Here is a 279,251-nt window from a genome sequence, read left to right on the forward strand (position 1 = left end):
ATAATAATAATAAATATTTATACCAAAAAAATATGATTTTGTTTTGTAGAACATGATTCCATTCATAGGGTCGGTCCTCTAAGCTGATTCCGTAGTCAAAAACTTTTCTGACGGTTTCTGTTGGTTTGTGAAATCGATCCTTAACCACAACCAGTTGGTGGAAGCCACAATTTCTAAACCTAATGTATTATCTGTCCTCTTGTATCGATCGGAAACCTGGCTCACAAGCAATTGAATGGCAAACAAAATTCAAAGCTTTTTTACGCAGGATATTAAAGATCTGGTGGCTCAACGCCATAAGTTAAGATGATCTGTAAGAGAGATGCAAAATTCAACCCTATCGGTGGACAAATTTGATAAACCTGAGCAAGTGGAGGTTTTCCAATCCATGCTTCGTAGGAACGCAACTGAAATCTGTCGTCAAGTCCTAAATTGGAACCCGCAAGCTGCTCGCAATTCTAGTCGTCTAAACATTTCGTGAAGGAGAACAATCTAGAAAGGAGTTGAAGCAAAGGAAAGACTTTGAACGGAGTTAAGCTTTACAAAAACAGAACCAAATGAAGGTGTTCCATTTAGGTCCAATGCTGCGTTGTAAGAAATAGAAACCGATGATGATTTGGCATCTCCAAGACGTGCAATAACGCAATAACTGAACGTAGTGTGCAAAAGAGCGCTTGTTCCACCGAAAGATCATTCTTTTTCATATCTTTATTTTACGTGCATTTGGGCCAACCTGTACGTATATAATAAATAAATAAGCACTGCTCATTTTTTGTTATATGTAGATGCATAAACCCTGCAGTAAATTGAGCTGCTTTCATGCTGAAGCGCAACTAAGTCATCTTGAGATGGCCACAATTAGCCTTTCAATCGATGAATATAATTTCAACTGCCATATTAAAAAAAAATGGAAGTGAAGTTTAACCGTCGTTCAGATGTACCAAAAGGTCTTAAATTTAAGTTGTGGCCACCTATTTTATAGTTTTTCGAAATATACTGCATATTTTTCGACAATTTGCCTTAGGAATATTTCCAATCCACTTAAAACACTTCTAAAAAACACGGTTTTTAAATATATCATGGACCTAGAAAACAAATAAACAAAAAGAAATCCTTGGTTGTCAAATCAAAGCTGTGCGGCGACTGACTCATGAATTCGATGCTTCTACATTTCACAACTTTTATTCAAACTTATACAAAGCCAGCCTTGAGACATTAGCATTACAAGGGGTCTACAGGACCAGATGTAGCAGGCTATTGATTCGTTTCATAGCCGAAAAAGTGCTACGAATAATATATGAATGTGTGTATGCATGTATTTGCGACAGTAGCCGAATAAATCATAAAATTAAAGTAGATACCCTGCAAAAACTGCGATTTGTCCGGGATATGTCGCAAAGGAACATGCGACTACTGCCACTTTTAATCTCTTTATATGGAATGAAATGTTCCCTTTTGTTTGGGCATATCCTAAGAAGAGATTAATTGTACACGAACGCCTATAAACTGAGATTAGCCGATCTCGAAATTCAAAATTTACATCTATGCCTCACTCATCTGTTGGCAACGCAATAACCAATGATGTACTATACTTGAGGTCTAGAGTTCAAATCTTGGCACATACAAAGAAAATTGTATTTATTTTTTTTCCTTGTAAATACTTTGTAAATTTTAAAATTTTATTTAAATTTCTAATTCAATTTACAAGTAACTTTATATTTGATTTGAAAACTGTACATACCTGAAGGTGCGCTCGAATCAGAATCTTCAGAATATAAAGCGGTTGCCTTCACATTATGCCAGCGCCATCTTCTCTGAGTGCAGTGGCTATTGAGGTTTGTTCTCAGCCTTATTGCTTTCAAACTTCGAGATAGAGATACGAAATTATCGCATTAACCCAATTCGCAATAACCAATTGTTCCCCATGGGCACTAATCCTAGAATACTCTTTTTAGTGACTAGCCGTACAAATTTTTGCAGAGTAATTATAGACATTTTCTGGAAACGAGTATCATTCCTCGGAGGACTAGTTTCGCACTACTTTGCACACAGCTCAAACTTCTACAAGGCTAGTTTTCCCCTTGCTATCACTTGTTGTTGCCTCATAAACTGTTGTTGCTCCTTGCTTTCCAATCAATAAATTGTAGTATTTTCTAAGCCGGAACTATCAGCACTTTAGTAATTGAATTCAATAACATTCAAATGATGATGCATTGTTTTGCGCCTTAAAATTCAATTCAAGGGAATACAGAAGCGCCGGATGGTGTTAAATTAGATTAGTAGTCATTTGATAATTTAAATATTGGTGCAAAAATAATCACCCGACTTGCGTAGGCTATAATGTTTTTTATAAATGAGAAAAGCTATTTTTTTAGCTGATTTCAAGCTGCTGTAAATGTTCTGTCAAGTTGATATTTCTGTTAAGCGTAAATTCAGTCTGACTCAGAAATCAGAAGTTTGCGGATGACAAGATTGGTGCGAGTGTCTTTGGGTGGAATCTTAAAATATCGCTACCCATGAGCGGTTATCCAACAGTGTTTGGAACGGAAATCCACATGGGCTAGAAATGCTTTCCAAATCTTCATTTACCCGCTAGTCAGGAAGCTGTTAAATCGCCTAGCATGTAAACACTCGTCTAAGACAGTAAAAGAGTGTTAAAAATTATTAAAAATACTTGTACAAAATTTTTCTAATAATCCACTCTGGGTGCCAGGACATATTAACATTAAAGGTAACTGTAAGGCAGATGAGTTAGCTAAAAGGGGCTCCTCGCTGCAAATTAGTCAGGACAAGGTCGATATAGCCATGTCTTAGGCAGCATGTAAACTTTTAATAGACAGACACATCATTACTGTTACTAATTCCGACTAAAAATAGTTAAACACCGGCGCTATCAGTAGACAGACGCGGTCCGAATGGAACAAGGATCACACTAAGAGTCTACTTAAATTAAGTAGGAGGGATCTAAGAATCGTAGTAGATACCCTATTTTGGCACTATCAAACAGAAAGGCATGCTAGTAGATTAGTGGCGAAATCCCAAGACTATTGTAGAAGCTATCGAATAAGGAAGAGGCAGTCGAACACTTTCTATGCAGGTGCATGCGATTGAAATTGCTCGGTCACGCTTTTCTGGACAACATTGCGAATGTTGCGAATCTCATACTAACTAGTATAGCCAGCTTTTTAAAAGCCGCACAATGGTTTAGAGAGGACCAAGTAGAGTAAGGATAGGATAGTTCCGATGGTATTACATGGGGCCTCTAACTGGCTTATTTGCGTTAAAAGGCAGCCACTTGACGTTACTGCATTTTGTCAGACAATTAGACAGCTTGATGTGCACTGCAGTCTCACATACCAACATCAAGAGTCGCTGAAGAGTGATTCACTGTCCCGAATACCCTGAGAGCAAATAACACCGTTTAGTTGGACTGAATACCAGTACGTGACGATTATAATGGCAACGAATAGGTGGACTGCCTAGCGGAATCTGGCCCTATTTTAATATTACATGAGCCAGAACTCCTTTGTGGGCTCGCCTGTTAAAGAAATTTATCAAAGACTGTAAGGACAGGGAATAGGCAGTCTAAAAACAGTTTATCTTTTCCTCTAAGACTGAGGATGACAGGACAATTCTCACAAATCCTTTTTTTGTCACAGCAACATACAGAAAAAAAACGAAAGGTTATTTCTCAAATAAACTTTGTGGTCTGGTTTTGTAATAGAACAGAATGGCTGGAAGAAGGGTTTAGAATCCAATCACCACGCATACAATTTTTTTACAAATGGATTCTCCACGGAAGGAGTAGGAACGGTTGTCATGGCAGCATATCTCAAACTGAGATCTATGCTGTAACCAAAGCAGCTGAATTTAGCATTGGAATTTACTACCCCCGACACTCGCACAAACATCTTCATCGATAGTCAAGCTGCTATTAAAGCATTAATGCCTGTAATGGCTAGAATCACGAACTATGTTTGTCACGATTCCAAGAACACTGGTAACACCACGGACCCTAGAGGTATATGTGAGATCTACAGGTATTCAGATCAGCCAGATATACCTAACCAAACCTTCCTCTACGGGAGCATCAATTGGGTTCCTAAACTTAGATGGGAAAGGCTTACGAACTCTCTTAGATACTACACGTAACGTTGTAGTTTTTGTTATCCTTTCAAGAAACTGTAATTAGTAGAAACAAGCATTTGCAGTTTTGCGAACTGGATGATGAGACTCTAAAATGATCGAAAAAGGTGTTTCTAATAGCAGTCGCCCCTCGGCAAGCAATGGCAAGCCTCCGAGTGTTTTTCTGCGATGAAAAAGCTCCTCATAAAAAACCATTTGCCGCGCGGAGTCGGCTTGGAACTGTAGGTCCTTCCATATATGGAACAATATCAGGACGCACACCACAGATAGGAGGAGGAGCTCGGCGAAACACCTAACAGAAGTGTACGCGCCAATTCTTTATTTATTTTTAATTATATATGTACGTGGAGGGTCACTTAATATGAGTGCAGATTTTCTCTTATAAATAAATTTGGTCAAAGTGATGACGCATTGTTCAACTGAGTATCGCTCCCAATAGTCTGAAAAACATTAAATAAAAATTAACGTTGCACAAGTAATTGCCGTCAAAGTTCTGCCTCACCCTACATGAATAATGGATATACATTTTACGAGGGTCGTAAAAAAAGTCCGCGTAAAGTCAGAGAGATGAAACTACTGGCGCATATCGAGGTTATGTTTAGTCATTAGCATCTCTTGGAAGAACATATACGAGGGGTGCCTTTTATATTTCGGGATTTGGCAACCCTGGTGTTGCAATCTGGCAACTCACAGCTGTATCGCAAAGGTTGACATTTTTTGGCTTTTATGTACTCAGAACGTTTTGAAATACCAGCGCTTTTGTGTTATTTACAGTAACTTAAAAGATTCATCTCGGTCCAAAAATGGAATTAAATCGTGAACATTTTCGTGCGATTATTTTTTACAACTTTCGACGTGGATTAACTCAGCAACATTGCATGGATGAACTTAATTCATTTTTTGGCGATGAAGCTCCATCAAGGACCAGTGTTTATCGATGGTATTGTGAATTCAATCGTGGTCGTAGTTCACTCCAAGACGAATTTCCTGGAAGTCGTCCAAAATCAGTTGTTGTTCCGAAAACCATTGATGCTGTGCGCGAACTGGTATTGCAAGATCGTCATGTGACCTATCGTGAGATTGAGACAATCTTAGGCATTAGTGGGACCAGCATACATTCAATACTGCATAAACATTTGACTGTCAAAAAAATTTGTTCGCGTTGGATCCCACACAATTTTTCAATCGCTCAAAAAAAGGCTCGTGTCGATTGGTCGAAGGAAATGCTCAAAATATACGATCGCGGGGCTTCGAAAGACGTCCATGACATCGTGACAGGTGATGAATCATGGATTTACGCGTATGAGCCCGAAAGTAAACAGCAGTCGACTGTATGGGTGTTTCAAGATGAGCTAAATCCAACAAAAGTTGTTCGCGCACGAAGCACTTCCAAGCAAATGGTCGCCTGTTTTTTCGGAAAAACTGGACATGTCGCAACCGTACCACTAGAACAACGCAGAACAGTAAATTCTGAGTGGTACACCACCATTTGTTTGCCAGTTGTCTTCCAAGAAATTAGGAAAACCAATCGCCAAAGACGGATCACTCTTCACCAGGACAATGCGAGCTCTCACACATCGACTCAAACAACTGCATTTTTGAGCACCCAAAACATCGAATTAATGGGTCATCCGCCGTATAGTCCTGACTTGGCACCGAATGACTTCTTTTTATTCCCGTACGTAAAAAACAAACTGAGAGGTCAACGTTTTTCGACACCTGAAGAAGTGGTTGGAGGTACCTCATTCAGAGTGGCAAAAGTGCTTCGACAATTGGTTCAAACGCATGCAAAAGTGTATAGATCTTCATGGAGAATATTTTGAAAAACAATAAAGTGATTTTCGATGATTAAAATTTGTTTTTGTTCTCTAATCCCGACATATAAAAGGCACCCCTCGTACCAAGTTTCAGCCAGATCGGTCAATTTCTTTGTGTTTGGCATTCGATTGAATCGAGGAAGTCGAGTACTTTTCATTTTCCAACACGGCAACGCACCAGCTCTCGCTTCAGAAATTATGATCGTAAAATTAATAGAAATATGGTTTCAACTTGTTTCACATCCCTCCTATTCTCCATTGGGCCATTTTCACATTTGGAAAAGAACTACCGCATTGGACGAAGCGTATGAGTCTAAAAGGAGACTGTGTCGAAAAATAAAAAAAGGTTTATTCCAAACTAAAATGTTTTCCAATAACAGGTGTTATTTTGAATAGGATTGCGCTATCGAGAGATGATTAACGGTTTTTTATGGCCGGAATTGGATGGTATTGATCTGGATAATGTTTATTTTTTTGGCCACCGAGCGCTTGTGATTTAACACCTTGTGATTTTTTTCTTTAGGGCCACGTGAAAGAGAAGGTCTACGCCAAAAGCTCAGGGTCGATTCAAGACCTCAAAGATGGAATTCGTGAGGCTGTCGAGGACATAGGGCAGCCACTTTGCAATTCGGTTATGGAAAATTTCATGAAAAGGATATTGTCGTGGTGGTCATTGGCCTGATGTTATTTTCCACTATTAACGACATACCTTCCTCTTTATAATGAAATAAGCATCCGATCATTTATATTAAAAAAATAACATTTTCCTTTGAATATCAAAATAACACCTGGAAAACTCTATAGTTTTTATTTTGTCGTGGACTTTGCAAACGATTCTCGTATTCTACATCGCTCTTTTGCATTCGTCCGTAGTTACGTACTTACAGGTGCGTGTACTCGTATGCCCGTGTAAATGTATATTTGTTTGTTGTTTTTGTAAAACATGCGATTGAAATTATATACCATTTTTCGGAACAAAGCGTATTATTATTTGTTTACATTCAAAAGTCTGTCGCCTCGTTCGCATTTTGTTCGCCCTGTAGGTAAGTCTATTCTTTCCTCATATCAAATGGAGTTTAGTGGTTAATTCCAATGCACTTTGTAAAACTCGTATACATAAAATAAGATACATATCTCTCTAATGCTAGTAATACTATTTGGAGTTTTTCTGGATTGGTTCAGTGTTCCGGCGGGGTACTTAAGGAGACATAATCGATGATTTCAGTAAATGAGTGTGACCTTCGGCTATATATTGTAGATACACGTGCGTAGGTCTTGAAACTATAGCGGTTCGGTGAATAGTAGAATAGAATACAAGTTACAGCGCACAAAAATATTAAGGCCGAAGTGCAAACTTCCATTTTATTACATTTTAGTTAGAACTTACATTCAAATTATACAAGTTTTTTAGAGGGAAACTCGTTATCTGTTTATTGACATACTCGTGCATATACTTTTACGTATATAGTAGTGGATTCATATTTTGTGAATGATAAATGAGCGGTTTGTAATGTTCCACGCGTGCCCCTACAATTCTGCGATAAGTGAAAATTGAGATACGCATGGCTTTGAACTGTCCATTTATTGATATGCAGTAGGTATAAGTCGATGGTTCTTTCGGATTTTTTTTTTTGTTTTTGGGGAGTATTAAAGAAAGACTTAGTTATGTGGTAGAGGCATTATTTTTTATTTATTTATTGATTCAGTTTTTTTTTTTTGCTTATCTATTCTTAGTAAATCTAGAAATATATGATTTCTTATAGATTGCGACAAAAAAACTTAACGATAATAGTTCGTGCTTATCTACATATACATATATATATGCATATATTTTTAATGTTGATTCATTCATTAATGTTCTGAGGCCCTTTGTTTCACCTAGAAACCACGGGAAAATATATATAAGTTATGCATTAGTAGTTGGTAATCTCAATGCTGGAAACCAGAAAAATCGAAGCTAATATGGGAAATACCAACATAAGTTCGAACCCACGTAAAACCGAACTAATGCTAATTACCACCAGATATAAGGTACCAATTTTTACCCTACCAAACATTAATGGGCAAACTCTCTTAATTTCAACCAGTGCAAAGTACGGAGGAGTAATTCTGGACTCCAAACGTAACTGAAAATCAAACATTGAGGAACGGGCAAAGAAAGCAGAAGTTGTTTTATATGCTTGCTTGCTAGGAAGAAGTTGGGTTCTTCAACCTAAGCATACATTATGGTTGTACAAGGCGGTTATACGACCAATTTTATCGTATGGCGCGGTAGTTTGGTGGAAAGCTCTAAGAAAAGATTACAATACCAAATTACTTGGCAGTATACAAAGACCAGCCTGTGCAATAATAGTCGGTGCAATTGGATCGTGTCCTAGGGAGGCTCGTAATGCATTGACACATGGTATTCTGGTAGATCTCCATATTAAGAAGATGACTGCCATGAGTGCATTTTGGTTAAATGAAGCGGGTCGTTGGAGGAAACAAACTTACAGTCAAGCCAGTCTATTATTGCGAGCTCAGTTCACCTCGGGGAGGACTGATTATATTAACCCAACGGTGATATTCAATAGGAATATTGCCACTCTCTTTCCATCTCGGGGGGAATGGAGTAAGGGACTTTTACTAAACAACTTCGACACTGCAGCCTACACAGATGGTTCAAAAATAAATTGTGGCGTTGGAGCAGGTATACAATCTCATAGACTTGGAATTGAAAAATCTGTACGGCTTCTTAATGCCTGCAGTGTCTTCTAGGTGGAAGTGCTGGCAATACGAGAAGCTTGTAGGCTACTAATCACAGGCAACCAAGTTGGTAGCGAGGATGTGGCAACAAAATGGTGCGGACGCGCTAGTTGGATTCTGAAGGATCCACCACTTTAACCAACCAACCAATAATGTTCTAAATGGCGTACACTATCCCAGAGAGAATAAAACATTACTCCGGCGATTTTTTTGTGGGATTGTGGAAAGGCGCTCTAAAAGTCAATTACAGTCAATTAAACCACTTATAAAATGAAAGTTAAAACATTCTTTTTCTTTATTTTAAAGATTTCAAATGATATTGACATCATCGGCCTTAACAACCCCGCTGTTAATTCTGTTAATTTCAAACTGGATAAGGAGGTAAAGCGAATGGGTCTGGTGGTGAACGAGGACAAAACGAAGTACCTCCTGTCTTCAAACAAACAGTCGGTGCACTCGCGTATCGGCACCCACGTCACTGTTGACAGTTATGATTTCGAGGTTGTAAAAGACTTCGTTTATGTAGGAGCCAGCATTAACACCGATAACAATGTCAGCCTTGAAATCCTAGCAGAATCTCTCTTACCAACAAGTGCTACTTTGGACTTCCTCTCTCGATGAACAAAACTAACACTCTACAAGGCTCTCATCATGCCCGTCCTAATGTATGGCGCAGAAGCTTGGACGATGACAACATTCATGAGGAAGAGGAAGGTCAAAATCGCATAAGCGGTTATCTCCCCAATAAAGAAGAAGAAAAAGAACGTTTTAAACTATTTCAAGTGTCAGCTTTGCTAAGAGGCTTGGCAGTCCAATTAATGCATAAAAATGTAATAATTGGTGAACTATGGACTTTGATTTTAAAACAGCCAAGTTGTTAGTCTACACCAAAACTATCACCCATAGGAGGTGAATGGCCAATTCATACCATAGAAAAAGAAGAAGTATAAAGAAAACTATGCCAAAAAAAGTAAGGTTCCCGTGACTTTTCTAGTTATCAGTCAGGGAGGGTATGGATATGTAGTGATAAAAAATAAATTTTGTAGGCAACTTTGAACAACCGCATCTCAAAATCTATTACGTGAAATAGAAAGTTTATAGCACGTAATAAAATTACATATATAAACTATGTATACTTAAGACGATAAAATGTAGCAAAAGGTAATCAAATCTTAACTCACCATTGTAGATATGTTAGAAAAAATACAATAAAGATAAACATTGTTAATGAAGAAATCGATAAAATCAAAACTTTCGAAGATATAACGGGAGTCATAAAAATGCTATAATTTCTGAAATATTAAAAGATTGTTTTACAAAATACCAGACGGCATACGTCAAGTAATAAATATGCATACTAGGTTGTTCAGTAAGTTTTGCAGTGCGATAAGAGAGCGCGTTGCTAGTAGCCAAAATTTTTTTATGTTAGTATGCGACTTTCGGCAGGATAAAGCGGATTTTATGCGTCGATTCATCACTATAGACGAATTTTGGATACATCATCATAATCCTAATAACAAACCTAGAGTCTAAAGAGTGATGTGAACTTGGAGTCTAAAGAGTGGCTCGGAAACGAGTTCGTGTCCAGAAATGGGCCAAGAAGGTGTTAGCATCAGTTTTTTGAAAACAAATTTCGTTTGTGGATTACTTGCAAACTAGCAAACAAATAAGTTCTGAATATTACTGTAAACTTTTAGACCAGCTGACAAAAAAAATTCGTGGCAAAAGACACAGTTTGCAAACGAAAAAAAATGATTTCTCATCAGGAGCATTTTTACAACGGCAAAAATCCATAAAACAAAGCTTGAATTGTTGAAGCATCCACTGAATTAACCAGGTTTGGGCACTAGGGACTTCCAGTTTTGTTTGCAGACCTAAAGAAATGCATGCATGGAAAGCAAATGATAAGTTCATAACAGCTGTAGCAGCTCTTCCAGATTCCCACCTCAGGAGTAGAATTCATAAATTGGAATCTCCTTGGAAAAAAGTGTATTGATGTTCAGGGAGACTCTACTGGGGAATAAAGTACACCTCAAACTATAAAATGGCGTTTTTCTTATCGAACCGCAAAGCTTATTTAACAACCTAGTATGTGCTTAAACTAGATGTAAAGCATAATAAAATATTCAGTGAACACAAAAATCGAGTACTCGAATGCGACAATGCGACAATGTTCCCAAATCTCAGCTAGACGAGTTTCGCGCGGACTTAAACACTGTAAGTGCGTATTTGAACTTGACACTGAACTTATTTAAATGTTGAATGTTGAAGCTTATGTTGAAGCAAAAGTATCTCATGGAAAATAGCACACGCATGTACTTATTTTATGTTCACGCATATGTAAGTAATTACAGTGCAGCCGCTGTAACGTGAACTCTGCATTGGGGGAAACTCAAAGCTTAAAGCTCAAAAGCTTTGTAATATGCGAATATGTCAAACTCAATTTTTTCCCACGTTCGGTGAACTTTTCTACTTCTGATCAAAGTTTTTATTCCGTAATAAATTACATTCGTGCGCCAGCTAATTTTTTTAGTAGCTATTTTTCCTTTGCTTCAAGTGGAACGAGTGAGACCGAAAAACAATTTTTACGACGCTTAGTGAACATTATCGTTTATATGCTTGAAAGATTCATAAACCAAAAAAAAAAAAAATAAAAAAAAAAAACATTTACTCTCAGCATGAAGAAATGCCCACCAGCTTCTCTTTTATGCCGTATGAAAAATGCATGACGATATCTATTAACAGTTTTTCATTAGCAGAAAATGTGGTTTCACTTTTATTTAGGGACTCATGGCAAATAGCAAATTTTGAAGCCTTTGTTCTTGAATTTTTAATTTTTCCAGTTATGACGTTCTTCTAGTAAACATGCGATATGGAGTCTTAGAAAGGAAATCATTTTAATTTGTATAACTCACGGTTGAGAGAATTCAGAAGGTCGCGCATACTACAGTACCACTAACCCGCTCTCAATAAATTAGACAGAATCGAGTATTGAGACGACACAGATGTTTAACTTTATTTATAAGATAACTTTTTCTTTTTATCCTCTCTGCCTAAATTAACCTAACCCAACTTTTCCAAAAAAAATATCTGTAGTTCGGAGTCGGCTTAGAACTGTAGATGCCTCCATTTGTAGAACCACATCTAGACGCACGCCATAAATATGAGGAGCTCGACCATACCCAAAAAGGGTATAATATATAATTATATTTATATATATATATATATACATTTGCAATTTTGTTCGCAAATCTTTACTATTTTGGCATTCTTATCTTAGTTCTTTCACAAGACACATTCTTTCAAATCTACATTCGCATCACGTTAAAATTACTCCCATTTCGTTACTTCATCATGCACAACCTGTATTCTGTTATACTTGTTTACAAGGATGATAGGTTGCAAGGTTTGGCCACACGAAGCGAGATTGTGAGAGCTGGCTGCCATATCAACAGGAATTCGGCATTTGACATGCATTAAAACACTCGCCTTTGTTCAGACGGCAACAAAGTACCATGGGCGGAGGCTGCTTTTATTTCTTTTCTGAGTATCACCAACACTTTCTCAGTTTTTCGTAAACAAACTGCTGTCACAACGCCAGTTTCGTCAGCAAATCAGCTGATTCCTTCAAAATCGCTGAGAGCCGCTTACCGATTTTATGTTCGGCATACCTTTATGTTCTATACATCGTACTTTTGTACAAATAGCACATTGCCTGTTCCAAAATAATTAAAGTCAGAAAAAAATCCCTTATAGTTAGTTTCACCGAATACGCAAGAATAGTGGATTGTCAGTGAGGTTATTATTAAAGAACAGGCCAAGCAATTTCAGTCGCATATCAGAAAAAACGAAAGAGGGTTCATTAAAATGAGGTAAATATATACATGAGTATATGTACATGAGTTAGGTTGAAGCCGTTGTCCTGTAAGATACACTCACTCTCATAGCCGATGTTCTTCACTATCTCGCATGCGTCTAACTTGCGCGAAGCCTATTTTAGTCTTCTACCGGTATTCGGTGATAAAGACTTCAATCCACGCTGACGAAGTCTGACTGTTCCTCCGTCCCCACCCGAGGCAGTGATAGTACTAGGAGGGCGAGCACCATTAAACATTGGCTAAACCATGTGATCCGATGCCACTGACGTTTTTAGGGGTGTTTCTCCTTCCGGAGCTCCCGTGCCACATGGAGTGATCCGCTTGTCTTTTGATAGGGTAGCTTTTGCTTTCCAAGAGTCTAGTTGCAAGGGGGATGTACTGCTGGCACCAGATAGAGTATCGTCGCCAACTTGTCTTATGACAGGGTTGGGGTTGTTGTAGAGGAGATGATGGGATACCAGGCTAAGGAAAAACGAAGGGACCGTCGTTGGTACGGTAATATCCGCATGGTGATTGAATGGCCACCGCCGTTCCGCGATGGCTAGCCAATTCCCATATAGAGCTTCCCTCTTAGTTCGTGGTGAATTTACTCCCATGATTTGGGCTTGAGTTGCTCTTCTTAAATTTTCTGAAGTAAAACCTTTTTATTCAGTGAAACCTGGTTAGTTTTATACTGACACTAATAAATGAAAAGTTTTTTGCCAACTTCATTCGTTTACTTATTTATTTCTAATGTAAAATGTGTATCCGTAAAAATCAAGTTATGGAGGCTCGAAAATCATTTTATTTTTTGTTTGTAATGACAAGAGAAATCATAATTTCGATGGCGCGGTATCGAGAAATTTTAAGTCATACGAATCGCTCCGGCCTTACGAATACTTTCTTTCGTTTTCAAATATTTTCGCTTTCGTGCACTCTCTTGGTACAACTATTGAGAGTGTACTGTACGCTTAGTTTACATACATATTGTTGTATTTGTACATATGTGCACAACGTCCAAGATTAGCATTAACATATAATTATTGACATTTGGCTTCATAATTTTGAAATTTACATTCCTTACATTTATAAATAAACTGAATTTGCCTTGGACCGAAACAAAAATAGCAACGGGGAATGAAGCAAATAAACTGTTTTTGTTCAATTTTTTCATTATATTAATACAAGTGCTCTTCTTAGTAAATAACTACGGGCACATTTAATAAATATTTAATATTATTAATAACAAAGCTTTGTATTTACAACGCCAGACAGTAGTTTTAGACAACTTCCATAATAGGGCCACTAATTGCTATGTAAATATGTTTATTCGCATTCATGTATTTGTTAGTTTGTTAGTTATATTATAACTATATTAGTTTGATGAATTTTGACACATTTTTTTTTACATAGGATGTTAAACATTTTTCAATGCGATTTTTGAGCGACTTCAATCTTGTACTTTATTGCATTAAAATTATATGAGCTATGAAACTGTATACCCGGAAGCTTTCTAAAGATTCTGATTAAAAATTTAAAAACTTTGATGACAATTTTTTTCAAATTTTATGACAGTTTTTTAATTGGCAATATTGTATTAGGTGCGCAACTAAGTTCTCGGTGTTTGTCAATAGACCTCGCTTAGACAAATGGCAAACAAGCTGCTTCGACACATTAGTGATTTTGTTTTGGTATCATAAACTTTTGGTTTTGTGGAAATGTCTGATTTTGTGCCGAATAATCGTCATTTGCGGGAAGTGTTGGTTTTCCTCTTTCATTCGAAAAAAACGGCGGCTGAAGCGCATCGAGAGCTACAAAAAGTTTATGGAGATGCTGCTTTAGGTGAAACAACGAGATTAGTTCCGTCGCTTCAAATACGGCGATTGTAATGTTGACGACCGTCCGCATGAAGAAAGGCCAAAAACCTTCGAAGACGCTGAATTGGAGGCATTGCTCAATGAGGATCCGTGTCAAACGCAAGAAACCCGCCAATCCATTTCCAAGCGATTGCATGCTTTGGGAATGATTCAGAAACAGGGGACTTGGGTTCCTTACGAGTTAAAACCAAGGGATGTTGAACGTCGTTTTTTCGCCTGCGAATAACTGCCCTAGCGGCAAAAAAGGAAGGGTTTTCTTCATCGCATTGTGACGGGTGATGAAAACTGGATTCATTACAGGAATCTAAAGAAAATAAAGACAAGGGGACTGCCCGGTCATGCTTCTATGTCGTCGCCTCGGCCGAATATTCACGCTGCGACGGTTATGCTATGTATTTGGTGGGACCAAGTTGGTATTATTTATTATGAACTTTTAAAACCAAGCGAAACCATCACTAGGAGGGATCGGTATCGATTTCAGTTGATACGATCGCGCCGAGCACTGCGCGAGAAGCGGCCGCAATACGCGGAGAGGCATGAAAAGTAATTCTACAGCATAACAACGCTCGGCCTCACGTTGCCAAACCCCTTTAAAACTTACCACATCAAAAAATGACTTGATCCGTAGATAGATTCAAAAAACAGTTTTACAGAAAGATGGGAAAAAGTAATATCCAGCGATGGGCAATACTTTCAAGGATTCACTTGTAAGCATTTTTTTCAGAATAAAGGTTTATTTTCATCAAAACAAAAAACAGCGAGAACTTAGTTAAGGGGAGACGAAAAAAACTAGTCGATTGAGTTTACCCGTCCCTTAGGTAAAACTAACTGTAAATAAAAATGAGTGCACATATTCATAGTGTTTGTTGTTATTATTAATTTGGCGTATTCACTTTTTGTAACTTCTAAAAAGGCCTGGCAGTGGAAGAAAAAAAGGATTTGCGTCGGAAACAAAAGCCGACTCTTTGAGATGCTGCAAAACAGGACAATGTGTCGGAAGGAAACGTACAAGAAGTGTACAAAAGTCAAGGCTTACGATCATATAAATAGATTGTTGGTTCCAATCGAGCAGTATTGGAATTTGTAGTGACAGTCAAGCTGCACTGAAAGCCCTTGCTAACCCACGCTGCTCTTCGAAATTGATCGGTGAATGTAAAACAAAACTTAACAGTGCTGCAAAACGCAAGAAAAGGTAGACTTATTTGGGTACCTGGACATTGTGGAATTACAGGGTACAAGTTAGCTGATAAACTGATAAACCGATAGGCCTATCCTGTCTTGAGGATGACGACACTACAAAGCATTTTCTCTGTAGCTGTCCAGCGTTTTCCAGAATCAGACTTGGGATATTGGGTCGCGTTATACTGAGTACGGATAAGATTCATACTCTTCTTCTACCGGATCTCTTAAGATTCATAAATGAATCCAAGAGATTTGTGGAAAAGTGACCTCAAACTAATCTTTCCGACCTCAAACTAATTGTTCCCACATTTTTTCATTCCTATCTCTATTCTTTCTACTGAATTCTATCCGGATGTAGTACAATGGTCTCCTGTCTGAGTTTTTGGACTTGTCCAAACCCCCCAAATCTAATCTAAGACCCAATTGAAATAAGAGTGATAAAACACGTGCACGAATGTGATACAGTCAAAACATCCATAAATTTAGCTGTGTTGTTTTGGACGATGAGATATACGTTAAAGCTAACTTTAAGCTGATTCAGAGCGCTGAGTTTTATACTGCAACGAAGAGAGGAGGAGTCCCAGGTGCAAGGACAAGGGCCCTCAAAGTGTTTGGTTTGGCAAGCCATCTGCCAGTGTTCATTACACCGGACACTATAAATCAAAAAATTTAAATGAAGTTGTGTTTGCAAAAATAAAGGCTTAGTTCTGTTCTGGCTCGATTAAGCATCGTGTCATTCTAGCCGTCTTACCATGAACTGGTATGAAAACCGCGTAGTAAATTTTGTTTAAAGGGACCTCAAGCCACCAAACTGTCCACAATTGAGACCCATTGGAAAATACTGGGCGATTGCTAAAAGAAAATTCCTAAAACTGAAAAAAGATATTAAAAATGAGCAGCAATTTAAAATGAATTTGAAATGAAGCAATACTTCCATTGAGGCACCACGGCACGTCAGTCAAATGCGTTGTCGGAATCGATGCAACTCTCTGGCTCTAAGGAGTATTTATTAAAAGTATGGTACTAGACCAACAACAACGCACATTGCACATTGGAATATCACGGCAAAAGAATGTAGAAAAGGCAAAGAAAAGAAGGAACTAGGTTGCATAGACGACATGAAATTGGAGCTAGAAGCATACAACGATAATGCGAATGGAACGGCCTTTCATCATTTCATTTCATGTTGATATCCGAATGGACACGGCGAAAGAAACAAAAAAACAAATCTGCTGGTTTACGAAAATCAACTTCTATATATTCGCCATCACCGCTTCACCACAAAATTCAGAGATCCTAGAGTGAAGCGAACAAATACCTTATGGTCTCAAGTCTTAACATGGCATATATACAGGGTCAGCCACTCGAAGTGCAACCAAACGCAGACCGCTCGTGCTGATGATGTACGGGTATCAGCTGTCTGTTAGTTGGTTAAATGGCAGTCCAGAGTATTGTTTACAAACGCGTGGAAGCATTTTGCCGAGAGTAAACGTGAAAAAAGAAAATCAGTAATGGATTTCAAACGTAATACCGTGGTTGTATTATATTTGGCTGAAAAATCCACAACCAGCGATTGTTCCTGAGCCCGAGCACCTTACAGTAAAAAAAGTTTTTGTTTATCGCACCATTACTCGTTACAATAATACTGGTAGCATCGTAAAATGTCATGGAGGTGGTCATCAAGAGACTACAACGACACGTGAAATGGTTCAAAATGTGAAAAAGTGACTTGAGCGAAATCCCCGACGAAGTACCAATCAAATGGCAAAAGAACTGAAAATATCTGATCGCACCATCCGCCGCATACTGAAAAATGATCTCACACTAAAGCAGCAAGAAGTCAGACTTGAGAGAGCGGAGTTTTCTAACGAGAAAAATTTTCAAATTGAGCAATTCGTAAACTCCCAAAGCGATAGTGTTTATTTGACCGATTGCTTATACGAGAATTTGAGTCATCGATTGGTCATCAGGAGGCAGGTCCACAGGTAATGGTTTGAGCCGCTGTAGCCGCAGATGGGCGCTCTCCAATTGTTTTTATCGAGCCTGGCGTTAAGTTAAATGCGAAATATTATTAGGAAAATTATTCTGGAGGTTGCCTTGAAGTCGTGGGCAGACAAACATTTCTGTGGCAGGCCATTGTCGTTTCCACAAGACTCGGCACCGTCTCACAAAGCTCGAGTGAGCCAAGAATGGCTAAAAAACAACGTTCCGGACTTCATAGCATCCACACAATGGCTCTCAAATTCACCAGACGCAAATCCGATGGACTATTCTCGTTGGGGCATTTTGGAGAGCAAATTTCGAACTAAAAGATTCACCAGTCTCGAGACATTGAAAAAAGCCTTTGTCCGCGAGTGAGCCAAAATACCTGCAAGTCACATTCGGGCAGCTTGCGACTCATTTTTGCACCGTCTCAAGGCCCTAGTCAAGGTAAAAAGTGGTCATATCCAGCCATTCCAATTGATTCTTAATTGTGCATTATTTTCACACATTTTTTATTTTGAATTGCATAAAAGTAATTTTCGAAACTAAATTTATGTACATACATACATATGTACTTTTTATTGGTTACACTTCGAGTGCCGGGCCCTGTCTGTATGTATACGCAACCCACTCGCAGAGAGAGGAAGAGCGCCTGGTAGGCCAAGGGAAACATGCAAAAGAACTGTGGTTCGCGAGACGCCTCAACTCGGGTTAAGCTTGAATTAGGTGAAGGTGTTATCCAGTAATCAGACGAGATGGCGAGTAGGTGTTGTTAGTGCCCTATATTCCGATAGAGATTCACGGAAACAATGATGATTATGCATACATATACATACATACATACATATATACATACATATCTAAATTTATATAAAAGTCACAAATTAAAAACAAGTCAATAATCTGAAATTTCAAAATTTTAAATTTTCACAAAATTTGCTTAGCCCACTTACTTACATAGGAAATGGAAGATGTGCAAGTTTTCATTAAGCACCGGAACTTCTTTTAAATTTATTAAAATCATTTTTTAGAGCTTTAAAAAGAAGCACTAGTGACTAGTCGCCATAGTATCTTAAAGAAAAAAAAACAAAATTTATTTGAAAAATAAATAAAAAAATATTAAAACTCAAGCCCCACATTCTCTCCTCCAAAGACAAAAGATGCGGCCGCAAATTATTCAAACACTTAGCGGCGTCAGTTTCCGCCGACGCATTTCATTTGCCGGTTTCACCCCGGCGCTCGTTATTTGTTGTTTGCACAAAAACTTTTTGTGCTAAACAAACGAACATCGGCGCTTCAGGGGCTGAATGTCCTCCAGCAACTGCTCAGGTGCACTTCTTTCAGCAAAAAACAGACACCAAGGATCGCCTGAGAGGCGAACCAACAAGCAGCAAAATGCAAAATACTCACACCACAAAAAGTACATCGAGTACAGCGGCAGGCATTGGATGCGGCAAAAGTGCAACCGCAGCAGACGACGCAGGCGACACGAAGGAACGCATCGTTAAAAATCATTTATCACTTCCTGAAAATTCATGCGAACCCATCGTTCAGCGCAGCCACCATCATTGACACCAGCGCAAATACTCACAAGCGCACACACACACACAAGTGTACCCAAAGCGCTGCGTGCAGGTGTGGCGTGGCCTGTGGCAAGCGTTGCGTGGCAAATGGCAAAACGTTGCAGCACTAAATCAAAGCAACGGACACAAGTAAATTTTTTCCGACGCTTGCATTTAACGGCGGAAAAAACGTCTTTGCTATGAGGCGCGAACATTTGCGAATGCAACAAATCTTAGTCGAAGAAGAATTGCCGCAAAAACAATCCAGCACGACGAGCATAAAAACGATTGGAGCACGTAAACAAATGCGATTTCGAGTGAAGCAAGCAGGTAGTTGCTGCTAACTATCGTCCGCATCGCATCCTGCCTCAGAGGACCTCAGACAAAGGCAAAAGCATACCAACTGCCACGGAAGGCGTGCAGATGAGTGGAAGAGAAAATGGAGTAAAAATATGTAGAGGGAAAATATTACGCTTCGACTGCGGCTTGTACTTCTCAGGGCAATTGCCCAATTCAACAAACATTGCAAGTTTTTAAAATTTAATTCTGCCGCAGTTATCAGTTAAAATGTTTAACTACTTTTATGATGGGCAGCCAGCCAGAGCGGCATGAGAACCGATTTTAATTATTGTAGGCACATTCATAAATGTGTGCCCCAGTTGTTTATATGTATATGAACGGCAAATGGACTTGCAACGCACCAATTTCTAACAACAACTAAATGCCACACGAAGGTAAAGGTAAATGTAGCGATTATCGTAATAGTGACAAATTGCACTGAACTTTTACCCCCATAGAATGAAGCCAAACAAAAAGATATGCAGTGGAAATTTAAACTATGGCAATTTATGGTGTGGGATAACCAGCGGACTCAGCAAAATTTATTGAAAAAATTTTATTGCACATAACAGCGAATGCAAGTTACGAATCTGAGAGAAAGAAGAAAAACCGATGATTAATAGTAGAGACAAGAAAGTTTGGCCTAATATTGAGTCATGTAGACACCTACATTTGCGTTCATAGCACAATAGCATACAATTATTAATCTTTTACTTAATTTTTTTATTGTTTTACAAAAATATAAAATTTGAAAATTTAAAAAAAAAATTCATCAAATATTCCAATTTTTTAATAGCATCAAATTATTAAATTTTCATTTCATTTGTTTCGTACTACAACAAAAATCGTTTAACTGAAAGTTTGAAATTTAGAAAAAATTCAAATATTTTCTTCAAATACTCGAATTTTTTAGAAATATAAAAGATGGTTAAGTTTTAAGGGCCGGTGTTGATTTTGAATAAAATACAATTTTTTTAGGAAATTATTGTCATTTCTCTTTATTATAAAAATATTGGTATGGCTCAATTACGTATGGAACAAAATATCGGCCAAATGGCCGCCGCGGCCTCGGTTTTTCGGCAAGCACTCTTGGATTATCGTTCGCCCAAATGCGGAAATTCTGCTCATTGACGAATCCACTGAGGTGATTTTCTTCGAAAATTGGTAATTCACTGTTGCCATTTCCTGCCACCATTCTGACCATTGACAACGCTTGAAATGATCAAGAGGCTTTAGTTCTTGAGTCAATTGCACCTTGTAGCGTGTAAATGCAAATATTTATGCATAATGTTCATCAATGACGAGCGTGTTGGGCACGACGACGAATTGAGGTGGACGGCACAATCGCGAACAGCAGCAATATTTTCTGCAGTACGAGCTGTACGAGCATGCACTGGTGTTTTCACATCTCCTACAGACCCGGTTTGCTCAAACTTTTGCACAATTTTTGCGATTGTACGCACATTTGGACGATTAAATTGACCGAACAAATCACTAAGTGCGCGATATGCATTTTGATTTGAACGCCCGTTTTCATAATAGGCCTGAATAACTTTAACGCGTTGCTGGATTGTGTATCTTTCTATGATTCAAATTGAATTAGTATGAGATTGAAAAATGTTAAATGAAGTGCAGAAAAAACTTAACAATTAAGTGTGGTTTACATTCAACATCGGCCCTTGAAATTTAACCACCCTTTATAATTAATTTTATTTTTTTTATTCAGTTTTTATTTCATTTTTTTATTGTTTTATAAAAATATGGTTCATACGGCAATAAAAATCAAAACTTCAAAATTAAAAAAAATAAAACAAATTTTCATCAAATATTCCAATTTTTTTAATAAAAATGTTTTGAAAAATTTCGAGTACTCAGTTTTATAACCCATTCAAATTTTATATAATAAAGTGTAAGTTTGGAATAGCTAAAAACTTGCATTAATTTTTCATAATTTAATTTCAAAGAAAATTTCTTCGCTGACAGTAGAGAGCATTTTCTCTACATAAAAAAAATGGAGCATTCCTTATTTGAAGGCAAAAGCATAACACCGTCAACAAAAAAAGTATCAAAAATTATGGCGAGTTTTGAGGTACCTTAAACAGACTCATTATTATGCCAAAATTGAATGATCTACAAAACTGAATTAACAGAATTTTTCTAAAAATGCTCTCTTCTCTTCGCGTTAACCACTTACGCGATTTTGGCCGAGTTTAACAAAGCGCGCTAGTCTTTTCTTTCTTGTGCTAACCGGCACCAGTTGGACACACCAAGTGAAGTCAAGTCCTCTCTGCCTGATCTTTCCAACGTAGAGGCCTTCCTCTTCCTCTGCTACCACCAGCTGGTACCGCATCGAATACTTTCAAAGCGTTTGTGTCAGTAAAAAGATTATCAAATGATCAAACATCAGTGGGATCTTTGAGGGACTTTAAACTGGCCCTCCAAAATTGATTGTCTTACAAAACTGCATTCCCTGAATTTTTTCTAAAATGTCGACTAAAAAATTAGAAATTTTTAGGAAATTTTCTTTTAATTTTCTGTGAAGTTTGAAACTTTCACTTATATGATTTTACTCTTTTATTAAAAAAAATTAAATAAATAAATAGTCAAGACTTTGCAATACCTCGCGCTGCTATTATTGTGAACATAGGTATACAGATAAGGTCGAGGTAAAAGTAGAAAAAGTGCAGTCAAAAGTAAACAGCACATTTTATTCAATATAACAAATGGACTGAAAATTCCCGGGCCTAACAAAGAAAGCACTTTTTTGTTGATAATTAGATTTATTCGCAATTAGAATGCAATCATTCCAGCGCCGCTGTAACATTTCAATACCATTTTTGTAGAAGGATTTATCTTTTGCCCCAAAATCTTCAAAGGCCTCAGTTTCAGCTATAAACTCTTCATTCGAGCGAAATGTCTTACCGACGAGCATTCCTTAGGTCTGCGAACAGCCAGTGCTCGCTGGGAGTCAAATCTGGCGAATACGGTGGGCGTGGGAGCAATTCGAAGTTCAATTCCTGTAGTTTTGCCATTGCTTGGATTGACTTGTGACACGGTGCGTTGTCGCGATGAAACAAAACAGTGAGAAAATGTGGCACCCACTTTGAACAGAGCTCTCTCATAGTAAAATGCTCATGCAATATAAAGCCAACGTTCTTTTGGTATCTCTACGATGCCAGCTAACCCATGCAACTTCACTTTTCGATCACTCAAAATGATTTTGTTGATTTTTTTGATGTTTTCTTGCAATAACAATATCTCACGAACTAATGAATAGAATATCATGAAATTTTACCAGCTGTCTTTTGGGTTAATAAGAAAGAGGTGAAAGTACCATCATGTATTGGGCCCAGTACTAGTCGTCCTGAGACCATGTGCTAGTCGTCTTTAAGCATAATGCGATTTGCATGGTCTAAAAACATGGCTAAAAGAGTCATTTAGAACGTTAGCTGGTCAAGTCCTTTGGATATCTTCCACATCAGGCAAGCATGGGTTTGGCAGACATTTAAAATGCAATTTTTCAAGGTGCGCAGTTCCGATGTGGATTTGAGTCGAAATCGTAATATTCGTGGCGTACATGGAGTAACACAAAATCTATTATATATACATAATATATAATTATATAAATCTATTATATATATATAATTGGCGCGTACACCCTTTTTTGGGTGTTCGGCCGAGCTCCTCCTCCTTATTTGTGGTGTGCGTCTTGATGTTGTTCCACAAATGGAGGGACCTACAGTTTTAAGCCGACTCCGAACGGTAGATATTTGTATGAGGAGCTTTTTTATGGCAGAAATACACTCGAAGGTTTGCCATTGCCTGCCGAGGGGCGACCGCTATAGAAAAATGTTTTTCTTAATTTTAGTGTTTCACCAAGATTGAACCAACGTTCTCTATGTGAATTCCGAATGGTAATCACGCACCAACCCATTCGGCTACGGCGGCCGCAAAATCTATTTTGCTCTCAGTAAAATTCGTTGCCGCAACGTACTCAACGGATCGATTGTCATCTGTCTTACGTATAAAACACAGAAACCTGCCAATAGATAAAAAGCTCCCACCTTAAACTCGATACATCAATTAATCACTTAATTTATGTTTCATTTTAGGAAATTCAAATATAACTTAATTTTTTTTCTTTTCAGAGGCAATACTCCTCAGGTAAACGTCATGGGACTAATAGGACATCGGTGAAGGATCTATAGATGTTGACATCAAAAAAATTTATACTATCAAAAAGTATTATTTACCCTAATAGCAATTTTGAGGAATAAAGAAGATTAAGAAAATGTACATATATACTTTTATAAAATAAATATTTTTCGAATTTTACTAAAATCGTGTAAATTATGTAGATATACTAAAGCATTTTGGTACGTAAAATTATATTTCATTAGAAGTAGAAAATATTTAGTTAGTTTAAAAATCTAGTTGTCTCCGTGGCTGTTAAGCCCTCAGCGCGTAGCCGCTGCAACATAGGCCGATAGATGTCGGGCGTGAACGGCAGACATACACCGCGTTCTTGTATTTCACCTAGAGAAACATGGAAATTGAGCAATTAACAGTGAACGAGGAAAGTATTTCATAAGCTCACCATCTAAAATCATTTTGGCCGCTATTGCCGCCGGTTTGCCTACGGTCTGGGCCATTGCTGAATGCCCACCAGGTTGGCCGTATACAACAAAGTTGATACCACGCTCCTCACGACGGCCATCCTGCCAGCGTATGCCCACTTCATGACGCAGTATAACCAAGTCCCGTTCGTGAGATTCTAAAATGGGCAGTAAAATGAAATTGAAGAGTTTAAGAGCTTTGCATTAAGTTAAATTTACCGAATGCCAAACGCTTTGCGAGGTAGTGACTTAGCGTATCCAATGGCGTGTTCATCTTTACCACCGGTGTATCTTCCAGCAGTCCAAGACTCTCGATGCCATCGGCATCTCCAATGCGTTCGACCAGTTTTTGCTTTAAATTCTCATAGAAGATGCTCGAATCGGACATGCCCAACATATTGATCACCAATTGGCGCCATGTTACCTCCGGTCCGTGCGGATGCAACATTGGATGCGGTTCGGGATCAATCAAACCAAGCAACTGCATCGGCTGCACACACTCGGAGAATCCTTTGTAACGAATGGTGCCACGCAACAGTGTATGCACATCTCTGCCTAGTCCATAGAGCTCTGCGTACTTTGTGGAATCGCGATTGGGGAAACCCTCTAGCGCAAAACCGGGCAGGAAATTTAGACTTCGTGGATTTGACATCAAATCGCCGCCACCAGATATCTCAACAATTTGACCTCTGCTCAAATACTTCGCCGCGGATAAAGTGTTTAGCAGCACACCGCGCGGTGACCAAGAGAATTTATAACGCAGCGCATTGCCTGAGTGCTCAGGCGCAGGTAGACCGCCACAGAAACTAACAAACGATTCAATGACACCACCCTTGTCCTTCACCTCGTCGATGCATTCCAATGCGAGCAGATGATCAATGCCTGGGTCGAGACCCACCTCATTCATGATGGTAACACCATTGCGACGCGCTTCCTCATGCAGCTCCTTAATTTCGTCATTCAAGTAGCTTGCCGTCACCATGTGTGTCTTCTCGGCCACACAGCATTTGGCCACCATGCTGTGCAGGCTGTAAGGCAGCAATGAGATGACAACATCTGCTTTGGCGCACAACTCTTGCAAATGCTCGATACCCTCGGTCACATTTAGATAGACACTGTCGACGCCATCGTAATCCTTGGCGAGTCGATCAGCTTCCTCTTTGAGCGCCGAGCAAACAGTAATTGAGACGTCTTTCTCGCGTGCTAGCCATTCGACCAGCGGCGCTGAAACCATGCCAGCACCCAGCACAAGCACATTTTTGTCCGTATCCAGGCGACCTTCAATTTTGTGACGGGAACGGTAGCTGTACAGAAAATCGGGAAAAATATTTCAATAAAAAGTTAGGCAATATAGCAAGCACATATAAATACTTGTTGGATTCACGCAGCTCCTGTATGTACTGGAAGTTATCTGTCAGTTTTCCATTGCTAGCGATGATTGCCTATAAACATAAAAGAAGAGGTTTCCGATAAATGGTATTAAGAAAAAACCTGTTCTAACATCTTTTGTGTTCATGACGAAAGTTGAATAACAAACTCTTTCGCACTCAGGAAGAGCGAACTAATCGCACCAATCCTTATCAACCTTCGTGATCACTCAAAACAACGACGGCACTGCTCAAGTCTTTCGATTTCGTACTTTTAACTCAGGCGACTACCATACCTTATCAGCTTTTCGTTCAGGGTTACCAGTCATACCAACTTATTGAGACAAGTAGAAATTTTTGATTTTTAACATTATGAAGATTTGGGGTTCTGTGCGGTTCTGTGAGGTTCTATTTTTTGATTCGGCTATTTGCGAAAGTGATAGCTGTGGGCAGGTTAGATATATCTACAATACTTTTCTGCCTCGTTCAATCCCTAATCACTTAATGCATTAGTTCTGAAGTGTTTTTGTTAGCAAGATCACTTTGTCCATTTGAAAAATTGTTTGCTAACAAAAGGAGTGAAAATAATGAGTTTCCAAAAACTCTTGAAATGAAAATTTCTGAAAAGTCGTACAGATTTCATTCATTTCAGAACAACGCGCATAGTGTGAAAAATGGTTTTCAATGAAGTATAGTAAATGTGCATTAGGGTGGAATCATTTTTTTAAACGGCTTTTGGCAGAGCTGCAGAAAGTTGGCTTTCCGTTTCAGAAATAAAGGTGGAAAATGTTATTTGTCTCATTATGTGCTAAGAGGTGCCGCCAACCGTTGCCGACCAGTTTTCCCAATCCGTTTTTCCCAAAACTTTTTTCCCAATGCTTACTTTTCCCAAAGGCAAATGTTCCCAAATTTTTTCATCCAAACTGTTTTTCCCAAGACTTTTTTCCCAAAAGTCATTTTTCCCAAAACTTTTGTTCCCAATAAAATAAATTCTTTAGAGGAGTTCTACGCAAAAATACGGTGGATTGCGTAGTCGGAGTCGGATTGATGAGGGTTATTTTTTTGAAGCGCGGCCGAAGGCCGCCCACGCGAAAAGGAGTTCTACGCAAAAATACGGTGGATTGCGTAGCCGGAGTCAGACTGATGAGGGTTATTTTTTTGAAGCGCGGCCGAAGACCGCCCACGCGAAAAGGAGTTCTACGCAAAAAAAAAAAACAAGTTTGGGAAAAATAGGATTTTAATTGAATTGGGAAAAATGGTTTTGGGAAAATTGGTTTGGGAGTTATTTTATTGGGAACAAAAGTTTTGAGAAAAATGACTTTTGGGAAAAATGGATTGGGAAAAGTGTACGGTAACCGCCGCCAACACCATTAATTTGTGAACAAATCGTAAATGCAACCTTTTCATTTCCACTTCCCAAAATCATGTCCTAACATGCGTGCAGGCCGTGTAACAGCCCACTTTGCCTGCAATAAACATTTCAATACAATAAAACTATCTAGCACTAGTTCACTGGTTCTGCTGTGATGAAGAGGAATCCATGGAATAATTAGTCACCAATTGTGAAGCATAGGTCACAGGAGACTCAGAATCCTGAGCTCGTACCTAATAGAGGATGAAGGAGCTGGTTCGATCCCTCGCAATACTAAATAGTTAAAATTAAGCACTTAGGGCGCACAATAGATCAATCTGGTCCCAGTACGTAAAGGCCTAACCCGTGCAACCATTACCATTACCATTACATGCGTGCATACATTCATGCATTCATTCGTGCATACGCTTGCATTCACTTTTGGTTGTTGCTAGTGTTTAGATGATTTCAAAACATTTTGTGACAATAATTGTCTTTCAGTGACAAGCTTTTATTGTGGGTGAGAAAGTAATTTTATTTCTTATTTATTATTATTATTTCACTTCAGTACTGCAGTTAAAACAAGTTTCAAACGTAAAACTTAAAATCTTTGACATATGACGCTTAGAGCTGTGTAGAATTTCCTGAAAATGATATCCGAAGATGGTAATATTTTGTGATTTTTATTAACCCTTATCAAGAAGAAATGAACTTTGTTATGGAAAACGGGGGGAGAGGCAGATCTGTATGTGTCTGCAGCGACAGCAAAACTACACTCATGGCCTCCTCCAATCACTTCAAAAGTAGTTGAGTGCTATAACTGAACCATGTCGGTAGACATAATATCCGGATGCTAACATGGGTCCCGGGACATGGGACCCTTTAGCTAGGATGGGCTCTAAGACCAACTTCTTTAGCTACGAGCCCGTTCTGCACACCCTTCTTCAGCTATCAAAGACAGTTTTAGCAAACGGACTACTTCAACCCACAAGCGGGCTTTGCAGGCTGAGAGAGGCTGCAAATGGACAAAACTGATGTTACCTATCATATCGGACCGATTGTCGCAGGTCCTCCTGACAGCTGGTTGGACTGATGACGGGCCACTTTCTGGAGGCGAAGCACATGGAAAAGGTAGGCATCTCAGACACTGCGTCTGAGGAAGATGAGACAGCGAACCACTTTCTATGCGTCTACCCGGCCTTCGCTCGAATCAGGCTTGAGGTCTTTGGCACTGATGTGTTAAAAAGCGACCACCTTGGCTCCTTGGCACCACAAGATCTACTCAGAGTTCTTCGGATGTTGTTGGTTAAATTAAAAAAAAAATTAAAAGGCAGCCCGAGTGCAATACAATGGACTTAATGTTGTCTGAGTGCTGTATTTCCTAGTTGTCACAAAAAAAAAACTCTTATCAAGGCAGCAGCGTGATTTGTTACCAACTGCAAAGATGTTAAGGTTACATTCTGTAGTCCATTTCATGACGATAGATATCGAAGGAGAGTTGGAGTACAACTCGAACAAGCTAGGAATAGCTGCCATTCTTATTTTTATGCCTCATACCAATGTATGTCTAAACAAAAATACATATCTTTTGATGTGTAAGTATTATAGAGGTGTTTTTTCAAGAGCTTCAGAAATATTTTTGGTATAAAGTTTTTATTATAATCCGGCAGATAATTTTCTTAATATAATATCCAACATATGTCCGCCGTGGCTACGCCTTACATGATCAATTCGATCTGTGCAATTTTTGTTCTTCTTGTTGCAATAAATCTGAATAATCTAAATAGGCGCAATCAGCAAAAATCCGACGCAACGTAACTCTTGCACGAACTGTATTTTATAGACACGTAAGCCATGATAGGTAGAAAGGTATGTAGGTGAAATAGTTGAAGTGCCGGTCTGGCACTCCTCAAGTAGCACTAAAGCGCCGTTTTGAGACCTCCAACAGGCAGATATCTACAGCTAGCCAGAGCTGTTGATATTATATACTAGATAAGATTGATGGGATTTAGGTTGGCGCACTGCCACAGGCTGCCGAAGAAAGGAGCACCCAGCGATCTTAATCGTCTAGCTTCTGAATCCGGACATTTACAGAGAAAGTGCTCAACAGTCTCCTTCTCCGAAAAGTCCCCACAGCTTCTGCAATGGTGGTTAAAGGGTAATCCTAGCTTTTCCGCGTGTGTTCCGACCATCCAGTGACCGGTAAACACAGCTATTAGTTTGGAAATTGAATGGCGTGGAGTCTCCAAGACTTTCTGTGTGCTTCGTCTATTGTTCTAAGGCCAAAGGGATTTTAAATAGCACGTGAAGAAATGGAGATCCATCTTTTCTGCGCTTTCCTAAGAAAGAATTTTCAAATTTTCCGCGTCGTCGAAGTACAAAGGCCAATAAATTGCGAACGACCAAGAATCGACATTTCGGAATCTCCTGCAAGATTTAAGTCTAGGAACTTGGCGGACAGATTTTCTTTCGAAGTAAATTTCCACAATTTTGAAACATTGTTCTGGCGCTAAAGGATTCATGAGGATTCACAATTCAAGCCTTAATGAACAGAAATGTCAACACAGTTCGCCATTCTCAGCTGTCAAGCCACAGTTATCGATATCGATAGCTCTCAAGTCGCTAAAAAACTCCAAATACTTTCGAAAATTGTTATATAAACCTAAGAACAACATCAAATATTTGAATAAACTTGTTTGGAACAAAATGCTTGACACTGGCAATAAAGAAATTGTCAAAATTCAATGGCATTTTGCAGCCACTTGCAATTGCACTTTATTATACTAAAATTGATAGACCATTCAATACCGGATACCAAAACTGGATACCAAAAATTATTTTTATTTAAATTATTTAAAAAATCTATAGCTCAAATTCGAAATTCTAAATAGACGCTATTGAAAAATATATTAAATATATCAAAAAAGTTCGTTGGTTTAGAATTTTAGTGAGTAAAATCTGGTAACCCTGTACTTCACTTGTCGCTGTTTTTAACTGATAAGTTCGCACTTTTATATGTAAGTATGTGTATGCCATATTTATTAAATATTTATAGTAAACGCGCCACATAAAATTAGCGTTTTATAGATTTCGAACATGAGTTTTAAAAATATAAAATCAAGAATATATCAAAATGAATCAAAGCTCAACCGAAACTCTAGAAATTAGTCGAAATGGAAAATGTTATGGGTTAATTTCGTTAAAGTGCACTGAAAAAAAATGTTTTCGTAAAATTTCAATGCATGCAAGTAACGGGATTACAGTCTGGTGAACGGCTCTCGACAAGACTATGTTTAGAAATAATAGAGAAAGTTCAACGGATGGCGCTTATATGTAACAGAGTCGCTCTTATAACCCCACTCTCTGATGCTCTGAATACTTTTTTCTTCTTACCTCCCCTAGGTTTAGTTGGTAAACAAAATGCAGGTAACACTGCTGCTCGGCTGGCCGCAAGTAATCACTGGCGCGATTTAGGTGTTGAACACTCGGCCATATCACTCGGTACGGGCTCAACAAATCCTGTGGACTATTGTTTGGGTGAACCATATTTTAATAGATTATTTAATACTCGAATTCCAGCTGGATGTTAGTGGGTTGACAATATAACTGGTCGAAAAAATTGCTTGCGGTTTCTTACTGATGGCTCAAAGCTTGGCGATAAGTTGACTTTGGCGACTACAGTAAGAAGTAAATAGTAAGCTTTTCGGCTTGTTGTTGTTGTAGTTTTTATTGTAGGAGCATAAGCAATACATATATAGGTAATGCTGCTGGAGTGACAGTCCTCGGCCGTATATAAATCCGGGTCGTTCCGGTCACATAGAACCGACTGTCGCGGGATCGTGTTTCGGCTCGTCTTCTCAAGGACTGTAGCATACTTCAAACTGAAACTCTCGCCATTAATAAGGTAGCTGTTTATTTAGGCAAAAATGTGACTGCATTTAGAGATATCGATCGAAATCGACACTCACACAGGCATCTTCATCGATAATGAAGCTGCTATTAAAACAATAATGGCCGTAATGACTACTAGGAACGCGTGTAACTGTACTGTATATCAAAAAAAAACGAACTCTGCGAGAATATAAAGGTCAGAATTTACTAGGCACCAGGGCAAAAGGGAATAAAGAAAGTTGACGAGCTTGCTAAGACCGGCTCCCGCTTGCCTAGGACGAGTACGTCGAACGTATATCCCTCACTCTCAGTTTTGAAGACGGAACTGGACAAGAAACCAACTCTGGAAGCACCGTCTATACGAGAAGTATCAACCCTCCAAAATAATGCTACGACCTTGCAGTATGAAAACAATAAACTTTATTCTATCACTCCCAAGGAAAGAATTTAAAATATTAGTTCGAGTGCTGAAGTGAGTTGGTCCAAAACGAAGCGTGCTACTTTTGTGAGGAAGAAAGGAGACGCCTCCTTTGCCACTGCCCTTCTCTAAGCAAAACTCGTTACAACTGCCTGAGATCGGTATACTTTTCATCTCTGAACGATATTGCTGACAAAAGTTTAAACTGTTTATTAAAACTCGGCAAGACATGTAAATGTCGCTATATTAGTTGCTTTGATCACAAGCCTCTGTCTCCTTGGATGATCTGTTCAAAGATTGAATGTACCTCGTTTCGACAGACATGCAGAAGCTGCAAGAATAAGGAGGAGGAAGAGTCTGAATGGTGGTTTGAATACTTTGGCCCATCATTCTTGAATGATGTGGATGACCTTAGAGATATAAGTGTCAGCCAGGCCAATGAATTAGCACTTAAAAGAAAATGGTTTAACGAATAGTAGCAGGTGAACTGCTACTGCTGCTTGGTTTAAAGACTGACTGCGACTTAAACTTACCTACCCACCTAAGTTACCGTACACATTTTCCGTTCTGCCTTGTTTCTGGTTTTCAAGTTGAATTTTGAACTTTGGTTTATTAAGTGACTTTTAGTCGAACTTTAAGATACTTGTTTGATCGATACTTTACGAGATATCGATCTCTACAGCCATTTACCGAGAAAATAATGAATTTATTTTTCCACAAACTAATATTTCTCTTAGCGAGCAATAAAAAAATGAGAAATTTCGCTTCGATTTTTTCGACAATTTGGCTCTTTGGTATAGGACTCTCTTCCATATACATACATATATTCACATATAGAGGCTGAAATATTAATTTTCGGTTAAAATGAAATCACTTCTTTTTTTACTCACCGACTTGATGGGATATGAGAAGTTCTCCTCTTCCAGTGGCTTTTTGGCGTCACTTTTGATTATATCATCCACAAAGGGGCTGATCAGTTCTCCAAAAAGGTCGGTCGACTCGCGCGGCAGCTGTGTCGGCATATTATCAATTGAGCATACCAAAACACCCGGGCCTTTGAAACTCTTCATATCCTTGTTACGATCTGCATCGTACAAACAAAAAGGCGTATCGATGGTGGTGCATTCGTTCATGAACTCAATGGAGCCGCCCGGATCAGCAGAGATATCGCAGATAGCCAACATGCGATGTGGTAGCGCAGGACTGCCTTTACTTGTGGGCAACCAAGGTGTATTCGCTGGTCGAAGTAAATTTTTAGCATCCGGTATACTAATCAGCTTCGGACTACCCACCGCCCAGTAAATACCATTGATAATCACCGAGGCGTAGGGCGCAATTTTCGAGCTGAATGTAGAGATGTAACGTTCAGGGAACTCATCATATTCACGTGCATCGAAGCCACCACCTTCACGTCGCTCCAAGTGATCCGTGCGGCTTACTTCACAGCCATACAATTTATTCTGACCTACGTGGGCACACAGAATTAATTATTTTCTGTTTTTTTTTTGTTTTCTTGTTTGCTCACTACTTACTGCCATGCTCAGCCACCTTGCGCAGCATCTCAGGCGGCACATATTCTATGGGTAATTCCTGGAACACCTCCTGCGCACCTTGCGACACATTGCCCGAACCAGTGAACACAACTGTCAACGGGCCAATGGACTTAGGCATCATGCCCAATGAGATTTCATAGCCACAATCTCGTATTGCTTGGCGCGCCATTGACGAGTTACGGTAATTATGCGCCGGGCCGATGTGCATGAAAGGTGTGTGATGACCCAGCGCCAGGAGCCGCAATCCAACACCATGTAGGATATTGACCATGCCCGCTACACCGGCGTACTTGCCAAATGCTACTTGACGCGCGCCACGCTCGTCCACTATACGTTCGTAATCAATCAAACGGATATTCTGTGAAAGGATATCAAAATCAGAATGACAGGTTGATTATAACATAATTAACTGCGAATCTGTGAAACAGGCAATTACAAGTCCATATGTATGTGTGTACCGCTGAGTACAAAAGCTGAATACATTGCGTATGCAAGAGTTCAAATGTATGTATGTGGATATGATTGTATGTATGCATATATTATGCTAGTGCATATGTGAATGTAATGGATTATTCATTGGCTTATTTGAGAGACACACTTCTGTGAAATGAGGTGAAAATTAAGGCACTGGTGTCAAATGCTGTCTCTAGACAGGTGAAGCTTTAAAAGCCATGCAGCAAAAAAAATTGTTGTTGTAGTTGTTTTAGCAGCTTGTATGGGTCGTTCCGATAACGTAAAACCGACTGTCGTGGGAAGGAAAAATATCATTTTCTGCTTAATTGACGCATCTATGTTCTCAGTCCATTCAGGAAGACAAGCCATTTGCCCCAATAGCTCTTGCAAGCTGCTACCAAAATAAAAGAAACTTCAATGGAAGGAAAATTTCGCAATTAGTGAAGACTATTTCTATCAATAAAGAAGAAGATCCTTTCTCCTACCATCACCAGCGCTTACACCCTTCATTAGGTGTTTGGCCGAGCTCCTCCTACTAGTTATTTGTGCGGTGCGTCTTGATGTTGTTCCACAAATGGAGAGACCTACAGTTTTAAAATGACTCTGAACGGAAAATAATTTTTACAAGGAGCTTATTCATGGCAGAAGTACACTAGGAGGTTTACCATTGCCTGCCGATAGGCGATAGCTATTCGGCAAACCCGTTTGCTATCATTTTCCGTTTCATCCACGGAGATTTTGAAACTGAGCACTTCCGAATGGTAGCAACGCAGCAACTCATTCGGCTATGGGGACCGCCAATGCATACGTAATAAAAGACTCATAGGCAAAGTCCACATCGTAGGTAGAATTTTCAGAAATCTCTGCTGCCGAGCAGCATCTCAAGTATGTCGTTTATTAAAAATACTTATTAATGCAGTTTATAATTAGGTTTTTTTGTTTTAATTGCGACAAACTCAGTACACCTCGGAAAGGTTGATTACATCGTCCCGTTGGTAACATTCAACAGGAACCTTTCCTTCCATCTAAGGCGGAATGGAGTAAGGGATTCTCACTAAACAACTTCGATACTATAGTCTATAATGATGGCTCTAAAATGGATTGTGGTCTTGGAGCAGGTATATATTCTCATGAACTTAAAATTCTAAAATTGGTACGTCTTCCTAATGCCTGCAGTACCTTCCCCTTTTAAAAGGAATATCGCTATTCTTTCGGATAGCCAAGCTGCAATCCAGACCCTGGATTCGGCTACCTCCAACTGGTCGAACAAAGTAGGAATAGCCATACCACCTTGAGTGAAAACCATAACGTCACCTTAATCTGGGTCCCGGGACATCGGAACATTTAAGGTTTCGAAAAAGCAGATGAACTGGCAAGAGAAGGATCTGTGATATCGGTACATTAAAGGTAATGAAAAAGCAGATGAACGGACAAGAGGGGGATCTGCCATGAATAAAGATTATGTAGGTGGCCCATAACGTTCTGCAAACTTTGCATGTCGTCTGATTCCTCCCTCTACAATCCGCGATGCGTAGATATTTTGAGAAAATCGTATTCTTGATTGCACCCAGTGGAGTGAATAACGATTCAGTTGTAGATGGAGGAATCAGACGCAGATGCAAAGTTTGCAGAACGTTATGACCCACCTACAACCTCAGAAAATGTCAACATTGATAAACATGAAATAACGGGACGCCTGCAGACCCACGGCGGTCATAACTGGCTTTTGGGGAACAAGCAGCCAAAATGGGCATCCCTTATACCACATACAGTCACAGTTTCAAGCAACCAGAGAAAAAGAACACGATTTTCTATTTTCTCTGCTATGTTTCCTTATTGAAGCTGAATTCTCCGTGCACTTTGCAGGCCAAACTCTGATCTACCGACGTGAAAATTAGAGTATTTTTCCTAACACAAATACAAATTTGAACGAACGCCTTATAAGTTAATGATATCCTTCGCACAGCTTCTTCTTTTTTCTGTGATACTATTTTTGCGAGCATTAACCAGATGTGCCAAGACAGGAAATTGTTTTGAATCTTAGTGCCTGTATTTTTGGCAGGATCTCATTCTAGGCTAGGTCTGCCATTCAACTTGACATATTTTCATATTTCGCGATTTTCATTTTAGTTTGTCAAAAGATGAGAACACCCTTTACTTTGTCGCCGATTAAACGCTAAATTAGCGCTTCAAACTCTCACTCAACGTCTTACGGTCACATTTCCCACTCCCACCATGAATCTACAGCTCGCATGAGGAAAATATGAAATAAATGCGAGATGAATAAATGGCGAATTTTAGTTGCGCAAAATTAATCATCGAACTTTTTTTTGAATAATTTTTATTAAATAAAACAAAATAATTTTGCGTGATGGAAATCTTGGTTTTAGTGAAACCTTTCGGTAGGGTGATTAATTTTGCGCCGTCTTGTAGAAACTACATCGATTTTCATTACTTACTTTCTCCAAAACAGCATCCAGCAATGGCATATTGGACTCCTGTGCTTTAATAGTATGCGAAAAGAAGCAATATGTTTTTCCTGGTATGAGGGCATCGATCGGCACCTGTTTGACACCAAATATCACAGAAGCCTCGCTAATGTCCTCCTGTACAGTAGCGCCAGAATGCAAGTACACCTGTAGCATTAGAAAGAAAAAATAATATTTGAATTATTTATTTTGTTTGTAGATTACATTTAGAAAAATTCTAAATTCGTTTCAAATACTCTTAGAAAAGAGTTTCTTAGATTTTGAATCCCGAATTCGCTTTTAAAATGGAGAATTTTTTATTTCAGAAATTTAAAAAAAAATTTTTCTAATTGGCACAGCAATGTCAATTAAGTTAAAAAGGACTTTTCAAAAAAAGGAATTCTAAAAAGTCCGCCATTTTGTTATTTTTAAAAAAAATTTTCCCATTGTAGCACCTGCCAGAATGGCAAGCCTACAAAATAATAATCAGTTTAACTTTTTCGTTTCAGATGTCCTGAAGAGCCAAAATCCTGTTGATTAGCCACCTATATTTTTTTAAGGCGCTTACTTTGGTGTCTAAATTCCTAAAAAATATCTATAAAAAATGAGTATTTGACCAGATTACTACCTCAATTTCGATTTTTCTTTTGGTCCCTAAAATGCCAAAACCAAGTCGAATCTGGTGTAGCGTAATTTAACCCTTTACTGCATGAATTAATAAATCATTGAAAAAAATTGTTTCATGGTGAAAATAACTTTACTGGATTATCAATAAGACATACTAAAGGAAAAATAATGAAACAAAATTTACATTTTGGTTCTTTGTTCTTAGCCAAAAACGTATTGTGAAGCATGATTCAATTATTAAAGGTTTGCTCACTTGTAACATTAGAATTCTCCCTGTAACATTAGAACACTCCCTTACAAAAGGTTGCATTTAAAAAGGATGGAAAAAATGGAAATATTAAATACCTTTTGCTTAAAATGGTAGCAAAATAGTCCTTTTTTAGTTAAATTATAAAAAATATTTAGTATAAATGGAAGTTGCCAAATATGATATTAAAAAAATCGTTTAACTTAATGCCAGAATTATATTTTGTGAATTAATTTTTAAATTCAAAACTGATCACGAAGTATCGCCAATATGTCGCTATTATGTTACCTTAGTATTATGACCTTGAATTCTTTCATAGAAGAAGCGGATTCATCATAAATTTGGTTGACTAAAAACCAACTTTGAACATACTCACGGCGCTCTTCTTTACCATGCCTTGTCCACGTGAGTTTGGAGTTTTGACCACCCAGTCAAGATTATTCTTACATTCATAAATACTTAACAAACTACTTGCACTTATTTAAAGTAATTATTATTATATCGACGGCAGCCACCGTAGCCGAATGGCTTGATGTGTGACTACCATTTGGAAGTGCAACGGTTCGAAACCGCGGGCCTGAAACACCAAACGATAGGAAATGTTGTTTGTAATAGTGGTCGCCCTTCGGCAGGCAATTACAAACCTCCGAGTGTATTTCTGCCATGAAAAAGATCCTCATAAAAACCATCTGCCATCCGGAGGCTGTGATTAGTTGCATATTTCTAATGAGCTCTTGTACGTAAGTTATGTATTTTTTAAGTAACCTAGTAAGTACTTTCCCAACCTATATTTCAAAAGGCATGGGGCTCAAATTGTCAAAACGTCCATCTTTCACGTTCATTGCCCCAAAAAGATGCGCTATCATATCCTGCTTTTAACTGTATGTCAGGATGTTTTCCATATCGTTTTGGTTATGGACATACCGAGCAAGTTCTTGTGTTTAAAACCCCTTTTGAAGACGAAATATTTCTCCTACAAATTTTACTTTTCTTCCACTTTTGCTAAAAATTTCTACAGTTAGCAACCCAGTGTCTTGCTAAGGGACCCAATTTGTCAAGAGGGAATGAGAAGGCTGCTTACTGAGAAAACCTTTTATTATTGAATCATGATTGTTAAGTATAGAAAACAGTTGAAAAGCGGAAAAATGATTATCCGTCGAGAAAGATGAGTATATCGACTCCGTAAAAGTATTTTTTTTTTCGTCACTATACTTACAATCGTTTTTTGAAAATGAATCACTCGCACTTCAATTCTGATTTTTCATCCACTTACACCTATTATTGCTAAATATATATTTTATGGACAAAAATAGTTTGCATTATTTTATAATACTTCGTTTGGAAATAAAGTTGAATCATACGTGGGCCCACATGAAGTAAAGGATTCAATAAAATTTGACAAAAGCAAAAATCAAACCAGCTACATACTGATCAAGGCGAATCTATTAAAGGGGGTAGCAGTAGACCGGGCGATTTTTTTTGTTTGTTTTTTATTTCGCTGTGTACATTTGAATGCCAGCACAAAATGAAATGACGAAGAGCCGTTCCATTCGCACTATCGTCGTATGCTTCTTACTTCAAATTAAAGTGGGCTCTTCAACGCTGTTTGTGCTTTTCTTTTTCTTTACTATTTTCTTTGGTCGTTATATTCCAATGTAATACAAAATATTGTTGTAGGTTCATTGCCATCACCTTTAACAGATCCGCGTTGCTACCTCTACCGCCACCTGCTCAAGGTGCCTTGGAATGGACAAAAAAATATTTCGTTTTGTATCATTTTTTTATTAATAGTTAATTGAAAATCTTTCATCCAATCTAATCACAGATTTCTTTGCAAAACAGCGCTAAACAAAAATTTAGTGAGTTATTAACGTTTCATTAAAGATTACCATTTCTTAAATTTATTGCTTAATAAAATTGGAACAAAGTTCAAGTTTTAATATTTTTTGCAAACCTATTCGGCTTCAAAAGCTGTCTTCAAAAATTTTATAAAAGTAATTTGCTTTCATACGAATCCCCTAAAAATAACTTAATTGGTAACCGATCAAGGTGGTACGACTCGATAGGATAAATAAAGTGAGAAACAAACTGCCTGTATCGCAGACTCATAAAATCAGGGCAACTCAGGAGAGCTCAATAAAGTAGAATCAACCAAGCAACTGTTACAGTACTAAGTTGAAGACCTGTTGAGTACTTCCTGAGTTCCTATAGGGGAATGCGCTCGTTCGCTTTATAAACTCTCTTGGTAGTCACCCATAGCCGGAAAAAACTTGCAACATTCTCTATGGAAGTGTTCCACCTGCGTTCGCCAAACTGACTTAAGATCCATCTACCCAAGGGTAGATAGTCAAAAGAGCCCCTACAACTCGCTTTGCTCTGAGAAGCCATCGGAATAAAAATCCACGGCCCAGCCAGTTCTTCTATCAAAAATTAGCTGGTAGCCTGTTAAAGGAGCCTGTTTAAAGGCTGTAGCGCTAGCGAGCAACCAAGCAACTGCCACATTGATGGCTATGGCTAGAAATATAGAGAATGATAACTAACTTGATTGAGAGCAATCAGGAAGCCTAAGTTTGAGTTTGACGGAGACCTTCTGGCAATTTTAGCTTCTGCCAATACATCTGTGCATAATTGCTCTAGCCTTGGTTAAAAGTCTTTTACTCCACCCAATCCTCCCCTGTTGGGTTGATAGTGAAGAAGAACACAGTTAATAGCAAATAATTATTATTGACTACTTCGCTGACAAGTGGCACTCAAAAAATATTTTTTTATTAAATTTATTTACAGCTTGTTTTTGTTTTTCTGTTTTTCTACGTTGCTTTTTGTTGGATTGGCCCCCCGTGGAGTGCTGTCTTATCGCTGAAAGTGCCGTGTGACGCATGTATGTGTTATATACTCCACGGGAGGCCAATCCTACAATTAATTATGATTTTATGTACATTAGGCCGGGTGGCAAATAAAAGTTAGTACTTGTAGAAATTTTTTAAGCTAAATCACTGGCACTGGTTAGGTTTTTTAGAAAAGCATATATTTGAAAGTAGTTAATTTGGTTTTTGGGACCACATACTTTTTTACTATGCATGAGAAAACTTAAATGTATTGTATTTATGGTTTTCAGTACTTTCTGAAAAAAAATTCTAGTTTTTTTTCTTTTTGTTTTTTTCGTAAAAAATTCGTGTTTTGCGAAAAATAATTTTAATACTCAGAGTTTTCATTAGAGTTAGTTTTTTTTTTGGCTACATATTTTTTTATTATAAATGTTAAAAAATTAAATTAAATTCTTTTTTTTTTAATTATTGCATTTTTTGAAAACAGCTGCTCAACGAAACTTTACCTTTTTTTATTTTTTTTTTCAAATAAGTGCAGTTTTTGGACAAACATGTTTTTTCTAATTTTTTAATTGGTTTTTTGGACCACACATTTTTTTATTATACTTATAAATCTAGAAAAATTATATTTATTGTGTTTTGTTTTCTGGGTTTTTTGGAATTTTTTAGTTTATTTTTGTAGAAAAATGAAATAAATTTTTTGTTTTTGTTTTCTGTACTTTCTGAAATTTTTTTCTCAAAGTTTTAATTTATTTTTTTAGCAACGTAAAAATTGTAGAAAAATGAAATATTTTTTTTTTTTGGTTTTGTTTTCTGTCCTTTCTGAATAAATTTTTTTTAATAAATGCGTTTTTTGGAATTTTTTAGTTTATTTTTTTAGCAACGCGAAAAATGTAGAAAAATGAAATAAATTTTTTGTTTTTGTTTTCTGTACTTTCTGAAATCTTTTTCTCAAAGTTTTAATTTATTTTTTTAGCAACGTAAAAAATGTAGAAAAATGAAATATTTTTTTTTGTTTTTGTTTTCTGTCCTTTCTGAATAAATTTTTTTTAATAAATGCGTTTTTTGGAAATTTTTAGTTTATTTTTTTAGCAACGCGAAAAATGTAGAAAAATGAAATAAAATTTTTTGTTTTTGTTTTCTGTACTTTCTGAAATTTTTTTCTTAAAGTTTTAATTTATTTTTTTAGCAACGTAAAAAATGTAGAAAAATTAAATTTTTTTTTTTGTTTTTGTTTTCTGTCCTTTCTGAATAAATTTTTTTTAATAAATGAGTTTTTTTTGGAATTTTTTAGTTTATTTTTTTAGCAACGCGAAAAATGTAGAAAAATTAAAAAAATTTTTGTTTTTGTTTTCTGTACTTCCTGATATTTTTTTCTCAAAGTTTTAATTTATTTTTTTAGCAACGTAAAAAATGTAGAAAAATGAAATATTTTTTTTTGTTTTTGTTTTCTGTCCTTTCTGAATAAATTTTTTTTAATAAATACGTTTTTTTGGAATTTTTTAGTTTATTTTTTTAGCAACGCGAAAAATGAAATACATTTTTTATGGTTTTGTAATTTTAATTTTAACTGCTGTCTGAACAAAACCTTCCGTATTTTTAATTTTATTTTTTGTTTAAGTGCAGTTTTTTTTTATAAAAAAGCATTTTTTTTAAGTATTTATTTTTTTAGCATATATTTTTTTATGAGAAACATTGTAAAATTAAATTTATTTATTTAATTATTCCTGCTTTCAGAATTTTTTTTTAAGTATTTCATTTTTTTTTATTATAAAAGCAGAAAAATTTACTTTTTTCTGTTGTTTCTGAATAAGACTCCATTTATTTAGAAGTAAATGCGTTTTTTGGAAAATCTAATTTTTTCTAAATATTTACTTGTTTTTTGTTTTTTGATCACATATTTTTTATTGTAAAAAAAAAAATTAAATATACGAAAGGTTTTATTCAGACAGCATTAAATTTATTTCATTTTTCTACTTAGCAAAAATTACAAAAAACTCATTTATTGAAAAAACTGTGTACAGAAAGTACAGAAAACAAAATTTAAAAAAAAAATGTCTCTTTTTTCTACATTTTTTGTGTTGCTAAAAAAATAAATTATAAAGATTCCAAAAAACGCATTTATAAAATTTTCTCAAAGTTTTAATCTATTTTAAAATTCTAATCTATTAAAAAATGTATATAATTTTTCTACTTTTTTAAGTATAATAAAAAAATATGTGGTCCATAAAACTACAATAATTAAATATTTAGTCAAAAAATTGTTCCCAAAGACCGCACTTATTTGAAAAATTAATTTAATTTTTTTCTCCTCTTTTTGTGAATAAAACTTTCCTCTTTCCTATTTTTTTTTTAAATATACGCGTTTTATGGAAAAATAATTTTTTCTGTTTTTAATTTCTTATTCGGTACCTTTTTGTTTTAATAAAGATAGAAAAATTAAGTTAATTTTTGTTTGGGTTTTCTGTGTTTCTGAATAAAGATGTACTATTGTTTTTTGTTTTTTTTTTATGAAAAAGGCTTGTTTTTGAAAATTATAAATAAAGAAAAAAATTAATAAATTTAGTTTAGTTTTTAATACTTGCTGAATAAAAAAAAAATTTTTTCAAATAAAAGCATTTTTGGCAAAAAAACAAAATTCTTCTCGAAATGGGGGATAGCAAATTCACATTTTACTGCCATTCATACAGTTAGCGCCAGCAATAAAACGGAGTGAAAGTGAGACACATGAGCGTTATTTCAATAGAACTTGAAATACACTTCCAATACAATCAATTCGCAGGCTTTTACTTCTATTTTTCAATATTTATGGGGGCACAGAATACATAGTCATATCTACGTAGGTGTGTACTATGTACTAAGTACTTAGCCCTGGTAAGCGGCGGAAACTTAATCGTAAATTTGTTCGCAGCTTTTTTTATAGTTTTGTACTAATCAAAACATCAATCTTTGATAATCATAACAGCTGCTAATCTAGCCAACAATTTTTTGCTAATTGCGTAACTAAAAATTAAAAAACAACAAAACATTGATTTGATGTGGTAGCGAAATTTGATTGTGGAGAATTTATAACTGCCTAAAGCGAGCTGATTATTTTCATTTACTTTTGTTTCATTGTAAAGGTGGCAAATCCAATCTCAGTTGGCGTGCAAATAATTAAAATTTCCTAAACCCTGTACCATATCCTCCTTACCTGCATGGGATAGGCGCGTCTATTCGAGGGCTGCACTATCACTTTGACACCTTTTTTCACCAATTTTTGCACGTGCGATGGCCCAAAAGGCGCACGTCTCTCCCACACGGATTGATCCTCCCGTCGTATGGCAATCACTTTGCCATGCTGAAATTGAAATTACAAACATATTAATTTACTATGTGTATGTTTATATTAATTTAACGAGTATTAAGCATTCACAGAGCTAAAAATGTACTATAAGTGCAATAAATGAAGAAAATTATAGTAAGCTGGGCCAGAGCTTGCGAGTCACATTTCTATTAATCTGTGCACTTTAAAAAAAATCGATTAATTCTAAAGTGTTCAGTTCAATTAATTGTTTATTAAATTGTAATTCACGCTTCCCTCTTTTCACACGAACAGTTTGTGAAGTCTAGAAGGTCTCATTAAAGAAATGGTATCAACTGGGGGGAATAGCGTCCGGATTTGGCTGGAGGGGTTTTGAGAAATACATAGTATTTTCATAACTGTGACATTCAAAAGGCAAGAACAACATACATACATATATCAGTCTAACTTGTGGAGAGAGGGCTAACGTTTTGTTTTTTCATCATCTTTTAGATTTTCGCATATAAAAAATGTATTTAAAATTAGCTCCTAAGTACTAAATATTTACAAATGCATATGACAAAAGTCGAAATTATCAAAGTAAACTGCAAATTAAAAGCACCTTTTAACCTTAGATTCATTTCATTTAATTTTTTCAACAATTAATATACGAGTATTGGGGCTTTCAATAGGAGCATAAGAAGTTTGCATTTAAATTTATATCGAGAATTTCTGAATGAAATTGAATTTCGCTAAATTGCGGTAAAGTTTTTTTGGAGTGAATTGTTCACCACTCTTCTATATGCAGTGTGTCAAACAAGTTTTAGTACAGTGAGTTATTTTTATTTTTTTATTTTTTTTTTAATTTTGTCTAAAAATATGGTTAGTATGAACAACAACAACAAATGCAATATATTTTAAGTGGGCAACCTTTATGAAACATACAAAACAAATTTATCAACTTTTCAACAAAATTTCAAACTTTTTACTGAGAATCAAAATACATTTTCTTTTCGTTAATTTTGTATAAAAATATAGTCTAGTACAACAAAAGCATCACAGTTGCAAACAACCGGAGAAAAAGGAAACAATCTTCCATTTCCTCTGTGAATGCCCTGCCCTATGGAAGGACAGAATGTTAACCCTGGGCAAACCGCTGTTCGAGGAGCTCGAACAACTGTCTGGCTTAGATGTCAACAACCTAATAAGGTTCCTGAACCGCACAGACTGGGTGTAGTCATGCCGTAAATAACAAGTTGGTAACGAGGATGTGGCAACAAAATGGTGCGGAAGCACTAGTTGGATTCAGGATGAATCACCACTCTAACCAACCAACAACAAAAGCAAAATATTTGAAAGCTGCAAACTTTAGGAAACAAAAACAATGCATCAAATTTTCAACAAAATTTTAAACTTTGTTTTTAAATATTAATATTTAAATATTTTTTTTAATATAGTTCATACTTTAACTAAAGCAGCATATTTTAAAGAAGCATTAAAGTATGAAACATAAAAAACGATTCATAAAACTTTCAACAAAATTTCGATTTTTTTTTAATTTTTATTTTTGTTAATTTTATATAAAAACTAGCTGTACCCGGCGCGCGTTGCTACGCCAACAACTAAAATAAATTTAAGAAAAATAACTTTAAAGAAAGTCAGTACACAAATATTCAATTCATTCTAAACCATTCTATTGATTTTGTTTATTTCGAAAAAATTGTGACATTACAAAGTTTAGTTTCAATTCAATGTTTATTGAAGTGCTGTGGGATACACAATATTTCTTGTCTATGAAATGTCATATTCGTTTCCTCTGTGTAAAAATATTTACATGGTCATACTAATTTTTATGACAATCGGTTAAAGGGGGCAGAAGTTTCTACTCAGCAGCGCCACCTGGTGGCGAGTGGCATCAATGAGCATATTCTACAAACCTCCTCCGTGGAAAAATACGTATATATACCAATTTTTATAATAATCGGTCTAGTAGTTTTTGAGTTCATCGATGACATACAGACAAACATTCATTTTTATATAACAGGTGGCGCTAAAGTAATCCTCCTATCAGAAAATGCTATAAATTTTGCGATTGGCCCCTAATTTCAATTCTGTTTTGACATTTGTGTAGTAAACACATGCGAAATACACGTTAATAAAAAATGTTACGCTACACTGCTCCAGAACGCGGAATATTGCTGACTATTTATTTGACCAATAATCGGTCGGTGACTTTGGCACAACGTGAATTTCGTCGCAGATTTCCTCGCCGTCCAACGCCTACTGGTGAAACACTGCGACGTTTAACCGCTCGCCTCGAAGAGACTGGCACAACACGAGATGCTGCCAGGCGTGGCAGACCCCGGAGTAGTCGTTCTGCAGAGAATATTGCTGCTGTAGGATGTCATGGAAGCGCCGTCGACATCGACCAGACGACGTGCCACGCAAATGGGTATCAGTCGACGGTCTTTACAGAGAATTTTGGTACAAGATTTGAAGATGTTTCCGTACAAAGTCCAGACGGTGCATCAGCTGTTAGCTGCTGACCGCCAATCGCGTCTAACATACGCCATCCTTAATCACCACCAAGCGGATTTTTCATCAAAAAAAATCATGAGTGATGAGGCCCATTTCCATCTTAGCGGTACGTAAATAAGCAAAATTTACACTTCTGGGGCACTGAAAATCCGCATGTAACCCACGAAGAGTCATTACACCCGCTCAAAGTTACTGTATGTTGTGCTGTTTTCGCTGGAGGAGTGATTGGACCTTTTTTCTTCGAAGGCGTCGCGGGCCAAACGGTTACTGTAAATGGTGAGCACTACAGAGCAATGATCAACGAGGTCTTTTTGTCGCAACTGGATGAATTGGGATTGGAAAGCATGTGGTTCCAAAAGGACGGTGCAACGGTACACACTGCACGTGCCACAACCGATATGCTGAAGGATGCATTTGCACTGGCCAGCAAGATCGCCTGATTTAACCGCTCCAGACTTCTTTTTGTGGGGCTTTTTGAAGTCGCGGGTTTATGTCAACAAGCCTCAGACTCTTGCAGCTCTTAAAGACAATATCCGTCAAGAATGCGAGGACCTATCGCCGGAAGTTTTGGCCAAAGTGATGGAAAATGCCATAAAAAGGGCTCAAATGGCAATCAACTGTGGCGGCGGCCATTTACATGACATCATATTATCGACTTGATGTAAAAAAAATTAAAAGACCAAATAAATATAATCCACAAGAAGAATCAAAGTTTTTAATTTTTTTTTTAAATTACAGCCAAAAAACATCGCAAGGTTACTTTTGCGCCACCTTGTATAAAGATATAATTCATACAAAAACAAAAGCATAATATAAGGGGGAAACTTTATGAAACATAAAATAAAACTTCATTAAATGTTCAACAAAATTTCAAACTTTGCACTGAGAATCAAAATTCTATTTTTTTCTGAAACATTAATCCTACGTTGTGTAATCCTATTACACCTAAGGACTTGAGCTTTCAGGTAACTTCCTAAAATTTAATTTGCTATCGATTTATGGATGTAACCTTTTAAAAAGGATCCTCAAACAGAGCGAAGAAATGCCAGACCCGAGTGCCCAACAGAAGGTTTTAAAATAGTTGTCCAACGGAGGGTTAAAAAATCATCAAATTTTCAACAAATTTCAAACTTTTTACTGAGAACTATTTTTACTTTTCTGATATGCAGTTTTGTAGATAATTTAATTCTAATTCGTGTACATATTCTTCCATACAACGCCTGAAGGCGTGAAACAAATGTAGCGACTGTCTGCATACAAATTTTTAAAAATCAACAGGAACTTTCCACAATTACAAACTTGCACTTTAAAGTTATGAAAATCAAATTTGGAAATTTAGAGTAAGAAAATCGAAATTCTAAACAAAATTTTAAAATTTTTTTGAATTTTGAACAAAGTATCAAAAATAATTTTAAATACAAAATTCCATGCAAAATTAATAAAAAAAATTCCCATGAATATTATGAATAAAAATCACTGTTTCACGACTTTTTTGACTGACGGCTAAAACGTTTTCAATTTTACGTACAATTTTCTTCTTAAGCTCCACTGAAAAGGTTTCAGTGCTTCATATGATCTGATTCAGATCGTAAGATATTTACTCAAAATCCGCCACCGAGAGGTGTAGGGAGAGTCCCCAAATTCTGATTCAAATTTTCGGTAGTCATTTTTAATTATTTCCAAGTGCAAACTTTCATTTTGGTTAGACAATTAGGTCATAAAAAATGGACTATGCTTTTGGAGTATTTATCCCTATTGAAACACGCTTTCGGATTATATTTTGCTACTCACATGACGCCATCTAATCAATGGCTTTGTCGCTCCATCCTTAGCCGTTATCAAATTGCTCTTTGTTGCTGTGGCCGTTGCGGTAGTCACCGATAGTGTGGCACGAGACTGCAGCAATCGCATCATCTTATTGCCTATTTTGTTAGAAACTCATCCACTCGTGAATAAATTATTTAAATGTAGTACTAATAAGCAGGTACGAACTTTAAAAAAATATTTCTATTAAAATCACAAAAAAAAAATTGTATTATTGTATTAATAATATTTATTTATTTATTATTATTAAAAAAAATTATTTTGTTTATTTTTTTATTATTTAGTTATTTTTATTACACCCAATTTATGTACAAACATATATATATATATGTATGAGTGAATGTATGTATATATGTAAATTAGTATTTTCCCTTTTATTATTGACAATCACTAATCGAAGCCCAATAACAATCGCACTTCCTTTCTAAGTATATGACGACTGACTTTCAAACTGTTTCCTGCGAGAGTTTAAATCGTTCTAATCGCCACTGGAGTCCGACGAGCCCATATCAGTCACCCAGTCAGCAGCAAAATTTCGTACGAAATCTTTCATGCCCGAAAAAGAAGAAAAAACATAAAACGAATAATTCATAAATATAACGAAAATGCTCTCAATGCTCTCCGCGCGCTGATAAGGCGATCCACGCGTATCAATGAATGGACACATCATTTGCACATAAATGTGCATACACCAGTCTTCAAAATAATAGTAACGCAAGGAATTGCTCAGTTCAAACTCATTTCTTTATTATTTAAAAATAGTATATTTTAGAGGGCTAACGTTTGTCAAAAAAGTACCGAGAAATATTCAATGAAACGCAAAATAATTGTTTAATCATCAAAATTTATTTTGTCGCCTTCAAAACAGACTCCATTCGAAGCAATACACAGATGGCAAAGATTAGTCCAGTCATCAAAGCACCTTTTAAACGCGTTTGAAGAGATCTCCTTCAGCTCCTTCAGCGAATTCCCCTTAATGGCCTCTATCGACGCAAAGCAGCGTCCGCTGAGTGGCAATTTAAGTTTTGGGAAATGGAAAAAGTCTCAGGGTGCTAAATCCGTTGAATACGGTGGTTGTTCGATGATATTTGTCGAGTTTTTGGTCAAAAAAGTGTTCACAATATGAGCGTTATGAGACGGTGCGTTATCATAACGTCGCATAAACAGAAACATTTGAAATGAACTCCGAGTGCACAACACCATGAAAATCAAAGAAAACGAGTAGCCTGACCATCACTTTTGACCGACTTGACGTGGTTTTTTAGGATTCGGCTCATGTGGATAGCGCCATTCAGCCGCCAGTTGACTGGTTTGCGTGTCAAAGTCATATACCCACATCTCATCACCTGCTATGATGCGCTGGGTCCGAATTCACTTGCTCAAGCATTCCTCAACCACCTTCTTCCTATGAATTTTTTGAAAGAAATTCAACTCTGCCCGGCTGGTTGATATCCTCATGAGAGTAAAGGCTGCCATCACTGCCATTCAAGAAATCCGGTGGACGGAGCGAAGCAAGAAAAACTTAGGACCTTGCGACGTCTACTACAGCTGCCATGTAAAGGAGCGCAAATTCGGTGTTGGATTTGTTGTGGCAGACAGACTTCCTGCCAAGTATTGTCGTTCACTCCGGGTATATTCAGAAACGCATTATAAATGCGCAGTAATTGCAGCGCTGGCAGCACTGTCAATGTGACAAGTGTTGCAATTGATAGATTGGCAGTATTAAAATTTTTCCTGCAAATAATGCGCGACGTTTGATACAAAAATGGCGTTTTGGAACGCGATGCATTTGCAGTACTGCCATATTTGCATTTCTGAACGCATTGCCAACACTGCAAAAGTACGTTGCGCATTATAATGCGTTATTGAATATACCCTCCGTTGGACGAGCGCTTCGCAATAATCTACATCCCGATTTTTTAAAATCTCGCTCATTTGCGCCCACGCCCCGATGGAAAGGAAGGGCGATGTGACCAAAAATTCTGTGCAAAATATGGTGGGATGAAAGCATACCTGTCGATTGGAATTTAAGTGCGCTTTGCCCAATCCATAAGAAAAGCGATCCTGCATTCTGTGCCAATTACCGCGCGATTAGTCTTCTAAATAACGCCTATAAGGTCCTAGCGAGCGTATTGTGTGAAAAGCTGAAGCCCACCGTCAACCAACTGATTGGAACTTTTCAGTGTGGCTTCAGACCTGGAAAGTCTACCATTGACCAAATATTCACAATACACCAAATCTTGGAAAAGACCCATGAAAGGAGAATCGACACTCGCCATCTTTTCGCCGACTTCAAAGCTGCATTCGACAGTACGGAAAGGAGTTACTTGTATGCCGCGATCTCTGAATTTGATATCCCCACAAAAATAATACGGCTTTGCAAGATGACGTTGCTCAGAATTGGGAAAGACCTCTCCGAGCCGTTTGAAACCAAATCAAAATTCTTAGTCTAAAATTTGCGATTTTTTAAATAATTCTAATTATACTAAAACAAGATCAAAACTTTTAGCTTAAAATTTGCGTATTTAACATAATTTTATGATTTTACAATATAAAAGTAATTAAAATTAAATTTTTTTTAATTTAAAATTATTTTAGAAAGGACTTGGCTTTAAAGGTGATGCAAAAAATGTTAATAAATGATAATTATTTTGTTACTTTTTTGACTAAATGTAACTCAAGTGCAATATTTTTAATTAGCATTGATTTGCCTTCTTTTTCTTAAATAAAATTCATACAAAAATTATTCCAGCATCTGAAAATTCAGTAAATATATATATATGTGTGTGTGTGTGTGTGGGTATGTTCCAGTAACTCCTTTTATGCGGCGCCAAACTCAATCTGGGCTGCACATGCCGACAACCACTATGGAATTTTCCATGTCTTCAAAAACATTTCCATACGCACACAAACGCATAGCAAACAATAAATACTACGTGATAAGTGAAAAGTAAGTCAATGTGGCAGAGAGAGACTGACCTCAGCGCTGAGTTATCTATTGAGATATTGTAACATCAGGCGACTTGGCAGGCTTTTCATCTATAATAAGCAGTTGTTTGCAGATAGACATGTGTATGTATGTATTTTCGTGCAAATACTAAGTTACGCATGTGGCATGCCTCGATTATGTACCGTAGTAGATGATAATTGAAAAACGTGATTTAAAAATAATTTAACAACAAAGTTTGCAAAATGTGCTACCTCGGCTGGTTAACGGGCTGTGCTAGTTTTGATTGAGGCAACTAATTAATCATCAGTTTTGCCTTATTTCAGGTAACAGACTCGTCCGTGTACATCCAGATTTCCTGTAATCCTACGTTATCTGCTAACGGGACATGGAGCTCTTAATGTTTCCTTGCAACAGAGCCAGAGTGCCCATGACAGTCGGTTCTACGTTAGCGGAACGACCCGGACTTATATCCAGCCAAGGACTCCGGCCACTCCAGCAGCATTTCCCAAGCATACATAGGGAATGTTTATCCTGCTATTATACAATAACAACAACTGTCAGAGTGCTTATTCGGAGCAGCTAGGTAAGACAGAGTGCAACTCCTGTGTGAATGTCAGACGAGCTCAGACATTAGAATATATTAGGGGCATAAGGAGTAGTTGGGCTGACGGGTGGCGAAGACTTAGATATCTTGCGCCCAATTGATAAGTTAGTTGTTTGCGAATGGGTGTGATACGAAGTGTCTGAGGTTCAGGCCTTGCCCATCGGTCTAATAAAGTATGGAAGCCCAACAGGTTGTAGCTTTGGCTATGAAGTCCGACCAAAGACTGTTTTCTGGTACGACGAAGAGCATACCAGGTGTATAAGCTTAAATCCGCTGTTTTTTAGTAAAAAAAAAAACATTTTTTTTTATAGAAAGCAAAAAAATAATTTATTCAAAGTATTTGCCCTCGCTAGCTATACATTTTTCCCATCTCTCGGGTAATTTGTGTATACCACGGCAAAAGAATTCTTCATCTTTCGAGGCGAACCACTCGTCAAGCCATTTACGGACGTCTTCGTACGAATCGAAGTGCTGTTCGGCGAGCGCGTGACCCATCGATGAAAACAGATGATAGTCCGAAGGGGCCAGGTCTGGTGAATAAGCGGGATGAGGTAGCACCTCCCAATTGATTGTCTCCAAGTAGTTTTGGACCATTATTGACGTGTGCGATAGGGCGTTGTCGTGGAGGAAAATCAGCTTCTCATGTCTTTGTTCATAACGAGGCCTTTTTTCACGCAACGCACGGCGCAATTTGATGAGTTGTTGTTGGTAGCGATGAGAATTAACAGTTTCACCAGGTTTCAACAGCTCATAGTAAACGACACCCTGCTGATCCCACCAAACGCACAGCATCGTCTTGCGTCCAAAGCGATTAGGTCTTGATGAAGAAGTTGATGGTTGGCCGGGATCGACCCATGATTTTTTCGTTTAGGATTCTCAAAGTATATCCACTTTTAATCGCTAGTCACCACAAGATGCAGGAACGACTTTCTTTTATGCCTAGCCAGCAAGATTTCGCATGTGTTTTGGCGTCGCTCCATCTGTCTATCGTTCAATTCATGGGGTACCCATTTTCCGACTTTTTGGACCTTTCCCATGGCACGTAAACGCATGGAAATGGCTGGTTGAGTGACACCTAACTGCTCGGCAAGCATTTTTTGCGATTGGGTATCTTCTTCATCCAAAAGAGCTTGCAATTCATGGCCCTCAACTTTTCTGGGCCGACTTTCACGCTTCTTGTCACTCAAGTCAAAATGGCCGTCTTTGAACCGACGAAACCAGTCTCTGCAAGTTGTTTCCGATAATGCACTGTCACCATAGGCCTCCACAAGCATTCGATGCGATTCGGCAGCCGATTTCTTCAAATTAAAGCAAAAAAGTAGAGCTTCCCGCATGTGCTTTTTTTTTGGCACAAAATTAGACATGATTACGCAAGGAAAAAAGTGTGTTGCTGTATGAAATCACTGATGATGTGCAGTGATTGATGTAAACAGGTGTCGAACCCATGCAAAAAAAAATATGGCATTTCTATGGTAACTTGATATGCTCACTAACGCCATCTACGAGCAATCAGCGGATTTAAGCTTATACACCTGGTAAGCTTTTTTATTTCGATGAAACCAGTTCTTGGGAACAGCTCTACGCGGAATTACCAAGTGATTGTGGGTTAAGAGCCAAAGCCTTGCCTTGCAAAACGGACACAAAGCACACAGAAGTTTTAGATGGCCTTCGAATCTATTGATTAGTACCGCAAGTGCTGGCATTTCGGCCACATATCAATTCCTTTATTTGATCAGATTTACTTTTAAGAGACAAGGTAGAAACAGCACGATTTCTGTTAGATGAGTTAGACGATGACGATCGGTGACTACACCGCACAGGTACAGACTAGTGAACTGCTACAACAACAACAACACCAACCCGTTAAGGTTTAAAAAGTTGGGAATAATTTTCATTCACGCCTTCATTTAAGCTTAACTAGAAAAAATCCAAAATCTTGAAAATAAATTAAGATTTGACAAAATTATTTACTAAGAAAAAGAAAAATTATTTACTAAAAATTAAACAACAAAAAAAAATTTACTAAAAATAAAAAAATAAAGGGTTGGTGTCGAAATTCTGTCTGTACAAAATTCTAAAAACAAAATTCTACTTTTTAAAATTCTGCTTTTTAAAATTCTGCTTTTTTAAAATTCTGCTTTTTTAAAATTCTTCTTTCTAAAATTCTGCTTTCAAAATTCTGTATTACAAAATTCTATATTAAAATACAATGTTAACAATGTTAAAGAGGTAATGTAATTATTTAATTTATTATTATTATTATTTTTTATTATTATTCGAGATATTAAATAAAAAAAAATTATAATAATTTTTTCTTCAGTTTCGATAGAATCCACAGAATTTTTGCGTAGAACTTCTTTTCGCGTGGGCGGCCTTCGGCCGCGCTTCAAAAAATTAACCCTCAACAGTCCAACTCCGGCTACGCAATCCACCGTATTTTTGCGTAGAATTTGTTTTCGCGTGGGCGGCCTTCGGCCGCGCTTCAAAAAATGAACCCTCATCAGTCCAACTCCGGCTACGCAATCCACAGTATTTTTTCGTAGAACTCTTCTAAAAAAAAATGAACAGCTGCGAAGAATTATTAAAATAAGAAATGAATTAAGTCACACTACATAATTAAAAAGAATTGCAAAAAATATTGTAATTGGCTAAACTAAAATATTGTTACCGCTTAAACATACCTATATGTATATTTATGAATCAAATGTTTATTTTGTTACTTCTTGTATGATGAAAATCACAAAACTTGAATAAAGCAGAATTTTTCGCATTAAACATGCAGAATTTTGAAAAAGCAGAATTTTAGAAAGCAGAATTTTGAAAAGCAGAATTTTAGAAAGCAGAATTTTAAAAAGCAGAATCTTTTTGCAATTTACAGAATTTTGTCATCCAGAATTTTGTAAAACAGAATAATGACACGCTCCCAAAAATAAATAATTTAAAAAATAATATTAATAATATTAAAAATTAAAAATAAAAATTATTTAGTAAAAATTACAATAAAAAAAATTACTAAAAATTACAAAGAAATATTTACTAAAAATTGCAAAATAAAACATTCTTACTAAGAATTAAAAAAAAAGATTTACTAAAAATTGAAAAAAAAAAACATTATTTACTAAGAACTAAAAAAAAAACAATATTTACTAAAGATTAAAAAGAAAAAAATATTTACTTAAAATAATAAAAAAAATTTTACAAAACATTATTTACTAAAAACTAAAAATAAAAATATATTTATTAAAAATGAAAAAACTAGTTACAAAAAATTAAAAGAAAAAATATTAATATATTGTATATATATATATTTATAAATATTTTATTTAAAACAAAAATTTATTTACTGAAAATTAAAAAACAAATTAATAAAATTAAAAAAAATATATATTTACTAAAAATTACAATAAAAAAATATTTACTAAAAATTACGAAGAACTAAAACATATTATTTAATAAAAATTAAAAAAAAAAGTATTTTATTAAAACAAAAAATATTTACTACAAGTTAAAAAAACCATTATTTACTAAAAATTAAAAACAACAATATTTATTGAGAACTGAAAAACATATTTACTAAAAATTAAAAAAACAAAAAAAACATTATTTACTAAACAATAAAAATAAAACAATATTTACAAAAAATAACAATACAAAAATATTTACTAAAAATTAAAAAAAAACATTATTTACTAAAAAAAATATTATTTACTAAAATCAAAAAAAAAAATATTTACTAAAAATTACAACAAAATATTTACTAAAAATAACAATAAAAACTTTTTTAGTGAAAATGAAAACAAAAAATATTTACTAAAAATTAAAAACAACACTATTTACTAAGAACTAAAAAACATATTTACTAAAAATAAAAAAAAAACATTATTTAATAAAAACTAAAAATAAAAAAATATTTATTAAAAATGAAAAAACATAGTTACTAAAAATTAAAAAAAAAAAATATTTACTAAAAATTAAAAAAAAAAATTATTTACTGAATATTAATTAAAAAAAAATTTTTTTAAATATTATTTAATAAAAATTACAATAAAAAAATATTTACTAAAAATTACGAAGAATTAAAAAAATATTATTTACTAAAAATTAAAAAAAAAAAATTTTTAATAAAAATTAAGAAAAAATTATTTTCTAAATATTAAAAAAAAAAATATTTACTAAAAATTCAAAAAAAAGGTTTTGTTAAATATCTAAACTTTCTTTGGGGGTACTTTTTTTCCCTCGTCCGGAGAGGTCGGACTTCGGATATACTTCAGTATATTGTTGCACACTGTATTTTGCTTGGACCTTAAAGTGTGTACATCGGAACGCGGCTTCAAATGGTTTAACTTTTTTTTTCATTTTTCTATGACAAAAATTATTTCGTTTTCTCTTACATCAATAATTATTTAGATTACGAGTACAATTCAAAGAGAAAATAATTCCACAAAAAATCTGAATCAGCAACCACTCCATATTTACTCCCACCCACCCCACAATTTATGCTACTTTATGGCAGATCATCTCCAGCGAATGTCATCGAAATCGATGCGTTGAAGATTTTAGGCGGGTCCACTTGACGTGTTTTGCCCTACATAGGCGTGCATTTACGCATTATCTTATAAATTTTGCGAATATGAGAATGTTTAAATGAGTTTCGAAAAATAATCAATACAGCTGCGGTTCAAATAAGATTCACCTTTTCATAGTCTATAAATGAATAAAGCATTTTTTTATTTGCATTCAGTTTAGAGTTCTTATACCACAAATATACTTCCCATTGTTTATATTTGTATACGTATATGTAAGTATTTGTATGGATGTTCATTCATTACTTAAAAACTAAACAAAAACGACGCCAACAGGCGCAACAATTGCAAAAAATCACTATTCGTACTAAAACAGTATTTAGATAATAGTAAGTATAGGTGCGGTTAGATAGAAATATAACCATTATGAGCAAAGGAATCCATTTTTATTATTATTTTTTTTTTCATTTAAAAAGCAATTTATTCTACACAAATGAAAAAGTTTTGCAACCAGCGCTAGCGCTTTAATCAATGAGAAGCGACAATGCACTTGTTTAGCTGGATATTTCAACACTTTTCTAATTTTACTTCCCAATGGAATTGAACAAAAAACATATAAAGCAAAGGCGCATCATTGTGGTTATGGAACAATTAGCTTGCACATAAATAGATATTTTTTTTATCCTATACTTCCGCCTATAGTCGCTCCATCCTTCAAACAGGAGGCGAGTGATTTTACATTTTATTGTATGCGCATATAAACGACGGTGGTGATGATGTTTAAACAACAGTCGTTTTAATGTTTTCCTCACTTCTTCATTTGGACCATAAACGATCGTATCGGAAGATAAACAAACATTGAATAGATTAATTCGTAAATGTTAAATATACATATAGAAAAGTGCCTACATTAGTTTTAAAGCAATTCAAAAGCTACGCCTTGCGTCTTTTAAACTCGCTTTCCGTATCCCTTTACAGTGTCGGCGTTTCGGGCAGCAAAGAAGTGAAAAAGGTCACCACAAAAGTGCGCACAATAGAAATCACAGATGCTGTATTATCGTTATTATTTTCAGTGGCCTCAGCTGCATTTGCAGTCGTCCCTTCGCCTGCAGCTGCATTGGCGCTAGAATGCTGCTGACCATCGACGACATTATCAGCGGCTCCGCCAGCATTCTCGGGATTTCGCTGTTCGTCGGCCTGTGCCACCTGTTGCACTTGTCGTACACCGCGACGTATTTGATCCGCGTCCGCCGCATTGTTATTACGATTGATGTTGTTGTTGTTACGCTCATTTCGCAGACGTAGCACACCAATGTGGTAGCTGTAGAAATTGGAAAAGTAAAGTAAGTAAGTATTAAAACTGATAGCAAATGTTTCTACATTATTACGAGGGTGTCCACTTGAAATAAAATGTATGCGAAAAATTAATAACAACGAGAAAATATTAAACAAGTGCAATTATATTCTAAAACATATATTTCACATCAACGGCGACGGGTAAAGATTCTATCTCAGTTGGACGGTCGACAAAAAATTGAAATGCTTATGAGTATTAGACCAAGCTCCTCCTGCAATTCGTAGTGTTGTTCCACAAATGGAACGAGCTACAGTTTTATGGCACTTCCGAGCGGCAGATGTTTTATTTTTATGAGGAGCTTTTTCATGGCAGAAATACACTCAGAGGTTTGCCATTGCCTGTTGAGGGGCGGCCGCTATTAGAAAAAACCTTATAGATCAATTGGTGGTTAGTGGCCGTGCGGCATCGAACAGCAGTCACGGACAAATCCACTCGGCTGCGGCAGCCAGGAAAGATATTTTATGATCAAGAAAACAGTACAGCAGAGGTCAAAACCGCAGTGATCAAAAAACCGTGTGTGTAGTTTTTACTTTTGCTGCTATTCTTGTAGTATTTTTGGAGCATGTCATTACTACTATTACAAAAACAAGCAATAAAATGCAAGTAATTACACTATGTAACAACAATTTCACGCCTCCGATTCAGGAACAATTTTTACGGATTTTTTCAAACACTGAATCTATCAAATTCTAGTGAACACCCCGTTACTAGCTACAATAATTAAAATAATTTAACTTACAGATAAATACCGCCAGCAATTACAACGACGGCTAGACAGCGCAACGGCGATGAATTAAAGTAAAGAATTGTCAGAAAGATAGCGAGACGTGTTATCGAAAAGAAGTTATCCAACCAGTCACGATTCTCTTGCTCCTCCTGCACAATGTTGGGAAAACGTGGTGCAGCCGCTTGTTGCCTTTCCTGTTGCCCCTGGGGCTGCTGCGCCTCCTCGCCGGCAGCAGCTTGCGCTGCAGTGTTAGTTTCCGTGCCGCGCACTGGTTGCGCCAACGACTGCGCACCACTCAAATTTGCTGGTCCAGCCTGTTGCGACAGCATTGTAGCTGCTGGTATCACAGGATTGTGAGCGCCGGCTGTGGTAACACCCGCCGCTGTAGCTGGTGCTAGAAAAGGCATCTGTTGTAGAAAAGGATTAAATCCCAATGGGCTGGCCATAGTTGTTGGCAAATTAGCTGTGGCAGCGGCTCCTACATTGGTCGTGTAAAAGTTGGGAACACCGGCAGCGGTCGCGGTAGTATTAGCCCTGTTATAATAAAATATAAGCCATCAAAATTAAAACCAAACAAATTAAGATGTTTCACTTGTCACTTACATGCGAATGCACTGTTCCATATATTGTGAGTAGACCTGCTGCATCCAGTTGTACATGGCAGCCTGTTGGGTAGCCATAGCTTGCATATTGAACTGTCTGGGAATGCTAAATGGCAACGGGTATTGTGGGTTGTTGGGATCATACACAGGACACTGTTGATTTTGCATCTGCTGATTAAACTGTGGGTACACTAAGTTTGGCTGTTGTTGCTGGTATTGTTGATAGTATTGCTGATGATAATTCGGTTGAGATGTTGTGTTCGACGAAGCAGCTCCAGTAGCATGACGTTGTCGCAAGCCGTCAGTTGTATTGCCATTGGGACTCATGTTGGCGGGTGCGGAGGAAGAGCTACTTTTAGACTTTTGCATAAAACTTGTATTCAAAGAATTCTTCGGTGTATATACTAAATGTATTATATGATTCTGGGTATAGACGTCTTTGTAGCTGCGTATAACATCCTTCAACAGTAAGCTATCATTCAAAAGTTGGCCCGAGTAAATTAGTTTTTGCTCGTCAACTGGCTGCAATGGAGAAAAAAGTACATTAAAAGTCTGGAAATTAACCAATTTGTATTTGAAATTTTACGATTACTTTCAAACAAGGCTTTGAACTATTTTGTATGTATGTAAAGCAGAAACCACATCATTTGCACAGCTGTTATTTGCACGTTTATTATTTTCCATGTCTGCACGGCGCTCGTGCGTACATCAGCAAAAATAAATGACGTGTCCATTTCATTTTCCGCAAACAGAGGCTCAACCAGACATGCACTTCAATAGGAACTTGTGCATAAGTATGTGTATGCATGTCTAGGCAAGCATGCAACCATCATTTAAGCAATGTGCTTTGTTGTTGTGCTTTCTTTTACTTCACTTAATATAATAGTTCGCCGACGAGTTCGCTGAACGATCGCGTCATCTCGCAGGGGAAGAGTAGTTCACATGCATTTGTTGCAATTAGCAAAAGCCTGTAATCGCGCAAATTTAACGTGTGCAATTTAGACTTAAGCCTTCTAAATATTTACGTAACTTAAAATTTTTAGATGAAATTGGTGCAGAAATATTTCGCTTTAAAGCTCACTACCGATAGTGGTATTTTATTACATGGAAAGTGCTATGTATTTAAGGCAAAATATTGTTTTTGTACAAGTCGTTATAAAAGGGACTGAAGGGGAATGAAAAACAAACACAAAAAAAAAAAAACAATAATAACAATGCAACGCTTTTGCATTTAAGTTAACTGTCCTAGTTGGAACACAGTTATTGGTTATGTTGTGTCAGATTATTTTTCAGTCTTTTACCTGACTTTGTTCACGTATGAATATTAAATATGATTAATGGGGTTTTCCGTACTTTCTTTTATTTTATAAATGAAATGGCCGTTGTGATAACAAATACTTAATAAATATATAATAGGCACACAATTTGACAGCAGCCAATTACTGCGCCACAGATTGAGAAAGCACTAACTAAATTCAATGGCGAACTAAGTACAAATGCCAATCGCGAAATTTCTGGCATTACTTTATCTACAAATTCTAATTGTATGCTTGAAAAAAAAAGAAATGAAAATAAAATTTAACGTACAATCAAACAGAAACACGAACTCGAGCTTATGTAAATTCTACGGCCGGAACCAAACGGGGGGAATATGGCAAACAATTTATTTACAAACACATTGAAGTCGGCACACATACAAATACAGTGTCGGGCAAAGCGAAATAATGTGTTCATTAAAATTTCTCAAAACCTTCCGACATGTTTATTTTCTATTGACATTGTAAAGCATTAATTTACAAAGCTTGCAATAAACTTCATACAAAGAACCTACAGTAAATAATCAGCTCTCAATATCACATTGCATAAATATGAAAGCAATGAAATTGAAGCGCGAAGTGGCTATGCTGGGAAAATAATATTTAATATTACTCCAGCTGATCAAGAATTGCGTGGAACAACATTGCTACGCACGCCACAAATAGGAGGAGGAGCTCAGCTAAACATTATTACAAAATTATTTAGTATTTATTTTATTTTATCAACAATTACGGGTTATTGATTTTCCAAATACTTGCCTATGGCAGCTTCGGCTTTCAATTTGCAATATAAGACATATGTTTTTAAGTTCGAGGGCGCTTGGCGGGCCACCTACAAACAGCAATTGCTGTAATGAAAAACCAGTATGTCTTGCATTTTGTTGCTCTGAATCACTTTTATGTTATCAATATCATCCCATAACTCATCATGAGATTTTGTTTATTTGGACCGACCCGGTTACCGAATGTTATGTACCGCGTATTTAGATTTTTTATTAACTCTTAAAAGCACAAACCTCCGCAGGCTTAATTTTTGTTCGTCCAACACTGTATGCGCATATGTATACTACTTAGCACTTGGAACGATTTACTGGGAGCTCGGGAACAGTGATAAGATAAGCGCTCACTCACAAATGCCAGAAAAATTAAAAAATAAAATGTCGCAATTTCTCTATATGTATATATGAACGTAAGTGGGTAGTTTAAAAGAAATTTGCGCATACGGAATACACACAGAAGCCACAAGTTGTTTGTAAATAAAAACGAAGATTACGCCAATGATGCAACATCGGCACTTTTCTGAATATTAGCAAGCGAAATATACACAATTAGGTCTACATGCCTTGTAGATATTCTTCTTTTCTTAATGCTGCCGCTTAAAGCTCTATTTAATAAATACTTAGACAAACGGAGATGAACGCTATTGAACCTCGTTTCTGTCTCCGTATCAGTAAATTAACAAATTAACAAAAATAATTGTATATAAATGAGCATACGTGTATACTGTTATTCTAGTTTTAATTTTGTTTTATTCACATTGAGCCACCAACTCTGCGGGTGTAGTAGAAACTGATACACTACAATGTTTGCATATATAGTTTCAAAATAAAACAATATCCCTAACAAGTATAGCAAGTTTAGAAGTATGAAGCTGTAGAAACAGACAATATATGTACATATACTATATACCACGTAATTAAATTACAATTAAGTGAAAACGCTAAGCCCAAAGAAATTAAGCACAAACAACACATATCCATATATTTGCAATAAATTTTTATAATACATTCTCAATGCAAATATATTATCTCCGATTGATGACTATATTGGCGTTGAATGACTTTGCATTTCTTACTTTTGCGATCATAATCAGAACTTACCGGTTTATTGGGGTACACCAGCGCCAAGTGTGTTTTTAGTCTCTTCACCGTCCACAGCAAGTCAATCTCTAGAATCTGATCATCGTATTGTTGATTTGAGGCTTTAATTAATAGTTTAACACTTGTTGCTTTTGCAGGTGTTGTTGTTGAGGTGGCCGCTGCCGCCGCACTGCCCGGAGCAGACACTGAGGCTGCAACAGAGTTTGCAGTCTTTGTAGTGGCTGCAGCGCTAGCGCTATCTGCAACCGCTGCTGCCGACGACGTCGACGAAGAGGAAGTAGTTGCTGCAGTTTCGTTCATATTCTAAATTAGCAATGGCAGACGATTCCAAATGAACTTTCAGTAGTAAATTTGTTACTGCGTCAATTCCAAAAGCAAATGCCAATTATGCGATGACTTCAGTGCTTTGAGCGTCAATGATGATCTTTAGCTTTCCTTTAATTATACGTTATGAAGTGTTCAACCCCTATAGTAATTAGCTCTCTCAATTAGATGAAGGTTTCTCTTTGTACAATACTTCAAATAACAATTTAACAACTGCTTCAGCTTGACAATTTTCCGTTACTGATATTAAAATATACCTTTCAGCTATTATTAGTTGTTCACTTATTTATTTTATCTGCTCTACACTTTTGACATGTGTCCCACCTTGTGCTGTTGCCTCCTTCCCTAGTTTCTAAATACCAATTTATGTATTTCTTTCTGCTTTTCTTATTACTCTTCTTTGTGTGTATTGAAATTTCAATTGCTTGGTGCTTCGTCGTTTTAACTATTTTTAGCACGTATATGCTCTTTGTTTACTATTATTCCAGGTTTTCTCAAAATTCAAATGTTTCCTTCGTTAAACTACAAAATTTTGTCATTTTTTCCACAAAAACTTTAATAAAATACAACGAAAAGTTCGATTTTTACACAACTTTTTCACTTCAACAGCTCCCGTGCTCTCACTCGTTCATTCGTTCAATTCGTTAGCTCCACTTCATTCGTGATTGGCTGAAAAGCACAGCAACACTGTTCGCTTGCAAACGAGAGCGGCACAAAACATACAAACAGCAACACTGATTTGCGCGGATTTGTTCAAAGAAAGTTAAATTTTGTAAAATAAACTTTTTTAAAAATTAAAAACAAGATTTAGGAAGCCTTTTAAAGTAAAATAATAAATTCACGCATAAAAATAATGGAGTTTAACAATTAGCTGCAAATATCCCGCAGGGCCTCTTTAAAGTGCCGAATACCCCCTTTTTGGTTTCTCTTTTGCACACATTTTCTGTTTTTATTTCACTACTTTCTCGTGAATCAATTTTTGCAATTACCTTTGTTATGAACACATTTGGTCATTTTTGATTGGTTGGCTGGATGATACAATTTGTTCATACACATTCATATATACAATTTAATTGTGTTTACGATCCCGTTTCGCTGCTACTGCTTCATGAATTGCCGCAGATAACATAAGCTCTATGTTCTCTAAGTTCTCTGATTACCCGTATTTGGAAACTGGAGCAAAAACAATCGGAAATTGCGTCATGTGATTGTTGTTATTTAATTTCTCGTTGCCAAACTCAGAACCAAAATTTGTCCAATTTAACTGAAGACTGAGTATTATTAGAGTTTTTCAAACAAAATGTAAACCAAAAGTTCTGGTATTTGAAAAAAATCCGAGAAATGTTTATCATATTATATATATCGCACCCTAAATACAAAAGGGTCACAACTCAAAATACTAAGATTTTCAGGAGAGACGAAAAACGTGTTATGTAAAAATTATTGTAATATTTAAAGAAAATATTGTTCCATCATGAAAATATACAACATTGAAGAAGGTTCTACTGTATTTTTTTTTTTTCAATTTTATATTATATTATGTTTGCGAAAATAAAACAAAATTTTGATTTATGACTCTTTAACTGAAACTTTTTCGATTAACTAGTTATATTATTTAATCAAAGAAGGCACATAAATAAATAATACTGTTAATTGAACTCACTTTTCACAACTAAAGAGGCACAATGCAAAATAATATACCACGAAATTTATCACTTTTTACAGTTATAGAGGCAGAACTCAAAATAAAACTCTTTATGTGTAATAAAAGTAATCAGCTGTTCTTGAGCCCATTAACGCAACTAAAAATAATTATCTTTAGTTGATCGTGCAAAAGCAACACACTTGACATAAAAATAGAGATAACTGTATTTTTCCAGTTAAAGAAGATAGTTATGTGAATGAAATATTGAAGCAGTTGGAAATGTGTACTCTGAATTAATTTATGCAAAAAACTCAGTTTTGGAAAATTTTGAGTTGTGACCCTTTTGTATTTAGGGTGCGATATGTTGTGCTTTTATACATTGTATTATACATATACGTATGTATGTATGTATGTCTTCTGCCGTTACAACAACAACAGCTGATAACAGCTAAGTGATAACGTAAAACTTTTAACTTGCACCTTCTTTCTTCTGAAAATGTTCTATCCGACGATCACGAAAAAGGTGTACCTAAGTGTTTGACGTCATATTTCAATTGACAGGGCAAATTATGAAAAAAATAGGTAGGGTTTTAATTGACTGTAAGGTATATTAAAATAATTTTCACATTTTTACCATACATTTCTTTATTCAGGTTGAAAAGAACGTGAGCTTATTTACTTCAAGTGCCCTAACCGAATTGAGTGAATGACAACATGAATGACATATCAACATAAATCATTCTTCATACACATATGGTTGGGGAATGCTGCTACAGTGACAGCATTTCTTAGAGGGATATATGTATGTATGTATGTGATTACAGCGGCCGCCGTAGCCGAATGGGTTGGTGCGTGATTACCATTCGGAATTCACAGAGAGGTCGTTAGTTCGAATCTCGGTGAAAGCAAAATTAATAAAAACATTTTTCTAATAGCGGTCGCCCCTCGGCAGGCAATGGCAAACCTCCGAGTGTATTTCTGCCATGAAAAAGCTCCTCATAAAAATATCTGCCGTTCGGAATCGGCTTGAAACTGTAGGTCCCTCCATTTGTGGAACAACATCAAGACGCACACCACAAATAGGAGGAGGAGCTCGGCCAAACACCTAACAGAAGTGTACGCGCCAATTATTTATTTTTTTTTTTATTTTTATGTGATTACAGCTCCTACGGGATTCCGGCTCCCCAACGTAGGAATGACTATTAAATACTAATATTGTTTATCTATTGGTTTTAGCGTAAAATTAAGTTCAAATGAAACGAAGTTATCCGGCCCAAGTCTCTATATTTTAAAACAACTCGTTCGGCGAAAAAATAATTTATACAATACTAGCAAACCCGGCCCGCTTCGCTGGGCACACTAAAATAGAATAGATATGGCTTAGAACAGAAAAGATATGGTTTTCATATTATTTATTTCTTTATTCTTTATTCAAGCGCTTTGGCATAAATAATATTTTTTGTTTTTGTATTTGTTTTTGAGTAAATATAAAATATAAATTGAAAATCAGGAAAAAAGATTGTTTTTAAATTTCAAATCAACGCAAATGAATAACTAAGAAACAATCTTCTTCTTTCCTGATCATCCATGAATTTTCCATTTCAATTTATATGTTTTATTAGGCATTGGAGCTTTTTTAACCATTATCCATTTATATTTTTCAAAAAAAAAAAAATGAAAATTTTTTTTTTTCCACGAACACATAATTTCATTTGAACATTCGGATTTCACATTAAATTCTCAAATTTCCTAAGAAATTATTCACTGATCCAAAATCCACTCCAAAAAAATTCATAAAAAAATTCACAAACAATTTTTACATGTTGCACTTACGTCTTCTCCTTATGGCATCCAAATCAGAAAGAAATATTGACACATTGTAACTCACACTGTCAAGTTCAGTTCAGTGACAGCGTTAAAACAGTAAACGACATTATGACTGGTTCAAAAGAACGCTGTACGCATTGCCAGTGTTCCGAATACCAACCAAACTTTACGAAACCCATTTTCAATACTTACTTAACAATGTGTGTAAGTTTGGTTTAATTCGGTGCAAAGACACGGCGGGTCCACGTTTTGGCATATATTTCGAGACCCCAGTCACGGAGCGGCATGAAAAATACTCTGTACTAAAGCATTCAGCAACAGCTTCCATTTGATACCCATATTGTACATACACAACCAAAGGTTACCCGGGTCCACGTTTTGACCTATATCTCGAGCCCTATCCACCAATAGGTATCCAAACTATACGTAAACCATCTTCAATACCTACTTAACAATGTGTGTAAGTTTGGTTTAATTCGGTGCAAAGACACGGCCGGTTAGCGAACACACACAAAAAGTTGACTTTATTTTATACTAGCAAACCCGGCCCCCTTCGCTTGGCACACTAAAATAGAATAGATATGGTTTAGAACAGAAAATATATGGTTTTCATAATATTTATTTCTTTATTCTTTATTCAAGCGCTTTGGCATAAACAATATTTTTTGTTTTTCTATTTGGCTTTGAGTAAATATAAAATATAAATTGAAAATCAGGAAAAAAGAAGATTGTTTTTAAATTTCAAATCAACGCATATGAATAAACAATCGTCTTTTTTCCTGATCATCCATGGATTTTTCGTTTCAATTTATATGTTTTATTAAGCATTGGAGCTTTTTTAACTATTATCCATTTATATTTTTCAAAAAAAAAAAAACGAAAAAAATTGTTTTTTCCACGAACACATAATTTCATTCGGATTTCAGATTAAATTCTCAAATTTCGTAAGAAATTATTCACTGTTCCAAAATCCACTCCTAAAAAATTCACAAACAATTTTTACATGTTGCACTTACGTTTTTTCCTTATGGCATCCAAATCAGAAAGAAATATTGACACATTGTAACTCACACTGTCAATTTGACAGTTCAGTTCCGCCCCAAGCGTTAAAAAAGTAAGCGACATTATGGCTGGCTCAAAAGAACGCTGTACCCGTTGCCACTGCTCCGAATTACAACCAAACTTTACGAAACCCATTTTCAATACTTACTTAACAATGTGCATAAGTTTGGTTTAATTCGGTGCCAAGACACGGCGGGTCCACGTTTTGGCATATATTTCGAGACCCTAGTCATCAATAGGTATGAAAATTACTCCGTATTAAAGCACTTATCAACAGCTTTCATTTGATACCCATATTGTACATACACAACCAAAGGTTACCCGGGTCCACGTTTTGACCTATATCTCGAGACCCCAGTCACGTAGCGGCATGAAAAATACTCTGTACTAAAGCATTCACCAACAGCTTCAATTTGATATCCATATTGTACAAACACATTCTAGGGTCCACGTTTTGGTCTCTATCTCGAGACCCCAGTCACGGAGCGGCATGAAAAATACTCTGAACTAAAGCATTCACCAACAGCTTCCATTTGATACCCATATTGTACATACACATCCGAAGGTTACCCGGGTCCACGTTTTGACCTATATCTCGAGCCCTATCCACCAATAGGTATCCAAACTATACGGAAACCATCTTCAAGACCTTCTTAACATTGTGTGTAAGTTTGGTTTGATTCGGTGCAGACACGGCCGGTTAGCGAACACACACAAAAAGTTGACTTTATTTTATATAAAGGATTTTTTTCAGTTTGTGTCCGAAAAATCCAAATATCTTACGGAACCCTATTTTTTCCAAAATAAAATGTAATCCATGTTACTCTTGGATAATGTAGTTTTCGAATGGTGAAAGAATTTTTAAAATCGGTCCAGTAGTTTTTGAGCCTATTCGTTACAAACAAACAAACAAACAAAGTTTTCCTCTTTATAATATTAGTATAGATATAAGATTGCGGCAGCTATTCAGTTGAGCATCAATAAGAGGCCATCAAAAAAGTAATAGAGTCGCAATATTGCTCTAATTATTGAGTGTGGCACACACACACTTTATGCAAACTGAGCACGTTGCTGTTGTTGTAGCGCTTCATCAAGCGCTGCTAGAACGGTGTTGTCATCGGTCGACATCGCTTACCTCATCACACGGTGGACCAAAGAAACATGCTGTTGGTTTCAAAGGGAGAGAGGTGTTAGGTGAGTGGGTTTCATCCTCCGTTGGACAAACCTTCGGTTGGGCACTCGCGTCTGGACTTTTTTCGTTCTGTTTGAGGATCCTTTTTAAAAGGTTATATCCATAAATCGATGGAAAATTAAATTTTAGAAACCTACCTGGACGTTCAAGTTGTTAACTATAATAGAAATAAGTTAAATTCACGTCCAAAGTAGAAAAACTCTAGCCCGACCAGGGTGCCCAACGGAGGGTTAAGGGGCATGTGAATTGGTGGTTCGTGTCGCGCAGGGTACCTTCACATGCCCAGCAAGTACGTCACTCCCAAGAATGTTAGAATATTCAATTCGCCTTGCGTCACTTACGCCACTCTCCCAAAAGGGTGCCACGTAAGCATACAACAACATATACGAGACTCGTTTGAAAAGTCCGTACAAAAATAAAAATTACTTAATAGTTTGAGGTAAACTTTTTTTCGACATAGTCTGCTTTTAGGCTTATACACTTCGTTCAACCCTGTTTTAGTTCGTTGATCCCTATCGAATAAGAGGATTTGTTCAAGTCTGAAAAATAGCCATATTGTTTCTGCAATCACCTCTTCATTTGAATAAAATCTTTTTCCCACCAGCCATTTCTTCAAATTGGGGAACAAATAATAGTCTAAGGGAGCTAAGTCTGGAGTATGGTGAGATGTGAAACAACTTTCTGAAGCGTGAACTGGTGCGTTGTCAAGATGGAAAAGGACTTTTTTGAAAATCACTCGAGGTCCTCGATTCAAACAAATGCCAAGCTGGCTGATGTGGGTCCATGATTCAATAATAAAAGGTTTGCTCGGTAAGCAGCTTTCTCGTTCCATCTTAACAAATCGGTTGCCTTAGCATATTGGGTTCTAAAAATTTTCTAGCTCTACAAATTTTGAGTAAAAGTGGATGGAAAGGCTAATTTGTAGAAAAAATGTCTTTTTGAAGAGTTTGTATCGGTATGTCCAGGACTAGTATGACATGGAAAACATCCTGACGTACTGCATAAGTCGGGACATGATAGAGTAATTGGAGCAATCCGAAATCGATACATTAATGGAGCTTTATTTCTTTTGATGTGGTGATTTTGAAACAATTCATGTTTTGCAAAGAGTTACGACAGGGAGAATAATTGGATAGTCCCGAGGCGATCGCTAACATTGCATGCTTTTATTATAAGAAAGTTGGAATTGACGGAACTTGTTTTCAATGAGCATTCCTACACATGAGTGGATGAAGTGTCCAGAGGAGGCTTAGCAAAACACATTAACTTCCTAAGTATTGCTAAAAAATTGGGGCGAGCACTCAAAAGTTTTAACGCAACAGCTATTCGGCAAGCGACAAGCTTATTGCGTATCCAAGGCACGTGGATGGCAGCGCTAACGGCAAGAAGTAATGTAAGAATAATTCTGACTTGGAGACTGAAACTCGAAACTTACGTGGGTTAAGCGTAGTAAAATAAAATAAATTAAATGTATGATGAATCCATTTCTTCTATCAAATATTTCATTATGACCCTATTTTAAATAAATAATAACTTCGCCACTTCGCGTTGGTTTTCAATTTAAAAATTAATTCACAAGATATAATCTTGGATTAAGTAAAAGAAATTTTTGTATTGGAAATTTCTGCTAATAACTTATATTTGTAAATATATTTATTTATACACATAAATAAGGATATATTTGAAATATGTATAGTTATATTTACTTTGCCCATAAAATATGTTATTTAAATTCAAATATTAATTGATAGCCATTTGTTTCTATTTAAGGGGTTATATATAGTATACAGTTAGAAGGTCGAAAAGAAGCGAATTTTCCAGAATTTTTTCTGAGAAAACTTTTAAATTTATTGACTGTAATTTATTAACTGTATTTTAAGACTTGATATTAGTAAAAATATTTATTTGGAAAGGAGCTACAGCTGATCTCCGGGAGCTCCTATCAAAAAAGGCGTTTTGCGTGGTGACCACTATATCTCTGAACTGGATCGTCTGAAATTAAAAAACCAAACAGATTTCGTTAAGTAAAAAAATACATTTTTGCTACCATTTTAACAAAAAGGACTTTCTGCATCTTCTTAAATGCAACCTTTTGTAAGGGAGTGCCAAAAATTTAATGTCACAACTGAGCAAACTTTTAACTGCATCATGGTGCGTGTTCTTCCAAGAAATGCTACTAAGCATCTCTCTGACTCTGCACGGACTTTTCAATCGACCCTCGCGTAGTATGTAGAAACAAAGAAGAACTCGTCAACGGTTATCGGAATCATCTGTGAGTTTTGTATATTTTTTATTCAAACAAGGTTACGTTTAAAATAAATTACAAATTAAAAAATATTTATTTTGCTTGTGTAATTCGCTTTACGTCATCGATTTTTATTAAGAATAATTTTACAAATGTCGCACATCTCTAACGACACGCTCTACTAAAAATTATACGTTTTTGGTTATTTTTATCGCTTTATTCATTTCTCATTGTTTAATTTTCGCTAATTTCTGCGCTTGCGTTCGGTCGTTATTATAAATATAGAAGTAGACCTTACTTAGTAGATATTTTGCAATAGTCTTAGAATCTAAAAAGTTTTAAGTATTTTTATTTTGATGTTGTTCGTTACTTTTCAATTTTAGTATTAAACTAAGCCTAATATATATATTTATGCTCACCTAAAGCAAATAATTCGTTTTTAGTTACTAGAAATATTCAAATATGTACGATGTCGAAAGCTCAATTTTCAAAAGACTATTTTATGTGAAAACTGCTGTAAAACATATTATGATCACAAAATTATTTTTATACAAAAAATATACACATCTTTTTTATTTTAAGTAGTATAGCAGCGAAAGGTGACGACTTAAATTAGTCTAAGTCAAAGAAATTCAAGTTTTGGCTTTGATATAAAAAATAGTAATAATAGAAAAAAAGAGCTTAACGCAATTCCTTAGTCCATTTTACACGCCTAACCCACTACAGCTTGTTTTCAATAGCACAGAAAAGTATTCTAGATTAAAATAAAAAAAATTAACCCATTGCGTTGAAAATTGTTTTCGTAAATTTTACTTAGTATTAAAAATATTTGCATACTTTGGAGTCTTATTAAGCTTTTTAAAGCATACAGTTCATTCATACCATATCCTATTTCATGTTTATTAACGGTTTTTTGGCCACTGATATTTTCTTTTTAAAATCCAAATATTCTACTAATTTTTGCACCTCTTTGTTCGTCTCTTTTTACATGACGGGTAAACATCTATTTAAAAGCTACTTAAAATGGTCTTTAGCGCTTAAGTTTGCACAATTCGAGCTTCACAAATATATAATTTCTTGAAAATGGCTACTATAGGGCTATTGGAGATGTGTCAACGTGCACTCGTAAATCGACGGATTGCATGACGGTAATCCAAGCCATAATTGATATTTTCAGCTAAAATAAAGCTTTGTATTTATAGCCACATCAACATTTCGTACGCGCACCCTGTTCACAAAACCACTTACTTTCTAAGGTTTCGAATATCATAGGCGTTCAATTTCATACGACTCTTAAACTAGGTTTTGAAAATCAATCTCATTAAAAAGGATAATTCCTTTAATTTTTAGCTAAATGCAACCAGCTACAAAAATTTGCAGCAACAGATCAGATAAGACTCATCTGCGTACCCTTCCCCGTCAAGCCAAAATCATTGGCTTAATTTTTTGATATTTTCAGTCAAAAGTTTTGTATGTGATTGATTGGATATTATTTTAAATAAAGTTGTTAGACGAACAGCGAAGCATAAAACAATCACTGGATAAACGGAAATGTTGCGCGCATTTTGCCGCTGATTGCATTCTAATGGGAAGTATGACATACATAAATTACATTTTCCATGTATGAATGATGCGTGAGAGATGTTGTAAAATTGCACTCATTCTACCGTAAGCGAGCGGGTAGTCTCTATACTACTAAAGCACTGCTTCGCTTACACGGCGCGCGTATCTTTTTACAAAAGTGCTTGTATATATTTTTTTTTTACGAAAAATAATGTATTGGCGTTTCCCATGCGCATGTAGAATTATGAATTTTCATAAAGGTGTGCGTATAATTAATTATTCGATAATCAAAATTTCTAATTTTTCACGCATGTGCTCTAATAAACTAATGAAAATCACGAAAGTATAGCCACAGAACGTCGCGGACCGCCTTGGCTAATGTTGTCCATTGAGGACCACTTCTTCATGCCATTCTTCAAAGCTTCGGCAGTCACTTTGTCCTGCATTACACGCGACATTGCCTCCAACTTCTGGGCGCGCTCCTTGGAGAGTGGCTCCGTTGGGAAGGACAAATCGTTCGCCTCGGCGAGCGTGCGTAAGTCAAAGTAATATTTGGCGTAGACGGATGAGGGTACATTGATATTGAATTGTAGCAATTCAAGGAATTGACGTTCTAGTTCGTTCATATCCTCCACAGTGATGTCTTTTAATATTTGACAATAATCCACATTCCAGACGGCTTGATCGTCCCATACCTTGGAGGCGAGCAGTATGGCACCTAATTTAGAAACAAATCAATTAGGGATATTCGATTTAGCTGACATTCACATTATTTGCCAAACTTACCCAGTACCATACGTTTCCAGTTGCAAGGTGCCAAATCCAATTCCGCGTAAGTAAGCAAACGCTCGAGATAGACTAGCGTTATAATGGCACATTCAGCAGTCAGTTGAGCCGCATTGAATAGAGTGCGTACGAATTTGTAGATCTGCCTGTGCTCTGGATTATGCGAATCATAGTCATCGGGCACGGAATCGTGCGTTAGCGGATGCAACTTTTCATCGAAAATGTCCAGCCGACGATCTGATTGTCGATTCTTAATGTGATAGTAAATAGCGAGTGACACACACTTCACTGTATTTTTGAGATTTGGTTGCGATACAGTACTGTCATCCAAATAGATGGTGGAGCACGATGAACTCTTCTTCAGCCCACCGCCAGTTGAATTCGCCGCCTGTTGGGCGATTTGATGTTGTGAACGCTTGCGTGAAATGCCACCGTTTTCCACTTTCGAACGCTCAAGAAACATGGTGGCAGCGGTCGGATCGACGGAAGGATCATCCTCACCTTCGAGCGCTTCGCGCTCTGAAATATGCTGCAAATTGTGCGGATTGTCCAGTGTACCAGCACTGTGATGTATAGCCGCCGTGGAAGCAGAAATATGACCATCTAACTGGTGCTGCGATGATGAGATATGGTGGCTGCTATGCACATGGTGACGCTCCTCGTAGACGGGTGGTATATCTTTAGATTTGTGTTCGGATTGGGGGCTCGAATAAGCACAGCAGGAGTTTTTGTTGCCCATTTTCGCACGATTCTATATGCCAGCAATTGGGAACTATGGAAACGAATGAAGCGAGGATGAATAGTGGATGATATCGAAGATTGGTAGAGATCTTTCTAATGCGAGGAAAGGCGAATCGAGTTTAAATTTGCGTAAACGATGGAGCTTGACGTAAATGCAACTGTTTTGGTCACTTGGCTTTTGCTTTTTAATCCTAAATTGCTGCTGTCTTATAATTTTTTTTTTCTCTTTTTTTTTTTTGTTTGACTAGTTGGGAGTGGTTCCGTGTTTTTTAATTAAATTTATTATATTTTTAAAATTTGGAATTTCGTAAAAAAAATAATTCACATACATCTGTGTATGTCGGTAGCTCAGTTGCTAATTAAAATCAAGTCAATTCATCTATGCGCGCTCATTTATGAGTCGAGTTTTTCCACAGTTTGGCTGCCCAGAATAAACTTTGAAATATTTGTAGGGATTTTTACACAGCAACGCATTTAATTCTTAAATATTTGGCACTTTTATCCAGTTCACAGTGGAACATATTTACAAATATTTCGTGGAGTCCTTTTCCGCAATTGCCGATTCTGAAACTGAAAGTATGGATGCGTTAGTTAATTAATAAAAAAGAGTTATTATATTTTACGCTATTTACAAAATAAGCTCATAATTTTTTGCACAACTTTCATTATGATAGTAAATTTGCTTCATTCTGTGCTGCTGTGATTTGATAATAGCTAACAGCCTCAATGGCTCCAAATCATCACCGCCAACTAGGCAAGCTCTAATCAACATTTGTGTTTTTTGGCAGTTATGTACCTGCATTCATACCTGCATACTTTGTGCCACGGCAAACAAGATAGGCCCGGTATGACATGACGTTACTTCATAAAAACCGAACAGGAAAACAAAAATGAAAGCAAACATTTTTAAGATTTTCATTGCTAATTAAACAGCGCGAAGTAATTTTGTTAGAAAAGTCACAGCAGCAAATTCGCAAAGATTACGTTGAAAAATAAATATTTACCATTAATGTGTTTCAGTTCATTCTCATGCGTATAATTACAAAATACCTACAACGAATGCAGATAAATATGTGCCTACGTACATATGTACGTATGTAAATATGCATACAGCAACAATTGAACGGTATTTGCACTTAATGTACTGATTCTTTTCAATTTACGTTTTGTAGGCACTTGGGTTTGGGCGTAAGCTCTTTGGCCAATGTTTTCCCATTTTTGTTGTTCTATTATGAGGTAATGAGAGTTTTGTGGCGACAAATGTAATATAAATTCGATTTATTCAAAGCATTAAGCCAACGATAATGAATTATGCATCGGCAAGAAGAAGAAAAATGTTATTTTTAAACGTTCATACATACAAACCATTCGTATGTATTTACGAAATATTATATAAAGTTTGAGTTGCGTGGGAAGTTGTTCGTACACGCACAAACATGTCCACGCAATATTGAGAAGCCCACATTACTTCAAAAACAACAAAAGCTTACATACTTAATGCATCGAAATAATATAAACCGCTTAATTATTTTTTATTTCAAAGCGAAAAATACATATATCTTAAAGGCCTCGCGAAAATGATATAAAAATTGAATTGTTACAAATTATTATATTTTGGTATTCATGTATCCAAAAAAAATTGCAAAGTTAGGGGAAAGTGAGAGAGCAATGTGATATTTCTTTTTGAGGGGAAGTTGCAAGTTTTTACTCTATAAATTTTTACATGTAAGCAAGTAAGAAAACAGCTGATCGCAAAGTAAAAATAAACACGAATTAATTCTAGAGTTTCCGAAATACAAATAGAAAGTATTGAAGGTATCTTTCGTGTTTTATGCTTGCACTTTTTTGTTATTAATTAAGTTGGCAATATATGTAAACTATATACATACTTACATACATGCATAGAAGGAAGCGCGGAGAATATGAAGAAAGCTGTGATTGCCATAATAAAAAATTTGTGATATGCAACAAATTATTGTGTTGAAAATAAAAGCCTGTGTTGCTAAGCTCGTTATTTTGCATTTTATTTGCTTTATTAAAATTTAAACTTAAATTTAGTTCAACTGAAAAAATTTATAATTTTGGTGATTTTTTCCGCCAACAATTTAATCAGCTGTTCGTAAAACTTACAACTAGTTACTGGTTTTGCGTTCATGTACTTTTTTGACATTTTGAGAGCGAATTCTCGAAAATTAAGTTACTGGCAAGTTATTGGATATTTTGACATGAACAGACCTCACGTCTGAAATGAACTCCACTCAAGGCTATGACTGAGTTGAAATGGTAAGCTCTTGTGACAGTTAAAATATGGGAATTAAAAGTGTGCATGCATAAGTAATTTTATCGGACAGTGGTAGATGCTTTAAGTATAGCGAAATCCCGCAAAGAGGTATAGTAAATAAATTTAATTAAATTCCGATTAAATGTAGCTAAAGATAACATCTTCGAAGATCAGTTTTGTTAGCAAAGAAAAAAAAAATATAAAAAAAACTGGCCAACAATTTTTGCAAATGATTAATTAAAGTTGAAGTGGTTGTTGGCTATAACTTCACTAATTCGTCCATCCTAATATAAGTCTAATTAAAGGGTGGTTTTTTTTCAAAAGGCTTGCAGTAACGTATGAGTGGAGAGAGCATGGATTCTTATTTGCACTGTTAGTTTTGCTGTAATAACGGGTGTTCAGGTTGGAGATACTTTTTCCAATAGAGGCTTTTTGAGGACGCCTAATTACTGTCAAACCAAATACATTTTTTTCAGTGTTCATCATGGAAAGACTTACGCCTCAACAACGTTTACATATCGCACAAATGTATTAGGAAAACCGATGCTCTGCGAAAAGTATTAATCGTGCGCGCAGGTCGACTTATGCTGTACAGCTATGAGGCCCAATTTTGGTTTATGGTTACGTCAATAAGTAAAATTGCCGTAGTTGGGCTAAACAGCAACCCGAATCCATTCAAGAACAGCCATAACATCCATCCATTGGTGCGGCTTATGGGATGGAGGAATTATCGGCCCATATTTTTTCACAGACGAGGCTAGCGTAAATGGCGAACGCTATCGCGCCATTATAAACGTCTTTTTGATACCGGAAATTGAAGCCGGTGATCTCCACAACATTGGGTTCCAACAAGACGGCGCTACTTGCCATACAGCATGGATTAACTGCGTTGTCGTTTCGGTGAGAAAATTATCTCTCGTCTCCGACCAGTGGAGTGGCCAACAAGATCGTGGATATCACACCTTTGGACTTTTATTTGTGGGGGTATGTAAAATCTAAATGCTTTGTGGATAAGCGAGCTTCGATTGAGGCATTGAAAACCGCATTACTAAATTTATTCACGCGGTACCGACCGAAACCCTGCAGCGAGTCATTCAAAATTGGTGTTTACGGATTATCTTTAAATAATAAATGTCATGAATGGTTTTAAACACAAATAAAAAAGATTGCCCAAATAATTTTAATTTCGTTGTTTTATTTAAATTTAAAATCCGATACTACTAAATTGAGCGCCTTTTATTGACCCATACATTTTAGAGGAATACTGCTGAAGTGACAACCTTTGAAAAGATATATGTATTTATATACATATCTGGGAAGGACGGTGCAGGGTCTGTTTTAGCTATGAAAGAATTGATAAGCTCAATTCATCATACGGATTGCTGTAATTAACCCTTTGCATTCGGAATGCCAGCACTGCTGACATGAAGTTTTATTCCGGCAACTCGGAATGCCAGCACTGCTGGCATGAGCATTTATTTCGGTAATTCGAAATGCAGACTCAAGAAAACTATAAGATGTGAAATTTTATGAATTTTCTCAATAAATTCATGTAAAAATTATATATTTTAATGTTTTATTTTTTTAACTAAAAACGCATTTGATAACAATAACAACAACAACAACATTTTTGATGATAAAATATATATATCATTATTGAGTTGTTGGAAGGATATGTGAAAATGGTCTCCGAGTGCAAAGGGTTAAGATTAACACCAGAAATGTTAATGATACCTTATTTAGCCTAAATTAGAATAACTAATTAAGATTAGACCACAAATGCTTTGAAACAAGTTAAGTTGACTCAACCGGCGAGATCGCTCTAAAACTATCACTTCTTGGTACTAAGTAAGATTAGCTAGTTAAATACTAACGATTGATTTTATAATCCTTGTCAGAGTTGAAGGCGTCAGTCTCTTTTTCGGAAACTAGACCAGATAAGAATATTAATAATTAGCGGAATTTTATCAGCCGAGTTGCCTATATGGCGATTGTGGTTGGAGGAGCGTTTGCAATAGCTTTGTCAACGTCTACAACTTTCAACGTACATACATATGTAGTGTGATTGCTGAATACGAATGGTTAAGATAGTCAGACAGCATTCGTAGATATATAATATATTTTCTATATGCACTTCCAAAGAAAAGCCAAATTAAATAAAATTTTGTTTTCCTCGAATGTCTTGTTTCTTCTTCAGGTAAAAATCAGTAAGGGAAATGCCGCAGCACAATCTACCAAAGATAATGCTATTTCAGGCATATAATATATATAAACATATATATGTACATTCATCAATTGAATCTTTGAATCAAGTGACAATTTTTGGCAGGCATTTAGTTACTTTTGTCAACTATATGTACACATGCACACATCTACGTCATATATAAATGGAAAGCCGGTGTTTTACTCAGGAATTTAGTGCAGAATTTGGGTTTTCCCTGCTAATTAAAATGGCATTCGTTTTTACACACGTACATTACATTTAATATTTCGTCCACGCATGCAGGCAGACTTCGTTTCAACTATAGCAGATATCGTTATTACCGTTTAAATTTTCATTCAGAAGTTGGAGTTGTTGAATTATTTCGCTGCTTATGCCACTTTAGCCCGTCTGACACCTTGTGAAGGCGTTTGGTGTGGCTATGCTGCTTCCGAAGTATTTGTTGTTGCTGAATCTCGAGGTGCAGCTCGTCTTCTAAAATACACTTTCTTTCTGGTACTTTTACATTTTCCACCGTTTAATTATTCCCACTACTGCTTTATATTGCACTTCACATGTAGAACCGCACAAAAATGAATTTACCGACAAGAGAAGGTAGAAATTTTTATTTTTCGCCCAACTTTTGCGGTTTTTGTGATTTTTTCGGTACTTCGTTTATCGGCTTACAAGTATGTGTGTGCGTGCGCAAACGCATGGTTGCATTATACTGTTCGTAAATTTGCACAAAGAATTTTTATACAATTACAAATTGTGGTGAGTTATTTATTATAGAGCTTACTTTTTTGAATAATTTAAATCTCACAATAGTTTATTTTTTACCGGAAATAAGTAAAATTAAAGAAATTTATGGAAAGTTTAGTAGCGCAATTGGTTAGTAAGTGAATTTTATCAGATGCGTTAGTTGCAACCCTGTACACAACAGCTGTTAAAGTAACGAGTAATTGTAGTTGCCATATTCACATAATGCTTATTGATAGAAATGTATTGTAATGTAACTAAACCAGAATGAAACAAGGCGAATTCATTTTTTGTTTTCTACTCTGCCAATACTTTGCTTTGACAATCAAACGTGCGAAACATTGTTGTTGGTGCGCTTTAAGCGCTGCAAATAGAAAATTGAGCTATTTGAAACTTCGCCGTATTTCAAGTGCCTCAAGTAAGGCTGCCATTTGACCTCATTTCATATATTTTAGTGATGTTCTATTAATTAATCTCTTAACACATTGCGCCCCATGTCACACATTTTTGTACTACACCTAATTCTTCCTGGAGTGTACATTACACCTTACCCCGCACTTTCTTAGCGCAACTGCCTGAAATTTTGTATATTTTTAATATAGACTTATATTTGCAGTTTACGTTCCTATCCAGCTCCATCATACAAAACCACGTCGCAAAAAGACTTGCGACACATAAAAACAGGTATAAAATACAAAATAAACATAAACAAGAAAGCAGGACGGTGGTCGGTCAGAAATCAATATTCATCAATATTTCACCCCGATTTCTAACAAAAAACTTAATTGAGCTTCGTTGCAGATTTTCGTCAAATCAAAATGGCACTCAATAACGTGTTAAAGCTGAATCTTAAGGGGGTATTCTGGTCTAAAAATTTGAAAAAATCGATTTTTTTGTTGCATATTTTCAAAGTTTAGACCTTCATATGCCCTTCAAGGGATTTTTCATTCGAATTATTTTCGGAGATACAGCGGATTTTGTGACATGGCGTCTAAGCCGGCCGAGTGGAGTGAATCGCACAATGAACGGCAGATGTCACCGGACGACTCGTTCTTTCCAGAAAATCTTTTGTATCCCACACAACCTTTATTTATTCTATACCTACATACCTATATACTTTATGCTTCTATAAAATAAATGTACCTGGAAATATATCGCCGATTAATCCAGAGTGAGTAGTAAATATTATGATCTAAGTTATTCTATTGGAATTGTTGCTCAAACTTCAAACGCGATTTTCTCAAAACTACTTTTTTTGAGATGGTCGTCATGATATCTCAAGTTCTACTTGACCGATCGCTTTGAAGTTTGATAAGCATTTTTTATTATACATCTTTCTATAGCGCCCGCTTCGGATTTTGAAAAATTTAAGTTTGAAGTATTTTTAAAAAATTTGAAAAGGTAAAAAAGAGGGTAAAAAATTTGTTGTTTCCATTTCCGCCATTTTGTCAATTTTTTTTTCTTTGATTTGGCATAACTAACTAATGAAGAATTTTTTAAATTTGTTTGTTTTAGATCACTACAAGGGTTGGAATCATGTCAACAATGGAGCACCGTTTTTATGTAGCCCCCACTCCGCCGGCCTGTAATTCCACGATTTTTTTATTTTTTTTATTGATTTTTTTTTATACTTTTCCAATATTTATAAAAACGATAAAAAATGGATAGTAAAAATGTTTTTAATTTTTTTAATCTTAGTTTTAAAAATACCTAAAATTAAGGCGTCTAGACCAGAATACCGCCTTACGTTTTTCGCGTCGTCACTTGCAAGCCAGTATCAAAGATTGCTTGTACCAAAAATGTCAGTTCCATCTTTTCCATTAGCAACTAAAAGAGCTTGGTTTTAAAGTATTTATGCAGTATTTTTATTTATTAATATTCCTCATATGTATAGCATTATTTTTGTTGTTGTTTTATTATTGTTTAAACAATATAATAAATTGCATATCTTTGTATTTTATTCACAAAATTATTTATCAAGTTAATGTCAGTAACATTATTAAGTATTTAGTATAATAAAATTGCAATGCTTGACTCTTTAGGCCACCTGTATTATATTTAACGGTTTTATTATTAAATACAATATAATTCTATAACAAAACTTCAAAGAAATTACTTAAGTTTATGGGAAAAAACAAATTTTAAATCTAAAAATTTAATAGCAAACTTGTTTTTATGTGCTGCTGATAAATTTAACTGGCACACGAAAAAAATAGTACTAAAAATATTTACAGTTTGTTGCTAGCCTAGATGGCAAAAGTACATACATATGTATATTTTTAAGTTGTTTTTGCGGTTTTATTTTCTTTTCTTTTTTGGTTTCCTCATTTCCGTTGTTAGCATATGATTTTCCATTAAGGTTTTTTTATCTTTATATTTATTGAGTTTAAGAAGCATTTCTCATAATATTTTGTGTGCATTGTTTCGATTAATTTAATTTCAAGCAGCTAAATTGTAAAACTAATTATTTACTTTGAATGATTGCTTTCTTTCCAAGTACGCTATCTCGCTCGCTTCCATCGTTCGCTGCAAATCCTACACCATCCACATCTCAATTTCTAACCTCAAATATGCATTACTTGCTTCAAAACGACCTGCTTTCAACAAGTTCATCTTTCCACTAAATATTCTAGACTTTCTACAATTTCTAAAGACTAAACTTGCATTCGGCTACCGCTTTTAATTCTATAATTTTTGTTTTTTGTTTGTTTTTGTAATACATATAATTATTTAAATTTGATTTTTCAACAAAAACTTTGCAACAATTTACATGCATATCAAATTTTCAACCATTCAAGCTTTTAAACTGTGATGGCGTAAAGTATTCGCACTGTTCAAAAGCACTGAGCAAAATTTATTATTATTATTTTTTTATTTATTATTTTTGTTTTTTTGTTTTTTTTTTTCAGTGTTGCAAAGTAGGAAAGTTTAGTGTTGTAAATTTTCACAATTGCATACTTATTTGGTAGGTTGGCTTTTAAATTGTTGTAATTACAAATACATTTTAGTTACACACTTTTCACAATACTGCTTTGTACAATTTACAAGAAAGGTGATTATTAGTTGTTTGATAAACAAAATGAAAGACAGTTTCACAGTGTATTAGAGGCACTGAATTTTCATTAACACTGTATAACGTTTTGAAACTTTACAAATCTGCTTGGGGGTCTAATAATGATTTTGAAATTTGCATGTTGTTGTTTGATGTCACCCGAACGTTGTTGTTGTTATAAAAAAAAAAAAACAAAAATTCATTCCTGATGAAGCAGAAATAATAGAATAAATATTAAATATGCAGATAGTAATGAAATTTTGAGAGTAGCTTTGAGTGACTTGAGTGATCAAAAAGAGAACTTGTGTAAACACAAACAACAAGTGGCGTTAACAAGAATGGCAGAATACTAGATTGCGATTCGTGTAAATTGGATCTTTGATACTTAACAGCTGTTCCTTTGCAGAGAACATTGCTGTGAACAACAGCTGTTAAATCTAACATTTTACGCATTCATGCGATTCGAAAATTAACGCAGGCTTTGCCATTTGTGTACACTGAGAATGTACTTATATAGTTGATGTTTCAAATAATATCTAAAGTGAAATGTTACAAAACAAAAACATTAAAATGTATTGGTTATGAAAAACGTTAAGCGGTGTAAAGGTCCCTTCTTTGGCGGTCCTGGAGGGGAACCGGAATGGCAAGTGTAGAGGAGAGCATCTTGATTTTGACGTGATGGAATTCAAAAGGCAAAAACAAACATGTATGCTTTTACTTATATGTGGATGCCATCATCTGTAATAAATTCGCCTTGTTTACAATTTTGTGCATAAGTTAGAGATGGGTTACGGGTGATAGTCGTCGATTCAGTTGAATGATCTCATTTGGGTATTTGAGTGTTCTACAGTTATTACAGTTTTAGATGTTGCGACATACAAAGCCCTATACACATACGACTCTACATAGTATCTAAAATGAGTGATGAAATTAGTTTTCCAGTTTTTCCTAATCATAAGTCCGATTCTTAGTATTCTGAATCATTCAGTCAAAATTTAAGGTAAGAAGAAATTTTTTAGGCGGCAAAAAAATGATTTTTTTTCAAAATCCTCATAAAACTTGTTTTTATGTGCCAAGGAAGCAAGCAAATTATGCTTCACGTAATATTTTGCAGCTAACGAAGTTTAAATTGAGAATTTGACTATTTTTAAAAAGTATTAATAAAGAAAATTCTGATCTTGAATTCTCAAATAACTCACTTTCGTTTACAAATTGTAGAGCAATTTTTCATTGCCCACGATTTTTTTTTTGTGAAATTATTTGTGTTGCATGTAGCTAATAATTTTTATATATGTATGTATGTATATTTTTTATTTCTAACACATATGTATGTATGTACGGGCATATGTACATATACACATTTTTATAAGATTTTATTTTGTATATTTTTACTGGTTATTGCGTTTAAATTTATTAAAGTTGCATCATGGACGTAGTCAATATCAGTTTTCATAAAAACTTTTGTTGCTTCATATATTGAGGCTATTCCCTTTTTGTTGCAAATCGATTCATAAGCTTATATGTATGTATGTGTGTGTATATATGTATGCATGTGTGTATGTAATTATATGTGTGTGAATGTGTGCATGTATGCATGTATGGATGTGTTCTGCATTTTTTAGCTTAACTGACTTTTAATTTTTATGCAGCAATAATTTACTTCAAATAATAAATTTCGAAGAAATTTATATGATGCGTTTGCTTTTTTTTATTTTTTTCTTGCTAGTAATTTCACTTTGCTTGCAAAACAAACAAGATTTGCACGCAAATTTCTCTATTTTTTTAATATCTGATGCGTTCGTTTCGTTATTTCTACAATTTCTTGTTGTTTAAATAAAAGTAACGTGTATGCATGTATATGTGTACGCATGTGTTGTATTGCAATTTTCTAGCAATTATTTTCACAAATTCTGCTAACATTCAAATACATACCAAGAGCGATATGTTTTATTGATACCTTTTACAGATTTATTCACATAGGCCAACAAATTTCAAATTATTGCGAAAATTTGCATGCATTTCATTCGAATTCAACATACATTATTTATTTAAACTTTAAATATTTGACTCATTTGCTGAGACTGGAATTTTTAAAGTTAGTATTTCACATACAAATTTTATCAAAGAAGTTGTAAACAAATCTTCATACAAATTCAACAAATATTAGAAGCTACTGCAGCATTTATTGTAGATGTGATAATCAATGTATGAAGCTAACTGTATGAAGCTAACAGAGGTTTTGCCAAGCTTCGCCTGCTGTACATAACATTTTATGCAGCTCCTCAATAACAGCAGCTGTTATGAAAGATGTTCCCCAAGGCAGACGTGTACTCAACATTGCTCGTTGAGGCCTAAAGGTTACTTTTTTTGTGACTTTGTTAAGCGTGCTAATGTTTAAGTCGTTCACTGCTTATTATATCAGCTTATTTGCGATTTCCATTTGTAGAAATCATCAAGACGTACTCCACAAATAGGAGAAGGAGCTCGGCCAAACACCCAAAAAGGGTGTACGCGCCAATTATATATATATATATATATATATTTGCGACAGTTATTTTCATACTTTACAATAATGTTTCTCTTCAGTACATATATAAGAAGTAATGAAGTACCAAAACACACATGTATGTAAATAATTTTCCTTTACTTATGAATAAGCAAAATGTTCAATAATAGGCCTCTTCTATTCGCCATTTCCTCTTCTGATATCAAGATTATTATAGGAGAACTCGTTCTGAATGGGGTACTGTGATGAGTAGAGCACTCAAAAGGCCATGAAGTCAAAGTGCAAACCTCCAATAAATCTAAGTCTAAATCAAGACTATTTTTGCTAGTCCTTATCGCGAAGTTTGAGAGTATATTTTGGTTTTAGGGTATGGGGCGTATAGCTGGTATTATATATACCGGGTGCTTCAAAAAAATGTATACACACTTTGAACTTCCATAGAAAATTTATTTACCGGTCTCCAAAGTTAAATTTCAGGAAAATAGAAAGCTGAAAGTCCAATGTAAATGAAACATAAATAACAAATGTTAATACTGTTCAAATTGGTGACCTGCAGCATCAATACATTTTTGCTTACCTGGATCAAAATTTGGCGGGCCAGTGGATAGGACGCAGGGGGCCAATCGAGTTTCCAGCACGCTCTCCAGACCTTACACCACTGGATTTCTTCTTGTGGGGCACAGTAAAAGATGAGGTGTACAAACGTAAACCACGTAACCTAGACATTCTTTGGAATGAGATTCAAGCAGTGTGTAGAGAAATCTCATTGGACGTTTTGATACGATGTACAGAATCTGTGGTGACTCGTACTCAAAAATGTATTGATGCTGCAGGTCACCAATTTGAACAGTATTAACATTTGTTATTTATGTTTCATTTACATTGGACTTTCAGCTTTCTATTTTCCTGAAATTTAACTTTGTAGACCGGTAAATAAATTTTCTATGGAAGTTCAAAGTGTGTATACATTTTTTTGAAGCACCCGGTATATATTTAATTGGCGCGTACACCCCTTTGGGTGTTTGGCCGAGCTCCTCCTCCTATTTGTAGTATGCGTCTTGATGTTATTCCGCAAATGGAGGGACCTACAGTTTCAAGCCGACTCCGAACGGCAGATATAATATTTTTATGAGGAGCTTTTTTATGGCAGAAATACACTCGGAGGTTTGCCATTGACTGCCGAGGGGCGACCGCTATTAGAAAATGGTTTTCTTAATTTTGGAGTTTCACCGAGATTCGAACCAACGTTCTCTCTGTGAATTCCGAATGGTGGTCGCGCACCAACGCACCATTCGGCTACGGCGGTCGCCTGGTATTACAAAGGATATTTTACTTAGCAGTATATCCGACTGAGACTGAGTAGCGAAAGAACTCGGACTTATAGCCAACTAACCACTGTCTACTACTATTTTTGTTCACTAGAATTTTGTCGGCCTATGCAATCATTATAAATACATACATACCTATGTATATGCGCATGATATTCTATTTGAAGCGCAGAAGGGTATGAAAAATTATGTGAAGTATGAAATAGTGTGAATATGTGTGTGCGTATGTGTGTATGCAGTTTCAGTGATTTGTAATATGACAATCATACAAATGTAAATGTGTTCATGTTTGTGTGTACTCACATTGCAGTATATATTCATACTATTTATTTAGTATATATTTACTACCTTAATAAAGCTATGATCCCAATTTCAGCTGATAATGTAGGTACCCAACTGCTAAGTGTAGTTACCATTGCTCTCCACCTCAAGCACTCCATTAGCCTGCATAATCAACATTTCTATGAACGTTTGGGAGAAACGTATGCCTCGTCATAATACTTTGACAGCTTCAACCGAGTTCACTATCAATGCAACATCCAAAAAATGTATTTAAATTTTATTCATCATTCGTTTTGTCATTTCAAGCTCTTCAAAATCCATTTATTAGGTTTGTATGTATGAGTTTTCGTACCGTTTCGTATCCCCCAAAGAAGAGAGCAATGGTAATCCTTATAAGATATGGTCCTGCCTATCAGACATTTGAAAACTTTTAACAAAAAATTATCTTCTTGTTTCTCATTGTATTGTAAAAAACAATGTGACGAAAATGAGAAGACAAAAACGAACGAAAAACCCAACGACAATCAAACAAATACTTAAATATTATTCAACAGACAACAAAAGTGTCGCGTATAAAAATAAATTTGCCATTTACACACACATGTATGCCTTTATTATAAGTAGATACACCATTTTTTATATATATGTATGTATGCGTATTGTTGTATTTTATACGAGTATTACTTGCAGGTAGGTATATACAAAAGTTAGTTTACCCTTAGTTGTAGTTGTTGTGTAGTAAGTTGCACAAGTAAGAGATACAAGTCTAGAGCTAAATAGAGTTTATAGTACTAAATAGTTACACATTACAGTACATAAGTATGCAGCTATAGCAGATGAGAGTACATTTCATGATAAGCGCAGCGCTTCGAAAATATTTGCAAATAGTAGAAAAGTAGGATTTAGAATGCATAGACAACTGTTTTCGTTTTCGTTTTTTTTCTTTTTGTAATTTTTGCAGCTTCAATTGGAAATTGGTTTATAGCGGTTTTCTATAACTAACATTTTAATCGAAATTTCTCTATGAGTCAGTAGGTGTTGTTTTTGTGTTTGTATGGAATGTGGATTTTAGAAACCTTCTGTGGAGGAATGCATATCTCGTAGATAAGTGACGTGAGTTTTATTGATTGTGTTGTTTTTTTGGAAAATGAAAGTACGCTTAGTAATTTTTGGCTACCGGTAAGCGATTTATATGGAATAAATAAGAAAAAAAATTAAATTAAATAAAGAATGAATTAAATAAAAAAAATTTAATTTAAATTGAAATTAAATAAAAAATTTGATATACATATGTAACAAAGGCGGTTCTAAAGAAAATTAAGCCATTGCATTTATTCGGCTGATGTTTCGGCTTCAATCTGAAGTTATCTTCAGGATTTTACGACTTTGTCTGGCCGACGACCAAAAGCAAAATGAACTAATATATAGAAAGAAAAACAGGAGTAATTTGTAAAAACAAAATAATTTATAAGAATTATAATTAATTAATAATTTATAAGAAATATTTATAAATTAAAATTCTTCAAACTCACAAGAAGAATCAACTAACGATGGAAATGATCAAAATATATAATTATGTAAACTCGGTAAAAACATAAAATAAAAAAAGTATTAGAAAAAAATTTGGCGAAAACTAATAAGAAAATAATAATAAATAAACGAGTATGATAAAAATAAAGAAAAATAAAAAATATAATTTTGAATTTGAAGACAAACTAAAGATATTTATTTTTGAAAAAAAAAAACCACGGAAATGATCAAGAATTATATACAAAAAAAATTTATTATATATAAAAATATACCAAAGAAAAGGTAAATAAAAAATAAAAAATAAATGAATAATAAAAATAAAGAAAAATTAAAAAAAAGTAAGAGAATTTTGTTTTTGAATTTGAAAAAAAAATAATAAAATAAAAAACAGCTACTGAAATTTTAAAAGAATATAATTATATATATAATATTATATATATAATTGGCGCGTACACCCGTTTTGGGTGTTTGGCCGAGCTCCTCCTCCTATTTGTGGTGTTCGTCTTGATGTTGTTCCACTAATGGATAATTATATAAATTCGATAAAATCATACAATAAAATAAAAAAAAATATAAAAATTTGGCGAAAACTGAAAAATAATAAAAAAATGATAATAAAAATAATGAAAAATAATAGAATTACGAATTAGACTTTTAAGAGAAATTAAAATAAAGTTAAAAAAAAAAATAAAATATAACAAAAAGTTAGAAAGGAAAATAATTTTGGCATAAAACTAAATAAAAACTAAATAAATGAAAAATAAAAAAATAAATAATAGAATTGCGAAGATATTTTTAAATAGAAAACAGCAACGCAAACTATTACATAAATATAATCTTATAAATTCAATATAAATTAGCCCAAAAATTTTGCAAGGAAATTCAATAATTATTGTAAAACCTAAAAAAATTATTGAATAATAAAAATGATGGAAAATAAAAAATAAGCAATCAAATAAAAGTATAAAAATTCTATAAGAGAATTTAAAATTTGAATTTGAAGAGAGTTAAAAAAAAACAGCATGGAAATTATCAAAATATATATACATATTTCTAAAATATCACGAAATTTTAACGAAATAAGTAAATTTAAACCCCCGGCATTCAATAGCAATCCTCCGGGTGTATTTCTGCATTGAACAAATTACTCATAAAACCATTTGCCATTCGGAGTCGACTTAGTTATTTATTTATTTATTTTTATTCAAGTAAAAAGTCCACTTAATTATTTATTTATTTAAGTAAATTTAAAATTTAAAATAAATCAAAGATAAAAAAAAAACAAAAACGAAAAATAAAGTAAAGAGTGAACTAATTTCGAAATAAAAAAATCAAAAAACCGTATTTAAAAAGCTAACAATCATCAAAATTATTAAATAAAAGTAGGATTTAAAACTAGGAAATGAAATGAAAATAGGCAATGGATATAAAAAATAGAAAGAGGAACTATTTAGACTGAAGAAATATAAAATATAAAGCGGAAGAAATATAAAAATAAAATTTCTTTTTGAAAAAAATTAAAGAAAAAATATATAAAAAATTATTGAAAGAGATAGTGTATCCAAATAAAAAACAAATTAGAAAATTGAACAATAAATTTGGTTTTGAAAGAAGGAAACTATCATAATTTTTTGCGCTGAAGGCCCTAGTAGCCAGTGTGCTAAATAAGTTAGGGTTATATTGAATATATCTCCTATAAATAATAATAATAATTTTAAAAAGTAAATACAAAATAAAAATATAAAATCAATAAAAATAGATACGAATATAAAAAAATAAACATAAATAGGCAATGGATTTGAAAAAAAATATAAAATAATTTGAATTTGAAATAGGATTAGAATTTAAGGAAAAATGAAAATGTAAAACTGACAAAAAAATTAAATTTTTAAATATAAATATTTGTTTATATTAAATTTAGTTAGAAGTTAATAAACTTTTTTTTAATATAAAATCAATAAAATTAGATACGCATATCAAAAATATAAGCATAAATAGGCAATGGGTATTATCAAAAACCTAAAACAATTGATTTTAAATGAGCATATAAGAAAACATCACATTGTAAGTGTAACAAAAAAAAAAAAAAAACAATCTAAATATAATTTTTAAATTTAAATTATTTTTTTATTAAATTTAATTTTAAATTAATAATAATCTTTTTTCATTTAAATCAATAAAATTAGATGCGAATGTATAAAAATAAACATAAATTTTAATTAAACATTATACAACAATTTGAATTTGAATTAGAATATAAGGACAAATGAAAATGAAATATTAACAAAAAAAAAAAAATTAACTAAAACAAAAAAAAATAAATAAATAAAAACTTAAATTTTTAACTACAAAAAATTTTTTTTATTCAATTAAAATTTGATTTAATATACATTTTTTTAAATATAAAATCAATTAAATACGATACGAATAAATAAGCAATGGATTTTAATAAAAATATAAAACAATTTTAATTTTAATTAGAATTTAATGAAAATGGAAATGTAAAATTAACAACAAAAAAAAATTAAATCTTTAAATATAAATAAAAATATAAAATCAATAAAAATAGATATGAGTTTGAGAAATATAAGCATAAATAGGCAATGAAAATTGAAATTTATAGAAAATATAAAACAATTTGAATTTGTATTGCATGTAAAGAAAAAAGAAAATATAAAACTACTAAGAAAAAAAAAAAACAAAATTAAAAAATTAAATTTTTAAACTTAAGTAATTTCTTTTAAATTAAATTTAATTTTAAGTCAATGTGAATTTTTTTATATAAAGTAATAGAAGCATAATATCTATTTATTGAAAATATGAAATAATTTGAACTTGAATTATTGGGTTGGCAACTAAGTAATTGCGGATTTCACTCATAGATGGCTTCAGTTGAGTTTTTAGGTTTGCAGACGTAGTACAAATACCTATAAAACACATTTTGTTATTTGTTAGTTGGCAATTCAGCTGTCAATCAGTAAAAAAAGATTTTTTAATCGGTTGGAAGTTTTCGTTTGGCGTTCGGTGAAAAATAGAAAATCAAAAGGAATATTTTCGTCATATTTTGCTCTTTTATTTCAGCAAAGGAAAAACCGCATCGCAAGCTCATAATAAGTTATGTGCTGTTTATGGTGACGCAGCCTTAAGAGAACGGCAGTGTCAAAATTGGTTTGCCAAATTTCGTTCTGGTGATTTTTCACTCAAAGCTGAAAAACGCTCTGGTGGTCCAGATTAAGTTGATGACGCCCTAATCAAACCAATAATCAATTCGGTTCGTCACAGTACAACACGTGAGATTGCAGAGAAGCTTCATGTATGACAAACATGCATTGAAAATTACTTAAAACAACTTGGCTATGTTCAAAAATTCGATACATGAGTTCCTCACGAACTGAAGCAAACGAGCTGCGATTTGCTAATGAATTGTAATGAAAATGTTCCATTTTTAAAACGAATGGTAACTGGCGATGCAAAATGGGGTGTTTACAACAATATCAAGCGGAAACGATCGTGGAGCAGTCCAGGTGAACCAACTCAAACAACATCAAAAGCTGATATTCATCAAAAGAAGGTTTTGTTATCAGTTTGGTGGGATTACAAAGGAATTGTTTACTTTGAACTCTTACCACCCCACCGAACGATCAATTTTTATGTCTACATTGAACAACTAAAGAAAGTAAACAGGGCAGTTGAAGAAAAGCGGCCCGTAGTCCATCATCACAATGCAAGTGTGGCCTTGGCCATCTTTGGCCACTCGGCAAAAATTATTGGAGCTTGGTTGGGATGTTTTGTCACAACCGCCATATAGTGCTGACCTTGCACCATCTGATTACTTTTTGTTTCGATCTTTACCAAACTCCTTGAATGGTAAAAACTTCAATAATGATGATGATGTCAAATCGTACTTTATTCAGTTTTTTGCTAATAAAAATCAGAAGTTTTTTGAACGTGGGATTATGATGCTGACTGAAAGTTGGCAAAAGGTCTTTGATCAAAATGAACAATACATTACAGAACAAAGTTATTTAGTTCCATGAAAAAATTGTGTTTGATTTTCTAAAAAAATCCACAATTACTCAGTTGCCACCCCTTAGAATCAAGAAAAAAAGAAAATGTAAAATTTATAATAAAAATATTTATTCTTTTTTTTTATTTAAATTAGTTTTAAATTAATATGAACTAAATCAAAAATTGGAAATTATATTTGTAATTAATTATAATTCTAGTTCTAATTGAAAATTTAGATATTAAAATCAGTTCAAAAATAATAAAAATGCACATACGAAATAACATAAAAAATTAAGCAAGTTAAATTTCAAAAATATACTCTTATTTTATATAAAAATATTCTTAAATATTTTCTTAATATTTTCTACACAACAAGCGCATTTATTTCTTTCAACATTTTTTTTATATTTTATTTGGCCACATTATTTCAATAAGTCCCACTAAAATTTAAACTCAAATCGGTTGTTATTAAATCTTTACGGCCAAGAATGTTATTATGCGCCTTGAAACATGCAACATCTATCAACATGTCATCTATACATCAAATACACAAATATCTATTATTTGCTTTAACAGCTTTGGCAAATTATAAAGAAAAGACAGTGAGATAACGTAAAAAAAACAATATTTATTTTTTGGAATTTTATTTGTAATTGTACTTAATACGAGTAATTAAATTTGAGGCTTCCAACAATGCGTTTTGACTTATTAAACAATTCATAAAGGAAACTCTAATTGTAACAATATTTCTGCTGATTAATGCTAAATTTAAATTACACACAACTTTAACTTATTGCCAATTGTACAGTTTCGAAATCATACGTTTCTTATGTATGCCTATATTTGTTTATATGTATGCATGTATGTATATTTAGTGCCAGCGTTTTAGTCACATTATGCTTTCATATCGTTTTTTTTCTTGTTTTGTTTTTGTTTTTGTTTTTTGAATTATGCTTGCACTTTACTTTTAAATTAGCTTTAATTTTATTTTGTGATGCAGTTTTGTATTGCGGCCACTAGCGTTTTTATTTACATTTTTCTCATGTATGTATATATGCATGTATGTATGTATGCTTGTATATGAAAATTTGTCATTGTTGCTGATTGATTGAGTTTATTTTACCACTTTTTGTTTGAAAATTTGAATTTTTCAATTTTTACTTTTATGCTTTCCATTTTTTTTCCACCGCAAATAATCAAATAAGCGAATACTTATTAAATTGTGGTATTTCGCAATTGTTGTTGTTGTGCTTGTTTTTGTCATGAGTAGCCATCAATGTCATTAAGCGCTATATTTTTCATTCAAATCTCGTTTAGCCACTTAATTTCCTGGTGATTTTGTTTAAAATCATATAACAAAATTTACTCCTCATTTCACATTCTCAATATTTATTTATTGATATTTATTTGCTTTCTGTCGTATAATTTTCATTACTTGGCTTGTTTGAACTTTTTATGAATTTGTCATGCATTTCAAATATTCATTTATTTATATCAATGCATGTAGCTGTGTGTGTAAGCACTTACTACATAAAAATGCTGATTTCTATTTAATTAAAATTTGATTACTAATTTTTATTTATAACCTTTTTTATTATTTAAAAAAAAAATTCTCTACACAATTAAATATTAATAACGTGTATATGCTCGCAGCACAACAATAACCCGAATTGTTGTTGTCAATCATGTAATATTTCGATATTTGCTTTAAAAATAATAATTTCATCAATTAAAGTTAAATATATTTGTCATAAATATATGTGTGTATGCATGTATGTTTGTATACGTTAAATTATCTCTTTATTGTACCTACTTTCTCGCCACATATTACACATGTAAGTCTCTATTCAGTTCCAAAATATGGTGTTGCCCTTATTTAAATCAACTGCTGTAAGTTCTCAGTTCCGCACCGCACACAGAATTTACTCCTCTTCGCCATCTTCACCATCCTTTTTCTGAGCTTTTTCATTGCGAGCGGCCTCCTCTGTGAACAAGAAATAATATTTTATGTATACATAAATACTTTAGAAATAAATTTGTGTATAATATATAGAAAGCTTAACACTGAATAAATTTGGCTTAGGATTCTGCAAAATTTGAACCATTTTCACGCAAAGTTTCTCCGGAGGATGTGCATGGCGTATACGCAACGCACAACTAATCACTCTCAATAAGCCTCGTACTAGGTGTAGATCAAAGATTATTCGAAGGAGTTGGGGTGTGCGCAAAAATGGCTGGCGAAATGCGAGCAGATTTATGTTTAACCTACCCAACCTATGACCTTCCTATTACAGGAATATTCAAAAAACTGTGCGTGCCCTAACGTCTCACAGGGCATATTCCAGTACCACATAAATTTGGGCCATTTATTTTATTTAATTACTAGCGGACCCGACAGACTTCGTTCTGTCAAATAGATTTTGAATGTGGCAGTTTATATTTCGACCTTAAGACGTTTTTACTCTGCTGACCCTCACATGCCGTCCTATCATCATGGTGACGGTTCTGTTCAGGAGAATTAAAGAAAAGGATCAGCTCGGGTGGCCTAAGTATCTTCGCTTTCACGAACTTTGGCCACCCTTTTTTGACCCACTAAAAGCCCCGACTGTGATGTCTGCCAGAGGGCTTCAAACTAAGAGGGGAACTTAAGGTTCAGACCTGATTGAAAAATAATCTAAAGGGATAGTGGGAACCTAAAGGTGACAAATATTTATAAAATGGGTGCTTCAATGACAAAACATAGAGATAATTAATTATATATTATTGTTATTATTAACGTAGGGTTAATAACCGATATAATGAAGAATAATGAAATAAAACGTATATAAGTATTTTCCCTAATCGCTTTCTTGTAAATCAAGTGAATAATAAGACTGCGTTACAAAAACGAACTTTTTTTCTGTCCTATGAACCAAATATACTTTTTCGGAAAGGGGAGAAAAAATAAAAATACACGTGTATCGGCGATTTTCATGTACACGTCAGAACTTTTTTTATGTATAAAATATAGAGCTCGTAGTCCGCCTGTGTGAAAAATTTTGGATCAATTTTTAACCCTTTTTCCGTGATCCAATCGCGCTGAATTTCTGCAGGCAGACTCGTGGAAATGTTTTTATTATGTAAAATTAAAAAAAATTCAATTCTCAGATTTTCTTGAAGTTTTTTTTTCTAAAAAAAAAAAGTTTCTAAATTTTCGGCATAACTTGAAGGGACTCCAAATTTTTAAACAACTTATTAGCCTTTAATTTATTGTTTCATACAACACACTCTGTGCCGTTTGTGTGTTTGTTACAGTTCCGGAAGTTCCGATCATCTGACAGTTGCGCTCCTAGGAGACGTATACTTTGACAATTGTTTTAAGTTCTGTTGCGCGAAAACGTCTTCCTGTATATTTCATCTTACGAAAAATGCAGTGCCCGACTCGAAATAACTTTTGTTACGTTTGTGGCTTATTCGCACCAAGTAAAAATTTTAAAAATATTACGAAAACAGTGGTTAATTCGTTTCAGAAAATATTCAAGACTGCTTATGTTCCTTACTTGGCAACAAACGAGCTGACAATTATAAAAATATTGTTGCAGAAATGATTTCGGCATATGGCGAAATGGGCATATTAATTTCGCTAAAGATCCATTTCCTTCACAATCATTTAGATTGTTTCCCTGGTGATTTAGGAGCTTGTAGCGATGAACATGGCGAAAGGTTCCATCAGGACATTGTGGCTATTGAAAAGCGCTTTAAAGGACAAGACATTACGCATATGCTTGGCGAATACTGTTGGTCTATTTGTCGCGATACTGACATAAATGCTTACAAACGCAAAAATAAAAGGCCTAAGTATCTTTAAAAGCATTAAAATTTTTAATGTAACAATTTTTAATTTTAATATAACAAAATTAATAAAAAAATTCGGGGTTTTATATCTCTATTGTAATGCGGAGTGAAATACCTTTCTTTTTATACCCACATCGGCATATCTTATGCAATTATTTTTTTAATTTCGAACAGGTGGCAACCCTGTGAAACACTGTCAGTGGTAACACCTAGGTGAAAAGTCTAGAAATGTGATACACTATCTGTGTGCCCAATTTCATTCAAATCCGTTAAGCTAATCCTGAGATCGTGTGGCTATACAGAACGTTTTGCTCGTTTAAAGTTATACAATACAAAAAAAAATTGTGACGTGTACATGAAAATCGCCGATACACGTGTATTTTTATTTTTTATCCCCTTTCCGAAAAAGTATATTTGGTTCATAGGACAGAGTGTGTGTAACGCGGTGTAATTATTAACAAAAATCTGTTTTATTTTTATTGTAGTGCTTTATGATATACAATGTTTTCTGTTTGATTACCTGGTGAATATACAAACAAATTTGATGGTTTTCCAACACGGAAACAGGCAACATACAATTGACCATGTGAGAAACATGGGTTTTCTATATTAATACCACAAACACCTAATGATTGCCCCTGGAACTTATTTATGGTCATAGCAAAAGCAAGCTGCACTGGAAACTGTAGTCTTTTAAATTCAAATAGTACATCAGTCGAAATCATTGGGATGCGTGGTATCAAAACGTCTTCTTCTTTATACTTTCCTTTCAGTATAGTTGCTTCTATCACGTTGTTCAATAATTTTTTATCGCTTACCATGTGCCGTTGCAAAGACGCGTTGGTTGATATTTCTCAACATTATAACTACCGATCCAACCTTTAATTGAAGATTGTGAGGTGGCAATCCTGGTAAATCCAGCAAGTTTAAAAATTCAGGCGGATAGTTGACGACATCATCTTGGTTTGTAGCCGAATCAACTGATTTATATATCCTCAATTCGCCTGTAATTTGTTATTGAATTTTGAAATTGAATTCATTTACATCTATGTTTTTTGGTTTCTGTAATTTTGAGCAACATCTGGAAACACCTTTTGAATAAGTTCATCTTTTCATCGAGTTAACTGACAAAAACTTTGACGAAATATAATGCAAACAGTCAAAGTGTCTATACGAAATTCGCCATTACCAATGTCAATGAGTTGTTTAGAGAATATGTCTCCACATTGGTCATTATGCAGCTCGTCACGCATATTCTTGCGTAAGCCTCATACCTTGACATGTTTCCACAAATTGAAGGACTTTAAACATGCATTAAGTTCATCAGCATTACATTTTTTGACTTTTCAATTTGGTCGGATTCACGATATTATCACTTTTGTGTGAACGCATTAGATCCTCCAACGCAAACACGCACGCACACGAACGCCCACACACATACATTTGATTGAATTTGAACTTTGTGCAGCGACAATAAAGCTCAAATTGACTCTTCGACGTTAGGAACACACCTACATTGTTTAGACAACAATGAGTGATTGTAATTTAATATGAACTTTATTGGATAGCAATAAAGTTCAAATTGACTCTACATTTAGTTAGAAAATATTTGTATGGGAAAAAGAAAAGGGCTGTTTTAGGGTTTTCCCGGAAATTATTTGAATTTTTCTCGCCGTAAAAAGCATCCTTGGAGTTCAAAAAACATTAAAAAAAAAAAAGAATTGTTAAGATTGGCCAATGCGTTGTTGAGTTATGCGCTTACCAACACATTTTGCGATTCATTTTTATATTATAGATAAATTTTGTTTTTGTTTTTTAAGTAGCGTTCATTCTCCTACAAAAACCATGTAAATCCAAGTTTCCGACTATGTGAAAATTAAAAAAAAATTCCATAAATTTTCATCAAAAGTTTAATTAAATTTGGAAAAATTTTATGTATGCAATTTCTTTTGTAATTTAAAGTCAGCCAAACACAGTCTGTCTCGCATTTTCTCCATATAAAAAAATTATGAGCATTTGTCATATGGCGGAAAGTAATATTATACTAAAATTGATTGCGCTATGAAACTGCAAACCCTGAATTTTTCTAAAAGTTCTGATTGAAAAGTTTAAAATTTTGTGCAAAGTTTGAAATAAGTTATATAGTTTTTTTGTAGTATGAACCAAATTTATATAAAAAAAAATGTTTTTTTTTCTCCCCCTTTATTTTATACATCTGTCCATTGACATTAAGTACGTTGTTTAACAATTTGGCCAGGATTAAAAAAAAATTAAAACAATAAACAAACAATATAAGTAAATAAATAGTCAAAACTTTTAACTATATCGAGCTGCTATTATTGTGAACACAGGTGCTAAGAACTGACTCTCCATTTCTCCAACTTTCTTAGTATAGACTTTTTACTCATTGAATTATGACAACAAAAGTGATTCACTTGCTACTCTTTTTCTTATTATAAATAGAAAACTATTCCATTTTAAATGGATAATAAAATTGTGAGTGATAGTTGCGGTGTAGAGACGTGTTTTGGTTCGCTCCACAATTGTGATTATTTTCTAGCGAATCCGTCAACTTGTGCCTATTTTAAAAACATGCCTTGCACATGCAAGCAAAAAGTCGACCGTGGTCAGCCGAAAATACAATGTTCCAAATGCAAGGAACTTTTCCATTTGAAATGTGCTAACCTGTCGGAAGCTGATGCTGACTTTTTTGTGAAGTTTGATCGTGACTTTCTTTGTGCAGTTTGCACTAAATTGCGGCGAAACTCAATTCGGTCCGCGCCTCCACCCCGCAACACACCTGATGCATTGCCGCCTGTGGATGATCTGGAAATTGTGATTGTGCCAGAAAAACAACAAGGACCATCTGTATTTCAAAAGGTAAACAATAGTCAACAGAAAGACAAAGAAACGGAATCTGCGCTCATTGCTGTTGTGCAAGAACTAGCTGGGCTTAGAGCAGAGAATGTTCGTGTGCTTTCTCTGCTCCAATTTCTTCACGATGATAAGCAAATGCTATTGGGAAAGGTTGATAACCTTCAATCAGAAATTCTCTTTATGAAGAGATTACTTAATAACTGCTTTACTGCAGTAAATCCTGAGGCTGTTAATGTGCCTATTTGTGCTGATGATAAGACTAGCTGTATCTCGCGCGCTGCTAACACAACGAATCCAATGTCAACAACTGTGCCAACTATTTCTGCTGCCAACAATTTTACATCGAATGCTGCTGCTGACGCCTCCGCTTCTATCTCATACGCTGCTGCTGCCTCTGCCTCTAAGACTTTGTCGCCGTCTGTTGTGCCTTTCGTTCGCAATCGCTCTCAGCTATTGCCTCGCCCAATTGTTGCTAGTGGAGTTGATGCTCCCTCCGTTAATGTTAAGAGCGTAAATAATAATTTACCTTCGCGGATAATTGCTTCTCAACTTCCAAACTCTTCGCAGGCTCCCACTGATTCTGCCTGGGTCTCTGTTGAGACTAAAAAGAGTAAACGTAAGAAAAATCAATTACGTGTTGTTGGATCTGGTGTGAACAACGAACTTGAGGTGGCTGTACGTTATAAGTGGCTACATTTGTCATCTTTCTCACCTACGGTGTCAACTGATGACATCATTCAGTATGTTAATAAACATGCCGGCTTAGATACGAAGCATATCTTATGTTATAAACTTATTAAAAAAGAGACAAATGCGGACTCTCTTAGGCATATAAACTTTAAGTTAGGTGTTAGTAAACATAACTATGATAAACTGCTTAAGCCTGAGATTTGACCTGCTAATGTATCCATTCGTCCGTTTAATTTTTTAAGCAAGCAAGTAAATCAACCGCCGCAGAATTAGTTGTCTGTGCTAGGCCTAATAATCGAAATAATAGTCGAATTAAGATTTACTATGAAAATGCGTCCGGCATGCATACTAAGGCAGAGCATGTACATTCCCTTAGTTCGCAATTAGATTATGACATATTCGTTCTTGTTGAGACCTGGCTAAATGCAAGTTTTTATGACAATGAATTCTTTGACCCGAACCTATTTAACGTTTTTCGCAAAGACAGAGACGCTGCAAAAACAGGGTGCTTGTGCGGGGGTGGTATTCTTGTTGCTATCAGGTGTCACTTAAACGCATTTTTGTGCCCCCTCATGAACGGTGACTCTCTACTGGATCAGCTCTGCGTCTGCATAAGTAGTCCCAACTCACAAGGCTCTTTATATCTGATTGCCTCGTATTTGCCGCCTGAAAGTTCATATGAGCTGTACAAAGCGCATGTTGACAACATAGTATATCTTGTCCTAAATAATTTAAATGACAATAATTTATGTGTGTTAGGTGATTTCAACTTGAGTAAAATAAATTGGTGTGCTAGTGCCTCTAACTCTATTCTCATACCAAATAATGTAACTGCAAACCATGAATTATATCTTATTGATAATATTCTTAGTCTTAATTTATTTCAAATTAATAATTTTGTTAATTCTCTGAATAGAATCTTAGACCTCATATTTGTAAGTGATAACATAAACTACGAGATCAATGAATGTTTGAATTCCATAACTCCAAAAGGTAAGCATCATTTACCCTTAGTTGTCAAAATCGACTTTTATAGTTTTGCTACTATTGCATCTGATGTCAGGCAATCATTCAATTATTCTTTATGTGATTTTGTCAATTTCAATGACTTATTACTTGACATTAATTGGGATAATTTATTTGCTGAACTTGACACATCTAGTAGTTTTTCTGCGTTTAAGTCCATTTTGTCTAAACTCTGCTTAGATAACATTCCGCACAGAAAGAAAAAGCCCTATAAATTGCCCTGCTATTCTAAGTCTCTGAAAAAGCTTAAAAATCTTAAAAATAATGATTTCAAGAAGTTTAAATCTACGAAGAATCATTTGTACTTCGTTAAATATAAGCAAGCGTTAAAGGATTTCAACGATTTAAATAAATCTCTCTATAGCAGCTAGCTATATTACCAATATAGAGTTAAACATTAAAGCGAATCCCAAAATCTTCTGGAAATACATAAAATCTAGAAGGAGTAGTGCCAGTGTTCCCACTGGTATGTTTTTCGATAATAGCCAAGCGCGAACCCCAACTGAAACGGCAAACTTGTTTGCTGAATTTTTTAAATCTAATTTTGCTGACGACGAACTTGATCGCCCATCCGACTTTTCTTCTGACTTAGATTATGCCCTGAACTTTGGAGGTCTTTGCCTCTCTTCTGAGGATATTAGTAATGCTTTAACTAAATTGAAATCATCCTCTCAAACTGATGCTGATGGACTTTCAGCAGTTTTGATAAAAAACTGTCCGGCCTTCGTCTATCCCCTGAAAATTATTTTCAACAAATCTTTATCGTCGGGGTGTTTCATTGACGCATGGAAACTCTCTTTCATTACGCCCTTCTTTAAGAGTGGCAATAAAAATGACGTTAGAAATTATAGACCTATCTCTAAGCTGTCCACTATTTCCAAAATTTTTGAGCATGCGGTCTATGCAAAGCTGAGTTTTGCCATTAAATCTTTAATTTGCCCTAATCAGCATGGGTTTATTGCTAACAGATCTACAGTATCTAATCTGGCCGTTTTTAGTGAATACTGCATTGATTCTTTCTCCGCTGGCTTCCAGGTCGACTGTATTTACACCGACTTTTCGAAAGCCTTCGACAAAGTTTCTCATAGAATCTTAGTTAAAAAATTAGCTAGTCCTGGCTTTCATTCTACATTTCTGCAATGGATAAACTCTTATTTGAGCAATAGACGCTGTGTTGTAACAATCGATGGTATTTCTCATCTACCTCCTTTGCTGCCATCTCAGGTGTTCCGCAAGGAAGTATCTTGGGACCGCTTTTATTTGTGCTATTTATTAATGACATCAAAAGTTGTTTCACATTTGCTAAATTTTTGCTTTATGCTGATGACCTTAAGATCTTCTCAGCGATCAAGACGCAAGAGGATGCCATTAAACTTCAAGCCGATATGAATAGGCTTTACTTCTGGTGCCAGAATTCACGACTTTCGCTGAACTTATCTAAGTGCTTCCAAATATCTTACTCTAAAACATCTAACATTTTGTGCACTAAGTACAGGATCTCGGCATGTGTCCTGCAGTGTGTTAGTGAGTTTAAGGACCTTGGCGTCATCTTCGATAACAAATTCTCTTTTAATAACCATATAAATTATATTACAATACTTCTAAATCTTTTTCGATGTTGGGCTTCGTCAGACGGAACGCCACTAAGTTCTCTGATCCCTATACCATTAAGTTGCTGTATACATCTTTTGTTAGATCTCATTTAGAATATGCTGCTTTTATTTGGAGACCTTGTAGTCAGAAAGCTATTAATAGAATCGAACGTGTGCAAAAAATATTTTTCAAATATGCGCTTCGGTCCCTGAATTTTATTGATCCCATGCCATCATATTCTGCTCGTCTCATGCTTATAAGTCTCAAGTCCTTAGAGATTCGTAGGACTATACTGTGTCTTACTCATAATATTATTACTGGAGTAATTGATTGTCCCTACTTGTTGGAAAGGATTCGAGTTAATGTTCCCCAGCGATCTCTTAGGAACTTCTACCCTTATTATGGGGGAAACTTTAACACTACGTATGCCAGCAATGCTCCCATTACTCGTGCTTTACGGGAATTAAATGCCGTTCATAATGATGTTCTTCTTGATTTCTCGCTTTCAAGAACAGCACTTTTAAATCTTTTGAATTCTATATTATAGTTAGTTAGTAGCTAGTATAGTTTTTAAATACATATAATGTATTTGTAGCTTAATCTAAGCAACTTTTGTATCATAGTCTGTAAGGATTGTAATTCATAGACTTAAATAAATAAATAAATAAATGCCAATACGATCTTGGGTATGACAAAAAAAAATTCTGATTTATCTTATCAATGCTTCGTATCAATCATTTGACATTTAATATCTGATTTGGAACTCATAATCTATCTTATACCTATTATAGATTTATTTGTAGATGCACAAACGACTATGACACTAATGACTACGCCCACGGCAGCGATGAAAGTCGTACTGCACCTAGTACTGATTGAGGTCTACAGCAGACCATGAAAAGATTTTTAGAGGTGTACTACCTAGCATACCGTTATTCGGCTCTGAGGAGGCTCTGACAGATATGCCGACGTCATTCGTTTTACTAAGCTAAGAATCCAAAGTACCCCTCAGCATTTTTTTTTCACCATACCTAACGAGCAAACGTCGTATCAAGGCACTTTCATTAAAGGTGGTGGCAAACTGTTAAAAGCAAAGTATTTAGAAACTAGAGAATATATAATGAGTTCGATTTTTTTCATTCTGAGCTGACAGCCACATGGACACGGCGAAAGAAAAAAAAAACAACTCAGCTGATTTACCAACACAACCTTTAATAGATTCGCCTTGCCTGGTATTTAACATCCTTGATAGCAAACAACTAGCGGCGAAATCGGCACTCACGTTGAGATAATCTTCACACTCAACCACTAATAGAAAGACGCGCAAAAAAAAAAAACCAGGCGATTTCCCCTTCACACCCCATACAACAGATGTCTATAAATCAGTAGAGGTGCACTTAAATACACCCTTTACCACAACTTTTGCAACGAGAGAAGACTGGGACAATGGGTAAATAACAATAGAAGTGGAGTTAGTATCTATATTCAATGAACACGTAGGCGGAGGCTTTCACTGTGAGGTCAGCTCTTTCTTCCGCCTATCGGATTATTGTTGCGTATTTCAAGCTGAAATTCTGGCTATCCGGGAAAATATGTTGCTCTTAAAGAAAAGTGTCCTCACTACAAGAGAAAAAAATGTATTTACTCAGATAGCCTTTTGAAACGTAACAGGAAGGTTCTAACAAGGAACTGCCTTATAGACAGGCACCCCAGCAGACTTGGAGCACCCTATAATGACTACTGCAGAAGCTGTAACGACATTGAAGAAGAAGAGACCGTAGAACAGCTTCAATGCGATGCTCTGAGTAGAAGAAGGATATTATTAGATACATTAAAGCCACAGGATGGTTCAAAAGGAGGACAGTTTAGAGTGAGGAGGGGGAACAGCACTAGTGGTATCACAATTGGCCAGCAGGCTTAGGTGCGTCAGTTGTCAACCACTATACCTGCCTACCTCCCTGCACATACGATATGCCATACATACAATTCACAGTCGTTCAAAGCTATACTTCCTTCTCCGAAATGATTACTAAATCACTGTTATACACCATGATGAAATATCTGAAAAAAGCTTTCAATCAAATCAATATTTTCTCTTTAAAAATTCCATTTCCTGATGCCATGAGAAGATACCAAAATATTCAGCAAATTACATGCATGTACAACCTCACTCTCATCTGTTGCGTCGAGTTGTTGCAGAGATCAATTATACTATACTCTCCAGTTTACCAAATACTACACATTGACCCAGAGCAGTGATTCGCTTGTGTACGTGTAAATGGGGAAATCACTTGTGACATGAGCCAATTAGTTGAAACAGCAATCATGTTCTTGTATGTGTTTATGAGTTAGTGAATGTAATCATACAAACCACTTTATGTGTTTTGGGAAAATAGGCAAAGAATTATTATGCGAATGGATGAATTGAGCTTGGGGTTGTGCAGTACCGAAACTTTGCAAATTCGATGCCGCCAGTCTAATTCATTAGTGAAATGGATGAATTACAAATGTTTGCAAGAAGTATGTGTGATTATGCATTAGTGAGCGGTCTAATGTTAGAAAATGGGGAATTTGCTTTATGGAGCTCGAAGGGATTAACAGTACAAATACTGAGCAAGTATTTACGCTTTGAAATATACAAGTTTCGAATAGGAACTATATTCCAAAGTTAGAGTCAAACAAATTCCTAGATATTGAAATTGAATTGCCAAAACCCAAACAAAACTGCCACCCACAAAAACTGTATTGTTAATTAATGAAGCTAATAAGGTTTTGGTTTTGTGCAACAGCAAAATGAGTCTACTGGCAATTTATTTACATTGAACCAGCGAATTTTGGGTTTGCGCTTTTCGAAGGTCAAGCCAAGCTAAGGATGATAAAATGAGTGTGAAGCGCTTTGAAAAGGTAGGCGCAAAGCGAAAGGTGAAAGCTCAATTGAATTTTAATTGAGGTAGATTTTTGGTAATTTAGGCAAAATCAATAGACGCAACAAGCGTGTAAAATTGTCCAACAGAAAATTTCGGTGTAGTGCAAAGTCGGCTTAATTCAAAAATTGAGTTGGTGCTCAACGCGAGTTTCGCGTAGAATTTAGGCGCATACTCGCTAATATAAAATATATGTAGACATATTTCTGTACAAGGCAACACAAAATGGGGAGTGTGGGAGATATAATATAATTCAGCAGACGGTCAGAAGGCAAATTAGTGCTGTGATAAATTTGAGACATGAAATCGGAATTCGCACAAAGTTGGTAATAGCTAAAAATTTAAGAATTTTTGAACCATACAACTGATTTTGTATGTGTTTTTGAACTCAGCGTATAATACTTAATCCTCAACATTACAAGTTTTTCATAACAAAATTTTTTCTTGCATTAATTAGGTCGAGTTTTGTTTCTTTGAACTATGCTGCGCCTATGTCCTTAATTTTCAGGGAATTTGGCAGGATAATTAGCTTTTAAAACCAATTACAGCTTTTAAAAGTCAACGCTATCGTCGACAATTAATTAAATTGGGCTATTCATTGCTTCAAAATCGCCCTGAATATCAAACGTGGTAGTACTCATACGAAGTGATGTACATATGTGCATGCGTAGCCTACAATACGAGTGGTAAGGTAGGGTCAGGTTTTGGTGATTGCCAAAGTGTAGAGGAGGCCTACTTAGGCCCGGAGGCCCATTGTGGTACCACTACGGGAGGTATTGCATTCTGCGATCGCTGCATTTTCATAGCTGCCATCAGATGAGAATATTAGGTCATGAATTCAGACATGAATGGTAAGCGAACGCGGAAGGGGTTGGAAATATGATTTTGTAAAATGGAAGAAGCTGAAACCAGATCGCTCTTTATTTATCTCGTCTCGTAAATAAAAAATAAGTAAAGATAAAGTGAGTCAAAAAGTAGCAGATCCCTGTCGCTGGAGAGTAGATCTGGCCGCCCAAAAAAATTAACCGAATGGCTGGAGCGAATTGTGGTGTTCACGGTGGCACAAAATCCAAAAAATTCGGCTGTAAAATTGTGCGAGACCTTGCAAAATTCATTTGAAATCAATTTCAACCCCCAAACTGTTCGGAATACCTTAATGTTATGGGCGGGTTCTCCGATGCAAACCCTTCATTTCGAAGGTAAATAAGAAAAAGAGGCTAGAATTTGCTAAACAGCATTTCAATAAGCCCAACGCTTTTTGGAACGAAACCATATTTAGTGATGAAACGAAATTCAATTTATATGGGTCAGATGGAGCACAAAAGATTTGGCGAAAGCCAAATGGTTTGGGTGTATTTCGCGGCATCTGGTGTCGGAAAGCTCGTGTTCATAGATGAGACAATGGATAAGCATATGTATCGCGACATTCTTAAAGAAAATTTAAGTCCAAGTGTCGAAAAACTGTGCCTTAAAGGGACAATTTGGCAATTTCAACAAGAAATGACCCAAAAAATTCGTCTTATCTTGTGCAGGAGTGGTTGATATACCATTGGAAACAGCTTAAAACACCACCTAATTGCCGGACTTAAATCCTATTGAGCATGTGCGACATCTTCTGGAGCGGAAGATGCGATCTTACGATCTAACCCCATAACGTTAAAGGATTCTCTAAAAAAGGCAATAATTGCTGAATGGAATAAAATAACACCTTCCGAAACTTCAAATCTGGTAAATAGTATGAAGAAGCCGTTATTCAGTCTAAAGGAAGAGCCACAATGTATTAGCGCGTTACAGCGGCGGCAATGGAGCAAGCTGATTACGCTAACTGTGCCAATACTTTTTTGATGTGAATTTGTGCCTTATTTTACCGTTCAAGGTTGCACTTGTAAAGTCGAATTCATTTTTTTTTGTTCAGACACGTAATAAATAAGTACCTACATTTAGAAAATACCGTTTTCTATTTTTGTATACTTTCATTAGTAGAAAAGTTATAGCACTGAGAACTCTGATTTTTCGAGTGTAACGCCAAATAATTGGCGCGTACACTTTTGCTTGTGGCGTGCGTCTTGATGTTGTTTCACAAAAGGAGGGACCTGTAGTTTTAAGGGGTTATACGCAGTTATGAAGCAAATAAAAGACGGGTTGTCAAGGATTTATCCTGAAGAAACTTCAGAATATTTTAATTTGAAAATTTTTGGCGGTTATAAAAGCATCCTTCAAGAACGTAACAAAATTTTTTATTTATGAAAATGTTGATTATAGAGCGCGCTGCAGGCGATTTCTGGAACCTCCTTGAAAAAAAGACGATTTACGGTGTACATCGTAACTCAGGATTGGATTATCTGAACTGCACTGCACTGCTGTCTATTCTGCTAGTTTTTTTCTACTGTCCATTTTTTTCTATTGCGCACTTATTTGTAATTCAATTGTGTGTGGCGGGTGCTTGTGCGGGGAAAACTACTTAAAAACCAACCAAGGAATTACACTCATGGGTAATGTATTAAAATCTGATTTATTTTTATTTTTATTGCGTATTTCTTGTTATAGAATCAGTAACGGGAACGGAGGCTGCCGTTCTGTGAAAATGCAGCTTAGAAAATCCAAGAAATCGATGCTTCCAAGCAACCTCCAACAGCAGCCAATAAAAAAAATTTAATTTTATATACATATAATTGAAAATATATTATAAAATATTGTTTAAAATATAATAAATTAAATACGAAAAAATTAAATTTCATATAAAATTGCATTAGTGATGAAGAACATCGAAATCAAATGCGATTTCAGTACTTGGAAATGCAAATTCACCTGTGAATTCATGGCTTACATTGCGAAAAATTTCTCACTCATGAATTTACATCTGATTGGTGTTTATTAAGAAATATGGCCTATGGTAAGTAGCGATACTGAAGTGCTGATGCGTACTGAGGGCAGCTATAGGTAAACACATACAAAGCCAAAATACATTTTTATAAAACATTTGAAAGCTACTTTTACCGAAGCTAATTATTCCAGGTGGTCTATGTGGCAGACCCTTATTCGGCTGTGAGCGAATTTTCCGGAATCGGCTGATGTGCTGACGTCACTTGGGAAGTGTTTAACAAAATTAGAGCTGTGTTAGTGATATACGAATGCCATGGCATGAGCATTGGCTTTGTTGATTTCTTTCGTATGTCACTAGCACAAGCCAAATTTTGTTACCATAAACATATTCCAAGTGACGTGGCAGTCAAAGTTCCGCTCACAATATTCACTATAGCTTAATAGCAAACCTGGTAATCTATCATTCTCGAATTATTCTATTCTTTTTTTTTTACACTTTCACTCATAACTGCAAATATGTATGTAATTACAGATTTCTGTACCCACCTTTAAGCGACTGCTCTTTCCAGATTTTCTTATTATCATTGAGACAAGTCAGCCATGGCTTTCGTATGCTAAACTTTGGCGCCACTTTTCCCCCACAAGGCTTTCCGCTACCATCTTCCTGTTGCGAACTCGCCGATGTGCTACTTTCATCGGCGCCGCTTGCGCTAGTTTTATTGCGTATACATGCAGCGCCACATACCGGCGCATCGCCCGCATCTATGCTCGCATTCGTCGTTTTGCACATGGGCGCCAACGGAGTCAACACATACTCCAGCATATCTGACATAACCGACAAGCTCGGATCCACAATGAAGTCAATAAAACCGATCTGTGACTCTGGGAAAAGTATGTTGTTACGATCACACATCGGACTGAACGGCAGACCCAGTTCACGCTCTAGATCACCTTGTCGAAAGAATTCCTCAAATAACAGCATCGTCCAGCGATGGTGTAGATTCCAACGTTTTGCCGGATGCGAAATATCACAACAATGCAGTACCAATGCCATCGCCTTGGACTTATCCACCGAAGCCTCGTTGAGCGTTAGCAGATTGCGCATATTCTTAAGTTGCTGAAAATGGAAGGACATATCGGTGGCCAGCACCATGTCAATGATGAGTGTACGAAATTCGCGAAACTCTTCGCGTGACAAATTATTCAATATATTGCAATCGTCTTCCTTGAGCAAACGAAAAGCGGCGCTCACATGATGATTCTCCAATACGGCGCGATCATTATAGAGCAATGCCTTCTCCGAACCGGACATTACGTGGAAGTTGTTGGTGGTGCCGGTGTGTTCGAAATCGTGTATGAGAGCGGCAAGCAACGTGGCAAATATCTCCAAATCAGTCAGCCAATTCATGAGACCCGTCTGGCAGAGTACATAGTGCGTCGTCTGGGTAACATCGGCCGCATGTATGTTGTTGTGATATGGATTGCGATAGCGGCAGTAGCCCTCTTCAACGCGATTCAAAAATATTTCCAATGTGGCAGGGGCTATCTTAAATTTGTGTATGATGCCGTAGCGGTTGAGCAAATCGTAGCTGAGGTATTTGATCGGTTGACCACCAGCGGCCTCCGCCAGAGCAAACACATCAAAAGACCAGTCATCCAGATTCTGTAAAGAGAAGAGAAAATATGAAAAGTATACTCGTATACTCGTATGCATAAAGTTGTAAAGGTTGATCAATTTAGAGGCATCTGATCTTAAATTGTAGTAAAACAACGAAAATTCAAATGGATTAGGCGATCCTTATTATTTTGTGTAGAGCCATTCGTCATATTTATTTTTTGAAGATAATCTCCTTCAAATGCTGGCCGTAATTCGGCCATCCGTAAACACCAATTTTGAATGACTCACTGGAAGACTTCGGTCTTTAAGTCATGAATAACTTTAGTACTGTTGGTTTCCAATGCCTCAATCGAAGCTGGTTTATCCACAAAGAATTTAGATTATGCATACCCTCGAAAATAAAAATACAAATTCACATCCACCTCATTTTACATCCCCTCTAGGAGGAAGAGTATTAGTCTAAAAGGAGACTATGTGGAAAAATTAAAAGGTTTACCCCAAACAATTAAATGGTTTTTATTTTTCCACGGACTTTTCAACAACCCTCCTACAAACTTGAAACCAGAGATTCCGCATGTCCACCGAATTTTTAAAAATATTGCAACTCTGAAAGAATTCATTACGGAAACGGCTGATGGTAGTGAACGAAGGAGTAAACTTCCTATAGATCAAGTCTAGAAGGAGTTGGTCCACAAGATGTTTTTAATAAGCGCCGTTTTGGCCGTGCCTTAAAATTCTTCTATGCGTGAAAGCTACATTTGCGAAAAAGGAGAAATTAAGAGAAAAATTTAATATCTGCTTGTGAACGGCAAGCAAAATTAATGCAGAGTGGCGACTGTTGCGCTTCTCGACAAGTTTTAAGGAAATGTATACACTTGAAAGCACTTTTTCTCGATAGCCATGAACTAGTGCCGTCAGAGGCAAGAAGTGGACTAGACCTGTTAGTTTGAAGTAACGCCTGTTTACTGCATTCGTTGAGTAAATAAATAATACGAATATAATACAGAGAAAATATTATTTTTTATTTTTATTTTTATTTTTCTTTTTTATTTTTAAATAAGTACTCTTATCTTTGATAGGTTGAGGATTTATCACTTACCTTGAGTATTTGGACAACTTCAGGCGGAAATTGCATGAGCGCCGTACGTGAGACGCTGCGGTATATTCGATCCACAAATATACCAGCGCGTATTGCATGGGCAACAGTGCGAAATTTCGGCTTCTCATCGTTTCGCCTGCGTGTGGTCGCTGATTGCCGCGTAAAAGTGGAGGCCAACCACTCACGCACCTCGGGTGGCACAGCATCCGGTTGTACCTCAGACAATTCATCATCTTCGTCGGCGAGGCGTCTGTGTTTTGGTAAATTAGGGAGGTGGAGGGGTAAGTTGGAGGAAGAGAGAGAATACCAAAAGTTTATTAGTATACGCATGGCATTCAGCTTTCGTGTGAAAAATGTAAATGAAATTAAAGCAAACATTTTTTTACAATTTTTAATATGATTATACATAACAAAAATAAAAAATAAAAATAAAAAACTAAAATAAAAAAAAATCAGGTATGTACAGCAATATAAATAAAAGAGTATTTTTCACATGAAATTGCTAAGCCACAAAAAAAAAATCAAACCGAAGTTCTTACTTTCTCATTAGTTGGAAAAATAAAATAAAATGGAAAAATAAATAAATTTGCAGCACAGCGCAAAAAACTCTAACCTTTGCAAGTTCTTGTTTTACATAAAATTCGTGTTTGTGTTAATTCGGGTTTACTGTGTTTCTTATACATTTTTTTTTGCATTGTTGGGCGCCTTGTTGAGAAAGTTTGAGAGTTTAGTGGGGGAGAGTTAGAAAACTACATGAAAGTGTTAGCAAAGGCGAGCGGAAACGGAAAGCGAAAGTGGAAAAATGCTAAAATAGTTACAAATAGAAATTCGGTGGATGTGTAGAGTTTATTTTTGGTAATATGTTTATTTGTGAGTAGTTGGGCGGCCTGTTTTGTACCAGCAACACACACAGCTTAAGCTGGCGCAATTAATAAGAGCGTGTAAATTTTGTTAAAGGCGTCAAAAAGTGCACACACAGCAAACACAGAAGAAGTACAGCTAACACATAGGTAACAAAAAGTAATTAAAGGTGTTAGAAAGTAAGTGAAAAAGGAAATCATGTAAAAACAGAAAACACAGAAAATAACTTGGAAAGATTGCGTGTTTGGGGGTGTTTTAAAATGGAATTCAAAATAACGTAAAAAAAGTTAAATTGAATAGCAGAAGGTGTTGATTTTGTTTTTTTTACAGTGCCAAAAGGAGTGTTCAGTTTTTCATTGCTTATGTTAGATATGCCTGTAAAGTATGTACATATGTATGCATGTATGCATGTGCCAGAGTGGTGGACTAAGCTGTTATTAAACCAACTGTTAAGTGAAACAGATGCATAGCTCTGCACGATAACAGATGTGGGTGTGCATGTATAGATGTGCATATGTATAGGTGCATGTATGTGTCGAGATGTAAATGTTTCTATATTTTATTTATGTGAATGCGCGTATGTACAAGTGCAAGAAAGTACAGCTGGGGCAATTAAGTAGTTAGAACTGTTACAAATCAATATACAAATACATAGACTGCGTTAAACAGCTGTAGAACAGGAGCATATTGACATTTAATTTGAATACTTTTTTGTGCAAATGTTGTTCATTCCACTAAAAAATCCTTATAAATGCAAGTTTACAATTTTAAGCGAAATTTCTAATTTTTTAATCAGAATTTTTAGAAAAATTTCAAATATGAGACTTCTTTCATAGAAAAAATGGCAAGTTGTCGTTATATGAAGAATTAATTGCACAAGGCCGTTAGAAAATTTTTTTTTTTTTTAAATTAACGTAATTTTAAATTTCTGAGTTGGGTGTTTGCTTTCTTATAAAAAATATTGAGTATTCGTTTTATGGAGAAATACACAAGAATAAAAATTAAAAAAATCAACATAATTTTTGATCCATTTGACACTTACACTTACACTAAAATTTAATAGGCTATAAAACTGCATACCGAAAATGTTTCCAAAAGTTCTGGTGGAAAAATTCCTTCGCGCAAATTACAACAAAAAAAATTTAAAAGGAATAAATAAAAAATAAAAAAAAATAAAATTATCAAAATTTTAAATTTTTTAATCGCAATTTTTAGAAAAATTTCATATACACAGGGTTATATATGAGAGAGTTTCATATTTTTTTTCATAGAAAACATCTTTGAGTATTCGTTATATGAAAAAATACACACGACCGAAAGCAAAACAAAACTTAAAGCTTCTGAAAATCCACGTAAAATTCAATAGGCTATAAAACTGCATACCGAAAAGTTTTTCAAAAATTCTGATTAAAAAGTGTGAAATTTTGATGAAAATGTTTAACATTGTGTCAAATTTGCACAAAGTTTTAAACTTGGATTTGTATGGTGCAGGAGAATGAACTCTATTTTTTTTAAATCTTTTTTAATTAATTAATTTTTTTTTAATTAACGTATTTTAAGGCTTTAACAGAACAAAGTTTTGATATTAAAACTAACATAAAAATTCTAACGAGCAATTTGCATCGAAAAAAACCAAATGAGAACAAAATAATATAAATCGTCAAAATTTTCAAATAAGTCTTGGTGCTGTATTTTTTTAACGCAGTGTATGCACGCATTTATACCAGTGATATGTAGGTAGTTAAAAGTTTGAGTTGAAAACAAAGTCAAAAGCTTTAGCGGCGCTTGCAAAACGCAATTCAAACAAACGAATATTTGTATATTTGAAACTGATGAAGCAGCGTTGCCAGTCGTTGCAAAAACACAAAAAGTCGTCTGAAAGAATTTAAGCTGCAAGAGTGAAGTATTTTTGTTAATGTTTTTAGTTTTTATTTCAATTTGTGAAGTATTTTTGTTCAGGTTTTAAGTTTTTATTTGAACTTGTGAAGTATTTTGGTAAATTTATACTATAATGTCTGTGATCTTGTGTGATTAATAAATTAAAAATGCGTTTTTTTATATTTTTCAACCTCAAATAAATTTAGCAAACTTGCTACACACACGCACACTGTAAAGAATATAATTTTTTAAGCTTTTAAATACTTGCTAACTTACACTTAAAAAAATATTTAAAAACATATTGTTTTTTTATTAATTTTTTAAAATAATTTAAAAACCATAAAAAAATATATTAAAAACTTCCATACTCTTAAAAATTTAAAAATAATAAAAAAAAAAATTTTTTAGCATAGGTATTTTTTAGCATCTTTTCTTAAACTATTTTTAAATTATTTAAAATGTTTTTTTAAATTATTTTTAAATAATTTTTAAATGATTTTTAAATTATTTAAAAAAAGGTTAAGCTATTTTTTATATTTTAACATAGTACTAAAAAATATATATATATTAAAAAATAATATTATATATATTAATATTTTCAAAATATATTTTGTTTTAATATTAAAAGAATAAATAAAAAAATAACAAATATTTTAAAAATATGAACACAAAATTTTTGACAAAAATTTGTTTTTTAAACTTTAAAATTATTACGAGCCCACATTTAAAAAAAATATTTTCAAAATATATTTTGCTTTAATATATTTTTTAATACTATTTTAAAATATAAAAAATTTAATTATTTAAATATAATTTAAAAAAATATTTTAAATAATGTAAAAATCATTTAAAAAAAGATATTAAAAAAATTCTAAAAAATATTTTATTTATTATTTTTTAACTTTTCAAATATATTTTAAAAAATATGGATGTTGATTAAAAAAAATAGTATTAAAAAACAATATTTTAAAAATATTTACATTTAAAAATAATATTTTCAAAATTTAAAAAATATTTTTTTAATTTCGATAATTTTACTAGGAACATAAGCTTTAAAAAAATATTTTTTTTTACTTAAAAGAAAGTATTTTTTTTAATATCTACCATTCTTGCCAACACACACACTATAAAAAACATTTTTTCTATTAATCTCTTTTCAAATTTTGAACATTCTTACTAACACAGAAAATGTATTTTGTAATCTATAACATTCTTGCTAAAACACATTTTAAAAAATGTACATATTATTATATATATTTTTCCAGTATTTTATGTAACCTTTAACAATCTGATCAACACACACGCTGTTAAAAATATCTATATTTTTTACACTAATACTTTCTTGTATCTTTTTTTCTCTTAAAATGCGTGCAAATATTTGTATACTAATTTTTTCACAAAAGTATTTTTGTGTATGTAACTGAAAAAAAATGTGTTCAACGTAAACTGAAAATATAAGCAAAAAATTCGCACTAACTCTGCTTTTCATACGCAAAAACACAGCCATGTACATATAAGTAGATATGTATGTGTGTAGCTACATTTAATTGCCTTGCCTAAATATCATACATGCACATATACAAATATACTCTAAACAATGCACTGCACTACAATTAACTCTATTTTGTTTAACCATTTGGAAAAACCTTTCAATCGTCAAAAGAAAATTAATTGTTTACAAAATAATTCAATGTTTACTATAATCCAGAAAACACAACATTTTTATGCAACGAATCTTCAGCAGCTGTACAGCAGCTGGTTCAAATATGCAAGTATAGCACCTCATAATGCGCTTAGGCTCGTAGTAGCGCGTGGCAATTAAGCTAGAACTCCATACAAAGCATTCCCGGTGCTATGGCTTTGAGCTGTAAAATCGTATAGTTGAATAATTCGCTGAAAGCCGTAGCGTCTGGTACGTTTATTATGGAGTTTCAGCTTTATGCTGTATGAGTTTGCTTCCTGCGTTGTTTTTGAACTAGAAATTTATAGAAATAAATGTTAAAACAAAATTCATCCTCAAATATATGTATGCAAAATTAGTGCACCAAGTCATGCACGCTCACACGCTCAGACTTTTTGTTCACAAGCAACTAAGGCACATTGAACAGATAGCAGCAGTAAAGCAGCTGATTTGATCTTGTTCTATTTACTTGGTTTATAAATTATCAAATTTTATTTAAATTATCAGTTTTTATTTATAATTTTTTTAAATTAATTTAAGTTATCAATTTTTATTTATAGATTTTAACATTTTGATATACAAAACACATTGATCCTTTTGCTGGTCTTATGCCTTGCATAAAACTTTTTTACTGAATCCTCCTCTAGAGAAAAATACCACATTTGTTTAGGCCTCTCCTATTCGCCATTTCCCCGCCCGCTATCTCTATGCTGATTAACTTGACGAAAGTTATCGTGTAAGATTCGCCACTATCGAGTATAGTTATAGCTCATTAGACGTACTGCTTTACCACACATGAAATTTCAGGCAGCTCTCTTCCCGTTTTGCCGCCATACATATGTTCTTTTGTACCAGTTGCTTCATCTATTCGCCACTTGCTAAGTCTTGGCGAAAAGAAGAGACCCCATGTGAAAGTAACATATTTGAAACTTCTTACGTATACAAAAAACTGTCAGCATATAAGGCTACTTTGTTGGTAATAAAATATGTATTTTTTGTAACTTAAGATTTTCCTTCACATTAAAGGCTTGGAAAAATATAGATTTCTTCTTGCAAAAAAAAAAAAAAAAAATTAAGCACTTATAAATTGAGGACTAATTGAACACAAAATGGAGGTAGTCTCCATAAGCAGGAGAGAGGCTGCAGCTAGCAGAGCTCCGCAGTGAACGGCTTGGCTTGAGAATATACTCTCATGTTTATTCACTCAGACTTCTGCTCACCAAAAAATGCTCTCTTTTCACAATTACGTGGATTGTTTGTGCAGAAGTGAGCACAATCACTGAGCGCTTTCACGTGGCTTGGCTGGCTTCACTTTGTGCGAGTATTTGCTGTTTTTTGTTTTGGTTTTGTTTTGAATAATGTTTATTGTAAAGATTTCGTTCATAAATTTGCTTAATCTAAATAAAAAAGATTATTGTTAGAGGAGTTGAGTGCCCTACGCTACGTTTATACTGCACGTAACTCAATCGTAAGTAGCGCTCTCATTTGTAATTCACTTTCCAATTACCCTTCGAATGCCGTAATTTGCCAAAGCTGATAGATTACAAGGTTTAGCCATATCAGCAAAATTGTGAGAGTAACTTCGGAGAGTATCTGTCACGTCAGTGGGGACTCAGCAACGAAATTGTGCCTGCTTATTCACGCCTACTCTTACGATCTTCCAATGAGTTCAAATGGCAACGAAGTAACATGAGCAATGGCTGCGTTAATTTTTCCGTATATCACAATACCATTTAGTTGTGTCGTTAACAAATTGGTTTAAAATTAGTTGTTACGTCAGCAAATTAGCTGTTTATTTCAAAATTACTGAGAACCGTTTAACGGTTTGATACTGTCCACACTTTGTAATTCAGGCCACCACAAAATGTTGAGAGCGATTTACCTCGTATGTAAGTAATTCAGTCTCAATTATCTTGCGAATTACGAACAAATCGTTGTCATCCCTAATTTTTATCGGAAATTTATCGAAATTAGTTTACCCAAACGAAACAGTAAACCAAAGTAAAGAAACAAAGTGAACAAAAGTTGAATAGTAACCAGAAAAGTTATTTAATAATAATGGAGGCAAAAAAATGATTATGTCGAGAAGGTTGCTGAACACCTTAATAATGGTGAAATAGACCACATTGCCTTCAGAGGTTCCGTGCACCCCGGCAGTGCATATTAATTTTCACCTCCGACACGAATACAAAAATCCTTGGCTTGGCAACTCCTCCATCATTTCTAAAAGAATGTGTCTGTTTTTACGGCAGTCACTCTACTCCAAAAATGATAGATTACTAGATTTGGATGATAGATTTATTAGGTTTGGCATTCAGCTGTGATGAAAAACGAAATTGAGTGAGTAACTTCGGCTGGCACGTCATCGGGTACTTGGCAGAAGAATTCTCTTTCATACGTATTCATAAGTGCCGTGTCTGAAATTGTGAAAGCACAAATTAATATGCAGTTTGGCAAGAAATTTGCTGTGTATGCGTTTAATTTCTTGTGTTTGGTTGTTACCATTGCTTTGGACTACTCTTCTTCTTCACAAACAAGTAATTCTCCTTTCTTTTGCTTGTTTCTTCATCCGCTCTTACGACACGGCGAATTCGGAAGGCGTAATCTGTTTCTCTATCATTCTTGGTGGCGGCCTACGTCGATTTTTTTCACATCACCAACACAATATCAGTTTTTTCGCCAAGAAACCACTGTTATGACCCTGGTTACGTCAGTCAATCAGCTGGTTACTTCAAATTCGCTGGGAGCCGCTGCCTCAATTTCTTTTCCAATGACTCTACTCGTCAAGTTTTTCGCTCTATATCTCAATCAGCGCCCTTTCACCGGGCAGCGGCCATATGCTGGCACTTTTTCTTATTGTTGGAGAATGGGAGAAATAAATAATGCACTCTTCGTTGAAAAGTAAAGTAAAATTTTAATCAAAAGTACGAAACATTTTAATTTTAATTTACTTTTTTCTCCATCACCGATATTGACAGAAAATAGGAAAATAATAGTAAAGAAAAGCAAAGAACAAGAACAAGAAGGTGAGCTGCCAAAGTGAATTACGATTGCGCTTGGAAACACGATGATTCGCGAATATAGCTTATGAATATATTGAACGTTTTTTGTTTTTCTTTCCCCACACTGAGTAAGAAGTTAAGAATTGGGTAAGAAATTACCAAGACAACGCATTTTAAAAGCGACCTTTACACCATGGCGTTGAAATAGTGGCCTTAAATTTAGCAAAATAGTCCTTAAAGCAAAGCAATCAGCTAATTTCTCCTCTATATCTTCTCTAAATTATTTTGGCCAACCCACATCCTATAAAATCATTTAGGAACAAACAAACAACCAACGGTTGAACAGAGCAATCATCCCAAGTTATCCTAGCTCACCTAATTTCCAGTAGATATCCTAGCAAACGATGTGAGACGAGTTTATAATAGGCTATACGAACATAATGAAAAGCTTTGATGTAATATTCTATTAAGGCAGAGGAAATAATGGCCATGCGGTGCCAAGTATTAATATAGTTAATATTTGGCTTGAAAAAGCCAGGACGTTGATAGTTTCCATGTGCACAGTTCCTTTCGAAACATGAGGTATACCGAGAGTTGGAAGAGGTGAAAAATTCTTAATGTTTTCTGCTAATAAATCTTTAGTTAACCACATTCAAGAAAATGTACATCGCATTGGTTCATACCATACGGCGATTTAGAAGTGACATGCATCAAAAAAGTTACAAAATAGATTTAAAATAAGCGAAGATTTTATATATTCTTCAATATTACTGTGACCAAAATAAAAAGTCAAAGGAAAAATGCCAAAACAAAGTTTAGTTTTTATGGCCCCAATCAAGGCGAATATATCAAAAGTGGCAGAGGTAAAACAGCTGATTTGGTTTTTGTCTTCTTTCACCGTGTTTATGTGGTTGTCAGCACAGAATGAAACAAAGCGAATTTACTCTTTGTTTTCTACTTTTCCATGCCAATCAAAAGTACAAAACATTGCTGTTGGTCTAGTGCTACCACCTTAAATGAATGCTTCTTGCCCCAATACAGTATCTAACGCTCAGCAACGCGGCAATGCCAATTATTCCCTTTCGGTAGGCCAATCGTCGAAAATCTTGATAAAATCATGGAAACCGTGGAGTCGGACCGGCATTTGAGTATTTATAATCTGAAAACTGAGAACTTTTTTATTACACCTATAGATTCCATGCATAGTAAAGTATACTTTTTTTTTGGTTTAAAGCGCATTAATTAGTTCGCTCTCACATTTACTTTCCGCATGATTAAAATATTTGCCTCTTGCCAGCAATGAACTTTTGAAATTTTGCATGCATTGATATCCATCACATAAACACATTTGTACAGACATGTGTATGTATATATGTATGTGAAATAGTGTAGCTGGCGAATGAAACACTAAGAGCAGTCAACCTTGAAAGTCCGAAGAGGAATTCGTGCCCCAAAACTGCACACCAAAGCGCAATTTTTTTTCGTACTTACCAACCGCTGAGGTAATTCAAGTCGATTGCAAGTTTTTTTCCTATTTGATTTAAAAAACACGGGAAATTTCAGCAAGTATAAGTAAATATTGTAATTTTTTCACAAAATACTTCCCCTGCTACCTGGCCACTTTTCAAGTTGTGTGCATAAAATGTATGTATGTATAAAAGTTTGTGTCAACACTTTTGCGTAGCTTAGCAAAGGAATTGATTCTTAACGCGAATTTGTGCTTAGTGCGAACTCATTCAGCCAAAAGTTTTACCATACGGAGAAAGTTTAAGCGTTGAAGCTGGCGGTTGGGTAACTTTGGGGCTGGTGAAAGCTGCAAGCAAAGTTGGCGCATAATCCCAAGAGTTTTGTAGTTCGTTGTCGCGTCTGCTTTTGAAGTGTCAAATGTGGAGTTAAAAAGTTGGGTGAAGTTTGGGAAATTTCACGGATTTCCTTTGAATTGGGGTTGAAGGTCCGAAAAATTAATTTGTTGGAATTCTCTTCTTTTTGCACACTATTTAAAGTTTATTTCATTACCTAAAAACGAAGTATTTTAAAGTCACGCAGGTGGTTAAGAAACCACCTATAAGTAAATAAAAAGACGGGGAAAAAGTTTTTCTCTCACTTGGTGGGCTTCTAATTGCAGTGGGAACTCCAATCGAACGCAATGTCGTTGCGGCGAAAGCACTATTCAAGTAGTAAATTTTTGTGCATGCACGCGCCCATAAATTTTATAGTTACATAAAATAAAAAAAATAAAATGAAAGTAAGTTGCGTTGTTAACCTTCTAAGGACAGCTAATAACAATAAATACTTCCATAACAACTTAGTAGCATCCACCAGCATTAATTTCTCTGTGCAGTTTTAGCGCAGATAATAATGATACAGTGAACCTTCGATATAGCGCAGTTGAAGGGGACGAAAAAATATTTTGTTATATTTATAGAATATCAAAACCGCACTACAATGGAAAATAAAAAAATATTAAAAAAAAAACGTAAGAAGTATAGTTTAGAGTAGAAAAATATACACTGTTTTTTATTTTTTATTATCAATTATAACAATTTTTTATCGTAAACAAAGCGATTTACTCTATACTGAATATCTAATTTTGTTAATAATTAAAACAAAAGCTGACCTTGCACACAAAACGCGCACTATATTTCGTTTCATAGAAGTTTTTGCTAACTGAACTTTAACCGTCAATATATTCCGGCCGTTTCCTTCTTCAAAATTTCTTCGTTTATGTAAGGAAAAATTAGGTAATGTAGGGAACATTGACATATTTCGGGGGTTCTGCAAAAATGTTGTTATATTGAGTTTTACATTTTACCAAAACCGAGGTTCCCCTGTAATAAAATTAATAACACACCACTCTAATAACGAATTCACACCACCCTCAGCTTACATTTCCAATTTCATAGCTCCTCCAAAATTATTCACCATGAGCCAACTAATTATGAGTTTCTCTCTGATTTTCATTTAAATGAAAATATCACAGCAAAAATGCTTATTAAAGCAAAGGCGAAGTATTTTTGGTCTTAATAATCGCGCTTAATTGTCGCTTTAATAAGCTCGACAGTCATTTCATTAATGCCAACCTTTGTCAATGTTCAGCAACAAGTCTGTGACATTGTTGGAATGAACCTAAAAACGGGCAATGTCAAGTGTTGTTGGCAGTTCTTTACAACGGCGGACACATAATTTGATGTTGTTGCTGGCATGTAGCGTAAACGAAGAATTAAGAACGAATGAGTGAATGGTTTATTAAGAATATCGCCCCGAGCGCGGCGAGAGCAAATATGTATTTGTTGGTAGTCAGTTGAATGAGACTGAGGTGTATCACACAAAGAAAAATTCTGCCATTTACTTACACACACAAAAATACTAATATTAATACTAATTTCGCCTTTATATTTGCACAAAGTTACTTTGTTTCGCAAAGCAATATAAACAACAATAAAAGAAAACATTCGAAGTAACAAAACATCAAGCATGTAAGTATATGAGTATAGGTATACTTGTAAAAGCCGTTTCAGGGGAAATTCATTAAAATTTCCAACATTGTGCAACATTTCAATTTTTACAGCCGTTTCGACTGTTGGTCTCTTAAAGACTCAATGTATTGTATTTTCTCGACAGAAAATGTATGCTCACACAAATTCATTTAAAAGCAATGCGTACCTAAAAATAATAATGAAACACTGATGTATATACTTGCATACATACATACGTGGGCATATAATCTACATACTTTTATAAGTATATGTGTATGTAGGTCTGGCCATCAAGTTAAATTTAAAAGAAATTAATGTGTTATTTCATAATTTAAGCTACTCTGTAGCAGCTTTTTACAAAATCAGCTTATATTCTAATGTGAATTTAGTGTAAAAGAAGCAATTTTTAAAATAAAAATATTACAGGTTGAGAGATGTTCCTAATAATACAGAATGAACTGATTAATATATCGCCACTATGTTTCTCTGAGTCTTAAATTTGACATTATTTTAATAGGCTGCACATTTATGATGCTGGTTTTTTACGCAAAATCATCTTTAGTGATGAAACTCATTTCATGCTGGATGTATTATGTAGGTAGATAGATGAAACGGTTGAAATACCAGACTGGCACTAAAGCGCCGTTTTGAGACTTCCAACGGCAGATATATACAGCCAGCCAGCTGAGCTGTTGATATATTGGGGAATTGTGATGGGTTTTAAGTGGGCGCACTGGCCCAGGCTGTCGAAGAAAGAAGCAATAAATGACATTAATCGTCTAGCTGCCAAAAACGGACATTTGCAAAGAAAGTGCTCAACAGTCTCCTTCTCTGAAAGGTCCCCGCAGCTTCTGTAATGGGGATGAAATGGTAAACCTACCTTTTCTGCGTGTGTGCCGATCGCTCAATAACTGGCAAATACGGCTACGAGCTTGGAAATTAAATTTCATGGAGACCCCAGGACATCCTGTGTCCGCCGGCTGTTGTACTGGCGCAAAGGGTTTTCGAAATAGCACATGAAGAAATGGAGCTCCATCTTTTCTGCGCTTTTCTGAGAAATAAGATGTGGAAATCTCCTTTAACAACTGTCAGGGGGACGCCGATGTTCGGGTATGAGGTCTCTGAGACCAATTCAGTCTCCTTCCTGACAAGCTCATCAGTGATGTCATTCCCTCTAAGCTCGAATGTCCTGGAACCCAGATAATGGGGAATGTCCTCCTTACAGTAGTTGACTAATTTGGATCCGCGCTATAGCGTCGTTAAAGCTTTGATATCACTTTGACTATCGGAGCAAATTTTGGTATCTTTCTCTACCAACTTCCGTACAGATTTTCCCCTCGTTCAAATCCTGTCTACATGGAAAGACTTTCAGGGCAGCACTGGGATAAGTCCTACATGCTCCGGTGATGTCAATGCATGCATCCTCCCTAGTTCGGTGATATTATAACCCTTCCGAAGAGCTTTCCACCAAATCAGGCATCCTCTACGTTGAATATCCAAAGCAAGACCTGTGGCTTGAGCCCCCCGAAAAATTTAAAAATCGAAAAAAATCTCTGCAAGAAACATCTCTTTTAGCAAATACATTTTGATTTTTTTTATTTGAGACGACTCTCTCACTCGCTCAATTTTCAACATTTTATGAAGAAAATTTAGGAAAATCTTTTTCAAATGTTTTGTTATTATTTAGTGCATAAGTAACACCAACAAAAAAACTTTAAGCAAGCCTTTTTCTCACCGAATTAACCTTATCGCCCCCTTAAATCGCTCTGGTATGACTCGCTGCGATATGTGATTTACAATATGGCTGACTAAAGCCAATTTTTACTTCCTAAAATTTACGTATAAGTATGTAAAAAATCTTTCATACTAATTAGCTCGAAATTTGCTTTTTTTAATTGCCACAATTGTACTTGTATACGAAAACGTGTCGAAATTTAGCCAAACATTATTTCTCCCTCTCGCGCGTTGATTTCAAATTTGATTATAAGATTAGAGTAATCATCAGACTCCATAAGTTATTTGGCATATAATTAGTCTACATATCCATAAAAAGGGTTACAAATGAATGAAGATTGTAGACCGTTGCATAACTAACTACCCCTCCAAACTATTCGCTTATTGGAAAACATCCAAGTGAAATTCTACAATTATGTTTTCACAGAAATTTTGCTCTCAATTTTACATTTTATGTCAATTGCAAAAAGTTTTTGTGGGCAATTTGTTTTGCCCAATTTTATTTTGTTCCAAATGTGCATGACTGCTGCCCCGGACTGCCGCTCAGCAGATCTACTGGGAGTTCGTTAAAAGTTGCCACTTCTAAAAACACAAATCCGCACTGTGCGCTGGCTAACCCATTGGGTATTTATTTTGTACGCATTTTCTGTTTGCATTTGAAACACTTTCGAAGTAAGTATTTTTGGACTAACAAATCTGCCACTTTGTTTTGTTTACACTTTTTTGGGTTTTCCTCTCGGGTCTGTGTAAGTACATGGCATGGCATTGTTGGTGTTGGCTGTAAAACTTTTCATTACGACAAGACGCGACTCCAAGATTTTGTATTATACTTTTTGTGTTAGTTGCAAGTAAATTATGGCTCTGGTTCGGACAATTTAATATACAAAGCTTGCGTTCAAACGGCAACTTAGCTGTAGTAAAAGACGTCCAAAGTGGGTGAGACGTAGCTGCTTCATCAATACACAGTGGGGCGTGTAGCCGAGTGCGTACGTGGTGGCACAATGAAGCAGCATGCAACTTTTCTGCTTTATTTCGGTATGCTTTTACTTACTTTTTTGTCGTGGCATATCAAATTGTTAGTTTTTGAAAGCCCAAAGTTTACTTTACTCAACACCCCTAGCAATAAGTTTTCTACGGCTTTGTATTTGTTGTGCTCACTTTTTTGTTACACATTTTGTGATTTACTGCCAATATGTGTGAATGGCTTGAAGTATTGCACCAGCACCAGCACCAGCATAACTGTGCTAAAACTTGGCCAAAACCATTTGCACAAATTTGCTGGATTCCTTATTTTTAATGGCGGTATGGGCTGCTGGTAGTTTTTTTTTTGTTTTGCTCTATACCCACATATATTGCATACACTTACACATACATACTTATATATGAATTGCACATAAATATTGTTGTTTTGCGGTTGTTGGCTGTAACTTGTTAGTGCCCACATTTATAAGGCTTTATGAGTCTGTAATGTATCGGTATGAATACAAATTTAGCCAGCCACATGACTTTTAATACAAACCATTGTTTGAAAAATTGATGGGTGTGCGGCACTTGGCTGCCGCTACTATGTGAATAATTGTGTGCGAATTACGAAAATTATGCGAAAATTGCTTTGGAGCGATATTTCAAGTTACTTTTATCCACATGGAAGCCGTGTATTTGAGGCTAATGCATTTCAACCACATTTAATGTTCGTGAAAGTGGACATTTGGGAGTAATAGGCGCCGTGAAGTATGCTGCAGTTTTCCTTATTCTCTGGTAGTTAAAGTGAAATTATAATCTAATTTATGTTGTATCCCATTTATGAACCAAAATTTAGCATACAAAATGTACGTTTTTGTTTAAGGAGAGAAAATGCGCAATGAAGCCATAAAATATTATAGAAAATCCCCAGCATTAGCAACTTGAAACTTGCTTTTTATTGTACTTAAGTTTAATTAGTTATATTGTAAAACTGCGTTCTCAAACTTTTTCTAAAAGTTCTAAATAAAAAGGTTGAATTTTGATGAACATTTTTTAAATTTTTATAATTTTTTCGTGAAGATTAAAATTTGATATTTGGTTTCGTATAGTTTTACTGACGCCCAAAGGAGTAGGAGCAGTAGGAGCAGGAATAGTGGGACCTAGAGCACACAAATCCCTAACACTAAGTGCAGATACCATGACTCTCCATGCGGAGCTCTTCGCCATAATGGAAACAGTGGAAATCATATCCAAAAGAGGGTTCGAGAAAGTAAAAATGAAAATCCTTTCGGACAGTCAGTCGATTCTCAAAGCCTTGAACAGCTTCACATTCAAGTCAAAAGTCCTAATACAGTGTAACGATGCACTCAACAAACTGGCTACTCATAATCAGGTCTCAGTGATTTGGGTAGCAGGACATGTCGGACATGAAGGAAACAAGAAAAAGAGGCAGAAGGGCTAAGTATTGGACCAATCCCATTTTTCGGCTTTAACAAAAATATCATGCAACAGGAAACCAAAAAATGGATCCAAACTAAAATCAGGGAACACTGGAACGGCACAAGCGGTCTTAATCACTACAAAAAGTTTTTGAACTTCAATGCCAATAGAGCAAAATCGGCTGTAACCCTAGATAAAAAGTGCCTCAGATTACTCTGTGGAGCACTTAGAGGTCACTTTGCCTGTAATAAACACTTTAACACAATAGGGTTATATAGTACAAGACCATGCAGATTCTGCTGTGACGAAGAGGAGTCTATGGAACACTTAATCACCAACTGTGAGGCTTTAGGCCACAGGAGTCACAGAATTCTGGGCTCGTACCTACTAGTGGAGAAAGACCTTCAATTGCTCCCTCCTAACGAGTTGGTTCGATTCCTCGGTATTCAAAATAATTATAATTAAGTTATTAGGGACGCACAATAAGTAAACCTGATAGCAGTACATAAAGACCTTACCATTACCACTACTGACAACGAGCTATATTTTCACCAAAAACAAAAAAAAAAATTTTGATTAAAAAAATACTGAACATAAAAAAAGCAAAACTTATCAAAAAATTGAGTTGCTATATAATAGTTTTTTCGCGGACTGTATGTTTGTACTTTATTTATATTAATTTGTATTTAAGAAATTTTTGAGCAGCCGAGTTATGAAAATATAAAAAAAAGTTGAGTACTAAAAATGTGTCTCAAAAAAGTCCCAAAATCAATCATCACGAAAAACCCCATCGAAATTGTTCGTAAATTTATAAAAAATGAAACGAAATCATCGTTGAAGTTAATGAAATTGGAGTTAAATATCTCTAAGATATCGATTTATCGCATTTTAACAGATAGTTTGGGCTTAGGAAAGGTCTGTGCATGTTTCATCCCGCACAAATTAATTGACGACTAAAAATTGCTCAGAATTCAACATTCGAAAGCCTTCATTAAAGAGGCGAGAAAATACGAGAACTTCCTTTATAACATTGTAACTGGTGATAAAACGTGGTATTTTTTATTTATTTCCCACATGAACTTGAAACTAAGCATCAAAGTGCCGAATGGAAGGCCCAAATCAAGTCAAAAATCAAGTCGATGCTCATTTGTCTTTACGATTCCAAGGGAACTGTCCCCAAGGAGTTCATGCTAATGGGCCAAAATGTCAATGCAATTTTCTATCTTGACGTTTTGAAGCATTTGTTGTATCGCATCCATCGAATTCGCTCGGAATCGATCCACTCTTGTGACTGATTTCTTGACTAGAAATCGAATTTTAACCATCCAACACTCACCGTATTCGCCTGATATGGCTCCCTACCTATTCGAGAAATTGAATTTGGCCAGGAAAGGAAAACGTTTTGCGTCCGTAGGGGCCATCTAAAAGGACTTTACTGTCATCCTGAAGAATATTTCAGTCAATTACCTGAAACACTCTTTCGAAAAGTTTTTAGATTGCGCAAAACAGTGCATCGAGACAATTTTGAATAAATAAACTCGAAGTTATCAGAACCTAGCACTTTGCTAGGTGTAATACTGGGAAATGTTAAGCTATTTTGTTTGTGTTACGTTTCAATAAAAATTAAAAAAAAAATATTTTTTATTCAAAATATAGCTCTTGACAACTACATTAAAAATGACATAATTTAATGTGCACCATAAGCACGTACAAACAGGTAAAATCCGTCGATTCATGAATGCCCACTTGTTGAGCACGTCGAGATATCGAGGCTGAAAGATGTTCAGCAACACTTTTGGTTGCAGCAGCAATATTTTCAACAAAACGTCCAGTTTTGGTCTGCCAGTCCTTTAGGCCTTTTTCTATCCTCAACAAAACCGGTTTCTTATATTTTTTCACCAACTTTTGTATTGACGACGCATTCGGACGATTATTTCCACCAAAAAAATTAAGAACTTCGCTGAATGTTGTTCTTAAAGTTCGACCCTTTTCATAAAAAGTTTCAATGATTTTAACCCTTCGTTCTATCGTGTAAAATTGTGTCTCTATCTACTTGACAAATGTCAAAGATGAGATAAGAAAAGATGCTGTCTAGAAAATATTTACCAGTGACATCTAGGCATAATGACCTAGATCCAGAGATCCTTTATTAAATATTATAGTTTTATACAGAATTCACCAAGTTATTATAAATTATAGCATTCATTATTTATATTAAAAAAAAAAATAATAGTAATAATAATTTTCAACCCTATCAGAATGTAAATTCTCTTTACCTTGCGATATCTGTGCCCCAATAGCAATCCCAGTTATTATTAAATAAACTCCTACAATACAACTCACTCACAAATCAAGCGCATTAACAATATTCGCTGCCAAAACTGCCCCTTAGTAAAATTTATTTTACTCTACCGCAACCCAACCCAACCATCCACTCGAGTGCACTTAATTTGGCGCGTATTTGGCAAAATATGTCAGCGAAACCACATCAACTAACAAATCTATATTGACATGCAAATTTAATTAAGTTTCATTTATTATTATTTGTTTTCGTTTTTGTGGTCAAATGGAATGAATTGCATAGAATCTAATGTTGCTAAAACTCATTGCGCTGAGATTAGTTGGAATGCGCTAAAATGTGAAATTAAACTAATTCCTGCGAATCTAAGCGGCAATTTGACAATTTGTAAAACAAATTAAGCTGCTAGATATGATTTTTTATTTGAATTGCGTAACTTAAAACAGAACTTTTGCACAAAAAACATGCATAGGAGGCAACGCGGACGAGAACTGTGCAGTTTAACAAATTTTTGCAAAAATCTATCATAGGAACAGAGACCCATTTTTGGCCTTTGATAAAAATTTTGAGCTTTACTATTTTATGGAAGAGCTCAAATTAGTGTAATCTACCGCAAATTCAGTTTCAGAATATTTTCAATATACTTTTTTGATACTTTGGAGGTTGAATGGTGCAGCTTGAGGTACCTTTGTAAGCTTTATAAAAAAATTCTGTTGAAAAAAATAGTATGCAAATGGAATTTAAAATCCCTTAGTAGTAAAATGAAGTGACTATTTATTTATTTTTATTTATAATTTTATTTTATTTGACTTTTTTTTAATACTTGAAATTTAATACTTTTTAAATTTGCTCATGTGCACTGTATTTGAACTGCCCTACCAAGAATTTGATAACTGACAGCGTTTGGCAATTGTTTGCAGAAAAGTGTTACATAAAATATTTATAATTTCGTACTGGCATCCAATCAAACTAATAGTAAGCTACTCAGCCAAAATATCTCACAGAGGTTTTCTGGTCACTGCAACATTCTGGATTCAAGCGAAAGGTCAGACTGCGTAATTCCAGGAGTTAAATTTGGCAAACAGCCTAGCGTCATTATAGAGCCAAACAAATAGCAGAAAGGTCTATAATCTACTTGCCATCCATATAATTTCTTTACAGATAGATCTAAAATTACGAAAGCAGTCGGAGCGGCCACCTTTTGCCCGCAATTTGATCTCCAAAGTCTTTCAGATTACATAATTATGTATATTAGTATATTTCAAACTGAAATCTATGCCACAACAAAAGCAACTGAATTGGCTCCTGTTAATGCTCGAACAAATATTTTCATTGATAGCCTCTATTAAAGCAATTATAGCTCCTTGGACTAACTCAAAATGTGTTCAACAGTGTAGATCCAAAATGGATGAACTTTCCGGCAACGGGAGGTCACTATTTTCTGGATACCAGGACACAAAGCAATAGAAGGAAGGAGAGAACCACGCTCCTTTCTGAAAACGGAACTATATGAGGAACTAGCTTTGGACACGCAGTCGATATGGGAATACTCAACCTCGTACAAAATTGCCAACATTATGCTAAGTACTTGGAATACGAAAACTTTTGGGTTGGGGAATAAGTTCATAGCGTTTTTATATTTTCTTATATTTTACAACGATTTGTTTGCTGCACAAAGTTTGCTACAAAACTATGTTGTGTTTTTGAGTTATTTAATTTTTTATTAATTTTGAAGCTTAGAAACGGAATATCCAGGAGGCAAAAATTAACATTTTCGACCCCTGCTCTTATTTGCTTTTCATCGAGGTAAAAAAGCTGCCTAAGTAGCGCGTGACTTTTGCGACGTGTACGAAAAAGGTGTCATAGGTGAGTCTGGTTTGCAAAGTTCAAAAATGGCGACTTTGACCTCGATGAAACGCCCCGCTGCTGAAGACCCTGTAAATTCGATGAACGTCTCAAATCTTTTTTGAAGGAGAACGGTCGTCAAACCAGTCGTGAATTGGCGGAACAAATGAGCTGCGATCATAACACGATTTTCAATAACCTTCATTCAATGGGATTGACCGAAAAATTGAGAGCCTGGGTGCATAACGAGCTTAACGAAAAAAAAACAAAGAAAGTCGCCTTCAAATTGCTTCTCAGCATCTCGCCCGCCACCAAGTTACACGCAGTAATAAACCGTGCTCTTTATACCGAATCGTCACGGGAGATGAGATATGGTGCCTATACATCAATATGAAGCAAAGAAAGGAGTGGAAGGCTCCAGGAGATACGCCAAAGCCGAGAGTCAAGCCGGATCTTCATCCAAAGAAGATCATGATATGTGTTTGGTAGGACTGGGAGGGTATGGTGCACTGGTGCAAATGCTCGAAAAGAATGCCACGGTTAGCAAGGAGTTCTACATTGCCCAACTACACCGGGTGAATGAGGCTATTCGACTATGGTCAAACCATACTCCTTCTCGACAACGTCATGTTGCGCAAGTCGTCAAAGTTGCACTCCAAGAGCTCGAATGGGGATGGATTCCCCGGATCTTGCCCCGACCGAATACCATCATTTCTGCTCCCTGGCAAACCATATGAAGGGCGTTAGCTTCAATACCAAAAAAGTGCTTAAAAACTGGCTCAACTTCTTTGACAACAGATCATGCGATTTTTGGCGGAACGGCATCAACAAATTGGTCGAGAGGTGAAAAGAGTGTGTAAAAAGGAATGGCGAATATATAATTGATTAACTTTTTGATATAATTATTGTTTTTTGTTTAAATAAAAGTCTTCGGTAAAAACGGTACGAACTTATTCCCCAATCTAATGCAAACTTTATTTTATCACTCTCTAGAAAAGACTGTCTCACCCCACAACACGCAGCCAAAATGGGATTAGCCAAGAGCGAGGCGTGTAACACATGCAATGAAGTGATTGCTAGGGGTTCTTTGGAACATCTGCTTTCCCACTATACTGCTGCTTGGAGGGCTCGTAGAACAAATGTCCAAAATACTGAACGAATTGCTAAAACTCGCGAGAACGTGCAACACGAATTACGTAGAATAATAATTCGACTCCAAACCTATATCACTGGTAACACAATGGACCCTAGAGGCCTAAGTGAAATCTTTTTACAGATCTTAGCTGATCTACCTACCTAACCTTTATAATTTGATGTTTCATGCCGACGGTGGGTATGGAACGGATGCTAAGCATGCACAAACCCCACTTGATTGGGGAGGCCGCTTGAAATTAATTATTACCGCTAAATATTATATCATACAATTTGCAAGCTATTAAGCTAAAAAAATTGTAATTTCATCAAACTTTTTTAATTAAAAAAAAAAAAAATGCCTCACTTGCAAGTTGAGTGCACTGGTGCAATGCCGTGCAAGTTTTTAGTATTTCGTCATTATACAGACTTAGTTGAAATAATTTATATGTTACCTATTATCCCTCCCATCTAACCTTACGCACTACGCCCTACACTCGCCTACACATTGGTCACAGTGGAATCGCTAATGCACATCTACTCCAAGTGAGGCAAGCAAGCCTGTGTCCATTTTGTAATACTACTCCAGCCAGTTTATGGCTTAGACTAGATAGACAAAGACATCAGTATTTTGGCGGTCGTGATGCACTAACACTACTAATTAACACTTCCGATTCCAAAATTTCCAAAATCTATAAATTTCTTAAGGATTCCGATCTTCTGAGATGTATATAAACCAGCAACTATTTACCAGCTAATTGAAAGCCTCCGTTGTTGGCGCTGCGTTTCTTTATGTTTATTTAACAATTTTATTCTTGATGTTTATTTAACAATTTTATATTGAAAAAACAAAAAAAAAATATATATTAAAATCAAACGAAAATGTTGAAATATTGCAAAATATAATTATATAACACAACCTCCAATTAAACTTTATCACTTGCTTAATAGTTACACTTTCCTTTCAAACATGTCAAAATCAAACATGCTATAATTCTGCTCAAATCCTTCAATATTCCTTTTTTTGTTTTTTTTTTTAATAAATGCTAGACAACTTGCTCCATAGCACAATATTCACATCAAACTGTCAAACACATACTACAATTAAGACTTAGCGATCCGCGCGCATAGTTTGCATAGCCACAAAACACCAACGAACACCAACTAACGGCAATTAACTTAACTAATGCACACCTTTTGCGTTTCTCCAGCAACTCCTTGGCGCGATACTGAATTATGAATTGTATTAGCTCGACAGTAATGACACTCTGTCGGCTATTTTCTCGCCGCAAACGACTCATGGCAAATTGATGTCGCACAGGTCGGTGGTGATGGCCACGCACCCACAGACAGACCCCACGACGACACGGATCGGTGGTGATGAAGCACCAACAATGCGAACGATAATTTCGCAGCGTCGTCGTCGGCGGCGGTGCTACAGTTAACAGCTGAAAGGAATATTAGATTGGCTATAATGCGAAGTGGGCGGCAAGCAAATGCTGGTTGGCGACTAGATGCGACAATGGTAATTGCCTCGTATCACTATGAAGCACTGTCGGTCAGGCAAATAGCCGCAGCGCTTGCCGTTGGCAGCTTTTAGAGGATGGCTTTGGCGGCGACAGGAAGCGACTTGATGTGGGTAGCCAGTGAAAGGAAATTTGTTCTTCTCTGAAGTTTCTTGAATAATAAACTCGTATGTATGTATGTATGCGTGCACGTAAGTTGTTGGCTGTTAGTTGTTCAAGTTGTGTGCTAAATTAGCACAACTGAGTGCTGAGTAATGCCTCTTTCGGTTTTATTGCACACTTCTTCTTCTTATTTATTCTCAAATACGCACACTTATTTGCGAATATTAATCACTTGACATTAATTTAACACGTTAGTCGAAGGCTGTGCGTCCAGCGTACATTTGCATGTGTGTGTGTGCGTTGGTGGTATTCGACACTTACGGAAGATGTGTAGCACTCGTTTATCGGGTAGAAACTAAGCTGTTGTCATTACACTTTTACATAAGCAAAAAATAAGAAATTCATGCCAGCTGGAGTTACATTTGGGCTGGTTAATCTTCGCGTCGTTGTTGCTTTTGTATTATTGGTTTTAACATTTTTGCTCTTGTGATATGCAGATGATCTGCTACTACAACATACTATACATGCATAACTACTTCATAGAGCAGTCTCACCGGACACAACACTTTTAATGCACTACCAATTTATCACTTCTCCTTTCTTTGCTTTAGTTTGGCACAAAATTGCGTACAGATTCTATTTTCACTTAGTGGCTGCTGCAGTGAAGAATTTCGTTACTGCTGCTGCTGAGCTGCGACGCATGTCGCGTAAAACCTTTTTCCATTCGGTTGCGTTCCGCATAGGTTGCACGTTAAATTTAAACTAAAAATGAAATGTTTGCGAAGTGCAAGAGAATGCCAAGAAGGAACAACAAGCAAAGCCATTTTCCGTTTTTTCCTCTTTTTTTTGCCACCCCTTCAGCGCAGTCGTGCCGCCAAATAAGTCATGAAACCTAGCAGCCAGAGCAGCAAAGTTATTCTGTGAGTTAGTGGAGAGGCGTGATGTTGCTGAAACGTCTTGGCGTGCTTTCGCTGTAAGTCGCAGCTGGCCGCAACAACAATAAAAACGCAAATGCACGCGCGAACACTCGAGTGCCGGCCAATTCAATACGCTTAGAAAGGACAAAAATACAGAAAAAATACCAATTATACATGAAAGGAGGTGGGGAGCATGAGGGGCAGTTGAAGTCGTTCCCAACAATTAATTTTATTTAACTTGTGGATATATTTATTAGTGCTTTTCATTTCGCTTAGTGGCACCTCAACCACTCCCACGGACATTTTCACGTAAGAAGTTTGTCTGCATGTGTCGCCTACGTGCGTGTATGTGTGTGTAGTTTTATGTGGCATGCTATTGTTGCTCGACTATTGCCAATTGTTGCGAATGCAAACACGCTAGCTCTTGGCTGGCTGGTTTTATAGCGCGCTCGACGCCTTCGTATAATCTATTGTTGTTGTTGGTACACTTAAAGGATAACAATTATGTATGTCGGGGCTCAAACGTAATAAAATGAAGGAACGTTTCGGTAAAACAGTGTTTAAATATTGAAGAAAGATGCTAGAAATCAAATCGAATGTAAAAAATTTGAATAAATTATTAAGTAGAATAAGTTAATTTTTTTTCTCCAGAGATGAAAAAATTAAATTAAATTAATAAAATCGAAACGAATCAAATTCGCTCTAAATCAGGTTTCGGAATTGAAGTGAGCAGTGCAGCACTAAAGTGAATTATCGGATGTATAGGAACTGAATTCAAATAAAAGGGCTCTCGCAATGTGTCTGTTGCTTCCATTGCGGCAACGAATTTGACTGACATGACGCGTAAAACGTATTGTGGTGTCATAAGTTTAGTTCGGCTGAAGGTTCTTAAGCGGTTACCGCGCTTCTCAAGAAGAAAAAGGGCCCTTGCATTGCTGCGGCTAAAAAATGCTTTTTTTGCGTCAAAATTTATGGAAGGTAAAATTGTTGTTGAAACCTGGATCTATGAGACGAGCTATTTTAGTCGAGCCAAAACTCAAAAAACCACGACAAAGTTGATTCAAAATAGAAGTTTTCTCAAAAGTAGTTGCCTTGTTGTGGTCCAATGCGACTGCCCGCCGCCCGGACAAGTAAAAGGTGGTTAAATTTCAAGGGCCGATATTGAATGTGAACCACACCTAAACGTCAACGACACCGTTGGACTTCTTTCTTTGGGATTATTTGAAAGCCAGCAACAATTCAAGAGCTAACGGATGAGATAATTTGGCACATTAACGGCATAGAACTTCAATTATGCCTCAGCGTCATCGAAAATTTGGACTATCGGATGAAGGTGTGCCGCCTAGGCCGCGGCAGCTATTTGGCCAATATTTTATTCCATACATAATTCAGCCATACCAACATTATCATAATGAAGAGAAATGACAATAATTAAAAAAAAAATTGTATTTTATTTAAAATCAACACCGGCCCTTGAAACTGGACCACCCTTTAGATATCTGCATTTGATGGTCTTTGGAGGTGTTCCGCCGAGGCCGCGGCGGTTATTTGGCCGATATTTTGTTCTATACTTATTGAGCTTTACCAATATTATCATAATAAAGAGAAATGACAATAATTTGAAAAAAAAAAATTTTGATTTTATTCAAAATCAACACCGGCCCTTAAAACTTATCCACCCTTTAATAAATAAGGAGTATTAAATAGGCATACAGAAAGAGTTGAAGAGTTTTAGATCATCGCAGGAGTCCAGAATTATGGCTAAACAGCTCATGGCCTTTGCATTGCGACAATGAATCAGCTCACATATCTTATCTTTTATATGACCATTTCACTTAAAATATAAAGGGTGGGCCATGTAGCGTTTGCATTGAAAGTATAGTATTCCGCAATCTCTCTATTCACTTTATATTTCATAGTTTAACTTTTTCCTGTTCGCACAGGAGGTTTCGCAGAATATTTCCATTAAAAGTGTGCTGTAGATTCAAAGAAGCATTGGAATATGCGTAAAGTAACCAGTTTATTTTGGAGGCTACGAAAATTGTTTCGGTAAAACATTTAACATTTTAAAACAAAATTTGGTATTAGCTCTTTGTTGGAGACTCATTTTGGTACCAATGACACAAACATACTGACACTTTAAAGGCAATAACTTCGCTTCCACTGAACCGAATGTCACCAAGCTTTGGCTGGAAGTCAGCTAGGGATGTAACTTTCAACGCACTAACTCATTAAAAAGATGGCGCCATCCAAAACATTTTTATAACGCCTGTCTTGTTTATTTTGGACTTCACCTTGTATGCTAGCTTTTTCCCCCCACTAGAATGGTCTAATCCCTTGAGGTGAATTGAGTTGTGCCAAAACTACTGAGCTTAGTTTTAATTACTTATTTACGCTTAATGCTTATTATTTCCTTCGCTAGCGCATATTTTAGCAATTCCTAACAGTAAAGAAGTGATTTTAATTGCAAAGGAGCTCTTGCCAATATCAGCCAAAACTTCCCGATCCGCCAATTGCTTGGCAAAACAGAGTTTCGTGGCAACTACAAATTCCAAGTCAAGTGAAGTGAACCGAATTGAATTCTATGAACTTTTAATAAAATTTTGGCAAGCTAGATTGACGAATTTATTTAATTAAATTAACTGGACTCGAACTAAATGAAATATATTTCAAATAAAGTTTTCCTGAATTGCATCACTGTGCAAGCCTGGTGCCCCTCACTTGCCTGCTCGTATAAAGAGAACAGAAGAATATATGGAATGCTTGCGAAAGAGGTGATAAATATGACATACTGTGGCATTCAAGGAAGAGTTATAACCCATTCGTGCGTTTCTTGACTGGCGTGCGCTGTCTCCCTAAAGTAACGAGTCCACTACTCTGCGAGTACATGGACTTGTCACAATGAAAATGCCATAGAACCATGAAATGCCGACATTTTACATTTTACTTCCTAGTAAACATTTTATTTTTATTTATTTTTTTTTTTGTGTGTTTTGCAAAAGAACCGCAATAAAATGTGAAAGTGGCACGAACAGCAGGATTAACGGCAGAACGCAACTTGTGCACGCGAAATTCGCGGGTAGAGCGCGACTGAAAGCCAAAGAAATTCCTAAGAAGGCGCCAACAATACCTGCAGGCGCCGAGCGGCACAGGCATCTGGCACATTCACATATCCGCCAAGCGCTATGCAGTCAGTGTACGCGGTGCACTGCAGCAATGAGAGGCAGTGAAATTTTCTTTAGCGTGCTTGAGATACTCGTATTTGTGCTGAGCAGCTACTATTCTCCACTTATCCGGCTTCTACGGATAGCAGCTGCGGCTGCGTGCTACGCTGCCATTTCCTAGATGTGCTCGTAGTATTATACATATTGTGTGGCACTAAAATTTTTGGTGCGCCGCAAGCGCATTAAGGAGCCGGAAATTTGACTAGAAAGTTGGCAATTACCAAAGCACGCATAAAAACTACTGATGGCATGTCTGTGGTGGTGACATATACACAGAAAAACTGTAAAACTTAGGCACAGTGGTTTTTATATACTCCTAAGCTGATTTATAATTTTATTTTCTATCTGTCTATTTGCTCTACAGTCCAAGTGGGACTCGATTGTACATAGAGGGCGTTGATTGCTTTTATAATCAGAATATTTTACGGCGGCTACGACCGAATGGGTTGGTGGGTGACTACCATTCAGAAGTGCTTGGGATCCAAACTCCCAGCATGAAACACCAAATGACTGAACAAATTTTTTCTAGTAGCGGTCGCCCCTTGGCAGGCAACGACAAATTTCCGACTGTTTGTCTGCCATGAAAAAAGTCCTCATAAAAAACCATTTGCCGTTCGAAGTCGGCTTGAAACTGTAGGTCCCTTGTGGAACAACATCAAGAGACACTTCACAGGAAAAGAAGTTCGGCCAAACACCTAAGAGAAGTATGCGTGCAGTTTATTATTTATTTTATATTTTATAAAAATTGAATCTAGGCTCTCGTACTTATTCTGACACTTTCGCTTGAAGCTTATCGAAGTACACAGATTTTTAATTTCCTCTGGCACTGCTGCGATTGAGTTGCTGAAGCAAAGTTTGGCTCTTTTCCTAATTAAAAATAATTAAATCATAAATATAATTGTAAACTGAAATTAATTATAAATAATTTTTGTACATTCAGCGTTTCGTCCTTCGCTTATTGACACAATATACCGCTATATATTTTAATAACCAAGTGAAGCCTCTTTTTATTAAATTTTTTTAACAATTTGTGTGTAAGAAAACACTGTCACAATTTCCAGCTAAGGTTTTATCACCAAATTTACTTATTATGTACATAATAGACCTTTAGCTTTTTGGTGTTAATTGCTAATTTTCCGCATTCTTGGCATATTCACGCATAGTCGAATTGTAGTTGTAGAAAAAAGGTTAATTCTGATTTTTCTTTGGGTTTGTTTTTTTCAAGCTATTGACAAGAAGTAGCACACATTAACGCAAATTACCTAAATGTTATTGTATTTCCACAAAATGGCTTTCAACATGCGCATTTACTATTAAAGTAAATGGCAATTGACACCTGAATGTAGGCAACAGGTGCATGGATTTCCCTATATGAGCCTGTGTTGGAGGAAATTAGGCGTAAAAGCAATACAGTTTCGGAGTTTCAGCGGGTGCTAGCGATTTTTTTATAAGCAATGCTAATATTATATTACTATGGTCTAAATACAGAGTAAAAAGGGAAAAAAGTAATTTTTTGAGATGCTAGCACGGGAAGTAGGTGAAATGGTTGAAGTAGGAGACTGGAACTCCCCAAACTGCACTAACCTCCAACAGGCAGATATCTACAGCCAGCCAGAGCTATTGATGTAGTGGCGAAAGTTTGGATTTAGGTTGGAGCACTGCCACGGACTGTCGAAGAAAGAAGCTCCCAGTGACCTTAGTCGTCTGGCTGCCAAGCCTGGATATTTACAGAGCAAATGCTCGATATCCAGCTTTTTTGCATGTCTGCCGATCGTCCAATGGCCAGTAAGCATAGCTACAAGTTTGGGAAGTGAATCGCGTGGAGTCACCAGAACTATATAAGTCCTCCGTATATTGTTCTGGGGCCATAGGAATTTCGAAATACTATACGAAGAAATGGAGCTCCGTCGGATCTGCACCATGGCGTCGTCAGAGCTTTGATCACAGCTTGGCTATCGGAAAAATATTGATATCTCCCTCGTTTCCGCGATCCCTATGCCTGCAGAACCTGAAAAACACTAGCAGTAATCGGCAATTTTAAGAGAATATATAAATTAGCTAATAATTAATTATTTTGAAAAAAACCCCAGCTCCGACAACTGATTTTAACTTGGAACCGTCAGTGAGGACTGAGATACGAGCTTCGGTACAGATTTTTCCCTCGTTCTAGTTCTGGCTACTTGGAATGATTGCCCTGGCATGGCCCTAAAACTCCAGGGTGCGGTCCAAAATTCACAGAAATACGGTGTTAACTGCAGAAAAATGATACCACGCCCCTTGAGAGATTGCTTCCAGAGGTAAACCTCCTTTCAACTGATTGCACTTTGAGCAGCGATGGAAATACGGAAATATCGATGGGAAGTAAGTTCAAAACGACACTAAGGGTAGTACTGGGACAAGTTCTACATGCTCCGGCGATGTCAATACAAGCAGTCTTTTGAACTCTCCCCAGTTTAGTAATATTATAGCCCTTCCGAAAAGCTTCCCATCAAACCAAGCATCCGTACGTTTAAATTGGCATAGCCACTACCTTGTAAATCCAAAGGCTTGGAGACTGCTGATCAATTTTCTTATATACACCTATGACCAAAATAACAGAAGTACGATATTTTGACCATTTTTGACTACTTTTGTTTCGTTTTTTGTTTTTAATTTTCATTAATTTTTTATAAAAAATATAGTTCAATGTACAAAAAATTTCATATAAACCAAAGTTTCAACTTTGCCCAAAATTTATAAAAATTCATGAAATTTTTGTAAGCATTTGAAGATCTTAGTCATTAAATTTTAGCCCATCAAGTGTTTCAAGTGGCTCAAAAGAAGCATTGATTTTTGACAATTTTTTCTCGTTGAGACGTTGCGCATTTTCTCCACATAACGAATCCAAGATAGTTTTTTGTATGAGGAGAAAATGCGAAAAAAATTCGTGCATTTGCTATACGAGAAAATGCTCAACGCCGACAGGGAAAAAATTATAAGAAATTAACGAGAGTTTGGACCATTTCAAACTTTCTCTTCACTTGTTCTACTGAAATTCAATTGGCTATAAAACTTAAAAATGCCAATGCTTAAAAATTTTGCAAGTTTTGATGAAAATTTAATTTTCCGAATTTTGAAATTTGAAACTGTAGATATTTGTTGTAAAGTAAACTATTTGTTTTTTACAAAAAGCAAATCGAATCTTTTAAATCAGCTGATTTGTTTTTTTTTTCTTTCGTCGTGTTGATGTAGCTGTCAGCACAGAATGAAACAAGGCGAATTCATTCTTTGTTTTCTAGTTTTCCAAACGTACAAAACATTGCTGTTGGTCCAGTGCCACCACCCTCAACGAATGCGTCTTGACAAAAAGTGAACGGAAAAAAATGAAAGCAGCCAAACCTGGTGAAAATATAGCAATTCTATTATCAGGTCAGTCCATAAGTTCGTGCGTATTCTACCCATAATTTCACTTTTGTACGATTTTTGCATACAAAAAACTATTCGCGGAATATAACGGAACTATTTATATTTTCTTTGATATATTGTGCATTCAACAAGTGATTTTAATCGCGGATAGAAGCACGTGTTGTTAAAAACTAAAATGGAATCTTCGAACGCGTATAAGAGGCATATTTTGTATATTTTTATAAAAGTGGTAAAAATGCAACAACTGCTGCTGCAGAAATAAACACTGTTCACGGAGAGGATACCGTAAGTGTAAGGACTGCGCAAAAGTGGTTTTTAAAATTCCTAAGTGGTAACTGCGACGTGGAGGATGTCCCGCGCCCCGTTCGTCCTGAAGTCTTTAACTCCGATGTCTTGCTCGAACTCGTGGAAGCTGAGCCTAATTTGACAGTCGATATGATAGCTCAGAGGTTAAATTCATGGCATGGAACAGTTCACAGGCACCTGGTTCAGTTGGAAAAGCTTTCAAAGCTGGGAAAATGGGTTCCGCATAGACTTTCCGTCGCCAACCTTCAGCAGAGAGTGAATGTGTGTTCTCAGCTGCTGCAACGGCTTGAAAATGAAAGTTTTTTAAATCGTATCGTTACTGGCGATGAAAAACAGGGCCTTTACAATAATCCTGTTCGCAAACGCCAATGGTTAGATAAAGATGAAACACCAGAACCGACCCCTAGAGATGGCCTTCACCCCAAGAAGATTCTCCTGTCTATTTGGTGGGATATGGCCGGTATTGTTTATTATGAACTTCTGGAACCAAGTCAGACGATAACTGCTGATTATTATTCCCATCAGCTATCAAACTTGAAATTTCAAAAAATTGATTTTTTTTTTTATAAGCTTAAAAAATTCTTTGAACCTTTTAAAATACAGAACAAAAAGTTTTATACGTTACCGAAGTCTATTTCATAAATATTTTAAGCTTTTAACCAAGCGTTAGTGACTGCTACCTAACGACTTCTCCAAATTTCCAAACTTTAAACGCGTTTTTCTCAAAACACGTTTTCTGAAATTGGCACGCAGCATAACTCAAACAATTTTAAATATTTTTAATCAGGTTTTTCACTACATCTGTATAATAACCTTCTTAAGAGAAGAGCGTAGGGCATTTTCGATAGATTAATTTAAACGATTGTTATAATTATTTAAGTGCCGTTTTTTAGTCCAAAATAGAGTTTTTTCCTTCAAATGCTTGCTAATTCCACAAAAATAAATATTTTTTAAATCCCCTACGTGTTTCTCTAGCTATTCTTATCTAGATTAAGAAAAACAATTTTTCTTTATTCCAGATTAAAATTTGCACCCTCTGTGCTGCGTGCCGCGGAGCTCCTTCAAGAGAAACCACATTACAAAAATGTCTCCAATGCCGCCATTTTGTAAAAATTTTCGATCAAACTTTGTAGTTTTGTATTTTAGTATATAAGTAATAACTTCCCAAATCAGAGTGATTGTTTTCCCTTTCTTTCTATACAAAAAAATTCTTTAAAAATCGTGTTTATTTTACGCGTGTACAGTGGTGTTACCCCTTAACAACAATCGACCGTCTTTAGTGAATAGACGCAAAGTTTTGTTTCACCACGACAACGCAAGACCTCATTCCGTAAGGCAAGCCTTAGGCAAGCTGAACGAGTTTGGATGGGAGCTAATGCCACATCCACCATACCCTGCGGATATTGCACCTTGTGATTATCACCTTTTCCGTGGACCTCAATCCCATATGAGTAACAAGAACTACTCCTCAAAAGAAGCTATAAAAGGGATATCGAAGCGTATTTTGGCGTATGTTAGCTCACACTGTAACAAAATCATCATCATATAATGCAAAGTTTCAAACTTTGTATAAGATTTCAAATTTTTTTTCTTTCATTCAACTTTTCAACCAGAGCTTTTAAAGCTTTCTTGGATATGTACCTGTACTGTAGTTTTAATAGCCCAATTTTAGTATAGCAAAGTGCAAGTCTCGAGTGACTGCAAAATAAGTGGATTTTTGGCACTTATTTTTTATTAACCGCACTAGGCTCTTTCTTCCATATAACATCTAAAAAATCAAGCATGCAAAAAACTGATAAATGTAGAGTGGATTGCAGAATGGTGGTGTTTTACCCTTTTAAAAATACATACTTTGCTATTTGAATGCCTCAGTGAATGCATTTAGACTGAAACCCATCTACTTTTATTCAAGTTATTGCTTCTTGCAGACTTCTTCTGCTTTTTTACAGACTGCCAATACTCTTTGATCATTTTGTTGCATCATTGTGCGTATGACCACAATTATATTATGTCATCAGCACGCATTATGTAGTAAAATGTTTCATTTCCTTAAGGTTATAAAAAGTGCAGAGAATTCGGGCAAAATGCGAAAATAGCCATTAAAGAAAATGACATTTCGAAGTTTCGAACTGCGTGAAAATGGAAAAGTTAGCACATACATATTTATGTATATTGTAATTTGGCTATCTTTGCCGTCTAGGGCACTTTATTTCAAGAAACGCTATGAGAAAGCAGAACGTAAACCTACAAAGTATCGCTCACTTTTTAAAGCATTTGCTAGCAACGGATCTATTCTGAACACACATTTTATAAGTTTTTTCGCATACTTCTGCGATTCACAAAAAGTTTTCATGCCACTCGAAGTCTTTCGCATATATTTCAATACTTTTTCAGCACGTTTCTGCACTTAATGCTCTTGTGAAGCACGCGTGAATTCCACTCCCTGTGAATAGACGCAAATATTCAGCAGTAAGAACGAGACGCGCGTGCTTTTTGTTATAGAAACACCTTTAAATACATATATATATATAAATAAATATACTTTTATATGACGTTTAAAGACCCATATAGATTATACAGGGTTTGATTGAAAAGTAATGAGCCTTCCCGCGCGGAGCGTCTGCCAAGCGATCAACCGAATCGGCTGGCGGGGGAAAATGATCGTTGGACCTTCCCCTTCCACTAGAAACCGGTCCCAGTTCGCTGGCAACAGCGGTGCAGTCAACATCGCTCCGCCCAGAAAGCTGTTTTAAAAGTATGTTAGGATTTTGCAGAATACTATTTTTTGAATACAATATCGATCGAGTGGCCACCTTTATTAGCAATCACAAACTGCGATCTTTTTTCTACGTTTGTCATCACCTTGTGAAGCATTTCGGGTTTTATAGCGTCGATTTTGGCACGAATGTTTGCCTTAAGCTGATCATTAGTCTGCGGCTTGTTTTTTAGATAACCCCATAGCTTAAGTCAGGTGATCTGGAGGGCCAGTCGACGTCGCCTCTTTTTGGCACTAGTCAGTGTCAACCATTCGAGCGACTGTTTGGGAGTATTCCAAGCGACGTGAATGGTCTGTCGGCAATATTCTTTGTATCAATTGCGCTTTATACGAAACAAATTTAAATCATCCTCTAAAATGGACGTATTGTGGTTTCACTGACGCCAAAATGCTGAGCGCGACGACGATATGACACTGTTGGCTCCTGGGCAACGCTCTCCTTCACTGCTTCAACGTCTTGTCCCGTGCTCAAAAAAATTCGACACCAAACGACGAATAGTATTGCCAGAGGGTGCCTGTTTGTTGCGATACTTTTTGCGATATGCGCGTTGAGTTAGAACAATAGAACGACTATTTTCGATGTATAGCGTCAGTATTTCAGCGCGTTATTTCGGTGTAAAGCGATCCATGGTTGAAATTGTTCTGAATTGACGTATCGAAAACATGTACATATGTTGAAGTCGATCGGTTGGTAAATGACAAAGTTATTCAGCGTTTACATACCGACATAAAAGATGGCTCACCCTGTACAAGGTGCGTATGGTAGTTGAGGGCATGCATACGTATATGTGGCTACAACTTTCGGAAAAAATAATAATCATTATTTTTCGTTTTGCTCTTTTTTCAGATAAGACATGGAGGACTACAAATAAATTCAAGAAATGAAGAGACATGCAGTAATCGTCGGTATATGGGCATATTACACCGTATTTATATTTTTTTCAGCGCGTCCGTCATTCGTTCGTAAGGTTCGCCGTGCATTGAACGCATCAAACGCCGATATAGAATCCGCAAGACGAAAAAACACGAGGAGCGTTCTGACACTTTCCGATCTGCAGAATTTAATCAACAATTGCAAGTGATCATTGACGGAGACCCTTCAAAATGAATCAGAGCTCTTACAAGGGAGCTTAATGTTTCTGAGGGTCTTATCGGTTGAGGTGTCTATGAAGATCTCCGGTGTAAATCTCACATTTTATGTTAGAGCAAACACGAAAAAAGCGAGTTATCCGATCAAAAAGCCTTCTAAACAAAATTAAACAGCCTGAAGTGCCTGAGATCTTGGGGTTTTTTTCTGAAGAAGAACCAAGACCAAAAGGCTGACAGAAAAACTGAAAAAATGTTAAATAGCTATGTTTCAATACTTCAGACGTTCATGTTGTCATAAAGGAGCATTTGATTCGGGCATGCAATCATTTCCGGACCCGGATCGTGGAGGCCTTTACAGCTAATGGAAATTTTATTGAATGATTTTATATAAGTCGGTCGCCGTAGCTGATTGCAGCTTCTGCATCTATTTTTATACGGCCACCCTATCTTTCTAGCATGGTCTCCGATAGGCCAATCACAAGTTATTGTTAACCTAATTCTGAAGATGTCTGTTTTTGAATGTTGTTGTACCAGTAACTTTGCCCTGTCAGTGTAGTGTAATCATGGGTCGTCTTCGTCAGGTTTATCTAACAGTAGGGCCAGGAAACTTGCTGTTTCGACAGGTTGGGTCCAGAGGGAGAGGGGTGTTAGATGAGTGGGTTTGAAAAGGCATGTCAAAAGGCGGTTAGTGTCAGGGGTGCCTTTGCATGCCGGACATATGTTTAGTATGTCGGCGTCGATTATGGACAAGTAGAAGTTTAACCTGCTACAGTATCCAGAACGTAGTTGGGCCAAGGTTACGCGGGACTCTCGAGGAAGTTAGAGCTTTTCATCTGCGATGAGTGGTGGTTGGACTCCGATGACAGCATTCGGGGGTCGGGAGCTTATCAGTGTTGGTCCATCTGTCAACAGCCTGCTTCTGGAATTGCAAGAAAATTCCCTTCGGGGGCAGCCCACTGCTACCACTTCGAGTACTCTAGAGGAAGCCCCTGTCTGGCCAGCTCACCAGCTTTCCCATTTCCTTCTATATTCCTATTCTTAACTCTTCTTTTCATTGTCCGACGATTTTTGAATTATTTTTTGGTGACTTTATAGCTAAGATGGCTGCTTGACTATCTGAAAAATACGTGCTTCTGACAGTTGTTGTGGATGATTTTCGATTATCCTGCAAGCTTCGCTTATCTCGATATCTTTTGGTTGAAAAATACTACTCCGATTCCCCAAGCGAAAGGACTTGGAAGTTTCGAGGTCTTTCAAATATACGCCCGCGCCGGGACCACAATCCCTCTTGGATCCATCGGTACCAAGGATGGTGGTATCTTCCTTCACTACTAAATGTAACTTCCATTCTTTTCGCGTGGGAAACATTACCTTAAACTCTAGTCTGATGTCTAGGGTAACGGTAATGTAGTCGGATGGATTGCCGTTTAGCCTTCGGCTATCAAGAATTGTACAAGACCAAATATCCTAAAGGTGATATGACCTGGAACGTTTGGTATGGAGCTCTAACTTTAAAAGTGATGGTAGAGTGTGGCAATCGCCACTACACCATTGTCAATTGTAGACTAATACTGACCCAAAATGAATGAGTACCACGCGATATAGTTTTGAGATTAACTGCTTAGCTGATAAATTGCGGTAATGTAGTGTGCACTAAAATATCCTAAGAATAAATAATTTCCATACAATATTTTCCTCAAAAACATACACATGTACTTATACATATTAACCACTGAAAAGTGTGCGTGACGGTATAAACGAAGTAATCCATTTAAGGCGCGCGCCTTATCCAACCGTCTAAGCAGCTGAAGTTTTTGCACATTTCTGCGCGTGTTTTGCTAAAGTTTTGCAATTCCAATATTTGTATGTTGTGCGTAAGCTTATGACGTTGCAAAATAAAGACGTCACCAAGGCGTTAAACGACTATATAGGTATCATACTTACAAGGTTTGCCCCAAAAGTCCCCGAACTGATTTCATATCTCAGCAAGCAGTGGTGCTATATTTTAGATTTTTGGTGTATGATGCTACGTACAATGTGGGTGCTGGACTAAAATTTCATGATTCATCCAATGATTTAATAAAAGTTGAGTTGTGCGTCTAATGAGACAGCACTTTTGAACCATCGGTTGAAAAATGAATCTTGGGTTAATCCCATTTTGGCTGCGTGATATTGGCTGAGACAGTCAGTACTCCAACCAATATTTTGCAGTCTTTTTGCAACCGATAAAAAATTGTGTTTTTTTTTAATTAATCAGATGGTAAAACGCGGAAAAAGCATATGCTGTTGAGTGTTTATCTCGTAGCTCTACTTTTGTGTTATTCAAACGATTTGAAGAAGGTCGTCTTTAAACTGCTGTGAACGAATTGTGCGTGAATTCATAAAAAGGATAAGGATATCAATGGATAATATGGAAACTGACCAATTTATGCCGATTTGATTCATGGGCAAGCTATTTGAATGTTTGCTGTGGTGAGTTCATCATTTTGGACCAGAATACCGTGAAAATAAAAGTTGGGGGTTGTTGCGCGAGAAGGCGCCGGCTCATCGCTTACTTTTTGGATATCATTTTTTTGGCATTCTGTCTGTCAATCACATCCCATATTTGCACAATTTAACTCCGAGTAACTTCTTTTTTGTTGTTTTTTTTGCAGAATTACATTCAACCCTGAAAGGAGAGCGTTATGAAGGCATTGAAAGGTCGTCGACTGCCTTCGTCAACAAGATTTTCAAAAGCGAAAGCATTGTATAGAGTCCGAAGAGATCTCTTCTGAAAAATATATATCAATTTTGCCTGAATTGTATTAACTTTTATCAAATGTGCACCATGCTGGGAACTTTTACGGCAAACCCTTAACATACAACAGTGTTTAAAATATTAGTAGCGCAATTTGTTGCAAAATTTTCACATCTTTTTTATTTAATTTTAATTTTTTTGTTTATAAAATTATAGTTCATACTACAATTAAAAATAAAATTAAAAATATTTCAAAAAAATTTTATTAAAATTTAAAACCTTTTTATCAGCATCTTTCGAAAAATTTCGTGTAAGTAGTTTTATAGCCCATTGAATTTTGATAAGAAAGTGTAAGTTTTGAGTTGATTTTTAATTTTATTTTGCTAGTGGTCTTATTAATTTTTTTCATATAAATTTTTTCTTGTACACTTTGCAATTTAGGTGCCCTTGAAAACATCCAACAAATTTATAAAAATTTTCGTTTAGAGCATTTTGGTGAAAATACGTTAGATCTATCTAATACTATTAATTAATATTTTTTAATTATTGTTAGGTTTGGTTAGGTTGACCTGGCTGGCTGAGAGCCATCACATAGACCTATTGGCCCTTAGTGTTACCGGATGGAGCCAGACTTTTACGTTTCTTTGTAGTAGACATCTTTTAATTTGTCTGCGTCTTTTGCGAATCTAAGTAAACTCTGAAGCTCTAACCCCGAAAGGCATTCTAACTTCTCAAAAAATTGAATAAATAATCATAAAATTTCAAGCTTTTTAATCAGCATCTTTTGAAAAATTGTACGTAGTTTTTATTGCATTTCATTTTAATTAGAAAGTGGAAATTTTAAGTTGATTTTTGAATTCTTCTTTTGAAAAATTGTACGTAGTTTTTCATTGCTTTTCATTTTAATTAGAAAGTGGAAATTTTAAGTTGATTTTTGAATTCTTTGTTTGCTAGCGGTCTTGTGCATTTTCTCCACACAAAAAAATCGAGCATTTATTATATGGAAGAAAATGCATAACGCCGTCAATTTTGAGGCACTTTACTATACCAAAATTTTCTGAGCTATAAAATTGCATAGCCAAAATGTTTCTAAAAAACCTGGCAAAATTTCTTTAAATTTTTTTTTTTTTGAAAATTTTAAATTCTGATATAAACTTTGATTAAAAAATTATAAATTTTGATACAAAATTAGACAAATAAATTAAAAATTTTGATCAAAATCTGTTTAGTTTCTCAGATTTTTTAACAAACTTTCAAATTTTGAGTTACAGGATTTTAGCTGTAGTATGAAGTATATTTTTATACCAAATAAAAAATTAAATAAATGAAAAGCAAATAGTCAAAGCTCTGCCACATGTCACGCTGCATTTACTTTGCCCGCTACTGTAAAGTTGCATTTGATTGCTAACATAAACTGCTTTCAATTTGTATTTACTTTTGCTACTTAGGATTGAGCAGATTTTTAGTGGAAGCAAATTTTCGCTCACAGTTTTGTTGTTAAAATATTTTATTAAGATTTTTGCCAGTTACTAAAGTTTTTAATTGCGTTTATATACTTGGGAGTTGAGCAATTATTGCTTAAGTGCTTGAGTTAAACGGATGTGGTTTATTTTAGATGTTTGAGCCAAATCCTTGCAATTTAAGAGCTAAGCATGAACTTAGCATTGCCAATTTTAATGGCTTATCTAAGTTATCCAACTGCAACATGGAGAGAGGAAGGAGATCTGGATTCATTCGCGCGCAACTTTACAGTATCTTTAGAGATGGGGACTACGCTGAAATTGCAAAGCCTCAGTTCAAGCTAAGGTTATAACGACTAGAAGCAAACTGCATGCCGGTGGAGGTTGCAGGGCTGGGTATGAACAAGCAGATTTTTATTTTAGTTAAAAGAAAGCTTATGGAATTTTCTACTTGTTAAGTTGATAAAAGTTTGGAAACACAGCTAGTTTTCTCTATGGATCGAAAATGAATATAAGATGTGAACGGAGAACAGACTTTCATTGGCGTGCGCTACTTGTATAAAGGCAAGAAAGCAAAATGCCTTCACTGGAATCGTTGTTTTTGTGTGGCGGGTCTTAAGCACTGCGTTCAATCAGATATCCTGCGTTGCTTCGCTTTCTCACCTTAGTTCGCTCTCAGACGGATGTTTGAAAGCTACCCAGAGGATACTTGGGCGAAGCCTGCAAGTTGTGAGCTGCTTGAACCGTATGCAGAATGATTATTCTGGCCACCCCAAGGTAATGGCGATCAGCGACTTCCCACACTTGCGTGGTCTTCTATCCACGGAACCATCCATTGCAGTCGGCCTTAATTCAGTAACGCGTTGTGTTTCTTGATCAGGCCATATAAGTAAGTAACTTTCTGTTTATAAAAAACAAAACTTATACTAAATTTCTTATTTTTACTTGCTTAATTAAAGGAGTTTTATAGTAAAAATTATCTGAATAATCAGTTTTGGGGAGCTGTATATTATGGTAAAATTATATGAATCTCTGATATAATTAAGGTAATATTTAAAAATAGCCATGTGAGACATTTTAGCAATTTACCGAAAAAATCAAAATTTAAGCCAATTTTCATGTAGCGTTATTTCGAGAATTGCAGCCAATCTCACAAAATGGGGGCGCCATTGAATTTAGAAGACCCCAGTTAAGTACGCTCAACTATCAAGTCTTTGCACAAGAAAAATTTCAACGTCCGAGCCTAATTTTATTTAATGCAGTCCTCCGCATTTCAATCGAAATGGCCGTTGGAATTTTAGTTCATGAACTTATTTAAAATAAAAACATTAATAAATAATTTGCAAAGAAAATAAAAAGAAGAATTCAGTCAGAGAGACAGCCGCTCGGTTCAGCAATAACTTCAAGAAAATGGCTAATGGTTGTTAAAATGGACATTGGAGTGTTGGCATGAAGGGCTGTCAAGTAACTTCACAACATCAATTAGAAAATTTGACAATCGGTATATAAATCTTACATCTTATATATAAAATAAAGTCAACTTTTTGTGTGTGTTCGCTAACCGGCCATGTCTTTGCACCGAATTAAACCAAACTTACACACATTGTTAAGTAGGTATTGAAGATGGTTTACGTATAGTTTGGATGCCTATTGGTGGATAGGGCTCGAGATATAGGTCAAAACGTAGACCCGGGTAACCTTTGGATGTGTATGTACAATATGGGTATCAAATGGAAGCTGTTGGTGAAAGCTTTAGTACAGAGTAGTTTTCATGCCGCTCCGTGACTAGGGCCTCGAGATAGAGACCAACACGTGGACCCTAGAATGTGTTTGTACAATATGGATATCAATTGGAAGCTGTTGGTGAATGCTTTATTTCAGAGTATTTTTCATGCCGCTCCATGACTAGGGTCTCGAGATATAGGTCAAAACGTGGACCCGGGTAACCTTTGGATGTGTATGTACAATATGGGTATCAAATGGAAGCTGTTAGTGAAAGCTTTAGTGCAGAGTAGTTTTCATGCCGCTCCGTGACTAGAGTCTCGAGATATAGGTCAAAACGTGGACCCAGGTAACCTTCGGATGTGTATGTACAATATGGGTATCAAATGGAAGCTGTTGGTGAAAGCTTTAGTACAGAGTAGTTTTCATGCCGCTCCGTGACTAGGGCCTCGAGATAGAGACCAACACGTGGACCCTAGAATGTGTTTGTACAATATGGATATCAATTCGAAGCTGTTGGTGAATGCTTTAGTACAGAGTATTTTTCATGCCGCTCCATGACTAGGGTCTCGAGATATAGGTCAAAACGTGGACCCGGGTAACCTTTGGATGTGTATGTACAATATGGGTATCAAATGGAAGCTGTTAGTGAAAGCTTTAGTACAGAGTAGTTTTCATGCCGCTCCGTGACTAGGGCCTCGAGATAGAGACCAACACGTGGACCCTAGAATGTGTTTGTACAATATGGATATCAATTGGAAGCTGTTGGAGAGTTCTTTAGTTCAGAGTATTTTCCATGCCGCTCCGTGACTAGGGTCTCGAGATAGAGACCAAAACGTGGAGCCTAGAATGTGTTTGTACAATATGGATATCAAATTGAAGCTGTTGGTGAATGCTTTAGTTCAGAGTATTTTTCATGCCGCTCCGTGACTAGGGCCTCGAGATAGAGACCAACACGTGGACCCAAAAATGTGTTTGTACAATATGGATATCAATTCGAAGCTGTTGGTGAATGCTTTAGTACAGAGTATTTTTCGTGCCGCTCCATGACTAGGGTCTCGAGATATAGGTCAAAACGTGGACCCGGGTAACCTTCGGATGTGTATGTACAATATGGGTATCAAATGGAAGCTGTTAGTGAATGCTTTAGTTCAGAGTATTTTTCATGCCGCTCCGTGACTAGGGTCTCGAGATAGAGACCAAAACGTGGAGCCTAGAATGTGTTTGTACAATATGGATATCAAATTGAAGCTGTTGGTGAAAGCTTTAGTTCAGAGTATTTTTCATGCCGCTCCGTGACTGGGGTCTCGAGATATAGGTCAAAACGTGGACTCAGGTAACCTTCGGGTGTGTATGTACAATATGGGTATCAAATGGAAGCTGTTGGTGAATGCTTTGGTTCAGAGTATTTTTCATGCCGCTCCGTGACTAGGGTCTCGAGATAGAGACCAAAAAGTGGTATTGAATAAATAAATAAATAATATGAGCATAAAGAAATAAATAATATGAAAACCATATCTTTTCTTTTCTAAACCATATCTAATCTATTTTAGTGTGCCCAGCGAAGCGGGCCGGGTTTGCTAGTAGGCCTATATAATTTTGCTAAAATTTCTTTCGAAAAATTTTTACCTTTAGTATTTTTATTTCAGTGAATTCAAGCCCTTGAGGGCGTTAAAACAGTTTAAGCTGAAAAATAGTTTACTTCAAATACTTCAATCGCATATTTTTGCCTTAAAGCCTTATTCCTTTTACATAAATTTCTTTCTTTCTTTTAACTTGAAAAATTAAAAAAAAAAATCGCTTGAAGGCGGTTCGTTTTCGCTTACTCAAAAAAAAAAGAACAAGGAAAATAATGTAAAAGAAAACAAAAAAATGTAAAAACACAAAGAAATCTGTATATAAATGATTATTTGCGTGACATCCAATACAAAGGGAATATTGAGCAACTAACAAAGCCATTACCGAGAAACACCTATCGGAAGCAGCCAGCGCACTTTTTCCTGGAATATGAGGCGTACACATACATACACACAAATTATGGTATATTAAGGCTTCTGCTCATAGATGATTTACTTTGAAGAATTGTAAGTTGCTTTTTTTTTGTCTAAAATTTCAGTTTTTCCGGAGCTGCGCCACGTTAAATTTAACGAGCGTTGATCGCTTTTGTTTGCAGCGTCATCCGATGCTTTTATGTCAGATTTGGTGGTAGCAACCGTAGACAAAAAGCTGGCAAATACCAGGAAATGAAGCGAGTGTTAGCGGAATGCTTTAAATGCGCATAAGCTAAGCCAGGAATTAAAGAGAATATTAAAGGTGTGCCAAAATAAAATTTCTTACTTAACAGCTCTGCTACAGTGGCTTTAATTCGTGAAGGGTACTTTAATGCACAGGCAACCGAAAGATAAGGCAGCTGTTTGTTTGTGAACGTCGCATCTCATAAACCGCCAACGGCCATAGGATAAATGCTTTTTTCCGCATGATTAACGAATTTGTCGCACTAGAAAGTCGATAGTGAATGGAAAATAAATGATAAGAGATAACAAAATTCGATTTGTTTGCAGTAATGGCTTTTACGGTGGTCATTTATGGTGCATAATGTTTGGAATTTATTTTCGCTCGAAATTATCTAGAAAACACATTTAAGGTACAAAAAGATAAATAATAGAGGTGAAAAAATAAGCGAGGATAGTCGAAAAGCGCAATCAAGTCGTAAACTCATTTATTCAAAGTTGTATATTTTTCTTGTACCAGTCATATCCACATAATCAGTTTTTTACTTATTTTTACCTCCAAATATTCACAAAACACCGACAATGTATACTTGAGTAGTCTTTGTGTTATTTGAATTAAAATTGTTCACTTTTCATCTATGCATTTTTTGACCCTCAAGAAATGCTCACTTGAAATTCCACTTAGCTTAATTCTGTTTTATTTTCTTAACAATTTGTTGGTTTAGCAAACAAACGAATTGATGAAGCTGCTGCGTGTCTTCACCAATTTATGCCGTCAAATATTGATTGATTGTTTTTGCGCGTAAATTGTCTGTAGTAAAATGGAATACACAATAGAAAAGGAAATAAAATAAAATTTGCGGTCAAAGCTAAATACTTTAATAGGCTTAATAATGCCTTTTTGTAGGTCATTTAGAAATGCTGTCAAGGTTCATGTAATATTTGATGTGAAATTTGACCCAATTACTTAATTAAGGACATAAACAAACTAATGCTGTAACAAGTTTTTATGTCCCAAGCCCACCACGGCGTATGAGTATCACAGGAAAGGCATAAATATGGGAAATTAGACCGGAATCCTTTGTAAGTGAACAAATCATTTCCGAAAAGTACAATACAAAACGAAAACAAATTGGGGAAATTGTAAATTTTTACTTCACAGAAATGGTTAGGATTTTCCTAATTGATACCAAGAATGAGTAAATATTTTCTTTTATGCAATACACATAACAATACTTTTGGCGCTTGATACTCCGATATGTGGGAGACTAAATTTTGAATTATAGAAAAAAGGAAGGAAAAAACAGAACTTGTATTTATTTCCAAGGAGAATCATGCACCTCGAAGGCTTTAAATATAGCCAGGGCCGTAGAGAGCATATCCGGGCCCCGGGGGGAAATTGCAAATGCGGGCCCTTTCCAATTATGTCTAATTCATATAAACTGTATATTAAATTATTAAATCCAGTCACGCTCCGCTGCGGATATGAAATTAAGAAAATGAATAAAAAACTACTTATAAATAAGGTATAAAGTAAAAAAGGCATTCCAATATAATATAAAAGTTCGTCAAGAAAATATATCAGACAATTTAAACTTGCTTTCATTTTTCTGACAGGTTAATATAGTACCCATAATCTTAGGGAATGCTGCTGGTGTGACAGTTCTTGGGCGGATATAAGGCCGGGTTGCTGAGGTAAGGTAGTACCGACAGTTGTGGGAACGCATATTTAGAACTAAAATTTAAATAAAAAACAAAGAAAAAAATGTTTTGCTCTATAAAAAGTAATTTTTTATGCAAAATAAAATGAAATAAAATCGAAAGACCAACTGCAGCCTTCGGTCAGGTACAGAAAGATGAAGACGAGTATTGAGTAATAAATTCGACCTTGTATTCCATTTCAGTGGCCCTGTGGAGCGCAATGCAAGAAATGCTTATCATAGAGCAGTTTTTCATAGTTTTTTATTGCAGTCCTAAGTGGACTGACTACTATATTTTTTGTTTGTGTGTTGCCGATATAAGTACTAAGATCTGATAGTTTAGCTGCTGAGAAAATCTTCGAAGAAGCTCATTGGGATTCACACGAAGGCATTAAAGGTAATGGTGTGCTTATAAATAACATTAGACACGCCGACGACAGCACACTTTTAGCAGATAATTCGAACGATTTACAAACGATATTAAATAAAGTTGTTCGTCACAGCGAAAATTACGGTCTTAAAATTAACATTAAGAAAACAAAATTCACGCATGTCAGCAGGAGTCATGAAGGAGCAGGCACTAATCAAACACTGATGGTTCATAATGTAAAAATAGAAAAAGTGTCAAATTTCAAATACCTTGGATGCGTTGAATGAAAATTGGGACATATCAGCCGAAATAGAAACCAAAATAGAAATGGCTAGGTCTACATTTTGCAAATTTTTGAAAGATCCTTAGCTTAAGCTGACTTCGATATGAATCTTAAAATTCGTTTTATGAAGTGTTATGTGTGGTCTGTGCTCTTATATGGCATGGGGTGTTGGCCACTTAAAGTCTTGAACAGACTTGAGGCCTTCGGAATGTATATTTTTAGGTGAATTTTGAAAATTCCGTGGACTGATCTGGTTTCTAACTTAGAGGTTCTACGACGAGTTAATCGAGAACGTGAACTTCTACAAACAATAAAACGTCGTAAGACAGCTGATCTTGGACATATCATGAGAAACACCAACACCAAATACCACATGTTACAATTAATACTGGAAGGAAAAATTGAAGGGAAACGATGCGTTAGCCGGAAGCAGTTATCATGGTTACAAAATATACGGCTTTGGACGGGCATATGCTATGTGGAATGCAGCTAAAAATAGAGATATTTATAAAGAAATTGTAAATAATATAAATTAATATGTTTTGAGTAATGTAGTTCAGAAACAAAAAGATATAAAATATTGTATTATCGCTATACATTCGTAAAAGAATAAGCAATACAGCGCTTAAGTTTTTATTATTTTACCCTATAAATCTAGTCAGCAAGGTTGTTACCATTGACTTAAATAAAGAAGTAAAGAAGACTATGAGTTGTATGGTCCATTCGATGAGTCTACAATCCAATTTTTGACTACTTTTTTCAAAAAATCTGGACGTATGGCATCAATGGTGGCTTGAATATTGCAGTGAAATGATTGTTGAGCGCGCTGTGTGGCAAGTTGCACTGTTTTGTTCAAACCAAATGTCGTCGATGTTTAGCTGATTAGTTTTTGGAAGCAAAAAATGAATCAGCATGGCTAGTTAGCGCTCGTTATTCCGAGTAACGGCAAGCGATTTCGCATTTCGAAGGAAGAAAAGGACCGCTGAAGCCGCCAGAGCTCTATGAACTTCGCAAAGAGATTTTTTTAATAAACTTCCTCAATTTGGAAGGCTTGCTCTGACTTTAAGGGGACAGATACCTGTAAAATTTTGAAAACAAATTTTATATAATCCTTTAAGAATATGTCAAAAAAAATTTAGAACGTAAATTTAAGTATTTCTTATATTATGGATCGTCAACCGTGACGACTCTCTACTTTGCGTTCGAGCGCTGGGAGAGGTATAGTTACGTTGTATTCAAACTTTAGACGCGTTTTTCTCAAAACTATATTTTTCGAATTGGCGTACATGATAACTCGAAAAGTTATTGACCGACCTTCCTGAAATTTTGCACACATCTTTTTTATGATATTACTTTCTATGTGAATTTACAAGTTTTCGAAAATTGTTGGAAAAGATAATTTTTTCGAAGCAAAAATAGTAGGAAAATCGCCCCAAAATTCATTTTTTGTAAGCATTTTACTCTGCGAATTTTTTTTCCATTTTTTTTTAATTCATATAGAAGTTATGACATTAATAAATACAACATTTTTTGGTTTTTTGTATTCAAATCACTGATGCCGATGCGCGCCGATTGAGAAGCCCCGCTGCGACCTTCCTGGCAGAATTGAGTGTACATCCGCTATTTTAAATGTTAAAATGAAGAAAAACAAATTATATTATTTTAATATTTAAATAAACCGTATATGAATTTTGAAAAAAATATATTGACTTCATCATTTTAAATAATTTTAATGAAAATCAGGGAAAATGTGGCCGTTTACAGGTATCTATCCCTCATGCAGCCTAAAAAACACCCGTTATAAGATAATAACTGCTTGCTCTAATATTATACCCCTTGTGAACACACACGCCTTCATCACCGCCCTGCCGTATGCATAGGCTGCACTCTACTCATTGCGATTGTGGCCATTATCAGTGGCGCATGGCACCGTGCTAAGTTTACTTTTTCAACCATTAACCAGTAATTCATTAAAAAGGCGTTAATTAAACTTATCTGTGCCGCATACGCAGAAGGCGATTTAATTAAAATCTTAAATGCAGTTGACGCACTTGATGCACGTAATTTTATCAATATATTCGTAAGCATAGGCTGCACTTTCCAACGAATTAGCAATTCATGCATAAACTTTTACACTTCCAATGCGCCAACTCTTTCACACACACACACACACACACGCCCAAATACAGCGCTATTACAAAAGTGCAATAATTTTGTAATTACAGCTGACAACTGCATTGCTAGCAGTGTCGCTGATGCCTATCAGCAGCATCTGAACATTCAATTACTGCGCTTAACTGCATGTGTATGGGTAGAAGTACATGCATACATATGTACATATTATACAAGTATATATACGGCCATATCCAAATATTCAGCACAAATATATGGGCCGCTGTCTACTCGTTAGTATAGCGCAGAAAATTATCACTTCACATTAAGTGCAAAATATTTTGTGGAATATGCGATAAATATCAGTTAGGCACATTAAATTTATTAGAATGTTTACGGAAAATCAAATTATTTCAAAATATTAGTAAATATGCACATCGCATTATCTGCTCTGCACAATCATAAATAGCATAACCGTACATTTTGGTTTTCGCCATCCTTTGTTTGGACACTTTCACGCACTGCATTCGAAATTTGCTTAACAAAAACAATTCTATGTAATAATTCACATTCATGTAACTGCATTGGACGCAGAATACAACGAAAAGAAATTACTGTTATTTCAATAGTTCATTAATACTGAGCACATACATTTCCCCGCGCACAATTTTTAGGCAACGATCGTAGCGCACTGAAATTGCTGACTGGAAAGACTCTCAGAAAAGCCGTAGAAAACTTTTCTAAAAACATTGTTTTTACTTTTTCTTTAACTTTTTTACAAAAATTTGGTGCTCTATCTAAACAAAAAAGGCTCAAAATTTATTGATATCTACATGCATTCGCACACATGCGCTTACTCGTATAGACATTTAGACATGGTTTCTCAATTTGTTAACTGCATAGCTGCCTTCATATCACACGCACAATGCCTTTGATATTTGATATTCGGTATCGATATCTTTTTGGCTTATTATATTAACTGGCATTTGTCTATGTTGTGAATAATTATCTTGGATTTTCTACCTAATGATATTCCCGTCATTTATCGTAACTGAATAAATAAAAACATGATTTCATATTTTTGGATTTAAGTACAGCAGTGACGAAGGGTATTTTCATATAAATACGAGGGTCATAACGTTTTACTAACGCATGGAAATACAGGGACTTCCTTGAGCGGACACTCACCGTCACTCAACTTTTGTCCGTCTAAGAGAGGTGTCCACTCAAGAGAGAGTAACTTCTTCCGTTATATAAGATTTAGTATAGAAAAAAATGGTCGCCCAGGATAAATGTCCGGCAAATAGAATTGTCCGTTAGGAGAGATTACGCTGTATTATGAATCTGGCAGCAGTTGGGCCATGAAATTTTGTTTATTTTTGTTTTTGCTGACGGTCCTCCAAAAAAAAATTCGAGTATTTGTTATATGGAGAAAATGTATAAGATCGCTCGCCAAAAAGAAAAGGAAATTCAAAAATCAATGCAATTTTTGAGGCATTTCAAACTTTCACTTTATTATACAAAAATGAATGAGTTATACCATAAAAAAGCGCACACAAAAGTTTGCTAAATATTCCGAAAAGTTGGAAATGAATTTCAAATAAATATTTGATGAATTTTTCGGAATTTGGTACAAAGCTTCGAATTTTGATCCATATGGTTTTGGATAAACAAAGAATTATATTTTTATTAAAAATTAGTTAAAACTAAACTAAAAACTTTAAATGACAAAATGTTTGATATTAAAGGGTTTTATTTCTGATATAATAAATGTTTTAAACTTGTTAAAAATGTTCGTTTGCATCGAAGGGTCAGACGCTACAATGGCGAGTGTAGTGGTAAAGTGAATAAAAAATAAAATTATAAACAAAGTTTTAATTATAATATCGCATTTTTTTTATCCCATTTTGTTGTATAATGCACCCTATCGGAGGATTATAATTCATATTTGACACTTGTCAACTGCAGTAGACAAACATACAAGCAATGGTAGGCGTAAAGGTCAAAATAAAGATTTCCATGACTCAAATTAATTTTTTTTATAAGAGTAGGAGTTATTCAAGAAAAAAAAATTAGATGATTAATTTTGCGCCCCCTCATATTATATTTTTTCCCCTCTCATAGCTAAGCTGCTGTGATGCTATTGAAAAAGTACTATCATTCTTGCTACATAACTACTTGTTTGCTAGAAATATTTTAAGAAATAAGAAACTCGACTTTGTCAAGGCAAATGGCAAAACAAATCTCTATCAAACTACTGCTTCTTCTTACACAAGGGCTCAGGCAACAAAGAGGTTAGGTTGAACTGGTTGACTTACAGTCACACATAGGCCGTTTCGGTCCATAGCGATTCCAGAGTTTATTAGTTATGCGTTTTGAAGTAGTCCACCCGCATGGTGCCTGTTTCTATTGCGAATTTATGACACATTTTTAAACCTTTTCAACATATTGGTGAGGCAACCAAGACCATTAGAATACTTTAAAAATATTTTGAAATGACGCAACTTTTATTCTACATTGATTTGTTGGTATATCGTCCAAAGAAACAATGGATGTGTTAAGATTGTTTCCTTTAGTGGTTGAGAAATAAGTATTCATCCAGAAGATTATACCGAAAAATAATGAAATGTTTTTTTCTGTAATACTGTATTTTAAATAGCAACCCTCGTATTGTACACAAACTTCCGATAAGAGCAGTGATAATTGACTTTAAAAACCGCACATGCAGCGTAGGGTAGGGCATGTTGCTGATTAGAACGAAAATAATAAATCAATAAAGCTAAAAAAAAAGCTGAAAAACAGGCGCCTACACGCAAAATGAATCAAAGTAACTATTTTATATGCCGCTTTTCAATTCTTTTTTCTAATTAAGTGAATTCCAATGCCAGTGCAACTGATAACTTCTGATAGCAAAATCTTCATTCAAGACAAGAGATACCAAAAAATTTTATCTGATTTGTAAACCATACAGAAAAATGTACCTAGACTTTGGAAAGTAGTATACAAAAAAGTAATATTGTTCCATTTATTTATTTAAGAGCGTCTGCATATGCGTATCGAAGCTTATGGTTAGAATTTTGTTCCGGTGTCGATTGCGCGATATTTCTATACCAAGAAAACTATTAGGCTCAAAGAACATAAAAAAATTGAGGCAGAAATGTGTACAGATTTCAAATATTTATTTGGTTATTTTTTCGGGTTTTCCATTTCAAAAAATTCATAAGATACATTTGCAGATGAGACCTACTTCACAGGCGATCTCATAACGAATGCGCTCTTCGCTCTCTTAACTGCGTAAATAATCATATCGAGGGGAATTCATAGAAGGGAACTTCGGTAGAGCAACAACAATATTTGCGTGTCAAAATTTCAATGAGAATGTAAACAAACAAATAATACAACAACAAAAAAGCCTTGATATCATCCATTTATCCAAAATTTTCATCAATAGAATTGGTAAGGCAATGCGCTAAAAATTCGTGAGATGCCTTATGTGTGTAGATGCTTTAAATAACAACACCAATAACTGACGTTGTAAAACAATTTTTAGAGGCCGACAAAACTTCGTTTAGACCATGTTTGGCAAAAAAGTCAATTTGCTTTCAGTTCGACTTCGCCAAAAAAAATGCTGAAATTTTTTTTTAAAAATTAGAAAATTATTATAATTTCTTTTTTATTTTTCAGCATTGAGACAATGCAAAAAGCGGACATTAATGTGACTGAAATTTATGTAACTTTTTTGCTTATAACTTTCGCTTCATCACCATTTACTACTCTTTCTTCTATCCCCATGTGATTCTTCCAATGTCGGAATACATTTCATAGTTCCTTCACGATGGCTGCTAACTCCGCTTTCACAGCTTAACTAGACTCAAATCTTTTTCAATTTTATACCAGTTTCAAATTAGAAGAGACAGAACATCATATCTTACCCAGGGCGTAAGATTTCACGGAAAGGCGGATGTTCTATTACTTGGTCGATGTACTTGGCTAGAAGTTTTCCACAAGCAATGTGTATTGAACAATGGTGAAAGAATTCAGAAGATGAGATCGTTAACAGACTCTCAGCGAACTTGTAAGAATCTGATGGGCTGACGGGAGCGAGGATTGTGTTTATGATATATGAAAAAAATCGACACAGTACCTCCTAATGTTGTTTTGTTACCCTCTGAACAACGACTGATTGAACGAGTGTGTGAATATGTGTGAAATGAGCTGGAATATTTCGGCTGTCGAGTACCTGGTGAAGTGACAGTCGAAGTTGACAACTGTGTTTTTCACCATAGCAGATTGGCCAAACCTGGTAATCTATCATCCTGGGATTGAGCTGGCCTTTATTGAAAATTCAGTGGCGTAACAAAAAGAAAAACCAAAAACAACTTTTAAACGAAAGGCTTTGGCTGAGCTAATTTGCTTACAGAATCGCCGAAGTAAGTATACCTACGGGTGTATTTCTGCTATGAAACAACCCCTCACAAAAAATTTTCTACCATTCGGAGTTGGCTTAAAATTGTAGATCCATCCATTTGTGGAACAACATCAAGACACACAAATAAGAGGAGGAGCTCAGCTAAACGCCCAATAAAGTGTGCAAGTGCTTTGGAAGCACTGACCTAAGCATGTCGCTTGTGAGCTGGGGGCTGAAAGCAAAGTTGCCTATTAAAAATTTAAAAAGTTTACATTACAAAATTTAGCGAGCGACGATATTTTCTAGCAAGCAGAAAATTAGTGCTTCAAAGGCAGTTATTTATTAATTTTTTTTGTGAACTAAATTCTAGTGAATTAAAACGTCGGTATCCCATTAAATATAAGCTGGCGCAAAATTAATCATCCTATCGGAAGATTCTTAACTTTTGTAATGGGCGCAAATGACACTTGTCACAAACAAGTTCTACTCGACTGCTGCTAAATGTACATAGTTCAGTCTTTGGTTGTTAACTATGTGGTGATTAGTCTTCCTGGGACGAGTACCCCTCAAAATGTCATGCGTTTCTGTCATTGAGACTTCTGTATACATTAACGTTCTCTGGCTCCAGTATACAAACAGATAAACAATGGAGGACGTAAAGGTCAAAATAAATACCTCCATCTTTAAAAATCGGGTGTTTATTTAGTAAAAAAGTTATTCGAAATCAAAATGTGATGATTAATTTGATTTTTTTTGTTTTTTTTTTTTTTTGTCGGGACAACTAGCAAGTGCAGCACTCAAACATTAATTAGGTCCATGGTATTGCACTCGGGCTGCCTTTTTAATTTTTATTTAATCTAACCAACATTATCCGAAGTAACCTGAGTAGATCTTGTGGTGTCAAGGAGCCAAGATGGTCGCTTCTTAAGACATCAGTGCCAAAGACCTCAAACCTGATTCGAGCGAAGGCGGAGCAGACGCACAGAAAGTGGTCCACCGCCTCATCCTCCTCTTCCCAAGCTGGGCAGAGTACACTGTCTGAGATACCCACCCTTTCCATGTGATTTGCCCATAGAAAGTGACCCATCATCAGTCCAACCAGCCGTCTGCACTCCCTTCTGCTTAATGACAAGAGGGTTTGTGACAGTCGATCGGACTTGACTTCACTGTTTTTCAATGCCGGACCGAAAAATAAATGCCTTCCATAAAATATCTCTATATTTCCTTTTTTCATAAAATATAAGAATATATAAAAAAATCCAATGACCTGCTCATTTTTATTCAATAAATCTCCAACACTTCACTGTGCGACTTTAAGCTGAGCAACTAAGCAGTCTGTTAGCTGTGTTTTGCTATACAATAAAAACAGGCAAATAAGCAGTAACAACAATGACACATTAATAAGATTTGATGCTGGCGATGACATCGGATAGTCAAGTCGAATTATCTGGCTTAGGACAAAATCGGAAAATATCTTTATATAACAACTGTATGCATGTACATACATATCTACAAATTATATTGACAAGAAGTGAAGTGGGCAAACAGTCAAACCAAAGTCAGAGTTTGTTAGCTAGGAAAAGGAAATCGCCTACGCAATCTACTAAAAATATGTAAGCAGTATCTTCAGTACAAAGGCCTCGGGATTTGATTAATGCGGAAAATGCGTTGATTGTATTATTGACAAGAGGATGGCAAAGCTTGCATGTTCTCTCTTTTCTATTGACATATAACAATAGGCCCTTATGTCTGTGAGTGTGTGGTCACGAAGGTCATCCGGTTACTAGAGCAAATAATAAAATTTACAAACAATTGTTGGTATTGAATTAAATGGAAGTTATGTATTTGCAGGAACTTAATTAAATTTTCTTACGCACACACACACACCGCATGCACACAAACATACATAAATTTTTACATTCAATTTGCCTGAGTGCGTTAATAAAAGTGAGCATAAATAAAATTGTGTGCTTCTGCCTCTGTTGACACCCAATTGGCAGGTGTGCGGGTGTGTCAGAAATGAGAAATGAATGCAATTACTTATGCTAAATGAATGTGCTCAAAAATAAAGGCAGCTCGTCTGTTCGTGCAACATCCAGCAACACCTGTATTAAGCCGTTCGGCTTCCAACTCGCTGGCAAATCAGATTTTCAAACTAATTTCTCAACTCGATTACACACACACACACACACTGCCGCAGCCACAAAAAGACAATGAGTTAATACTCGTACCATAGGCAGGTGTGCATGCGCTCAGCTGGGTGGGAGGTCGACGAAATGAGTTGTTAGCAGGTTATTTAAGTAGAATTATAATCTCCAAAGAATCTGAAGGATTTTATCATATGCGCATACAAGAATGTGGGCACACATGTTCCCCATCCTAGGGAGATTTATTTTTCTCAAGTTGATAAACCTTTTTTGAAATTCTTACATCAATTCAGAACCAGTTGGCGTACATTTGAGTTAATTTTGATTTACAATTCAATTTTGTTGGAAAAAGTAGTCAAAAATTGGAATGATCGAATGGATAAAGTAAGTCGTAGCTGCGGCGAACATATGTATGCCGGATATCATATTAAAAAAAAAATCTATCTTTAAATAATTTATCAGATTATAATAAAAAAAGGTTATTCCCAACAATATTTCTGGTTTTTGTAATATCATTTTAAGTTCACAAGTTCTTGAAAAAACACCCGATACATTAAAGGTGAATAGGAAAAAAGTGGAAACTAAATGCAATTAATCCTCTGCAATGCATCTTTTGTGCAGGGTCAATTACCTCATAACTCCAAAAATATGTATTAGCCACTTTTCTCTTCGGCTACTACCCAAACTGTGATGTCGGGACTTGTTTTCCAATGTAATTATGTAAATAGTAAAGTATGTATGTATGCATTTTTTTATTTCTGTGTTTATGTATGCTGTGTACAGCACAAATATAACACCCGCGCTTAATTTTCACTTCGTTCGAATTTCTACTAACTGAATTCCTTATCTCACATTTGAAATTCATGCTAGTGTTGCTGTGCTCCGCACACATCCAAACACACATGCGAAGTACTTCGAAGTGACATATAAAGCCGTAGGGTGCTTTTCACTTGCACTAATTTTAAGTCGCCGAGTGTCAAATTCCCATTAAAATTTGATGAGATTTACACTCCACCATTTCTCAAGCCAGCCACAAAAGATTGCGCTGCGGTAGTTGACATGCCATTGTACCCAGCCAAATTTACTTAAATACGAGTATTTCTTTTTAACGGGTGTTTCTTTTGCACATAGAAAACTTTCAATGGGGATGACCCTCAAACCAACAGTGCAGGTGAATATAAATTTTTGGCACTTCTAAAATAAAAAATTTCAGATGTATCTAAATAAATAAAAAAATTGTTCCGTATGATTGATCATACGAGCTGCTCTGCTGTGTATAAGTTTTGTCCAATAGCATCTCATATTTATTGCCAAATCCAGTAGGACTTCACGTTACCGAAAAAGCTGTCGCCGCTTTAGAGTGATGGCCACAACTCGATTTTGAGGAAGAATCTGGCCATACATCAGATAAGATTAAACAGCGGCTTGAATTGCAGCCAATGGTTCATCGTTTGCATCGTACGTCCTTTAAAGGAGAGGGAGCGAAGGGGATAAACAACCAGACATGTAGAAAAAAGAAGAAGGGGCTTTGGATTAGAGGATGACGCTCAACAGTGGCGATTTATGTTCGTATTAACTGCTTGAAGCTACTGATAAAATTCACCAGGTGTTTGATATTTATTTATTTAGCGGAAAAGTGAGAGCCCAGATGTCTAAACGTTTGCCCGACGAGAACAGGTAAGCTGAGAAGAAGATGTTGAGGTGATTTCACCTCGTCCTCCAGATAGCTTCTGCAGAAAGTACTAAATCCCAAGTCTCACCGCATGTACACCTAACGGACAATGTCCGGTAAGGATACCTACCAAATTCGAGCGCTGCGGATTTGTTACTCTTAAAAGTTCCCTCGAGCGCCCCCGATCCACCTGTGACAGGAAATATCTTGTGACTTTGAACATTTGCACATTAGCGCAGTGCTCGCTGAGTTGACACAAAGCTCATCTTTCCAGTAGCAGATCCCAGAATGTCAAGGGAGCTCCAAACCTCCCATTTTGCGATGAAATCGTCTCCAGGGCTCCCTGTCTAGGCAGTCCACTAGCCCAGCAGTTTTCCTTGTATGCCGCTGTGACCGAGAACCCAAACTAGCCGAATACCAAAGTATTCAGATGCAATCGAGAGAGAAGTCAAGCATTTCCCGCTTAATTTCGAACGCACAAACAACGAGCCCAAGGCCCTAATTGCCGCTTGGCTGTCGAAGTAAATATTTACATCTTTTACAGTAATTACAGAAGCAAGCAACCAATCTACTGCTTCTTTAATTGCGGCTACTTCCGCTTGGAAAACACTACAGTGGTGCGGAAGCCTTAATTTGAGCTTGATAGGGAGCTTCTCGAAAAATACTCTCCCACGCAGAATACACCCCTACCAACTCTTCAACTGCGAGCTATCTGTGAACATGTTTGCCCTGTTAAATCAGCACCACTTGCAGCTGTAATCTTAAAGCGAAATCTTCTTTAAATATGCGACCCATTTTCATTAATTGGAATGAGGACAATCCTCACGACTCTCTTGCCACTCGAAAGCATTTAGAAAAAGTTCCCAATTATTTGAAGCAGTTTGTGCTGCTGAAGGTATCATTAGCCATACTTTTTTAGCACTGAAGAATGGCGCGAGAACTACAGGCAAATGATGTCTGATTTTTTGGTTTTTCGCATTAATTGTTAACCCTTAAGTACCAAATAGATAGACCGAGCAAGTTAGAGCAACGTGCGGGAAACCATCACTTAATGGGTATGAACATCACATCTCAAGAATTATGCCTCTAAATTCGTCACCTGGTATTGTGATTGGACACCTTTCGAGTAGTTTTTGTGTGGGTCCCTCTAGTCAGTGGCTTGTCCTGATAGTCAGTGGCTTATCCTGATAGTCAGTGGCTTATCCTGAGCAATTATGACTAGGTTCGAGTGTATAAAGGATAAACGACCTTATCCGGAACAAAATTGGACCTATCGGATTGTTTCATTAGCCAAAATATTCTAAAAATTCATTGATACTATCCTATTTTATTAGAAATAAAAGTTATTTTCTCTTAAAAAAATACCCATTGAGTGCACATTCCGACAAAAGGAACAAACAGATTCATATATACACCTACATCTTTAAATATTTATATCCACATTAATACATAAGCGCCCATATGTAAGCAAGTTTGTGTGTTTCTGAGGCCCAGGTGCATTCGGTGAACTTGAAATTACTGTTCGAATAAAATCTGCGCGACGATAAAGTGAAACATTATATATTATATGTATGTACATATGTATAAGTATAAGTAATACGAGTGACAGACAGATTTTCAGAGTAAGCGAAGTTGAAAGGTGAGCTAGAGCAGGTTGCTTGGAATCACTGGAATAAAACACATAGTACTTAGAGTATAATTGACTTTGAGCTCCAAAAACATAATCACTTCGAACTCAATAAGCAGCCACTGTCTGTGCTCATCGTGTTGTATGGCAGCGAAAGCTGAAAGCTGAGTGTGCGTGAGAGGCGGCGTGCATGTGTGAATAAAATTCCAATCAATAGAGAGTTACGCTGAGTGAAGCTGACAGTGGCAGCTAAGTGCAAACCATTAAAATATTAAAGTGCGTCGATTTTGTGTTTATTGGAGAAAATTTGGAAATTAATTAAGTTTGAAGGATTTGTTGACATAAATGAAGTAAATGGAATTACTTTTTCATATTAAATTTCAAGGAAATTACATATTTTCGCAATTTAAAGGCAAATGAAACCATTTGATTATCATTTCCTCAGTTTTTGGTTAATATTGCTTTAAATCGGTGGTGATTTAAGCGAATGTATTAAAAGACTGGTTAGCGCGAACGTCGTGCTAGTTTGATTAGTTTGAATATTTTGGAAAATTAATCGGAGAGACCTCGTTGAAAAAGCAGGAAAGCTCAAAAACAGCAGAATTTTGGTTAGATTTGTTTGCCGTTTGCTTATTTGTTTATTAATTCAATTTAATAATGATAGAAGCTAAATTAGTAAATTGGCTGTCAAATTTATTGACACCGGATAATAAATGTAACTGGTCGGCATGCCAAAGTTACTGAAAATAAAAGGAAGCACTTCATTTTTTAGAAGAAAAAGCAGGAGAACATTTTAATAAAGTCTTTTGAAATTCTTGTGCCTCACTTAAAGTACAAAAATTAATTCATAAAAAAATTATAAAAATCGTTTGACTTAACACTGTAAATTATTTGCAAAAAAAAACAATGTTTTAATGCGGTTTTCTCATCTCGCCAATAGAGTGCAGTTACTAACTGAAACGATAAATTGCTTCTCACTTTACAGTGTGCTTTGACCTTTTTCGCCTTCTGGGCAATCTGTCAATCAAAAGTTTGTCAATTACGAAACCACGGCAACGGGCGAGTAATTAATTTTAAATCACTTTTAATTGCCCATCAGCGCTTTGCAATTTGTAAACAAATTAAAAACGAAAATTGCAACCAAAGAAACACAGGCATATAAACATGCCTTCAAATATATCGATTGGACAGTTTAAAAAGCGCTGGAAAGGATGAAAGAAAATGTGTTTATTGACTCGATCAAGTGACTTCTTAAGCTGTTTGATTTATTATTTTCAAGGCTATCAGCTGGCGGCTGAATTTAAATATTCCTTCAGTTCCACTCTATTTTTGGAACTAAATCAAGACGCTTGCCACAAATAGGAGGAGAAGCTCGGCCAAACACCTAACAGAAGTGTAAGCGGCAATTATTTATTTTTATATCTATTAAAAAAAATATTTTTTTTCAGTTAACACGTTAAGTGTCCCACAGTTGATTTCTTCTCAAAGTAAGTATTGAAAATCATCGTCGACATGAATATATGACCACAGGAAAGAAGAAAACAATCGCGGCTGATCCAATATGATAGGTAGGTAGGTATAGGTTGTAGTGGTTGCCCAGAGAGTAGGGCCCACTTGGACGAAATAGTTTGGTTCGTCCTTTGTGATATCCAATATGATAGAAAAGGCATTAATGAATGAGCAGAAAGCACCCAGGGAAGGGTTCTTGAATGCAAATATGGATTTTTGAAGCAGTCTACTAACAGCAACATGCCAGTTAATGTGTTAATACGGCATTAGTGTTACTCATACGCCCCGCTGGTCCGACGAATACCTAAATATAATCAGATATCTGTGTAAAAAATTTACTGCATCTAAAACTATCCAGAGCAACTTCATTTTTAAGAACCCTATCATCCTTTTAAATTGTGCGCACAACAACACAAAAGCCGGCCATACACCGACATGTGCACAATAACACAACACAATAACAAACACACACACACATACACATACAATTGCTTATTGCCATAGTTGTACCGGTGCACAAATCAACACAATTATATCGATAAACAATTTGCCACATTCCGTTTAAAACAAATATTTATTCAAATTTCCAATTTATATTTCAAGTTCTGTTGACCTGTAGCCAATGCTTTTGCCGTTGTCGCCGTTGTGTTTTATTATTTCATATTGATTGGTTAAATTGTTGTAATAGTACTCGGTGCAACGTGGCTGCCGTTGTGTTTGACGTCTAGTAGGCCAGGACAATTCATGCCGTCGTTGCTGTTGTTGTCGTTGTCGTAGTGGTTGTTTGCTCTTAAACACAATAACACTTGATGCATCGCTGGGCCATTGATTGTGAGAGGCTGAAGAGCAGCCACTAAAAATACATTTACTCTCGTTTATTTCTATTGACACTTACACACATACATACATATGTACATAGAGACGAACAGACGGAATTGTCTTACTGTGCGTGAAAGTGAGTTTCTATGAGCTAATGGGTTAATTATTGATCAAATAAAAGGGTCTGGTATTTAGACGATTTTTGAAGTACTAGAAAAAAATATATTTACATACAATTATCCCATCACATCGAAAATCCTATAGTGTTTTAGAAAATTGTGTAATTTACTAATTTAAATTCTTGGAGTATTTGTAATTTCTGGTTTATAATCCCTTGAGCGAACGAATTGAAATATAAAAATGAAATCAATTCAATTCATTTTTAAAGGTTTACTCTTTAATCAGGTGGTATCAAGCTTTTGGACTGTTCATGAAGCAAATAATTTGTGTTTAGTGTCCATGTATCCAAAAAACTTGCAAAGTAGGGGAAAGTGAAAGAACAAAATGACATTTCATTTTGAGGGGAAGTTCCAAGTTTTTACTGGATAAATTTCTGCTTGTAAGAATTTGCAAGTGAGAAAAAAGCTGATCGCAGAGTAAAAACAAACACGAATTAAAATTTGCGAATTAAGTAGAAATTTTAAATAAAAATGGTGATTAAAAGGGAGAATGTAAGTAAATATATTTTACATAAAATTTATGAAGTTTTTTTGAAGTCATATATTAAATAGGAACGAGGTATGTATTTCTGAATCACAGCCTCCAGCCACCACTGCTGCCATTTCCGAAATACAAATCGAATGCATTGAAGATAACTTTTGTGTTTTATTATTGTACTTCTTGGTTATTAACTAATTTGGCAAATACATATGTATATATGTACATACAACCCTAGACGGAAGCAAGGAAAATACGAAGAAACCTGTGAATGTCACAACAATACAATTGCGAATGGAATGTGCAGCGATGATGAATTGGAACAAACTATTATGGATAAAATAAAATCATGTCATGACTAAACTCGTTACTTTGCATTTTATTTGCTTTATTGTTTTTAATTTAATACGAGGTAGCTCAATTGAAAAAATTTTAGTTTTTGTGATTTTGCCAAAAATTTAATCAGCTGTTCATAAAACTTGCAAATTGTTACTGGTTTTGCGCTCATGTATTTTTTTGATATTATTCTCTTTGAGTGCGAATACTTGGAAAATAAGTTACGGGCAATTTACTGGATCATTTTTACATTAGCAGACCTATTGTGAAGCCCAACAAATATAGAAACGCTCAGTTGATTGCCAACTTTCACCACATCTGAGATCACATGACTTCACATATGCGATTTTCACACCGTGCTGCATTCACTTAAAAAATACTAGAGTGCTAAAACTCGATAAAAAATGGAAAAGACGTATACTAAAATTTAATGTCTCAATGGCTTAGTGAGATAAATTCGCTCGAGAATAATAAAAAAAATAAAGACAATACGGCAATAAAATGGAAACAAATATCCAAATATTCCGTGCGAATCAGCTGGTTCTCTCAAAGTCATTGCGTATGCGAGTTTGTAAGAGACTTCGTTTATCTAGGAGCCAACATTAACACCGATAACAATGCCAGCCTTGAAATCCAACGTGGAGTCCCTCTTGCCAACAAGTGCTACTTTGGACTAAGTAGGCAATTGAGCAGTAAAGTCCTCTTTCGACGAACAAAACTCGCACTTTATAAGGTTCTCATCATGCTCGTCCTAACGTATGGCGCAGAAGCTTGGACGATGGCAACATCCGATGATGCGACGCTTGGAGTGTGTGAGAGAAAGATTTTGTGTAAGATTTATGAACCTTTGCACGTTGACAACGGCGAGTATCGCAGGCCATGAAACAATGAGTTGTATGAGCTTTACAATGGCATAGACATAGTGCAGCGAATAAAGATCCAGCGGCTACGTTGGCTCGGTCATGTCGCTCGAATGGATTCAAATGCTTTGGCTCTGAAAGTATTCGATGCGGTACCAGCTGGTGGAAGCAGAGGAAGCCGAAGGTCACTTGGTGGTTTTTTGGAAACTTTTTGATCAAGGTGGTATAACGATCAGGTACGTGAATTAGTTTGCGTAAGGAATATCGAGATAGGCAGCCCTCTAAAAACACTTGCCATTTATTAATCGCTCTACCGTGAAACGAAAATGCGCCTGACTAGTAGGTATATCAAATCTAATACCATAACTATTTGTCCATTTAGTACTTCCCTTGAAGATCGCGGTATGTTTTGAGAAATATACTGATAGATTGCTTTCATTTTCGGAATAAAGGACAGAGTTACAAGTGTTTTTGTACCTGCATACATAGTGGAACCTCTAAGCGTTAGGAGTTCATCTACTTATACTGAGGAATTTACAGCATTCATCAGGAAAGCTGTAGTTGAAGTCCTCTAGGGCAATTAGGGTTAGGGATGCATTAAAGGAATATAAATTAACTTTTTAGGTCGATGAGTACTTTCATTTTCGCTACATCAAGCTTTTTATCCAACTAAATGGTTTTCCAATAGCAGGGGTTATTTTGAATAGGATTGGGCTATCGAGAGATGATTAACGATTTTTTATGACCGGACTTGGATGGTATTGATCTGGACAACGTTTATTTTCAACAAGACGGCGCTACGTGCCACACAAGCAACGAAACCATTGATCTTTTACGGGAAAAGTTTCCGGACCGTGTTATCTGTCTGTTATGGCCACGGAGATCTCGTGATTTTACACCTTGTGACTTTTTTCTTTGGGGCCACGTGAAAGAGAAGATCTACGCCAACAACTCAGGATCGATTCAAGCCCTCAAAGATCGAATTCGTGAGGCTATCGAGGACATAGGGCAGCCACTTTGCAATTCGGTTATGGAAAATTTCATGAAAAGGATATTGTCCTGTAAGCGTGGTCGTGGTGGTCGTTCGCCTGATGTTATTTTCCACTATTTTCCTCTTTATAATGAAATAAGCATCCGATCATTTATATTAAAAAACATCATTTTTCTTTGAATATCAAAATAACACCTCTTATCGGAAAACCCAGTATTTTCTAACCTACTTCTAAATTCACAAGTTCCTGCTGTTGTGGGCTATGTATTGGAGTCTCAGAAAAATGTAGAAAATTATTTTTATTCATCCACGTTTTTTTCTTTAGATTTTAATACTTCGTTCGTGATTTCTATTTTATTCAGGAAACTAAGTAAAGCAAGGTGAATAATTGAAAGGCACTCCACAAATCAAACAATCCACAGAATACGTGCTGTTTTGAAAAATATATTTTCCCCATATAAACAAAAAGAAAAAAATGTTTTCAATCTGAGAAATAAATTGAGCTTTCGAATTTGTTTATTAAAGCGAAAGCTGGCTACTGCGTAGAAATTGTGAGCGTAGCAGTTTAATTAAATTTTCTGAATTTCTGCCAATCTTCACAGAAGTATATGAAAAAGGAAGTAAGAAATTGTCAATCAACTTGCGTGGAAGGTGAAACCCAACAAAAGGAATTTGTCTCTCGTCTTACCTGCAGAGAGATGATAAAGCTTGCTCGTATTTATGTACCTGAAGCAAATATATGTATGTATGTGCACATATCCATATACATACAGAAGTAAATATTATTACACATACATGCACAGGGTAGAAGCAGATATGTGAATCAACATTGCAAACGTGCTCAAGAAATGAGCTCGCAGACTTCAACAAAGAATTTGACTCCTTTTAAGTGTCTATCAGTGGTGCCAGTATAGCTGCTTCCAAATGAATCAAAATTACATATATACAGATTTTACGTACATATGTATGTGCATAGGTATGTTTAAGTAGAACGAAGTGGAAAAAATTTAAATAGGCTAAAAACTAGAAAAGAGGTGAGTTGAAAAATTCAAAAGTGGAATAGTTAATTTTTATTCATTGACTTTACGCATTAAGCTTAGGGATAAGGGTGTTACCTGCTATACATATCGACACATCATGCACTTCTCAAGCAGCACAAAAAATGTACTGCTAGAGATTCACTTAATCGTAAAATGGACACTAAATACTAAGCACTCTATTTTGAGGAGAGTACAGGTGGATTTGTTGCTGTTGTTGTAGCAGCATACAAATGTAACACAATTGTTAGGCGAAAGCTGCTGAAATGACAGTCTTTGACAAAGGCGCATACATAAATAGAGTTCGTTCCGGGAAGGTAGTACCGACTGTCATGACCTTGTTGCTGTTTTTGTTGTAGCAGTTCATCAAGCCCTGCAAGTGCAGTGTAGTTACCGATTGTCTATTTCATCTAACGATAGGCCCAGGAAATATGCTGCTTCGACGAATTGGGTCCAATAGGAAATGGTTGTTAGGCTAGTGGGTTTAAGGGGGCATGTGACTAGATGATAAACCTCGTGTGGGGTACCTTCACAAGTCGTCCGTGTTGTTTCTGACTAGGTCGCCGTTTAACTACTGCAATATCCTCAACGTAATTATGCCAAAATAACGCGGGTCTCACGAGGCCACTTAAGCTCTTCGTCTGCGATGGGTTGTGGTTGGTATTTGGAGGTTGGAAGTTTTGATAGGTGACAAGAGACACCGAATGAATGTCGTTTAATGCCTGTCTATAAGCTTTATGGACCAGTAGTTGCAGTTGTGTTTGGTCCTGGATCTCGTCAATGTAGCTAAAGCGATATCTCCTGACTCGTCTGGGGCTGGATCAGCCTCCACAAAGTGCAGGGGTGGTACGCGCAGTAAGAACCCCGCACGAATTTCTTGCTGAACATTTTACTATGTTCCTAAACTGGGAGCATAGTAGCCTCGTTTTGGAAATGTTACAGAGGAGATATATGGAAATGTCTCGTTGCTGTTCTGATGGGAGTATTCTGACAGGTTTGAAGCTTAATCCACTGCGAATAACTAGCACGAGGCGATCAGATGGGTTCAGCGTATATAATATTTCTTTGCCTTTGCTCCAATTGCTACTGGCTAGTGATTTACGGATTAGCGTTTAAAGGGTATTTCAAAGGACGCGCCTAGCTGTTGTTTTAAAATAAAACATCTAAAAAATTTGATATTGTCAGGTTTATTTTTAATCAAAATCGACTAATTTGTTTCGAAAGTTTTCTAAGATTCTCAGAACGATGTATGGCCCTGTACGATTTGAAGATGATACCTACCGCATTCGGTACAATGACGAGTTAGACATACTTATTACGTTGTGCGGTTTGGCAACCACGGAAGCGATGTTTAGACGACGTTGAAGGTGATCTAAGAAGTATAGGAGTGACCAACTTTCGTAATCTGTCTATGGGCCGAGATGTAAGGAGAAGAATTGTGGAGGAAGCTTAGGCTCACAACGAGCTGCAGTGCTATGAATGTTGATGATGATGATTCCCAATAGGACTTCATTTTTCATTTCATTTTTCTATCCTCGATAGAGCCAGTTTCTTGAAATTTCTTCCCAACCTTTGAATTGTCCACACATTTGGGCGGTTATTTCCACAAAATAAGCTACGAAATTTGCGATTTGTTATTTTTAAAGATCGATTAGTTTCAATAATTGTAACGCGTTGTTCTATCGTGTAAAATTGTACATCTATCTACATGAAAATAGCAAAGATGACAGACAAAAGAGGTACCTTTAGGCGTCACTTTTGAAAGGCCCTTCATAAAAATTTCTTAAATTGGAGAAAAGTATTTAAAAGCAAGTGCCAATTATAAATTTTCAGATTATTGTAATCGTTGCATTATTTTACAATAATTATCAAGAAATAGATACTGATCTGAACTTATTTCATTTTCTTTGAAAACAGAAATAATTTATAGATTTCACTCTTAATTTTCCATCTGTACCCATTTCGGATTCAGAATGGAAGAGTTTCTGCGAACACCGAGTTGGAAGCGGCCGGACGGGTCGTAGGTTGCGGATAGTGAAATGGCCTTTAGATATAAATGAATAAGTGTACCTTCACAAATAAGCACCCCCGGAAAATCAGCGAGTGCTCATACGTAGCGTGGAAGAGAAGTTGTGGGCAAGCGAACCTGTTAAATACCACAAGCGGAGTACAGCACCGACGAGGCAAGTCAATGCTGCCTCTAAATACGCATTAGCGCAACCATAAAAACTCGTCTAAGCAATGCCTGACCTCCAGTGGGCGGCTGCGAACACCGTCTGCTCTCCATGTTAAGAGCGGCTGAAATAAAAACTCGCCAACACGTATTGGCAAGCGTGGCGTTTTATTTGCTAAAAACCCTCTACACAAATCCAGTGGATTTATATGTCAACTCTACCTACATATGAATTTATTTTAATTCAAGAAACGTCCTGCTCCTGTTTTAGCAGAATGCTTCATGGCACTCCACTCAAGCGCCAAACGGGTAATGGCTAATTCGCTTGAACGTCACTTACTTAGTTTTCTTAGCAGCAATGTTGCTACGCATAAATCCAAGTGGGAAATCAGTTGTTACAAAAAATCGACAACAACAAAATTAACACAAGCAAGAATACATCGGCACGTCTGTCCGTTGCGTTTGAAGATTCTAACTCTTCCATTCGAAAAATTCAAAAGTCTAAGTAAACATCGCAATCAAATTAACTACACTTTGTAGAGAAAAAATGATAAAGCATGGAGGCGATGCGAAAAAAGTAGCAAAGGCATTGCCCTTTTATGTTTGAAGCCAACCCAGTCCCGCAGTTGGAATGGACGGACAACGCAATTGAAACAATTTCTTTTCAAATGGCATGGCAAGCCAATTGAAATGAATTGACAGCGTAAGAATGCGAAAGTGGAGGAGGATAGGACAACAGGGACTCGACGCAACTACCCACTGCTGCAGTAACTAAAGCCAATTGCAATATTGTTGCTGCCCCATAAAAGAAGCACACTTAACCGTGAGTTGTGGAAGTTTGGAAGAGTGCGTGAGCAGCATTGAGTGGCCTGTAGAGAAAATCCAAATTTATAGTTGAAGCCAATTATACAAATTGTCGACAATTTTGCCATTTCGAGAGTGGTGTTGGGGACTAGAAAATAAAATCAAAATTACGTAATGAATGAAGTTATAGGGGATTTTCCGTTAGAAGTTTTTAAAGGCCAGTTTTTCGGTACTAGTTGAATTGTGAAGAATTTTGGTAGAAAGCGAAATGTGTTTGCCAAAACTGGCTGTGCATATGCATTCTTTTACACAACGAATCCTGTAGTGGAAGTCACTAACATACAATATTTTAACGATATTTGCATTGATATTTTTCCTTAACCACAATTTTAACGATTTTGCTATTCGGTAGCCCATTTCATAACGAAAATCGATAAGACAAAATCAGCTGTTTGGTTAACCAGCCGATTATTGCAAACTAAACGGCAACAATTTTGATGCGGTTAAACTCAATGAGAAAACAAGAATTAGTAGTTTGAAATAAAACTTTGAAATTAAATTAAGAAAAACTTAAAAAAAGCCCATATGTCATTTGAGTATTCCTATGTCCTATGATTTATTGCGTGGAGAGAAGGTAGTGAGCCTTCAAACAGCGGATGGTTGTTTGCTCCGGGATGTGGGAATACTTTCAATTTGGCTGTAGTGGAGTGCCAAAAGCTATTGTGGCTCCAACTCTAACCTCAGACTTGGCTGAGGACCTAGTTTCTCAGTTTGATAGTTAATTTAGATGTTCCAGAATAACAGCGATGCCAGAAAAACGAAGGTTCCACAAAAATCTTATAATTTTTAAGTTTATTCAATTCTGAATTCTGCCTTTATATTAGTAGGTTCTAGCTTGAATTATGCAGAGAACACTTCTCAAACCAGCTAAATGGTGACAACTGTGCATGTCACAGATAATGTGAAGATCCAGGTACCCCAATCGTTAACGATGGGATTGTCATTCCGCTACCCGACCATGATGAGGGGAGAAACGAGATAACGCGGTTAAAGAACAACAAAGCCACGAACGCTGACGGACTGCCGGTTGAGCTACCCAAACGTGATGGCGACGAGCTGGTAAGGTGCATGCATTAACTGCTATGCAAAATATGGTCGGGTGAAAGTATGCTTGCCGATTGGAATTTAAGTATGCTCTGCTCAGTCCACAAGAAGGGTGGTCCTGCAATCAGTGTGAATGGCTGATGCCCACTATTAGCCAACTAATTGGACCTTATCAGTGTGGCTTTAGACCTGGAAAGTCCACCATCGACCAGATATTCACAATACGCCAAGCCTCATAGAAAAAGAATCGACAAACATTATATTCTTGTCGATTTTAAAGCTATATTCGACAGTACGAAAAGGAGTTGCCTATATGCCGCTAGGTCTGAATTTGGTATTCCCGCAAAGCTAATTCGGCTATGCAAAATGGCGCTGTTCAATACCAGTAGCGCTATCAAATTTGGGAAGGACTTCTCCGAGCCGTTTGATACCAAACGAGATTTCAGATAGGGTAGCTCGCTGTCGCGTGTCTTCTTTAACCTGACGCTGAAAAAGAATCGTGCGAGCTGTAGAACTTAATCGCTCCGGCACAGTTTTTTTAAGAAAAGTACATCCTGTCATCAAACAAGCAGTCGGCGCACTCGCGTTTCATCACCCACGTCACTGTTGACAGTTATGATTTCGAGGTTGTTGTTGTTGTTAACAGTATAGGTAGCCCTGTCAGTGTAGGCACATCATCGTTCGTCTTCGTCTAGCTCATCTAGGGGTAGGCCCAGGAAACATGCTGTTTCGACAGGTTGGGTCCAGAGGGAGAGGGGGGTTAGATGAGTCGGTTTGAGGGTGCATGTGAAGAGGTGGTTAGTGTCGTGCGGGGTACCTTCACATGCCGGACATGTGTTTGGTATGTCGGGGTCGATTCTGGATAGGTAGGAGTTTAACCTGCTACAGTATCCAGATCGTAGTTGTGCCAGTGTTACACGGGTCCCACGGGGAAGCTGGAGCTCTTCATCTGCAATAGGTGGTGGTTGGACTCCGATTACGGCATTCACAGGACGGGAGTTCATGAAGGTGGTAACGGTCTCCCGGTGAATGTCGTTTATAGACTGTCTAAATACTGTCCGGTCCAGTAGGTTACGGTCAGTCTTGTCCTGGATTTCGCCAGTGTAGTCAAGGAGGTGTGTCCTGACGTGCCTGGGAGGCGGCTCGGGCTCAAGCAGGTGTCTGCAGGGATGAGACCTACGGTAGCATCCGAGCAGGAACTGCTTGCTGAGCAATTTGTTGTGCTCCGCAACTGGGAGCATTTGTGCCTCGTTATGAAGGTGTTGGATGGGTGACATCAGGAGGCACCCGGTCGCTGTCCGAATGGCGGTATTTTGACAGGTCTGTAGCTTTGTCCACTGCGAATCACTAGTTCCAGGCGACCAGACAGGCGCAGCATAGTTAAGAATCGGCCGGCCAATTGCCTGTTAACAACAACAACAACAACATGATTTCGAGGTTGTAAGAAATTTCGGTTATTAGGTAACAGCAGTAACACAATGTCAACTTTGAAATCCAACGAAGAATCTCTCTTCCCAACAGGTGCTACTTTGGCTGGGTCATGTCGTCTGAATGGATAAAAGCGCCCCGCTCTGAAAGTATTCGATGCGGTATCAGCTGGTAGCAGAGGAAGATTTACGCCTTATAAATGCTAGAAGAAGCAACGCAATGAACCGAGTCATATGGAGCGGGATTATGCAGGAGGCACTAGCTCATCCCGTAATTACTATGGTGAAGATGATGATGATGAGGCTTCGTATCCACTTCAAAAGTGTCGACCTAGCATTTTAAAAAACGCGTGTTTAATTTAATTGGTATACCAGTAGTTTACTCATTTTTATGAAACTTGTCTTATCAAAACGGCGCTTTAGTGCTGCTTGAGGAGTACCAGACCGGCACTTCAACCATTTTACCACCTCCAAAATTTACCGCCGACGACAAAATGAGCCGAAAAACCTTCGCTCGTTATAATATGGATCGGTTTGGAATCTGATAGTATAAAATAAATATAACAGCTTTCCAAAAATGTATACGTTTTCCAAATTTTAGAAACTTTTTTTTAAGATTATCCTTTTTAAAGAAAAGAAATTCAACATAGATGGGCCAGATAGATTTAATAAGTATTGGAGAGAGATTTGCGTAGAGCCAAGATATATTTCAAAAAGAAATTTTGGCGGTGGAATGCTGATGGAGTGGGACACTTGGAGAGGTCGATATCCACTTTCCATCAACACGCATGAATTTCTTAGCTTACTTTCGAATAAATTGCTGCCATTTCTCAGTGTGCACTCTGGCGAAAATATTGTGTTTCAGCAAGATAATGCTGCCTGTCATTCATCTCGTCGCACATTGAGTGGATTTGCTTAACAGTGGCCACCAAAATTTTCCTCTTTCTTGAGTGGATATCAATTTCTTCAGATCTCAATATCATGGAGAATGTGTGGGATGAATTTGGTCGAGCAGTTCGTGGAGGAAATAAGCAGTTCTATGCAAAGGAAAAGTTGAACGATGCCATTCTTCATTCATGGAACTCCCTTAGCACGCAATTTCCTAGCATAAAATTATTTCAAATAGATTGGAATTTTTTTAAAACATGAGAAGGTCAAAGTATGCAAAATATAGAACAATAAACGTTACTTGATCCAATACCGAATAGGATCTTTGAGTTTATTGAAAATATTGGCAACATCACACCTTACTAAGGAAAACAAATTTACAGGATCGGCCCGGATTTCTGTTGCTCACACTCACCAGCGCCCAAATGTGTACGCCTCTACGTCCGTATCAAGTGACACCACGAAGCAATGATTTACGATACTACGGAACGGAACGGAACGGTGGTGAGAATTCATTTACATGGGGGCTCTCATTAGTTTCATCATGCCAGTTGATATGGGCGCACGTTTGCATTGGTGAGTGTGAGCACCATTACTATACGAGTATATCCGGCCAAGGACTGTCACTCCCAGTGCATGTAAGGGGAATGTCTATGCTGCTGCTGCTACAACAACAACAATAACAACAGTGCGTTTATAACTTTGCTGCATTTATATTTGGCTACTCTCTTGTTACCTAATACAAATTATGTTGTTTTTGTTGCTTCTTATGTGAACTTGTTTCTCTCAACACATTTGTCAAAACAATGCAAATAAATCTCTATTTTCTCGTTTTTTCTAAAGCACTTCAGTACACAATAAACAAGCACTCCCCTTATAAACCCATTCACACACAATATTAGCATCACTTCCTGCTTACTATTGATCCTGCGGCTATCAAAGTGCAAAAAAAAACAAACCTAACTAATCAAAATCAACTTCCTAATTGGTCTCGACTTCGCATTTACGGCCGTTTTGAGTTACTTTGTACATCCGGCCTATTAGCAGTGCATTCACATTCAATGTGACTTTCAATCATTTTAGTGTTTGCGGCATTGAATTGCCATCGCTGTCCATTCATTTTGACCCTGGGTCAATTGTTGCATACACAAGTAGCCCAGAAGCCTGCTCTTACATTGAGTACTTAATGATGTGCGCAATGCGAGTTCCTTAGATGGCGCAGTGAAAGAGGCAAAGTGAAGGCTGTCAGTAGATATGCAGTGGAGTTGGCGAATGTGGAGTGGAACTAATTACGGCATCAGATCACGTTCTACACTACCACTGCTGACTATCACCGGCTTTTGTTGGTGTCGTTTCCTATGTAGGTGGGCAGGTTGGCGCATGCGACAGTTCTGTGTGAGTTGTTGGAAGACGAGTGGTATGGATTTATTCACTGAGATTTCGCGAGTATTCAGATATTGCTTGAATGTTAACTGCGATTTTCGCTTTTTATTTAAACTTCAAATATTTTTCAGGGTGATTATGTACATTGGTGACTACTATTGACTATAACTAATTTTGACCGGCTTTAGTTAATATAATAAAATGCTTGTAGTTAAACTGTAAGTTGATGAGCTGGTAAACAAAGACTCAGCTCAGCTTTTATAAGTCCAAAACCTTATATTAAAACTTATGGGGATTTATATTTTCAAAAATGTTAAATGCGCTCTGGAATATATTACACAGGCCTGCGAAATGTAACTTTTTTCAGTTTCTAGAATGGCTGTACTTGTTTCTTGTAGTTCTTTATACGCTGAAAACGAATCTGACCTTCAAAATGCTCCATCACGTCAGGATTTTTGGTAAATGAAGCCTAAAAGGTCAAAAAATGGCCATTTTAGCCATTTTTGATAATTTTTTTTTCAATTTTCGACGAAAAGGTTGCATAGTACAACTCTTTAGCTTTAAACCCCATTTTTTTAAATTATTCTACGATTTTTTAAAAAAAAGTTATGACATTTTGAAATTAACAGTTTCAGTTACGCCAATAGACGTTATACCCAACGATTGGCGTAACTGAAACTGTTAATTTCAAAATGTCATAACTTTTTTTTAAAAAATCGTACAATAATTTTTTGACCTTTTAGGCTTCATTTACCAAAAATTCTGACGTGATGGAGCATTTTGAAGGTCAGATTCGTTTTCAGCGCATAAAAAACTACAAGAAACAAGTACAGCCATTCTAGAAACTCACCCTCGCAGGACTGTGTTATTAATGACGGAATAATCCGCGAACAAAAATTCTCTTACCACCAAGACCGGAATAGTTCGACAGTGGAAAAATCCCTCCTATCACCAAATAGGGAATAATCCGCAATAAATTATTTGTTTGTTAAAGTTTGTGAAAAAATAAATAATTTTGGTAGTCCCGTAACATCCTTTTTCATTAGAACAGACAGTAAGCCTTGCCGTCGAAAGGTATTTTGAGTACATCGCGGATTTCGAGCGGTGGTGCAAAAGGGTTAAATTTAATTTTTGTACTGTTAATCTGCAATAATGAGTCTTAATGCAGGTTTATTCAACTTCCTGGTTTATTTAAAACTAGAATCCATTGATATTTTTCAAAAAATATTGAAATATTAAATGTAATAAAAACTGCCACTTAACCTCAAATTATGGATACAATTTGAATTTCCATTGGAAATGCTTCACTCATAAAATCATTTAAATTTTTTACAGAAATATCCCACATAATTTCTCCCTTCTTTACAAGCCACAATACACGAATGAACTACATTTTTTGCACTAAATTTATATAAACTAACTTAATAACTAAAATTATTAATCCATATTCGAAATTTACTTTCGCACATTTACTCTCCCAGTTTGGTATATTTTACTTGGTATCTTCGTTTTGGTTAGTTTATTTTATAGCAAATTGCCTCTACGATGACTAAGTACTATAAAACCGTTAATTCCCCTTCTTTTGGTCCTTATGGCGTCTTTTGTACAACACTGGTGCGATTCCAACGCCAAACACTGCCATCATCGCAAACATACACCAGTACTGTGGAATCACGTGAGAACGCTACCTGCCGCACAGGAGAATTACACTTTAGATTATTTAGTGTACTTGTGTACGTATGCCCTGGATCGCTTGGATCGAGTTCCCATACATACACTTTACCGTGCTGATTTCCCAACGCAATTATTTTGTGGCAGGGGTTGAAGCCGAACCGCACAAACCAGATTTCGCATTCATCGTAATCGAATTCTGCTATAATTGTGCATGATGGGTCATTTGGCTTGAGTTGTGACAGCCCTTGATGCAATTGGCCGGGCTTCCAACAGATTATGGAATTTTCACATGATTTAGATAGCACAAAATCGCCGAACCATTGCACACAATCAACATAGTTGCGATGTATATCACGTGTAGAAAAATCTGGGAAATGCTGCATTATTGTTGGGAATGGTCGCTGCGTTTTGTTTGGATTAAATGTACGAGACAATTCGATTTTCTCTTTAAAATCGTTTGTGTTTATGCACCACAGCTTCAATGAATGGTCCATGCCACTGGACATGATGCGTTCGCCACGAAAATCAAAGTCAACAGAAAGCACCTCATCGCGGTGACCTTCGACGCCACCAAAAATTGCAATACAAACATGTGACTGTGTATTCCAAAGTCGTATGGCATGGTCTTTACTGCCGGAGAGCAGCAGATGCGGTTGGCGCGGATGATATTTCAGTTCGTTAATGGCTTGTCCATGGCCAATATAATTGCCTACAGTCTCATTCTTTTGTACATCAATAACGCGTATAACTCCACGATAGCCCGCAGTGGCAAGCAATGGCAGCGATGTTTTAATGTCGTACGACCACGCGCATGTGTAGAATACTTCATCTTGCTGCAATTGAAGAAGATTGATTACCTTCTAGACAGCGTTTAAATTGAAAATGCATTAACTTACGTCCGGGTCAGCGTAGCACATCAGCAGTTTAATGCCACCTTGGCGTGGGCATTCATAAATTGTGCAACGATTGCTGCCAGCAGTGGCGAAAATATGTGGCTCATCGTTGCCCAGCCACTGATTGAAGCTAATGCCGAAAATGGCTTGTCCGTGATTTTCCTTGACGTGGTAGCTAAAGGCAACAAGTCATTTAAAATTTAAACATATTCGCCTCAAACAAAAAACTTACTCGTATTTGTATGACGGTTTTCGTGCTTTCGGTTTGTTGCTGCGCCTGTGGCCTTTGGAGCGCCGCACGGTAGGTGACTTGCTGCGCGAAGTGTTATTAGTGCTAACGCTGGCTGTATCGTCCTTAAAATCCAATTAACAAGAGAATATAATTTCCACAATATCTAAACGAATTCCACTTACACCACACGAGTCGTCACTATTTTCACCCTGCGCGTTGTCCTTCGCCGGAACCTTATCATTTTTTACTTTCGACATTTTAAATATATAACTTAATTAAGTATTTAAAGCTTTTGTTTCACAGAACAACCATTTAAGCAAAATAATTTTCAAAATCACACGCGCTTTCCAAATGTTAGCCGCTACTGATTTGTTTGTATTTTGGCGGCAACTTTTAGCTGTCAAGTGTGTCAGCTGAGCGCATAAACGGCTGTGTTCACTGCGTACTCAGCGCACAGGGTTGCACGCACGCCATAGCTTGTACAAAAACATCTATTTCAGGTATGTGTTTATATTAATATTTATAGTTTGTCTTTCTGGGCTTTAAAAACAATTTGAAAAATTAGTTATGGAAATTTCGAAATATAAATATTTATATTACACATTTTATGGAAGAGGTGAAATTATACAATATTTAGCGCAATATTATGCGTAAGAAACTTATGAAATAATAATTAAGTACTAAGTGTTAACACTTCGACCAGCAATTTAAGGTTAAGTGAGCATTTGAAATGCGGCACGAATTGCCATTAAAAACAAGTTGCTCAGAGAGGAGGAATTCACATTTCTCAGGGTTTCATAGACTGTTTCAGATATTATATACACAAATTGCTCTTAAATTATACTACATAGACAACTGAACGTGTTGAATATTATATTTAGATTTATTGGAGGTTTGCACTTTGACCTCATGGTCTTTTATGACCTGTTGCATATTGAATAGATAATTTTATTTTATAAGTCCCTGATAAACATATTTTTTCTTTTATTTACATATAACACATAAAAATGTAAACTTTTCCAACATGCAATCAACATTAGATGTTTTATTTTCCAAAAAAAAAAAAGAAAAAACATTGTGCGCATACACATACTTAGTAAAAATAAGCTACAATTAAACGTCTATGTTTAATTAAATATTTACGTTTGATTAAATATCTACATTTTGAGTAAAACATGCGACAAATTTTTAGCTAGAACGGAAGTCAAGGACTTATACAGTGTGAAGTTCGGTAACTCTTAGAAAAAAGCATTAGAATATTAGTAATATGTCGGAGAATGCTTGAGAAGCTTTGTACAAAGTTTTATAGATTTGAATGAGTTAGACAGTTTTACAGTTGGATAGAGGAAAATAGAATGCTTGGAGAAGACATATACATCAGAGCAAGACAGAGACGCAGCAGGTATGCCAAAAAGACCGTTACAGTATTATACAGTGTGTGTTTTATATTCGTGTTTTATTTATACTTTTAGTTTTCACAAATTGTTTGTTAGACAAATTAGTAGTGTGCAGGTTAAATAAACGTAGTAACTCAACGAACAGAATGGTATTATCGGGTTATTATTTAACGAAAATGTATTCAAACTGTCATAATACAATATATTTGATCAAATCATTGATTTAGTTAAACAACGAAAACTGAACAAATTAGTGCCAACAATAAATCTGCATAAATATTGAACGTTATAAGATCTTATGTACGTTTTATTCGTCGACGACATGGACCTCGCCCAGACTGGTGTGCGCAAGCGCCTTTGCCTCTGCATGGTTGCTTTATTACTACTACTGCAACTACTGCTGCCGACACTCTGACCATCACCGCCACCGCCTCTACACTGATTCTCATTTTTACTATCCGCAGAGTTCACTTTAGTTGCACCCGTCGTCGTCGCCGTCGTCGCAGTCGTCGTCATTTCTGCCTCGGTAGCACTTGACTCGCCGTGCTCTGTCTGTGTGCTTGACTTCACTACTTCCGCTTCCGCTGCAGCTGCAGCTTCGGCTTCCGAATCTGCTTCTAAAATAGTGTCCGGCGGACCTGTGGGTCCACTATGCGTTTGGGGTGCCAATGTCACTCCTTTGGTGCGACTATCGATACTGGTTTGATTGTCAGACGCATTGCTTTGTTGTTGTTGTTGCTGTTGGTTATCAGTGCGTAAACTACAACTGTTGCATAAATTGTTATTATCCTGATTGCTGTGACTACTACTATCTGTGCCGCCACCACCACCACTACCACCGCCACAACTATGTGGCTGATGCTGCTCGTGACTGCGTTGACTACAATTTTCATTTTTACAATTACCACTGCAACGCTGATGCGAATCGGCCGCGTCGCGCTTCTGCTGACTGTTAGCGAGTGAGGCGGATTTGAAGGCCGAAAGTGTTTTGGTTATGCGGTTATCAAATTTAGTTAATTCAAGTTGATTGGTTTGGCGAAATTTTCAGCAGTGTGCAGTGAGTAATAGCAACAGCAACACACACAGAGTACAAGAAAGGCGCGCAGCAGGTGCGCATTTTCGGGTAGCAGAATTTTTAGTTTCAAATATTTGTTTTTATTCAATGAGAGTGCAGAAAGAGAGAAAAGAAATTTAGTTAAAATTTTTTGAAAATCTAAATTAAGGAAAAACAAAAAAATCATTTTATTGTTTTTTTCTTTTTTTTAATTTACACTTTTGGGTTAGTAGCACATAGGTAAATACTGAAATGTCTCCGATTTTATTATCATTTTATATGAACTGATAGAATTCATAATCTGGGGCAGTTGTGTGTATCACCTAACGAGAGTGTTAAGTTCAGTTATTGTTTAAGGCAATTAAAAAAAAAATATTGTATATAAAAGCCCATAATTCTTGTAGGTACAATAAATATAGTAACAATTTTTTTAGCTGACAAGTATAATATCTTTACAGTGAGGATTAAAATATCTTGTTGTTTAATGAAACTTTTAAAAGCTCACAAAAAAACAAACGCTTACAGATCGATAATATTTAATATCCACTTTTAATTTCTCTACACAAATGCCCAAAAAATAATAAAATAAAATAAAAAAAAATTAAAAAATAAATTATTATATATTTTTTTTGAAATTAATAATAATGTTTAATAAATAATAATATTAAAAATAATTACATTTTTTTTTGTAATTTTAAAATTTTGCGGGTTTTCTGGGTCGGTATAAAAACCGTAACTTTTTTAAGTAAAAACGCAAGATATAATTCTTTTTGGGCATTTGTAAAGCGCATTAAAAGATAAGATTAAATAATATTGACCAAGAAACATTTTATACCACATTTACGGAAAAGTGGCAATTCAATGATAATTTTCAAAGCAATCAAAAATAAAAAATAGGTTGCCTAATTTTTTGGTCATAGAACAAATTTAGGCGGTGGCATCAAGAAAAAACATGTTTTTGGGTCATCCTAAATATGTGAGCAGATTTATTATACAAATAAAAAATAAAATATGCCTTTCACGCGCTAGACTTATTAAAAACCTTACCTTACAAAAAAAAAACCGCATAACAAATTTAGAATTTCGATGATTTACAAATCGATCAAGTGCTGGTGATTCTTTTCCCCATATTGTTTCCCCTTAAACTTAACTTAAGGTGAATAAACAACAAGTTCCTATTCTAGCTGAAACACCTAATTTCTTCAGCGTGTATTTGAAAATGTTTGCTTGTACATGAAAACAGTCAAATACTTAAAAGTTTTTATTTTTAATCTCAGATGACGCTGTGCCTGATACTTAAAAATGCTGATCTACGATGTTTCATAATAGGCTTCGATAGTCATATGGCCAGAAGCAATGACAGCAATAACCGTCTAAATCGACTTAAGCATAAATTGCGTTATACCAAACGTATGCTCAAGTAAGTTACTCACAATACTCGCGCATTTTTATTTCATGTACGCCTTTGCTCTTCACATTTTTATAATTTGAAGCCGTTGAAAAATACTTAAGCACTATGCGTTGCCAACTACTTATATTTCTCATGCTTTATCGAGTACGGTCCCGTAACGGTACTTTTTGCGTTTGAATATATTTGATTGATTCTTTGCGTTTTAGCAACAGCACTGATATTTTTGCGAGAAATATATTTAAGAACGATTCGGTCTTCGTGCAAAATTTTGTGAATTGTTTACTGTTTATTATTGGAACTGGTAATTAAGTAAAAAATAAAATATCTGGAGTAATCCTACAGCACCTTATTTAGTTGAAACTCGAAAAGCAATCATAGAGTTGAAAAAGAGCGGATTACCCTACAGTGGTATTTCAGCACAATTAAACGTTTTAAAAACGATGGTTCATAATGCTTTGACATATTTTTCTGAGCATAAAACAGCCGAAAACGTTTCCAGAAAAAAGAAAGCGCGAGAGACTACTAGTCAGATTGATAGGATAACCGCTAGATTGTCAAAACAGGATCCCAGGATGAGTGCTGCTGACATCCAGCGAAACAATTTTGTGCACCTGGAAAGCCAATAATGCCAACAAAAACATCTGTGCTTCGATTGGTAGAAGCAAGGCTTAGCGATCGACTGGCACGGAAGAAGCCATTGGTAACAGCATCGCAACGACAGCGCCGAATTGAATTTGCTCTTAGACTCAAAATCACTGACGTTTTATTTTATTCAGCAAAGAGACGAAAATACATAGAGTTTATGCAGTTGGTACGAATGGCGTGCAGTGTCCAACACGTGCAGCATTCAACCCCAAGTGCATCTCACCAATCACAAAGCACGGGAGAGGCTCAATAAAGGTGTAGGGCTGCTTTGTGTGGAACGGTGTCGGATCAATTCATCGTATTGGAGGTAACATGGGCGTGAGTCAAGTACATTCAGATATTTCAAAAAGTGATGCTATTTTATGCGGAAGAAAATTTATCGGCCATTTGAAAGTTTCCAAAAGACAATGATCCGGAGCACACTTCTTTTGTGGCAAAAAAGTTTTTCGAAGACCATTTGATCGCTTTTCTGGATTGGGCATCTTCAACCGAGTTAAATCCCATAGAACATCTTTGGCACGACGTAAAAAATGTACGCAGTTCGCAGAATATCACAAATTTGGATCAGTTATTTGAAAAGACCAAGGCAGCATGGTAATCCATTTGTGTTCAACGTTGTAGAGATTTTATAATGTCAATGAAAGGGTGCTGGCAGCAGTAATTAAAAATGGAAGCAAAGTGGATTTTCAACAAAATGTTAATGTATAATTTTCCCTTTCGCCTGCATTTTTTATGATTTGACTATTATTTTGCTTCTTTCTTAAGAATTTTTCTTGAAGGGTTTTCGAATTGTATTCAATTTTGTGAAGGAAGTAAAAAAATGTATAATATTATATATTTTTCTTAGATAAAAGATTCAAAAAATTTTAAATTTATAAAATAAACCTGATATGCAAATATTTAAGTCATTTTATTCAAAGAAGTCTCAAATGTAGAAAACTGGGCATCGTTCTTAAGTATTTTTCAACGGCTGTGGCTTTATAATGTGCCTTATTTCCAAAATCATGATTTTCGCCTTAGGCGGTTATTGAAGTGGCCGCAGAACGTAAAGTTTTCCGAATTTACCTTTCAGCATTCCGCTCACGAGTTTATTTTCAATTAAGTACAACTAATTGGATGGTAGCAACTTTTACGTATGCCAGTTAAAGCAATTGGCTTAACTTTCATATGCACACACATACAGCTGTATCTGTTACACGTGGCCTATAATTATAATTTATAATCAGTGAATAACCAACATTGCGCACGAATCCGACTTTATTAAATTTAATTCAAATTGAGCTACTAAAGTGCATATAAATTCAATTGAAAGTTGCTATTTCGCATTCTGTTGGTTAAAACTGATTTTTTTTTCTGAAGATATGAAGTATTTTTTGTATATCATACTAGGTATATACACTTTATAATATTTCAATATACTTTTTAATCTGCGCTTAATATTTACACTCGATTCTACTTATCTGCACTTCCTAATTTTTTAATACTTTACACGCTTCAGCAAACTTTGGAACGCCTCTAAAAGTAGTCTATAGCAATGCATAAACATCCAATGCTTAAAAAAAGGGAAAACATTTTTCTGCAGGAATGTTCGAATGCTGAATTTTCAAATATAAGACACGCTAATTTTTGCAGCTGTGCTCACACAGAGTTATTTTAATATTTCCATGCATGCTATTTATGTATATTTCCGCCTCTACGATCCTAGTCCATTTGCCAAAATACGAGTATTTCCTGTTTGCTTATTTTACAAATAATAATACATAGTAAGGATGTATGCATGTATGTATGTAGAGCTGATGTTGAACTTTGACGACAAAAGGCTGTATTTACAGATGTATGTATGTAAAGTACAATGACTATGTACGAGTATGTACGGAATTGTATGAGAAGATGACACAATATGTGGATGCGTATGTATAAGTCGTAGGTACTGGGTCCTTCGTGTGAATTGAAAAAGTACTGAGAAGAGGTTACATGGTAAACAAATACTGCTTGCACATTTTACATTTTTTTAACATTTTTTTTTAAATTTTTTTTCCACCTCTTAGGTAAAAAATACAAAATCATGTTTTGACTTGACATGTAGCTAACTGTAATCGTAGCAGAGTGAAGCATATTATAGGCACAAAGATCCAGAGACATGAAGAGAGATAGAGAGAGAGAGAGAGGAGTAGAGAGTGGGAGTGATTAAGGGGTTGGCAGGCAGTGCGACAAAAGCTTGTCTTCTGCGAAAAGATAAGCGTTGAAAAGGTGTATATGCACTTTTTAAGGCAAAGCAGATGTCCAAGGTGAAAACTAAGACATGCTTTGGCTTTCACTGCGTATAGAATGAATGCAGGTAGAGGAAGTTGGTAGAAAAATAGAGTGCATACACAGAGATTCCATTGAAAAATCATGTTGTTGTATTTTCTATGCATTCTAATACTTAAATTGAGGTAAAAAGTTGAGAGAGACTATTCTATGCTTAAGTTGTTGTTTTTTTTATTTATTGTAAGTATTTGTGCAACCAGGAGTGAGGTGGAGTCTGAACAACTAACAAAAGCACCACTCAACTAACTAGCTGAATATGTATGCATGTCTATAACGATGTATGTATGTATATCTACATATATACACAAATATATTTTATAAAACACGCAAAAGTTTGTAGACTAGTAGCGGGAAAGAATTTTACTTAGGATATCACATTGAAAAAAGAAAAAAAGTAGTAGTTATGCCTCCTAAGTGGGAAAATAGTGTTACTTGGAAATTCAATTTATTAAATACTTTTATGTTCAACTTTATTTGACATTCAGAACTTTGTCAAAACTGTTTGCGGGCCACATTATCAATTTATGGATTGCTTTTGTGTTGCACTTCGAATTGAATTAAAATGCGCATTTCAATTTTCTTGGTTGGGTTTCAATTTAATGGAAAAAGCGATTTATTTGAATTTCGTGCAGTTTTGACAGAACTCTTAAAAAGTTTCGCTTTCGCATACAAACAAACATAAAGAGTTAAATAGTAGAGGGAGGAAAGCGATAAATTCCATTGACGCTTCAAGGCCCTTACTAGTAGAAACGAAATAAATATTCATTAAATTAAATGCTAAGAGCCTAAAATGCTACACACACTTAGATATTTTTGTTGCACTAACAGCTAATGTTTTTTTTTTGTTTTTGGTGTTTCGCTATTTTCGTAATGTTCAATGAGTTAACTGACGAAAGCCTAAATTTGCATTTCAAATGATGGCAATTTTAAGTGAAATTTAAGCAGGAAATGCTTTTGCTTTATTGAAAACATCATTTCGGTTTAAAAATAATCGTTTATTCGTATTTTAATTGCTGGTCAAATTAAATAAAATTTACTCTAAAATAGTAGAGAGACTTTGCGTAGGTTTACGTAAGTTATGGTGGCTGCAACTCTCCATTAGGGCAGAGAGAAGCTTATTTAAACGTTTGTGATTCCACTGTTTTAAACTCAACATTTTCAATAACCACAGCCACAAATTCATGTCTAGCATAAAATATTATATGAATTTAGACATTTTATGCGCTTTATAATTTATTTGCCTATATTATATGAAAGAAAATAAATGATGTTTTAATAAAACTTTTGAAAAATCTAGTTTTAAATTACTTTTACTTTGAACTGAAAATTTAATCGGAAAAACGCGTTGTAAGTCGGTATTTACTTTATAAATCTTTTCCTGCGAATTTTACTTAAAATTTTTTGAATGCTGTATTAAATGCTCTTCACATACATACAAGGTGATCCAAATAAATGTTTCTTTTTAAATCAATATTTGTATCCATAATTCGATATCAAACTTTCGCAGAACTTGTGTTTATCACAACAAAAAAAAAAAAAACAAAAACACAAAAAAAAAAAAAATTGGCGTAATGCAAAATTCGTATGAGTTTTGTTTACCAATGGCTCGAAGTCACTAGAAGGCATAGGTACTGGAATATATGGCCCCAGAATTAGGTGTTCTGTGCCAATAGGTAGTTTTTTAAGCATATTACAAGCGGAGATGCATGCCATCTGTCTATGCGCAGAGATAAACTTAGACAGAAATTTATGAGCGACGGTCGGGCTGCACTCAAGGCTCTATAATCCTGTGAGATTAAATTCTCACTGGCCTTGAGTGTATCGAATAACTGAATCTACTAGAAACGCACAATGGCATCTGGCTAATTTGGGTTCCAATACACAGGCGTATAACTGTGTCGCTCAGCTGTATCCTGAGTTTAATAAGGGAACTGGGTCTGGATGAGGTACTGTGATGAGCAGACGGCACAAAAGACCATGAGCGCCAACCAACCATGAGACCAACGCGCAAACCTCGAAGTAATTTATTTATCTATCTTTAGACAATTTTTCCAACAGAAAAGGGGTGAATACAACAGTACCTGCAAACTTATAAAAGCAGCGCGAAACATGGGAAAATCGCAAGGTCTCTTCTACTACTACTACTAGGAAAGAAACATCCGCACACCAGTTCTCAGACTCTTATCAGGTGGTGCACAGAAGTACTAAGTGCCCGCAGAGTTACTTTTGTGGAGCCTGCTATGAAGAAGAAAATACTGTATAGCTGTCGTGCGTTATCCAAAAGAAAGTCAATTCAGGGTACTGGATTTCTAACTCGCACAGTAGCGCAGCGGCAGAGTTGAAGATACAGCAGCTGTTCAGGTTCGTTGATTGAACGGGCTCCGTTTAAAGAAGAATACAGATAATATAAGTAGGTCTATGTGGTATCATACATAATAGAAATTACAGGCATACATTTATTTATTTATAATTTGTTTTCCTTTAACTCCTATCAGAGCATAGGGCATCAACTACGTCGTCTCATCACCAACGGACACACCAGTTTGTTGACCAGCTTGGTCAGAACTTTAAATAAAGGTCTTGGAGTTTTAGTTTATATAGTCCAACTGACGTATAAATTTAAGCCAGATTTCCATCCACTTCTGCATAGTTTAGCAATTTAGAGCTGATAGCAGCTCGAATTAGACAACGCATCCTATTTTCTCGCGTGACCATTTGTCCGGTCATGTCTGACCGACTGTCACAGTTCCTCCTGCCACTAAGCAGAGGGTACTGTAGGAGGCTGGTTGGACTGATGACGGACCACTTTCTATGGGCAAATCACATGTAAAAGGTGGGCATCTCAGACAGTGCACTTTGTCCAGCATGTGGAGCGGAAGATAAGACGGCGGCCCACTTTCTGTGTGTTTTCCACGCCTGCGCTTGAATCAGGCTTGAGGTCTTTGGCACTGATGTGTTAAGAAGCGACCACCTTGGCTCCTTGGCACCACAAGATCTACTCAGATTTCTTTGGAGGTCGAGTAGATTCAAAGAAAATTAAAAAGGGGACCCGAGTGCACTACAATGGATTTAATTGTGTCTGAGTGCTGCACTGTCACTCTGTCCCGACAAAAAAAAAAATCTATGCAAAAGTTAACCTTGAAGTTGGTCCCAGTAGTAACACAGTTCTGCTGCCTTTCCAACTGCGAAAACCTCAGCCTGGAGTACACAGTTCTTTCTATTGCAGCTATGATAAATTACGGTCTTTTTTTAAGTTTACTTTATTTCTCAAAAGAACCCTTTATTTGGAACACCCTTAATATGTTGTTGTTTATGTACGTGAATGTTAAATGAAATGCAAATGTGTGAACAATTCCATAATGAAGGTGCACGAAATTTAATAATTTGGGAAAATTTAATGCAAGCCATACAAATGAAGAGGTACATTTATGATGCTCATACATAAGTGGTATTTCCTTCATCTAAATAAAACTTGTTTTTCATACTTTCGATACCAAAGAAGAGTAGGACACATTTTTCGAGACTACTAGACACTTTTGGACACAAAATAATACACACTCTAAAATATATACAAAATGCATGTAGTTAACGTTATGAATTCGTGAATGCAAGTATTTATATAAAATCTTGGACGAAATTGAGTAGCTACATATGTATGTGTGTATGTAAGCCAAACTAACACTTACTCTGCGTTAGAAGTTTGAGCGGTAATTTTAGAAGAAGATCCCCTCTTGGAACATTCATTAGAAGCAGATGATCTTCTTCTCGATTTATGTAGTTATGGAACAAGTTACATATATGTATACACATACATACAGTACAATAGAAAATGGAGAAAAATTTGGTGAAAATTTTCGTATTAAAAAATTGTTTGAGCATTAATAAAAAAAGAAAAAACATTATATATGAGAGAAATCAATAGTAATACATTTTTTCTGATATACACACAACTAGAAATATATCAGTTAGTTAAGCTTTCACATTTAAGTTTAAATTCAGAAGTTTTGTGAAAGTTCTCATAATTTTTTATTTTTTTTCCGACAACATCAGGTACAAAATCGAGGCTTACTAAATACTGGTGATGATAACAGAAAACAGTTACTATATAATTAGTGACAAGTGAGTATGTAAACATATGTATGTATGTGTATGAATAATCACAAATAACACTTATACATTGAAAATGATGATAATGCGCGAATGAACAACAAACACAAAGGATGTACGATGAGACACAATGGAGTGATAGTTCGAAATTCAAGTAGGTGAGATACACAGAGTGATACAAATATTTATTTATATGTACGAGTATTTGTTTCATTGAAGTGCTGCAGCAGCAAGGACATATCTGTTGACCTAACGGATTTGGTAAATCACTGAAATATACATATGTAAATCGCGTACTAACTATTTGTGAAGCACCTAAGGAAAGCTCATTTGTGGCCAGTCTGTAAGCGCCTATTTTTCTACAAAAAAGCTACGCAAGCCAGCTGCCGTACAACTTGTATGATTTTGTAGAGCAAAGTATAAATAATTATTAAAATCTTTTTTTTTTTTATTATCAAATCTTACTGTCAATGAGTACGGGGTGCGGAACTAAACTTGTAACCTGATTTCAAAGAAGCCGTTTTTTCGTAAATTTGTGAGGCTTACTTTGGACTTGTAAAATGCGGGTACATAACTTATTGATGTTCTTTATGAAAATGCGTAGATTTTGGAATTTTCAATTAAGAATGCATAATTGTGGGTGGTTCGAGCTGAATAATTAAATCTTTTTTCTTTAATGAAAAAGTGCCAGAAATGATCCACCATAAGCTTTATGGTGAAATTAAAAATTTTGTTTTTCGCTGTAGAATAAATTTCAATTTTTTCCTGTTAAAATTTAAGTCTGATCATTTCTGCACTTCACTAATTTTGAAATGATTCTTTACTATGCCTTTAACTGCTTTTTGGCTTATATATCGTATGCAATTATAAATATTTAATGTTTTTTTTATGTTTATTATATAGAAAAGTTTGTGCACTCTAAAGTGCCTTTATTTCACTAAGTCGGCAAAAGTTTTAACTCTGAACAAAAATACTTACTTGGACTCGTCGAGGAAGACGGCTTCGAGTACGCGAGCCGCGTAATGAAGATTACGTTGCAAAATATCATTTGAAATTTCGCCGGTATTTATTAAATGCAATAAGCAGCGCAATCTGTAAAACAGAAAATATTTTATTATTTTTTTATTAATATTTATTTAAAGAAATCGAAAATTGAGTTGTTAAGAGACAGCCTCAACGCAAATTGAAAACTGTTTCAATGCCATTTTAAAGGTTTAATGAAATTTCGTTCTAAATAATTTTTGAAAATTATGAAAAAATGTTGGGCAATAAACTCGGTGTAGTCAGCCAAATTATGGTTATTGGTCTAAATCTCCCTCTTTCCAGTTGAATTATAATTTTTAACTAGCAAACATCATTCTATCCTAAATAATCTACATTTGTTAAGCCTCTTTTGTATTGTAATTTTATAAATTAACTATTAATAATTAAATAATCATTAATTAAATTTATAACTTTTTATTTTTCCATCTACAGGCCCCTGTGCTCCCAAGAGGAGTGAAACAAGGGAGACAAATTTTTCAAACTCTATAGATTTATTAGAAAAAGGAGGGAAACATTGAAACGTTTTTTGAAACAAGGTGGTGCAAAATTAATCGTCCTATCGTTTTGAAAATAACAAAAGTAGCGTCAATCTTAGTACATGAACTCATGAACTAATGAATATAATATCATGAAATTTTAATAGCTGTATTTTTGAGCTTGGTACTAACTGAAAAAGAGGCGAGTGAAATGAAACTAGTGCCATATATGTGTTAGGTTCGGGACTTTGCAGCCCAGGTGTTAGACAGCTGCATTATACAAAAAGACAAGGAATGGAGCAAAACAAAGAAAAAAATAATAATGGCTCAATAATTTTTTTATTAAATAAATAAAATTGGATGATTAATTTTGCGCCATCTTGTATTATGTATTTCGTTCGAAACTAGCTTTGCAAAAAAAAAAATTCCATGACTCAATGCCTCTTTTATTAAATAAAAGAAATTGGATGATCAATTTTGCGCCACCTTGTATATATGTATTTCGTTCGCAACTAACTTTGCAATTAGTCATTAAACGCTTAAGCTGGAAACAAAAATTTAAAATTTTATTAAAAAGTGGCAACCCTCCCCAACATTTTTTTGCGTAAGTCATTCTTAAACAACCCTCACTTCGAAGCATCTTATTTACTCAATTATTTTTCCGGATAGATGGCAACCCTATTTAATTTTTTTTATAAATTTTAGTTTTCTCAAACATCTTTTGCTACAAAATATGCTTTAAGCATCTTATTTATTTTATTATTTTTTAGAGAGGTGGCACCCCTATTTAAAGTTTTTTATAAATTCAGGTTTTCTGAAACAACTTTTGTTTCAAAATATGTTATTTATTTGTGTTTAGATAGGTGGGAGCCCTATTTATAAATTCAGGTTTTTTTGTTATGAAATATGCTTAGGTTTAGGTTTGTCAAACGTTCCGCGCTGTATCACTTAACTGCCGCTTTAAAAAATTTAATTTTTGAGCTAGGCTAAGGATGAAAGTGTTTTTAAATACCGTAAATTACGAATTGGGTGTAATATTTTAACTGACTGACATATTTAAATCATTTCTTTTTTTTTATATAGGTGGCAACCCTATGTAAAAGTATTTTAGTGTTAAAGCTTTCAGCACGCGTTTCACTAATATAATATTTAATTTTCATTAAAAATTATTTAATTTTTTATATGGGTGCCAAACCATGTTAAAGCTTTCTCGAAAGCCTCTCATTTGGTACCAACATTGAAATATCTTTTCGCAAAATACGTTTATTCGAACTTGATGCCATCACTAAAAATAACAATTTTCCAGTTATGAATTGTATCACAACAAACGCAACTCTGTGCCAGTTATTAGTTGTTATTCTTTTACACTGTAACTTTGAGTGTTCTGGTACGAAAAATTAGTATTATGGTACTCTTCAATATTTAATTTTACTTATTGGGGACTTTTGCCTTAGAGAAATAGAGAACCTCCCAAATGTATTTTTTTATTATAAATTTAATTTCATAATTTTGCACTCACCTCACGGCCGCCTTATCGCATGCGTCCGGTGTATCGACAGCTGGTAAATTTTCAGTGGCCAAGTCGAGACACCCTGCCGAAGTGTCCGAAACGCCCGATGCTACGGTTACCTCCGACGAGCGTTCGCTTTCCCCATTATCGCGCAAACCCTCATTTAAATCGGCGGCATTCGGTGAATTCGGTGGTGATGATTGCATTTTGTTGTTGGCCTTGACGATGCTGGTGCTTTTGCTGCTATTGACAGCACTACTGCTTGTGTTGTTGCCGGAGTGGCTAATGTTGACGGCAACGGCGGCGGTTGTATTACTGCTGTTCGTGTTGCCAGCAGTGGCGTTGTTGGCTTGGCCCACTCGTACTTCTGCCAAATTGGGCCGCAGTTGTTGGACCGCGATCCCGGTGCTTGTTGAGCTTGGTGCAACACTCGCAGGAATGGTGGACTCAGCTTCAATGCGGCTACTGCTACTGTTATTACTTTTGTTGGTATCTTTTGAGCGATTGTCAGTGTTTGATGCTGCGGGAAAATTGCTTAGCGGGTGTTGACCCTTTTTGTCGCTGCTGGAGAGCAATTGAGCAGCTAAGTCGGCGGTTATGCCGGCAAATGGTTGTTGTTGTTGTTGTGGTTGTGGTTGATGCGTAGGACCACCTATAGGTGTTGTTGCAGCAGTTGATGGTGATGTGAGAATACTTTGTTGTTGTGCGTCAAGTTGTATGAAGCTTTTGCGGCTATTTGAACGTCTCACGATGGTGAGAGAGCCGTGCCCTGCGAATGAATTTTCAATAAAGGCATTTTTAATAAATAATCCAAAATAATTATTTGGAACAAAACAAAAATATCATAACAACGTCAAGTTTTGTGCCGAATGTTGTGTATGAGTGTTTCAGAGCTATAAAAAAAAATAAATTTACATATGGAATTACTGGGAGCGAAATGACAGATAAATAAGTCAGGAAAAGGGGCGGGATCTCCTTTTATAAGCCTAGAGTAGTTGTATGGCCTAGCAAAGTGTACTAGTCCGAAGTAGAGGAAAGCCAAAGAAGATCATACTGGGACAACCAAACGGGTTAGGTTAGGTTAGGGTTAATCGAAAGCAAATTGCGAAGGATTGCGGAGATTGTGAGGAATAAAAAATAAATAATTTTAGAGTAATCACAAAGGCAATATTGATTTTAACTTTGTTCGTGAAGATATCCTGTTCGATTTAGATACTTCCATCAACTTCGGGAAATTAAATTTGACTGACGATGGGGTTCTTGTTGGCATAAATTAGGTTAAGCCATCCACTAATAAGGATGTTGATGGATAAAAGTGGGCATAAAAATAATATTGAAAATTGTAGGCCTCTTTCCAAGCAAACTACACTTCCTAGATTATTTTAGTGTATAGTATACTTCCCCGTTAAACATTTGTTATGCTCCAATCAGCGTGGGTTTGTTCCGGGCAGATCTACGTTAACGAATTTAGGAGGATTGTTTGGATACCAGGATCCAGATTTTCTTAGGCTTTTGAAAGGGTATTTCAATAATCCCTACTAATATTATAAATGTGAATGTAAGTTTGTTTGTTACGCTTTCACGCCAAAACTACTTAACCGATTATTATGAAACTTTGTACACATGTTATTGGAGGTGTTAGAAGTAACATAGGATACTTCTTATTAAAAAAAGGTCTCGAGATATAGGTCAAAACGTGGACCCGGGTAACCTTCGGATGTGTATGTACAATATGGGTATCAAATGGAAGCTGTTGGTGAATGCTGTAGTTCAGAGTATTTTTCATGCCGCTCCGTGACTAGGGTCTCGAGATAGAGACCAAAACGTGGACCCTAGAATGTGTTTGTACAATATGGATATCAACTGGAAGCTGTTGGTGAATGCTTTAGTACAGAGTATTTTTCATGCCGCTCCGTGACTGGGGCCTCGAGATATAGGTCAAAACGTGGACGCGGGTAACCTTTGGTTGTGTATGTACAATATGGGTATCAAATGGAAGCTGTTGGTGACTGCTGTAGTTCAGAGTATTTTTCAGGCCGCTCCGTGACTAGGGTCTCGAGATAGAGACCAAAACGTGGACCCTAGAATGTGTTTGTACAATATGGATATCAACTGGAAGCTGTTGGTGAATGCTTTAGTACAGAGTATTTTTCATGCCGCTCCGTGACTGGGGCCTCGAGATATAGGTCAAAACGTGGACGCGGGTAACCTTTGGTTGTGTATGTACAATATGGGTATCAAATGGAAGCTGTTGGTGAATGCTGTAGTTCAGAGTATTTTTCATGCCGCTCTGTGACTAAGGTCTCGAGATAGAGACCAAAACGTGGACCCTAGAATGTGTTCGTACAATATGGATATCAAATTGAAGCTGTTGGTGAATGCTTTAGTACAGAGTATTTTTCATGCCGCTCCGTGACTGGGGTCTCGATATATAGGTCAAAACGTGGACACGGGTAACCTTTGGTTGTATATGTACAATATGGGTATCAAATGAAAGCTGTTGATAAGTGCTTTAATACGGGGTAATTTTCATGCCTATTGATGACTAGGGTCTCGAAATATATGCCAAAACGTGGACCCGCCGTGTCTTTGCACCGAATTAAACCAAACTTACACACATTGTTAAGTAGGTATTGAAGATGGTTTCCGTATAGTTTGGATACCTATTGGTAGATAGAGTCTCGAAATATAGGTCAAAACGTGGACCCGGGTAACCTTTGGTTGTGTATGTACAATATGGGTATCAAATGAAAGCTGTTGATAAGTGCTTTAATACGGGGTAATATTCATACCTATTGATGACTAGGGTCTCGAAATATATGCCAAAACGTGGACCCGCCGTGTCTTTGCCCAGCGAAGCGGGCCGGGTTTGCTAGTAATAAATAAATATGTGAGTATGCACCTAAACACCCCGCGAAACGCGCGACGAGCACCCAACTCAATTTTCGAATTAATCCATCTTCTCTACTACACCCAAACTATCTGTTGGGACAATTTTTCACGTTTGTAGCGCCTGTTGATCATTTATCATCCTTAACTTCGCTTGACCTTCGAAAACTGCAAACTCAACATTCGCTGGTTCAACGTAAATAAATTGCCAGTAGATTGATTATGTTGTTGCACAAAACCAAAACCTTATTAGCTTCACTAATTAACAATACAGTTTTTGTGGGTAACAGTTTGGGTATTATCTACGAATTTGAGTAACTTTAACTCTGGGATATAGTTCCTATTTGAAGCTTTTAAATTTCCAAATGTACATACTTGCTTTTGTACTGTTTATCCTCTGTTTATATTACATGAAGAGAATGCCAACATAACAGAAATGTAGACTAGGGCAACGCTCTCTCTTATATGAGATATGTATTTGTTGTGTTCAATAGTCCTATGCAAAAAAAAAACACAACGGCAAACAGTTTTGTGTAACGTTTTAGCTCTCCACTTCCTCCATACAGGCGTATTGTTGGCCTATTTTGCAGGAAAGACCCAAAACAACCCATATCAGAGAGATATAGTGGATTAAAATGTGCCACAAAAATATTTCCACTGTGCGCCTCTTAATACGCTAAAGCTGAAAATTCAGCATAGAATAAATGCCCGAAATAAGTCAAAACGGAAATTGTTTGAGGATTAACTTCGGTGGTGTGCATTGAAAAAAATGTTTTCAATATAAGTAAGTTGCAGTGTTCATATTGTTGATGTTGCATCGAGCCACCGGACAATAACATACTCATCTACGGCAACCGGCCCACAAAGATATATCGAATATCTTTTTGGTTGAGTATTTGTCAAAATTTGCCCAAAAGCTGGAAAAAATTAAGTTACCACCGATGGGAAACATCATTTATTTAGCCAATCGAACCAGGAGCGGGAAATGAAAAGCGAATAAAAGTCAATTTAGTTATTTGAATTGAGCATCGCGCTGCAGAATAAATACTTTTGCTTGTACACTAACGAAGCATAAAATTAAATATGTACCTAAATATGTAAATAATGCGGAAATTTTTGTATCGTGAAAAGGAAGGAGAGTTACGAGAAGGACCTGCTTGGAAACTAAGTACAAAGGGCATCGACTCGACGCGACTACATTGACGAAAAATTTGCATGCGAAAGCAAAAACAAAGATATCGAGTAAGATTCGCCGCTAGGGAGTATGAAACTGGTATAACTCACTAACTCACAAACACATGCAATTTTAGGCAGCTTGGAGAAAAGTAGAGGCCTATTATAAGTTAGAAAAATATATATGTATGTAAATAACTATGCTTAGAATGCTCAGACTTATGCAGAGTTCTTTGTATTTCGAAGCTTTTCTCTTCTGAAAGGCTTTTTTGTGCATAAATTGCATTGACTAAGAAAAGAGGCGTGTCTATAAACCCAAATGTGTTGAAAAATCATAAAATTAATTTTCAAATAGCAACAACGCAAGCATGATTTCAGCGATTTGTGTGCAGTTTTTTCGCTTTAAAACTCTGAAATGTTTACTATCGGACTACAAATGAAATTAAATTTTCAAATATCTTCGTAACTGCTCAAATTTTAAAAATAAGAGGAGCTCTTTTACAGTTATTTTGTACCAAGCTCCACTAAGCTGAAAAAGCAGTTAAACCAGAGATGAAAAATGTATTCTCGCTAATTTCTATATCTGTTGATTTGTTGTGTTGCTCACTCCTTTTTTGTATACGAGTATACTTTGCCTTAAAGCAACGGAGCAACGCATGCCGGTTATTACCTATCTAACTATCTATAAATCTGATCTATCAGAACCTGCTGACTTAACATAAACTGCGCCTCAACGATTTTTTTTTATAAAGAGAAAAATTTTGAATACCGTTATGAGTATGTTATTTACTATACCTACTTATTTATTCTTTAAAATGAAGGTCAAAAACTTTACAAAATGGCCTGGTATAATAAGACTTGGCTCGACTAAAAATTAAATGTCAATTCCCCATATCCTTTTTCGTAAATTTGACGTCCAAATGGACACCAGCGCTAAGGCTCGGAAAGTATTCGATGCGGTGGTAGCAGAGGAAGACCTCTTCTGCGTTCAGTTCGAGAAGGACTTGACTTCACTTCCCAAACTGGCACCGGGTAGCAGGAGAAAGAAACGACTGGCGCGATTTGTTAAACTCGGCCAAAATCGCTTAAGCGGTTATCGCGCCAATCAAGAAGAAAAAGATAATGTTAGTTGCAGAAAAACTTAGATTTGGGTAGAGTAGATTAGATGGAAGAGGTTGCCAATGACCCATGGTTTGAGTCCTTTGTACCCTATGCATATCAGAGTGTGGGATAAAGAATATGACAAATTGCCGTGCCCATTTCCATAACCTCTTCCTGTGTGCGTGGGACTCTAAAAATACGTGTTTTAAAGTTTTTGGCTCCTTTTGGGGTATTTCAGCTTCTAGAGAAGTCAATATGGATATCCTTAGTCTTCTCGCAGTTCTCTCTCTCTAACGAAGGTAGCCTTTTAAAATGTCGAGAATAATACTTCAGCGATCGTCACCTGCTCCATTTTAACCTCTCGACAGGTATTCAGGTACCAAAATATTTCCATCTGGCACTCGTTTCGCGGAGAAAAACCTCTATTGGAATGAGTTGGCAACTAGCGAGCTGTATATCTAAAGGTGCTGGAACAAATGCAGGCTGTGATTTCATGCTGATGAAAGTGCAGCTAAGCCAGTGAAAAGCGAATTACTCACCTATAATGCTAAGGAATCTACGACAGTCCGCTAAACTAGAGAATCCGTTTATAGCTAGAGTTGTTCGTGACAGGCCCTAGCGCCTTAAGATCTGCCGATCTGGTGCAGTTACCTTAGTATGCTTCTTAGTACATAGTTTATCGAAGTCGAAGTCAAAGCATCTAGTTAATATGCTATGAACTAAAGTCATGGTAAAGCATGGTCATTCAGCCCACCATCTTGACGTTACCACAACAGTTGGGTCCATATCACCCATGTGAACGATATTAGAGTTGGTCCTCAACTTATTCAGTATGTTTTGAAAATCTATTCTTATATCGTTTTTTTTTTAATTTTTTTTTTTAATTATAATATTATATGAACAATAACTATTAACTTCTATACTTGAGTACTTCAAAATAATCGAAAGCCTCTTTCAGGTTCACAAGCCACAAAAAGGTTGCAAATGTAGATTCCATGAGCATAATTTGCCATAACCACTGATAGCTGGCGTGAATATCTCTTTATTTGAATATTTTTCTTTTGTTTCAACTATTCTGAAGCGCAAATTTTTTAACCCAATATAATCAATTTACCGATTTCGCCTGAAAGCATGCAATATAAATGCTTTTTGGGTTTACCCCCGCGAATGGCATACAGCTCAAACAATCCTAACTTCCCTTTGCTTTTATTTGAATACCCCGCTGCATACTCCTCGTGAATCTGTTTTAATTCCGCTTCTGTTCGTCTGTTTGGTTTGCATGTGCACGCATGCGAGCATGCATACATCAATGCATCCAATCAGTTATGGGCCGCTAAAATTACATCAACGCCCATTATAGGCGGCGCTGGTGTTTACTTCACCATTTATTTTCTTTACTTTTTCTTATCCTTTCGTTTTTATTATTTGGCGTTAAACCAAATGCGATTTATTGTTATGCCTTTTCTATGATGTTGGGATATTTGGTTTTACGCAAACTGATTGTAGTCAACAAAGTCGAGTATACGCCACAGCGCACAATAGCTGGTGGCATGCAAAGGATGCTGTAGTTAAATGGGCTTTTTGGGATTTTCAGTAACGTTTCATATAAGCTCGACAGCCTCACAAAATATTTATGCGGCTGCTTGTCTAGCCACTAAACTGCACCAACAACAAGAACTAATGGAAATTAATATTTTTCGGGAAGAAGGCTGGTGATTTAGGAGACCAGAGAGATAAAAATCGGTTTGTGGGAAAGTGCTTGCGTTTTAGCACTTGGAAAATTTACTTAGAAAATTAAAGTAGGCTTAAAGATGCATTAGAAATATATCGGCCTCGTTTACAGACTAATTTGTGTTGTATTAAAGTGTTTACGTGGAACTCTCTATACATTTTAATGTGTCTCTTCTACGTGAATTATTAAAATTAATTGTGCATTTTGTTTCAATAATTATTTCAACTCACTTCCAATTTGACCATTGATAGTGACACTCTCAACTGTGCTACTTGTTGCATGCGCTGCTGTGGTTGTTGATGTGCTGCTTATTTCCTCACTCGTGAATGCACTCGTAGCGCTACCTATCAGTCCGGCAGAATTGCTGCCAGTGGGACTGTCTGCTTTTGAGCGCCTCTCGCTCGTTACGCTGCCACTTGTTGAGCCAATCGGGGTTGCACTGCCACAAACCGTACCACTGCCACCGGTGGGTGGATCGTCACGCTCACGCTTCGGTATATTCTCTGGTGTGCTGGCGACTGAAAGATAAGAAATAATTAATTGTTAAAAATTACATTAAATGAGGAAATAATTGAATGTTTCTTTGACAATTTGCATAGGAAAATAATCGATTGATTTATTAGGGTCGCTTATTTTGAAACTTAAAAATAAGAAAACGCAAAGGGAATTTAATTTATGTAATGCTCTGAGATAGAAAAAGTTCCAAAGGTGTGAAAATAATTTTACGTTTCTAAGTAGGTTTTATGCTCATGGAATTTTTTTTTGTTAATCATAATTTCAATTATCGAAATTTTTATTATTACTTTGTTACCTAATAAGGGTTATTCAGAAGTATTTATCTTTGTCGTTTAATTATCAAAATTTTTATTTTTTATTAGTTGATTTGTTTATTTTTTTAATCTATTTTCATTTTTTATTTGTTTCTTTTTTTAATCTATTATACATTCGAATAAAGTGCCTTTAACCAAGTCATTGCTGTAATTTACGAGAAAATCATTACACTATAAATAGCTTGGATTTGGAAAATGATTTCAATCTGTTTCCCCGTAAGCCATTTTCTAAAAAGTTGGAAAAGTTTACGAATAACTGATCTGCGATGACTTATCACTCAACCCGTTATCGATTCGCTTGAAATATCTGAAAATAGGCACCACAAGCAAGTAGCTAAATATTTAAGATTATGATTTCTTTTTCATTATAATTTTATTTCAACGAAAAAACAATCGAGTGATTTATTAGGGTCGCTTAATTTGAAACTTGAAAAAAAAAACCAACAATAAATTTGTAATTTTTTCCGTTGAAATAAAATTATACTGTTGTATAAAATAAGACAGTTTTTGTTATGTAGAATGTGTTCTAAAGGCTTACGAATGCGTTGATTGAAGAGAAAGGGAAAATATTAGATGTCATAATATAATATATGTCACTCTAAATGTAATAAAGGATCGGGCAATATGCGTGATAAGTCGTCGAATGAAGAAAAGAGATGACATCATACTTGGGTTGAGTCAATAAACTGACTAAAACAGCTTAGAAAGAAAACTAAATATGCATGACATGATGAGTGACATGTCTTGCTGGGTGCCCTGCATACAAAAAATCTCGAAAATTGCGATAGTGGTTTAGAAAGTCATTGATGTCCCTTTGGAAATTTGAGCTTGAAGTCAATGACGGTTTTCCATGTTATGCATGAAGCGTGCATGATGGAGGCTGTCGGTTTACGACTGCTTTTCGAGGTTTAGCTCTAGACAGTCTTTCTAGCCGTCAAATGGATATGTTCTTGTTCTAACATTTTATTTTAGTTTGCCATTCTCTTTCTTTAACTTAGGCAGGGTAAGATATCGAGTTTTGTGGGAAGAGTGTAGGAGGGTTGTTGTTGTTGTAGCAGCATAAACATTCCCCATACATATATGGGGAATGCTGTTGAAGTGACAGAACTTGGCCGGATATAAATCCGGGTCGTTTCGGTAACGTAGAACCGACTGTCGTGGGAACGGGGATTGTCTGAACTGCTAATAAACAAAAACCACTAATGAATACTTACAGACGAAGGACATTTTAAAACCAACTCGATTACACAAGAGCTTTTAGCACAAAAAACACGCAAAGTAGCAAAAAAATATGTGCAGGGCGATGTTGTTGTAGGCAAGGTGATACTAGGGATAGGAGCCGTTTCGAAAAAAATGGGTTGCGATTAATCGCGGATTTTTTTTTACCGAAATGAAAAGAAAATTAATAAATTTCATTAACAAAACTAAAAAAAAATTTTTTTTTGGAAGGCCTGATCTTTTTTCAACGTCGCTAAGTGATACTTTATGCATCTTTTAAATAGTTATGATTCCGCTATTCAAAATTATCAGAAAGTGAAGAGTAAAAGTAAACAAAAATTTAGGAAACTCCCAAAAGTTATACGCTGATACTCAGTATTAGTCAAATGGATGACTTTCTAAGTAAACCTCATAAAGAATCTAATCTGATTAATCTCAGGCCATTATTTAAGATTTTTTTATCAAATACAGATCGATTTTAAATTCCTCGCAATCACGCGATTTTAAAAGCAACGAGAGCATACAAAGAGGTGGTTTCGACGGAATCTAAAATTACACAGAATAAAACAAACTAAAATCAAACAAAAACTTGAAATGGTGAGCTAAAACCAGAAAGAACAGCTATTTTCGTTACTTACATTAAATACTTCCACCGATTAAGCAAAAGTGATGATATCACTCAAAGCTAATTAAACAAATGTACATTGCATAAATATCTATCATTTACCCACATTCTAACTCAGCCACTAATTGTGGTCAATGAAGTGACTAACAAGTTTTTAATAATATATTTATTGTTTCTGCCTCTTACTTGTTTTCCCTTTACACACTGAGGCGTAACATAAATCTTGGCCAACACCAGGTAATCTTTCATTTAATTATGCATGAGTGTGTGTGATATATTTAGTGTACACATCAGCTGAAACTACTGCACCAGAGTACATTAGAGATAAAATATTCAACACGTTGTCGTTTATGCTACCCAGTGAGAATTGGCTAGGCCTTTTCAATTGTAGCTACTTTACGAAGGCGTTAAAAAATTAAAAAAAAAAATGGTTGCAAGATTTCCAAACGTCTATGAAATTTTAGGTATTGAAATAGAAGAGAATAAAAGAATAGGGAAACGAGTTAAGCACCGAGAAATGCTTCATACTTTTATTTTGAATTTATGTATTTTTACTTATTACCACCTATATCCTACCTATACGTTCCTATATCCTTGTATCTCTTCCCAGCTACATTCATTTCTACGAGTACTTCTTTCCTCAAATCATTTTCTCTTCAATATGCAGATTTCATCTTAGATAACTGACACCAGTCACACTACGCAAGAGCTGGCGTATAAAGTGGATGGTCTAATACTAATATAACAGACGGTGGCGTTAATCGGGTTTAACAACTTAATTTGGAATTACTTTAGGAATTAAGAGCAACTAATCCAATTGATCCGGCAGACTTAATACCCATAACTTAAGCAGATTAAGCGAATTGTCGATGGTAATACTGACGAAAAACAACAGTTAATATCGATTGTGAATGAAAAATAATCAAACTTTTTAAAAAGAATAATAAGAAAAACGAAATTCAATGCTTGTTTGCACTAACACCATGATTCAATTATTAAAGGTTTGCTCACTAGTGACATTCGATTTTTGACACTCCCTTACAAAAGGTTGTATTTAAGAAGGGGAATAAAGGGGAACAAATTAAATACTTTTTGGTTAAAATGGTAGCAAAATAGTATTTTTTTACTTTAATGGAAGCAAACAACGAACGGTTTAAAAAATAAATTTTAATTAATATTTGAATTTACATAATGGTACAAATAGAAGCCATTAGCGGAAATTTCCAAATCTGATATTAAAAAAAGAAATTATTTCACTGAATCCAAGATTTTATTTTGTGAATTAATTTTTAAATTTAAAACCGATCGCGAAGTTGTAAAGTTTCACCAATATGAAACTATTTCGTTAAAAATAAATAAATAATTGGCGGGTTCAATTCTGTCAGGGGTTTTCCCGAGATTCTCCTCCTATTTGTGACATGCGTCTTGATGTTGCTCCACAAATGGAGAGACCTACAGTTTTAAGCTGAATCCGAACGGCAGATATTTTTATGAGAAGCTTTTCCATGCTGGTACTGTACTACGCTAAGCCTCTTCTGGACACTTCATCCATCCATTGAAAACAAGTTCCGTCAATATCAACTTTCTTATAATCAGGTCTGTAATGTTATCGATCGCGTTGGGACTATCCAATTATTCTCCCTGTCGTAGCCCTTTGGGAAATGCTCTTTTCAAAACATGAATTCCTTCTAAATCAGCACATAATAAGAAATAAAGCTTTTTAAATTCTCCTTTTATCGATCTCGGATTGCCTCAATTATTCTATCATGTCCCGACTTAAGCGGTATGTATTCCATGTCATACTACCATAGTCCTTGACATAACGATAAAAACTCTTTAACGGGTTGTTGCTCGTAAGCAGACTATTTTGAAAATGAAATGTTTTTCCTATAAATTTTACTTTTCCTCCACTTTTACTAAACATTTCTAAAGCTAGCAACCCAGTGTCTTGCTAAGGGAGCCGATTTGTCAAGAGGGAACGAGAAAGCTGCTTACTGAGCAAACCTTTTATTATTGAATCATGCACTAACACTTCGAAATTACATTAATTGCTTTGATATATCGGAGCAGTTTGAAAGATTTCAATTAATTTTTTTTTTAAACAAACAATTATTTGTAGTATCAGGACAGCTAATATCCGTAGTTGTTGCCTGCGGTTCATCTTTTACTGACAAAACTATCCAATAAATAAATCAGCTGATCAATAATCCACGCAACAACCGTCTGTCACACTACAATTTTAATCAGGTAACTGGCCTATTCTTGGCTGGAAAAATTTTGGCCGACAAAGTGGTATAACCCAACATATTGCCTTCTACTATTCCTACGACGGATGCTAATCTGGTAGATAATTTCGTGCCATTTCTTTTTGGAGTATGACTTCCGGCCGTGGCTATGAGTTATATCGTCCATTCCATCAGTCAATGGCAGTCAATGATGTAATAAATCAATTATTATCAATTTAATACGAAGTTAGCTCCCTGGATACACCTTACCAACTTTTTCAATAGTCATCTTGTATAGTTTGGAATCAGAGGCGACTAATTTGACGCAGCCTGGATACCAGCCCGCGCCGCGACAAGACAGAGGAGGGCCAGGATGTTCGTTGTATACGTTGAAGAAGACATTGACCAAAGCAACCTCAAGCCCTGGAACATGCTTAGCGCCATTATGCCTTTTAGCCGCATACTGATCCTCAGATGACCTCTGCCGTTTAGGCGCTGGCTTCTCGATGTTTGCCTGGTACACTCGAGAGCTACTAGTTCTATCAAAATCGTTGGACTTTGCCCAAATTAATGAGGCCTTAATGAGGCCTAGTGCAAACCATGTAAAATGCGACCGGCTTACCTCTTCGTTACGTAGGCCAGCTTAGAAGGACGCAAGTTTTTGACAAAACCTCCCTTCCCGGTTGATCTATTAAGATTACGATCGGAAATAGTCAAGGCTAACGCCTTTGACTGCTGAGAATTGCCAAAGCCAGGTCGTGCCAAAGCCTTAGTAGCGTCACAGCTTAAAAATTGAGCATTGGCGAAAGCTGAACTGGAGAGGTTGCCTCTGTTTGTTTTTAGCCTTTTCTCTAAATTACATGTTTTGGTCACACGGGTGTGGAGCAATGGAAGGTACACTCGCACAGAGGCTCCTGTGAACAAGCAAGTCTGAGTAATACAGACGATCGCCGGGTATTCTGTATACTTCGTTTGCGACTGGGTTATTTGATGGACTGGGCCCGCAGCTAGGTGGAGTATCGGCACGGGTCGTACGGCACCGTACTCCAGCCCAGGAGAGAAAGTGAGGGAGAATGGAAGTGGGAATGGGGTGACTACCTCTTAGCTCTAGGTCTCATTCGGGTGGGAATCGATAGTCTGTGCCGAAAGACGAGAATGAGCTCCTGATCCGATGGAGCAGCGAGCTGTATTAGTTATACCGGGATGTGGCAAGAGTGAAGCGTATTGAAATACAGAGGTTACGCTTGTTCCCACTTTGCCATGCCCCGAGGATGAACGAAAGTGCTCCGGCATGGCAGTCCTTCGAAAGTGAACCCATTTGTGGACGAAGAGGAAGAGGAAGACCTAATCTACATTCAAGAGATCAAATGAGGCATAAACTGGCGCCAGCAGGCAGCGAACCGATCAATGTTTCTGAGTTATGTTATTTCAAAATAATGGAACTAAAAGTTATGGGACTGATTCTAGGATCCCGAAACTGTACTAACGAAAACCCGAAAGTCTCAAGTTAGTAAAAATCGAAAAAATTTACATTCCTCAATGCAAGCCTTAAGATTTTTTTTAACAAAAACCCCTATTCCGAATATTACAAGATTCGTTTACAGGCGCAGACGGTACTGTATTTGACAGAAAAGGCTTGGGATTGCTGGCGCTCCATGCCTGTTTTTTTCGCATGTAGCAGCATAAGTATAGTTATTTAATAAACATACCTCGTATAATACTTCCGCCATTCACGAATACCAAAATTTGACAATGCTTGGGTGCTTCCTTTCATAATTCCTACTGGGTGCTTGGATGTTTCACTTACTCAGGAACTTTGTATGCGCTGGCCGTACGTTACTTAAATGACAGGTTTTTAAATTACACTCTTTCAGGAATGGGATGATCACATTTCATATGAAGGAGCAGCATAACCCACACGTACCCAATAGCTAAAGGCGAATTATCCTTCATAGGGCTGAACTACTATGACATAACCGTAGCCTGCTATATAGAGCAAGAAATATGAAACTATTCACTGAGTGAACTAAAATTTAATATAATGAAATAAATGTAAGGAAACACGACTGCAGTGCCTACGAACGCGCACACAGACACAGAGCGCCTGCAGCAATTTATGAGTGGTAACGAGAACCTTGAGCGCTGTTGCTAAATAAGTTAGCAAGCGACTAATTGCATTCGCAAATAAAAATAAAAGACCTTATTTGTAATGCTGGTTTTATTAACTATATGTGAATGTTTTTTTTTTCAACAACTTCCCCATACGCAAGTAAAATTTGATTTGTGAGCTTTTAATGTTTCAAACTTTTCGAGTGCTGATTAAATAGTTGCCAAAAAGATTAAACTAATGTAGGATTTTACGAGATAGTGGGTGACTAGCAGATGATGGCCCAACCATGTGTGAGAATTGAAGCGCCAAAAACTGCTGTATACAATTTTTAATATTTTTATTTTTCAAATTTTTTCAACTTAACAAACTTTTGCAAGGCATAATATCTGGTTTTAAATCATTGTACTTTCTTCCTCAATTTTATCCCCTTCATTTTAGCACAGAATTTCAAATAACAAACCATTTGATTTCAAACATTTTTTATGCGTCATTGCAAGCACCCATTAAATTATCAATTGCGGACTGATAAAAACGGTAGCCCGTGTTCAGCACACAATCGACTACCTGCTATTGCCAATATCTGCCTACTCTTCAGTTCATTCGAGCATATTTGCAAAATTACACGTATTTTTACTGCGCAGTTATTACCGAAAATTGTGCAAAATGCACTTTTCACAGAAATTTTCTATTAGCCTGCTAGTTTTGCTGAGCTGCGTCGTCTACCAGTCGTATGCCAGCATTAGCGCTGAAGCTGCACCTGTTGATGCTGCCGAGGAATTATGCATGTGTGGCCGCCAGTATTCGCCTGTGTGTGGATCCGATTTGACCACCTACAACAATCCCTGTCTCTTTGAATGCGCACGCAAGAAGTTGGCCGCCAAGGGCCGCAGTTTGACGCAGGCGCGCTCGGGCGCTTGTGATACCATGGCACGTAGTCTAGCCGATGTGGCAGCTGATGAGGAAGCTGAGGCTGATGACGATATGGATTTGGTGGCATGCGCCTGTGATCGCAGTTTGGCACCAGTTTGCGGGTCGGACAATCGCACTTACAGCAACCGCTGCATCTTCGAGTGCAAGCGCTCCATCCTGGCTCGTCTAGGCAGAGTTTTGACTATCCTACGCGAGGGAGGTTGCAAATGAGTTCGATGGCAACTTACATGGAAATGAGTCAAATATTTTGTGTTGATATTCAGTTTTTGAAAAATTTAATAAATAAAGCAGTTTAAAAAGCAATTGACAAAAAGAACTTATGTGTGATGAGAGTTGGGTGGGTAAGCAACTTGGAAAAGTTAATGTAAAGTAACTTCGATATTCGCTCTTCCTTTTTTTAATTCTTGGACTTCGACGTAACTAACAATCTTTTTCTTTTTTTATTTATTTTGTAAGGACTTGAAAGAAAAAAAAATGAAATTAATTCCAATAAATTAAATAAAATGAAATTCAACTAAATAAAATAATATAAAAGGAAGTAAAATAAATGACAAAAAAAGTAGTTAAAGGAAACAAAATAACATTAAAAGGCAAAAGTAAAATAAAAGCATAAAACAAGATAAAATAAAATAAAATGAAAAAAAATTATATAAAATAAAAAACTCAAAAAACGAAAATAAAATTTTCAATACAAATATTCCAATAAAATAATAAGTTTCCGAACGGTTGAAGGTAAAAACTTGAATTAAATAAAACAAAATATATTAAACTGAAATAAAATAATACGAAATAAAAAAACGAGGTAAAACAAAATGACATAAAGAGAAAACAAGTCCATATAAAATTAAATCTCTTTTTAAAAATATATTAAAATAGTAAATGAAATAAAAAACATAAAAGAAGAAAAGCTGAGCAACTTTTTCTAATAAAATTATTATAATAATTAATTTGCAAAATAAAATAAAATAAAATATAATAAAAAAATATAAAAAAAAATAAATAAAGTAAAATAAAAAAATAAAAAAATTAAATAAAATAAAATCGAATAAAAAGAAATAAAATTATAATAAATTTAAAAAAAAATTAAAATAAAAGAAAAAAAAAATAAATTAAATTAAAAAAAAATATATATATAAAATAAAAAAGGAAAAAAAAACTAAAATAAAACTTTTTAATACAAATATTACAAAAAAAACAAGGTAAAATAAAATGGCATAAAGGAAAAACAAGTTAATATAAATAAAATTAAATCTCTTTTTATAAAAGTATTAAAATAATTAATTTTCCAATTAAAATAAAATAACAAAAAAATAAATGATATACAATAAAATAATTACAAAACAAGAGAAAAATATATGTATTTTTTATAAAATTATTAACATAATTAATTTGCAAACAAATAAAATGAAAAAAAAAATGTAATAAAATAAAATAATCATAAGACAAGAACAAATTTTATAAAATTGTTAATTTGTAAAACAAAATAAATTATTTATGTAATAATTAAAATAATAAATTAAGGTTTGAAAGCAAAAATAAGTAACAAAATAAAATAAATTTAAATTCGAAAAATTTAAATTCAAAAATAAAATTGCATATAGAAAAGCTAAGACGTGCCTCTTCGTGGTTTAGTGCAATCTGTAATTACTCAACTTTTTTGTGAACGATGGCTTTTCGACCCCTGAGAACTGTTTTTACCAAAATATGAAAAAACCTAGACCCTCAGCGGGATTACCACCATAGACCTTTACACCACATGGATATTGTCATACGTATCTTAGCTTTTTTATATATAGTTTTATTACTTAATTTAAATTTATTGAATTTAAATTGATTTTGTTAAATTTTTTACTTAATTTAAACTTGGAGCTAGAATCACAGGAGGAGGCGTTTTCAACCGCGCCGCACACTTAGAAACATCATTTCAGCTCCTTGACCACTGTCATGTATATCTATTACCAATGTGTATCAGGTGCTGTTATATAGAAGGCCATACAATGCATATAGCAAGGACCTTAGTAGAAAATAGAGTTACTTATTTTCTTTCAAATTCAAGCAGCATTGAAAACTTTAGCCTGTTATGTGAATAAAATCAAATCCATTCTGGGAGAGCTTGAAACTATCAGCATATAATATCAGCACTATAGACCAGTTTTCTGGTCTTCTTGTGAGAGTAATTACTTTCTCCATAATTCAGTCTGGCATATTGCTCAAGAAAAATCATTATTTCAGGAAATTACGCTTCGAGACAGTTCGATAAAAGTTAGTCGCTCTGAGATATGCAACAAATTTCTTCACCTACAAGAACACTGTGCAAAGGTACACACTTAGACAAATAAATTATCTGGCTTTTGATTTTCCCAGTTTAATAAAAAATTAATTTGTGATGGCAATACTTATCAGGCACTTATTATCAGGTCTATAAATTGTATTTTTGTCAAGTGCAAAGAAACTGGTGACACAGACGATGAGATGCCCTACATCTGTAAAGTTTCCAAAGTACAACAGCACCTCAAACGCTATGCATAAAATTAATCTAAGCAGGCGAATGGAGGTTGGAGTTTTTTAAAAGTGGTACTACGAGAATACAAATTTTCCTACTACAGGGTGGTCAAAGTAGGAATTTTTTAATGTTTGAAATTTAAACTATTGTTGACGTGATAACGTCTTATAATTCGATTTAGCCGGCTGCACGCACGAAAAAACGTGTCGTTACCTTGGTAATTTGTCGTTACCTTGCTCATTTGTCGTTACCTTGAATGAACTGCAAGCGAAAGCGCGGAACAAACGACAAAGCAAACGAACGGCAACGTTCGACATCTTGCTCTCTCCTACTTAAGTGAGCGTATATATGTATGTATATGCCCATATGTACATATATAAATTCACGTATTTGTATTTGCATATGCCTTCTTATTGATTATTATTAATTTGATTTACTTGAAGAATTTAAAATAAAACCAAGTTTGTTAATAATACCTGTTGTTTTAATGTTATTATTATTAATTTTTTTATTATATATGAAGGAAAAAATGTATGTATTAATATTTACCATATACCTTATAAGATGTGTTTTATACTAATATATGCATATAAACATGCATACATGGTACATATACTTTGGTGCAATTTTCATAGACTAATATACATATGTATGTCCTATGCCAATATATATAAACATGCATATATACAATTTCGCGCAATTTTCAAAAAGAACAAATCTATATGTAAAGATGCATACAAGTCATATGGACATATCAAATATACGAATCTATTCCGTACGCAAGCAAATGTAAGCTAATGTGCTTGAACTGCAAGCGAGAGCGCGGAACGAACGACAAAGAGCACAATCGGCCCCCGCGTTCGGCAACGTTCGACATCTGGCTCTGTCCTACTTGAGTGAGCATATATATGTATACGTATGTATATGCGCATTTGTATATAAATTCACATATTTGTATTTGCATATGCCTTCTTCCTGTGTGCATGGTAATGAACCATTTCTCTGTTGAGAATAGGACGATGATAGAAAAAGTAGGAAATGAAAGGGAGTGTTTCGAGTGTAAAGTGTCTTTAAAAAGGCAAATCGATGATGGTGCCTCTTAGTGTTGTTGACTTATTAACGCCTGATGCACAATCGAAATTGAAGATATCTTTCATGAATTTGATAAATCTTTCGTCATTTTTCACGTTTGTGTAAATGTAACTTGACCTATTCCATTGCAATTCCATTTACCTCCTCCTCTATATCCATACAAAATATCTATCAAACAAATAAAATTAAAATTTTGTTTTGAAAATTGCAACCATTCCATCAATATTTTCTTATGACGTTGTGACGTTAAACTATCGTCAGTAAACCGACTTTACAGACATCCTCTTTTTTTTCGGACTTTGACAACTAAAATAACGTTTGTGAAGTGTCAAAATTTTAGTTTAGATTTATGAAATGTGATATTTATAAAATTCGTCGCTTTTTTGCTCGAGCAGAGTCGGTAAATATTAAAATTAAATAAGCAGGCGAAAGAGTGATGCGAATTAGGCGCTTAGAAGGTGTAATTTGATGCCATTTGACACATTTTATGGCGCGCCGTGAACGTTTAATCCATCCACCACAATGTAAGTGTTGAGATATGAAATCGAAGTCCCACTGTCTATTGATAAGATAAGTCCAAAGCTCGGGAAAATGTACTGAAAATTCAAGGTTGATAGATAACCAAGTTTGGCCAATGTGCTAAGATTTTTAGAGGTGTACTATTTAGCTGGTATTTATTCGGCTATGAGCGAATTTGATAGAATCATCTGATTGGCTGACGCCACTTGGGAAATGTTTACGAACAAACTAAGATTGTGTTAGTGATATACAACTCAATCAATGACACTTCGCCGCCAACTGCACAACGACTGATTGGACGAGTGTGTGAATATTTGTGAAATAATTATGCAGAATTCGGCAGCGGAAGTTCCCCTCACAATTTCCATTTTCACCATAGATAAGGGGCAAACCTTGTAAGTCTATCATCTTTGATCAATCTGCTATGGGCGAAAACAAAATTGTGTTGAGTGTTTGGTGACGTGGCAGTCGAATTTTGTCCTCTTTTCACACGTATTCACACACTCTAGTAGTAAAACTTTTTTTCTCATGAGAGCGCTTTAAAACTGTGACATTTTATAACATTCGTCAGTAATGCCACACCGGAAGAAGCATTGAATGGGCATTTTTTAACACGTTTCCGCCGGCGCTGTTATTCATGGTCTTCGCCCACAGACGGCAACGTTTACATCTTTTCGCTCTATCGGAAGCGATTGCAGGTTATATAAAACGAAATTTTTTCATAAGGGTAGTCGTTTATGGCTTCTCATCTCATAGGTACCGTCTAATAAAGTACCATTGGTGGTACACGCCGTCCCATGAAGCCATCTTGTGCGGGCCATCGGTGGTACGCGCCGCCCCATGAAGCAGACTTGTGCGAGCCACCGGTAGTACGCGCCGGCGTGAACGTGTTAAATAAACAGAATGGGACCAAAAATATATTTCCTACAAGTTTGCACCAACAAACAAGCGCCAAAAAGTAGACAGTGTTATTTCTCACTAGAAATTAGCAACCACAAGGAAAAACTCAGGAAAAATAGACTAAAGTGTATCTAAGACATATATAAGGTGTAGCTCTCTCTCTCCTTTTCCTCTACGTTATATCTTTTTTCTCTCTCGCTTTTTTCCATTCTCACTCGTCCATCGACGCTTAAGAAGTTTCACTTCAAAAATTCTAAAATTGAGATTTAAATGGAATTATTAAAAACTGAAATATAAAAGTAATATAATAATTATAAAGTAATGAGCACAAAATACATTAGTATAAATAAACATATAAAATATTGCAATTTTTTAGCATATTAAAAAAATGGGTAACAAAAATGATTGCGAACAACGAACAAATAAGTTAAATCGAATAACCTTTAATTTTTTCTAACTTTAAAATAGTTAACAAAAGTATGTTCGTAAAATATCTCAAACTCAATTTCAATTCCCTTGCTTACGCTTTCCAACCATAAAATATTTACAGATATACACGTTTACAGACATACACCAACATCCAGTTTTCAATAAAATTACATTTATTTATTGAAGACGAATTAAAAGTAAAAGCCGAAAAGGATATAAGAGGCTTTGGAAAATTCTAAAAACACACTCTAATTTAAATTATTATGTTTCACTTAAATTTATTTTAAAACAAATAATTATAAATATTTGAAACGCGACATCTTTCCATTAACGCAATAACGAACTGTTTTCGTGAGTTATTTTTGGTGCCTTACTTCTGGCAGCCCACCATTACGAACTCCTGGGCGCGCTCTCACACAAACTGAAAGAATTTCGCATCTTATTTTCGTTGGTTCAGATGGCAACGAAGCAAAAGGAGGAGAACTGTGTGGATTTGTTTCGTATATCACCAATACAGTCTCAGTTTTTTCAAAAATCAATCACTGTTATGCCCCCGGGTTCGGTGGGGCAGGCAATCAGCTGATTATTTCTGAAATTCGCCGAAAGTCGGTTAACGGTGTGAACTTGGCCACTCCTTTTTAATTATTTTCCCTCTGCTGAAAATTTGGGTTGGCAGAAGCCATTTGAATGAAACGGTCTTCTCGCGAATAAAAATAAAATATGCCTGCGACCTTTTATAGCTACATTAAATGAAGTTTCAAACGCTAGATGAACCACCCTGCACAAGCGTAACAAAATGTAAACAACTGCTTATAATATTTGTGGTGAAAAAGGCATCAAATTTAATATTTTATTTTATTATTTTATTTTCGATTTTAAAAATTTTTTCTTTCGCCTGCGTGAGTCTTCGTGTAGTGGCTAATATTAGCCCCTTATACCGACTTTTATTTGAAACGTGTTTATATTTTTCCATTCAAAGCATTATTGGCTGTTTCCTTGATTCGGTTTATATATTGAAATATTATCGCTGCGATGACAGATATGACAACTGATAAGAAGCTTTGAATGCGATAAATTGCTAATACAAATTTATATTATCACGCAGATACGCTGATATTTATGAATGCGCTCAATGGTGACTCAGTAAACTTTGTAATAAAACAACGGATTTTATTCACAGAAAAATATATAATTTATTATATTTTAACATCGACATAAAATTGTCAACACCTTCGCATGTTATTTGAAATGCATATGTAAATATATATAAGTAAAGCAAATCATTACGATCATCACATTTCCGCAAATTTTGGAGTCACTAAAAAAGCCTGTTGCACAAATTTCAATTACAATTCAATACCGTTACGCCGTCCCACTTAGCATGGTCCAGAGCGCAGCAAGTTCAAGCTGCGTCCCCTGCGTTCCACATCACGACGCACACAATCGTATTCGCAACGATTTGCATAGGTGATCAAATTGGCAGCGCACACCGGATCATAGTTGCGTGGGCACGGGCAGAGGGGAGTGGCGGTATCAGCAGCAGCAGGTGCTAAGGTCAATGCGGCCAGAAAGAAGATGCCGAGCATCAACGAAGTGAAGAGATGCCGAAATTGCATGTCGTATTTAATGTTTGTAATTAATTACAATTTCGTTTGTTTGTGTGTGTGTTTGTATTATCGTTTTGATAGTTATGCGGTCCACACCAGCGTTCGCCTCTATATGGCAGTGCTTTCGAAAATCAACTGAATTGCCTTGCCCTGTGTTGATAAGTTTTTATGCATACCAAGGCAAGTGGTGCCCCAGTACACCTTATCGTGCGCATAACTAACAAATGTACGCCATGCGGGTGTTGAGTGTTGACTACTAAGTAGAAATTTGTAAATAATAAAGGTAGTTGTGCAACGGGGGATTCTTGCACTTTTATAGCACGACGTATATAATTCCATATATGTATAGGCGAGGGGGATTCCAAGGTAAACGGGTTTTTATAAAGTGAGTTGTTTTTAGTGAGGTTGTCTACTGCCGCATGCGTTGGAAAGAACCGCTGATGTTGTCATCAAAGCAAATATTTATATTTATATTTGTGTAGTTTCTAGACATAGAAGAAAAATTGCAAAAAAAATTCTTACAGGCTAAGTAGAACATAGTTTAATATTGACCAAAAATGGCGAAAGGGTTGGTGCGTGACTACCGTTCGGAAGACGTAGGTTTGAATCTCCGTGAAACACCAAAATGAAGAAAAAGTTTTTTAGCGGCCGCCCCTCGGCAGGCAATGGCAAACCTCCAAGAGTATTTCTGAAATGAAAAAGCTTCTCATAAAAAAAGTATCTGCCGTTCAGAATCGGCTTAAAACCATTTGTGGAACAACATCAAGACGCACACCACAAATAGGAGGAAAAGCTCCGCCAAACACTTAACAGAAAAGTACACGCCAATTATTTATTTATTTTTTAATGAGAGCATTTCATGCTTTACAGCTCTAAAACCACTAGCTGCGAAAAAATTCTGACCATCGGAGAGGTTCGGCAGATATATCAAATAAAATTCTATCGCGCAGTACGGAACAGTCTACTATAGGCAAAATCAGGACTATTCTCTATTCTCTTCACAAAACTTTCGCATTTGTCACCCTTTCTTACCAACTTATTTGTAAGAATCTGTGAAAAATCCACATTTCAAATGCTTCTAATTTGTTCAGATCAATGGTTGTGATTCAATAGTATAAAGAATGACAGGCAGTACGTTATATTTAACAGTTCGGATTATTAATTTCATACAATATTAAAGTCATGATTACTTAGTACATTTCTGTACTTATAAAATACTGCTTTTCAATTCTCATTTTAGCTTTTATTTCTTCAGAAGGATCCCAGTTTTCGGCATTGAGTATTTGAAATTTCGCATTCGTTGTATATTTAAGTCGTCTACTGTTAAGCTTGCGTTTCTGTTGCTAACTATTCAGAACTTCGTTTGGTTAGCATTTAGTTTCAAGCAATAATTCTTACTGCAGCGCGCAACATCGTTGACCAGTGCTTTTAATCCACTCAGACTGTAAGCTAAAAGAGTACAGCTGTTGTTATTAATGTTAATACCGTTCATTTTATGTAGGTAGGTAGGGTGGTTGTCATATAGACACACTTAGACCTTTCGCAGGTCCATTGTGATACCACTGGAGCTTATCCTTACTCTACGTGTTCCTTTTCAAACCATCCGGTAGCTTTAATAAACGAGCAGAGCTTCATTAGTTTTAGATGGGCTATGTCCGCTAGAAATGCTGTATCAAGAGTGCGCAGCCTTCTTCTAACTAGGCTTTCACACTCACATGAAAGGTGTCTGACTGTTTCCTCTTCTTCTGTATTAAGACAGCTTCTACAGAAATCGAAGTACGGGAGTCCTAACCTTCTAGCGTGGCTGCCTATTAAACAATGACCAGTTAATACACCTATCATTTTTCTTATAGATTCTCTGTTGAATCTTAGCAAGATCTTCGATCGACCGCTGTTCCAGTTCGGCCATGTCTGCCTCCTTAGTTCGCATGTTGTGAGGTTTTGCCAGCTTGTATTTACCTTTTTGATGGTTTCCCTGTCTATAAGAAATTTACAAGTGGTTATGGGCATGGGTATCAGCGCCTTATCCGGTTCGAGAAGGAACCTTGTACCGGTACGTGCAAGTTCATCCGCCTTACAGTTTCCTGCAATATTCCTGTGGCCTGGTACCCAGATAAGGTGCACCTTGTAGCACTTAGATACGTCATTTAGTAGTTTAAAACATTTTAGAACTGTTTTTGACGAGTGCGTTTTTGATTCAAGCGCTTTTATTGCTGCTTGACTGCCCGAGTAAATGAAGACTTCATTTGTGGATAATACTCTCGTTTTTATTTCTGTAAGTCCCTCTTTTATGGCAGTGACTTCCGCCTGAAATACACTGCAATGATCAGGTAAGCGAAATGATTGGCATACTCCGAGTTTATCGGAGTAGACCCCACCACCTACTTTGTTGTCCAGTTTTGAGCCATCTGTGTAGATGTTTAAGTCATTTTTCTTAACAATAAGCCCGTTATCCCATTCCTCTTTGGAAGGAAATACTGTGACAAAGGATTTATTAAAATTGATGTCCTTGGTCTTCCAGAAATCCGTTGTGCTGGGAATGCAGGGGAATTGTTCTAAAATTGAAGAGTGTCCTCTTTGGTTAGTTCTGAGGAGGCCGATTTCTCTTAGTCTGAGAGTTGCTTTGGCAGCTGTTTGCTTACCGCTACTGCTCTATTGGTAAAATGTAAAGCATAATATTTAGTGCATCTGTGGGTGTGGTTCTGAGGGCCCCGCAGATGCAGAGACTGGCCATTCTTTGTATGTGTGCCATGGTTCTTTTAATGTACAATTTATCTAGAGCCGGCCACCATACTAATATGCCATATGTTAGGATTGGTCTGACAATTGCCGTGTAAAGCCAGTATACGATAGATGGGGAGAGACCCCAACTTAGTCCTATCAGCTGTTTACAAGAGTATAGTGCTATTGTCGCCTTTTTTACTCTATCTTCGACATTTGCCTTCCAAGTTAGTTTTCGGTCTAGTATTAGACCTAAGTAGCGGGCCTCATCACTAAATGACAGTCCCGTTCCACCTAGAGTCGGGGAGCTATATTTGGAATTTTGTGTTTCCTGGTAAATAGGATGAGTTCAGTTTTATTGGGGTTGACGCTTATCCCATTTGCTTTTGACCAGTTTTCAACCATGTTTAGTAAATCTTGCATGACGTCTCTAAGTGTATTGAGAAATTTCCTTCTTACTACCATTGCAACATCGTCCGCATACCGTTCACTTTAATACCGACATCCAAATTTTGTAATGCTTACTGCAAAATTTTCTCAGAGTGGATGTTAAACAGTAAAGATGAGAGAATTTACCGTTGTCTGCCTCCTCTTCAAATAGTTAATACCTTTATTCTACTGGCACAAACCACAGAAGTGCATAAATGTGAGCAATGAGAGCAGCGTACTTCTGCGGTTTGCTGCCTCTAGACGTTTTTTATGCAATTGAATTAATTCTGTATAAATATCCATTGTTTTAAGTATATCGATACTGTTTTATAATAAAAGATATTTATAAAAATTATATAAAAGATATTCTTAAAAAATATCGATCTACTAAATGGCATTAGGGTTGAGAAAAAAATCGTATTTTTCTCTATAAATATTTTTTTGCGCACACTTACACAAAGTGCGTGCTTATGCGTACAAAGTGAGCTTTGTCTGTTTCAGTAAAAGCTGAATAGAAACAACATAATTCGCTCTCACTGGCGTCTCTATATGAGTTTGATCGCAGTCTTCATGCCTAAAAAAACATACATTTCCCTATGGAGAATGGAATTGAGCTTAATTTTATATGCATGAAATCGAAAATCTGTTTTGAGAAAGGAAGAGTTAAGAGTGTATGCCGAAGTACTTAAGGGGACAAATACCTGTAAAATTTCCAAAACAATTTTTTTTTTCATAAAATGTTAATATTATATAATTCTTTAAGAATATGTCAACAAATTTTGAGAAAGTAAATTTAAGTATTTCTTATATTATAGATTGTCAATCGTGACGACTCTATTCTTTGCGTTCGAGCGCTGGGAGAGGTATAGTTACGTTGTGTTCAAACTTTAGACGCGTTTTTCTCAAAACTATAATTTTCGAATTGGCGTACACGATAACTCGAAAAGCTATTGACCGATCTCCCTGAAATTTTGCACACATCTTTTTTATGATATTACTTTCTATGTGAATTTACAAGTTTTCGAAAATTTTTCGAAAAAATAATATTTTCGAAGCGAAAATAGTAGGAAAATCGCCCCAAAATTCATTTTTGTTAAGCATCTTAATCGGCGAATTTTTTTTCCATTTTTTTTAATTCATATAGAAATTACGACATTAATAAACACAACATGTTTTGGTTTTTTGTATTCAAGTCACTGATGCCGATGCGCGTCGATTGAGAAACCCCGCTGCGACCTTCCTGGAAGAATTGAGTGTACATCCACCATTTTAAATTATTAAAATGAAAAAAAAATGTATATTTTTTTAATGTATAAATAAACTGTATGCCAATTTTGAAAAAAATATATAGAGAATTTTTCTTTTTAAATAAGTTTAATGAAAATCATATGGCCGATTACAGATATCTGCCCCCTTAATAGATAATCTGGGGTCTGATCGGAGCCTTTTTCCAAAACTAACAATATGGCGGCCTCAGGTAATATTTTTCTGATTTTCGAGAAAAAAACCGAAAATTAATTGTTTAAAAGCAGATCGAAAATTTTGAAAAAAAAAAATCCTTCGATTAAGCACGAGTATTTTATGTTTTTCTAAAGCAGTTTAAAAAACATGGTTTTGAGAAAAACGCATTAAAAGTTTTTGCCCGAGCGCCCTTTGTTAATTGTTGAATAACAAGAAAAGTATTTGTCGGATTCACTTCAAATTACCACACAACATTCTTAAGGTATTATACGCTATTAAAATGTAAAAAAAATTCAATTTTTTTGAAAATCCTGACTACCCGTAACTCCTAACTGTGAAAATTACCTTAGCACTCCTTAGCACTCCTGTTACGTAAAACAAAACATACAATGTCCATAATGATTATAGCTTCTACTCAAATATGAACGAGACGGTATCAATAAAACGGTCCGCGGATGACATATGGCAAAAATAAATTTTTTGTTTTTTGGTAGGACTGTTATAAGCTTACATGGCAAATTTCAGCGTGATATGTCATATAGTTTGTTTTCTGTGCTACTGTAAACAAGTCAAGCTCGAGTGTGTTCTTCGAATTTAACGATGGAAATTCAAGTTGAACAAAGAATTTGTTTGAAATTTTGTTATTCCAACAAAATTTTGGCTTCAGACGCCTTAAAAATGTTGCAGACAACCTATAGGGACTCTGCTCTATCGCGTGCACGTGTTTTCCAGTGGTACAAATCGTTCAAAGAGGGCCGTACATCGGTTGAAAACTTGCCTCATGAACGTCGTCCAGCAACATCAGTAAACGACGAAAACATCGGAAAAGTAAAGGAAATTGTGCTTGAAAATCGCACAAATCGCAAAATCGGTTAACGCTGAATATTATTTAGACGTTTTAAAGCGTTTGCGCGAGAACATTCGTCTTAAAAGGAAGGAATTGTGGGACAACAAGTCATGGTTCTTGCATCACGATAATGCAGCAGCTCATACATCACGTCTTGTTCGCGATTATTTGAACAAAAATAATGTTAATATCGTTTCGCAAGCACCGTATTCGCGTGATATGGCTCCATGTGACTTTTTCCTGTTTCCCAAGCTCAAGTTGCCGTTCCGTGGAAAACATTTTGAGACAATTGAAGTCATAAAAGAGAATTCGAAGAACACACTCGAGCTTGACTTGTTTACAGTAGCACAGAAAACAAACTATGTGACATATCACGCTGAAATTTGCCATGTAAGCTTATAACAGTCCTACCAAAAAACAAAAAATTTATTTTTGCCATATGTCATCCACGGACCGTTTTATTGATACCGTCTCATTCATATTTGAGCAGAAGCTAGACTTTTTTTCAAAGCGCTTCGATTTTTCTCGTATCTACATGTTCGAATTCTAAAACCTCGTATCTAGTTACTATAAGTATCGTATCAAATAAGTTATAACTTTTCATAGAAGTTAAGTAACTCTAAACATTTTTATCGATTTACTGAAAATTATCATTTTGTAGATACTAGGTTAGCACAGAAAGGGGACGATATGTCAATAGCACACTTTGTACAATAATTATTGCGTTGACGATCCATTGCAGAAATTAAATTTGAAAACTTTACATGAAATTCTCTCATAAATATTTGCATATAAAATAAGTATTGTAAATATTTATAGGTTATTTGCAATGCTGTGTTTTTTTATTTTATTTTAACCCTCCTTTGAACACCTTTTTTAAAACCTTCGGCTGTACACCCGGGGTCTAGCCTCTTTTCGTCCTGTTCGAAGATCCTTTTTGAAAGGTTTTATCCATGAATTGATATTAAGTTAAATTTTAGGAAGCTACCTGGAAGCCCAAATCGTTAACTGCAATAGAAATGTGTTGAATTCACGTCCAAAATTTGGCCAAAAAAGTCTGGCTAAACACGGGAGCACAAAGGAGGGTTAAGTGAGAAAGCCAAGAAATAGAAAATAAGCATTTAGTTACACATAGCTACATATATGCGCTTCAATGGAAGTAAAACAACAACAACAACGAAATAAAAATTAAAAAAAATTTTCTCAAACCAAATTAAATCCAAATGAAAAAGGAACAAGTGGGGGTATTTAATCGAATGAGAAAACCCAAAACCCTCCCTGATGCAGCATCAAACTGCAACTTTGTGGTCATAAAGAGGCTATTCATCAATTAATTGGCGTAAAGCCTACAATTTTGCGTATTAATCACTTGACGCTCGGGGTTTTTCCTCCTCAAAAATACAATCAGTTTTTATTTATTTTGTATTTGAAAAGTTTATATGGGTTTAAAATGAGAATAACAAATGATAAGTAACGATTGGAAAGCACGATTCGTTCATGCGTCGCATGTAAGGCAAGCATGTCGACACCTGTGAGCAGCACTCGGATTGCTGCGCTGGAGTCTACGAGTATCCACCACACGCGAACGATGTTCGTTCAAATCGTTCAAAATCATTAAGCGCTAATCATTAAACTTTTTTAAATTAAAAAGTAATTTTACATCTACATCTGAACAATTTCAGCGCGTTCTTTCGGACTGTATTATTGCATGTGATTTCATTAACGTGATATGAAATTAATCGAAAGTCAAAAGTTCAACGATAGCCTGATGCATCCACCTTAAATGGCGAACCCTGTAACACTGATTGCAATCCTAATGCTCCATTTCTCATGGCTAGACTCATTTTATTTTAATAAAAACTGTGTCAAAATGCATTTGAAGGCCTTCTATAAACCCACGCAATAAATTTCTTAACCCACTGTTTCATTAATAAAATGAAATAAGTAAACAAAGCATGGAATTTCCAACGCAGCTGCCATTCTCAGCGATAACTAATTACTTTTTCATCTATCTTTTCCACGCCAACTATCTCTAATATTCTATTATATAGTATATTCTATTCCGTTCGCTTTTCGAAAGCGCCTAATAGATTAAAGGCCAAGCCAAAGCAAAAGCGAACATTAAAACCGGCATATAATCGCATTGCATTTGATGAGCTTCTCTCTATTTACTTTGTGATTCGTGCAAACAGATAATTCCTATAAATTCTAAAGACGAAGGCATTTATTTTCATTTACAAATTCACAGCTCAATCGGACGATTCGCAGAGCAGTATTTCTCTCCATTTGAAGTAAAAAAATATAACCGCAATGAAATATTTACATTTGTTCGTTGTGCTCTTCCTGGCGCTGGCGGTGTGCTTCACTCCATCGAACGGACAATCAGTTTGCGCCTGTCCTTACAACTATAACCCCGTTTGTGGAAACAATGGAAAAACCTACAGCAACGATTGCGATTTGAATTGTCAACGAAGAACCAACAGAGGCTTAGCTGTAGCGCATCAAGGAGCCTGTTAAAGCTTAATTTTTATATCTCTATGATCTGTATGTGTTTGTAGTATAATCGGATAATTGATAATCAGTTACAAATCTATGGCAACTATTTGAATGAAAGAAGTATTGAAAGTTTGGGCCTGTAAGACATTTGCTAATTTTTTTTTTCTAGTTATTTGTGGAGATATTATACTAGGAGAATTTTTTCGTACACATACATGCATACAATAAAAAACGTTTGGATTAAGAAATCAAGTTCTAAGCGATTAAAAAACTAGCAATTCGTTTTTATTTATTTCTTCGCCTTGTATGGAGCGAAGAATCGTTTTTAATGGGAATATTATTTTAGCTTACTGTTTACAGCTGTTAAGGGGACAGATACCTGTAATCGGCCGTATTTTCCCTGATTTTCGTTAAAATTATTTAAAATGAAGAAGTCAATATATTTGTTTTTCAAAATTGGCATACAGTTTATTTATACATTAAATTAATATAATTTTTTTTTTATTTTAATCATATAAAATGGCGGATGTACACTCAATTCCGGCGGGCATTGTAGCATCGGCGTTAGTGCCTTGAATACAAAAAACTAAACATTTGTTTTTGTTTCTTAATGTCATAATTTCTATGTGAATTAAACGAAAATGGAAAACAAAATTCGCGGAATAAAATGCTTTGTGCTTCGAAAAAATTATTCTTTCCAACAATTTTCAAAAACTTCTAAATTCACATGAAAAGTAATATCATAAAAGAGATGTGTGCAAAATTTCAGGGAGATCGGTCAATAGATTTTCGAGTTATCGTGTACGCCAATTCGAAAAATATAGTTTTGAGAAAAAACGCATCTAAAGTTTGAATACAACGTAACTATACCTTTCCCAGCGCCCGAACGCAAAGAATAGAGTCATCACGGTTGACGATCTATAATATAAGATATATTTATATACTTAAATTTACGTTATAAAATTTTTTTAACATATTCTTAAAGGACAATAATATAATTTTATGAAAAATTTGTTTTTCGAAATTTTACAGGTATCTGTTCCCTTAATAAAACTAATATCTTTTGTCCTATTGTTTTTTAATGAATCTCCAAGGACTTGTGATGATCACCGCAAGGGACTTCTGGAGAAACGGGCTTCACGCAAACAGCGATAACTTTTACAATTACTAATTGTGTTTTTTGAAATTTTGCTAAAGTCAAGTCGAAATGCTATGTTTATATTTTTGTAAAATAAAGCAATTGACTAGCAAACAAAATTTTTGAAAATCATCACTTTTTCGGGCCTCTGACTACTCCTAACCCGTTCGTAGTAAAATTAACCAATAAAACCAAAAATTTTTTTTTATTTTTTTATGAGCAAACTATTCCCCTTTAAATGGTCTACCCTGTGCATATAATAATATTAATTTCTCAGCGTATAAGTTTGCATTAATGCGTTAACGTTTTTGTCTGACAGCCTTAAGCAACTGCTATTTAAGTACCCTCATCGAATGAAGTACAGAACCCACAGAGAAAATTTTAAATGCTGCAGCAAGTTTCTGATTCAACAGGAGTACTGATTCGTCCAAAGCACAGTAGTTCGTTGGTGACTACATCCATCCATGCCAGCTCAAAATTGACTTCAATATGGCATCTTGCTTTATATGAACTGCGTACTAGCATACCTTAATATTCTTACACCAAAAATCGGAAGACAAAGATTTTCTGTATTTTTACACAGAAATTATATTAGATAAATGAGAATCTGCATTTTGAGTAATTTAGTTTTTAGGCACGGCACCAAATTTGCCAAACATTTTCCTAACACCAACCAGCTTTCAAATTTTGTTTGCTGCTCGCTATATCTGTATGTATAACCACAGAAGTTATAAGAAAGTTCTACAAGTTCTCCACTACGAATATACGAGCACAACTAACGATTGGTCTAAAGCTTCGAACTTTTATGCCAAAGTTTTCGCGTATTAGCAGAGCTTTTTACAGCAAGCAACATTAAAAAACTAGAGCTAGAACTTAGTAAAGGCAGAGAATGTTAATAAATAGTAAAGGCATTGTCAGACTAGGCCAAGAAAAAGCTTTCAGCAAGTGTGTCAAACTAAAGGGAATCGAAAATTAATTGCAAGGGCAGTCAAGCGATGCATGGCAAATAAGTTCCGAAAGTCCTTTTTTAGTGTTATTTTTATTTATTTATTTTAAAATCAATAAACAATTCCTCTTGCTGACTACTAACTACAAAGGCATATATGTATAGCAAAAAAAATTTAGTTAAATTACAATTTTTCATACTGACTGCATACTACGAAAATATATTCAGTTCATACTTTTCCTCTTCCGAATCTCTTAACACTAAACCTACCGGTATTTTATGTATTCCTTTTCATACCAATGTGGGTCAAATGACCCGTCTTTAAAGTATTATATATGTATATTATTAAGATCACATATATTTCTCGGTAAAACAATTAGCAAGAGAAGAGTAAATCTTGAAAAATACATTCGATGTATTTTTTAATAAAAGTCGTGAAGGCAAATCACGATTTAATAATGTTATTTCTAAGAACTTCTGACAAAAAGTTTAAAATGGGTCATTTGACCCGTCCATGGTAGGTTTAGTGTTAAGATTCATCAATGACTCCAAAAGATTCGCGGAAGTAATTTGCCCGTCCCACCATCCATACTGTATCTATCCTGTCTCTCTATTCCTTCCACTGTAATATATCCGGTTGTAGTACAATGGTCCTCCTGGCTAAGTGCTTACTTGTCCAACCTAATCTAATCTAATCTAATCTAATCTAATTTAATAACAAAAAAGAGGTTGTCTGTAAAGTCGGTTTACTGACGATAGTTTAACGTGACAACGTCATAAGAAAATATTGATGGAATGGTTGCAATTTTCAAAACAAAATTTTAATTTTATTTGTTTGATAGATATTTTGTATGGATATAGAGGAGGAGGTAAATGGAATTGCAATGGAATAGGTCAAGTTACATTTACACAAACGTGAAAAATGACGAAAGATTTATCAAATTCATGAAAGATATATTTAATTTCGATTGTGCATCAGACGTTAATAAGTCAACAACACTAAGAGGCACCATCATCGATTTGCCTTTTTCAAGACACTTTACACTCGAAACACTCCCTTTCATTTCCTACTTTTTCTATCATCGTCCTATTCTCAACAGAGAAATGGTTCATTACCATGCACACAGGAAGAAGGCATATGCAAATACAAATATGTGAATTTATATACAAATGCGCATATACATACGTATACATATATATGCTCACTCAAGTAGGACAGAGCCAGATGTCGAACGTTGCCGAACGCGGGGCCGATTGTGCTCTTTGTCGTTCGTTCCGCGCTCTCGCTTGCAGTTCAAGCACATTAGCTTACATTTGCTTGCGTACGGAATAGATTCGTATATTTGATATGTCCATATGACTTGTATGCATCTTTACATATAGATTTGTTCTTTTTGAAAATTGCGCGAAATTTTATATGTATATGCATGTACATATACATATGTATATTAGTATTATTATTATTATTCTTTATTAAAATATAATTAAAATTATAGATTAATCTAAGATAAAAGCTCTAGCTACCAGGGCTATCGGCTAGTCAAGTGATAGTAAATGTAATTAAATAAAGATTATAAGACTAAATAAGTTGAAATATGTTTATAGATTTGAGAAAATTTGACATTTTTATTATATTTGCTTTAGAAGAGATGGAGAGAATGTTGATTGGATCTGCGTTATCCAGTGTTGTGGTGCGTAAGGCGGAGATAGATGGACAATGTAGGAGAATGTGGCGTACGGTTAAGCGGTTCGCGTTGCAAAAGTTACACATTGGCGGTGGACTCTTTGTTAAATGGTATTGGTGTGTTAAAAGAGTATGCCCTAGCCTTAAACGTACAAAGCATCGGTTCATCCAAGTGTATATTAGTGTACAACATATCTTATTAGGTATGTGGTAAATATTACCATACATATTTTCCTTCATATATAATAAAAAAATTAATAATAATAACATTAAAACAACAGGTATTATTAACAAACTTGGTTTTATTTTAAATTCTTCAAATAAATCAAATTAATAATAATCAATAAGAAGGCATATGCAAATACAAATACGTGAATTTATATATGTACATATGGGCATATACATACATATATACGCTCACTTAAGTAGGAGAGAGCAAGATGTCGAACGTTGCCGTTCGTTTGCTTTGTTCGTTCCGCGCTTTCGCTTGCAGTTCATACAAGGTAACGACAATGAGTAAGGTAACGACAAATGAGCAAAGTAACGACAAATGAGCAAGGTAACACTAATGAGCAAGATAACACTAATGAGCAAGGTAACGACAAATGAGCAAGGTAACGACACATTTTTTCGTGCGTGCAGCCGGCTAAATCGAATTATAAGACGTTATCACGTCAAAAATATATCAAATAGTTAAATTATAATGTACAATTTAATTGAGCAGGAAAAGATAGTTTAGATAAAGTAAAATCTAACTCAATAGAATTCGAGATCCCATTGAGTTCATGAAGAGTGTGAGCAATAGGCGCATTGCAGGCATAATTGGTTCTGAACCTACTCAAAGAGAATGTATATTTATTACATAAAGACGTGCTAGGGAAGTTAATCATTTCTTAAAGAGAGGAACAGTCAATTTCACCCTTCAGAATATCAAACAAAAAAGATAGCAACAAAATCGAACTTCTACACTCTAACTATTTAAGAGTAATTGGGAGTAGGCGGGATTTATATGGGGAGACAGGGTCAAAGAGATTCAGGGCAGAGAGAGAATACTTGAGAAAGACAATTTGTACTCGCTCAATTCTATCTATAGAGAATTAGTGGCAAGGTCTCCAAATAAACACGGTCTCCAATGTAGACCAAACAAAGGAAGTAATATAAATAGCAACTTATGAATATACGGGCCTGCAAAATTCGAGCTCCTCCTTCTTATAAAGCCAATAATGAAGTACGCTTTAGATAAAATAAAGCCTAAATGATTAAGAAATTTAAAACGCGCATCTAAAACAATACCTAGATCCTTCAACAGATTGAAATGCAATATCACTGATGCCATAAAAAGTAGGAATAATGTTAATTATTTTTGAATACGTGAGTTTAAAACATTTATTAATACAGGGCGGGCCATGTAAAATTTGAATCGGCTATAAAAAAAAACTAATCAATATTTTTTCAAGCTTTTTTTTATTTTGAAGATTGAACATTGTCATTTATGAATGAAAAATAATATCGTTCAAATGACTGCCACGACTGGCTTTACAGTAGGCCATTCGATCAACCCAATTTTTAAGCACATTTTCGATTGTTTGGGTTCCAATTTCATAAATGGCAACTTCGATTTCGTGTTTTACAGCATCAATCGTCTCTGGATGGTTCGCATAGCATTTGTCCTTAACGGCTCCCCACAAAAAATAGTCAAACGTGCTTAAATCACAGCTACGAGGCGGCCAATTGATATCGGAATTTCGGCTGATTATTCGGTTTTCAAAAACGGTAGCCAAAAGTTCGAGTGTAACTTTGGCAGTATGACAAGTTGCACCGTCCTGTTGAAACCAAATGTCGTCCATGTCATCCTCTTAAATTTTTGGAAACATCTCGTTGAGCATGCCACGGTAACGCTCGCCATTTACTGTAACCGCGGCTCCCCGCTCATTTTCGAAAAAAATGGCCCGATGATGCCGCCAGACCAAAAACCGCACCCAACAGTGACTCGTTGTGGATGCATTTGCTTCTCTACAGTAACGGGTGGATTTTCTGAGCCCCAAATCGGACAATTTTGCTTTTTGACCTAATTTTGTTCAAGCGTATAGCGTCCCATTTCGTAAATGTCAAACCTTTAAGTAAATTATGAACACATTTGACATGTCATTTGTGTTACCATTCTCAAAAAAATAGGTGGTTCAAAAAGCAAACGCTATGTGGCCCACCCTGTATTAAGCGATAATCGAGAGATACTACACCAATTAATCATCAGCTTCAAGGTTATGTAAATCCGCCGAGTTTGAGATAATAGAAAATATGTTTAAATCATCCGTATACAGAAGAAAAACAACTACCATTGATAAATAAAACAGAAAGCAAGGCATCCAATCCACTACCTTTGAGGCACACCAGAGGATGCAGAAAAAGAAGCAGACGAGGCAGCATCAGCAGAAACTACACAATGTCTATTACGTAAGCATTTACAGATTAGCTTTCTAAAACTACTTTTTAGTAGTTCATATTAATGTAGTGATAACGAGGATGTGATAATAAATAAACATAATTTGATATTAAAAAGGAGTTCAAGAAAGCCAGGGTCAGTGCGCTGGCTATTCGTTGATTAGTATTTGTTGAGTTCACAAAAATTCCTTCACAATAGCAGCTTTGTTAAATGTGGCGTTGTCGTGTGCAAAATCTATTAATTTTTTCACAAATTTGGAATTTTTCAACAAATACAAATTTTTGTTTTGTCTCAAAAATTTTTTGAATTTTGACAATCCCTTTAAAAGTGCTTTTTAACTAAACAATTCGCACAATTTTTTATAAAATAGTAAATATGAAAGCTCTACGTTAAGTTACTTTGATATCAGCTGTTTTTTGTTAATTATAGTTATGAGTGCTCGGAAAATTTCTATAATTCTCGCCAAAATAAAAAGCAGTGGAAATACTTATTTTTGAAAGGTCAAATTTACACAATTCCGCGGTTTTTAATCAGAATTTATATAAACATTTTTGGTAAGCAGTTTTATAGCTTATTAAGTTTTAATAAAATAAAATGCAGGTTGGAAATTGCGAAAAAATTTCGTGTATTTTGACAATTTTTCGTGTTGACAGAGTTTCGGATTTTCTGCATTTCGTGGTGAAAATAACACCAACAGAGAAATGATTGTAAAAAAACAACGAGAATTTTGTGTAACGTCAAACTACATTAGTTTTTATTAAAAGTTAACTGAAACCATGTCAAATGGACACCTTTTTAAATTAAAATTTAATAAGCAGTAAACCTGTCCACCAAAAAAATTTTTTCTATGAATTATACTTAAAAACCATGAAATCGTGATACGAAATTTGTGGAAATTTCGTAATTTTTATATAAAATTTTAGACTTAGATTTATATGGCTGTAGTTAAATAACGAGCTATACGAAACTAAAAAAATATAAAGAAATATTAAAAATAAATGAAAGTATCCAAAGCTGGTTAAAATATTGATGTACTATTACTTTTCCCGGGTGGAGTCTTGGAGCACATCTTTTATTGGACGAATCTTATTGGATTGAATCTGAACATCAAAAGATCAGTTTTTCTCACAAATACTCAAATCTCATAACAGACTCTTCGCATATGATGGGAACTTATATAATATTCTAAGGTCAATGACTTTGAGGTGGCTGGCTCAGACGTAAGCTCATTATTCTTTTGCATTGGGTAGAGTGCATTTATTTGCGAAGTTGGAGAAGTGTACCTGTCATAATAATATACAATAATAATGTGCACTCAATGGTAGTCACCTTTTGTCGTTCGTTTTCTTAAAGAATGGAACTTGGAAATACTCCATGCGCCGTTGACACTGAAAAAATTTCTCCCGTATTTTTGCATTAGCTAACCTGAGTTTCTTGCGTTATCCCACAACACTTAAAAAGTCTCCATTTCCTCATCAAGCACAGCAATTGGTGTCAACTCATAGTTTGTTCTCTCGGCACCAACAAATGATAGCTGACTTGAGTTCAAATCTATATGCGTACTTAGCAATACCAAAATGCGAAGAAATAGAAATACCAATAACAAATATTCGTTATATTCATGTTCGCTTGTTAATTGAAAAGAGTGCACAAAATTGCGTTTTTAAAATAGTGTTGCTATTTGAGATATACTCGCATTAGTCATTGAATGTTTGTTCTTCCGCAACATGTCTACATATTTTATCGGCTTATTTTTACAATAAAATGTTGTGTTTTGCTTCTGGAAGTGTCAATATAAATGGTACAAATAACAATAACGCCTATCTCGCACTTGAGTTAGTGCCACTTGACGTCATTTTGCTTTTCCCCTTCATGCTTTAGTAGTTCGTATGACATACATACATAGAATATTTATGCGCCGTGAGGGCAAATGATTCTCTAATTAAGTATGCAAATTGTGAGAATTGACAAACAAAAAAAACAAAGAAAATTATAATAAAAACAAACGAGATAAGAAATGTAACAACGAGAAGGTCGATAGAGCGGAGAGATGGCACTCAATTTTCGTAGAGAGTTTGTGCATAGACACCGATGGAAAATGCTTATGTAATATTTAGTAGGTGTTATTGTTTGTATTTTTATCACAGCTGCTAATAAATGTGGTGACGACTATTTGAGGAGAATGACTAACTGAGAATGTAGCAATAACAAATATATCAAAGGTTATGTTTAATGAAAAGGTGCAATATGATAAAGAGACGAAAGAAATGAAGATGTATGCGATTGTTGTAGCCAAATTGACTTGGGCGTTGATTATCATTCCGTTGGCACTGGCAACCAATGTTCCAACTTTTTTTATATGGAAGAAAGCACCCAATGTCGTCAGAAAAAAAATTCTCAATAATCAACGCGGTTTTTTTGACACTTCAAATTTGAAAATTTTATTAAAGTATGAAGTTTGAATGAATATTTGTAGAAGTTTTTTTTTCAATTTGGACAAATTTTGAAACTTGGATTTATATACAGTTTTTGTAGGAAAATAATCAGTATGCTCCTAGTAGCCTGTGTGCTAATTAAGTAGGGTTATATTGTATATATCTCCTATAAATAATAATAATAGTAATAAACAGTATTTTTATAAATTTTTAAAACTAAATGTGTAACAAATAAATTTTGAAACTTATCTCTCTGCTATCTCTTTAATGCTGTTTATATAGGAAGTGAATCTAGTTCATGAACTTTCAGGCCATTTATTATTTTTCTTAGTGTAGCTCCGCACTTGTGTTAATAAAATTGAATAGGTAATTGTACTTTTGCTACAAATAGCCGCATTGTAAGTTAATAAAGCAATGTTGATAAATATATTTAAAGTTTCGAAGTTTTCCTATGTGGATGGATATTATAAATATTTTGTTTCTGGATTCTTACAGTCAGTTGGCAGTTGAGCTTAACCGAGTATACGGCAAATTCGAACGTAGAGTTGCAAAATGCGATTTTCTGCCTGCATTACAATTATTCTTATTCTCATTGCTGTAATTTCAAAATGTATAGCGATAAATTGTCAACCTTGCAAAATACAAGAAGCACGAAAAATACACGCGAAAGAAGCCCAGAGAAAGGGAGGCCAAAGTGGGAGTAGTATAGTGATATAAAAAATATGTAGTGATGTAGTCAATGTTTAATATTTAAGTAAATTTTAATTTAAATATTTAAAATTTAATTTTAATCAAAATTTTTGCTTGAGTTTACCTAATAATTTTATTTCATGTAAGCTTTTTAAAATAAAATACAAAAAAAAAGATTAATAAATTTTGTGTCTTAGTATTGGGTAACAATAAAAAAAATTTGAAGAGGTTCTCAAATCGACGGAACAAGTTTCAAAATGAATTATTTAAAACTAAAAATACAAAGAACTTTCATTCAGAATTCCAAGAAATGTTTGATCACGTCAATTGGGCTGTACAGTGAACACACCTCCGATATATTATACAAATGCACGCATATGCAAATTACAAACCACTTAGCAAAGCTGTAATTAAAACAACAAACATACACACACACGTGCACACTTTACTACTCTTAAAAAACCGCAACATATCAAGAGACACGAATTCGCAGTTCAGGCGCAGTCTTTCAGCGAAGAAAGAAGAAGAGCTTTTAAGTATCTCATTTACTCATCGGTAGCTTTTCTCATCGCTCACAATTGCTTTCATTCGCTTTTAGTTTAATCGACTGTCAACGCCATACTTCAGTTTAATTTCAGCACGCAGCTCGATCGTTTGCTTTAGTTTACGCAAAGTTTAATTAAAATACACACACACACACGAGTTTTACTCTGTTTATACAAGTCCAAACATACATACAAGTGCATACACACGACGCACATTGAGACCATGAAATCCTTTTCGCTGTTCGCCGTTCTATTGATGCTCTTTGCTGTATTCGCCACCCAGGCGCAGGCATCGTTTTGTCCTTGTGATCTCACGCAGAAAGGACAAATATGCGGCTCAAATGGCATCACCTACAAAAATCGCTGTGAGTTCGAGTGTACCCAAAAAGACTACAAGAGATTGGGTCGGACGTTGAACATCGCCAAGACGGGTGCTTGCTAGGTGTCTCAGAATTGGAATTGGAATTGGAATTGATGGGAAGAAGTGGTGTAAAGGCATGGATTGGTGGGTGTGTCACAGGTGAATCAGAAATGTAGTTGCGGTTAAGTGAGCGACTGCCAACTGATGATAACCACAGTGGAAGTTGGGTTTAATGTAGAACGGAAGGAAAACTACAGGAAGCTTTGGTGTTTTAACAGGAAATTGAATGAAGGAACAAATATGGCATATACAAACACGCGCACACACAAACATACTTTTTGCTCGTTTATTAAAGACAAAACAAATTAGCCTGTAGTAGTGGCAATTTTGTGTTGCCCATAAATATTGTTGGAAATATTAATATATTGAGATTTAAAGCACTTTTTGAGTTTGTAACATCGATTAAAAATGGATTAGTAGCATTAAATAACATACCTACACATATTCGATTAAATGCATTAAGCTAAATTTGTGGTGTTTTATTCTCACAGAAAGTGAGTATGGAACTGTAAGTATAGTTTTTGTTTTTTTTTAACTGTTATACATATGTATGTATGTGGATACTGATGCTTGTGAGGCTCAGTGGGAAGTGAGGAAAGGAAAGAGTTGACGCTATCAAAGTTATTAAAATTATGTCAGCTGCAATTGAATGCGATTCATAGTTTTGCTTTAAATTTTTTACTCTCAATTAAAATTAATTTGCGAAATTTTTGAGACGCTTTTTTGTATGAATAAAATTGTGCTTTTATTAATAGGACTATGAATAAGTTCGTGCGGTTTTTTTCGAAATTTGAAACTTTATTGACGTAAAATGGTTACAAATTTAATATTCAAAGTATTGTCCATCGCTTACTACTACTTTTTCCCATCTTTCTGGCAATTCACGGATTCCCTTTGTGAAAAATTCGGTCGGTTTTGCCGCAATCCACGAATCGATCCATTTTTTGACTTCATCGTAATTACGGAAGTGCTGGTCAGCCAGGCCATGTTGCATCGATCGGAAGAGATAGTAATCGGATGGCGCAAGGTCTGGACTATACGGCGGGTGGGGTAGGACATCCCATTTGAGCGTTTCTAAGTATGTTTTGACCACTTGTGCAACATGTGGCCGAGCATTGTCATGTTGCAAAATAACTTTGTCGTGTCTATCGGCGTATTGCGGCCGTTTTTCTCGCAGTGCTCGGCTCAAACGCATCAATTGTCGTCGGTAGACATCCCCCGTAATCGTTTCATTCGGTTTCAGTAGCTCATAATACACAACACCCAGCTGGTCCCACTAGATACACAGCATAACCTTCAGGCCATGAATATTCTGCGCCGACGTCGATGTTGAAGCATGGCCAGGGTATCCATACGTTGCCCGACGTTTTGGATTGTCGTAATGGACCCACTTTTCATCGCCAGTCACAATTCGATGCAAAAAACCCTTTCTTTTGTGCCGTTGAAGCAGTTGTTCGCATGCCATAAAACGGCGTTCAACGTCTCTTGGCTTCAATTCATACGGCACCCAATGGCCTACCTTTCGGATCATTCCCATGGCTTTTAAACGTTTGGAAATGGTTGATTGATCAACTCCCAAAGTTTTTGCAACCTCTTCTTGCGTTTGAGCCGGATCTTGATCGAGCAATTCCTCCAATTCGGTATCCATGAACTTTGGCGGCGCACCCTCGCGTTCTTCGTCTTCCAAGCCAAAATCACCACTTTTAAAGCGTGCAAACCACTTCTGGCACGTTCGCTCAGCTAGAGCATGCTCACCATAAACTTCCACCAAGATACGATGACTTTCGGCTGCTTTTTTCTTCATATTAAAATAATGAAGAAGAATTCCCCGCAAAAACACATTATTTGGCACGAAATTCGACATTTTCAAGTGTGGTAAAAATATTGTTGTTTACGCTTCAAATAAAAAACTTATACTGACGTTTGTGCCTTACGACAGTAGCTCTCCAATGAATGTTTGGAAATGTGGATCGATGGAATAATAATCAAGTTACGCCATCTGTTGTAAAACCGCACGAACTTATTCATTCTCACATAATAATGCTCATAATTTAAATTTACCTATTTGGAAAACGGTAAAAACTCATATTTTGTGCTTAGAGAAATCACATAATTTATTCAGAAATTGGTTCGAATATTTTATTTATAAATAATGAATTGTCAGCAAATACTCAACAAAGGATGTACGCGCCAATGATATTATATTACATATATGGAAATATTTTTCATTAATTTTGATTAATTTAAAATTCTTCGAAAAATAAATTTTCGGAGAAATACTTTTCAAAGCTGTGTAAGTGCATTTTCCTTTGTTTCATTTGGTATACCATACAATTTTATAGTTTTTGGCGTCATGAATATTTCAGTAAATAGTAAATCTACACAATGAGAATATGAAAGGTACGCTCGCTCATGCTGAACATTTTTGGTATAAGTTCAAATTTTTAGAATTAAGGATAAAAAACCAATTTTTTTTATCAAAAATTTAAGGATTGATGATGGAGACAGTGTTTCATTTTTATTTTATTTTATTACATTGAGTATTGAAGATAAAAAACGGAATTTATTTTTTTTTTCTTTTTATATGCATATATAATTGGCGCTGGGTGTTATTTCACAAAGTGGAGGGGCCTACAGTTTTGAGCCGACTCCGAACGGCAGATATTTTTTATGTCGAGCTTTTTCATGGCAAATCCACTCGGGGGCTTGCCGTTGCCTGTCAAGGGGCGACCGCTATTAGAAAAATGTTTTTCTTCATTTTGGTGTTTCACCGAGATTCGAACCGACGTTCTCTCTGTGAATTGCGAATGGTAGTCACGCACCAACCATTCAGCTACGGCGGGCGCCTTTTTATTAAAAGCTAAAAATTTATGGATTGAGGGCTAAAACAGTATTTAATTTTATTTTTTTTTTATTTTATTAAATTGAGGATTGAAGATAAAAAACAGTATTTAATTTTTTTATTTTATTGAAAACTAAAAATTTGAAAATTGAAGGTACAAAACAATATTAAAATATTAGAAGAAAACAAAGAAACAATATTTTATTTAATATTTTTATAATTTTTGTCTTACAGCAAAAACGGTTTTGGGTTGGCTTTCCATTTCTACCACGATAAAGTTGTTTATAATGCCTAAGTGCGTGGACCGAATTTAAAAATTATAACACGCAAATTTATTAACTATATAAGCCTTTTGATTTTAGTACTTTTAATAAATTACAATTGAGAATTAATAGCAATATTTAACGTTAAAAATACTTCTTTTTTGCATAAGCTTGAAAAAATGCCCTGTTACAGACACTTATTTCACTTAAATACAAACACAGAAAAGTAAGAATATTCGCTTACAAACACTCTTTATTAAGAGGGGAGTCTGCTTTAGAGGCTTAAAAAAATCGAATTTTTTTTTGCATAAATGTTTTCCCAAACTATTCAAGTATGTGTCCTCAAAATTTTAGAAGCAAATTCACAATATTTTCAGAATTACAGAAGAAATTGTGAGCAAGCGTCGAGCAGGTATACGAGCGGCCGGATCGCTCAAAGTGCGATTTCTCGGTTTTTTATTTTTACGATTTTTCCTAATTGGCGGGAAAGATAGGGAAAAAGTTAAACGTCCTATCGAAAGGAGATTACATTGATTGTACTAGAAATTAAATTCTCTTCTAGTTGAACCTAAAAAACCTTAAGAAAGTTATGATTAACTCACTTTTCAAACAATCTAAAGTGAATTTGTTTTTTCCAAAAGATTGATTTTTTTTTAATTAGCGAAAAATTATTGAATTTCCCACTTTTTTGTTTAATTTTCTTGGTTTAACTAGAAACTATACTATACTAAAATAAAAATTTTGTTGGGTTTTTGGTTTCAGATGAAAATTGCGACCTGTATCTTTCCCGCCGCACGACACATGCACACTCGAGGCGCCTCGGCAAAATGCTTGTACCAGGCATAACATGACATATAATATATTTTAATGAAAAAATTTGAGAATACTGCTGAAATATATAACAATAAAACCTGAAAGTTTCGTTTCAATCGAATATTTCTTTCCTTCCCAAAAACAAAACACGAAAAAATCGATTATTTGAAGCCTCTAAAGCAGGCTCCCCCCTTAAATGAAGATTCGATTCAAAGCTATTTTGACTTAATAATACTCCAAATTCTATTAAAATTCTATTATTACAAATGTGCTTCTAAACGTTTGTAATACCGTGCAGAATAAATGTGAGGAGCGAACTGTCAAACGAACGATGAGAGAGAGAGGAACAAAGCGAAATAAGAAAAATCCAGTCAACCAAAAGGGAACAATTCTTTTGTTATTATTTTTATTATTTATAGGGGCGCTTTTTTGCTTTCAAATATACATGTATATTACAAAAAAAAACTAATTTTACAAATACTGAAAATTTGGAAAAAAATCGTGCGATTTTTAGTCCAACTTTTCGCTTGGGGGGCTTTTTTGTTTTCAAATATACATAGTAGGTACATGTTACAAAAAAAAAAAAAATGTTATAAATAGTGAAATAGTGCAAAATCGGAAAATTCTTAGCCAAAGTTTACGCCAGGGGCACTTATAAATTTTACGATAAAACAACATTCTTATAAGTGCTATGAATTAAAAATAAAACTTAAATTAAATGCTTGCTGGGTTGACGACTGCTCTATACTTTTCTCTTCAACTGTATTTCAGTACAAACTGCGAATGCGGTCGTAAAAACCAAATTTTTAAACTTCTCCTGGGACTTCTATAGAGACTCTAGGAGGTTGGGACTTTCACAGTTATAATGGTGTGACCTTGTTCTTTCTAATGGGCGTAGTAGGTGGTGCCACGTTCTCTCCCCCTCCGCTCCTTATTCAAATATATCGTGGTAGTAATCAAAAGTTTAGCCACGGTTTTTTATAATTTTATTAAAGAGATTGTATTTGATCATTTTTACCGTATAACGCAAAGCTCAGTGTGGGGAACAAATTAACGAGAATTTCGAAGCACTTCGAACTATTTTTTCTATTAGAATCATTGTTCTTTTATTAAAACTCTTTGGGCTAGCAAATAGCTTACCTAAATTTTTTCTAAATATTATAATTAAAACATTCGAAATTTCGTTGAAATTTTTTCGAATACTTACTTGTATAAATATTGTGCAACATTTGAAACTTCGACGCATGTGGTATTTGTTGTAGAATGGGCTAAGTGTCTATATAATAATTAAAATTTTTGTTTTTCAATAATCAAAAAAAAAAAATAATAATAATAACGCAAGAAAAGTAATCAAAACTGGCCAAAATATTGTGTTACTATAGTTTTTACGCGAACTGTATATAAAACATTTTTTTCTGCTGAGGCAAAGTTGTCACTTTTTCTAAATTGTTCGTACACCCAGCTTTTTTCTTTACGCGGTAGATACGTTCCTTAGAAAAGCATGAAAAAAATTGTTTAAAAAATACTTACTTTTATAAAGGGTGTTCCAATAACAGGTGTTACAGGTGAATGGATTGCACTATCGAGAGATGATTAACGATTTTTTCTGGCCGGAATTGGATCGTTTGATCTGGACAACGTTTATTTTCAACAAGACGGCGCTACGTGCCCCACAAGCAACGAAACGATCGGGGCAACGATCTTTTACGGGAAAAATTTCCGGACCGAGTTATCTCTCGAACACCGTCATCACAATTGGCCACCAAGATCTTGTGATTTAACACCTTGTGATTTTTTTCTTGGGGGCCACGTGAAAGAGAAGATCTACGCCAACAGCCCAGGATCGATTCAAGACCTCAAAGATTGAATTTGTGTGGCTATCGATGGCATTGGACAGCAACTTTGCAATTCGGTTATGGAAAATTTCATAAAAGGAATATTGTCCTGTAAGCGTGGTCGTGGTGGTCGTTTGCTGGATGTTATTTTCCACTATTAACGGCATACCTTCCTCTTTATAATGAAATAAACATCCTATCATTTATATTAAAAAATATCATTTTCCTTTAAATATCAAAATAGCACATTTTATGTATTAAAAAGCTCTATACATATAAAATTTGTTGATGTGCTTACATTTTATTTTCATCCACTTTTATTGACTGAAAAAATATGGTTTTCTCAGTAATTTCTCGAGGTCAGACCTAATTAAAATAAAGTTAGTATGTATACTACTGTGGGCAAAAAGTAAGGTGAATTTGGTTGTAAAATGAAAAATCTTTATTTATTCTTGTAAATAAATTTCATCCCCTTCAAAATAATCTCCTCTCGATGAAATACACTTATGCCAACGAAACATGCCAAATAGTCCATTTCCGGTATAGCCGTCAGCACCTTCTTCGATTCAGCTTTTATCTCCTCAATCGACTAGAAACGCGTTCCCCGGAGTCGTTTCTTGAGTTTTGGGAATAGCCAGAAGTCACACGGAGCCAAATCAGGCGAATACGGTGATTGCGGAACGATATGCGTGGAATTTTTGGCGAAATGGTCACGAAGAACGAGTGCAGTGTGAGACGGTGCATTATCGTGATGCAAAAACCAAGAGTTGTTGGCCCATAATTCTGGTCTTTTTAGACGAATTGCTTCACGTAAATGACGCATAACGTTCAAATAATATTCCTTATTAACAGTTTGGCCAGGTGGAAGGAATTCATAGTGCACCACACCACGAAAATCGGAAAAAACTGTCATCATGACCTTTATTTTTGAACGACTTTGACGTGCTCTTTTCGGTCTGGCCTCGCCTTTAGCACGATATTCGCTTGATTGGTCGGTTGTTTCAGGGTCATAAGCATAAATCCAAGTCTCATCTCCCGTAATGATGCATTTGAGCTTGTCCTGATAGTCTGAAAGCATTGTTTCACACACATCAACGCGACGACTTTTTTCCAAGAAATTGAGAGTTTTCGGTACCAAACGAGATTTGACTTTTCGTAGGCCCAAATGGTCTTTCAAAATGGTTTTCACGGATTCTTCTGATATTCCGATCATATCAGTAGGGTCTTTAACAGTCAACCGATGATTTTTGAGCACTAACTCCTTCACTTTATTGACGTGTTGGCCATCTGTTGACGTCGATGGTCGTCCGGAGCGCTCCAAGTCATCAACACGTTCTCGACCCTCTTTGAAGTCTTTGTACCACTTATAAACATTTTTCTGCGACATGGTCGAATCACCAAATGCCTTCTGCAACATGCTAAACGTTTCCGCAGCCGAAATTTCATTCCGCAAACAAAATTTGATGGCACTTCTCTGCTCAAGCAAATCAGACATTGTAAAATGCACTCTTGGTCGTTTGGTAAACACAAGCGTAAATATATTACTAATAATGGCATTCACATGAAAGTTGGCCCAGATGTTGTGCTGCCAACTCATGAAAAAAATAACTAGAACGAAATTTCAATCCCGCGAAGTTTGACAAATAAATTAACCTTACTTTTTGTCCACAGTAGTATTTACTTATAAACGTCTCTGTTTTTCATTTTATTGACAATACAAATTAAGACATTACAAACTTCTTTTATTTTTCATTTTACTACTCTCGACTTTAAAGCGAGACCTTATCGGCTTATGGTAAGAGGTTTTCAAGTGAAACAAACGTTTCCGGGAGTAAAACTTATTATTTGGTTCAACGGCGTAGCCAGCTAATATGAAAGGGGCAGCCAAATGTTTCTGAATGTTCCAATTTATTTATTATGATAATTTGTTTTATATAAATTTATTTATTATATAATATAAAAAAAGGATTTTAATTCCGCCTCATATTTTTTAACAAACTTTCTGTGGCCATTGTGGCCATTCAGCATACATAAAACCTTGAAAGAAAAAATAAATTTGCAATAGTTGGTTGCTTCCTCGTAATACTTCTCAAGCAAGTCTTAGGTGTTCTTAGAATGCCGAAATAATGGTTCGCTGTAGATGTAGTGCAAGGCTAAATCTAAAAAGTTTGCCTAATTTTTGGGTGAAATCTCATTTTTTAGTAGGTAGAAACCAGATTTATAAAAAAAAAATCGCCATCGCAAACTTTTATATTATTTTCTTTTTTATAGGTGTCACCCTGCTACCAACTATAATAGTTTTTGTTGGAAAATAGAAATTCGATACTACAAAACAATGCCCTCAGTTATGGGAAACATTGATGCAGTAAGCAAATGTAAAATTTAATGCATTGCATAACTGTAAACACGAAGGTCACTATTTGTATTATGAAACTTGGCAGTCCTAAATCGTCCCCTTAGTATAACAATAGCCTATGTGCTCATAGGCTATTATTTTTTTATTGAATTTTTGGATTCTCCATCGCCGATTTTATATGTGGTCAAAATTTTGTCAAATTCTAGTTCCACAAAGTGGGTCAAAACGTCAGTCAAAAAATAATAAATATTTACAAACATAACGAGATTTGAGTGAGAGCTACTTTCGACAAAAAGTTTGAAATTCATTTTCTCAAAACATCAAAAAATTTATTTTATGATGAATTTTCACCCTGGGTTTTTTGCGCATTATCTTTTAAAGAAGTCTTCGAAAATCTTCGCGCATTTACGTGATCACTCTTTGTTTGCGTCTTTCATTGTTTTTAATGTTTAAGTGGAAATTTTCTCTGTTCATTCGTTGGCTGAGCGCGAGCCCAAAGTACACTTGAATAAAAATACGAAAATGTGAATACGATGCAAATGAAATGTAAAAACCCTAGATTTCGCTGACCGCGTGTGCATGCCCACCCCGTTGAATTCTCGACACTCGACATCACCAAGAATGAAAAGTCATGGTGCAAATTGGCTCTTCGTCTATAGCTCGTCATTTTGGATTACTAAGATGCGAAAGCAGCGATAAATACACTTACATTTTGAATGATGAAACTCCATGCTCCACCATTGCGAAAAGCAGCTGGAATCTTTTGCTGTATTTAAGGGCTACATTTTTTCTCTCGAAAACGCATTTCATGGAGGTCTTCCCATATAAACTTTTGGGCAAGAAAATATTTATTCAATGCATAAACCTATAATGAAAGATCGGTCAGTGAAACACAGGTACGGTAAAATTGAGAAAACCTCTGGGATTAGTTACGCCAGTAGAAATAAAATATAGCATCATGATTTAAAAAGGTCCAGGTGCTTGGCTGGCTTTTCCCACAGAAAGTTGCTAAAATTTTTCCTCAATAGTCAATTATAAGAGCGTATCAGCTGACGAGTGGTGGAACCATGTTCTTTAGAGTGGATCAATTTTTCGACATCGTTCCTTGCATTTTTGGATTCTAATAAAATTATAAAACACAATCCGGTAAAATCAATTTAGACCGCCCCGAATTTTATAAATAGCTATCTTTACTGCTTTACTGCTTTTTCGATTACTCGCTCTACAATATGTGCAGTCACCCTCGTTTATGCATGCGGTGTGGCTGACAGCCACATGATTTCGTTTTTCACCTTCTAATTGAACCGTCAATGGTGTTTGTTTGTTTTTAGTAGTGCGCCTTTTGAGCTCATTGTTGATTTTTAATAAGGCGTGCCATTTGTACTGTATGGCTAAGTTTGTACTCGCTTTACGCTTTGTAACAAGTCATTGCGCATTATTTTACTGTATTTATATGTTAATATGTACGATTTAAGTGGCTGAGGTCAAATAGAGCTTAAAAAATAAGCAAATCAAAATATTCATTGTAAGAGTAAGTGGCTTTTGTCTTTATTGTAGAAATACGCTAATTAAAGGCGCCAGTGAATTTTCTGGAAGCGCACGGCTTTTACCAGGCATTGGAACTTTAGTGTAGGTAAATATTTTTCATTTCTATTAGTCACTTGTTTTCTGTGCGTTTTTCTTTTTATATTTTGTTCTTGTCTCTTGTTATCAGCTGTGAGTCTTATCTGTGGCTGCTGGTATAAGTTTGAGATGCGATGTGTCAGCGGTACCGGTGTATCAGTCAACAGAGAGAATATGAAAAAATAAGCTTAATTGTTATTGTACTATTTTACAGCTTAAATTCGAAATTATTACTCACCGTTTGAAAACGCATAGTAGGAAAGTGATTTCATCTCATTTCTTACTGAGGCTATGAATACGTGCCCAGACATGAGAAAATTGTTTGGGCAATACAAAAAGAAAACTGTTATATTGCATTTATTTATGAAAGTTATGATTGGTATCATTAATTACTGCAATTTCCTACTAACTTTGAGTACAAAAGGTACAAATTAGGACGATTAGCAAGAAAATCGAGAAAGCTTTGAGATCTACTAACGAGTGATTTTTTAGCTATTATCTTTTTAAACAGTTGGTTTAAACAGCTGACGCACGTTTCGTGTTTTGTTTCACTGTCAAACATCTTCAGTTTGGTCTATAATTTAACCATGAATAGTCTTACAAACAAACAACGCTTGCAAATCATTGCATTTTATTATAAAAATGCGTGTTCTGTTAAGAAAGTTTATCGCGGGCTTCTTCCATTTTATGGTCAGTTTAATCGACCCACTGAAGCGGCTATTCGAGCTATTGTGACTAAATTTAGAACCAAATTTACATTATTGGACATCAAACCAGCAACACGCTTACGTAGAGTGCGAACTGAAGGAAATATCGCAGCTGTATCGGCCAGTGTTAATGATGACCATCAATTATCGATTCATCGCCGTTCGCAGCAATTGGGCCTCTGTTACTCAACAACGTGGAAAATTTTGCGAATGGATTTAGGTGTGAAGCCTTTCAAAATACAGCTGGTGCAAGAATTGAAGCCGAACGACCTACCGCAACGCAGAATTTTTGGTGAATGGGCTCTTGGAAAGTTGGCCGAAAATCCACATTTTTATCGAAAAATTGTGCTCAGCGACGAAGCTCATTTTAGGATCAATTGGTACGTAAATAAGCAGTATTGTCAATTTTGGAGTGAAGATCAGCCAGAAGAATTGCAAGAGCTACCAATGTATCCAGACAAGGTCACAGTTTGGTGCGGTTTATGGGCTGGAGGTATCATTAGACTGTACTTCTTCAAAGATGCTGCGAATCGTAACGTAACTGTGAATGGTGAGCGCTACTGTGAAATGATACCCAACTTTTTTTTGCCCAAAATGCAAGAGCTTGACTTGCATGACATATGGTTTCAGCAAGACGGTGCCACATGCCACACAGCACGCGTAACAATGGACTTGTTGAGAGGCGAGTTCGGTGAACATTTTATTTCACGTTCGGGACCTGTCAATTGGCCACCCAGATCGTGCGATATAACGCCTTTAGATAATTTTTTGTGGGGCTATGTTAAAGCTCATGTCTATTCAGACAAGCCTGCTTCAATTAATGCATTGGAAGACAACATTAAAGCATTTGTATGTGAGATACTAGCCAAAACACTGGAAAGAGTATGCCGAAATTGGACTAAACGGATGGACCATTTGAAGCGCAGTCGCGGTCAACATTTGCATGAAATAATCTTCAAACATTAAATTATATGCACTTTACTATCGATTTAAATAAAAATTTCATGCATTTTTCTGAATTTTACATGTGTTTTTTTGAAAAACTTTCTTATAGCTCTTAAAAAATCTCCCTTTACGATGGAGAGAATAATAAGGAGGCGCCTATCTTGGTACCGCTGCTTTGCTCTCAGCGAACTTGGCAGAACCAATGCGTATCTATAGAAGTTGGTTTAATTAGAATAGTTGATTGCTTGTTCTTCAACTCACATTTTCTTTAGAAATGTCAGTAAAATGGAATGACGGAACGTTGTTGTTATGTTTTGAATTCACTGTCTCTTTTCAGTTCTAATATAAAAAAGTATTTGCTGCTGCTCGAATGCTACCGCCTTGAATAAATTATCTAAGGTACCATTAAAAAACAGTTACTTTATTTTTCGCGATTTTGACAAGTCGGACGTCAGCTCCCTTCGCAATACAAAACAAACAAAAGTAGGAGAAATTACATGTTTGTGAAAATGCAGTGAATGGCTTAGATGTTTTCTGATTTGTGAGATTTCAACTAATTCAACTAATGAAAACGAAGTGCCCTGTGTTAAATAATCAAAACACAAATTAATATAAAGCCTCCAAATGCAGTTTGTTTGCATTTTTATGCGGAAGATGCCGTGGCAAGAAATTTGCTGTGCGTGTGTACAATTTCTTTTGTTTGGTTGCTTCCATTGCGTTCGTATACTCTTCTTCTTCACAAACAAGTGATTGCCCCTCCTTTCGCTTTTTTATTCATGGGATCTTACGACACGGCGGATTCGGAAGGCGCAATCATGTATTCTATCATTCTTGGAATAGATTCCCCTTGGACAGACTCGTATTTGACGTCATATTTGTGCAATTATTTGTGTGTTGTTTGTGCAAGTTCTTCTTCTTCTGCATTCTCGCTCCCAGTTTCACATTTATCTCACACAAATATACCAGTGTCACGTTACGCCTCTCTGCTGGGGCAATCTTGTATTTGTCTTCTATTATTCTTCGAGATCTACAAAAAGAGGCATCCGAGTACAGCAAAAGCTGTCTCTGTTGGACGCTGGTGACAAGGGGAAATCTGTTGAACTTTAATGAGCGTTCGAGTTGCAACCAAAAAAATACAAAAATTATTATTTCGAATTGACTTCGCTGAAATTCGATGAGGCCTCACCTTTTATTTCTTATTTCATTATTTTTATTTCTTATTTCATTACATTTATTTCTTATTAAATTATTTTTATATTATTTCTTATTTCTTATTTCCTCTTTTATTCTTATTTTATTTCTTTAATTTTTCTGGCGTTTAAGTTTAATTTTGAGCTTTGATATGTTAAAAAGAGAGCCCAACCTCCTTTAGTGCTGTCAATTCAGCGAGAAATATACCGCAGCGGTCATTAACCAAGTGATGCACAAACAAAAAATAATATTCATCTTTCTCCCACTTTCTCTCCTTGCATCTCAACGACGGCTTCTCCTTCAATAAACAGTAAATAAAAGCAATTCAAAGCACTGAACTGGCGAGCATGCACTGAAATTCTCGTTCTCTCTTTCTCGCTATAAAATATTATATTCGCTATTTTCTTGAATCTATTACAAATACAGAGCTCTAAAATTTTACTACCAAGTTAAAGAAAATTCTTCTTTATTTTTAACTTATTATACGCACGTTGCTTTAAAGTCGTGCTTTTCTCTATTAAATTTATGCCAGTCGCTGCTGTTTTAATCCTTATTCTTTAGCTAATCAATTATTTAATATTTAACTTTTCAAATTAAGTTAAATCGCCTTTCTTAGCCTTTCAAGGGATTCCCATCAAAGCGTTTGGCGTAGGCTACTTGGATTGCACTGGCAATCCAATTTTCCCTATTTACACAGACTGACAAACCGCAAACCGCAAATTTGAAAGCCTTCAATTAAACGTCAAAACATGAAGTTACAGCAAAAACTGCTTTTGCACAATCCTTTAGCCAAATGGTAAGTTCTTCGCCATTCGCTGTATTGCAGCGACGAATAGTAAAAGTTATATGGCGCCAAACCTTCCACTACTCACATTAAAAATACATTTCCCTTGTGATTTATAATTGAGTTCATATTTCTTTTTCACATCGAGAGACAACAACAGCAACAAGTAAAAGGAACATCCATATAAATGTTTTGTGCTTTGAAAAAAGGATGCTTGGAAATTCAAATGAAAATTCTTGCCTTTAAGTAAATCTATTTACCTGCATGACAGTGGCGCAGTCATGGTGGCGGAAGAGCATTTTGCTCGCTTTGCCCGGACCTTTATGATGTGCATGGTGCTAAACATTTGATTGTCTTTTCTGGTGCAAATTTTTGGATCCACCGCTTGCGATATTCATTCCACATTCCACAAATTGTTTTTGTCGAAAAAGCTTTATTTGCTAAAAGTGCGAAATTTTTGGGGGGCTCCCTTCCCCTCTTCATAGTTCTTATATACATACATATATGTATTATACATTCCACCTGTGTAGTACATATTTAGGTCCGTATGTCTGTATGTAAGCTCATGCGTTCGCATAAACAATTTTTTAAATAAAGGAAATGAAAATGCCTACTCATATTTTTCCTGTTTTTTTTTGTCGTCAGCAAATATTCGCTCAAACAAAATTTCTTTTATTCTCAGTTTACTATACAACATTCGTGTTACTGCCAAAAGCTGCAACTACTCCTCTGTTGCAAATGGTATGAATTGGCGAAATTATGTAAAATCCTCGAAAAAAATTTGCATATCTTTGTACTTTTCAATTGGAACTGTCAATATTGAGCGTGAGATAAGCGTTACCGTTTTTCGATTATTGAGGCAACTGCGAGTTGTATTGAATGTTTTTGGGTGGAAAAGGTGCAGACCTTGTGTGTATGGGCTTATGCGCCTTAATATGGTAAAAGCAAAAGGTTTGTAAACGGATTATCGAAAGCTTGTCTGATTTGGCAGGCACTACAAAATTCGTGTAATGCGTATGTAAGTATGGGTTTCTCCGAAAGTAAATTTATTTATGATTAGAAAAGGTTTACTTGTTCAATGAACTGAATATGAGTTTACGCTCACCTGGTAAAGGGATTTTCGCACTGGTAACCCTAATACCTACATATGTAATTGGGTAGGGCTTAGCTACAGGTAAGATGTTTACCTATGAAACCGGAATATGCACCTAACTGATACAATGATTGTATGAAGTACTAGGTTGTTCAATGAGTTTAGCTGTTCGACAAGAAAAACGCAATTTTATACATAGTTTGAAGTGTACTTTATTACGCCCTGAACATCAATACACTTTTTTCCAAAGAGATTCCAATTTATGAACTCCTTCCCTGAAGTGAGAATTTGGAAGGTCTGCCAAACACTCGTCTATAGCTGTTATGACCTCAACATTTGATGAAAAACGCTTTCCACACTTTAATTTTCTTAGGTCTGCAAACGAAACTGGAAGTCCCTAGTGGCCAAACTTGGTTAATTCAGTGGATGCTTCAACAATTCAAACTTTAATTCATGGATTTTAGCCCTTGTCCAAATGCTTTTGTGACGAGGTGCAAAGTACTGATAAAAAATTTATTTTATTCTTTTGCGAACTGGGTCTTTTTCGTGAATTATTTCTTTCAGCTAGTCTAAAAGGCTGCAATAATATTCAGAATTTATTCAGTTTGCAAGTAATCCACAAACGAAATTCGTTTCGCATCCCAACACAACTGATGCTAACACCTTCTTCGCCGATTTCTGGACACAAGCGCATTTCGGAGCTGAGGAACAAGGTTCACACCATTCTTTAGCCTCTTGTTTTGATTTAGCATCATAGTGATGGACCCAAGTCTTATCCATAGTGAAGAAATCCAATATTTTCTTGTTACATTGGCGATAAGAATGAGAAGCATCCATTTTTAGTTCCTGAGCAATGTTACGACTACTAACATGCCGGTCAATTTCGACTATTTCGATGATTTTCATCGACATTTTCTTTGACATTAAAAATGCCTGAACGGAATGGACGAACCCAAAATTACACGTAATTAGCTGTTACAGTATCGGCATGAACCCCTTGAAATGAGCATAAACCTTAAATTTCTTGATCTATACTTTACGAGATATCGATCACTATAACCATATATCTAAAAAATAATGCATTTTTTCCCCCAAACTAATATCAGCGCTGGCGAATATGAGATTAAGAAATCGATTGACCTTATTTCCAAAAGAAATAATTTGTACTAAGACTAGGCTTAACAAATAATCAATGACATATGATTTGAGTCATGATGTTAAGGGAATGTATGAGACAAGTAAATTTAAAGAGCCATAGTGTGCTGTTCTCTTTACACAAGATCTATTGATCAAGAATGGGCTCTCATCTAAGAGCGAGATGGGGAAAGTTTACAGTACACTGTAATAAGAACTCCACCTCCTAAGGAGCAACGTGTAGTTTAAACATTTTGGTATTTTCGAAATACGTTATATAAATTCGAACCGATATTTTCTTTACCAAAAAAGTTAGTATTCAGCAAGGGCTCTACAAAAATTTTGGCATCCAAATCTAAAGAAACACAATAGGCGCGATTAGTATCCGACTTAGTACAAATGTCTAGAACGAGATGTTGGTAACAGAGGCGTAAAAATAATATGTTAAATCTCCCGTCTAATATTTCAGAAAAGACGTGCTTTTAAACTGAACTAAGCGTTTGTCTTTGCATTGAGAGTTTGCTTTTGCACTCAAACTCAATCTTTTACGATGAGCTTGCGAATACTTTTTCTTGAAAGAACTACATATCTATTTAGCAACAGCTGCATTTTGACGCATAGAATTGCAGTTTCTAATGTAATTCTAAAAAAAAAACATGCACATCACTAAATTTTGATTAGTAATAATGCCATCAATATTTTGAAAATACTATAAATATTTAACTGCTTTAGTGATGTAATAGTGCTACCAAATTTGCCTATATTTGGCTTGTCTGATGGTGCCGAAATCCCTAGCTTAAAATTATTTTTTTCAATCTTGGATATCGGTGGCCCTTTTTATGAGTTTTAAGCATAAAATTTGATTTGTATCAATATTTGAATTTTTAGCGACATAAGAATAATACTGGGGACCAGTAATGAAATAATATTGCCCCCAGAAGGTTGAGAGCACGCAAGATGTAACCATTTATTCGTATTCCCGACCAATCACGACATCCCCGGTTGACTTCAGTTCCTAAATCAACGTGAAACAAGGTTAACGCTACCGCCAACTTGTAATCAAATTGAGCTGCATTTTGTTCTAAAGAATATACAAAACATCAAAAGAGGTGCTTAGCTGAGAATCTTCGAAACGAATGGCTAGCGGCTTATTAATAAATAAACTTAGGCGCCATCCATTATTTTCACCCATGGGTCACGCAATCACTTTTCATTCCTTACGAAAATATGAAAAAAATTCTCGATTACTGATTTGGTCCAAAATTTAATTGTTTTCTTGCAAGCCATTTATAAATTTCCTAAAAAGTGCTGGAAAAATGTGCAGCTATCAATGGGTATCTGTTACTTTGAACAGATCGATAGTATTAGCTATTAGTGCCTATTCATAATTATAATTCTAATAAATAAATGAATAAAAAATAATTTGGTGCAAATTTTTCCTGCTATTTTCGAATAAAAAATTAGGATTTATGATTGAAATTCCGGTTTCATAGGCATACGCATGAAAAATAAAAAAAAATAATAATAATTTTTTGTTTATTTGACAGTTCGCTTGTAGAGCTTAAGCGAAGCATTTTTCAGCAGATCAATACAAAATTTAAAGGGCCTTATTCTTTAGCGCTTGAGTGCGCTTCGAAATTCAAAAAGTTATACAATTAAGAAAATATTAGCAGTCTTTTATTGTCACTCGAATAGGTGATTACCAAAACAGCAGACCAAGAAATGATTGCAGGAAGCTTTTATAATTATTTTTTGTATTTTTTCCCATTAAATTTTCACTTGGTTTTGTTGCTACTTGCCAGTCTTAGTGTGAGAAAGCATGCAGTTCGCACATAGTTCCAGGAAAATATAATAATAAAAGCAAGAAAACAGATATAAATAAAAAAGTCCAACAGCAAATCGAGTATCAAGCAAGGCAGAAGGATACGATAGACAAGCATAAAGCATATAAGCTAACGCAAACACATGCGTTAAGATGCTTGTATGTGTGTGGGTAAGTAGCTAACAACACAATAGGAGGCCACATGCATACTAAGTGCATACCCTGTCGGAAAAACCATAACAAGTACAAAAAATTTCCTGCTGGAATATTTTCTATTACTGGGGCGCTTCTAGTGAATACGAACTTTGAGTGACCCCTTATTTCCTCTCATCTTAGCAGGGGAAGCACTAACCTGGTTGTGAATTGGAAGTTGTCTTGTAAAATTAGCAAGTAGACCCGATTTACACGAGGAGACATCTGGAAGGGAAACATTTTGTTCAAGGGCGAAGGACGGTCGGGGAAGACGCTTTGCTCTTCTTATTCGTATTTCTTATCTTAAAGCAATTTTTGACAGTTGCTTCATTCGTTTTCTTCTTTTGTGGAAGAAAGTTCTAAGTTATGTGTTGGTTTTCAATCAAACGGAAGATAACAACGATGACGAACATCCGAACGCTGCTTGGGAAATGGACGATTATTTTTGCTAGCAAAGTAGGTATAATTTAAAATAGTTATGGGACATGTTTATGTTGATTTCCAATTTTTCCCTGCATTTCTAGATACTCAAGTTAATTTTAAGTTAATTATTTACATATGAAGTATTTTTAATTTAATTTTTTTTATTCAAGTATAAGAATTTATAAATATATTTCAATAAAAAAGACAACAAATTATTTATTATTTAACCAGTTTGCATTTTTCATTCATATTATATATTTAAGAAACTGTTGTCGAACGCTCTCTGCTTTACATGTAAGCGCGTGCTAGAATACATCCGAACCAGACGTTGCTAAAGTATTAAATGTCAAAATGTCGCGGAAACATTTTTGCCCGTGTGTACGCGAATGAAACATCAAAAGAGAATTTCCAGTGTCTCCCTTCCAGATGTCTCCTCGTGTAAATCGGGACTAAGCGGAGTTACTCACAGCTTATTTCCACGACAGTCGGTTCTACGTTACCGAGACGACCCGGACTTATATGTAAGTATGGGGAATGTTTATGCTGCTACAACAACAACAACAACTCACAGCTTGCAATTCAACAGCAACAGTGAATTTTCCACGAGGGACTTTGCAGTATAAACCCACTCGAAGAGCTAAGGAAACACGCATGGGCGGATGTCTGCATGCACACAAGCATCAACTAATGTGAATGAGCGTAGTGATGGACATCGAATAAAGAAACTTTGTATGCTGTTCAATGGGGTTGCTGTGTATGAGTAGGACATATTTATTGTTACATGTGTACAAATATTTAAGTTTACACATTGCATCTGCTTATATGCATCATACACCATATGTTTTTTTTTTGTTTTTGCATTCATCCAACTTGGTTTCATTTTGCTTGTCATTTTATCTGCGAAATAAAATAGGGAAATCTTAAACGAAATGCTGCTTGCTGTAAATAAAATTTTGGGCCACAGTAAGACGCAGTCAAAATGTACTCGCATGCGTACATACTCGTTTGTATAAGTACTCGTATATCTAGCGAAATGTGTCCTTGTAGTTTTGCGGAAGAAGACGCGAGCATATGTTAAGTGTGATAAGATAAGAGTATCGTTTGGGAAACGTGGAAACAATGTAAGTAGTGGATAAGTACATTTTAGTTGGGGCAGCGTGACATTACATACATGCATACATACATATGTATGTATGTGTTTATACTCGTGCTTCTGCATACGCTGTACTTTCGTGCATTGCCATTTGTTTGCATGTAAACTTTCAAATAGTTTGATAGATGTTCTTGGTTTAAGCTTTAAAGAAGACCAATTTAAGAAGTCAGCTCCATGCAAGTTGCTACGTATCAAATACTTTGTTTACTAACAGCTTAATTCTTATTACATAGTTTTTCAATTTATTAATTTTTAATTTTTGATAGGCTCCATTCACATGCTTGGAATATTTAACACTCAGACATGAAACACAGAACGCTCAGAAATTAAGAACTCATTCGATGATGATAGATTACTAGGTTTAGCCAATAACTATGGTGACAAATAAAATTGTGAGGGGAACTTCGGCTGCCACGTCAGGGGGGTGGTTCGCCCGCAGAATTCTGCAAGGATGATAGATAGCAGGTTTGCTAGTTAGGTACGGTGAAAAAACATTTTTTTGAGGGGAACTTTGGATTCTACGTCATTCGTTTTGTCGGTTATTTCGTCGGCATATCTGTCAAATTCGCTCAGAGCCGAATAACGGTGTGCTAGGTAGTACACCTCTAAAAATCTTTTCACCATGAGAATTCTGCACGATTATTTCACACTCCTCCAACCAATAGTCATACGGCAACGAAGTCTTATAGGCTTATTTTTTCGTATATCCCGAATACATTCTTAGCTTTTTTGCAAGCAAACTCCTGCTATGTCAGCCCATCAACTGATTCTGTCAAATTCGCTGAGAACCGGCTAACGGTCTGCTAATGCTCACACCATTAAAATCTTTTCTGCATGGAACTCATTTACTCAGCTCATATGTATTAGTTCTCTGCTCTCCTCGCTATAACCAGCATACCATTACATATAAAAATAATGACGTCCATTTATTCTATGGAGAAAATGCGCAACACCTTGAGGGGGAAAATGTGTCAAAATCAGTGAGAGTTTTGATGTACATGAAACTTGGAATTGGTTATAACAAATATGGGTGGGCAATAAAACTGCATACTCTAAATTTTTTTTGTTTTTTATTGAAAATTTGTAGAATATTTATAAATTTTGTATAAAGTATGAAACTTGGATTAATATCGTTTTGACGTGATAACGTCTTATAATTCGATTTAGCCGGCTGCACGCACAAAAAAATGTGTCGTTACCTTGCTCATTAGTGTTACCTTGCTCATTTGTCGTTACCTTGCTTATTTGTCGTTACCTTGCTCATATGTCGTTACCTTGCTCATGCCGTTACCTTGCTCATTGCATTGAATGAACCGCAAGCGAAAGCGCGGAACGAACAAAGCAAACGAACGGCAACGTTCGACATCTTGCTCTCTCCTTCTTAAGTGAGCGTATATATGTATGTATATGCGCATATGTACATACATATATAAATTCACGTACTTGTACTTCCATATGCCTTCTTATTGATTATTATTAATTTGATTTACTTGAAGAGTTTAAAATAAAACCAAGTTTGTTAATAATACCTGTTGTTTTAATGTTATTATTATTAATTTTTTTATTATATATGAAGGAAAAAATGTATGGTAATATTTACCATATACCTTATAAGATATGTTGTATACTAATATATGTATATAAACATGCATATACATATACAATTTCGCGCAATTTTCAAAAAGAACAAATCTATATGTAAAGATGCATACAAATCATATGGGCATATCAAATATACGAATCTATTCCGTACGCAAGCAAATGTAAGCTAATGTGCTTGAACTGCAAGCGAGAGCGCGGAACGAACGACAAAGAGCACAATCGGCCCCCGCGTTCGGCAACGTTCGACATCTGGCTCTGTCCTACTTGAGTGAGCATATATATGTATCTGTATGTATATGCGCATTTGTATATAAATTCACATACTTGTATTTGCATATGCCTTCTTACTGTGTGCATGGTAATGAACCATTTCTCTGTTGAGAATAGGACGATGATAGAAAAAGTAGAAAATGAAAGAGTGTTTCGAGTTTAAAGTGTCTTGAAAAAAGCAAATCGATGATGGTGCCTCTTAGTGTTGTTGACTTATTAATGTCTGATGCACAATCGAAATTGAAGATATCTTTCATGAATTTGATAAGTATTTCGTCATTTTTCACGTTTGAGTAAATGTAACTTGACCTATTCCATTGCAATTCCATTTACCTCCTCCTCTATATCCATACAAAATATCTATCAAACAAATAAAATTAAAATTTTGTTTTGAAAATTGCAACCATTCCATCAATATTTTCTTATGACGTTGTCACGTTAAACTATCGTCAGTAAACCGACTTTACAGACAACCTCTTTTTTTGTTATTAAATAAACAGTGCCACGCAAGGTTCAATAAACTGCATGGATCACCCTGCAGACGATTATGGAGGAACCCGAATTAAGTGGTAAGAAAATGAAAAGAAATAGAAGAAAATATTACGAATGTGTGTAGAAATGAAGGCGAATTATGGTAAATGATCGATGAATTTTTTTATGAGGAAGTAAAAGTGGAGCAGACCAAAAAAAAAAATAATAATTCCAAAAATCAACAATATTTAAAGTCACTTGAAACTTCCACTTTATGATATTATAATTCACTGTGCTATAAAAAAGCATACCCAAAAAAATCTACAAATTAAGATTAAAAAGATCAAAGTTTTGATGAAATTTTGAAAATTTGTTAAAATTCCATATAAAGTTTAACACTTTGCGTTATATGGAACTATATTTTTATAGACAAATAGAGGTGTGTCTAAGATTTTACAGCGGGGTGTATTTTGGAAGGAATCGTAGGAGAACGAATTAATTGTGGTTAGGGCATGTACACGCAAGGATATTTATTAGTATTATTAAGTGTGCATATTTAAAGGAAAAAAGAAATTATTTAATGTATTTTCTTGCCGTACAATAAGCACACGCTTACTCCCAGATAAACCTGAACCACTTCTTTAAGTGAAACAAGCAACGTTGTTTATTCCTTCCGGTTAATGATTTATTAATGGTATTTGGCTTCTGGAAGCGTTAATACCACTTAACCAATATTTGGAAAAAACCTTCGACAAACTCACTAATTGCGGTTGCTCTCGAAAAATGTGCAAGTGTTTACTTTATTTTTAATTGGGTTATGAAAAGTGAAAAGCGCATTCGCATACTTCAGCTATTTCGTGGCAATCAGCAAACCCAATTATTACAGCACTTATTATTTATTTAGATATTTTTTATGAGCAGCTTTTTCATGGCAGAAATGCACTCGGATGCTTACCCTTGCCTGCTGAGGGGCGACTGCTATTAGGTAAAACTTTATGAGCATAAAAAAGCACTTTATTTTCAAATTAGTTAATAACCAAGAAGTACGAGAAAAAAGATGCCTTCAATGTTTTCGATTTGTAATTGGGGGACTGCGGAAATGGTGACTACAGGCTATGGTTCTCTATATCATTGGACGTTTTCTATTTAATATATGACTTCAGATAAACTTTATACATTTTATCTAAAATATATTTATTTACTTTAAATCAGACCATTTTTATTTAAATATAGAATTTTCGCTCAATTTATAAATTTTAATTCATGTTTATTTTTACTATGCGATTAGCTGTTTTTCCCACTCGCAAATTCTTAAAAATAAAAACTTGCAACTTCCCCTCAAAATGAAATTCCATTTTGTTCTCTCACTCTCCCCTACTTTGTAAGTTTTTGAATAATGTAGCAAATGCGCCTTGGTTTATAATGTCCAATGCAGGCAGAAGTTCATATGAAGAATAAATTTATTTGGAACGCATCCTGTTAACATCTCTTTAATATGGTTACTCTTAATATTTTAATTAAACACTTAGTAATCCTTTCGCAATGTATATGTGTACATACAAATTCATATGTACGTGTGCATAGATACAAATATAAGTAGGCAACTTTTCAACTACCTTAAATTTTTCACAAAAATCCAGCTGCCTAATCAGCATAACCACCCAACCAGTTCACCTGTCAATGATCTCACGTTCCTTTGTTTGTTGTTGATTCCCAACTTAATATGCCTGCTTAAGGAACAGTGTGAAAGGTGCACATATTTACAGCATCATAAGCGGTGTGAAACTTACAGCACCTGCTAAGCCTTTCTTCTCCACAGCGGGTGGGTAATTTGCCTTTATTCAAATGCTACTAACAACAACGTTCTAGAACATTAAAAGCTATGTATGCTAGCAGCCTGCCCTCCTTCTTATCTTTATTAATCATTATTATTTCAAGAATTATCATTATTATTATTATAATCATTATTGTTATTGTCTCTATGATAACAAACTCATTAGAAACCATCTCCTCGCCCAACCCACAGAGTCGTTGAACACAACAGAGTTGCCGGTGATATGCTAGTTAACACCACAGAGATGACATCGCGTGCTTACTCACTACACTACACTCATCTGCTACCGCTCAGCCCAACATCAAGTTTAAGAGAATGCTGAAGTCGGCATCTTAACTGTTTCCTGTGCTGACTAGGCGCACAGACAAAACAGTATTTGCTTTTTCTTCTCTCTTTTAAGCCAAGCACATACTTGTGCACATACACATACATATTTCATTTACTTTCACTGTATTGCAAGTTCTCGCATTAACCTCGTTTTCAAAGGTTCGATGCCATCGTCCACCACCACTTTATTATCCCAAGTTATTCACAGGCTACTTTAAGTGCTGCTGCTACCTCTCGTGTGACGCATTTCCCTTTATTCTCCCTTTCATTTAGTTCATCTTAACACAGAAGGCTAGCGAAAGATTTTGTTTGTATACATTTTTGCAATGCCGTATGCCTGCTTTACGAATTCAATGCGTTAGAAATCTCGGCGCGGTAGGCGTTGTAGCATAAAAATGTAACTGAAGTGGAAAACTGAAAATGGTCCTTAGCTAGTGGGGCGTTACTTGCTTTCGTAATTATGAGCTGTGAAAAAACTTGCATTTTAATTACGCTACACTATTGACTGTGTGTGTACTTGTATGTGCGAGGCTGCTGAAGTTTGTAGCTTCTTAGAATTTGTAAGAAAACTGTAGGATTTGTGGGTGTTGAAAATGGCACAACTGGACTGCTTTTGCCGCTACTTCCTGCAGTTGGTCTCGTTGTGAAGTAACTTTGCTTTTGCTCCAAGTGGTAAAAGTAGTTCTCCTTTGATACCCGCGCACACTTGTGCACAAGCGTAGTATAATGTTGTTCGCATAACGGTTGTATGTAACGGTGGGCAAAGGAATTAAGGTAGATATAGAGATACAGCACGTAAAGAGCTGTAGAATTACAACTTATTGTTAAGTTGCCACAATTTATTTATTTCATATTTAATTTGGATATTTTAAAATTTTAAACTTTATAATTTAAAATTTAAAATTTAAATTAAATAAAATTTAAAATACAATTTACGAAATAAAATAAAAGAATACAAAAAAATATGAAAAGGAATTAAAATATGAAATAAAAAAAATTATAAAAAATAGAACAGCATAAAATAAAATAATAAAAAAAAAACAAAACGAAAAGTAATTAAAATGAAAAAAAAGAAAAAAATAAAACTAAGGAAATAATACTACAATAAAAAAATTAAATTTACGAAATTTAAAAATATAATAACAAAACCTTATAGAAATTAAAATGCTACATAAAATAAAAAAGACGGAAAATAGTTAAAATATAAAATGAAACAAGTAGGGGCAAGATAAGTAAAATTATTCCTGCGAAAGCATCACAATAGATATTTTTAACATATTTTATAGCAGACCGTTTAACCTAATCAAAGAGGATTAAAAAAACAAAAACAAGTGCGTGTAGCGTAGTACACATAACATAATATAAACTTTCAAGGCACGGCCACGCGTACTGCTACAGCACGCACAATACGATCTCTCTCGCTCCGATGTATTAGCGTGGCGTTAGAGCTGTGCGCATATATAGCGTCTAACACTACAACGTGCATAGACAAGGCACGCGCATGCGCAATACTGTCTATCCTATTCTAACAATTTGTAGCCCTCTTTCGCTCTACTATAGCAGTGCGCTAGTGCTGTACGTTTACGCGTCACTCTCTTTCTCTCTCTGTTATATTCTAACGCTTTGTATATAATGTATACGTGGTTCTTTCTAGCTCCTACAATACGAGTAACGTCGTACGACTTAGACTAGAGCCTCAGGGTAGGAGTGGGAGAAAAGACAAAGGACCGCACAAAAGGGAGACGTGAATAGCTTAAAGTATATCTAAGATATATATGAGGTATAGCTCTCTCTCTCCTTTTCCTCCACGCTATATCTTTTTTCTCTCTCGCGGAACGAAAATGTCCAAAACGTTGCATGGCCTTGAAATTTTACTCTCCATTCTCGCTCGTCCATCGACGCCTAAGAGGATTTACTTCAAAAAGAATTAAAAAGAATAAATGAAGTGTGGTTAAATTTCAAGGGCCGATGTTGAATGTGAACCACACCTAAACGTCACGTTTTTTTCTGCATTACATTTGACATTTTTTAATTTCAGACTAACTAAATTTGAACCATGGAAAGATACACAATCGAGCAACGCGTTAAAGTTATTCAGGCTTATTATGAAAACGAGTGTTCAAATCAAAATGCATATCGCGCACTTCGTGATTCGTGATGAGGCACATTTTCACCTCAGTGGATTCGTCAATAAGCAGAATTGCCGCATTTGGGCGAATGATAATCCAAGAGTGATTGCCGAAAAACCAATGCACCCACAAAGAGTGACTGTTCGGTGCGGTTTATGGGCCGGCGGCATCATTGGGCCGTATTTTATTCAAAACGAGGCCGGTCAGGCAGTTACTGTGAATAGTGTTCGCTATCGTGAGATGCTAACGAGCTTTTTATGGACCGAATTGGAAGATATGAATGTGGACGATATATGGTTTCAACCGGACGGCACCACTTGTCACAATCTCACGTCGCGACGATGTTAATTGGCCGCCAAGATCATGTGATTTGACACCGTTGGACTTCTTTCTTTGAGGTTATTTGAAAGAAAAGGTGTACGTCGATAAGCCAGCAATAATTCAAGAGCTAAATGATGAGATAATTCGGCACATTAACGGCATAGAACCTCAATTATGCCTCAGCGCCATCGAAAATTTGGACCATCGGATAGAGGTGTGCCGCCGAGGCCGTAATTACGTAATTGAGCCATATTAGTATTATCATAATAAAGAGAAATGACAATAATTTCCTAAAAAAATTGTATTTTATTCAAAATCAACACCGGCCCTTGAAACTTAACCACCCTTTAGATAAAACAAAATAATATAAAAAAAATTATGTTAAAAAATAAAGTAAAATAAAATAAAAGTTAACTTGAACTATATTTTTTTTAGGTTTTGGTGGGTGAGATAGGGTTCAAAATGTCTTAGCATTTACAGCGACCGTTGCCATCTGTCCGTTGTCTCCCTTGTCTTATGTCCTTGTAGGGCGAAATTGTAGAAGCTCAGTCAGACCATTACCTTATGTTTTCAAAAGGTCTAGGTACCCAAGCTACCTAAGTGGTCTAAACGAAACTATAGGTGCTGGCCCCATGCAGAATTGCTTTGATTGCCTTTCTTGTTTTTATTTTTTTGTTTGCTTTGCTTTACTTTGAAAACTTCTATGGCCAAATGGCAGTTCTGAGCGCCGTCAGAATAATAGAAAAAAACGAAGCGATGAGTGAAATTGAAATTTCAATGGCTGAAAAATCGCTGCCAAATGCAGCATTACGCTTTTTGAAACTTTAAAGCGATTCAAGCGAGCCTTTTAGCAGCACCTTGGGGATGTTAATTGGCTCAGCAGCTTTGGGGTGATGCGCTTTCAGGGAATAATTTGTGTTGACATTTTTGTATATAAGAAATTCGTATAGAATAGAGAAAAAATGTAATGTTTTGAATAATTTTAGATTAAATACTCGATTGTAACTAAATAGTGCGAAGGTTGAGTTGGGCTTAGGTGGTTAAGAGTAGAGTTTGCAGCCACGGACTGACAACTACAGCTCTTAAAATAGCTTAAATATTTCCTTTTTTAATTTTTAATATTTGTGGTGTGATTTTTACTGAAAATATTATTTATTACGTGTTAGAAAAAATAAATAATACATTTTTTTTCAATTTTTTTCTTGGAAAAAGTGTATTTGGAGTCATCTGGTTACGTGGGATGAATTTCTAGTAAATTTTTCCGTTTTAAGGATTCATATTTGATCAAACCTTTATAAACTAGACTATAGTGGGTATTTACAATTCCAAAGGGTCCACGAATTTATCGCGCATCCATATACGAGTATGTACATACGCATAATAACATTTTATGATGGAGTAAAAAGAAAAGTAAGTTTTTGTCGGTTTTTTGTATTTCCAAAATTTCTAATGTTTCAAGTTTGCTTGATTTTTTTTTTTTGGTGATTTGTAAAATTTTTATTAGAGTTTGGCTTTTTTTTGGACGAAATTGTGCAGAGTTTTCACTGCACGGGGTTTGGATATTTACAATTGTCAGTCTTAGGACAAAAAGCAAGACATGGCGGCGCATCCAGATATGTATGTGGATACATACATACGTATGTATGGATGTGCATATGCATAAATAAATTGTATGATGGAATAAAAGGAAAAATAAGTCCTTGTTGTTTTTTTGTATCGACTTATTCCTTAAATTTTCAGTGTTTCCAGTTTGCTTAGTTAAAAAAAAATTTTGTGATTCTAAAAATTTTTGTTTCTGCTAGATTTTTTTGTGCAAAATTTTATTTGCATAATTTGCACTTTCGCTATTTATACCAGTTAACGAAAACATTAAATAAAAAAAATTTAACGGAACATATGTATATTATATGATAATTTTCCTATTTTTGCAAACAGTTACAATTCAACGCACCTGGTGCAAAACCAAAATACTCTACTAAAGTACAACAACATGCGCATAAAACAAATTTTATAGCGCGTGCGCTAAGAGTGACAAAATTCTATAATCTCGCATATTCAACATACTCTGCTAATAATACATAAATCCCCCTCATTGAGCGCCAGTACCCAGACCGTCAATATTATTTTAGAAACAACAAACGCAGCATCGCTTTAGCACGTTATGAACACGGCAAAGCTCTCCTATTACCAGTGTTGTTGGCGATGTCCGAGTGGGAAGTCCTCTCTGTTGCAGTTCAAGTGAGCGGAACGGTAGTTCCTGCGAATTTTTTGTAAGTAAATGGATGCAGTTATGTGCACGATGATGCACTGTGACATTGGCTGAATAGCAACGGGATCGATACATGACCGTGCAGCTGGGTCGCAAATGGCGCCCACTATTAAAGGCGTGCGCCGAGGTGATTGCGCCACTGTCTGTACGTGGCTCTAGCCTTAAGTGCTGTGCTTGTAGACAAGTGTCTTAACGTACATATATCCCAGCGCAGACATAAAATTAATACAAAAAACCAAAAAAATATCCACATCCAAAGTTTTGAGCTGTGATAAAATTAAGTTTTTTGTTTTTAAGTATTTGTATTAAATTTTGTTTTCGGGTTTAGAAATATAGGGTTTCGTTATAATGTTTAAAAGTTGTTTGGGCCGCAAAGGCCTGTTGTTGATTTTCACTTTATGCTTGCTGGTGCAGCGAGCGCATATGTTGGCAGATGCGGCGGTTGCACCAACCCCCAGCTCGCCCGTCGACGATAAAGCTGCGGAGAAATTAAAAATACCCACAACCTCTACCGCTGCCGAGACGGGGGCAGCAGCTAAGGAAACAAGGCCAGAGGTGTCTGATATAATGAATGATGAGGCCTCAAAAACGGAAACAAACGTCAAGACTGATGCTGAGTCTAATGCAGCGAAAATAATAGACAACAAGGAGAAAGACTGGTGGAAGCGTATGGTGCTGTACCAGATCTATCCACGTTCGTTTCTGGACACTACACTCGATGGTATAGGCGATATCAAAGGTGAGCAAAAATAAGAGAAATGAATCTTTAATACATGCAAAAACAACAAAAAAAATCTATTTGTTGCAGGTATAATCATGAAACTGCCATATCTCGTTGAGACTGGAATTCAAGCCATTTCGCTGGGCCCCGTTTTCCAGTCTCCTATGGTTGATTTTGGCTACGACGTAACTGATTTAAAAAAAATCCAGCCCGAATACGGTACAATGCAAGATTTGGAAACGTTAATAACGGAAGCGAATCTCTTGGGTAACTGTTAATCTTTGATACCGTTGTGTGTGCAACGGATTTATAGATTACTTTGTTTTTTTATGCTTGCAGGCATCAAAATAATTATGGACATTGTGCCAAATCATTCCTCAAATCAAAGTGCGTGGTTTCAGAAGTCCGTCGACCGCGAAAACGGCTATGAAAACTTTTACATTTGGGCTGATGCCAAAATGAATGAGAAAGGTGAACGGATGCCACCAAATAATTGGGTGTGTAATGCAACGAGATTTAGTGTCGTTTGAAATTTGCACAATTTAAACATTTGTTCTAATACTCCACAGCAATCATTGTACTATGGCCCCGCATGGACATGGAATGAAAAACGTGGCCAATATTACCTCCATCAATTCGCATCGCAACAACCTGATCTAAACTACCGCGAAGCCAAAGTAGTTCTAGCCATCGATGATGTCTTAAAATTCTGGTTGGAAAAAGGCGTTAACGGTATTCGCATGGATTCAGTCGGTTATTTGTTCGAAGATGAACAGTTGCGCGATGAACCACGCACTGGCAAAACCAACGACACCAATTGCTACGATTACACCGCACACATCCACACCAAACATCTGGTATGCGTAATGAGTTTTAGCACAAGTCGCGGACTTACCCATAATATTATCCCTACAGCCCGATACTATCGAAATGGTGCAACATTGGCGCAGGTTGCTGGATGACTACACTAGCAAAAATGGTGGCCCCACACGCGTTCTCATGACCGATGCTTATGCTGACGTGAAGACGTCGATGGAGTACTATGAAACCAGCGATGGCAAGAAGGGCGCGCATATTCCACTCAACCTAAACTTGATCACACTGAATGAGCACTCAGATGCACGTGATTATGTGTTCGTTATAAAGAAGTGGTTGACATACATGCCGCGTGGATTCACCCCCAACTGGGTGATGGGCAATCACAATAATCCGCGCATGGCAACACGTCTCGGCCCAAAGCGCATCGATTCGATGCACATGATGATGATGACGTTGCCTGGTGTGGCGGTAACCTACTATGTAAGTGTGGAACATGGTTGTTGTTGCTTATTGCAATACCTTGAATGTGAGCAAATTTAATACTTTGTTTGTTTTTGGCATCGTTTTTAGGGTGATGAAATTGGTATGCAAGATCATCGTGATCTTAGCTGGGATAACACCTTCGATCCACTTGCACGCAATGCTGGGCGTGCCAAATACAGGCAGCTGTCTCGTGACCCCGAGCGAACACCCTTCCAGTGGGATTCTCTAATGAATGCAGGTAAAGTTGCCGGACGGCATTGCAGTGCCAGCTTTACTCAATATGCGTGCTTTTAGGCTTCTCAGGCGCCGATAGAACGTGGATGCCTGTGCATCCCAGCTACAAAAATCTGAATCTCAAGCAGCAGACAACCGGAAGAAGTCACTACCTGGTCTACAAGGCGCTAACCGAAATGCGTAAGATGCCGGCACTCGCCAGAGGACGCTTACAAATCGAGGCAATCGATCGCGACATTTTTGCAATTGAAAGGTAATTAAGAAATTTTTATTTTTTTAAATAAATTTTTATAAAAAATAAATAAATTTTTATAAAAAATAAATTTTAATATATTTTAAAGTGCGTTAAAGTTTCGGTTAGAAATAAATATCTCAAATATTTTTTATATCGTTTTTTATATTTGTTGTACATATTTTTAATTTTTTAAATTTTTTTTTATTTTATATATATATAATTGAACAAACTTTTTTAAAAAATCGCTTAAAAAATGAACATCCACATTTTTTCTTACAGGGAAGTTCCAGACGATAGCTCCGTTCTAACCGTCATCAACATTGGGCCACGCGCGCGCGCTGTTAATTTGACCGCAGTTTTTGATCTCAAATTCCAGCAAAAGCTAACTGTGTTGGTTGCTAGTTCCTTGTCCACTAAAGAGGCTGGGTGAGTTTACTTTGTAACAACTTTTCTCAATTCTAACCAACCTGCTGACTAACACACAACCTTTGTACCCTTGCAGTAAAGCGCTGCCCGCAGACGCTTTAGCCCTGGCGCCTTATGAGGGGCTCGTTTGCATGATCGGTTGAATGATTTACATATCTAATTTATAGATTATTTGGAATCTCCGCTTATCGTCACGAACAATTGAATGGGTTTTATTGATTTAACAGGCTATGTATATGCATGAAATAAATAAAAGCAAAATCATGTAAAATTTTAAATCAAATGAGTTGGTCATTTATAGTCTGATGGGTAATTAAAAGGCTCGCCAAGTCTGGGTATAATTTTATGTTTTTGCACCTGCCGCATCGAAGGCAGTCAAAATTAACTTTGTGGCCTGAAAGTCATTAAATATTTTGTGTCGTTTTCATTGGCCAGCAATTAGTTTAATGTATTAAGTTTTTTGTGGTTCCAGCTGGTACACAACCCCTCCTCCGCCTTTAATATGTTTAATAAATTGCTTTCAATGAAAACAAGCTGCAGTTGCTAGTAAATCAAAGTGACGGCGTGTGCCGGTTTTGATGACGTCAAACTTCTTGCCGAAGACTTGGCAGCTAGCCAAATGTAGCCGACAAGTAAAAAGGCTAAGTGTCCCAAACGTACCTACATACCTCCATATGTTGCACTTAAGCACAAATACATAAGCGCATTTTAAGGCCACCAGCGGTGTGTGAGTCTGTGCGTTTTTCGGTGACTCCGCCATGTCTACGGTGATAATTTTTCATTTGCTGTATTTTCTATGACTTAAGTGCAGTTTCTTCCCTATTTTTGTATTAAGTACTACGTGGCAGCAAATGTCACTCAAATTGCTTCAAAGAAGATTAATTTAACTGATTTTTCTGACTGTTAAATGACTACATAAAATGACTGCTCTTCAACTGGAAGCCATGTTCCACTGACATCAAGTGCCGGCTGAGGATAATTCAATGCTGCACTCACGGATTTTTGTTTAAGCAGTGACACAGATTTACGGCTTTTAAGACAATCCGTCTTTTTTATGTACCCCATTAGTGGCAGCAAATTTGAAATGAAGTTAATGCCTTGAATGAATTTGATGGAGTGCTTTGTGTGATAGTTAACATGAATGCATTTTCTTCATTATTGACGGACCAACGAATTTTTTTTTGATACTTGTGTTTATGTGCGTATATATTTGCATTTTTGATAATTTGTTTTCGTTGAGGGTGTAATGTATTTTCGTCCAATTTTTCAACTAATGCTCAAAAGTTGTTTTTATTTAATTTTAAATCTAGAATTTTTCTAATAATTCTAACGAATATGTACTAGGTGCGCAACTAAGTTCTCGCTGTTTTTTTTTGAAAAAATTGTTTTTGGCCTTCCTTCACGCGGACGGTCGTCAACATTAAAATCACCGTCTTTGAAGCGACGGAACCAATCTCGGCACGTTGCTTCACTTAAAGCAACATCTCCATAAACTTTTTGTAGCTCTCGATGTGCTTCGCCGCCATTTTTTTTCAAATGAAAGAGGATGTTTATTCGGCACAAAATCAGACATCTTCACAAAACCAAAAGTTTATGATACCAAAATAAAATCACTAATGTGTCGAAGCAGTTTGTTTACCATATGTCAGCGGGCACTTAGTTGCGCACCTATAGAAGTTTTTTGAATTTTATATAAAACATGAAACTTTGTGTATTAAGGTTTTTGTAATATTTTTTTATATATTACAAAAAATAATATTAAATAGTTTTAAAGTCTTTGCTAGAAAAAAATATCTATCTAATTATATAAATTCAGGGGTTGCATACGTCCAGCAGTGCCAAAAATGCGATAAAAGAAAAGCTGTTTTTAGTATCTCTTCTTCAATAAAAAAAATATAAAAAAAATTTATGTATTGTTTATTAGTACTTAAACTTAAAAAAAATTATTTTAATTTGTAAAATAAAGTCGTAGTTATATTCAGTCAAGCCTGATTTTTGAATTTCGAAAAATTTTGCAATTTACAGCATTTAAAAAAAAGTATGCGTCTTACGTCATAAATGTCACACTTTAATTATGTATATACAATTTTTAAATAAAAATATCAAAAATAAAATCTATAGAGAACACACTTTCGGATATTTAAAAAAAAAACTGCATTGAAAAATATTAAAAACTGTATGAGTTATCATGCATACCATGCCGGAAAAGTAGTTTCGAGAAAAACGAGTTTAAAGTTTGAGGTACAGTAGCGCGCGGGCCGCTTTCTACCTAGTTAATGGGCTGTAGAAGCTATAATATTCTGAAATATAATTTCACAGTATATTTAAGATAGAAAAGTTTAGCAAAATGATTGTGTTGTTATTGTTGTGACCACCTGTGTATGCAACTAATCACAATACTTATTGAAGAACTTGTTTCTATTACGTTCTCCAATATGAATTATTGGAAATGATTATTATTAAGAAAAAAAAAAACAATAATACAATCTCATAATATTATTTGAAGAGCAGCACTAGCGACTGCGGCTTTTGACTTAAATGAAATTATAAATAATTGCAAACTCAAATCATCACCAGCAGACTAATATCTCTTCCACTTTTTACTAAAGCAACTGCTGACTACTATCTGAACCTCAATATTTTTTCTTGCATTGTGTTTGCGGGTATGAGGAATTTTAATCCACCGAATGCATCATCAAAGCTACCGTCAAGGCAGTGGTAGGTCATGGGACTAAAGAACTGCCCTTCGATTGGAACTGTCTCTCACCCTGGAATCGCTTTCGCATTACTTCAGAGTGGCGTTCAATCTTTCTCATTTCAAGATCAGTGGTTGTGGGCCTGCGTCCAGGTCCCGCTTTTTCATTCGGAGTGTGTTTTCCGTGAATCCACTGATAATTTCCCACGTTTTTGTCTGTCTAGCATTTGTCGGCTACATTTTCGGTGTTTATATGACCGACTGCATTTTCCTACGTTCGACGTCCTTATTCCCAATGCATTAACTACCAATATTAGTGCAAAGTTATGGTGGATAGTTTTCAGTAAGGAATTTAAAGTTTTAATAAAAAGTATAGACAATTTTAATATTTTATTTTTTATTAAATATTTTTGTTAATAATATTTGTTTCTGCATTTTTAATAAAAGGTGGTTAAATTTTAAGGGCCGATATTAAATGTAAACCATACCTAAACGTCAAGTCTTTTTCTGCATTTCATTTGACATTTTTTAATTTCAGACTAACTCAATTTGAATCATAGAAAGATACATAATCGAGCAACGCGTTAAAGTTATTCAGGTTTATTATGAAAACTGGCGTTCAAATCAAAATGCACATCGCGCACTTCGTGACTTTTTCGGTCAATTTAATCGTCCAAATATGCGTACAATCGGAAAAACTATGCAAAAGTTTGAGCAAACCGGGTCTGTAGAAGATGTGAAAATACCAGTGCATGCTCGTACAGCTCGTACTGCAGAAAATATTGCTGCTGTTCGCGATAGTGTGGTTGAAGAGCCGTCCACCTCAACTCGTCCGTCCAATTGCACCTTTCACGCTCGTCGTTGATGAACATTATGTATAAAGACTTGTATTTACACACTTACAAGGTGCAATTGACTCTAGAATTAAAGCCTCTTGACCATTTCAAGGGTCGTTAATGGTCAGAATGGTGGCAGGAAAGGGCAACAGTGAATGACCGATTTTCGAAGAAAATCATTTTCAGTGATGAGGCACATTTTCACCTCAGTGGATTCGTCAATAAGCAGAATTGCCGCATTTGGGCGAATGATAATCCAAGAGTGATTGCCAAAAAGCCAATGCACCCACAAAGAGTGACTGTTCGGTGCGGTTTATGGGCCGGCGGCATCATTGGGCCGTATTTTTTCCAAAATGAGGCCGGTCTGGCAGTTACTGTGAATAGTGTTCGCTATCGTGAGATGATAACGAACTTTTTATGGCCCGAATTGGAAGATATGGATGTGGACGATATGTGGCTTCAACGGTGGACGGTGCCCACTTGTCACACAGCTAACGAAACAATGACTCTTTTGCGCGAAAAATTTGATGGCCGAATAATCTCACGTCGCGGCGATGTCAATTGGCCGCCAAGATCATGTGATTTGACACCGTTGGACTTTTTTCTTTGAGGTTATTTGAAAGAAAAGGTGTACGTCGATAAGCCAGCAACAATTCAATAGCTAAAGGATGAGATAATTCGGCACATTAACGGCATAGAACCTCAATTATGCCTCAGCGCCATCGAAAATTTGGACCATCGGATGGAGGTGTCCCGCCGAGGCCACCGAGGCTAGTTAGCCCATATTTTGTCCCATGCATAATTGAGCCATACAAGTATTATCATAATAAAGAGAAATGACAATAATTTCTTAAAAAAATTGCATTTAATTAAAAATCAACACCGGCCCTTGAAACTTAACCACCCCTTATAAGCCTAAAAAGCGACTATGATATATAAAGAGAAAAATAAATAAATTGCTGCCGGAAGTGCGCCAGTTCACAGGGAAGCAAATCAGTGAATTTCACGCCGTTAGCAGAATTTGCAAATCATTCAGCTCAGTTCGTGGCAAATTTTTCGCAAGGACGTAAGCTTCTTCTTCATCTTCTTCTTCCTGACTAACACGATGAACGCTGAAGCAATTTTAACTGAGTTGAGATCTAAGTTTATATCCCCACAATACCAATCACTGCCCATTTAACTTCGAAAATTAAGCCTCTTCATTATTTGACTCAAAACACAAGCTTTATAAGGAAGAAAATGCTCAACATTGTTTGCAAAAAAAAAAATAAAAATAAAGCTAGTTTTGAGCGACCTTACACTTATACTTTATTACTATAAAGCTTTAAAATTTCGTACATCTTATGACAACTTTTTGAAATTTATTAAATATTTGTGAAATTTACACAAAGTTTGGAACTTTGATTTATGAAGTTAATTTTATTTAATTAAAAATATTTTTATGAAAAATTAAGGAAAAAAATTTAGCATAAAAAATATTGCGAAAAATATTACATATCTACACATATACACAAGCAAGTTGCAGAAATAATCTCTTGTCTGATTTTGTGCCTCACAAATAACCAGAAAAAAATGTTATGATAATTTATTACTTCATATTGCTTTATACTATTTCACCAATTTTTTGCATTTGCTTAATCATTCTCTATCAGCCAATTTCTTTCTTCCCACATATGTATTTCATTTTCCATACAATAAACCTTTGTCTCAGATTAACTACTTAAATTAACACTTTCCCCACCTCCACTACAATTCAAAATGTGGAATTGAAAACTTTTAAATTATAATTACTTTTTTCTTTGTATGCACAGCGTACAGCTGCACCCGAATGCCACCTTTTCGTTGGCCGCTTACGAAGGTATTGTTTTTGGCTTAAGTTCACCTGTGGCGGTGCTCAATGCCAGAGCGTAAGTAGTGGAAGAGTGCAAAAGTTGTTAGTAAAGTCCTTAATAAGTTTTAATTTCTCCGCAATTCTCCAACATTTTTATTATCACAGTCACAGACGCACCGTTATAAGGTTATTAATTAAATCGGTGAGCATCATTTTGGTCGCATTGTTTGTGCACCGAACGTCAACGAAAAAGTGGACTCAGCTGCGTTGTTGGGATCGTCTGGACAGGCGTAACAAGGAAAGCAGATTTCGTGGGTAAATTTGTTAATTTGGTGAAATTAGTTTTACGCCGTGGCCAGTTTATCATTAAGTTGACAGAGGTTTGTTGGAAATAAAATAAAATATGTCTGTTTGTGATATCTTAAATGCGCCTGGCTGTGTGTTGTAATTTAACTGTTGCGAAAATTCAATTAGTTAAGATAAGTGGCTGAGGCAATGAAATGAAAATAAAGCAGATAATCATGAAGAAATGGTGTTTATTTGTGAAAGACAAGGATGCTTGGTGCAACATTTTGGACTTGTAAAATTTTAGTTCCGTTCAGTAACAGCTGGAAGAACACAGTTGATAAATTTACAGAGTAAAACTATAGAAAAGAGATGGTAACTCGCCTATGCGAGTTTTTTTCTCCTTTTATTGCTTCCTGGTAAAAGGTAAGAAGCGGTGCTTTGTCTGTGAGGTAAATATTATTAGGAAAAAATTACCTTTACACAGGTCAAATGAAGATTAGGCTTACCTGAAATGAGAGATAAATTTAAAAATAATTAGTAAGATATTAATTGAGTTGTATACGTAAAATAGAGAATAAATAAATTTTATTATCGAACTTAAAAAGAAAAACTGTGGCGCAATAAAAAATTCATATATTTAAAAATTCATATATTGTAAAATCGACATTAAAGATTTTATTCATTTTTAGAAGCGTTGTAAAATTGCACTTGGTGTGCTAAAAGGATGATAATGAGCTAAAATCCAAATAAGAAAAATGTATTTCATTTGTTTTATCAACTTAAATTTTAAACTTTTTGTACATGTATGGCCTGATATATCCTTGGCCACAAGTATATTAACGTTTTTTTAATTTTTAATCCATTTTATACCTCAGTGTTCTGTGCATATTTTGTATTTGTAAATCCAACAATTTTCTGATGTAAAATGTTCGCTTATTCTATCAGTATTTCTATGCTCTGCTATTCATAGTATTCGTAGCACCAACTGTGTTAAGTGGAAGAGTAGAAAGCAAAATTATTTTGCACTAACAATGGACGAAAGCAGTAACTCACTTAAAATTAATTTTCACCCATTAACGAGAACAAATACTCATCCTACGCAACAAATTTTTATACGCATTAATTGCGCAAAAGCTTCACTATCTGCAAATTCCATTAAAAGTCGGTAATGTTGTCATGGCAAGAATAACAGCGCAAACAATGGCAAATAACATGAAAAATATTTTACTGTAACTTAGCATTAACCCAAACTGCTGGGGTAAGGAAATTATCTGTGGGTGGGAATTAAGTTGAAAACCCCTCCACTGCTACATCGTTACTGGCGCATCACTAAATGCGCTCAATAAAATATTGCATTCTTTATTACTCTTTATTATAAAGTCTTAGCAGCAGGAGCGTACAGGATAGACCCTAAGATGAGCTACGACGCAGGTATGTAAGAGCGAAAGTGGAGATGATACTTGCGCTGAGGTGAAGCGAACTTGGGAAATGTGCAAAGGAAATTGTGGGTGAAGGAGTGCAACTCTTAATGTGCAGCAATGACAATGTATTTAAAGTTAAACGAGTTGAAGTTTTTGCTGCACACATACACAGTGACGGCATTGGCAGCGGCTGCCAACTGTTCACATTTCACTTTTATTAACTACGTTGCAGCAAGCGCGAATAATTTTAAGCGAGTTACAAAAGCTGCAGTCGAAAAACTATTTTTCTTCCCAACTCACGAAAAGTGTAAAAGACCTAAAATATGCACTGGAAAGGAAGAAAATCGAGATAAAAGGGTAAGTATGAGTATGCGTAGTTTATTCTGGCGCAGGCAGTGCAATAAATTTATGCGTGGGTGGGTACACGGCAGTGTTGGTGAATTTCAATCACGCGCGCGATTTTATCACGTTTCAGCATTTCAGTGCACGCGTTCCAACTCACTTATGCGCGTAAGTGTTTGTGGTAAGGTGCTGGTGCTTGCAGACCCGCTAATGAGTTTGAGCGGTAAGGATGGCGAAGGTGTGCGCTACGCGTGACGGATTGTCGACCAGCTAGCAGTGCAGCGAGGTGGGTTTCATATGCATATACATACAGTCTGGCGCAAAAGTTTAAGGTGACTGCATAAGTAAGGGGTATTTCAAAAATGACGCCTAGATGTCAGTAGTGAACAATTCCTGCAAAGTATTTTTTTTATGTTGTCATTCACATTTGTTGAGCAGACAGATGCACAATATTGCACTTTAGAAAAACGCGTTATAATGATTGAAACTATTTATAGAAATGGCCGATCTTTGAGAATAAAATATCCCGAAATTCGTAGTTTTATTGATGGAAATAATCATGTGAATGCGTCGACAGTTCAAAGGTTGGTGAAAAAGTTTCAAGAAACTGGTTTTGTTGTGGGTAGAGCAGGAACTGGCTGATCGAAAACTGGACATTCTGTGGAGAATATTGCAGCTGTAGCGTAAATTGTTGCAGAAAAAAAAATATGTTCACAATATGCACAATATGATTTAGCGGTGTATTTGGTTCATTGTTGTTGCATTTTTCACGAATTTTTAAGAAAGTTGCTGAATTGTCAGTCCTTAGTCGAACTTAACCTGCCAATGGACAACATTTTTTTCAACATTCGGTTGGGCACCCGGGTCTCACCTTTTTTTGTTCTGTTCGAGGATCCTTTTTAAAAGGACGTATCCATAAATTGAAAGAAATTTAAATTTTAGGAAGCTAATTACCTGGAAGCTCAAGTCGTTAGCTATAATAGAAATATGTTAAATTCACCTCCAAAGTCGAAAAAGTGTGGCCAGATGCGGGTGCTCAACGGAGGGTTAAATTCGGTAATGTAGAACTGGCTGTTGGGAGAAAGTACCTTCTGGTATAATTCTCGGTCGTGGCCTTGAAAGTGGATTTTGAGTCATTCAACCAGTTTACACAAATTTTACTTATCTACAGCTTTTTTGCTGTCTGTCTGAGAAAAAATTATTTTGCTCTCAGTGCCACAATCTGGTGTTGACGATCGGCTTTAACTGTCCAAAAGTGCCTATTTGATTTGGTTTGTAACTTAGAACTTCTCAACTTTTGCTAAACTCTCTACCGAATGTCAATTGAACCGGTACCAATTTTAATGAAATGCTTAGTGGAAACAGTTGGGCGCATCGAAACTGTAATTAATAAAGCGTATGAGAGCCGTTGCGGCCGTACTGGTACCTGAAAAGCAACCATTTTTTTCATGGAAGGCCTGACAAGATGACAGTAAAATGCCATCTCAGACAGAAAAGAAGTGAGCTAGGTGCCTTGAAAGGTCTAATTACGGGTCTACATAATCTACGGTGCCGTATGGGAATATATACTCTACGTCGCTCTTGGTATTGTTTGGAGGATTTTGCTGAACTAAGATGGTGTCGTTTTGAGTCGGGTGCATTTCGAATGTGCGAATTACATTCGCTTTTCTTCGACAAACTGCAAAGATTCTTAGAAAAATCTGGGAATTTGCAAAGAGTCAATAAATCGTCACCCTACCGGTATTTTCTAATCCTTTGAATCATCTCTATAGTTCTTGGGTATTACCCACAAGTTAACTGAGGACCAAAAATTGCTCAGAATTTAACAATCGAAAGATCTCATTAAAGAGGTGAGAAAAGACACGAGCTTCCTTCACAATACTGTAACTGGTGGTAAAACGTGGTGTTTCCAACATGAACCTGAAACTAAGCGTTAAAGTACCGAATGGAAGGCCCCTGATGAGGCACCACCCAAAAAATCACGTTTGAAGAAGTCAAAAATCAAGTCGATGCTCATTTGTTTTTACTATTCCAAGGGAACTGCCCACAAGGACTTCGTGCTAATGGGCCAAATTGTCAATGTAACTTTCTATCTTGACGTTTTGAAGCGTTTGTTGTATCGCATCCATCGAATTCGTTCTGAATCGATCCATTCTTGTGATTGATTTCTTAACTAGAAATCTCATTTTAACCATCCAACACTCACTGTTTTCGCCTGATATGACTGTTTTCGCCCCTGTGACTTCTACCTATTCGGAAAATTGCATTTGGCCATGTAAGGGAAACGTTTTGCGTCCACAGAGGCCATCCAAAAGGCTTGTACCGACATCCCCAAGGACATTCCGGTCAATGAACTGAAATACTCTTTCGAAAAGCTTTTAGATGACGAAAACAGCGGGGACTATTTTGAATAAGTAAACTCGAAGATATAAGAACAAAGTTCCTACCGTTTCTATTTTAGCTCAGTCTTGCTTAGTTTGGGCTTCACATTGTATATTGACCGAGTGGTTGGAATTTGTCCGGTCATCCACTTTTCTATTATAAATATTTATCTATAAAAATAAAATAATAAAATAAAATAAAATAAAAGAACATAGATAGTTTCTTTTTTTAAGTAAATCCGTCATAATTCATTTGTACTCTAGTGACTCCAAACTTCTGCGCAATGCTGTACAGTTGGTTTATCTATTGTGAAGTGTTTGGCCGAGCTGCTTCTCCCTTTTATTGTGTGCGTTCTTATGCTGATAGTCAATTAATGATACTTGAAATCGTATGCTGCTATCGAATGGCGAATGGTTTTTACGAGTAGCTTTTTATGGCAGAAATTCACTCGGATGTCTGTCATTGCTTTTCACTTTTATTGCTGAGCAAACTTTTTCCATCATTTTATCGTTTGTTGTCCAAACTGTGAATCGAATTCATGACCACTTGCCTGATAGCCACACGCAAATAAACTCTGCTGAGGTAATCTTGTCAAAATAAAATGGGCTGCGCTCGACTGAAGCATGACGAAAATTGGTTTCATGTCATGAAAGGGCAACGGCGCCCATCTGCTCGTATGCAGCAGCCAAAAATTGACATTGGCTTGGCGGCGCACAAGATGTGCATTTGTGCGTGCCTTCTAGCTTAGTGCTTATATACAATATTTCGTTGTCTTTTGCCTGCAATAGCGTGGCTGACATTTGCTCTGGCCACTTGACAATTGAGTTCATTCAGCTTTCTCAATGTTGCAAGCAGGGGGCAGGAGCAGTATGTTGCCGGCAGCACAAGCATTTTCGCACTGCACTGCATAAGCTATTTTGTACATGAATCTCCGTAATTTGCTGTTGTGACAGGTTCGTTTGACAGGTTAACTCAATGCAGCAACATGCGCCTCTTTAGCTTTCGAGCAATTTTGTTTCAGTGTGTAACCGCTTGTATGGTGAGTGTCTATTGCTGTTGCTGTTAATGAGATTGCTGTGGAAGTGTCTGTTGTTGATTGCAATCGTTGCTATTTACTTGCGGCTCGTGCTTTGTGGCTATTTGCTACTATTTACTATAGGATTTCATGTCAGGGCAACAATGTTAAAATTAGTGATTTAGGAGAAGAGCTTAGAAGTAGATTTGTAGGGGTAGGAATTAAGAGCGGTTATACCGCTATATATAACATAATTGGCGTCTACACTCTTGATTGGCTGTTTGGACGAGCTGCTACTCTTATTAGTGGTGTGCGTCTTGATGTTGTAACACTAATAGAGCGACCCACAATTTTAAGCCGTCTGTGGCGGCAGTTGGATTTTTATGAGGAGCTTTTTCATGGCAGAAATACACTTAGAGGTTTGCAATGGCATGTCCGGAAGTGACCGCTATGAGAAAAAACTGTTTTTAACATTTGGTGTTTGATGGCGGAGTTTCGAACCTGGGCGGTAGTGGTGTGGGTAGGAATAAAATCCGGTTCAGTTCGCGTTTAGATCCCTCTTTATTTGTTTAACCCATATACAACCACCGTGCATAAGCATGATCAATTATAGGAGTCAAGAAGTTTTTTTTTAACATTTTTTACATTAAACTATAAGCCAGTAGGGTATCTGCGAAAATTCTCAAGCAAAATTCCAAATATTTAAAGGATATTTTTATGGTGTGTTTTTTGAAGCAGCAAAACAGGATCAGCAAACATTTTTTTTTATTTTTATTTATTTTAATTATTTATTATATTATATGTTTTTTAATTATTTTTCAACTTTTTTTCAAATTTTATTTCCAATTTTTTTCCAAATTTTTCCCATATTTTCAAACTTTTTACAATTTTTCGCCTTTTCTTAAATTGTTTTCCCAATTCTTTTAACATTTTTTTCAATTATTTTTCCAACTTTTTAACAATTTTTTTCCAATTTAAAAAAAAAAATTTTTTTTAATTTTTTTTTCCATATTTTTTAATCTATTCACATGGTGTGCTAATTTTTTACATAAAATGCAAGAAAATATCGTGTACTATAAAATATATTCTGCTGTGCATCGAAAAACGGTTTTTGACCATTTTCAGTCTATTTGAACCCAGTGCCGGCATTTGAAATTTTTTTTTTTAATTAATTTAAAATACTTTGTTTTTTAATTTTAAATTTATTAATCAAAAAATACTTTCTTTTAAAATAAAATAAAATTACTCTTTTTAAGAAAATAAGTATCTAACAACAGAAAAAAGTTCGATTTTTCCACAATCAGATTTAGTTTGGTTCTAATAGAATTAAAATAAAGCGCTTTAGGGAAGTCGGAGTGCTTCCCTTCCGATTTATTA

The 279,251-nt window shown here is 35.6% G+C and overlaps 10 protein-coding genes across 11 annotated transcripts; 4 read left to right on the top strand and 6 right to left on the bottom strand.

Moving 5' to 3' along the window:
• Positions 1 to 23,859: 23,859 nt before the first annotated feature.
• LOC129248452 (alpha-aminoadipic semialdehyde synthase, mitochondrial) lies at positions 23,860 to 47,430 on the bottom strand. Its single transcript, XM_054888006.1, has 10 exons — positions 47,387 to 47,430; positions 46,937 to 47,136; positions 42,518 to 42,664; positions 35,617 to 35,793; positions 32,684 to 33,062; positions 32,042 to 32,616; positions 25,496 to 25,566; positions 24,344 to 25,428; positions 24,106 to 24,282; positions 23,860 to 24,044 (listed from the first exon to the last, which is right to left on the bottom strand). Exons 2-10 carry the CDS (start codon positions 47,057 to 47,059, stop codon positions 23,926 to 23,928), a joined length of 2,853 nt encoding a protein of 950 aa, XP_054743981.1. The 5' UTR covers positions 47,060 to 47,136; positions 47,387 to 47,430; the 3' UTR covers positions 23,860 to 23,925.
• An 8,071-nt stretch (positions 47,431 to 55,501) lies between these two features.
• LOC129247138 (homocysteine-responsive endoplasmic reticulum-resident ubiquitin-like domain member 2 protein) lies at positions 55,502 to 61,915 on the bottom strand. 2 transcript variants are annotated; one of them, XR_008582539.1, is made up of 5 exons: positions 60,929 to 61,915; positions 57,734 to 58,254; positions 57,143 to 57,664; positions 55,956 to 56,367; positions 55,502 to 55,860 (listed from the first exon to the last, which is right to left on the bottom strand). XR_008582539.1 is itself a non-coding variant. In XM_054886089.1 (4 exons), exons 1-4 carry the CDS (start codon positions 61,226 to 61,228, stop codon positions 56,019 to 56,021), a joined length of 1,692 nt encoding a protein of 563 aa, XP_054742064.1. In that variant the 5' UTR covers positions 61,229 to 61,915; the 3' UTR covers positions 55,502 to 56,018. The 2 variants fall into 2 exon arrangements, 1 of the variants encoding a protein (XP_054742064.1); XM_054886089.1 differs by having other exon boundaries at positions 55,502 to 56,367.
• A 7,400-nt stretch (positions 61,916 to 69,315) lies between these two features.
• Positions 69,316 to 72,317, bottom strand: LOC129249167 (cyclin-Y). Its single transcript, XM_054888832.1, has 2 exons — positions 71,573 to 72,317; positions 69,316 to 71,504 (listed from the first exon to the last, which is right to left on the bottom strand). Exons 1-2 carry the CDS (start codon positions 72,309 to 72,311, stop codon positions 71,122 to 71,124), a joined length of 1,122 nt encoding a protein of 373 aa, XP_054744807.1. The 5' UTR covers positions 72,312 to 72,317; the 3' UTR covers positions 69,316 to 71,121.
• Positions 72,318 to 72,805: 488 nt separating this feature from the next.
• LOC129249165 (dual specificity calcium/calmodulin-dependent 3',5'-cyclic nucleotide phosphodiesterase 1) lies at positions 72,806 to 203,028 on the bottom strand (the record flags this gene model as incomplete). The annotated part of the gene is made up of 8 exons (XM_054888830.1): positions 72,806 to 72,883; positions 92,073 to 92,243; positions 106,573 to 107,689; positions 108,744 to 108,993; positions 183,356 to 184,000; positions 193,557 to 193,670; positions 195,618 to 196,377; positions 202,734 to 203,028. Coding segments are annotated over 7 exons (3,243 nt in total), but the record flags the coding sequence as incomplete, so codon positions are not given.
• On the bottom strand, positions 180,022 to 182,020 carry LOC129249166 (polycomb protein esc). The gene is made up of 4 exons (XM_054888831.1): positions 181,837 to 182,020; positions 181,655 to 181,776; positions 181,426 to 181,597; positions 180,022 to 181,362 (listed from the first exon to the last, which is right to left on the bottom strand). The coding sequence occupies exons 1-4, from the start codon at positions 181,909 to 181,911 to the stop codon at positions 180,445 to 180,447; spliced, it is 1,287 nt and encodes a 428-aa protein (XP_054744806.1). The 5' UTR covers positions 181,912 to 182,020; the 3' UTR covers positions 180,022 to 180,444.
• A 4,523-nt stretch (positions 203,029 to 207,551) lies between the features above and the next one.
• Positions 207,552 to 210,757, top strand: LOC129248964 (serine protease inhibitor dipetalogastin-like). The gene is made up of 2 exons (XM_054888570.1): positions 207,552 to 207,614; positions 210,061 to 210,757. The coding sequence occupies exons 1-2, from the start codon at positions 207,552 to 207,554 to the stop codon at positions 210,649 to 210,651; spliced, it is 654 nt and encodes a 217-aa protein (XP_054744545.1). The 3' UTR covers positions 210,652 to 210,757.
• A 6,295-nt stretch (positions 210,758 to 217,052) lies between these two features.
• LOC129249168 (serine protease inhibitor Kazal-type 1) lies at positions 217,053 to 217,717 on the bottom strand. The gene has a single exon (XM_054888834.1). It carries the CDS (start codon positions 217,498 to 217,500, stop codon positions 217,261 to 217,263), a length of 240 nt encoding a protein of 79 aa, XP_054744809.1. The 5' UTR covers positions 217,501 to 217,717; the 3' UTR covers positions 217,053 to 217,260.
• Positions 217,718 to 235,383: 17,666 nt separating this feature from the next.
• Positions 235,384 to 236,215, top strand: LOC129249169 (uncharacterized). Its single transcript, XM_054888835.1, has one exon. The coding sequence runs from the start codon at positions 235,550 to 235,552 to the stop codon at positions 235,766 to 235,768; it is 219 nt and encodes a 72-aa protein (XP_054744810.1). The 5' UTR covers positions 235,384 to 235,549; the 3' UTR covers positions 235,769 to 236,215.
• An 8,867-nt stretch (positions 236,216 to 245,082) lies between these two features.
• LOC129248965 (uncharacterized) lies at positions 245,083 to 250,956 on the top strand. The gene is made up of 4 exons (XM_054888571.1): positions 245,083 to 245,319; positions 245,414 to 245,489; positions 245,571 to 247,068; positions 250,804 to 250,956. The coding sequence occupies exons 3-4, from the start codon at positions 246,067 to 246,069 to the stop codon at positions 250,954 to 250,956; spliced, it is 1,155 nt and encodes a 384-aa protein (XP_054744546.1). The 5' UTR covers positions 245,083 to 245,319; positions 245,414 to 245,489; positions 245,571 to 246,066.
• Positions 250,957 to 264,271: 13,315 nt separating this feature from the next.
• Positions 264,272 to 267,347, top strand: LOC129249170 (maltase 2-like). The gene is made up of 9 exons (XM_054888836.1): positions 264,272 to 264,885; positions 264,955 to 265,134; positions 265,207 to 265,364; positions 265,437 to 265,724; positions 265,783 to 266,166; positions 266,257 to 266,407; positions 266,464 to 266,656; positions 266,918 to 267,064; positions 267,141 to 267,347. The coding sequence occupies exons 1-9, from the start codon at positions 264,495 to 264,497 to the stop codon at positions 267,205 to 267,207; spliced, it is 1,959 nt and encodes a 652-aa protein (XP_054744811.1). The 5' UTR covers positions 264,272 to 264,494; the 3' UTR covers positions 267,208 to 267,347.
• The last annotated feature ends 11,904 nt before the right edge of the window (positions 267,348 to 279,251 follow it).

Source organism: Anastrepha obliqua, chromosome 5 (genome assembly GCF_027943255.1).
Source record: "Anastrepha obliqua isolate idAnaObli1 chromosome 5, idAnaObli1_1.0, whole genome shotgun sequence".
Taxonomy (NCBI): Eukaryota; Metazoa; Arthropoda; class Insecta; order Diptera; family Tephritidae; genus Anastrepha; species Anastrepha obliqua.

Excerpts from the sequence above, each read along its gene's own strand:
- LOC129248452 (XM_054888006.1), bottom strand. The coding sequence starts at position 47,059 with ATGATGCGATTGCTGCAGTCTCGTGCCACACTATCGGTGACTACCGCA. Across the intron at positions 33,063-35,616 it reads TGGATGCTGTTTTGGAGAAA|AATATCCGTTTGATTGATTA; the intron begins GTAAGTAATGAA and ends ATCCTTTCACAG. Across the intron at positions 25,429-25,495 it reads GAGCTGCGTGAATCCAACAA|CTACCGTTCCCGTCACAAAA; the intron begins GTATTTATATGT and ends TTTTCTGTACAG.
- LOC129247138 (XM_054886089.1), bottom strand. The coding sequence starts at position 61,228 with ATGAACGAAACTGCAGCAACTACTTCCTCTTCGTCGACGTCGTCGGCA. Across the intron at positions 58,255-60,928 it reads TGGTGTACCCCAATAAACCG|CCAGTTGACGAGCAAAAACT; the intron begins GTAAGTTCTGAT and ends TCTCCATTGCAG. Across the intron at positions 57,665-57,733 it reads ATGGAACAGTGCATTCGCAT|GGCTAATACTACCGCGACCG; the intron begins GTAAGTGACAAG and ends TTATTATAACAG.
- LOC129249167 (XM_054888832.1), bottom strand. The coding sequence starts at position 72,311 with ATGGGCAACAAAAACTCCTGCTGTGCTTATTCGAGCCCCCAATCCGAA. Across the intron at positions 71,505-71,572 it reads CTGGAAACGTATGGTACTGG|GTGCCATACTGCTCGCCTCC; the intron begins GTAAGTTTGGCA and ends TTTCTAAATTAG.
- LOC129249166 (XM_054888831.1), bottom strand. The coding sequence starts at position 181,911 with ATGTCGAAAGTAAAAAATGATAAGGTTCCGGCGAAGGACAACGCGCAG. Across the intron at positions 181,777-181,836 it reads ATAGTGACGACTCGTGTGGT|GACGATACAGCCAGCGTTAG; the intron begins GTAAGTGGAATT and ends TTGGATTTTAAG. Across the intron at positions 181,598-181,654 it reads AAACCGTCATACAAATACGA|CTACCACGTCAAGGAAAATC; the intron begins GTAAGTTTTTTG and ends TGTTGCCTTTAG.
- LOC129248964 (XM_054888570.1), top strand. The coding sequence starts at position 207,552 with ATGACTTCCGGCCGTGGCTATGAGTTATATCGTCCATTCCATCAGTCA. Across the intron at positions 207,615-210,060 it reads AGTCAATGGCAGTCAATGAT|CACACAATCGACTACCTGCT; the intron begins GTAATAAATCAA and ends GCCCGTGTTCAG.
- LOC129249168 (XM_054888834.1), bottom strand. The coding sequence starts at position 217,500 with ATGCAATTTCGGCATCTCTTCACTTCGTTGATGCTCGGCATCTTCTTT.
- LOC129249169 (XM_054888835.1), top strand. The coding sequence starts at position 235,550 with ATGAAATCCTTTTCGCTGTTCGCCGTTCTATTGATGCTCTTTGCTGTA.
- LOC129248965 (XM_054888571.1), top strand. The coding sequence starts at position 246,067 with ATGAATAGTCTTACAAACAAACAACGCTTGCAAATCATTGCATTTTAT. Across the intron at positions 247,069-250,803 it reads TAGCCAAAACACTGGAAAGA|TTTGCAAGTAATCCACAAAC; the intron begins GTATGCCGAAAT and ends GAATTTATTCAG.
- LOC129249170 (XM_054888836.1), top strand. The coding sequence starts at position 264,495 with ATGTTTAAAAGTTGTTTGGGCCGCAAAGGCCTGTTGTTGATTTTCACT. Across the intron at positions 265,135-265,206 it reads AACGGAAGCGAATCTCTTGG|GCATCAAAATAATTATGGAC; the intron begins GTAACTGTTAAT and ends TTATGCTTGCAG. Across the intron at positions 267,065-267,140 it reads TTGTCCACTAAAGAGGCTGG|TAAAGCGCTGCCCGCAGACG; the intron begins GTGAGTTTACTT and ends GTACCCTTGCAG.